The sequence below is a fragment of the Hesperophylax consimilis genome, chromosome 23 (genome assembly GCF_061612785.1).
Source record: "Hesperophylax consimilis isolate HC1 chromosome 23, BYU_Hcon_1.0, whole genome shotgun sequence".
Taxonomy (NCBI): domain Eukaryota; kingdom Metazoa; phylum Arthropoda; class Insecta; order Trichoptera; family Limnephilidae; genus Hesperophylax; species Hesperophylax consimilis.
This window is the reverse complement of record NC_142858.1, coordinates 28,281,955-28,570,312: the sequence shown is the minus strand read 5'-3', so window position 1 is coordinate 28,570,312 and position 288,358 is coordinate 28,281,955. Positions and strand designations below refer to the sequence as shown.

The following is a 288,358-nucleotide window of genomic DNA, read 5'->3' as shown; positions in this document are numbered from 1 at the left end:
TGAGTATTTAATCGATAGATTGCGCCAGTCATAAAGCTTACTAGAGATTATATTGTCAGAGAGCAAGCTCCTCGGGAACCAGAGAACTACCTACCCTCGGGTAATGAACAGTGTAGCTTAATCCAGACCTTTTATTGTAACGTAAATATACATACGTCATATACATTTCATACGTAAATATACATTTCATAATAATTTCGACATTAAAATATGTAGTTAGGTTAGACCATCCCTACTTCAATGTAAACATGTACCCCTTCAATAAGTAACTTTGTAATTAATAAGCTATTAGTATTAGTTGCTAAGTCCCTACTTTCTTAATTCCTATAATAATTTCTCAAATGTAAACATGTATATTTTCAAAAAGCAAATATAATCCCATCATAAATAATGATTTGACAATAAAATTAGGTCATTAATAATGCATATTACCTGTGAGGTTTTTTCCCTAATAAATATTGAAATGAGCTACAAACCCAAGGTAATTAGCTTACTGGATTTACCAAATATTTAGAAATTCGACAATCTTAAACGACTTAGTAACAAATAAAATTGATTAAAACCCTATAAACTACCCCCCTCCCCCATATGTTGTGTATATAAACCGTAGACTAAGAATTTTGTGTACCAGTCTGAAGATGGCTTTGACGAGCTGAAACCGGTTACGGTCAAAATAAAATTAAGTGGAATAAAGTTTTTTATTTGTTTTATTATAATATAGTAAATATACACAATTATAAGAACCTTTTACTAATTTCAAAGAGTTCCCAACACCGAAGTCTGCATTGTAAAGGCAGATATAACAGTAATATATATATATTTATATCGGACAACACTTATTGGAACATCTTTGAGTAAACCACCTTTCTCGATCATCCTTTCACATGTGATATATAACGCTGTAAATTACGTGGCAACATGTTTTTTTGTGAAATAAATTTAAAATGTGGTCAGCTATTATATATACAGCTATTTTATGCATATGCTCACAAAATTTTCATCATTAAATCATGAACGCTTGTTGATCCTTTTTATGAAAGCACTTACTTGATATGCAATGTTGCCAAATCTTTTGTCCTACTGTCGAGCTTCTGTTTGGACGGACTTGAACAGATTTATTTTGATTGAATATTCGAAAATACGTAATGCATTGGAACGTTTGGCGCGAATATTTAAAATTGCGGGTTTATTTAAAAGTAAAGTTATACAATCAAAACTTATTTATATTACGTTTACAGTTGAATTCATTATTTTGAAATTCGTTTTGTAGAACAGGCTTTTATAAGATATTCTATCTTTTAAATAGCATTAATATATTATTTGAAAATGTAGATTGATTTACAATTAAAATACCAAAGTTCAATAATATTAGTATTGTGTTTACAGTATTATTGAAAGTTTATTTTATAAAATCTGATTTATTTGAGTTGTTTTCTTTCCTTTTATTATAGAATACCTATTATATGATTTTCAGAAAACGATTTTTGTACACAATATTTGTGCTGTTGTATGTTTATACATATTTTGTATTAATAGTTCTTCATTTTTGTTAATTTTATAACCTTAAATATAAAAGTTACAAATCAACGTACACCATAATATGTATGTATGGTTGTAATGTGTAAACTTTCCTAAATAAAGATATTATTATTATTTTTTAGTGGAATAAATCGTTGATTTTTTTTTTACATTTACTCCACACAAGAGGCCCTGAGGATAATAATTTCCCTCAGGGCCTATGTCATCTTTGAAGATGCTGTGTGGAGGGTCTTTTTGAGGAGAGGAAGGAGTGAACATGTGTCTTGAAGAGACCCATGTTTTATGAGGGAGGAAACACAGAGGCCGGAAAATTGATCCAGAGCCGAGCCGTTGAACACCGAAACGAGTCGTAGAAACGACCCGTTCTCATGCGACTAATGTTAACCGTGTACATATGTTGGGCATGCATTTGGCGTGTTTCCCGACTATGCTCCGGTGCTGAAGGGATTAATGATGCTAGTTCCTCGGAGCATCTTCCATAGAAATACCGGTAGAACAAGCATATGCTCTAAAGATTGCAATCCGTTTGTTAAGATGGGAGAATCTATCAAACAGACCGCCCGTTTCTGCACAGAGTCGAGGGTTTTTTCAGGTATTTTCGGGCTTCACACCAGAGGTGGCTGCCAAATCCAACCGTGGGGCGCACTTGTGATTTGTACAGGGTTAGCAGTTGTGTACTATTAAAGTATTTACGGGCCCTGTACAGTACGCCCTCATTAACCTCAATTATTTGAAATATTCAGAACTAGTTATGTTACTGAGCCATTTTTTTGTTTGTTTAACAATAGCTCCACACAGGAGGAAAATATTTTCCCTCGGGCCTATGTCATCTTTGAAGATGCTGTGTGGAGGGTATTTTAAAGGAAGGGAAGGAGAGGAAGTTTTGGGAAGGATAAGGTTTGAGGGGTGGGTAGGAATCTGGGGTCTGTGGGTCCAGGAGTGATGGACGTATGAATCCATCCCTCCCACTGCGGTGCAAGACGATGTTCCAAAAGAGTTCTGCCTGAAAGGTCACAAGGTTTCCCTCAACCTGTCTCTCCGGCCTTCCACGTAGCTGGAGGACACATCCACCGCCAAGACCCGAGCAAACCTCACCCCATGAACCCGGGCACCCACGCTAAGTCACCAAACCACTTGGGGTGACCTATGGCAGAGGTGTAGTTATCCAATAAATGGTTCCCGGGGTGGCAGTACCAAATTGTAAATAGATTAGAAAATACTTTCCTGAATGGTCGCCTTTCCCCATGGGGTTACCTTACTCTGGAATGTAACCGGCAGTAGCTGTAGTATAATCTTCCATAGCCACATATTGCACAAGTCTTGTGTGTTAATAAAATTTGGCACAAATTCATTGTTTGGTAAAATAAAAACAAATTTGAAAAAATTCACATTTTCATTTATTTATTTTCAGACATTTTTAAAAACTTTCATTAGGAAATTCAACAGAACTAAAACAAACTTAAAAAATAATTAAGTAATGATTTTTACATAATTGCAGTTTAAAATAATAGACAATACGTTATACAAAACTGACATTATCAGAGTTTAACAAAATATATAATAGCAAAATCGAGAGAAATAAAACATACTTAAAAAATAATTAAGTAATGAGTTTTACAAAAATAATAGCAATTGTTATTTTACAATGTTCCTCATAGACCGCATAAGATTTTTCATTTTCAAATCGTTGTGTTTGTACGGCTTTAATAAAAACATCAAAATGCACAGAGTGAAACGCTAAATCAAAGGTTGAAATTGAAGGTTTCTGTTCTTTAATAACTATATACAGCTTGGCTAAATCCCTCATCTTCGATGTTATATGTGTCTTCAAATGGTGTTCCGTGTGATTACTTAACCTTTTCACCGCGATCAAATATCGCCGTACTCACTTTGAAAATCAAAACCTACCACTTGAAACAGCTATAAATCTCTTATTTCTAGACAGATTTATGATTTGCTTATCTTAAAAGCTTTATTAATGCTCTTGAAGTTTGTTGAAACACATAAATAAACAATAAACCGCAAGATACAGATATAATATTATAAACAGTGACCTATCACTAGAAATCAACAAGAACTGTCGCCATCGCATGCACACTGCTATATTGTTTTTAGTATTTACTTACCCAGTCTGATGGGATTTGGACCACTGCGCCGATATCATCAAAACACAATTATTTTTATTATTATATCTACTAACAAATAAAGTTTTAATAAAAAGTTAACACGAGGAGAAATATTTATAAGTTTTGTTTTTCATGGTAGTTTCTAAAACATGGCCACACACACAATGTCACATCGCACTCTGGGCATTTATACTGGGACATTTTCCTTTTTTTAGAAATGGCGCACACTCGGCAGGCTCGGTGAAGTTTTTGAGAATTATTTCCCTTTATTGGGTGGGGCATATGTTTTGCTAATGCCTTAGCAGTTAGTCTCAGAGGTAAATCGTGTGAAGAGCGAGAATGAGGCTCAGATCGGGAAGTTTCATGATATTTTTGCAACAATTGTCGTATTACGGCTAATTGGAAATCTGCTAAACTAACATTTTTATTTGTAATTGATTTAAAAGCTATATGAGAGTTCAATAAATACAGATCAATAATATGGAAGGCCACTTTTTTATACCACTTAATTGTTTTTCGCAGGCAATTAATACTACTTAACATCAAGTCCACTTTGTCAACAGAACCTATACACTTATTAAAGTCTAGAACGCACTTGGGTTTCATAATTGGTTGACGAGTTTTCCAATCAACTTTTCCCGTCATGTCCATGGAGTCGTCATGTAAGGTTGTTAGCATGTGAACTTCTCTTTTATCGCACCACTTTAAAGCCAACAGAGGTCCACGATGTTGTGCTTTCATTTCACCCTTTTTAAGTTTATTAAATTTTGCCATGCCTTTTCGTGTCTTCCGCACCGTACCACATGCATTGGTTTTGTTAGTATGGAGAAAATCATATAGTTGAGGGCTACTGTACCAATTATCAATAAAAAGATTATGTCCTTTATTTAAATAATCTTGAAGTAGTGTCGTTACTACAGCCCCCGAAACTCCGAGACATTCAGAGTCAGTTATGTCAGTCCCTTCGCCACAATAAATAATGAAGTCTAATATAAAACCCGTCTTCACGTCACACAATACAAACATTTTAATTCCAAACCGGTGACGTTTGGATGGTATATATTGTTTGAAAATTAAACGCCCTTTGAAAACAATTATGCTCTCATCGATGCATAAATTTTAATAAGGTATCAAAGTTTTTTTGAACATTTTTCGGGTATGGTCAATTAGGATGTTAATTTTGTAAAGTCGGTCACCAGGAATTTGTGTGTCGGGGTTTGAGAAGTGTAACATTCGCAATATAATTTCGTAACGATCCCTAGACATGGTTTTTCCGAAAATTGTACTAGCGAGCAATGGGTCAGTGGACCAGTGTTCTTCGATAGTAAGATGTCGGTTTCTCGTCATTAACATTAACAGTGCAAAAAAAATGTACATTTCTTCGACAGATGTGTCAACCCATTTACGAAGTCTGGATTTTTGGGAAGGTTCTTGTTTTGATATGGTGGCTATGTAATATCGATTAGTTTCGATCACCATTTTTGTCTCTATTTCTTTGTTCAAGAAGTATTCAAAAAAGTCAATTTCCGATGAATTACCAGAAAATAAAGTGGATGGATCAAACCTGACACAAAATCATCAAATTCATGAACTATTGGAATAAATGGACCAGAGGTCCAAGAAGAAAAGCAGTCTGCATTTACGGTATAGTCTAAGTTAGGTGTACGAGAGTCATGATCTTGGCTTGTCCCGGGGGCGTTTATTTCACTGTCACTAACTTCTTCAGTAATTGGTATATCTTGATCATCTTCACTTATTTCTAAATCAGAGTCCATGTCTAAAAATGTTTCATAAATTTCGTCTTCCGTAAGACTGGGGTTTGCCATTTTTAAGGGAGTTCAATTTTGATATATAAACGGTAAGCCTATAAATATAGACAGATATATTACTATTTAGGTTGTCCACAAAATTTAGAAATAAAATCACAAAATAAAGTCAATCAAAAAGTCTTGAGTAAAATAACTATTTTTAAAACACGTCACGTCACAAGTTCACAAACAAACGAAAGTCAATCAAAATGTCTTGAGTAAAATAACAATTTTTAAAACAGGTCACGTCACAAGTTCACAAACAAACGAAAGTCAATCAAAAAGTCTTGAGTAAAATAACTATTTTTAAAACACGTCACGTCACTTAAGTTCACAAACAAACTAATGTATCACAGAAAAATAAATTACTTAAAAAGATTCGCAAAATAGAAATCGGTCAATATTTTACATCGACGCATAAGTCCATCAAAGCAGATTAGATCACCTAAGAAATACTATGGATGACACAACGATTCAGCGGCGCGACATTCAAATGACTGAATGAAGATTTAACGAATCATCGCTTTCACAATGTTTTATGTAAACAATTTATTATATTTTAACCAGCAAACGCCAGATGTCAGTAAGAAAAAGGATTGAACTATTTTTTGGTTCAGTTATCTGCTAAATTCGTCGCGTATTTACGTAGTATCAAGCCGCTAAAGTGAAACGCATGATATGATGCGCGTAGCGTGGGGGGCATGAATTATTTTCGCATGAATTGATGCGCGGTTTATTGTAGCGGCGAAAAAGTTAATAATAAAGACCCATATGAACATATTAATGGGTCAGACATTGCTATTTTTGCAATATTATCATTTTTAAATACAGGAAATATTTGAGTTCTCAAAGATTCTGAAATTTCAGAATTGTCTGGGCATAATAATATAGAAGATGATTTTAGTACTCTAACACGATTATGTGGATTTTTCTCAGGTAACGTACTTTTGTACATTTTTTTAAGTGTCTGTAAAGTAAGGTGCGTTTAAATGTGCCACAGCATTCAATGCAAACTGCGTAATCTGTAGCATCCACAGTCTTCCTTGGACGGCGATACGGTATCAATATTCCATCTGGTTTACTAATAACGTTCTGATTATAAAGATAATTACCTCTGTTTCTAATTTGCCTTGAAATCAATTCTCGCTTTCTTTTTCTTTCTCGCAGATCAGTATCCAAAATTTTAATTTTTATTTTTTATATATTCAATAATATTGTTATTGGGTTTATAAAAACAGTTTATTTTTAAACAAGTTCTGCTGTGTAATTATTATTACGCGTGACAGCTGTTTCGCCCTCTGAAGGCATTATCAAACTGTCTTCAGAGGGCGAAACAGCTGTCACGCGTAATAATAATTACACAGCAGAACTTGTTTAAAAATAAACTGTTTTTATAAACCCAATAACAATATTATTGAATATATAAAAAATAAAAATTAAAATGGAGTTCTACAAATTAAACTTAATAACAATAAAAAAAAAAAAAAAAAAAAAAAAAACTCCAAAATTTTATTGTATTCAATAACTTTTGCCTCTAAGGGATGTTGGGTGCTAATATGACGTGAGAAGTTCGTTACCAGTTTAGTACAATATGGACATGAGTTTTTACGGTCATGCACTCGTGCTCCTTTACTAGTAGAAATAGTGCTTCGAGTTGTAGTCGATGACACTTCGATTGCTTCCTGCTTCTCTAAATGATGTTGCTCATCATCGGCGTTGGAAATTTTCATATCTAAAAAGTAACAATACATTAATTAGCTTTCTTTAAACTTAATTAGTAAAACCTCAAATTATAAACAAGCAGTAATTGTTGAATGAAACACTAGTATATATTGAATTATTTCGCGGATAAGCGATAAGCCGCCATAGCTCAGTGGTCAGAGCTGTCGACCGGAAATCGAAGGGACACGGGTTCGAGTCCCGTTGGCGTCATGTATCTTTTATCAGGAGATTTTTCAATCTGGATGAGTGTTTCAGGCGAATAATTATTGCTTGTAAAATAATTATAATTAAATTAAATTATTTGATTAAATGAAGACAATATTAGCATCACTCAATCTAAAATCTGAAACAGAAAAGATACGGTCACATCTGGGACTCGCACCTAGGACCTTCGGCTTTCTGGGCCGCACCTCTGACCATATAATAATCAAATTATATGTTACTGTAGATACCTGATTGTTGAAGAAGTAACGTTGTTCGGTTTGTATAGTGAATCATCATCGTCGGACATCGGCGGACTCCTTTCTAACATTACTTCAGTTTTGGTTTCTAAAATAAAGCATAATATATTATATATATATTTATCCAATAATAATATCTCAATGTAGTAAGTAAGTCAAGTGCACAAATGTGAAACCTAACCTAACCTAATGACTAAATAACAGACTAATTACGCATTTGCAACGGAATATTAATTAGCAGCATTTCTGATATTACCTATAACAATTTACTATAAGCTAAGGTAGCTCTGTAATATTTCAGATTATTATCAGTGAATATTACCTGAATCTGAGGAAGTTTCATGGTTAAGGGCCATCTCAAAACATTTTTCGAAACTTTACGCCGATAGATGGTGTTATTTTCAATATCGTCTAATAAAACACTTTTAACACGTTATGCTTTATAATATTGAGATGAATTATTGGTTTGCGAACGTATATAAGTAATATTAATCTATATAAATTTTTTATGGTACCTATAATTACATAATCGTAGAAAACGGCTGAAAAATACACAATTTCATTGCAAAAAATACGTATAAAAGACATTTCACGCAGCTCCGCGCGCGTTGGTACAGGAAATTTTTATTTACCCAACCAAAACCATTTGCGAAAAAGACTCCATTTCAAAAAATTTACGATGTTTCGCATGAGTATGAAAGAGACACGAGATAGAGGTTTGTTCAATTCACTAAACTAAATCAATGCCTGGGAAGATTAAATAATTTATAAAAGGAGCCGGCTAGGAACAACGGTATGTGTGCCGGGAGCTGGCGTTAACTGGACCTTTTTTTTTAAGGCCGCTTTTGCTAAATGAACATAATCATACCAAGCGATGTAGGTATATACCTACATAGTAACCATGTATTCGCGCTTTTGCTTGCTCACAAATATTTCGCGAATAAGTCAAAAGGTTACACTTTTTCTTACATTTCTATGGGGCGCATTCATCAAACCAACGAAGTGGTTAGAATTGCCAGACGGAGAAACAAATTTGTCATATGCATAAGTCAGAAAGGGCTCTCGTAATATCAAGCATCTAAATAATATAGGCATTGTTTTGAAATCAGCTCGCCACGTGCGTCGTAATATATTATGAGTGTCCACAAAGACGATGCCTACAGTGTGCATATGAAGTCGCCTTTTCACATTAAAAAACTTTTTGTATTTTGTAAATGGGTATATTTTATTTTCACAAATGACAAACATGTCATGTAAATAATAGTAAATCCTTTATAGGGCAGAAAGGTGATTGAAAAAAAAACTTTTTGTACAAATATCTTATACACGGTGTCCATAAACTAGTTGTAAAACTGCCATCACAGTAAGCGGAAAGCGTTGCCTGGGTCGTGATGGAGGAATTAGCCAGCTGTGGAATTGAACTCACGATGCCTGGCGGGAACGACGATAGTAAAAGATTTTTTATTTACTTATTTATTTATTTTTTATTCTTTTCACATATTCTGTCCATATTTCTTTTTTTTGTAAGATCCTTTTTCTTTCAATGTTTGTTTTAATATTTTGTCCGATAGCTTGAATTGGTCTACTTTGTCCAATTAATTCATCATCTTTCTCACAGAGAAGCAGTCCTGGATTTCTCCACAAAAATTAATTTTAGGGGTCTCGTCATTCGAACACTTGTTTTCTTTATTTCCGCGCCAGTGTTTGTGGGAACTAAAAGATATAATATAAAGGCATTAAAGGAGTATAATTTTTGAGCAACATTAAATATGAATCACCCTATACCAAACGAGCGACATGGGTCATAAAATAACAAGCGTGATGGTTAGTTAGTTAGGTAGGTACCGAGAAAATATTTAAAAAATAATAAAATATTTTGAAATAATTTCATAATACTTACCTGTATTCCGATTCGCCGTGCTGACGTTTCATCCCGTTCGCACTTAAGCTGCTGCCACACGCAAAGCTCACATCAACAGATAATATAAAGCACAATAGCGCTCGCCATACAATCCCATACAGACCAGACACACGTAAAAATATAACGCGCTATAAGTGTGGTTCTGAACTTCGCTAACCGAATTTATTTTACGTAACCGCTCCCGACGCGATATTTGAAAAGTTATGCGTCCCCCTCTCCGCCGTAAAAAGGAGAGGGGGTCATTTTAAATTACGGAGCTACCAACTAAGTTCCGTGTTCCCTTTGACAGCCATGACATAAGGAGCCTAATAATGCATTTCTTATTTATTATGTTAGCTCATATCGTCATGTGTGCTAGTAAATTTAGGAACATAAAAAAAACTTTATTTGGCAAACATACTTAACATATATTTAAAATATAAATATAATCAATATTTGAATTTGAAGTAAACAAATTTTCGCCCTTTCAAAATTAATCATATTTTTAATCTCAGTATGTTTATATGGTAATATCATTCGGTTTTTTGATAAAGTTGGACGGCTTGGACGAAAGTTGAGCTTATTTTACAATAATTTATTATATGTCGCTTTCGTCGATCGGCGTGCGAACTGCGAATTTCCTGATTCGACGGAGAGGTTATGTCAGGTTATGTGAAAATGCGCTATTTACGCACAGATTGTTTAAAATCTAAAAAGTTTTTTAAATAGCATTTATAACTATATAGTTGGCGGCATCTTCATCTGAGGATGAGCTGTCCAACAGATCCAGCAATAGGCGACAAGTATCATCCATTTCGAAAACGTGCTCAAGCTGTCAGTAAGTAAAGTTGTCACTTTGACAAATGAAATTATGTTCCTCGGCCGCTCTCGAATTCAACTGACCCCCTCTCCTACCATAGGAAGAAATATTTGATAGCGTCGTGTGTCGGTTGAAAAGATGATGCGCTGTACATTAACTTTTGATGTGAGCTTTGCGTGTGGCAGCAGCTTTAGTCTTGGATTCACTCTTTTCCCGGAATACTGATGATTCTTATAAAGGGCACGCCTCATTTTTATGGAATAACAATGCTGTACAAAATCGAAAAAAGTCACTTCAAACCGCGGCAGACAATGACTGTTGTAGCCCAGCTACACTACTCGCGAAGTTGATCGAAGTTGACCGAATACGATAGTGTGGGCACGAACTTCGCTTCGCTTCGGTCATCTTCGCTTCGCTTCGCCCGACTTCCGATTGTTGTCGGTAAATGCGCCCGAGTCAAAGGACTCGAAGTTCGAACACGAAGTTTCTGCCCACACTACTCGGTTCACTTCAGTTCGCTTCGAGACGTCGTGTTTGGTGGTTGTGCGTGCGCAGAGTCATAGTGACTATACGTAATAAAATATGGCTTCTACACTGTGGTCACAGGACCTAATTTTTTTGTTCCTAGAAACACTCCAATCCGAGGCGGTTATTTGGGACCCAATTGAAAGAGACCATAAAGATAACTAACTAACCTTGAATAAACTTGACGGCCGGCATAGTCCAGTGGTAACGCATTGGACTGCCATTCCGAAGGTCGCGGGTTCGAACCCGGCGTGCGCAAATAAATTTTATTTGATTGATTTGTGTTATTTCACAATTAATTAATTAAAATAATATATAGTATATTTGCGGCACGTTCCAGAGTGGAAGATACTACCAGTATCGCCCTGGTGTAAGACCACCATTCAGAATTGAAACGTTGCTCCAAATGGCTTAAGCCGTGTTTAGTGACTAGATCTGAATAGCCAGGTACTTCCCCACCTTCCTCTTTCCCTTCCCCACTTACCTACAGCCTCACAACATCCCCCAATTGGGGATGCCATAGTCTCACTGGCTCCAGACGGGAGCAGTTGGGACTCTTGTGAGGTATTCACTTTAAAAAAAAAAAAAAAAAAAAATAACCATCACGCCGTTTCTCCGCAGGGGTAGGCAGAGAGGACGGACCGCCAAACAACTCGGTCTTGGCACACACTCCTTGCCTCATTCACATTCATACATCGTCTCATACATACTCTTCTATTATTCTGACTCTTGACATGGCCCGACTTCTGCTACCATTCACATTTGCATCATATATCCTCCTTACACTCCTATCTTCGCTCATTCGCTCTACATGCCCAAACCATCTAAGCGTCCCTTTCTTAATCTTACTCATTACGCTTACATCAGCCTTGCCCTCTTTGCGGATCTCCACATTCCTCACACGATCAAACATGGTTTTACCACACATACGCCCTTGAGGTGATTTTTCACAAAAACGGCGCTTTACAAATTATCCAATTATTATTATTATTATTATTATACGCCTCAGGGATCTCATTTCAACAGCATTTAATCTACTTTCATCCTTTATTTGCCACTTGAACGTCCATGTTGCCTAGTGCACGGACTCCGAGAGCGAGAGACTGAGCTACTCGCGAAGTTGCACGAGTGTGTGGGCACGCACTTCGGACTTCGGCTAACTTCGTCGAGGACTTCGTCGAAGCGCCGAAGCGAGTAGTGTAGCGGCCGCTCAAATGAATGAGAGAATGTGAATTGGCGGGCGTCTAGCTAGTGATAGTTACAGATTTAAGAAAGTTCTAAATAATTACAACCGCTCTCACTATAATTATTATACAGTTAATTTTGCCTTTTTTACTGCGTGCCAAAACCGCAAATGTTCCTTGCGACGAGTAATACTGGAACATTCGTAAAAAAGCAAAACGAACATTCTATCAGAATAACAAATCAAGCCGCGCAAATTCACATTTTTACTACAAATTTACTGACCACTTTAACACCGTAGGAATGGGCTAATAGCGTGCACGTGAAACATATGGCTCGCACATATGTTTGTCTCCTTCTAACACGGATTCGGGCATTTCGGCTGGCGGTGCCCGCATAAAATAATTACTTTTGTTAATTTAATTACTTGGTTATTATAAGTGACAGAACAGTGAAATTTTCGTTCGCGATAAACTCATTACGAGTATTATTTTTCGGTACTAAAATAAATAAAATATCATCTATAGTTTTAAAATGTGGCTGAAAAATAGATTGTATGGGAATTGTCACATCTGTTTCACCTTAATTTCTTCGCCCAGTATGCTCTGCATATTGCTGAAGATCAATCCTTGTCCTTTGGAAATTGGCGAAAAGGGTGAAGACGAGATCGTGTCGTCAGTACTGTTTATTGATGTACGTAAATCACTGGTTCTTGGAACATCTATAAAATATCAAGAACTAACACATTAAGAAACATATGTACCTGCAGTTTTCTGTTTTTGCAAATTTTATTTAACCACAAGGGAATTTGCTTAATTTGAATATGAACAAATTAATGGGTGATTATCCGACGTGTAAAACTTCGTTTTAACTTAATTATTTTAAGAAACAACTGTTTGAAAACAAAACATGCTTTTAAATGCATATTTTAGTATCGGAATATGTCTTTAGTTTGATTTGACATTTTTACCACAAGATTTTAGGTTAGCTTTTTTGAATTTTGTTAAAACATAATATATATCTATTATTCAAAATAATTTTACTGCTTGGGTTCTCAAAAAAGAAAGAAAAAAAATCATGACCTATATAATAAAATACGGTAATTATTCTGTACTCATTTGATAAGCATAGATTAAAATTGTTAATTACTATATTTTACAATTTAGGTTATTATTTAGAAATATGTAATAGCTTACCGTATTTAAAATCCATTTCGCAAAGCTGAAAGATTTTATTAACTCTCCTTCGTGACATTGTAAAGCTGAAAAAACGCAAAAACAAATCAACCAGTCAACTGATTCGTGTGATACACATGAATATTGAATAACGGTAATATTTAATATAATCTGTTAGCCAGTAGCAAGTCATTGATGGTTACAGTAAACTAACCTGAAGCTAGCTTCAGATGGACCAATACAAACAAACCAGCTTTGTGCTAGCAAACAACATCATTCGATAATGGGCTCTAAATAATATTACTTTAGAGGTTAATTTTGCATACAATTCTTGAGCCTTATAGTTCCTTTCGAATATTGTTGAGACTAATACGCAATTTCGTACGATAATAAGCTCTAAATAATATTACTTTAGTGGCTATTTTTGCATACAATTGTTAAAACATTTAATTACGTTAGAAAATTATTTGTACACCTGCGTTTGACACAAATAACGACGGCAACGTCACTTTTTGATATCAATGAAGTTAGTTTAACATACGATAGAAATAATTAACAAAGTGACGTTGAATATCTGGGATAAAATCGCATATAGGAGCATATCTAATGCTCACGAAAATCGTACTTGTCACATCAAATTGAGTTGAAAATGCCACTGATCTCGTCTACTAACTAAGCTCTAAATAATATTACTTTAGAGGCTATTTTTGCATACAATTGTTAAAACATTTAATTACTTTAGAAAATTATTTTTACACCTGCGTTTGAGTATATCTAGTATATCATAGGAGCATATCTAATGCTCACGAAAATCGTACTTGTCACATCAAATTGAGTTGAAAATGCCACTGATCTCGTCTCGCCGAGACGATTAAAATGGTATATAAATCTCAATTTGTCGATGATCGAGTAAGTGCTCAATGATCTAGTAAGTCGAAATGATCCAATAGTTCCGGTTATTTGCAGACGCTAAGAGGTACAAAGTGCCGTATTATAAACCTATATATGTATATATTTATTTATTTTTTATTTTTTTTAAACATAAGTTTATACATATTTTTTTCTTTCCAATATTTGATAAGGTGTGTCACAAAATATTAATTTGATAAGGTGTGTCACAAAATATTAATTAATAAATTAGCCACACTTGGAGTTTATGGTAGTTTATTAAATTGGTTTATTAGTTATTTGTCCAATAGAAGTCTTAGTGTGAAAATAAATGGCACAAATTCATACACATTTATAGCCACAAGTGGAGTGCCACAAGGCTCTCATTTAGGGCCCATTTTGTTTATTATATTCATAAATGACATTGTTGATATATTTACTAACATAAAAGTATTACTTTTTGCTGATGATTTGAAACTTTATAAAGAGATTAATAACATAAATGATTGCATTATATTACAAACTAATTTGAGAAATCTTTTTGAATGGTGCTCTATCAACAAACTTGCATTGAACATAAAGAAATGTCAGTTCATTAATTTTTACAGAATAAATAATCCAATATTTTTTCAATATACATTAAATGATAAAAACTTAAATTGCGTCAGTGAAATTATTGACCTAGGTATATTGTTCGATAGCAAACTAACTTTTGTGTATCATATTAATAACATTATCAATAAGGCTCTTAAGACTCTTGGATTTGTTTTGAGAATTTCAAAAGACTTCAATAATTTAGGCACATTTATCATGTTGTACAAAACCCTTGTTAGATGCCAACTAGAGTATAACTCTACATTATGGTCTCCCTTTTACAATATTCATTCCGATTATATTGAAAAGATTCAACATAAGTTCTTGAAGTATATAAACTATAAATTGCATATTCCTGTAGAAAACATTGATTATAACTACTTACTAGATAAATTGTCCTTATTAAAACTTTCTGAAAGAAGAATAAACACAGATTTAATAGTACTACATAAAATACTTCATTACAAAATTGACTGTCCTGAGTTACTCCAATTAATCAGCATCCACATACCCAAAAGATCTTGCCGAAATTTACTACCCTTTTATTTTTACAACACAAGGACACTGTCTTATCAAAATTCCCCAATTCCAAGACTTCACAGTCTCGGAAATAAATACTCTGATCTGGGAGATATATTTCATCTTAAAAATAATCAATATAAATATTGTTTATTTCAATTCTTTTATAGATCGAGACACAAATAGACATTTATAATTTCCGCAATATATATATTTTTATTTTGAATATCTATTTATGTGAGACTTCTTATCATTTTTACTAATGTATCTTATTTTATTATATGCTTTTGTTGTAACATTTAATATTTTTTCTTTTTTCGTTGTATTATGTTTCCTTTATTGTTTTAATTTTGTAGAATCTATAATAACTGTGATACTCTACTATTAAACTTTGTGGTGTGTAAAAGCCCATTAGGGCGTGTAATAATAATAAATAAATAAATAATAAATATTCAATTACTTATAAAGTACCTCAATTTCCATTGTTATTTACTCATGTTTCTTATATTATAAGTATCATATGTAAAAGCAAAAAGGCATTAATTTTATATATAAATAAATAAATACAGTAATCATAAAATAAAATAGGTTGAACTCAAAAATCCCTTTATTTTCATTAAAAATTGTTACAGTCTCGCACTAGCAGTAATACAGAATTATTATTCATTAATAAAGTCATCATCCTCCACAACATGACCATGAAAATAAACTGGCACTAAGCTTTTTACCATTAGCTAATTTCACCAAATAATAAAACAGCAAAAAATATGATGCGTGAAAATAATATGACGTGGTTACAAAAATATGTGATAAGTACATCCATCAAAAATTTGTCTGAATTAATACTTCATTTCATCACAAGTGCGGCAGAACCAGCATCGTAATATCGATCACTGCTGCTTCTTACTAGACCATGACATGATTTATAGTTTCAAATAAGGGTGCAAAGCATTGAAAAAGTTAATTCTTAATTTAAACATCAAAATAATAATAAGCACGTGTACGGCTTTTCATATTTTTATCATATAAAAATGTGTAAAAAATATTACGTTTTCATCTAATTTGTTTATTTAAGAACCACTTCCATTGTAAATGTTACAGTGCAGGTTAAATGGCACAATATCGAAATATATGTACGAAATAAACAACCAGTTTACGACTTTCATTTTAATCAATTTCAAAGACACTTTAAGTCATTTTTTATTTTAAGTGAGATTTACGATAAAATATCTAAAAATAAGTGGTTAAACTGAAAACTAAAAAATTATATTATGTTCTGGATAATTTGCCAACATCATGCATTAGTGTTTTTTTTTAAATATTTTATAATTTAAAATGTGTAATGTCAGTATGCAAGCAATGGACGTGGTGCTTAAATAAAATGGATAATAGTTTTGAGTAGTAAAAATAATTTAATATATTATGTATTACTAAATTCGCAACAAATAGAATGAACGATAAATTTCTTGTACAGAACCCACAGTGACTGTTGGATGTTAAGCCAAAATGAATATAAGGCCCGAGTCGCCTGTTCACGTCCACGAGTAACACAAAATATCATGAGCGCATTCTTAAACAAATGCAAGGAGGGAGCAATTGGTGGGCAAAAAGAAAACACACCTTCTACTAACGAAAATGTAACTTTCCCCGCCAACTACTCACTATCAATATAAGAGGTCAGAACTCGGTACAATACGTACATGACATGCTGTGTGTATGACAATATGTGCATGACAATACGTGCATACATGACATGACATAGCCGGCCCACAAATACATACATCTATCCAGCTTATCGTGCTGTTCCAGACCAGAATTTGTAGGCGGACAAACAATTTAACTGTTTCAAAGATCTATATATTTAAAAACCCGATTTGAATTGTTAAGGTTAAAATGAACTAAATTCTCTAAATAAATAAAACCTTAATATTTCATGTGCATAAGCTCTTATGTACATCGGACATTTTATACGTTTCGTATCGTTCTGAGCTCCAATATTGATCAATTAGATTCATACACAGCATGATAAATATATTTATATAATATATCAATCACAATAGCGACTCTTTAAAACACTTCAATATTTATAATGTGAAAACCATTATCCTGAAAATGAATTAATTAAACTTAAGCTAGAAATATTTCTATCAGTACCAAGTAACATATTTCCAGTGTTAAACCAAATAAATGTCAACAAAGTTAACAACAATTCATTATTAGAGTGTGCCAAATTAATTGTTAAGAATAAAGAGCAAAAATTAACGAAAAAAAATTATAGGGCGGAGCCTTTGCAGATCAAGGGAATTACAATTAATAAATTGAGGCACATTTTTAATGTGCGAGGTCATTATATGGTAACATAATATCACTGACCTAATGTAGAAAAACAAACTTTCAGATGAAGAAGTTGACCGGCAACTTAGATATGCAACAGGTTTATTGCCTTAGGACCTTACTAATAAATGTGTTTTATTTTTCACAACTGGTAAACAATCACTGTCTTCAGGTTAATTTGTTCGCTTTTGGGAAGAACTCATATGGTGTTCCTTAATGGTGTTAGAAAGAGAAAACACCACGCTTTATATTCAAATCTAGAAGTTTACCACAGAAGAATTAAAATGTACACCTTTATAACCAAAATTTGAAAAAAAAAACTTGAATCTGTGATTTTTTTCCTAAATATTTTTTTATGAAACGACAAAAAGCGAGGTGACGGTAATGTTTGTAATACATTTTTTTTTTTTTTTTTTTTTAATGAGTTTTTATTATTCACAATGTACATTTGTTACGTATAATTTTTTTATAAAATTAGCAACCGGTTTCGACACGTCCGTGTCATTAACTAGCTATTTTAAAACTAAATTTTTAAGTGCAGAAATATGGGGTTTTATTTAGTTTGGTTCTTTGGTGAGAGGGATTTGAGGGAGGGGGAGGGGGTTGAGAGGGAAACGGAGGGAGGAGTCAACATAACGGGGAACATTGTCAATAGAGGTGATTTGCAAGGTGCTATTATTTTATTTACTATATTAATGCTTGAATTAATTTTTTTGTTGATTTCTAATGTTTCTAATGCGCACAAATTAAAATATTTATTAATGTTAGAATGTGGGATATTTTTAAGGATAAGTCGCCTGTATAAAGAAGTTTTTTATATATTAGATTTTTACTAGATTGAGTGTTATTATCTCCACTATAAATGTACTTTTTAGAAAATATTTTGGTTTGTTTCTTATTAACTAAACGATTAATTATGTCAGGTTTATATCCGTTGTTTAGAGCTATTTGTTTTATAATGTTAATTTCATTATTGAAATTCTCCATATTTAAAGGGACATTAATGGCTCGATGTATCATTGAGTTGAAGGAGGCGAGTTTATGGGACAAAGGATGAATTGAAGTAGAAGGTATAACACAGTCAGTGTGTGTAGGTTTTCTATAGATGTTAAAAACACACTTATTATTATCTAAGCTGATGTTTAAGTCTAAAAAATTTAAATTGTTATTATCGTTATGTTCCAGTGTAAATTTTATATTTTGGTGAGTGTTATTAATAAAAGTGAGAAAATTGTCTAATTGTCTGTTGCTACCTGTCCAAATTACAAAAATGTCATCAACATATCTATACCAAACAAATACATTAGCTAAAAGGGAAAGTCCACATTCGAAAAGTTTGTTTTCAAAGGAATCCATAAATATTTCAGCAAACAATGGAGAAGCGGGATTTCCCATTCCCAACTTTCTAACATTAATAAATATTTTAATTTGTGCGCATTAGAAACATTAGAAATCAACAAAAAAATTAATTCAAGCATTAATATAGTAAATAAAATAATAGCACCTTGCAAATCACCTCTATTGACAATGTTCCCCGTTATGTTGACTCCTCCCTCCGTTTCCCTCTCAACCCCCTCCCCCTCCCTCAAATCCCTCCCACCAAAGAACCAAACTAAATAAAACCCCATATTTCTGCACTTAAAAATTTAGTTTTAAAATAGCTAGTTAATGACACGGACGTGTCGAAACCGGTCGCTAATTTTATAAAAAAATTATACGTAACAAATGTACATTGTGAATAATAAAAACTCATTAAAAACAAAAAATGTCTAGAAATTGTTACATAGTGAATGCCAATGAAATACAAAAAATACATTTTTCTAATAAAATAAATGTGTTTTTGTACATTTTTCGTTTTAAGTAATTTTAGTAACAAATAACCTAAAGTGAGCCATTTTATTTTTATGTGAACATTCAAAATTTTAATATTTCAAAAAATATGTTTATATTTAATAATAAAATATGAGAGCATATATCATCACATTTCAAAAACGGTTTTAAGTTTTCGAATATGTTCAGAAATATTACTTTTAATTGGATTTTATAGCTTAGCAGGAATTCTCCGACCGTCTGACAAAATATGGCTGAGGCCTGAAAGGTTAAAACACGTTATTAGTAAGGACGATAATGCAAAATATAAAGTGTTATGGGAAAAACTAAAAATCACATTTTAACAAGGCTCCAGCCTATATACTGAAAAATGATTACAACAACATGTCAATTGTAGAATACAAAAGGATAAAAAGACACTGACTATGGAGACCGCTTGTCAGATGTTTTATATTTGAGCTTATTAGAGTATCAAATATTTAGGTTTGCTTATGAGCAGCATACCTGTTATCGCAGGTGTTAACTGCATCCCGTCTGGGGAGCACCCAACTTGACACGCAGTTATTGTTATTATTAGTACAATAGCATCAAAACCATATTGACAGATGCAAATTCTTAATGATCTGTACAGCTTCAGGGAGCACTGGTAATCAATATACGATAGCTATACTATATTACCAAATATGTCAACAAAACCACTAAAACTTAAATAATTAAGGAAGAAAACATTTTACAAATCAACCACTCATACACATTCATAATATGTCCATAGTTTTACATTCGGAAACAATAATATTAAACAGTTTTTTTTATCTTACCTTAGTAATATGAACTTGTAATTACATTGTAATATAAATAGGACAGTTCCCGAGAAAATCAATAACAAAGCCTCACTGCTAGATGTTAACAATACAGCTAAATATTGGAATACATGTTATTGAGAAACTATGTATAATTATGCCCGGGATCTAACAGAAACATGGTTCATAAACTGAAAAACTGGATGTCACTTAAATATTAGTGTTGTTTAAAAAAAAATGTTGTTCAATCCGAAATCCGATGTTAATAATTTCAAAAAAATTATACCATCCAATGGTTAATTTGAATGTAACAGGACAAAACCTGTCAAACTTTTACCAACTGTTGCTGAGCTGATTTGGAATGCAAAATGTAACATTTTGCTCTCCGGTGACATGTCTAAATTAAAAATTCATTTTTTCTTTGAAATGTCGCCATTAGCTGTGAAATTAGGACAACCCATGCAATGACCACCCATCTACTAGAACAGAAGTGTTTTTGTTATTTTTAATTGATAAAAAAAATGTTACACGAGACCACAATGATATTTACGTTTTTCACTTAACATAAACTCAAATCGCCGGTTAAAGTCTGTCGAGTAGTATCCTTTTACACCTGTATAGTTAAATAATAGTTTGAATCTGAAATTTCACTAATTTCAAAACAATGTGTTTAATACTAATAAAAAATACAAAACTGTACAATGGAGTGGATTCATCCAGTATACAAATTATTCTAGTTATTTTTCACATGTGTTGTTTGATAAATTAATAATTATTATAAAACAAATTTAACTAAATATTTTTAAAAGTAGTATCCGCTAAACCCATTGGGTTAAAATTTTATGTTGTCAGAAACAATTTGCGTAATAATTCTGTGGCATAAAAAAATTATTCCTAATTATCTAAAAAAACTCAACACATATATTATTTATTTCAAAATGACATTATTTTATTTTCTGGCAGTAAAGTGGATTCTGGAAAAGTTTTCAACAGAATTAAAATTAGAACAGAGCTAAAAGACTGAAAGAAAAGTTATAAAAACTGTAGATATTATGTTTCATTTGGCATGAGAATTACACATATACAGAGTGGCCACAAAAAACGGATTTCAATATTCCTGATAATTCTAGGTCTTCCAAAGCTGTTTTCAAATTTTTCACTGATATACTTTATTTATATCAGGATTTCACTGATATTATTATTCAAATTTTATATTAATAACATAGTATTTTTTTTTAAAAAGAGTTTTTTTTTTAATTTTATAAATTACATATTATAAGATAGGCAATGGTTTTTAATTTTGATTAATATTTGCAATAGTGTGCAGCAAATGTAGTTGACTAAAAATTTCTGTTAAAATTTTAATATCAAATGTGAAAAATGAAATCTTTGCCAAAAAATGTTTGTTTCGATAATGTCCAACTAGAAATTTATTGTTGTCCGTGCATGAAAATATGTCTGTGTAAATTGAAAAAATTATAATAAATAAAATAAAATTTCAGAAAATAATAAAATCCTGACAAACCAAAAATATTTATAAATCCCTGACATTTCACTGATAATTCCCAGTTTAGCAGATGTTTAGCAATGCTAAAATTGCTGATAATTCCCAATTTTCCAAGTCAGTGGACACCCTAATATATGTATGAAAGTAGCCATTTTTATAAAAAGCTAATAGAAATTAGATATTATGCAGTTGAATAAATAAAAAATCAAATCAAATAGATAAATTAAATAAATAATTAAAACCTATGAATAATTTGAGCTCACTGAATGTAAATTATGATATTAAAAAGCAAGTTGTTCGTTGGACAATGGATTCTAACTGAAGGTTTAGCTTGTTTATGCATCATTACTGCCAGCAAGGACAATGGATTCTGACTGAAGGTTTAACTAGTTCATGTATCATTACTGCCAGCAAGGACAATGGATTCTGACTGAAGGTTTAACTAGTTCATGTATCATTACTACCAGCAAGGACAATGGAATCTAAATAAATTAATTAATTTAATTAGATAATTAAATTAATTGAATCTAATTAATCTAACTGAAGGTTTAACTAGTTCATGTATCATTACTGCCAGCAAGGACGATGGATTCTAACTGAAGGTTTAACTAGTTCATATATCATTACTGCTAGCATGGACAATGGATTTTAACTGAAAGATTAACTTTTTAAAGTTACCAATATATCAGTTCAGGATAATAGTTTGAATATAGGTACATACACACTGCCTAATATTACATAAATTTTATATTTTGAATAAAGTCCAAGTTATTTGGGTATAGTTTTCATCAGACATATGTATGTACACCATTTACAATAAAACGGGCAGTTTACAAATTTAATTACATCAGCGTCAATGTTTTTCAAAGCAAAGTAAAAAATATAAATTACTACTAGGTAAATATTCCTGAAGCCCATAAATGTGTTTATTTTATTCTTGGCTCAGAAAAAATATTATTAATTAACTAGAAAATATTTTATAGAGAATGCATTAAAAAAATAAATAAAAATATCCGCTTAGCAAAATGATAATTAAGTAATTTTATCAAATCCTTCGACTTTATATGCAAAAGGATAAATTACAAAAAAATCTTGCTCCACTAATTTTTATTAATCGTTTTAAGATATACTTTACGAGTGCGGTGTTCATTGAATATAAGGTTACTTTTCAATATATATGTACAACAATAAAAACACTTTTCTCAAATGCGTTTTAATAAATTATTGTTATACTTAAACATGTAGAAATAAAGTTTAGGATTCATTTGACGACATCCACAGAGCAATGCAATGCCACAAGTGTACTTGGACTATTCCTGATTCAAATGTCTCTTGTTTTGGAAAGGTCCTTTTTGCTATCGGCCACTTTTCGTCTTTTCAACGTTGTAACTTTCAGGGGCATGCCTCCCCTTCAACGCATTCGCAGTTGATTGAAAAAACCCGTGACTCGGTCATGTTTACGCTAACCAAAAAAAAAAGTTAAAAAAAAAAAAATACAATGGATATTTGACAATTAGATAATATTATTTTCGTAAGCTGGGGTAAGATTTTCCCCCCCATAAACAGTCTCCATGTAATTTTGCTATGCAGAAAAAGTTATCTGCAGGACTAGACAGTGACTGTGTTCAGGATTTTAAGTAACACTAAAATAACTTCTCTTTTAATATGTAACAATAAATATGACAATTAATATCACAACATAAAAAATTGCAGCCTTTGGACTCTTGTAGTAGTTTAATTTAGTGAGGGTGAACTATGAAAATAAAACAACTTCTTTACAATTCAACCAATTCATTATAGCCACTCGAGTGATTTTCGGCATTTTATGCAGAGTTTTCAAAACGTCTAGAGTGATTGCACGCCATTATATGCCATTTTTGACTTGAAGAATTTGCGCATTTACGATTTTTCAATAATTTTTTTATACATCCAAAAAAAAAGAATAGGATAAACGGTTATATATAGGTGAATTCATTGGCTGTATAACACTATAATCCGTTTATATGTCTCCGTATTAAAATTCAGATGTAGTAATTTCCAACTCAAACGCCAATCACTCAACTCATGTTCCAGTTATTGACGTGAGTACTCGAGTGGGTTATGTTATAATTAGCCAACTCAAACACAACCATGAATCATCAAAGGTTCAGCAATAAATTTTCACTTGCTAATGAATTTATTTTTGACATCATTAAATGATAAAACTATTTGAGGAAAAAATTTAAAATTGCTCTCTGACATTATGTAATATACTTACTTTAGCGGTAAAATTACCTGTTTTTTTATTATTGCTTACTTGCAAATTAAGCTTATTTTAGAGGTAAAGTTATTTTTATTTAATAGCTCATTGACATTACATTTAATACGCTACTTTTGGAGGTATACTTACTTTTAAATTGTTCACTGATTAAGTTTAGAGGTAATGTTACTTTTCAATCAATCACTGATAAGTTACGGGCAGAAATAAGACATAACAATAGTATAGTGGTGAACAAATACATATTTTTGAGATAATCAATAATAATAATTATATGATTGTCAACTTATGGAATCAACGAAGAACTCATAAACAAAAATAAGTCAATATGTTTAATAAATAGAATGTCAAATAATAAATAAATATTCTAAGTTACACCAAATACAAATTTTAAACCTAGTTAAATGAATGGAAGCAGAAGATTAATGGAAAAATAAATTGTATCAGTGAAACAAATAAATTGTTAATGTCTTTAAACTTTTGACATATACTAAGGTAATCAAAGTAATCTTTCCAGAACTCAAAATCAGAAAACTATTTGAGAAAGTAACAGGTAAGATTAATCAATCAACACTTAAAACTGGGAATATTTAAAAATTCAAACATTTGGGGAAAAAATTGAGCAATTTGTAACTTTTTTTAATTTTGAGCAGCAAGTTAAAATAGGAAAATGGAAAATGTTAAATGCTGATTTTTCGCCTCAACTCTGTAAGAACCATTTAGTTTTTTTGTTAATGTTTTATAAATTAAAATAAAGAAATCACCCACTGTATCTGTATTATAATTATACTAATTTTGGTCAAAATAATTCAGGATGTAAAATCTAAAGAAAAAACCAATATTTAAATTAGTTGAAAAAAAAAATGGTTTATGAAATTCAACTACCCAAAAGTGGTGACTGATCACAAAACACATTGGAAGTTAATGGATCCTTAAAATGCTTTATTATTTCTACTATGATTGAAAACATATGGTGCAAATTAAGAATATTACACATTTTGTATTGCACATATTATTTATCTGTAAAAATATTATGGTTTATAACCATGCTCTTCCAAAAGTTATAAAAATATAGTTACACAAATATATTAGATCCATAATATATTTTTATCATAAGGGGAATCAATTAAGCATGGTAATTAAATTAAAACAAACTGAATTTCTCATTTATACGTACAATGTACCTTACAGTTTTGTAAAATAAAAACTTGTTTGAATCACTTCTGCGCTTCGTCCTCATTCGACCAACGCTTTTCTACTTCTTGAAGTTCGTACTCCCATTTGAGCTCCAACTCTCGTATATCTTTGGCTATGCCTACCTCGTATGTATCCTCCTGTAAAATAGATGAACGCATTGTTGATAATCAAACACATATTGTAATCTTTCTTTAAAACTTACAGGGCCCACAAATACTTTAATAGTATTTCTTCATATGAAGCGGTTACTTTGTGATGTGACATTATAATTTAAAATTAAACAGTAACTTTGTAAACATCACTTATGGGTAAATACTTAATGCCGACCGGGTTTCGCTACAACCGTAGCCTCATCAGGGCAGTATAATACTAAAAATCTAAATATTAAATTAACATGTGTAGATATCACGGTAGGTGGACAGTCTGAGCTACAGTGGAAGAGGTAGGGATAAGTGGGAGATTGGGAGGCGAGTGTTCTTTGTCAATAGGGAACAATCTGAGTATAGGGCTTTTATTTAGGTTTATTTGGTTGTTGATGACTTTGCTATTGACGTTTATGGCTTTCCTTAACTCTAACGCTTCTAAGTTATCCAACCTAAGACCTATTCCGTTTTTATGTAATAGGCTGACGCCAGTATTTTTGTCGAACGTATGGTTGGTTGCTATGAGGTGATTTGCAAATTCGGAGAATCCATTACTGTTTAAGCATCTTAGGTGTTCTTTGACTCGCGTTTTGATATTACGCGCTGTTTTGCCTATGTAAAACGCGGGACAGTCACTACATTGCAGTGAGTAAATACCTGAGTGATTTAACCGATGTTCTTTGTCTTTAACGTTCATCAAAAATTTACCTATACTATTGTTAGTGTAAAACGCTGGTTTGATATCCTCCCTCCCTCCCTCTCCTCCCACCAGATAATAAGATACTACACACTAAGAGTACAAACACAACCATGGAATTTCACCAAGAACATTGTTATGTTTCTCCTTGTGAGTCACAAAAACTTTAATAAAATACGAATCAAAATAAACTTACCTCAACATCATTGGTCTTTGGAGGGGCCCTAGAAAGTGGTGGACTTACTTCCTCGGGCACAGGGGACACAGTAGCTTGCGGCACTTCTCGGGTATAGTTGTCCTCCTAAAATTGGAAACAATATTACGAATCAATATTTATATTTGAGAATTTGTTCACTTTGTATTACATTCTGTGGTCTAGAAGTGGGAACTTGAAATCACATATTTTTCAGTTATCCCTCTCTATAAGAGTAATAATCTAAAACTAGCAGTTAAAAACCCGCTCCGCGGGTTTTTTTCTGCTAGGCCCTGCGGGCGGCACTTAGTTGGGCTTCGCCCATTTTAAGTGATATTAACAACAGTTACATTTAATAGATAGATATTAGGACATTCACATAGAGAGGGTGAGTATATATATTGTTAAAACACGGAACAGGAAGGAGATAATTAATAATAACATGCTAAATTTACGCATAATAAGAATGACAGTTGTTTGAATAAATGAAATTTTACGTATTTGTTATGGATTATTTCAAATGAAACACTATTATTGACTACATGTCTACAACTGATATTAACTGTTATCTTAGGTACCTAATATAATTAGCTCATAGGAGACTTGCAGTGCTTAAATATGTGTTACAACCGTCAATGTCTATAAGTTGAATCAATATCGTTTAGTTTGTCACCATTAAAGATATTTATAACAAAGTTCACTTAAATAATAGATTATTACATATTTATTAATTGTACCAGTGTTTATGAATAAAAGGAGGGGAATTGTGCGATGAGATTAGCAGTCGGTTTAATTAAAAGGTGTTAATTTTACTCCAACTGGTGGTAATTCTTTACCTACAACTGTTACTGTATCTAATAAAGTTTAAAGTTAGATTATATATACAACATCATCAGGAGAGTAAAAATTTATATATAAAGGTAGATTATTACAATATAGCGCCCCTGAGGTGATATCTCACAAAAGCGGCGCTATGCAAATTGTCCAATAAATGAAAAGATATAATGTTTACATTTTATTGTGTATACACCGAAGTCAAAAATTAAATATAGATTGCAATTGGGAAAGAAGAAGTGGAAGGAGGGGGGAGGGGTAACAGTATGCTGGGTTTATAATAATTAGGAATTACAATATCGTTAGACGGGAAAGACCAGTTGAGTGGGAAAATATTTAAAAGAGAGTTTATAAAAAAATTCTTGTTAATTATATCTGCTTTTATATTAACATGTTTCCTCATTTCAAAAATTTCAAAATTATTTATAGTGAAGTATTTTAAGACCTGAAAAAAACAAATAGCATATAACCATAAAACAATATATTCATAAGACAAATAGCATTTAATAACGGTTATTCTAATAAATTGATAGTTGAAATACTAAATAAAAAAATTAAACATATTCTCTTCAAACGGTCTTTGAAATAGTGAATCTGAGTTTGCAAATCATCTTTTGAATAATGATCACACTTTCGATAAAAAAAATCAGGTCTTAAAATACTTCACTCAGGATATAAAGCACCGCAAATAAATATTTATGAAATTTTAGAAATTAGAAAATATGTCAATATAAAATCAGTTATAATTAATAAACAAAAAAATATAAATAATAATGAAAAATGCCATTACAAAGTGATAAGCTTCCAGAAGAAATCTTCTTAGTAAACGCTTGTTAATCGTAAGTAGTCAAATATTGTGAGCTGCATATTTAAATATTCGCGCCATTCATTTGGTTCGTTTTTAAACCGCCAGAGGTGCGCTCTCTGTCGGCCATCTATAGCCGTGCGTATCGGCCATTGAAGGAACGGGTGATTTTTTTTATAAACGTCAAGCATAATCACGTAACTGTGGATAATTTTCATTGTAATGTAATTAATCCAATGGATTATGAACTTTCTAAAACATATTTTCTTCGATATTATCCAAAAATTATAGGAGCAGAAACGTTGCTTTTGAAGAAATCTCGTATTATTATGAGGCGATCCTATTTTAGTATGAAATCGTGTCTTAATTTTCAAGTTAGCGGAATTTAACCGAAACAGACAATTTAAATTTGACCAATCAGAGGGCCTACACCGTCCAGACGCTGGAGTATTAATAATATCAGATTGCCATCCCTCCATTCAACATCTCATCTCTTCAATGTCTGAATTTGACTCCAATCTTCCATATACTTTTGAAATTTGCCAATTTAAACTACATTAATGTATAAATTCACCTTCCCTCTCTCCATAATTTGAAATGATGGCCTAGAACACCCTTTAAGGGTGAAAGTCAGAAATACATGGAAAAAAAACCTTGGGAAGGATGATATAAACTATGTAATGGAATGACAAAAGAGGAGTTGTTATGGTATAAATGTAACACGTGTTATGGTATAAACATTATAGTTTATGTGATATATAAACCATAGTTTTACATAAACTACAGTATTCCCAGACAGAGCTCTTATGCACGTCATCATGGAGCATTCGAAAGGAACGTATATATTGATGAGTGACGGTAATTCTTCTATCATTAATGGGACCTTTACAATAGATATATACTTTGATATTATTAAAAATGTTGTATTGAGTAACTACATTGCTGAAAATACATAACATTTTAAATTATTTAGTACAGGATATACAGTATATGTATATGTATATAACTAGGAGGAATTCCCAATTGTAAATACACATTAATAAATATGTTTTTAGAAACGGAACCGGTGAGGATTGAACGTGCGGGTGCTGCCAATGTAAGGTACCTTCACGCGCATGTGTTTCAGGCAGTAATTCGCCCATAACTAAGAGCTTTACTAGTGTGGCTTGGTTAAAAGGATATGCGTATTAGTATAAAACATATTATTTTTAACATTTATTTTTAAATACACCAATTCTTCTTTCGCTTTTCCTTCGGGCATCGGGCACTTCAAGAAGATAAAAACATGAACAGCAGAAGGATGAGGAAAGGGTCAGAATGTGATATAGAGGTAGAAAGAAGAAGATATAACATTGAAAAATCAATCAAATACTAGAAATGATGGTCCTTGATCATGTCCAGAATCGAAACCATAGATATTATTATATCTGTGGTGATTATTCATCTGTATGAATACGAAGGTTTCGAGAAAGCTTATGTCAGCTGGGAGTTATATGACATTTTATAATAATAATAATAATAATAATTGGATGACTTGTATAGCGCCGTTTTTGTGCAAAATCACCTCAAGGGCGCTTTATTTCCCTCAGTTAACACTAGAAAGACCGTCGACGTCATTTTGACGGCTGCCCGTGTAATGTGACGATATTTTGCTTAAAGTTCATTGTAATCATTTGATTTTTTTTTTTTACTTTTCATGATTCATGATTTAATGACTGGTGAAAAAGACAGATACGTATCTCATTTACTTTTCATGATTCATGATTTAATGACTATGGTGAAAAAGATAAATACGTACCTTATTTACTTTTCATGATTCATGATTTAACAACCATGGTGAAAAAGACAATTACATTCTTATTTACTTTTCATGATTCATGATTTAACGACTATGGTGAAAAAGACAGATACTTATCTTATTTGCTTTTTGAGATATAATTATGTATCTTATTTAGTTTTCATGATTCATGATTTAACAACTATGGTGAAAAAGACAGATACTTATCTTATTTGCTTTTTGAGATATAATTATGTATCTTATTTACTTTTCATGATTCATGATTTAACAACTATGGTGAAAAAGACAGATACTTATCTTATTTGCTTTTTGAGATATAATTATGTATCTTATTTACTTTTATACTTTTCATGATTCATGATTCAACAACTATGGTGAAAAAGACAGATACTTATCTTATTTGCTTTTTGAGATATGTATCTTATTTACTTTTCATGATTCATGATTTAACAACTATGGTGAAAAGACAGATACTTATCTTATTTGCTTTTTGAGATATAATTATGTATCTTATTTACTTTTCATGATTCATGATTTAACGACTATGGTGAAAAAGACAGATACTTATCTTATTTGCTTTTTGCTTTTTGAGATATAATTTATATATACAAAGACCGCCACAGTCAAAGTGAGGGTTAGAGCCATTAAGCCGATTTTGTTTTTTCCTCCAAGTTTATAACATACCCATCCCACCATGCAAAATGATAGTACTGTCTGTCTCTTTCTTACGGTATCGCATTTACTTCGAAGTCGATCTGTACGTTGATTGGTCACTGTCTTTTGGTGTCAGTTATTGGTATTCTATCTCATGTTGATTTCTGCACATGTATTTCTAGTCGCCGAATATTTATTTGGTTGTGTTATGTAGATTATATTCTACCCAAAGATCTACCTAATTAACATACAGTAAGCAATTTCATTAAGTATTAATTTATTTTTTTATAATATACCAAAAATTACAATCACACGTGGTCAGCCGTCAATATGAGCAGTACTCGGTCGTTCGAGTTTAAGAAACAGTACGATGGGTATTTAGTCAAAGTTACAGAACAATGCGATGGCCTATTTCTGTAGTGAGACATTTCAAAAATCACAGATTCTTAAAACAGGAATTTGAATTTTTTTTAAACTAAAATTTTATCATAATGCAACTGGCTCAGGTGAATAAATAAACTAACATTTACCACAGATTTTTAGAAATTTCATAATTAAATAAATCATGCGTGCTGGTGATTTTCTTATATCCCCATCCAATTGTAGATTTCTATCCCATTTGAATTTCGTAATTTCAGATTTTTTTATTGGAAATTTAAGGATCGATTAGGCAAATATTTGGATCACGAAACACGCCCACAAGGCACTTCATGTGTTACTTTTTACTCTATAATTTCAACTCATTCCCATTAATTTTTATTTGTGTATGTTATATGCTTTCCTTGCCAAACTAGACTAGTATTTGAGTTATTGCTCTATTAAAACAAGAGCAGAGCAACGGTTCATAACGAAATTGTATCATTAACTCAAAATCCTCAGTTTTTTACTTGTCTCCGTGTAGTCCAGTCAGTAGGGGTTTTTGCCTTGCAAAAGGTCTAAAAGAAATTTAGATTTTATATTTTAAAATTTGGTACCCTGAAAAAATAAAAGCAGAAAAATTTTTAAGATATTAAATATGAGAAATTTTATCTGCTTTAGTTAACCGTTGAGGAATTATTAAAAAAAACTACTATTTTTGGTACCTAAAATTTCTAATATTTCTAAATAATCTACTTTAAAATTGCAACCTTGGCAGAGGTCACCCAAGATCGAAAGCTTGATTTTTTAAAATTCTTTACCTTTAAAACCAAAATATCTTTTAGACCACCTTTTGCAAGGCTAAATTGTTATCCCTACTGATTGTAAGAGCGTAAAAATAGGCCGTTGAATGGGCATGTGTCACTTACAAGTCTTATCTGCTGCTCACGCTGATGAATGCCAAGCTGGACATTCCTGAGCTCCTGCAGCAGTATCTCGGGGTCGGGAGGAGGGAACATGGCCTTTTCCTGCATATCGTTGACTATTTTGAGTGTTTGAAGTTTCCTCTCCAACTGCTTTAACTGCAGCTTCATGTTGTTGGGGAGAGAGGTCATTGAACTGGTCGGAGAGGACTGGAACGGAGAGTACAGAGGCAACTGCCACCATGTGCGTTGATTAGTTACAATTGAGCCATTATGCGGAAAAACAGTGTTATCTTGATAACGCTGTTTTTGTGCAGATTCATTTGAATTATGTGCCATACGGCTACGTTCACAAAAAACCGTTTTAAAATGTCAACCACAGAAGGCATTACAAGACTCATAGTGCAATCTTTTTCCATACAAGTGTAAAGTCAAGACAAGTCAGCTAATACATTGAAACTGACTTTTGAAATAACAAAAATTAATTTGCCGACGGCCGGCATAGTCCAGTGGTAACGCATTGGACTGCCATTCCGAAGGTCGCGGGTTCGAACCCGGCGTGCGCAAATAAATTTTATTTGATTGATTTGTGTTATTTCACAATTAATTAATTAAAATAATATATAGTATATTTGCGGCACGTTCCAGAGTGGAAGATACTACCAGTATCGCCCTGGTGTAAGACCACCATTCAGAATCGAAACGTTGCTCCAAATGGCTTTAGCCGTGTTTAGTGACTAGATCTGAATAGCCAGGTACTTCCCCACCTTCCTCTTTCCCTTCCCCACTTACCTTCAGCCTCACAACATCACCCAATTGGGGATGCCATAGTCTCACTGGCTCCAGACGGGAGCAGTTGGGACTCTTGTGAGGTATTCACTATAAAAAAAAAAAAAAAAAAAATCAAATAAACTTTACTTGCAAAGCTGGAATTTAACTCGCCGGATTGGGTCGAGAACCTTACCCCTCGACCATGGGGGCGATCAAACTATGAAACATTCAAAAGCATGACGACTTGCAGCTACAAAGCGCATAGGATGCATCATCATCAACACATGCAGGAAGCATCATCAACACATGGATGATTATGTAAAAATAATAAGAGAAGAACTATGTATTAATTAGGGTCGCAAATTGTCTATTTTGAGTTTAATTTGATGTTTTGAAGACTATTTTGATAAAAAAAAAAAAAAAAATTGTTTTAATAATTTGTCGCCCTCTCAATATATATATTATTTTTTATTGCAGTTTGCTGCAGATTTGTGGGAAGATCTTTGGTTGAGAAAAATTTTTGGAACACAGTTCTAGCACACAAAATACACAAGGCTTTCAACATACCAAAATCTCACTCATTTTTATATCAACTTACCTTGTAAATGCCGTAATAGCCGTTTTGTTAACTTTATTAAACTTGTCAACAATATTCAGAAAATAAAATTATGTATTTTTGCACTTAGATGGGCACGATAATATGCTACATATAACAATACATACAGAATATTCATTTTGGAGGCATTGTAATTTACCCATATTCCTTTCCGGACATTCGGTTTTGGATTCAGTTGCGCTCATTCCAAGAATCATACCAACCAAATATAATACGGAAACATATAAACTGTTTACTGTAGTTTGAAGCCAATGAATCCACCGTTTCACCGTTCATCCCACATTTAGGTTTAACCTTTTAAATGCCAGTAGGTAGAAGTGTAGCTGTGCACAGCAGGCCAAGAATGCGAGTTAACTCGCTCTTGGCACAGAAGCGGTTAATAGTTAAATTTATAAATATGTTAATTCTGTATGTTAGTCACCGAAATTGCCTTATTTTAAATATTACTATTTCTGAATGTTATCTATGATCTACTAGATATATCTACAGGATTTTCCAATAAGAGGTGTTATTTTGAATAGCCCGCTATTTCGGTAGATGTTACTTTTGAAGCTGTCATTTTTTTGACATTTAACAAGTAGAAACTAGACCATTAATAAAAATGGAACGATACACGCTTCAACAACGCATTGAAATTATTAAGATTCACTTGAGTGAATCTAATGGAAATCATCTTGAGTGACGAGGCCCATTTCCACCTCGGTGGCTTCGTCAACAAGCAAAATTGTCGCATCTGGGGCTCGGAAAACCCAAGAGTTATTGTTGAAAAGCCTCCTTATCCTCAACGTGTGACTGTTTGGTGCGGTTTAGTGTCCGGCGGAGTCATTGGACCTTACTTTTTCGAAAATGAGGCTGGAGCAACAGTTACGGTGAATGGATTGCGCTATCGAGAGATGATTAATGATTTTTTATGGCCGGAATTGAATGGTATTGATCTGGACAACGTTTACTTTCAACAAGACGGCGCTACGTGCCACACAAGCACAGAAACCATTGATCTTTTACGATTGAATATCAAAATAACACCTCTTATTGGAAAACCCTGTATTATAGTCACAGACAGAAAATAGATATTCAATTTTCAGAAAACAATTTAAAATGACATCTGCATGCAGACTTCACTGTACAAAACATTATATGGAATATTTAATGAGATTAACATTGGTGACATCTTTTGGTATTCAATATAAGCTTAATCTAGCTAGTGACTAAACATATGTTGGGAAGTTAAAAATAAATTCATAAAAAATACTTACCCACGAGATGAATATTAGTGACATCTTTTGGTATTCGATATAAGCTTAATCAAGCTAGTGACTAAACATATGTTGGGAAGTTAAAAATAAATTCATAAAAATTACTTACCTACAGCTACCCAAATTTGGGTAACATTCGCTCGAGGGGTTATTGGGTCACACAGCTTCCATTCAATTTATCTAGTCACCCGCACACATATAGGAAACCTAATTAATAATTAAGTAAAAGTCAGATAAGAATTTACCTGTTGTTGTTGCAGCTGCTGCAAATGATTATTGTTTGTTACCCACACAGGTATGTTCTGTGGATTGTAGAGATTTTGAGGTGGCTCAGCACGAGATATGGGTCCAAAGTTGCTGGCAGCTTGTGGTTCAAATGGTATGTAGTCGTCATCTGTTAGGATGGAGTCTGACCTCACAAACATATCTCTTTGCTGAGGAGCTGAAAATATTACAAGGCGAAAAATTGTGCATTCTTCATTAGATAAAATGCCAAATTACAGTACTCTCTCAGTACAGTAGAACCCCGTTAATTCGAAACCTGATATAATTCGAAGAAATGCGAAATTCGAAATTTTCGCCAAAAAAATTACCTAAGATTTTTTTTTTCATTCAAAATGGTTTTTATTTCGAAATTAGTTAATTCGTAATTAGAAATTTATTTTTGACCGCCCACGAAAATTATGTTCATGTGTTTTGAAAAAATTATATTTTTATTATTAAATCATAAAATTTTGTAAATCTGAATCTAAAAGACAGCTGTGGTGGTAAAATGCCGAAAAGTGTATTTTTAGGTGGTTATACATTATCATCGTTAATATTATTTTTTTGTAAATCTGAATCGATTTACATAGGAATGTCGTATTTTTTCGAATTTATATCTAATTTTCGAACTTGAATAGCCGAGAAAATTCATTTACCGGAAATATGTCGAAGTTTTACGAATTTACACCAAATATGCGAAATTTCGATTTACGAGTAAATATATTGTATTTTTACGAATTTATTTATAATGTCAGAATTTAAATGGTCGGCTGTGAAATTTTAATTCACGTGGAAATATATTGTATTTTTACAAATTTACTTTGAATATCTGAGTTTAACTTGTTTGAGTGACAATCGTCGATTTTCGTCGATTCGTGTTTTAACGAAGATTGCCGATCGTCGATTTCCGTCGATTGCGTCAGTCGTGTTCTGCTTCGCGCGTACGTCGGTACGTAAAATTCTCATTTTTTCGAAACGCCTGGACTTCGGGATCCTCCTCCGCGTGATTCTAAACCAATATTCTTTAATAAAACACCGAAAAAATCATCGAAATCCTTGAAAATTCCAAGAATTTATGGGGTTTTAAAAAAATATATAGTTTCATAAAAAATAATGTTTTTTTGGTGGCATTTTACAAGCAACTGTATGAATTTTTTTGGCACTCAAACGGTTAAAAGATCGGCTGCGAATTTTCAATTTTTGTGGAAATATATTACATTTAATGAATTTGTATCGAATATATATGTGTTTAAAAGACCGACTGCGATGGAAATCGGCCTCAAGATCTCGATTTACATGTATATATATCATATTTTAACGAATTTATTTTGAATATCTGAATTTAAAGGGCCGGCCGCAACGGAAATCAGCCGCAAAAATTCAATTTAAGAGAAAATAAATCGTATTTTTACAAATTTACTTAGAATTTCAGAGTTTAAAGGATTGGCTGCGAATTTTCGATTTACAGGGAAATATATTGAATTTGCATGAATTATCTTTGAATAACTGAACACTAAATTCGAAATTTATTTGTGATGTCCCGTAGATTTTGAATTAACGAGTTTCTGATGTAATGGACTGCTCGATCAGACAAATACTATAATCTGTCGTGATATTTACTACATTTATATTTCGGTTAGTCCTGTGTATTCTAGCAACTACTGCATCAGGGAATTATCATCAAAGTTTGTGCATTGAATTTTGCCATGTACCACGATTCTGATTGGTGTTTTCACAGTTACGTATTACGAAACTTACAACAACAGACTGCTTGTACTCGGTTTAAGTCAATACCGCGAATGAACCATCCCCAGTACATAAGCAAGCAAGAGCATGTAGATCCCTAGATAGTTTTTTGTCCCTCCTGAACATAATGGACATGTGTTTTTAATGTACATTAATAAAATTGATTTGGTAAGTTAAATACAAATGTCAAAACTGTACATATTTTTAATCAATTATTGTATCCAAAGATAGCATATTTTTACCATGTCTCTCAACAGTCTGATTTAGGAATTAATTGTAGGTGCGTAAGATTAAATTTGTGGTGTTAAGACACAAATGGCTTATATTATATTTTTTTGGAAAATAGACAGTTTTTACTTAAACTTGGGCTAGCATTGGAAAAAATGGTTCCTTTATATTTCATCAAGATGACAATTAAACACACCTTTAAAAAGCGATATAGTCATTAAAAGTGATGAAACAAAAACAAGGTTAAATAGTTCATGACTTTATATCACTTTTTGTAGGTGTGTTGAACTGTGATTTTGATAACCGGTCACCGAAAAAAATCAAGTTTAACATTTATATTGGTGGATATTAGCGGAATTAAATGGAATGCAAAAAAATGTACAAGCTTTGATGAAAATAAAATAAAAAAAAGATAAATTTAAAGCATTGACAATTTTTTATGTATGCACTATAATCGCATTTTTAGCAGCTTTCGCTAATTGGACACTTTCTCGGCTTTTGTGGTCGCTGATTATTGAGAGAAACTAGATATGAAATGTTAATTTTATAACTAAATCGATACTTAAATAAAAAAATGAACTCACATATTGATATTTGGCTGTACTGTCGTTGATCATACATAGTTGGATTAATCATTTGCTTCCTGTAGAGCATGTTGTGCCTCTCTATCTGCACAATAATCTCCTGTTTCCGCTTGTATAAGTCAACAAGATGCTTATCCGTACAGAGATCCAGCGAATTGACAGACCCGCCCTCGCTAATGGGGCTGAACCTAAAATGGAGATCAATAATCATAATATGTTTAAACACTTTCAGTTTTTCTGTGAGAATGAATGTTTGATAACATACCCATTATTCCTTATTTCAACAATGGGGTTAAAATCGTTCACGTAATTGGATTTATGAGGTACAATGTTCTGATTTAGGCCCTGGGATGTTGTGGGATTCATTCGGTTACCTGGAAAAGACAAAATATCCAAAAATGTAAATTACTCATAGCAAAAATAATAGAAAACTTGTTATGGGGCACATTTAATATAGGTACCCCTACTACCAACTTCATTTTAATTATGTGACTGCTGCTGTATTCGACGAAGGACAACAGCAGTAGGTATATATTGATAAATCATCTCTTGAATTTCTGAACCGCAGGTTAAAAAAAACCACGAACCGCCACTGTTTTTTTGTAATAAACACACCATTGTATTAAAACTGTTCTGTGTCCTGATTGATTAAAAGTGTTAATATTTGAGACTGTCGCACTGGCTTTGGATAATTGGGAATCTTGTGCAGTCATCACACAAGAATAAATTAAAAAGAGTAATGCACAACACAAGCGTATGTCTAATCTGTAAACTGTACGCTGAATAAAGAAATATTTCAAAAACTTACCAGAAGCCATGTTGCCTGAATGTTGTGGGTAGTTGCGCTGCGGTGGAGTTGCAGACGCATAATCCCTGATGTTGTTGGGATCAAAAGCCCCCGATTGAGTGGGGTATAGTTGGGGAAGTTCACCGTCATTCTGAATCAAAGGGAAGTAATTCTGTTGGAAGCCGGGGTGAGTCTTGGGCGGCGGCTGGTTGGCATTCCCGTTGGCTTTGGGCGAATTGTATTGCAAATCGGACTGATAGACTTGGTACGGTAAAAGGTCACTTGATGCCGAACTGTTGTTGTTCATTGCGACATCTGACCTCTGACTGGGTGGAGAGTAGGGCACGTGCTTCTTTCGCTTTGGCCTAAACCTGAAAAATAAATTTATAAGGAGCTATGCAGTAAAAAGAGTTATCTTCCTTGAAGTGTTTAAAATCAAATCTAAACCCCAAAACTATCTACTACCCATAAAACATTTTTAACTTAATCTCAATAAATACGTAGTATTATTATTTAAGCGGAGATGGTATACTGATAGTTCCCGTGAGAACTCAGCACTATGGTGCTACCTCGTTTTAATCTTTTTACCTCTAACGTTTTCGCTCAATATGTTTTTCTGCTCTGCTTACTTTTAAGAGCCTTTTAAGTCCTTACCGTTGTGGAATTGTACTGATTCTGTGTGGGGTCGCACAGAGTGAATTTCGAGGTTCTTGTCGGAACCCACCTCCCCGAACGCAAGTAACCTCTCCGCAAGTAACATAAGTGCAAGTAACGGACAATACTCCATTACAGAATATACATGCCACTTGACACCACAACCCTTGGGCCACGAGATATATTTAAATTTTTAGCGACGACAAAAGCGTTTCATTGCTAAATGGGAGCATTTTTAAAAACTTCAGTTTTCTCATACGTTGTTCTGTTTATTCATGAAACCTTATAAAATATATAAATAATCAGTTACTTGTCGAGCTCCTCTTCGCTGTGTGCAAATGTACACAGGTCCCCCCTGGGGCAGGTGCCCCTCTGCAGGATGACGTGGCACATGGACACCTTGTATTTGGGGGGCGGGGACGTGAGACCCCCAGAGGCCCCCTCTGCTCCACCCGCTGCTCCTCCCACTGGCGCCTGGTGCGATGGGGAGTGCGCAGTGCCCGCGTGTACCACGGTCGACCCCGGTACTTGGGAACTGATGCTCGGGCTTGACACTGTAAAGTAAAATAGTTATTAAGGTAAGTTGTTATTCTATCGTTTCACATAAATTGTTCAACTTTTTTTATCCGTAACCTCCTCTCACAATCCACGTGCCAATTCGACATTGTAGGTGACGTTCATTGCTCTTCTTTACTAGCAGTCAACAATGAAGTGTTGATTGTAGGGCATTGAAGCAAGGAAATGGCAGAGGAAAGGTGAAAGTAGTCTGAATGCTGTACAAATAAGGTATAGTGTAGTAAAACCATGTATGACAGTGATGTAAGCGTAATGAGTAAGATTAAGAAAGGAACGCGTAGATGGTTTGGGCATGTAGTGTAAAAAGAAATATGTATATATGACGGGAATGAATGTGTAAAAGAAGTCTGGGATGCCCGAGGAAGACATGATAGAAGGAAGAGGAGAGAAGATGTATGAATGTGTTCTTTCATCCTCTCTGCCTACCCCTAAGAGAATGGCTTGATGATTACTTCTTATTTTATCTTGGCATTCATTTTGCATACAAAGAATGCAGTATTTAATAAGCCATGAGGTATTTGGAGATTTGTCCCTACCAAATTATCAACTGATATTCTAGTAATCAGAATTATCAAAAACGGGAATGTTTAGATTTGTTAAAAAAATTTTGTTACATGGTTACTTAATTATTGTCTTCAATCAATATTATCTCTTCATATTGCAGTGAAACCTTTATTTGTCATTTTAGAAGGATCCTATTAAAATAAACAAGGAAAACAATGGATGTAGTAGGTACTGACCTTGAATGTTTGCTCCAGTGGCGATGGCACCAGGAATCAGCACAGGCTTGCTATTGGGGTTCCTGTGTGGAGTGTGGGAATGGTTATGGTTCGTGTCGCGATTGGTGTTTCCGTGCTGCCATACAAAGTGAACCAGTCCAACCACGACAATCCGCACGGCCTCCAGGGAGTGGGAGAGGGCAGGCCAAGATGGAGTTCCAAGTTCTGTCAGACATAAATCAATGTTGCCAACCCGTATGTGCAAAAGTGAAACTTTTAAATCAAACACCGTTTGGTTTAAAAGACACAAAGAAAATTATAAAAGTTCGCAAAAACAGTTGCATTTCCAAAGTTCATAGGCCGCTGTTTTTACCTATTTATTACCATATTACAACAGTAATGAGATTCATATAATAAATTATATTTTATTTTGTTTTAGGCCCGGTCGGGATTGTACGATGTAAAGATAAAAATCTAAAGTGAAGATAGATAAATAAATTAAATTCCTGTTTATTTCTAATATTATAGAGTGTGCAGAAATATTATTGTGATTAATTTTTGGGTTATTTTCCGTTTTTATTTTTTTTACTCCACACAATAAGCTCTGAGAAAAATAATTTCCCTTGCCTGAAAAGGACCTATGTCATCTCTGGGGATGCTGTGTGGAGGGTCTTTTTAAGGAGAGGAAGTAGTGAACAGACCCGAGATTTGAAGAGACCCGTGTTCTAGGATGGAGGAAACACAGAGGCCAGCAAATCGATCCATAGCCTAGTTGTTGACAGTCTCGAGAACGATTAGCAGAAGCAACCCGTTCTAATGTGACAAATGTGAACCGTGTACACATGTTGGACACGCATTTTGCGTGTTTCTCGATTATGCACTGGTGCCGAAGCATCTTGGAGCATCTTCCATTGTAATACCGGTAGAACAAGGACAGCATACCTACTTGACATCTGTGCTCTAAAGATTGCAATCCGCCTGTAAAGATAGGGGAATCAATCAAATCTATGCACAGAGTAAAGGATTTTTTCAGGTATTTTGGGGCTCCGGACGAGAGGTGGCTGCCAAATTCAACAGTGGGGCACACTTGTGATTTGTACAAGGTCAACTGTTGTGTACTATTAAGTTCTGTGAGGCTAACTTGACTCTGGCTTAGATTGAGCCTCCGTGCCTGAGCTGGTCACTTAAGAATTACACTAAGCATATCAATGGAAGGCATGTTAGGAAGATTGCTTGCGTTAAAGGGGACTAGGTTATCATTTCGGTGCTTTTTAAACGTAATCTGACATGATTGGGTTTTTGAAACATAAAATTTGACTAGGTTATCCTTACGTTAGCCAAGAGGAAACCCTCTCGAGGTGAGTCCTCTGAACTATCATGTAGAGAGAAACAAAAGATCTATAATGTACTGTCATCCGCGTAACAGTGAATTGGTGCACACATCCCTGTGGGACGCCAGCATTTTGTTGCGTGTGAGGAAGAGGTGAAATCATCGGCAACCGTCTGAATCGACCTTTTCCTTAAAAAGTACACAAGGATGCAGAAAGTCTGTAAGAAGGCAGTTTGTTGACAAGTCTTCGGTGCCAAACCCGGTCAAAGGCCTTGGAAATGTCCAGTGCAACCACATGGGTCTCACCGTAACGTTCCCAGGAGCGCGAGACTTGATTTACAGAAATTGCGACCTATTGAGCCCGCAATAATAATAATAATAATCCTCTATCTAAAATGTTAATTAAAAGCAAGTTTGGAATAAAAGTTAAGGGTAATACAAGGGAGAGTAGTACAATTTCGCATTTATTATATATGGATGACATAAAATTATTTTCGAATTCTGAACAAAATTTAGAGAAAATGATCGAGGTAGTTAAAAACTTTTCAGATGATATCAAAATGACTTTTGGTTTAGATAAATGTGGAACGATCCATATAGAGAAAGGCAAAATTGTAGATGGGGACGAGAGTATATTTAGAAATTTCCAAATTACTAGTATGAAAAGGGATGAGGTTTATAAGTATTTAGGATACCCACAATCAAATAGATTAGACCATAGTAGTATTAAAAATGATATTAGGATTAAATTTCAAACTAGGATCAGGAAAATTTTAAAATGCAATCTATCTGCTAAAAATTTAGTAAAAGCAATAAATACTTGGGCAATACCTCTATTAACGTACTCATTTGGCATAATTAAATGGTCTAATACAGATTTAGATAACTTAGAAAGATTAATTAGAACTACGCTAACAAAGTTTAATTGCCATCATCCAAATTCAGCTATAGAACGAGTTAATTTACCTAGAAATTTAGGAGGTAGAGGTATAGTCAAAATAACTTCTTTGAAACATAATCAGGTAGAAATGCTAAGAACTTTTTTCCATAGGAAAGCTCATAGCTCAGAAATGCACAAAATAATTTGCAAGGCAGATAGAAATATTACACCTTTAAATTTATACGATGAGAATGCCAACATTTTTATAAATCCCAACCAGGAATTATTAGATTCCTGGTCAAATAAAATTTTACACGCAAAACACTTCAATTATCTCAACCAAACGTATGTTGACAAAATTTCGTCAAACAAATGGTTGAGTATTGGAGAGTTGAGCGCAGAAATAGAAGGATTTATGCTTGCCATTCAGGATAGAGTCATTAATACTAAAAATTATAGAAAGCATATAATCAAAGATACAAATCAAATTGATGATTTGTGTAGAAAATGTTTGGCTTTTCCGGAAACTATAGAACATATTATATCGGGATGTTCTATATTAGCACCGTCCGAGTATACATTTAGGCACAATCAAGTTTTAAAAATAATTCACCAAGATTTGGTAATTAAACATAACTTGATTGACTGCCGTAATGTAGTACCATATTATGAATACGAACCAAATTCATTTTTAGAAAACGAATTTTATAAAATATACAGTAGAACCTCGTTAATTCGAAATCCAGCGGACATCAAAAATCAAATTTCGAATTAACGAATTCCCACGTAATTCGAAATTTTATGAAAAAAAAAAAAATAGTCCGAAAATAGTCCGAAAATCGATTTTCTCGGCCGCCTCTTCAAATCCGGGTGGTATTTTAGTTGTAAATTCGTATTAATACCAATTATTTCTTTATTTTCGCGGTCGATTACCGTAGCGGCCGGCCCTTTAAATTCAGATATTCGCAATAAATTCGTAAAAATGCTATATATTTACGCGTAAATCGAGATTTTGCTGCCGATTTCGGTCACGGCCTACCCTTTAAATTGAGATATTCGCAAAAATACGATATGTTTCCGCGGAAATCGAGATTTCGCGGTAATTTTCCGTCGCGGCCGGCCCTTTATTTCAAATATCTGAATTTGAATTCGTAAAAATACCATATATTCCCGCGTAAAACGAGGATTCGCGGCCGGCTCTTCAAATTCAGATATTCAAAATAAATTCATAAAAATGCTATATATTTACGCGTAAATCGAGATTTCGCTAGCGATTTCGGTCGCGGCCTACCCTTTAAATTGAGATATTCGTAAAAATACGATATATTTCCGCGTAAATCAAGATTTCGCGGTAATTTTCTGTCGCGGCCGGCCCTTTATTTCAAATATCTGAATTTGAATTCGTAAAAATACGATATATTTCCGCGTAAAACGAGAATTCGCGGCCGTATTCCGTCGCGGCCGGCTCTTCAAATTCAGATATTCGAAATAAATTCGTAAAAATATAATATATTTCCGCGTAAATCGAATTTTGTCGGCAGTTTTTCGTCGCGGCCGGCCTTTTAAGTTCAGATATTTGAAGTAAATTCGTAAAAAATATGTCATATTTCGGCATGGATCGAAATTTTTCTGCCGATTTCCGTCGCGCCGTATTTTTTCAACTCGGATATTCGAAGTAAAGTTAGTAAAAATACGATATATTTCCGCGTAAATTGAAATTTCGCGTCCGATTTCCGTCGCGGTGATGAAATACGATATATTTACGCGTAAATCGAAATTACGCGGCCGACCCTTTAAATTCAGATATTTGGCGTAAACTCATAAAACTAAATATATCCGCGTAAAATGTATTTTCTCGGCCTTTTAAACTCGGATATTAGAATAAAATTTGAAAAAATACGACATTGCAGTGTAAATCGATTCAGATTTACAAAATAATAATACTAATTAGGACGATGTATAACCACGTAAAAATACATTTTTCGGCGTTTTACCGCCACGGCTGACTTTTAGATTGAGATTACGAAATATTATGATTTATTTTCGCAAAAATCAAATTTTTTCGAATTACACGAACAAATTTTCGCGCTCGGACAAAAATAAATTTCGAATTACGAATTAACGAATTTCGAATTAAAAAAAAATTTGTATGAAAAAATTTTTCAGCGGAAATTTTTTTTGCGAAAATTTCGAATTACGCGTTTATTCGAATTATCGGGGTTCGAATTAACGGGGTTCTACTGTATTATGATAAAACTATACTAACAGACCGAGCGATTAGTCATAATAGACCCGATATAGTTTTACATGACAAAATTAAAAAAATAACTTATATCATTGATGTCGCTATTCCAAATTCCTGTAATATTCAAAAATCTGTTAGTGAAAAAATAAGAAAATACACAGATTTAGGAAATGAAATAAAAAGAATTTGGCATTCTCAGACTATAAAAATATTACCATTCGTTATTTCGGCTACTGGCATTATACCTAGCTCTCTAATTAAAAATTTAGGCGTATTAGATCTATCAAAAAAATTATATATAAAGATGCAAAAGTCGGTCATTTTGAATACATGTAGGATAACAAAAGATTTTTAAAATATTTATGTTGAGGGATCAGTAGGATTTATAGGCCCTGTTAGAAGTTCTACCGAGCCGAACCCTCTGATATGAAAATATCTGGAGACGGTGAATTATTTTCCGATTTGATCTCTGGTGATTTGACGTGTTGTTCTTGTATTGTTTTGTATTTATTTTGCTTATATAATGCACTTACATAATGTTGATTGACTAGATGATCATTTGTGGAAAAGTGAGTGGAAGGGTTAAGTTTTTCCTTTGGGGAAGACTTAACCCGGACAGCTAAATCGGAAGTTTAAAAAAACATAACATTTATATAGCGCAGTTTTGTGTTGTTTCACTTCAAGTGCGCTTAACTATAATAAACTTAAAATAAAATTTCCTATTGTGTTCCTTTAAAAAAAATTAATTACATAATATGAAATAAAGAATAAACGGTTTACACAAAAGCAGAGAATAAAATTTAACAATAACAGTGCTATTTTAGTAGAGGAAAGCAAGCGACTAGAACACTGTCATGCGGGCAGGCAGCCAGCTTTTTACTGATCTGCAGGTCTTTCTTGAATTTCGACCTATTTACGATCATCTTGCTTTCGTTTGTCATTTTGTTATATACTGATCTGTTTTCACATTCGAGATGTGTTGTAGGCTCAGTTAGCGGTGTTTTTTCGTCGAACTGCTTTGGAGCATTGTCGACTGAACCACGGCTTTGAGCCCACACCAGTTTCTTTAATAGAGGATTGTATGAGGCGATCCATTGCTAATGTGATGACTTCATCTATTTCCTGGGCATATCTGGAAGGATCTGAAGTCTGAAAACAGACAGCTGACCACGGGAAAGCATTAAAATGTGCCCGCTGACCAAACCAATCTGCTGACCTATATTTAGTGCCACACTTTTCGCTTTAGTCTCTCTTTTGACAGTTAGGGATTGATGTCGTCACCAGGCAGTGGGTCGGATGATCCTAAAGGTGCTGTGACTTCAATCCTGTATTCATGTGACACAGTGGTTAGAGATAGGTCTAACAGATTGGAGCGGTGAGTCTGGTCATCAGGAATCCTTGTAGGTTCCTGAATTATTTGCTCCAATCCGTGGCAAAGGGCAAAGGATTCCGCCTGTAGTCCAGCCGAGTCTGTTGATCCAGAGAACTTCAACCATGGTTCTTTATGAACATTGAAGTCTCCAAAAACCACAAACTCGGCGAAGGGTAGCGGGGCAAGAGATCATAAATAGTATTGCTCAGATGTGTCTGATTAGCTGAGGTTTGGAGAGCGGTATCGACACGCGTAGAGTGTTACCGTACTGGTACGACTGACGCCCACCCACATTACGTCAAATCTAGAGTTTTCCAGATTCAACAGTCGCACACAGTTGACCTCAGCTCTGCTATAGAAACATACACCTCTTCTGGGTCTGAACTTGCCTAAGAGGGTGAAGCCCGGGCAGTCCAGAAAGGAGGCGTCTAGAGTGTCCATCATCAGGGCAGATGTTGGACAGATGATGGACACTGTAACTTTTTCCGAAACGTTGGCTAAAGAAGGAGGAAGTGCAACATGGCAAATAAACCAAAAAATTAATCACAATAATACTTTTGGAGTGATAAACTTAAATCGTACCTGTGCAATGTTCGCAAATCAAAATTATAACATTGTAAAAGTATAATGTTGGCTCCAAAAGGAACATGTAGTACAGCACGACTAACATAAAAGTTTAACAATTCAACTCCGAATGCCATAGAGAATAAGGAACTTTCACATAGATCAACAATCGCCGATTATAAAGTTTTATTATATTCAGATTTATAAATCGTTAATTAAAAATGAATAAAACACCTTCACATTAAAACGCTGTTTGGTTGGCACAACTGAATCTGCTGATTCTGGTTACATTGGTCATTACATCCCATTTCATTCTGGTTTTGTATGAAAATTTATATTTGTGAGTTTTGTTTTCATATTATATATAGATCTACTTCTGAGAAAATTGAAACTTCTAAAAGATTGGACTTAAAGCTATATATTTGTTAAATATAAAAAAGTATAATTAATAACGCATATCTAGGAAAATCATAACCAACCACCGAAATTTTAATAACGTATTTTTTAAATAAAACAAACACTTTGTATTTAACCACGAATATTTATTATTTTACACATCGACCGATTCCGCTTCAACCAAGCTTCATCAGGATATAATAATAACTAAATACGATAAATAAGACAGAGTTGTTAATTATATATAGGTTGACAGACAGAGGGAGAAATAATATAATCCTAAAGAATAACAGACAGAGGGAGAAAGAATATAATCCTATATAAGAATATAATATATCCCTTGATGAAGCTTGGTTGAAGTGAAACCGGTCGATGTGTAAAATAATAAATATTCGTGGTTAAATACAAAGTGTTTGTTTTATTTAAAAAATATAATGTCTAACCACAAAGTAATTGCTTCTTATGAAAAAATTAAGATGTTTTTTTCTTGAAAACTCTAGAAATAGCACTTCATAAGATATTTTATTAGACAAATGAATTATAAAGATCCTCTTAACATCGCTTTTTTTCATTTCATATAAAAATAATGAATAAAAAAATCACAAACTTTGACAAATCTTTCGCAAACACGCAAAACTTTAGGGTCAATGACTTTTTGGAATATATTATAATTATTTCTAGTGTATAGTAAACTTTTGTATGCAAATACAAAGCGTGGTATTGCCTCTTTCCAACACTGCTTAAATCATTTATCTCACCGTAGTACAAAAGGAGATAGAATTACATTTATGAGCCGGTCTCAGTTTGAGCACTTTTTTAAATTTCACATAAAAGGTATTAATAAAAAATTCACAAACTTTGACAAATCTTTCGCAAATACGCAGAATTTTAGGGTTGTTGACTATTTGGAATTTAATACAATTATTTGTAAGTGTATAGTAAACTTTTGAATGCAAATACAAAGCGTGGTATTGCCTCTTTTGAACACTGCTTAAATCATTTTTCTCACCGTAATACAAAAGGAGATAGAACGACATTTATGAGTCGGTCTCAGTTTAGCTGTAAGAACACAAAAATAGCAGAGGACAAATAGAAAATTTTATCGACTGCGGAAATGGCAGAATTTTAAGATATTGGTCCAATTCAATAACAATAGTGATGTGAACTATAACATAAAAAAACAATACACTGCTATTTAAGTTAGAAGGTCAGTATTAAAAATTTCAAAAAAAAATGGACAATAGTTCCTTATTTACAATTAGATAATATTCAGGTTGGGTAAACGAAAAATTCAATGGTCGCAGCATATTGTAATACAAAAAATACAGTAAAACCCGCATGGACGGTTCCCACACAGAAGATTTGTTTTTTCAATAGAATTAAAAGTAAAAATATGACTTTATTTTGAACTCACATGTAATTTTTTCCCACATAAGAATTTCTATGGTTCAATGAAAAAACCTTATAAGAGAGTTTTACTGTATATCAATATTAACACACTTCAGGCGGGTATCTTTTGCGCCGACGGGCGAAAATAAAAGTCCCGCAAGAATCATTTTAATTTGTTTAAATCGCTATATCTTCAAAGATAATGAAAATATTTTGATAAAAATTTCTACATACTAACTCAGCATACCCAAGCTACACAGGGTGTCCGGAAACTCGTAGTACAAGCGGGAAACTGGTGAATCTACATCACATTTGGAGTCGATTTTGTAGTATATTTTTTTTTTTATTTGAGATTTCGTTATCGAGTAAATCGAGTTTGAAGTTGATTTTTTTTTTTTTTTTTCTTAATCAAATTCTTATAAATTATTACTGAAGATCAAAGTACCCAACTAATTAAAACTATTTGAAAGTAAAACAAATGAAGAAACTCGGATTTGAAGCATTATTTTGAAATCACCCTTCATTTCACCCGGTGTAATCATAAAATATTTCTGCTCTGCAGGGTTAAAACATCTGTTATTCAACCCTAAACACCAGAAAAAACTTTAACCCTAAAATAGCCGAAAAAAATATTTTTTTGGTTTTTTTTTTTTTTTGAAAATGCTCAAATCAAAAAACTTTATGTTTTTTTGGGTTCCCCATGTGGTGTAGATTCTCCAGTTTCCCACTTGTACTACGAGTTTCCGGACACCGTGTATAATGACTTACCGAAAAATTACTTCTTTCGTTAATATTCAAACGCATTGCTTATCAAGTGTCAGGTATTCAATAATAAAAAGTCACTTTGTTGAAATACCGATGTACACGAAAGACTAGAATATATATATATAAAAAGAAGAATTGTATTGCGATTTGATAATTATATACATATAGTTGGGACCTTTAGAAAGAGATTGGCATATAATATTCATACAAAAACATTGGATAGTTTATTCTTTTCTGCAATTGAAATGAAGCCGGCGCAAAAGGTAAAAATATCCTTCCCGTCCTTAAGCAACAATCGCCCGAACGGGTAGAAATACCTTTCCCGTCTGAAGTGTGTTAAGGATGCAATAACAAATTAACCGCGCACAAGCTGTTTTTGCTCCCATCGCATTATCTGCTCTGAAAATATTACTTCTGTAGGTTTTACACTAATTGCAACTAACAAGCGAATATACAACATTTCAAAATGCTTTGACTGCATTTTGCTCAAAACGACAATCAGAATGCACTTATTGCATCCAACTCCTCATTATAAGAATCATTGTATTGAATATTTAGAATTACGCAGTCAAGAGTCGCATCTAGGATAGGAACATTTTTATATAAATTTACACACATTCAAATCTGCCCTACGCTAATGTTTAACTAGCAATCACTTTTGGTTGTTTTACTCTTGCATTCAATTACATCTGTCTGAGCTTAACATGTTCACTTTACTTCAATCAGATTCAATCCTCCAACAAATTAACTAGCGCTGCAGGTACTGGTATATATAAGTCAAATTCGTTAAACTCAATTTACATTTATAGCGTTTAGCGACTAAAGTTACCGTTAATGTCATGAACGAACTAGACCGTATTTAAGCAGTATTTAAAATTATGAGTGTATGTAATAGCCATATTAACATCAAAGCAAATACAACAATGCCATATGAACATTGGATTGAATAGAAAAGTGGATTACGTGGTTGGAAAATAACAAAACTCACCCGCGCATGGGTCAATAGCGGCCAGCAGTTCGAGATGAGGGCTGAGGACACTGAGCCGGGCCGGATCGCCAGTTCTCTGCAGAGCGATGACCAGCTCCTGCACAGATTGGGCAAAGGACTGTGGTGTCTGCAGCTTGTCTATGATACTCTGCATGTGGGACTTGTGGGCCGTGTCACCGTAGAGCAAGGCGCTCCACTGGTCCGGGGCTATGCGCAGACCCGCCTCAGTGGCTATCTGAACTATCTGCGCGTCGTGCTCTCTACGCAACGCTTCGTACGTGCGGAACTCCTCCTTCAGCTGCATGAGCGAAGAGTCGCTCTCTCTCTTCGAAACCTGAAAATGATTTACTTGCTGTGAGCACAACGGAAAATGTTACTGACGGCAAACAACAGTTCAACACGCCCTACGTAATATATCTATATGTAGTTTATTTGCAAATCTATTACTTTTTACAAGCAATTTTTTGTGGCTTTTTCATAAAATATTTATAGTATTTAATATTAATATGTGTAACTAATATTTTTTTACGAATAGCTAAAATAAATTTATGAGAAAACCGTGAAAAAACACTAAAGATACAGATTCACAGATAAACCAATAGTAGGGCCTGAGGAGTTCTATTGCATTGTGTGACGGATAATGGCGGTTCTTGATCTAAATCATTGGGGGGGGGGAAAAGAATTTCAGTCTTCTGTGAACACCTTTTTTTCGAATATACGTGGGTCCGGGGGTAAACTGTTAAAACGGGTTACTGGAAAAATAAGAATTCTTCTATGGAAAAATATTTTTGTATTGGAAAATGAACATTTGAATTTGGAAAAAAGTTATTTTTCTTTTTTACTTCTACCTTCATATAGAATCACCTCCTGAAGTTAGCGCACCTTACCCCCAGACACCCTTATTATGTTACGTCATGTCATTTCAAAAGTTGGTGTGGAGAGGTAGGCATGTCGAAAAGCTGAATGTGTGGGAAATATTTTCACATCATTTTCACATCGATTCCAGATAAATTCGCTGTTTTTGCGTATATTGCATATTTCAAAATAAAATACTGCTTTGAAAGCAGATTAAATACTTTTCAGATTTTAGTATTATAAATCATCGTAGGCAATTAAAAACATAAAAATTTTGAATGCAAAATTGATAAAGTTTTTCAAATCACTCACCAATGGTTTTTATTGAGTCAACTGTTATTACCACTTTACACAAAACTAAAAAACATATTTAACTAGTTAGAGGTATTGTAAAAGTTATTATGTAGTTAAAGTAAATTGTTTTGTTTGGCGTAGCACATAATTGAGTTTTATATAATTAAATGTTCATTAAAAAAATAGACGAAATGATATAAGACTTTGCAAAGAACTCTTGGATAAAAAAATGTCAATTTGAAAAAAATGTTAGTCAGCCACTAGCCGCTCTTAACTGACGATCTATGTAATGAACATCTGAATTTTTTTATTGGTAGAAAATTATGCATTTTAGCATTTTTAAATGGAAAACGATTATCAGCATCGTTTATCAGGATCAGGATGCACACTCCCTCAGCACATAAAAAAACTTGATAAAACTAAAAATATAATTAAAAAAGGAAAATAAATGAATTACCTTGAAGCAAGAAGCGCGATACAGCAACTGGACTACATGACCGATGCTTGTCTTCGATGCCTGAGGGAAATGGGGCTCCAGTCTTTGCACGACAAACATCACTAGAACCTACAAAGTATACAGACATTAGGCTAAGTTCATTTGAACGCCATGTTCTATCGTGATAGACACAAATCGTTACATACTGTGAGTTTATTTCAGACACAAACAAACCATGTGCAAAAACAGTCAATGGCATACCCCGTGATACCCAAATGACAACCTTCAAGCACATACCCTAGGTCTGTCTGCAGATACCTTCATGATTAATTCAACTAATTTAATCGGCATGGGTCATGCGACTATGAACAGATGGATTTTGGCTGACAGGCACATGAACGCCTAAAACTCATGACCGCCGTGTAAAAGCTCTAAAAAAATTAAAGCTCCAGTTAACCAAGTCACGGTCCAAACGGTTTTCGACCGTGGCAGCCTTAACAATGTGAATGAACATAGCCTTAACAATAATGCAGTAATGTGATTTTAATTAATTATTTTACGAGATGTTTAAGAATATCTATCAAATCCCCTCTGATGGATTATTCATTTGATCTCATTTATCTATTTGATTATCACGACAGGTCTATCAAAAACATAAGTAATTGACTAGATTATTTTGTCCAATGTGTTGATAATGCTTAATACTTTTAAGACGGTTTATCAAAATTATTGTTTCAATTTTTGCAATGTTTATGTTTTCACTGATATGATAGTTTATGCCATTCTGACTTCCTAAATTACATTGAAAAAGATAATAGTGTGTCAACCATCTAGAGACACTCATCAGGTTGTTCGTAATATTTTTGCTAATCTCTGTAACTCTAACCATTCAAATAAAACCCAAAATTTTTAGTACAATTTTGCGAATCGCTGTCCTAGTTCTTGTATGTTCAATAAGCCTTTTTTAGCAAAACTGAGTTATGAATGCCATTGTGTTCATTAGCCTATTACGCATTAATGTAGCTAAAAAAAAACAAATTTTTCGGTTTTTAACTGCTATTTTCAGCATTTCTCGAGTGCCAATATCCACTCACGGAACAATTTGTTAGTTCTTGTATGTTCAATATTCTGTATATTGAACGTTCAAACACTCAAAGTTATGCATAGAATAAAAAAAAAGTTCATACATATTTGTTCAACGTTCTGCCTAGTCGTGCCGCAATTTGAGTTCTTGCATGTTCAATATTCACTTTCAACCAATCAGTAGTCGGCTTGTTACGGCTTTAGTAATCTTAGTTAATCTTAGTTAATCTTTAGTAATCTTTTTACATCTTGGTTTTTTATTGTTTTCGAACTGCCATCAGAGCTTCGCATTGTTCTATTAAAAATACGTTTAATTGTGAATAAACTGCTGTTATTGAAGTGAAAAATGACTTCACCGACTACAGAATCAACAAACCTTAGACCAGTGGCTCAAATGGAGAGGTAAGTCTTAAAATTATGTTATTTATACGCATTTCCAATATATTTTACATGTACTTTTTGAACTTGCTAGGCATATACACAGGATGCTCCATTTATTATTTATTAATTAAACTATTTATTACACCTTTCGTTCTTTACGTAAAACAAGTCATAATAAATTAGTTATTTTTATTCGTAATTTGTTTATTTTAATACGTTTTAAATATTCTAAAGATAAAATTAACCGATTTGTGGACTTTATCATTAAAAACGTATTATGTTAAATATGTGGTCAATAAATAAATTGTGTTGAACAAACAATGTTCAGTTATGTGTTTTCCGTGAAATGTTTCAAACGACTGACGACCTCAGGCCCCTCCACCGAAACTAGTAATTTTTGTAGCTTATGATTTCGGCACATTTTTTTAATTTTTTTATTTCAGTGTCTGTTCCGCCTTTCCATAAACTTGTTTGTCGTATTATAATCCACGGGTTATTTATTATTTATAAAAAAATAAAAATGTCTTCACGTTATAATATAATGGAAATATAAAAGGAAAAAAATACCATTCGAAAATAAGTAAACTTGAAAAATAACAAACATAATTAAAAAAAAAAAACAAAGCGAAAGCCCTCCAAATATATGTATGTATATAATTTATAAAATAATTTTGGTACCCACATTTTCGTTTGTCTGATATGATTTAATACTTATCAGTTCCAATTTTAAAATTAAATTTGAACTTGAATAATTTTTTGTTTTGAAGAGTTTTATTTTAAATGTAAATTTACATTTAAAATAAAACTCTTCAAAACAAAATGTCTAGAAATTGTTACATAGTTAATGCCCAAGAAATACAAAGAATTGAATAATTTTACCTATGTTGTTACACATATGAATATTTCACATCACGCATGCACCGACAACCGAAATTAGTATGTTTAATAATGCACAGCTTACTCATACGAAACATCATTAAGACGTATCTTTGTACATAGTTACGCTTTCAAACTTATATAACCTTAATCATAATATTTGAATGATTTAAAAAGTGTCGCCTTTGTTGACAATTACCTGAAGAACGCTGTTTGTGTACATATTTCAAAGTAATAATTTAGGACAACTACTACTTACAAGATAAAATTAAATTGTTTGAAATCTGAAAATCACCCTGTACGTACAATTTACCACTATTTGGCTTATTGAACATAAAATATCTCAAAGTTTTGCACGCCGAATTGTTCAATATTCTAACAATGTGTTCAATATCCAAAAGAATTAAACATTATTTTCAACCAATGTTCAATATCCACCTTTAAAGTCATAATATGGGCATATTATAGCTTCAAACTTCGAAATTAGACGTTTCAACATTTCCTGTAATACATATGTATAAAATGAAATGACCAAAGCCGAGAATTATTTAGAATTTGCCAGTAAAAACAAAAAAAACGTCTCCTGTAAAATTTGCAAAATGGTTTATTGAACATACAAGAACTAAGGCAGCGAAATAAAAAACACAAATGGGCGAATTCTTAATCGGTTTACCTGAATATATAGCTAACTTGATTATAGCAATTGAAATATTCACTCTAACCTGTCAAAAGCAATGCTAAAACAGTTTGTTGAAAAGAATTTGCATGCAACATTTATGCAAGTGCAGAATACATTCATATTGAGATCCTTCCATGCAATTGCAGAGCTGATGTCAATTTGCACATTAATTAACACCTACTGATATCTTTAATATGTTTGTATATCGTAAAGTTTTGTCAACAAACAACAGGAAATCAAAATTTTCCATATAAATGATAAAAGGTGTTCATTGTATTGAGGAAATAAATAATGATATGCCATAGTAAAATAGAATTTATCTATTTAGATAATATTATCTTGCATAACTAGGTAATCATTGAGTTTATTTACACAACTGAGTAAAAATAATCTTTAAATTTCTATTAATGGCTACAAAGTTATTATTTAAATACAATTAAACACTAAACATTCAAACGTGTGTCCACAAAGGCATGAATGAGTCTACTGAGTTATATATAAAAATTAAAGGTGAAAGAAAGGCAATAATCATCAATGAAAACTTAAAATTCATATGTAGTTCTGAAAATTCATTACATCTATTTTATAAGGTAGGAAAAGGGAAGTTATCGATTAAGTAATTGAATTTGTAAAAGTTAATTTTCCTACAAATCCTTTTTGTAACAATTAAATAGATAATTTTACCTTCCGGGATAGTGCTGATCCGTCCTCTAAAGCTAACAGAACCAGCTTCAGAACTTCTTCTTGCATGGCCGGGCCCAAGAATTGGCAGCCCCTTGCTCGCACTGCCGCCCAAAGGTTTGCACTCAACTGCTGAGGATTCTGGAATATATTTTGGAAATTAATTACATTATAATGAAACACAGTGAAACTCTCTTACAATTTTTTGTAATAAATGAAACAAGCAAAACATAAAGCATGTTCAAATCACACCTCCACCCCCACTTCCAACACCTAATGCAATAACAATAATTTTGTAATAATGTAAATTATAGACTGAATGCTGTAGAAATTAGATCCCTGAGTTGTGGATTGTGACTAAAAAGAAGTTACAATAGTATAAAGGACTTCCCATTGAATTGCAATCATTGCACTAAATCATATAACTTACTTAATTATGAATGTATAATGTAATAAGTGTTAAGGGAACATCCACACTGAAGCGGTCGTAAATAATCATGTTGACTGTAATAATGGAAAAGTTAGTTCGACCTCACATTATTTATTGGCACACGCAATATGCCAATATTAATAATTATTTACTTAAGGATTGACCCCTCAATGGAGTACACCCGCCATTTTGTTAATTGGTTTAATCTTCTTTTACTTTCCAACAGTTGTTGATGCAAGCGTGTACTCAATGACAAAGTTTTGACATGGTTATTTACTCAAAATGGTCAAAACATTCTTTCATTCCGGCACAATAAAAAATTGATGTTGCTATATAAAATCGTAAGCAACATCCGGATGTATTAAACATAATTGATTTGAAAGTACCTGCAAGTCACACACGGTCGTACAATCGTTTTAATGAAAAACTAACATATAACAACATTAGTTCAACATATAAAAAAATTCTTTCTGATACTACATCACCTATGTAGATTTTACACTCACTAAAATTCTTCCAGAATATATATTTTGTTGGACACATGTTGGTAATGGTGTAGTATTTACCTGATGTTGCAGAATGAGTTCGGAGACGGTGCGCTCTCCGAGGGAACGAGCAGCGCGGTATGCGCGACCGCGGCCTTCCTCCTCAGTCAGGGCGCATTGCACCAGCGTCACCAGCTTCCTCTGCATGGGCTTGGACAGTTTGTTCGCACTCAGCCCGCCTTGCACAAACATATACAGGCTGTTAGTCTCACATCACAAAAATCACGATTATCCAAGACAATAATTGCCTTCTGTTCAATGAACACAACTTTCAAGATAACATATTTTGATATAGGTTTCCAATGTTTGATATATTCAATAAATACACTCTTTCAATGCCAGTATACAAAATTATGTACAATGAACCTCAAAATGGATTGAAACGAGTTGATCAATGTGCCGATGAAGTGTCTTAATCAATTAAATGAATGCAACTGGCATCAATATGGAGTCTTACTCTGTGGACGTCTTGTGAACCCATCTTAATAAGCATCAATCATTTGGCACTTATAAAAGGTTGCCAATTTAAAATCTCAGTAAACCCAGACGGGCAGCCAACCATTGCAGAGTCAAGTACCAGTTTACCCCTCAATTAATAGGTGTAACATAATAAAACTGTGTACAAATGCTCACCGTTCCCATTGTACTTAAGATAACGTGCTAGTTCTTCGATGCCTTGTATGCTGAGGTCATAACAGAGTCTTTCGTCTGCTGGAAGGCATCGTATAATTGGAGGGTGGTAAGGTTGGGCAGGAGCTGCCACACCAACCAACTGAAGTAGAGCGGTGTTCACCACTAGATTTTCCAAGTCTGTATTTAGCAATGTCTGAAAAGAAAGGAATCCATTACAAATGTAAACTTGATCAAACTATAATTATTACAGGGATCCGATACTAGACAATTCAAGAATCTTGGCGACTGCAGCCATACATCTGCGCGGAGATTTGTATCCAGTCAAACGTCGCTGACACTTGTAAACCGTCGGGGACGCCAGTCTACCGCAACCAGCCAGGTGAGGTTGTTCCCACTCAGATCGTTCATGGCTTCACTTGTGTCAGGCATTATATAACGATGCATGTACTTTAGATCAATGCTATGAACAAAAAGGGACAGCTACAATTGTTTGGTTTTGAGAGGTTATGAAAGTATTCTAGTTTTGATATTTCGAGAATTCAAGGTTTCATGATTTTAGTAGCAACATGTACGGACTGTGCGCAAGAGTTTTTAATTGAGTTGAGAAATATCTTTACATTGTTTTGAGTGAAATTGTAATGAGAAGTGATGGTGCAAAAGCAGATAATTAAATTTAATAATGTGTAATGCCTTTGTGACTTGCCAATCTCAACATATACAATATTGTAAGATAAAGGATCTGATGAAAACCAACAGACAAACAGATAAATAAAAGCAGTCTAGGAACTGTCTGCCTGATGTGTACAGAAGTTACATTAAAGGCATATAACAGTATAAATTGTATGATATGTAAAATGAAAGAGCTATTTTCAAACACGAAAAAAACAGATGTTGCTGAAATGGTTTAGCAACTGTTTAGTAATCAGATTAGAATAACCAGGTACTTCTCAACTCCCATAAAAAGGAAAATAAGACACACTTGCTTTATAACACACCTCTCAGAATAATAATACTGCCCAAAAGCGAGTCCAAAATAAATGTAATAAATTAATTGACTTTCTTAGTGAACCCGTTATTATAAATCGCCACAAACGCCACAGTTTCTCAACCTTAATAATGCCTCACCAAAGTTCCCATTTGAAGGTGACACTTAAGGTCAGATAAGAATGAGAAAAAATATAGAGAAACGATTAAAGAAATTTATTTTCCATTTCTTAGATTTAAATTATTCTTTCCATTTATTTGATTTAAAGAAACGGAAAGAACACGATTGTACCACACTGTCCAGGAGCATCCTGTTCCAGTGAGACCGGTACACCAGGGTGTAATGATTCGTCAGGACTGGAACATGTGCTCTAAGGATGGGTGGGAGGTTGGGGTTTAGAGTACACATGGCAACCTGATGAGCCAATATAGGAATGTAGGATGGGATGGGTTGAGAATTGCTTATTTTCTTCTTTCATAGTTACTCCCTATCTATGCCATTTCTAGTTTCTTCCTCCTATATTTCTTCTGTCGAGTCACTATTCTCCGAGTCCGCTTTGTTCATGGTATACATTATCTGAGTCGAATCCAGGTAGTCCCAACTACCCTGAACTTGCTTTTTATTTTTGGCTATTTCCTTCCATTCTTCCAGCGTTTTATCAAAGTACCTCATGTTCGTGTTGTAAAGAGTCATTCCACGTACAGATAGGTCTTCCAATTTTGCATTTACCTGCTATTAATTGATGTAATGTTTTTAGTCTTAATGTGTGTCCAAGTTATCCTATCCTGTGGGATTCTTATCTTCTTAGTTATTGTTTTAACTTGTAGTATTTGTTATATTTTCTCCTTAGGCGCATTCCTAGAATCTTCCAGTATTTGTTTCAGGATGTATCATTCGTATCTTCTTGATGTTTTGGATTTGATAACAGTGATGGCTTTTAATCCTTAGATCATTGCCGGTGCAATGGTCGTGATGTAAAGTAGTTTAGTTATGTATTATGACTTTATTATTTTTGGACCGCTCGTTTGCAGCGTTTCTTGATTGTGCCTGCTCATTGTTGAGGTTATATAAGTTACTAGATATTTTATTTCTTTTTCGGGTTTCTTCCGGATTCCTTCAACTTTATGGCATTGCAGTTTTGAAACAATTATCATTTGATTTCTGATTAAGAGTTTAGGTTCATCCAAGGTCAGGGAAAATATGGTAAATATAAACAACAGATAAATATAAAAAGATACTAAATTATGAATACTTGAAGACTCGGACTCATAACATGTCGCAGCAGGAGTCATGCGTGTTATACTATTTTCGGTTATAACCTAACCTTGTTCAGAACAGTATTATTATAAATAAACCTAAGTACAGATATTTACATTTTAATATAATATGATAGAAGATAAAGAGATAGAAAGGGTATTAGAGGACAGAGCATCAGACGAGTGGGGAGTTATTCGATGAAAGTAGATACACTTGCCTAATGGTCTGTGACGTGGATTTATTCCACAGATTAAACATTCTACACCACAGAATACATTAATACAAAATACATAAATTAAAACTAATAAAGAGTGCATAGAACTACGTGACGTAAGGTTATTCAAAGAGTTATGCTATCATAGAATTATTAGTGAGGTTGTGATAACTTGTGCGCTAATTAGATGTATGTGTTTAATGTGAAGGATACCATTTAGTTCATCAATAAATCAACAAAATGACACATTCATTTCACATGAATTTCATTAAAAAAAAACAATAAAATAATTTATTCGTTTTGTAGCATTGTGTATAATTTTAAAGATAAACAATAAAGGTGACCTCCAATCACAGGCTGGTATTTAAAGAAAACATTTGTTCAAGGGCTAGATGTAATAAAGAATGTGTTAAATAGTGGTAGTCTGCATTTTACAACATAATACGCAATGGGTAGGTTTGCATGAATGACATGCGACTCAAGCAAAGATTTAGCTGTCAAAACAAGTGCCAAATGGTCAAACGTCAAGTCTCATTGTTCATAGGGTAAGAAGTACAACCGAATGACGTGCATTTAGAGGTTAAGCGGGAATGAGAGTGATTTAATGCAGGTTTATTGCAGTGCAAACGAGTTCAAAGGTCAGAGGTGGAATACAATGGGATTTACCTGGTCGAAGGGGCATTGCTTCCGGTGCAGGTGAGCCAGGCACAACTTGCAGACGGTGTGCCCGCAGCCCAAGCTGACTGGGCTTCTCGGCGCTGCGTTGAACTCCCGACAACAAATTGGACATGTGAGAAAGTCTGTCCATTGTGGAGCCTGGATTGGCATTATCCTGTGCGAAAAACAATTCCTTTTAGTTTCAATATACACACGCGAGATACCGAAGCTATATTAATAGGATGAATTTAGAAAATATTATTCATCTTGGCAAATGACGTTCTTTCTGCCACCTAGACAACTGTGCGCAGAATAATATAGAGCAACGAAACATAACGCTGGACGTTTCACGGGACTAGAAGAAACTGAATGTAAAAGGATTCGCGTGGATAATAGCACCACACTCACAAATTACCTTGTATACAAACTGTATAAATAATCATCACAACAACAACACGAACTACAGAGACAACCCCTTCGGAATACGACGCCACAGACGGACCAAAAACGTAGATAATCCACTATTACATTAACGATTACGTACAAATAGATGGGAGAGTCTCATCGTTTCCGGTTTTATAAAGTAGGAACTTAACAAAAACAGAAATTTAAAAAAAAATAGCCGTCTGACGTGTAACTTATTTGGAAGGTTATACCCATCAATGATCAATGTAATATATCTTTGAAGAAGGTTATACTAATAAATCTATACGAAACATGAAACAGCACTAAACAAAGAAAAAGATAACGCACACAACTAGGAATTGAACCCAAGATTTCTTGTCTTACCGGGACAAAAAGGTTTATGCCAAAAATATAGAAAAAACATTTGCAAAATTATATTGTAAATTCTGAATTTGAAATATGATATCGACAAAATATGATGCTTAATAAATAGGTACCAATAGTCGAGTGGTTTAAGACGCCTGTCTCGATAAAATAAGATATCGTAGAGTCAATTCTTATTTGTGATCGTTATCTTTTTTATTTTTCTGTGGCTTGTTCTGTTTCATGTTTCGTTCATATTTATTAGTATTATATTCTTCTTGAGTGGTACTTTATATTGTTGATGATTAAACAATTATTTGTATAATTATTATTAAAATACACACAATGAGATATATTACAAATTAAAAATTCATCATCATTTAGAATTGACCCATTGCCAATTTTAGTGAGATTAGAAGCACAACAAAATGACATTAAGTTTAAGAAATAAAAACATGTCTCCAAAATCAATATAAAATACATAAATTATCTTTCAAAATAAAAACATGGCTACCGCCTGAACGAAAAGTTTTACTATCCAATAATTTGGATAAGGAAAACTAACCATACAAATTTGGTACGAGAGGATTATTTCAAGTCCAGCAAGTGTTTAGAACGTTTCGGGAGCACAATAATTTTATTTTTGTTTTTTATTATTATTATACATTATACACTTAACAAATATAAGGTAAAAAGTCTCAATAAACTGCTTTTTAGCAGTTTGTATAGCGGGTTCTTTCATTATAAATCTTATTATAGTGAGTTTACAGTTACATTTTTACAATTGTATGTATAAAACAAAAAATTTTACAGAAATATAGCAAAAGAAAAATTATGAAAAAGATGAATAACAATTTTAAAAGTCTTTAGAATAATATATCATTGAAAGCTAATATAAATTAATTCTTTCAGTAAGCCAAGTCTATACAAATCATCCAATAATAATTGGACGATTTGTATAGCGCCGTTTATGTGCAAAATCACCTCAAGGGCGCTGCCAAGTAGTAATGACATTAGTCTATTGTCACAAGTTTGTGAAGACCCTCTATTCTAGGTATTTAAAAAAAAAATTCTCGAAAAAATAGCATGTGAAACGAAGGGAGCATTTTGACTAACTTTATCTAAATTATTTTTTTTTACTAATGAGCGAGACATAGCTAATGGTACGTATACATTTGCGAACCGAAACGCGAACTAAGCCACGAATTACGGGAACTAAGCGAAGCAACTGCAAGCGGAGTTTCGCGCCATTTGGGGTTTCTTCGTACCTTTCCCACAAGTTGTGGTTGAGTTCGGCAGTTCGGCTCGCGTGTGTATACGTAGCATAAGATAGCGACATCTCTAGAAATATGTCAATAAATGTATTTGTTTATCTTGGATAAGATTTCTAACGCCCGAGTCTGGTTTTCCCCTCTGCTCGGCGCGCATGCGCAATAGACGAATACTGCAATGTCAGCGGAATAGTGCGCCGCTTTTCATTTTAGGCTGATTTTGCGAAGTTATTTAGCTATTGTGAATTGAAGAATTTCATTAGTAAAGTTTTTTTTTAAATTTAAAAACGCATTAGATATGCAACCAGTGTATTTAACGCTGATCTTGTTTCGTGTTTAAGACAATTCATAAATTGGTATTTACAAATAATATTATATTTATATATTTTTTATTATAAGTATAATATTTTAACTAACATAGTTCCCAGAAATGGGAATTTTAAATTCATTAAAAAAAATTAAAATATGATTGTTCTTTCGTTATAAGGGTAAAAAAAATATCATTATTCTCAAAGTTTACAAAGAAAAATGTTTTTAAGAATGCATACCGTGTAAATAAGTATTTAATTAACAAAATTTTGTTTTTAGAAAACAAATCCTTATTTATTAAAAATGCTCGCGAAATCAAATAATGTGATATAAAAATTCGGTGACCGGATAAATCATCACAATGATAATTCATCACATCTTTAAAAAGTTATATAAAGTCATGGAAAGTGATGAAACAAAAACTTTATTAACTAGGTTATGTAGGTTAGGTTAGGTTAAAAAAAAATTTCATCGTTTCTAGTGACTTTATATCACTTTTTTAAAATGTGTTGAGTTATCATGGAACCAAAAATTCAAACGTAAACAGACGTAAGTGCCGCTCGGATATTCAGTAATGTTTTAACTGCTCCGTAAGGTTTCATTTTGTTTATATAAACATCGCCCCAAAACAATTTATTTTATTTGGTACAATACATTATTTGATAATGTGGGCCTCACTTTACCTTTGCTGAGGCCCCCATTTTTAGAGGGCCCATAGTTTAAAAAATAATTAATAAAGGGATGATATGAAATTAAATAATAAATCTCCATAGTATAAAACAGCTCTACGGGTCTGTCTGTTTGTGCGCTTAGTTCTTCTAAACTACGCAACGGATTACGATAGAGTTTTCACTATCATTTAGAGAATTTCCTCTGGAAAGTTTATGTACACAATTCATTCATATAATATTTATTTAAAATAGAGAAAATTCGATGTTTTGTAATCAAGTCGTAAAAAATATATTTTCTGGCACTTACATTGATAACGTTGGCTAAACCTTATGAGATACGTCCAGAGATGTGCTTTATTTCAAATAAATCCATTTCAAATGGAAATGCAAAATGCAAAATGGGTATTTTCCATTTTGCATTTTAAATGCTTTTCTAAAAACCATTTTGAATTTTGCATTTTAAATGCTTTTCTCAATGCATTTTCCATTTGAAATGCTTTTTTGCAACATTCTTCCTACTATCTCCACTCATCTTTTTTTCATAAGCCACAAATATCAGTCGGTCCTCAACCTCGCTATGAGAGATAATTTACATTTGTCAAGTTGCTCCCTGGTAGGAGCCCTGGCAATTGAGTGATACTATTACAAAAAATACTGATTCAAATACTGAACATGGGGCCATGACGCTGTAATATTAAATGTTAGATAGCAGTTTCTATGTTTTTACGTTGGCAACATTAGTCCCGCGCAAATTTTTTGTGGTTTCATAATCTGTAGTCGTGGTGTTTTTGGATTTACCATCATGTAATATGTTTGTTCTACATTGATGTCCATTATTAAATGACAAAATTGTTTAAAAATTCTATAATTATTTTGATTGTTTGACCTGAGAAACCATTTTGCACTTTCAATGCATTTTGAAAATAGGTATTTTGCATTTGAAATGCTTTTCTAAAAACCATTTTGCATTTTCAAATGGAAAAGTTTTGACCCATTTCCATTTTGCATTTCAAATGGTTTTGGGTACCTATTTTGCACATCTCTGGATACGTCATAATAATGTACTACGGAATTGAATATTTTTAAAAGGCCTACAGAAAAGTCCACAATGATATATGAATATCTCCTAAGGAAAACCCCCAACAACGCCGGGTACACGTCAGCTAGTTGAAAAAAAACTTTAACTCTGGTACCTTCTATGAGATACTGTTGTATATAATGATGTGTGCATTGTGATGGTGTTGTGTATTATGTATATATGTTATATTATTTTACGTTGTAATATTTTTGTAATGTCGTTATTTCAAATTATTTATGATTAGTTAAAATATCGATTAGTAATTTGAGCAAGAATGATAATGGGAAATATAAATATTTTAAATAATTACATTAAAAAATATATATAAAATCGCCCATACATTTGAACGCAGCCTATTATTTTTTTTCACTTATTTTGTGTTTTGACCGTTACCGGTTTCAGCCTATTATAGCCATCTTCAGACTGGTAAAATTATTCCTTACTTCCATCAAATGGGGTAGCATGTTTCAGTCATCAAATGCTTAAATTATTTAAATGTAATTTTTTTACGTATTCCACTTAGTTTGGGAGATATTTAACATAATCATTGACTTAGATAATTTTTTCTATTTTTTTTTTTAATTCGCGTTTTTCTTCAAGTTGTATCCCGGGAATTGTCAAACTGTACAGCTAATATACAAATGTGGAAAATTCATTCTACTTTTCAAGAAGGTGTCGACGATTTTTCAGAACACTTTTTTAAACGCACGGCAGAAACAAAAAGTGCCGGAAATTTTGCTATTTAAACAACATATCAAAAATTAAAAACTACCCGACCTTTTCCAAGGAATTTTGCTAAATTGACTGAACTATACGGACGAAACTATTTATTCAAATTCATATTGCGTGTACTCGTAAACGGGCGTAAACAGATGATTCATCTTAATACTGTATTATACATTCATTTAGTGACAGGCTGCATATTTTTCTGCTCCCAATTTAAGTGCTCCGCAAAGTGTTTATTTTTGGCAAAAACAAACAGTGAAGCTGATGATTAAATTAAACAAAGTGCGCACTATCGATTGGAATAAAAAATAATAATCAATTAGTAACATATCTTCTACAAACCACATTTGAAAATAAATAAATATTTTAAACATTCTGAAACTGTCAAACTGGTGACAACAATATTTGTACAGTACTACTGGTTGTAAAAGTGTAAAGTGGAGTAAGTTTGTGAAAAAATAAATATGGCCAATCTACACAAATTCATGGAAGAAGCAAAGGAGGTAGTTAGTGAACTACTTCTCGCAGTGCAAGATTCCAGTAAAAAGTTCAGTAAAGACCAACAAATTATTGTGACAAATAAAGCCACAAACATTTTATCATTATTAGGGCACCTGGCAATTGAAATGTCGGAAGATAAAAATAAAATAGAAATCGCGAACAGAGAAAAAAAAGTGGGTGTGTCAAGCCTACGCAAGACAGAAGTGAAACTTCTTTTGTTAAACCGTATGAACCACAATCAATTACGTATTTCACTCGTATTACACTCACGACGCAGTATACTAACCAAGCAGCTGATGCTTGGCGTGGCGCAGTTCGCTGGTGTCTGAGAGAGAGGAAAGAAGAGAAGAGAGAGAACGTTCGTGAGCGGCTCCCCCACCTCAACAAGCGCATATGGTGAGAGAGGGACAGTGAACGGTGAGCGGTGGTGGGGGTACCCGCATTTTCGTGTCGATCCTGACTCGGTTTTACTCCGTCCCCGAATTACGCGCCTAAAGAAGTTTCACTTCAATATAATATATTTTTAAAAATAATGTACAATGTACAGAAATAGAATCCCACACAAGATCGCGTAGTGCGCTCTAGCGAACGGATATTTTATCAGAGGGAGATAGTTTTAATTTTTTTTTCTGTAAATTATTACATATTATCAAAATAAATAAATTAATTAAATAAATGTAATACAATTATCATAATATACGGATTAGATAATAATTTTAATCCAACACAATAACGCAAAGCGCGCTCTAGCGGAGTAATGTTTTATCACAGTGAGATAAGTGTTTTTATTATTTTGCAATATTATTTTCTTTTAAAAAATGTTCTGACCTACTAAAAAATAAGATATTGAATGAAAAAGGCGTTAAAAACAAAAAAATAATGTGCGATGGCCGAGAATCGAACTCGGATCAACTGCTTGGAAGGCAACTATGCTGACCATTACACCACCAACGCCAGTTGTCGGGATGAGCTAAGAAGCATTTATATGTTACTTCAAAACTTTGAAAATTATTACATATTATCAAAATAAATAAATTAATTAAATAAATGTAATACAATTATCATAATATACGGATTAGATAATAATTTTAATCCAACACAATAACGCAAAGCGCGCTCTAGCGGAGTAATGTTTTATCACAGTGAGATAAGTGTTTTTATTATTTTGCAATATTATTTTCTTTTAAAAAATGTTCTGACCTACTAAAAAATAAGATATTGAATGAAAAAGGCGTTAAAAACAAAAAAATAATGTGCGATGGCCGAGAATCGAACTCGGATCAACTGCTTGGAAGGCAACTATGCTGACCATTACACCACCAACGCCAGTTGTCGGGATGAGCTAAGAAGCATTTATATGTTACTTCAAAACTTTGACTAGATCAAATGAACTTTAATCGGTGGTGGGGGTACCCGCATTTTCGTTTCGATCGTGACTCGGTTTTACTCCGTCCCCGAAAATTCATTACGCGCCTAAAGAAGTTTCACTTCAAAAACATATGATTACCCTCAAAATAAACAAAAAAATACAAAAAATAAATATTGTCTAATGATTAGTCCTAAAACAAACAGTGACTCTTCTGACTCGATTCTAAAAAAAATACAAAAACATATTAAAACTAGTAAACTGGGAATATGTATTGAAGGCATCAAAAAAATATCCCGAAACAGAATCATCATCGAGTGTTTAAAAAAAGAAGATGCGAAGAAATTACAAATGGAGATCTCAAAAGTAATAAATGATGTCGATACTAAGGAATTAACAAAAAAAAAACCTACTTTAATTTTCAAGGGAATATTTAATGATTATGATAAAGAAGATTTCACTTGTGACATCATCGAACAAAATGAAGAAATTAAAATTATGTCGGAAAATAAGGAACATAAACCTGTGTTCAACGTCAAGAAAATAATTAAAAATAAATTTAATGATACATCTAACTATGTGGTTGAAGTAGAGAGTGAAACCCGGAAAATACTCTTAAACAAAGATAAAATTAAAATCGGATACCAAAGAATCTTTGTTGAAGACGCAAATCCAGTAATGCAATGTTACCACTGTTTACGCTTCGGACACGGTGCTGCAAGATGTCTGCAGAGAGAGAAGGAAGAAAAGCCTGTTTGCAGCTACTGCGGTCTCGACCACACATACAGCGAATGCGGGAACAAGGACAAACAACCAAACTGCAGAAACTGTTGCACTCAAAATGAAAAATATAAAATGACATTTCCAGTTTATCATAGGGCAAATGACAAAAACAACTGTAAGGTATATAAAAAAATGCTCGCAATTGCTGAACAAAATATTGAATATTAATTTTTACTTATCAAAAAAAATGCAACAATATATTTTAAATAAGAATCTTTTGTTATATTGTAGTATTTTGATAATTAATGAAGATAATCAATTTTATTTACATGCGTATGTGATATGTAAGTTTTCTTCTTTTAAGATGCTTGTTAATATTAAATTAACACATCAAAAGTTACACACTTTTCTTTACCAGATACAGAATATTAAAATACATTTTATAATCATTGTTTATAGGCCTACACTATTTAAATACGTTCTATACACCTACTCTACATATACTATTATGTCCATTGCCTTGCATCTAAATTATCTATTAATAAATACTGTATTTCAACTTTTTACTTTTATACGGAATGTTATAAGTGTAATATTTTATTATATTTTAAATAAAGAGTATAATAGTTTATATACACCGCAATACCAATATTCCCATTTAAATCTGCACTACTGTTTCAATACTTGTTTTAGCGGCGTAAAATCACGCACACTATCTTACTTACAAATCGTTACCAAATGGAGAATGAAACAAATAAATTATTGTTATCCATTAATTATCATGTTATCAATTAATTATCAATTATCAATTAGTTATCAATTAAAATACAATCAACGAAAAAAATATATTTCATGTAGAAAATGTACAGTATGTATTTACTGGTGCAAATTATTAAACCTACCTTATACTGAACAATACTATAATCTAACCATGAATGTTTTTGGAAATATTTTATTTAAATCATTATGTCTTTTAGTTTCATAGATGATGACAATGATATTAATTTTTGTAAAGTAAATAACCTGCGTGAATGGTTTCAAAAGCAAGATTCAAGGAAATGTGATACAAGTAAACTTAATTTTGTTCAACTAAACATTAGGTCAATATGCAAATATTTCGACCTATTTCATGTTTATTTTAAAGACTGTTTAAATCACGTTGACGTACTCGTGCTTTGCGAAACGGCAATTCGTTCGGAACTTGTTAATCTTTATGATATTCCCGGATACAATTCGTATCACTATTGTAGAAAACAAAAATCCGGTGGAGGCATCTTGTTATATATAAAGAATAACCTTTCCTTTTCGCAAATATTTCTGGACACCAAATTTTTTGAGAACGTTTTTGGAATATTGACACTTCCAAATAAGAGCACTTTAAATGTCTTAGCAATATACCGACCCCCGAATCTAAATAAGCTATCATTTTTGTCAGAAATATCCTCTGTGTTTGAAAACAATATTAAATCAAATGAAAGTGTAATATTTTTCGGCGACATAAATTTAAATTTATTAAACAAAAATGATCCTATCATAATAAATTATGAAAATATTCTTACAAATAACTATTTGAAAAAATGTATAGATGGCGTCACTAGGGAAGTAATTGTTAAACAGAAAATAAATAGTTCATGTATCGATCATTTCTACGTGCGAATAAGCGGTAAACTGCCCGCTGGATTAACCAGTACAATCTTCGCATGTGTATGTGACTATAACATTGCCGATCACAACACAACAGCTATAACTATACGCTATAACTCGGTAGATAATTTAAACTCAAATGATTATAATAAAGTTAAAATTCTTTCGCAAAAACTGGTTGATAAACATATTTGTAATTATGATTGGAAATCGCTTCTAAAGGAAACCGAATGTTCTGTTATTTATTTGAAAATTAAAAATTATTTTGATGACTTGTATAAAAAAAGCACAATTGAAATAAGCAAAAAATCAAAAAACCGACCGCATGCCATAAATGAATGGATATCTACTGATGCACTTTATAAAATTAAAAAAAGAGATTTTTTATACAAACGTTGGAGAAATGCTCCAACGAACAAATACTATGAAAAAGAATATAAGTGTTTTCGAAATATTTTAAATAAATTGTTAATAAAATTAAAAACCTCATACTATAATGATAAATTCAAAAATATATTTCAAGACTCAAAAAAAACATGGGACGAATGTAATCAAATTTTAGGAAAGAAATGTAAAAATGATTGTGACCAAGTTGCATCCAAATATTTGATGAAAGATCGGACCGAAGAAAGCGTAACAAATGACTTTGTTGATTATTTCTCTGACAATGTTTGCAATATGTTACATAAATGTAATCACAGGACAACTGGGTTTGAACCAGAGGAGATGCCTCAAAGCATGTACCTACCTAGGGCTAAAATTGCTGATATAGAAAACATTGTGAAGCAACTTAAAAGCTCTTCTCCTGGAATCGATAATATCAGAATGAGCGATATTAAAAAACATATATTAACATTAGGTCCAATTATAACCCATTTTGTAAACAGAATCTTATTTGAAGCAAAAATTCCAGATGATTTAAAATGTAGTATTATCAGACCCATTTATAAAGGAGGTGATCACACCATTTTGGGTAATTATAGACCAATCAGTATTTTGCCATCACTCGAAAAAATTCTTGAAAAATACATTCAAATTAAATTAATAAAATATTTGGAAGATTTTTCTATTATTGATACTAACCAATATGGATTCCAAAAAAAAAGGGCACTGAAGTGCTACTTCAAAAGTTTGCCAGCTTGATAAATAATAATTTAAATAATAAACATCATGTATTAGTCTTATTTATAGATTATTCCAAGGCATTTGACACTATTAACCATAAAAAATTGTTGAAAATACTAGAAATCATAGGAATAAGAGGGAAACTTCTAAAGCTATTTGAAAATTATTTGAACAACAGGTGCATGCAAATAAAGCTTTTGAACACTTTAAGTAAAAAAAGAAAAATCTTAGCAGGTGTTCCTCAAGGTTCCATATTAGGTCCTATTTTATATATAATTTATGTATCTTTTATTAAATTTATTTTTAAACATGTAAAACACTTTGTGTACGCGGATGATACTGCATTGGTGTTTTCTTGTAGTGATTTGCAATTATGTATTGAACTTTTACAAAAAGATTACATTGAACTTTTAAAATGGTCTCACGACTCTGGCCTAATCATAAATGCAAAAAAAACTAAATTGATACACATTAGATCACCCAATGCCAAGGTAAATACTATTATACCCGAAATTAAAACACACAATTCAGATTGCCTACATGTTGGTATCCCTGCGTTGTGTACATGTGAAAATATTGAACTGGTTAAAAAATATGTTTATTTAGGTGTTATTATTGATTGTTTTTTCAAATGGGATTTACAGATAAATAAAGTCTGTGAACGACTGAGATCTATTATTAGTAGATTATATAAATTAAAATTTTATGTTCCAATATGCACACTTCGAATAATTTATTTATCACTAGCTGAATCTATCATAAGGTATGGAATTACAGCTTGGGGATTTTCCTCTAAAACAAATATAAATCATGTTCAAGCAGTTCAAAATTCTCTTGTTAAATTATTAGCTCATAAAAGTTTATATGAACAAAGGCATAATGTTCCACACCTTTATCAAAATCTGAAAATCCTCTCGGTAAGAGCAATTATGTGGTATAAAATAATTTTTCAGCACATAAATAGCCCTATGTACATAAATAGACTGGAACACACTTACAATACTCGATTTACATTAAATGAAGGACTAATCGTACCAAAGCATGTAAACAAATATGGAAAAAGAACGCTAGACTACATGATACCAAATTGTTTAAATATGTTACCTGCAGAAATCAAAAAATGTACAAATATAAAAAGAAAATTTTTGTTGAAAAATTGGCTAGCTGAAAGAAATAGTTTGTACTAGACTCTAATACAAACTATTTCTAACTGCATACGCTTTAATTGTTTTTTGTTTTTATTTTTATTGTATTACACCTCTCATGATATGAATGTATACATTTGATATAATCTGTTTAAGTTAAAAGCACCCAATGACAAACTACTTTAAAGTAGTTTATTGGGACTTTTTGATTTTTGTATATTATTTTTGATATTTAATAAAAAAAAAAAAAAAAAAGCATAACTTGCAAAAAGTGATTATTCCTAAAATATTTAAATTAGCACCATCTATGAAAGTATACGACAAGATCAGAGACAATCCACCCATCAAACATATGATAGTATAGTAGACATAGTAATCATATTTAGCTGATTCATTAGAATAAGGAACATAAGTGAAAAATATTACGATTTAAAAAATAATCATCATATAGATCAACAAATGCTGATTTCGAATACATAACTTTTATTATATACTAGCTGTATCCCGCCACGCGTTGCTGCTGCTCATTTTTTCTATGCAGATAGAGAAACAAAAACGCGTCTTGTTTTTACGTCCAACAGATGGCGCTGTTTTTTTTTAAACATGTTTATACCTGTCACAGGAAGGCCAAAAATTTGCTTAAGCAGATAACATCGCCGTCACAGCTCAAGCCAAAACCCAGCAGCAGAATATATCCTCAATTCTGACCTAAAGGCTATGGAAGAATATTTCCTCAATTGGCGACTAATGCCAAATGAGTCGAAAACAGTTGCGACAGATTTCCATCTTAGCAATTCACAAGCGAATGCCAAACTCTTTGTTCAGTTTGATGGAAAAGATATTTACCATGACCCCCACCCTTGCTATCTTGGACCGGAGCTTGAACTACCGGCAACACATGGAAACAGTGGGTAAAAAAAACTAGGACAAGTTAATAAGCTAGCTAGAACATTTGGAACTATCTGGGGATGCGACGCTAACACGCTCAGAACAGCATCCATTGCCCTGGTTTTCTCAACGGCTGAATACTGTGCTCCAGTATGGGCTAGAAGCGTCCACACTTCCATGGCGTTCAGCTTAATGCCACAATGCGAACCATCAGCGGGACTTTAAAATCTACTCCTCTCCCTTGGCTCCCCGTACTTGCAAACATAACCTCGCCAAACATCAGGCGAGAAATTGCAACACTGAGGGAATATGAGGGAATGCAAAAAAGCGCAAAAGAGACAAAAAGAGAGACAGCCTGGGTTTTCATTGCCTCGCAAAACCTGGTCCGCCATCAATAGGTTAAGGTGCTCCCTTGTTGCTCCCACAGCCGCATGTGAGTGTGGTGCGGTTCAGACCACCGAACATGTGGTCAACGAATGCCCGCTCCATTCATTCCCCGGCGGGATTGATGAGGTTCACATTGCGACGCCTGAGGTCCTAGAATGGCTCATAGACTTAAATGTCCCCCTCTGACCCCCCCACCATACGAAAGAAGAAGAAGAACCTGTCCTAAGAAGATTTTTAAATGTAGAAATTATAAGTCGTATTTTAAAAACGAATAAAACACATCGTTTGGTTAGTATAACTGAGCTGCTGATTCATCACAACCAGTCTACGTGCGAAATTTATCTATCGTCAACATTCAAACTAACATATGAAACTGCTTACTGCGGTTTAATGCTGATGAATCCACCTAGATTTCTCCGTTAATCCCATATTTTTAGGTTCTGTAAATATGGGACATTATGGCAAGCTATCGCTCAAAAGTTTTTGCAAACTTGGCATAATATCACTCGAGTGGTTGTACCTATCGCGCATGTAACGAAATAAAATGAAAAAGCCCAAAAAGGGCATGAATGAAAAAAAAAAACCAATACGAGTATTTTCTAACAGTCGGCGAATAGTAGAACTTGTACTTATATCTTTATATACTAACAATAGTAACAATGAAATAATCAATAAAACTATAAAAATGCTTGGTTTCATGTGCAGAACTGCAAGTGACTATACTCATTTCTCTGAGATTTGATGGGATTACAGCAGCTAATTAATATACGAAATAAATGGCGTCCTTACCCAATTGGGTTTTGGTGCAGTTGTTAGGGCGGTTGACTCAAGTCCCTAGAGAGGAAGGTTAATTAATCAACAAAACAAAACAAAAAATCTTTGAAATTGGCTACTAGCCCGCCCTAGAGATTGCGCAACTAGGTCGAAAATTGATATAAAAATAGTAAATTTTTAACTTTGGTTTAATGAAAATGGAATTTTATTGTATATTTTACAATCTCTCTCGACATAGTTATTAAACTCAAATGGTTATTCATAATCCAACTGACCAATCTACTTGGTTTGTAAATGTAAAAAAGAACAATACGCTTAACTTTGGAAAAATTTAAAACATTGAAATGAAAATGTTAAAAATTACATACACGAAACTATCGGTAACACCTATCCACTTGATATGAAACTTTATACATCTCGCACAACGGCAACAATTCGATTTGCAATGGCCGGATGGCTTCATGCTGGGCACTAGAATCCACCCCATTACTTAAAATTTAAGTTTTAGCACTTCCGACGCCTTTGGTCTGATCGCTCGCTAAAATTCCATTCAACTGCTTCAACCACAAAACTGCACAAAACTTTATGGCAAGTTCATAGATTTTGCCAGTTTTCAATCAATGTTACCAATATAATTGTTCTAAATTTCAAATAATTATTATTTTTACATTGACAGTAGGAGATATATTTTTCTATACAACTGCTGAGAGCTTTGCTGTTTCTTCTCTTTCTTACTCATAAGCGACGCATGTAACAGAAAGAGAGGTCTCCCAGGTCGGAATCTAGTAGAGGATTTCGTTGGTAAAGTGTGTACATATTTACTTATAATTTGTAAAAAAAAAATTATATTAATGAATGCGTTATTTTATTGCAGTTATATTAATTTACAAGAACCCTTCGGCTTATTATCTAATTGGCTATTTTTATTATCAAAATTCATCATTATCATATTGCCCATTCTATGAAATAGTATTGTACCTGGACAGACCATGCTATATTCTCGATGCTTGGCCTATTTCAAAATATCGGTCGCTAGACATGCTGAAATAGGCCAAGCCATGAGTGTGTCGCAAATAATATGTCAATAGCATTACTTTTCCTTTTTTTGACAAATTGAGTCATGTTTATCTATCTTCATAATAAATCACCATTATTTGATGACGTTTGTTTAGAATCAATATTCTTATTATTATATTAATCCTCAAAATATAAAATAAATTACCATTATTTGATTACGATTGCTTAGAATATTGATTCAGATTATTCCGGAAAAATATAAAATTAGTGGCATCTATTTTCAACACAATACCTACACATTTCTAATTGAAATCTTACAGTAATCCACCGTGTCTCCAGAAAGAAAATTAATATATCTCCCTCAGTGAAGAAATGAGTGTAATTATTTGATACTAATCTTTCACAATAAATGGCTATTGACAATAGGCCCGCAGCCATCAACAAATTTAATTGGTGCTGCCAAAAAATGGGCTATTTATTCCTTGGTTGAATTAATAATGTAATCAATTTGCCCTATGCAAAGCAACTACAGCTTGACTTTGTTTTTATGAAGCATGGTAGACTAACTTCGTTTTCTTTTCTTCATATTTAAGCGAAAAACCATTTTTGCATGAAAATTTTAACTTTGAAAGTTATTTATCTACTAACAAAAATATATATATTTATGTGCCAGTATTTAAGTTAGAATGTCAATAATTATTATATATAAGTAACCCATGTCACATATAATTCTTATATAAATACGTACTTAATAGTTTTCCATTTGAACATCGTTTTTATACTTACCAAGGAAGATCTTTTTTTAATCGACGAAGAAATCAGAAGCATTAATGATGAAATTGAACTTTATTTTGAAATAATCTTAGATATCACATTGTATTTATTTTTCTTCTAAATATTAACCTACATGATGGACACCGTAAAGCTGTCCGAAACTAAAGAAGGAGGAAATGCCACATAGCATTATACCCCAAAAATAAATCACGATAATGTTTTTGGCCGTGAAAATCTCAAATCATATCTTTGAACTGGTATTATTTATGCCTTGAGAGAAAGATAAAATAAAATCCAACTGAATAAATTGTGAGGTTATGCAAGCTATATTCCATGCAAATTTTAATTTCCTAATGTATGTAGTTTGTCAATGAATCAATGCCACAAATTGAATGTGTTTCTGATGGAGGCCAACCCGAACTGGAGGGAGTCAGTAGGCCAGGAGGTCTGCAGGCCAGGAGGTCAGGAGGTATTTCTAGAGGCAGTCTAATTCTTCGGCCCTTCTTCTGTTACTCCATTGTATCTTCCGTTAGTATCAAATACTGGATGACTCAAGTATCTTGGTGACTACCGCCATTCTTCTGCGGGGAGGTTCCTACACAGGCACACATTGCCGACATTTGAAAACTCGTTGACGCCGACAGTCTCCAGCTACCAGACGGGGATTCCCACACATGTTGTTGAGACTTTAGACATTTTGTAACAATGCTTGTAACAAAACAATCAGCAAGGAATGACAGTATATAAAAATGACTCATCTCACTCACAAACTGTTTGGTTGTGAGTGAGGTCATAAAAGCATTCTAGTTTCGACGTTTTGAGTACTTGCGTATCCCTGCGGAAGAAGAGCCTTCAAGGGTAGATGTATTTGTATTTAAATATAGTATTTGTACAATTCTTTTTAATTAATAATCTGGTGTTAATTAATTAATAAAGTGGTACCTCAGAAGAGCACCCAAGTCTTTACAGTGAACAAACATGGGTAATATATCATGGGTTGAGTTAGGAGCTGTAGGAAGGGATTTGATAATGTAATGAAGGAGGACACCTAATATGCCAGTTATCTACAAATAATTTTTTTTTTTTTTTTTAAAAAGAAAGATAAACATTTCCGGGTTACGAATAACCTGACAATATTTGAAAATCTCCTACTACCACCACAGTAAGCGGAAAATGTTGCTTGTGTTGTGATGGAGGACTTAGCCAGTCGAGGAATTGAACACACTACGCCTGGGTCAATTGTTCATTAAATGAACATTACAAAAACAAAATTATAAATAACCATGCAGAATCTTCTTTATTTGGGCACAATCAAAATCAATATTGTAACTCCTGTTGTCTCATAACTCCAATAAAAACTCCAGGACCAACAAAAACACTTTGGAATTTTATAATAAGTATTTTTTAATCTTTTTTGAGTTTTCAGTGTCCTTAATTAGCAGGCAGTAGTAATAATTCTGGGCCCCCGACCTTGGTAGCAATAGTATTTGTCACTCCCTGAATTTCTGTATTATTAACAGCACCTTACTGTTACATGTACTATCTGTGTGTAATATACTGTAACACCTCATACTGATATCTAGGATACCACAAATTAATATCAATCACCATCTACTAAGAAACCATCCAACTCCTCATTACAGTGAGTAGAAAAAGGCGAAAGCTGATGAATGTCGTTTATAATTAGCAATAATGGACAAGAAACATTAAAAATTTGTATACTTAAAAGAAAAGACCTATCAGAAAGATTCAAGAGAGAAAGAAAATGATGAGCACCTTCAATAGTTTGCTTCCTCATGTCAGAGAGGTTCCCAGGTCATGGATACTTAAGAGTGGATTATAGGGCAGAATGGTGACTTGCTGGAAAACGGCTCTCTAAAACGGCTTAATACTACCTTTCGTATGTCATTCTCAGACTTCATATTTTTTGTTACCAATTAATGGACTATTATTTTTCAGTCTGCCTATTTTTTTTTGTAGTTGTTGTAGGCATTCGACTATAAAAAATAAAAACATTGATACACCATACAACCCACTTTTAAAACTTCGATCCATGATTATCGCATTAATAACAGTTTTACACAATATTTTTAATTTAAAATATGTATATAATACACACATCTTTAGAAGTACGGCCTCTTATTATCGTTATGATATCTGAGGATATTAACAATTAAATAAATACTTCATCTTGCACCAAATTTTCAACACATTTCACGGTCTTTTACTCATTACGGGAGAGAAGCCCCCGATAACGGTGGTGAAACTATCGCTCCCTGTTTCACGGCGTATATATTTCTAAAATGCCATCAAAATGTTTCATTTCTGGGTCTAAAAGTAGAATACCGACTCACTTAAAGCATTGCAATAATCTAAGAAAGCTACAAAAACGGAAAGTACTCACAAATACTCTTTTTTCACGTAAATTTGTCGCATTGTATTTTTTGAACTGTCATATTCTTTGAAACGCATAAAATACAATATTCAATGTGCGTTCCTTTTCCTAACCGTTAAACACGAACGTCACGATGTTGATTTGCGTGCCCTTTATGCAAGTGTGTGTGAAAATTCACTGTCGCTCTGATTCATTTGTGAGAGTGAACATTTTTTCATATGGCGCGTCTGGTAATCAAACCAAAAATTACCATCTCACGCCAAATCATTTTTAGTTTGGTAAATTCGGCAATTTTAAGTGATAACAAGTCAAGTTTTTCACTGTTCCGACCTTACATGGTAAGGCGTATTAATATAAGGAGTAAACAAGTTTATTACTGTTTTTTTTATCTTTAGATTAAGCAGACAAAAAAAACTTTTTAAGTAAATTTACGATTATATCACCTTTCTGCGTATACACACGTAACCATTCACACTTTGTCAAATCAAAGGTATTCTATCTATGTATTGTGTTGTAAAGTTCCAAATAATAAGGGTTTTTTAGGAAACAATTTTTTCCCTACCGAGAAAACACAAGGCCTCTAAGTCTATAATAGCCAGGTAACATTTTAAACACCCAAATGAGGCAAAAATTGTGAGGCGCATATGACGCCGTTCTATTTGTATAAAGAACAGTAACTTTAAATTCAGTAAATTTAAATGATTCACAATTTCATATATTTACTACGCGTCAATACATCTTAACCGCTTCTGTGCCAAGCGCTAGTTTACTCGCATTCTTGGCCGTGCCCAGCAGGCCAGCCATAGAAAAATAGCGAGTTTACTCGCTCTTCTTTGAGCCTCTGTATCATACATAATGTCCCGTTTTTTTTTTTTTTTTTTTTTTTTTTTCTTGAATATTGAATAAATTTGGTAAGTCATTTAAATATCCTTTCAAGGTGTAATGTTGTTAATTTATAAAAATAAGATTTAAAAATGATTTATTTCGATTAAAAATTCACGGCCTGCTGTGCACATCTACACTTCTACCTACTGGCATTCAAAAGGTTAAACAGTAGGTCGAATCGTGGATTCGTTGAGTAATATTTGTATTTAGGTATTATATTTCAACCCATTGACGTAATTTTTTTCAATAGCGTTGGTCGTTAAATGAATATAACTATTATTTCCAACGGCTAGTTATATTTTGATACAGTACTAGTATGCCTTGCACGATAGCTACTGCCATGGTTAAAACAGATTATTATTTAGTTAACACTGTATAATTTAACAAATATATAAATTTTAAAAAAACTTTCTTTTATTTTTCGAGGTCAATATTATTAATATGTATAGATATTCTATCAAATATAAAATTTTTAAATCTACCAAATAAATCCGCCTTCGATTTTCTCGAAAACGAAAGCTCAAATTAAAAAAAATCATAACCCAAAATTGACTTTAAATGAAAGGTAGATTCATTCACAAGTTATACCGTTTATACCACGAGTTTCCGAACACCGTGCAAAACAAGCTTTCTTTGTATAGGAAATGTTTTTAAATGCGATTCGTAAAGCCAAAAGCCGTTCAAATCTGATAAATCTGATCGAGCAAGTGAATGATAAACATTTATAAAAAATGTCAAAGTAAATGCTTTACCAAAATAGTAGGTTCTGCAAATAAGTCATACCTTTTTACTAAGCTGTTTGTTTTACTTAATATTTCCGATTTCCGATTGCGTACGTGATGTTGGCGACATGATGAACGCACATTTGACGTTGTATTTTGACAAGTTCATTAATGTACAACTACCGCCCTCTAGCGACAAAAAAATGAAGAGATTTTGACAGTTTGAGAAAATCCGCTGGCATATAACAAGCGCTTAAGCAGAAGAGCAATTTGCATTTCCGTTGCACTTTGCATCACCTTCGTTTTCCTTCTCCGTATTAATTAAACTGTACAATCCAGTGACTGCAGAAGTTTCGCAGTCTGTCGTAGACTTTTAACGTTAAATTTCTTATATATTACTGCCAATACCTCATAACTCGCATTATTTATATGAATTAGCATTTTTCATGCCATCTGGTAGCCATTATTGAACTACAACAAATCACAATACAAAATCGTTAATTTTTGGAAAAAAAATAATACATTGGTGTCTATTTTTTAAAATAAACTCCTATATATCATTAAGAGAAAAATGTGCTTTTCATGAAGTTAAAATTAGAGGATCTGCGTCACAAAATTTATATTTTTAAAATGATAGATTATACAGAGTGGGGTAAAGTGCACTAACTTCGGGGGGTGATTCTCCATGGTGAAGTAGAAAAAATAAATAACTTTTTTCGAAATTCCAATGTTTTAAAATAGTTTTTAGGTAAAAAGGGTTAAATTATTTGTAATGGAAAATAAATATTCTTTTATGGAAAAAAAATTGGAATTTCGAAAAAAGTTATTTATCTTTTTTACTTCTACCATCATGTAGAATCACCTACCGAAGTTAGTACACTTTACCCCAGGACACCCTGTATGGTATATTTTGGAAATGGAACTAGGTTTGTAGTTGGATCAGACAGCAAACATAATATGTATGAATATAATAGTTGTAGCAGCCACTGCTCCATATTCAATTCACAATTCTTAAAAAATATTTTATTTTCTCACAAAAAAATATTACAATTTAAACCTTAGAAATCGCTTTTTTTTCCTTTCAAAGTATCTTATCGCAAATAGTTAAATAATGGGATGTGACATTTCAATAATTTTATTAAATATAAAATTTAAACATATAATACACAGTTGATTAATATAATAGATTAAAATTACAAATTTGAAGGTAAGGGGGACGCATGATGGTACAATAATGTAAAAAAAAATGCGCAAATAATATATCTATCATGCTTGGTATAAACAGTATGAGTTAAAATTTTTTTTTGATTTTTCAATTTCTGTGACAATATCTTCACGTGGTATCAAAATAAAAAATATATTTCACTCACAGTTCATAAATTTGAAATCGCTCTATTGAAAAGTCGTTGTTTTGACCTGTACTTTTTAAGCTTAGCATGATAGATATTATGTACATTGAAAAAAAACAGCAAAATAAAATTAGTTACATTTTATAGACATTCAAATTGATGGACCAGCCCATCAGGGAAAGGAGAACAAAGCGAGTACGCGGAGTGGGGAGGTGGTGTGACTGTGTCCCTTTTTGTGATTTGTCAATAAACGAAGCTGACAATATAAAGATAATTTGCACTGTGTTTAATATCAATATTTGGTTGTTAAAAATAAAACCTGTTTATGAATTACAAGTCTTTTTACAGTAGCGCGCAAATTTCCAGCTGTGTAAAAAAATTACTACAAATCGCAAATCGGGTAAACAAAAGTTCGGGCTTGTTTCAAAAATCGAATATTTTGTTGCACTATTTAGTTAGACACTTTACATATGTGTTATAATTTACTCACTTCACTCATTTTTGCGTTGCTACGCAATCGAACATTCCTACTCTAAGCAATCAAACATTCCGATTCTGCGCAGAAAAGTCCAACAGTGGACTGCACTGCAAACTGCTGCCACACTTTAGCGAACTTTACTTTTCTGCACATGGTCTGGTTATTTCAATGTCCAGAATGGCCAGAGTTGTCAACTCAAAGATTAAAGGGCCTTGAATTTTTTGCACTCTTCGGCATTCAACAGAAGAATAAAATTTGTTGTAGATTAATCAAAGTATTCTCTAACTCTTCTGATGCCAAAAATATGGTCACATGGTATGGTCCAGTTTGTGGAAAAGATACCCGGATTTCATATTAAGGCAAATCTATCAATTTATATGTCTAAGTTAGATCAACATACAAATCTATGCATTCTGTGGTAATATTACTGTACATACATATTGGGGCTACCATTGCAAATTTTATTTGTTTGTTCATTAGTTCTTCTGCTACATATATACATACACATTGCAAATAAAAAGCAACGCTGTTCATTATACAAAACATATTACGAATGAAAATAGTTTTGAAAGTGTGACACAAGTTACATTTGAATAAGGGAACTACATAACAATACAAATAATACATATAAGTTTTCTTTCAGTGTTTATATATAAACTTAAAATATCACAAAAATAATAATAAATATGTTTGATGCTTCATTCGTAAAACAGGAAGCGGATAACAATGAGTTCTGATTAGATGTGGATGAGGATGTTAGTTGAGCATTGTGTGGCGATCGTAGATGTTGCGGCGCTGCTCCCGCACCTGGCGCTTCCACTTGTCCTGTTGGTGGCCGACGCGGTTGAGGACGTTACCGCGGGTGCCCATGGGGTGCGCTGGCCCACCGGGACTGATGGATCCTTCATCCTTAAAAAGAGGCACAAAATTATCTTAAATAATGTCACCGTGGTTATTCAATCTATACATGGATAATTGTATGCAAGAATTGAAAGAGGTGGGATTGGGCGCGAATTTGAATAATTTGAAAGTATGTTGCCTGTTGTATGCTGATGATGCGGTGCTGATTGCTAATAGTATAGATGATCTACAGTCTCTCGTGTCTAGGATGAACGAAGTATGCATGAAGAATGAGTTAATGATGAATGTAAGTAAGTCTAAAGTAATGGTGTTTGAAAGAGAGAGTACGAAAACAGTGTGCAATATAATTGTGAATGGGGAATACTTGGAGCAGGTGGATGAGTTTGTGTATTTAGGAAGTATGTTTACGAGAGATGGGAAGGCTGACAGAGATATCGAAAGAAGGGTAAATGCAGGTAATTCCGTTAATGGAGGACTAAACGCCGTAGGCGCTAACAAAAAATTGTCCAAAGAAGCGAAGTTAGCAGTCCACAACGGAGTGCTGGTACCTACCTTGATGTATGGAAGTGAGGCATGGAACTGGCAAAGAAAGGATGAAAGTAGATTAAATGCTGTTGAAATGAGATCCCTGAGGCGTATGTGTGGTAAAACCATGTTTGATCGTGTGAGGAATGTGGAGATCCGCAAAGAGTGCAAGGCTGATGTAAGCGTAATGAGTAAGATTAAGAAAGGGACGCTTAGATGGTTTGGGCATGTAGAGCGAATGAGCGAAGATAGGAGTGTAAGGAGGATATATGATGCAAATGTGAATGGTAGCAGAAGTCGGGGACGCCCGAGGAAGACATGGCACGATCAAGTGAATCAGATACTCGAGTCGGGCCATGTCAAGAGTCAGAATAATAGAAGAGTATGTATGAGACGATGTATGAATGTGAATGAGGCAAGGAGTGTGTGCCAAGACCGAGTTGTTTGGCGGTCCGTCCTCTCTGCCTACCCCTGCGGGGAAACGGCGTGATGGTTAGTTAGTTAGTTAGTTAGTTACTAAGGAGACGGATTGTGCATAATTAAAATGAACTCTATTTTATTTATTAACACACTATGTCCAATTACAATATAATATGTACATACTACAGGAAGTTAATACAAGGAGAAACAAATATTACAGATTATATATTAACATGACAAAAATAGGGCACAAAAGACAATAAAGATAATCTCAAGTCAAGATATGTACAAGTTTTTGGTGGAGTTCACGACTTCTCCACATCAATACAAAATACCTGGATTGGTTGCGTAATGAGTGACAAAAAATATTAAGACTTGCACCAAAAATTAATCCACTTGGGTTAATTTCCACTTCATATCATCAAATCTATGTTCTGTCATTTAGTGTGTAAACTGTCGACTAGATGTCATTCAAGTTTCAAACTTCGGTGTTTTCATACATCTATAGTCTGGCTCATAGATGTGTGAAAATATGGTACGCGTATATGTACGAGGCATATCCAGAAAGAATGAATTTTATTTTCGATATGTTGGCTACACTTACGTGTAGTCTGACTCTTCCCCTCCGCAACGAGACCTGTTCAAGGTCAGTACGTTGAGAAGTGTCAACGCGACAACACGTTTCGTGAAAAATGTCAATCCAATCTCCCGCCAAATGCGAAATACGCGGCGTCATCCGTTATCTCGTTTGGAAGGAAAAACCTCCGTTTGAGGTTTATAATGAGGTTAAAACTGCATATGGTGATAAAGCTATGAATTGTACGAGTGTGTACAAGTGGTATCGCGAGTTTAAAAACGGTTCTCACCTCTTCACCCTCCACCAAAAAGTTCAAAACCACAATTTCAGCCAAGAAAATCGTGGCATCCGTGTTTTGGGACTGTCAAGGCATAATTTTGATTGAATATCTGCCTCAAGTGGAGACCATCAACTCTGCAAGATACTGTGAGACCCTAAAAAAATTGCGGAAGGCGATTCATAACAAGAGGAGAGGCATGCTGACAAAGGGAGTCAGCCTGCTGCACGACAATGCCAGACCACACACGGCCAACGCCACGAAGGAACTGCTTGCTTCGTTTAAATGGGATATCCTGAACCACCCCGCGCATTCCCTTAACCTAGCACCTTCAGATTATTATCTCTTTACCTCCCTGAAGCTGAACATGGGTGGAAAAAGGTTTTCAACCGACGAGGAGGTAAAGGAGGAGGTGGAGAAGTGGACGAAGGGGTTGGCGGGAAACTTCTTCGAGGAAGGCATCAAAAATTGATACCCCGCTTCACCACCTGCATTGAGAGGAATGGCGACTATGTCTAAAAATAGCTTACATATGTACTACGGTAATCATGTAATTTTTTTGTTTCAATAAAAAGATTTGTAACGTACAAAAATTCAGTACACTTACTTTCTGGATACGCCTCGTATATATCATTGTTACGCTTGCAAAAATGGCTATGTGCCAGATTACAGCCAAAATGTTTTTTTTACCTAAAAAATCAAGGAATCAGGCCCAATCTAGGCTGTGAATAAGTTTAACCGTAATCACACAAAACTCATTCAAATGTTGTTTGTTGATGCATCTGAATAGAAAAACTGGGAAGTTTTTGCTTCCCCTGTAAAATTAGGTAAAACTCACATAGCCGGTCTTGCAAGCGCAACGACCATATGTTGTGCACTTACTTCTTCATTAGTGTGTTCCTGGTAAGAGGATTTGGCCCTTTTGTTTAGCAGTGGATCCAAGCAGATGAGGAATCCCATGTACACTACCAGGAGCATTATCACCCAGATAACAATGATTACAACAACCTGGAAAATAAAGCTGTGCTGTAAATAACCTCATATTTGAATACTCACATGATAAATCAACACAGTGACAATTCAAAAAGTGATATAAAGTCATTAAAAGTGATGAAATAAAATTTAACTTATAAACTTAACCTACGAAACCTAGTTTTTGTTTCAACACTTTTCATAACTTTATATCACTTTTTAATAGTATGTTGAATTGTCATTTTAATGAGTTATCTGGTCACCACACATTAATTAGTGGAATTTGTTACAAAACATATTTTTTATTACACCTCTTAACCTATTCATCGCGTTTATGAGGATTGAAAAATTAAAAGAAATAATAATTAATAATTTAAGCGCAAAGCCCGTTCACAATTGATGTTGACTTGTTTTTGTCTAAGTCGGCTCACATGTAGAAAGGGCTAGAGGCATCTGTTTTCTCTTTATCATATTTAGTAATGTATTCACTGCAATGTACTTACTACGGCACATAACACATGTGGCTATAATATTATTAATTACTGATAAATAACTACAATAATGTACTGTACACTCCTCTTCCAACCACACACCAACACTTCCATGGAAGTGCAGCATTCAAATCTCCTATTATGTAAAAACCTAATGTAAATCCTATTATATACGTACTTACCTTATTTCTGTAATCAAAAAATTAAAATATAAATAATCCGAGACTTTTCAAGACCCGCATTAATAAATCCCTTCCAACAGCCCCTGCTTTAACCCGCCTCACAATGCTGCCCAACCAGGTGGTGACGTAGATCCCTTGTCTTCACACCAGGGACAGGAGTGCTCTTGTGAGGTGTATCATTACAAATTAAAAAATATTTTACTATTATATAGTCAATAATTTCTTACTTTGATGATGGTTGTATTACGATTTTCATAAATGCATTCACATCTGGGACAGAACTCCTGTTCCCGTCCTTTAATCTCATCCCCAACGCTTGGCAGAATCACACCAACGCAGTTGCTGCAATTAAACGAGACCACAATAAACTTACGAACTAACTAAAGCTTAAACACTGAACGCTTGGTTAAAATTAATATAATCCGAAGAAAAATAAACAACTTAATTCATATAGATTTGTTTAAAATATATACTGATGTTTGTGGCATTACTAGCCACAAACATCATATTCCTATAGAGGCTTGGAAGGACAGGACTGACCGAACGTCCATATATTATAAAAGTTTTTTTTCTATAATGCGTAGATATGTGATTTGTTTGTCGTTGGAAAGATAAATAATTATTCTTCTCAGTTTGTCTCAAATATTTATTACATGGATAAAATCCAAAAAAGTGTATGATTACAAATTGGCGGGATTTTTTCATTGACAGTTGAAAGATAAAATTATTTAGATTTTTTATTGTATACATAAAAAGTGAAGTTACAGTTTTCTCACTAAATCACTGAATAAAAGGAATGTGTTTTGTAAACATTGAATTCTTTCAATATTATGGAATTTTCGAGTCAAAATTTCCTGGTAATTTTTTTTGTCGACATTTTCGTATTTTGTATAAAAATTATAAAATTTTTGAAATATTAATGTTTATTTCAAAGATAATATTATCTAGTTTCGAAAAAGTTATATATTTTTTTACAACAATTTCAAAAGAAAGAAATATGTAACACATTTTAGATACCTCGAGATCATTCCAAAGTTTTAGTGTCAGTTTTAGGTAAAAATATTTTAAAACCAGAATGGTTAAATATCTATTCTTAAATAAAATAGGACAAAATGGGCCACGGTTAACATGCACATTTTTATTTATTGTTATTAAGTTTAATTTGTAGAACTCCATTTTATTTTTTTATTTTTTATATATACAATAATATTATTATTGGGTTTATAAAAACAGTTTATTTTTAAACAAGTTCTGCTGTGTAATTATTATTACGCGTGACAGCTGTTTCGCCCTCTGAAGGCATTATCAAACTGTGGGTAGCCCACTTACAGACGATAAATTTATATTATTTCTAGGTAGGTATTTTAATTTCATTTACTGATTTCTTAATTGATTTCTAAGTAAAATATCAAAAATTATTAATGGTTATTACCCCAGCAAAGTTTCCCCAATTAGTGTAATGTTTAAATTTGACTGAATGTCTTTATGTTAGTTATTCCCAAACGATGACTCATAGGGTTATTTTAATAGCATAATTAAGTACTTCATAGTGCACTCATATTTGCATTAGGTTTGAAGATATCTAGTAGGGGTGAACGAATTATATTTGTTTGTTCATTAATTAGAATAGCTTTTGGATTATTAGAGTTTTTGTTAATTTCTAACTGCTCTAAAAGATTCAGTTTACGGCCTTTATTTTGTATGTGTAACGGAGTTGGTTTATTATTATCATTAAGTGAGTGATTTTCATCTAGGAGATGTTTGGCAAATTGAGATTGTATTTTATTATTATTTTTAAAAGATCTTATATGTTCTTTAAACCTAGTGTTAAAGGACCGGCCCGTTTGTCCAACATAAACAGCGTTGCATTCGTCACACTGGAGTTTATAAATGCCACTATTTTGTAATTTGAGTACCTTACTTTTTGAGTTTTTAAGAGATGATCCTAAGTTGTTATTTGTGCGGAAGGCAATATCTAAACCACACTTTTTGAGGACTTTGGCAATTTTATTAGATGTCTGTCCGATGAATTCTAAACACCCGAATTTATTATTCGTCTTATTATTAGTCGTTGGGTAAATTAATTTAAGGTTATTTTTGTGTTTGTTATTATTAATTATTTTTTCAATGTCTCTACCCTTGAAGCCATTATTTTTAGCAATAGTTAGGATTGTATTTTTTTCCTTCTCGTATGCTTTCTTGTCAAGTGGGATATTAGTAAGCCTATGTACCATTGAGTGGTAGGCAGATAATTTATGTGACCATGGGTGTAAAGATTTATAATTAATGGTCGTATCTGTAAACGTAGGCTTACGGAAAATTTCAAACGTATGTTTATTATTTTCTCTACCGATAGTTAGGTCTAAAAAATTAATTTTATTATTACACTCTCTTTCAACCGTAAAGCAGATTTTACGGTTGATGGAGTTAGCAAATGTGACAAAAAGATCTAATTGTCTGTTGGTACCTTTCCAACAGACCAAAATGTCGTCAACATAACGAACATAGTATATTATGTGTTTGCTAAAGATTGAATTTAAAATTTGTTTTTCAATGTAATCCATGAATATTTCTGCAAGAAGTGGACTGAGGGGCGATCCCATTGGTAATCCGTCGTTTTGTTGATAGAATTTATCATTAAACTCAAAGTAGTTAGTTTCAACACAAATTTTAAATAGATCGAATAAGTCTTTTTTAGTAACTGGGTTTATATTAGATTCGTCTAAAATATCTTCAATGATTTTAAGGCATTCTTGAATAGGGATATTGCTAAAGAGACTGACCACGTCTAAAGATATGAACTGGCAATTGTGCGGTAGATTAATGTTTTTTATTTTATTTACAAGTTCGAGAGAATTTTTAACGCTATGTTTTGGGTAGAATTTAGTATGTTGTTTGAAAAGAAAGTTAAGTTTTTTGGCGAGTATTGTCGTTGGGGCGTTTATAAAAGAAACCACGGGACGTATGGGGATATTATACTTGTGAATTTTAGGTTGTCCGTATAATGCAGGAGCCCTTGGATTCATCACCATTGCACTTCTTCTAGCGAATTTATTTGGGAATATTGATTGGCAATTATTTATTAGGTTGCGCACGTTTACTGAAATTTTGTCCGTTGGGTCCTTTTTTAAGATTTCAAAGTCTTCTGGTTTTAGGAATGCTTCTACTTTATTTAAGTAATCAATTTTGTTTAATATAACGACGGAATTTCCCTTATCCGCTTTAGTAATTGTGAGGTCGCTATTTTTAATTTTGGCTTTAATATCATTTAAAATTTCCGTTTCTTTTATATTGAATTTATTTTTATTTTTACTGGTTGATTTCAAAGTTTTTCTCAATATATCCGCTGTTATTTGTTTAGGTAAGCCGTTATTTTTTATTTTAGACAGAGAAATTTCTGTGTCGATTGCCAAACATTCAATTTGTTTTTTAGTGATATCTGAATTTATTTTATATTTGAAGCCTTTATCTAGTAAATTTATTTCATCTTCTTCAAAAGTTTCACCTGATAGGTTAATAGTTTTTATATAAAACTCCGTGTTTGTATTACTTTGATATTCATTGACTTTTACATTTTTATTTTTAGATTCGACAAGTTTTTTAAGTTTATTTTCCTGAGTTTTGAATTTATCAGATATAATTCCGCCGATGTGTTCACGAGTATCGTAATCCAGGGTATCAAATTCCCATGGATGCAGTTTAAAAGTTAATTCCGAATGCAATACCTTGATGTAGTGAAGTATTGTGAAGTATGTTAAACATTACACTAATTGGGGAAACTTTGCTGGGGTAATAACCATTAATAATTTTTGATATTTTACTTAGAAATCAATTAAGAAATCAGTAAATGAAATTAAAATACCTACCTAGAAATAATATAAATTTATCGTCTGTAAGTGGGCTACCCACAGTTTGATAATGCCTTCAGAGGGCGAAACAGCTGTCACGCGTAATAATAATTACACAGCAGAACTTGTTTAAAAATAAACTGTTTTTATAAACCCAATAATAATATTATTGTATATATAAAAAAAAAAAAAAAAAAAAAAAAAAAAAAAAAAAAAAAAAAAAAAAAAAAAATGCACATTTTATTTTTAAAATACTTTGCATCAGGTATGCTACATAAAGATGACAAAATTACAGCGAGCTGAGCCACGAATTATAGGAAAGGAATGAATCAACTGCAAATGGCACGAAACTCTGCTTGCGGTTGCTTTGTTCCTTTCTCGTAATTTGTGGCTCGACTCGCGGAAATTTTGTCATGTTTATACGGACCCTTAGATAACAATGAGAAACAACTATTTCAATAACCGAAATAAGTATTTTTTTTTAAATGCATCTTTGACGTCTTTTCTTCACAACATGTTTTGACATAATAATGGCCGCCAAGTAAACAATCGATATTTTAACAAAAAATATATCCAGAATAATTGAAAAGCATTATTTTCAATTTCCCGAAACTGAAATACTTACTTTTCATTATTATCAAACTGATGCAAAGTGTTTTTTAATTTATTATTTTAAAGTGCATATTAATCCTGTCCACTTTTCTGTATATTTCCCGCTATTTGTTCCTGGAAGAATCCCGAAAAAGCATTTGAAATATTATGTAATAGTATATTACCATTTATTTGGCGGTACGTTGGCGATGTAAAGCTTTCGGTCAGATCCTGGGTGCGATCCCTGGGTGCTATTGATGACTGCTGAGGGACTTGGGCAAACACATTTGCAGCGTCTGTCTTCATAAGACTGGGCCTATAACAACAAACAGCAAAATATAGAAATAAAGAGGCATTTTGCCAGCCCTGCCACCCTATAGTTTCGCCACTGACTCAGACATAGGTTACATAATTAGCAAACATCTAAATAGAAATTCAAAAGCAAAACAAATAAAAATACAAAATTATATAAAAGGTCACTCAAATGACAAATAGTACAAAGAAAGGTAAGAGACAAAAGATAAACATATAGAGACACAAGTAATACATAATATAATTAGCGCAACATATTTTTTAGTAACAGCAGAGCATTTTTTCTGAATCTGTATAAATTATTGACGAAAATGTATACTTCAGCACACTCTCTCATCTTATTATGTAGTCGACACATTTGGGTCAGAGGGCTAAAATAGGCGATATTATTTTTAAATGTATTCGGGTGAAACATGCTATGGTATTTTAAACAATGTGAATTAGGAACATATATTTAAATATTTCTCAGACATAATGCAGTATCAAGATGGCCGTGAATTATTTTGTGTAAACATATTAAGCTGGGTCCAGACATGTTCTTTTGTCCGTACCGTACCTCCGTTTCGTACCAGCGTCGCGATCCAAAAACTCTGGACGCATCATCTTTTGTCCGTACCGTACCTCCATTTCGTATCCGCGTCGCGATCAAGAGCATCCATCTTCTTCTTCATATCGTCGACACCGCACTCCATTTCGAAAGACAGTTCCTCCCATGCATCTTGCTTTATATTTTTATTGTAATAATTCCTGTTTCCGGGATCCCACAGAACTTCCCTGGCCCTATATCCATCGATAAGCTTCACAATATTATTATTATGTTATCCCACTGCATTTTTCACGCTGATTCGGGTAGTGACAGAGAACACGACCAATGCACGCCGCGAACACGTCCAGACTGGCGCAGACCCGTACCGTATCGCCTTTGAACGGGTCGAAAAACCGACTTGCGATGGATCGGAGCGTACCTCTATCCGTATCAAGACGCCGTACCACCGTACCGTACCGAACGGGCGTCCAAACTAGCGTTCTTGATCGCGACGCTGATACGAAACGGAGGTACGGTACGGAGAAAAGAACATGTCTGGACCCAGCTTTAGATCAGTCAATTGCCTTCTAATGTATTAATCTTGAAGTACGTCGTATGATCTAAGATGGTTTTGTAGACAACATTTGAAAGATAAAAGTCTTAGCATTTTTTTTATAACCGATTATACAATGACTTCATGTTTGCAGTAATGTGGATTCCAAATAGCGCTTTCATTTTCAAGTTTACTTCTAATTGAGTAAATATTTCACTAATCGCCGCCCTTTTAATAGGCACACAATTATGGAAATTACGCTTCCTTTCAACTTAATTAATTTTAATTTTATATATATATTTTATTTCATGTGCCATACAAAAATGTTCCTAATTATTTAAAAAAGTAACTAAATAAAAAAAAAATAAAAAAAATTACTACAAGAAACAAGGATTGACACCAGGGTAGATGGTAAAAGATAATAATAATAATATTTGGCTAATTTATATAGCGCCGTTTTCGTGAGAAATCACCTCAAGGGCGCTGAAGATGTATTATAATAACATTTTTATTCAATCAAAGTTCAAAATCCATCTAATAAAATGACCCCTTTGCCACATTTTGGACTTTCTTTTGTATGGAGTGACACTTGCGATAGTTTCATTTCAATCTAAATATGCGTTATTTACTTAATTAACCCAAATTAAGAAACTAATAATCTATTTTTTGCATGTAAATAGTTGTTGAAACAAAGCGTCATTTAATAATAATCTGTGCCTAAAAGTGCAGCGGTTAGGGAAATAATTACCAAAATGATTTTAGCCTTGCTTTGTGACCAGATCGGAATAGCCGGGTACTTGCCCACCTTCCTCTTCCCATCTCCTTCCCCTCCCAATATCTTCATCACAACATACCCCTTAGGATGCCATAGTTTCACTGGCTCCAGACGGGAACCGTAGGAGCTCTTGGGCAGTACTCAATTAATAAAAATGCACCAACAAATTAATTAATCAAATTTCCAATTAATTGTAGACGTGAGAAAATCATCATAGTTAAAAAAACGGTTAATATTTGGGATCGCTGGCCACGCTTAGTTAAATTATTTTAAATGGCTGTCATTCTATACAAAATAAAAGGTTTTATTTTTTTAAATATCGCATTTTAAGCGTGGCCAGCAATCCCGAATAATTACCAAAAAACTTGATGCAAAAATACGACATGTTGGTCATTTATTTAATGTTACATTATTATTATTATGTTATCAGTAACTAGTTGAATCGTGAATTATTTTAACGTACTATAACTATAGCACTACACTTTGTTATACATTTTACTATAAAAAAATGGGCCCGAGACGCGTGGCGGACGCATAAAAAGCTCCTGGCTTTTTTTTCTGGCCAATGACGACTGCTGTGGCCACAATGGCGGTTATTTGGGTACTAATGACAAAAAATATTTACAAGCATAGTTTAGATTTAATCACTTTACGTGTGTTTTAAATCAGATTAGATTCTTGTCTTGACAAAGTGATTGTAACGCAAATAAAACGTACGCGACGTTTTTATTAAGATGTCAACAATGTTATGGCGAACTTTGAATAACGTACGCCATCCGGGTCCTGCGAGCCAATACATCGCCAACTGGTTGCAATTGCAGTCATTCAGGCATTTGAAAGGGTCAGTAGGTGTGTAACTTATATAATAATAACAATAAAGGATTCCACGTACATCGGTCTGCCAAACACATACAAGAAGTGTCACCAGCGTGACTAGGGATATTACTTTGCCCATTTTGACAAATGCAAGATAAAACCATTTATCGAGGTTATACGTAATATTTTACTCTGAAGTTCACCAAAATGACAATCTTTAACTCGGCGATGTGATAATTTAATTAAAAAAGAGGTAAAGACGACACCAAACAGACAGCTGTCGCAAGCCATAGACAAAATAAATACACTATTGACCATAAATAAACCACTCACTATTGACGTTCTCCATTTGTCTATGAGAGACTCCTACGCATTATTTGATTTAAAAAAAACCTTACGGTGCTCACAGTAAAGACTCTCTCTCTCTGGTTTCAATCCTGGGATTGGTTTGCAGCAATTTCATCTAATCTCCTCTTCCATTCTTCCCTGTCTTGTGCGGCTCTTTTGACTTCTGCATATGATGAGCAGCGCACGTCCACCAGCAGGTCCTCCAGGTACTCTCGGCGTGGGCGTCCCCTAGAGTTGGTCCCCTCGGTCATACCCTCTATTATGACATGCAAGAGGCCTTCTTGTCGTATAACATGGCCGATCCATCTTGCACGCCTTTCGGACAAGGTCCTGAGCAGGTGCCTTCTTCTTGTAAAGACTGTTCTCGTATAAAGAATTACGTTATTTTTAAAAGTTGTCTTTTTAGGTATTTTGGGTGAAGTGAAAACCAAAAATAAATAAAATGAAAGAGATTGTCTCGATTATTTATGTATATTTTTTCTTCTTGCGTAATATTATTCCCATAAGCCCGCTGGAGGACTGCAACCGGAACCCCATTGGCCTTAAAAGCGCTGGACGGAGCAATTCAACAACAATTTGAAACCGCGAGCTAAAGGGGAAGATGTATGGAAATGCCATAATCTTCTTAGTTTTTATAATGACATATCTCATTCCTCGTGTCATCAAATACCTAATTCGATCTAAATAAGAACCGCATTAACAGATAAATAATAATAGTTCATTACACACAAATGAACAAAAAATGAAAACCACGAATGGGTTAATTGGAATTAAAACCACATATCTATTAATTTGCTGGTTTTTCAGTGAATGGAAAAGATGCTCCTTGTATTAAATGAAATAATATGCTGTGTTAGGTGTTCTAAGTTATTGTTTTATTTTAAATTATAAAGACACAGTACAAAGTATCTGCTTCATGTGAATTTATTTAGTACTTGGTAGCGGTGATGTATGCTTTCTAAATTTATTATGCTAAATATTGAAAAAAATATATGAACAGAAGATTTTAAAAAATTAGATTATATGTGTGCAGTTTACGGATGTAATAGTTAAAACAACTAAAATACTCCGTAAAAGTCGTTTTTCAGGGCCAAAAAACGTTGTCAGGTTAGTTGGTGAAATATAATACGAGTTAATTAAATTAAAATGTCATTGATAACATGAAAAATATTATTATACATTTTTAAGGTAAATTCGGCAAAGCTGTGTTATTCGAGTTCATTGGATGATATTACTAAAAATAGAACAAACAGTTAACAAAGTTGGTAATAATTAATAATAAGTTTTAGAAGAGTATAATAACAAAATAAAGCACCAAAATCAACTCAAATAAGTATATTTGTAGTACCTACATATCTACCATACGAACTTGAAAGCAAATTTTGAAACATTTAGCCCCGACTTTATGGTTACATTTTCTTAAAAATATATCTTTCTTCTGTTGGCAAATTTTTTTTCCATTTCCGCGGGAATGAATACGGTCTTCGAAGTACTGATGTGGTTGTAATATTGTGCTGCTAAATATTATTGCATTATACAAGATTATACAAGTTAATTATAAGTGCTTAGCGAAGTAATACATTTCAGGTAAGCAGTTCTATAATATAACGTTTAAAATGGCCTCTGAAAACCTGGATATGGAAGGCTTTTTCACCAAAAAGGAATGGAGTATTATGTCGAAAGAAATACGCTACGAGGAAAAGTGTATGTACGTCGTGTACAAACAAGTTAAATTTCTTTTACCCTCTCCTATTTCACTAACCTGTATTAATAAATAGGATTAGTGATTTTCACGGCCAAAAGTATTACTGGGATAATTTTTTTGGGTTTTATGCCATGTTGTGTCTTTAGCCTGCCATCATCCTGCCATCAATACACTGTCCATCATTGGGACAGATGTGCACACATATTGTGGTGAAGTGTATTATATATGCAGAAGTGATACCATGTTGTAAGCGTTAATCCTCTTAATGTTGTTTTCTATGTTTAGTTTTGGTGTACCGGACACCAAGAGCTATTAAACTTAGCCCCATTGTCCCTATTAAGTTTTTGTCTTGCATCTATTGTCTTTGTGCTTGTTGGTAGGTGATGTTGTCGACTTTCTTCCAGTCTTCTTCGCTGAGGATTGCACTCATGTGTAGGTGTAGATGGAAAAGGTCGCGAGATATTCGAAGTTTGCTCCGAACGTTGTGAATTAATTCCTTCAGTAGTGCTGCTTCTGCTCCATAACTGTGACCCTGTCAGAAACGTTGGCTGAACAGGGAGGAATCGCAACACGGCATAAAACTTCCAAAAATAGTCAAGTAATAAATGTTTATCTCTCTGTCCACAGGAAAGATTGAAAAACCAGATTTTGTTACTCAGTATGAGAAATTCGGTGCAGACGGGGTTGCAATGGAACAAAACTTCAAGGGTTTCAGCCAATTGGAAATAGATGAGTAAGTATGAGGAGGAGGTATCTATCTGTTTATCGTGTTGTGTTTAATGTTTGTACCTATTAATGTATGTTATGATGCCTGCAGATCCGTTCGGAAGAAGAAGTAAAGCGATAATGTGATAAGATCTTTGGAGGATAAGTTAAACATGGATCCAGACAGCGAGCCTATAGAGAATAGTGAATATGTAATGGTGTGTGTTACGTTGGTAGGCTTCATGAAGTCGTTTTATGGAAGAGAACTGCTACTGCAGCTACTGATTCAGATGTATGACCGTGGAAGTCTGGAAACAATAATACTTGATGTGCGTCTTTCTGATTTTTTTTTAAAAATTTTTCTTTATTCATTGTTTTTTGGTTTTTACAATTTTTGGGTGTGATGAGATCACCAAACTAGGCACGTGCCCGTGTTATGGTGGTTAATCCAATTATTTCTCATACACTTGAATATGTCGACAGCATCTAAAATATAAAATAAAGGAAAGCATTGGATGGATGGCAGTAGACAGTTTTCAGTTGCGGGGGAGAGCTGAAAGACATCATAGCATTTCTAGTAATGGAATTGTCATCACTAACTACACACAAAACATTAAATCCTATCTGTTGAAGACCATTATAATTTTTTTAATAATAGTAAACAATTGTGCTGCCGATAGTTTTAACAGGGAATATACTACTATAACGAGAGAGTAAACTTTGAATCATGAAGACATGGGCAGTAGTAGCTGCATTTTCACTATTGTAAGCTAATCCCATAATGCTGCCTCCGCTGTAATCTAAATATGGCTTTATATGAATTTCATCTAACATCAATGTTACATTCAAGCACTTTCCTTTAACAAATTCTTCACTGTTTGTAGACAAGAGTTCGGCATTCAAGATGCAACAGAAGACCCGAATGAGGAATAAACTAAAAAAAAAAGAGGTGCGTATTGTCTTAATTTTCCTTTAGAATTAGTGGTGTATGTATAAGGGAATAATGTGGAACGTGTGTTGGATTGTTGCAGGTTGATGCAGACAGGGTTGCAATGGAACAATGCTTCAAGGGCTTCAGCCAATTGGAAATATATGAGTAAGTTTGGGGAGGAGGTATTTATCTGTATGTCGTGTTGTGCTTAATGTTTGTACCTATTAATGTATGTTATGTTGCCTGCAGATCAGCTCGGAAGAAGAAGTAAAGCAATAATGTGATAAGATCTTTGGAGGATAAGTTAAAAATGGATCCAGACAGCGAGCCTGGTGAGTAGAGCCTATAGAGAATAGTAAATATGTAATGGTGTGTGTTACGTTGGTTGACTTCATGAACACATCCTTGATTTCATTGCATATCAAGAAGAGGCCGCTGGGAAGACTAAATAGGGTGAACTACATGGAATTGCAGGAGCAGGAGGACGACGAATTCATCTGTAAGTGTGTTCTGGTGGGTGTTCTTTTATGTGGTGTAGTGGTGGAGTATGTGTGTTACTGTGCGTGTGTTGTGTTTTCAGGGTGTGATGAATGCGAGGCACGCTTCCAGATGTGTTGCCCGCTGCACGGATCGCTGTTGGTCATTCCCGACAACAAGAGGGGAGACACAGAGCTCGGCTGCCCCCTGCAAATAGTGCTGCGCCCCTCAGGGATCCCGGGGGGGGGGCGCGGTGCCTGGGCGGCAGAGTCTCTGCCCAGCGGTCTGCGCTTCGGGCCCTACCGCGGCCAACTCACCAGCAGGCCCAATCCCATTAGCCGATATGCATGGGAGGTACTACTCACTCACTCACTTCTTCTGCTATAACTGCTTATTACGAATATACCGATTATCTTTACTCAATTATTACTATTCAGATACGTCGTCCTAACGGATGGAGACAGTATGTCGATGGCCAGAAAATCAGCAACGCCAACTGGATGCGCTACGTGAACTGCTCGCGCAACTCCAGCAAACAGAACCTGCAAGCCTTCCAATACATGGGGCAAATCTTTTACAGGTCAGTGCAGCATACTATACTACGCTACACTTATTGGTCAGCCGTAAACCATACATTCTATTGGTGTTTGTGTGTATGCTTTCAGAACGGTGAAGAATATTGAGTCAAACACGGAGCTGCTGGTATGGTACGGGCCGAAGTATGGGAAGGCGTTGAATATAGATCCCAAGACATATGACGCATCTCCACGCACCCTTACACATAGTCCGCTCCAAGGTATGTATTATTCTATTTCATATACCACTGCACTGTCTGTGCCTGGTCATTTAAATATATTTACTAAACATCTAAATTCTGCATTTCACATATAAACGCATATTCTTGCCCTACGGTGGGTAAACAACTACTCTCATTGAAACACGGAGACCGACTAAATAAATTTATCCACAAGCATAAATAGTAATAAAATCACTCTATTTTGATTTACTCATCTTTCAGGTCCAATGCTCCATCAGTCCACCATACGATGAGTAAATCAATTAACTAGTATTGCTAGTAGACTCCATTGAAGGATCTAGGTGTATATCCAACTACACCTAGATCCAAAAGGCCACGACAATTAATCAAGATGGCCGCCACTAAAGGCTGATGAGTATGGATTAAATAATGTAATTTCTTGCCAATTATGGAAAAATGTGAGATAACATTATACTATCCTCAACTTCGACTTGACTTCAAATATTTGTCTGATTGATATTAAATAATGTGAACCTGCCATAGTTCTGTACTTTCCAAATCTAGCTTCTAATGCATCAGTTTGAATTTTGCCCGGAAGAAAATATTTGAAATTTAAACTATTTATACAATATTCAATCATTTCTAAAAGACCACGAGTTGTATGTGTAATAGCTAAGTGAGTTTCTCTTGTCAGTGAATTGAAATTATTATTTGAAGCTTTCCATGAATTGAACTATTTAATATTTTTTTCCAAGAAGAGTACATTTTCTTCACCAAGTAAAAGAAAGTGGTTGCTGGAGCGGATTTCGAAATGTTATCTCCATGAATGGAGTTTTTACATTGACAATGCTCCACCATGTGCGAATTAAATATATGAAATCAGCAGTTGTTGCAAAATTTGGAATATTGTACTGCTCACCTAGAATCAACGTCTGTTGATTTTGAACAAGCTTCACGTTTTGTCTTTCAAAAGAACTTGGGCAAAGAGATTTCAGTGTTAAGCTTACTTTAACTTTAAATTTTTACATTCTAATTCATGAAGTCGTTTCGTGGAAGAGAATTGCTACTGCAGCTACTGGTTCAGATAGTCAAGTCTAGAAACAATAATACTGGATGTGCGTCTTTCTGATTAATCCAATTATTTCTTATACACTAAAATATATACATATACAGAATCTAAAATATTAGATAAAGAAAAACATTGGATGGGTGGCAGTAGACAGTTTTCAGTTGCGGGGGAGAGATGAAAGACATCATAGCTTATTTAATAATGGAATTGTTATCACTATCTACACACAAAACATTAAATCCTATCTGTTAAAGACCCATTATAATTTGTTTAATAATAGTAAACAATTGTGCTGCATTCATAGTTTTAACAGGGAGTATATGGACTACTTCTTTATAACCAGAGAGTAAACTTTGAATCCTGAAGACATGGGCAGTAGCAGATGCATTTTCACTATTGTAAGCTATTCCCAAAATGCTGCCTCCGCTGTAATCTTAATATGGCTTTATATGAATTTCATCTAACATCAATGTTACATTCAAATCATTTTCCGTTAACAAATTAAATTTATGTTTAATATACGTCAAAAAATTACTATCGCTCCGTTAGTTTAGTGGGTTTGTTTAATGACTGGAGAAAACTCTTCTTTAAGTTCTAGGATGAGGAAACGTTAGATGATCTGAACCTCGTAGGAATTTACATGAATGGGGTGAAATAGAATACAGAATGCTATTGAAGATTGCAACATTTCCGTTAATCTCTCCTCCGGCAACTAGCTCAGAATAATATTTAAACATATTGTTGCTTTACACTTACTTCTTCAGTGGTATGTTCTGCCTTCTCACCAAATTCAGGTCGCTTGGGTGGGAATAAGGGAGGTGAATTTAATTATAAACATCTTATTAATTATGAGTCTGGGTTTTAATTAGGTTTGTCAATTTTTAATACTAAATAGAAATTATGCTTATGTCTACTTACATCTAAATCTTAACTAGTTGTCATATGGTTCGGATACAACTAACTTTGTGAAATCTTGTCTGCGCTCCACGGGGGCCTTTCCAGGTGTGGCGTTGTCAGAATGCGACAATGGGGCTGTGGCTGTGGGCAGTGGGTGGTGCGCGGTGTTTATTATATTGGTTTAACACTATTTAAATGTTCACAAGGTACATCAGCACTTTGCAGCACTACAGTCTAATTGTTATTTTAGCAATGTTTGTGACGTGTTTAACCGCATCAACACTTTACAACATGCTCGTTTATTACGTCCACTTCACGCTTTAACTGGCGATATTGACTGTCCACTTTGTACAACTCACTTTCTTCGTTTCTTAGGAACCTCTTCCTAACTCGCTCCTCTCTCCTTTCTTGTATTGACTCTTCCTTCCTTCCTCGTGGGACCTGTTGCTCTTCCTCGCACTTCTCACTTCTTTCCTCACAATCCACGTCTGTCAACACTTTCTTTGTCTTTGGGCTCACACTGCGGGACACACTCAGTTTATAATTCAAATTTATTTGTGACGAAATTTGATTCGTCACAAGATTGTAATTGTTATATTATCTTATTATATTAGATTGTAATCGTTTATGAACATATTTGTATTTACCTTTTACCCATTCTTATTTGTTATTTACCTCTGCATATTTAGCTTATTCATTTTGTTACTATTTTTGTTGTTATTATGTATTTAAACATCCATGTATGTAAATTCTTGGGCACCATGCCTGTTTTATGTACTTAAAAAAAATATATATATTAAAAACTGCTTTGTAAAAAGGTTTTGTACATAATTGAATCGTCGTCTACAAGGTTGTATTGCAGTAAATAAACACATGGACTTACCGTTGAATATTTATTTGGTGTAATATCTCGTCGAATAGCTTTAATCCATTTTTTTACATATTTGATAATTCGGAAATTTGAAAGTATGAAGTTTGGGTCCGTTATCATAATTACCTTTATTACATACATTTTTGTAAATTGGTTTTACGTAAATCAAAACCTATGCGACCTGCCATCGATCTGCCGTCAGGGTGATTTCCATAGAAGTGATCGGAGAACATAAATATACCACTCTCTAGATCGATATCTTCCGGCTTTTTGTATCCAACAGAATTATACAGTACTTAACCACAGATATACAAGCAGTACCTACCGTGCGGAGCAGAGCAGTAGGCAAGGTAGAGGAAACTCAAGGCCATTTAAAAAAAGATGCGAACATAGACAACATAATTGCTCTCAGCCTACTCTGTTCATTCACTAGCCCAAAAAAACTATTATAAAAATAAAAATGTCCTTGAAGCAGAAAAATGTCGAAATGTTTTCCAAGGGCAAGGTTCATCTGACTAAGAAAATAAACTTTTACAGTGCATTTCCTTAAGATGAAACTTGTTAATCTGAGAAGAAGAAACCCAAAATGACAAGAAATTTGCAAAAACACTGAAGAAAATTTCCAAAACATGATTGTCCGACAGTACGACGAAAAATTCCGACATTTTTCAGCCTCATGAACTCATGGTTACATATGTTTAAAAATCTTTAATTTCACCAAAACAATAAGATAATACAGGATAACACTAATCAATAACATGAATAAGTTGGTCGATATAATAAATAACATTTATACGTTGTGGAGGAAGACATATGTCAAGTATGAAGCATTGTTCAAAAGACCGAACGAATAACCTAAAACTGTTAATTCACTTTAAACTTGAACTTACGTAGGTAGGTTGAATATAATATGTTTGTAACTCGCTGACACTATACTGGCTTATATTGTATTTTTATCACGAACAACTTTAACACGCAATATTTTCGACGGAAATGATAGTATTTCGGCAGCAAATGACAACCCGCGTGTATAAATAAACCACTCTCATTTTGTTTGAATGATTTGAAACTGTCAAACGGCAAAATTCCGTCATCTCTTTCTGTTACACGAGTCATTATGGTAGAGAGCGAGAGATCAAACCAATCCTTCTGTTCTCACCAATGAGATCTGAGCTTTTAGCCATATTATTCGTTTTCTATAAGAATTTTGAGGTGGGCGTGACGGTTTCAAATGAGTTTCAAGGCCAAAGCTTAGTTAAATGCCCCTGTCGGAGAAACTTGCGAATTTGATGTTTCCAGCCGCCATAGATCAGCCTTCTACAAGCTAAACTGCCGCTAGAGGCGTAAACTGGGGTTTGGCCAAGTGTCTCGGGGATAACCGCGGGGTAACGGTATATAAGACTGGCTGAGAATGGCAACACTGCTCTCGACTGCTCTGCACAAGGCTGCGTGGAAGGGGTACAGTCGTTGCGCGCGCGTCCTCTCCGCTCACTCCCGGCCCCACTCCAGTGAGGGCCCGTTCCCACTTCCATTTTAAAATCGGAGGCGGTTCCCGTTTTAAAATCGGATGCCCTACCGGCTGTAGTAGATGTATGGAGCTGTTCACACTTGTCTAACACGATTTGAAAACGGATCCGGCATTTTTTGTCGGATGGATCGCCAGCCCAGCGCGTCCGTTTTCAAATTGTGTCGGAAGTCGCTCGCTCATAGTTTTGCATGGAGCTGTTCACACTTGTCGTAGTTCACACTTGTCACTTTTTCTTTATTTTAAAGCTTAAATGAGCTGCACGATTCACGGTTTAATAAACGCGTAATAAATAAATAACACTCTCTCAATTTAGTATTTTGATACGCAAAGCTCTCTGAAACTCGTTCCAGTAGATGGTTAAAGGAAGTGATAGACATTCTAAAATAATTAAACAGTTAGTTAAATATTTAGTTCATCACTTCTCAAGTCACCAATTAACACTTGGAAATTTCCTACAGAAAATCTTTCAACTATGATTAGGTGTACCCAAAATTTTCTTTTCACTTTTTCCTTCTTTTTAATATGTACCACATGACAACAAGACCTTCATCGTCGTCCATTGCGCTCGATCGTCTACTGAAGAATGAGAAAATAAAATGTTTTGGTTGAATCGACAATTATTTGTTTTCGTAGAGTAGGATCCGATTTTTAAACGGAGGTGTGAACAGGGACGTATGACATCCGATTTTAAAACGGGACCCGCCTCCGATTTGAAAACGGAAGTGGGAACGGGCCCTGACAGGAACTGCGGGGGATTCGCGCCATTACACCTAGCCTGCCAAAATGGCCACAACCAGACTAGCCGGGAAATACTGCTCGCCGGCTGCGACTAAGATATCAAGAACAATGTAATTATTCTTGCATCATTGGATGCATGGAATGTACCTACTTCAAAGCTTCGTGCAGCAAAATTGTCAGATTCGAGCGGAATGTGGATGTTGGCTTTATGAGAACAGGTCGTTTCTTCGACTCGTTTTGTGTAAGTCCGTATGTGGAACGAGCTACCGTCATCTGTTTTTCGTCCTTCATATGATTCCGGAATTTTCAAGACCCGAATCAATAAATCCTTTCGTACAGCCCCTACAATGCAAAAATCTTCAGTCTGTCCTGTTTAGTGTACAGAATGAACCAAGTACGTATAGAGAATGATTTGATGGTTCCGTCCACACGACGCACTGCATGCCGTGGTGTTTGAAAGAGAGATTACAAAAGCACTGGGCAATATAGTTGTGAACAATAAATACTTAGAGCAAGCGGATGAGTTTGGGTATTTTGGAAGGATGATTAACTCTGATAAGGACATTGAAATGAGGTTAAGCGTAGGAAACTCTATTAATGATAAATTTTGTGCCAATTCTTTCACAGAATTTGAACAATGCATCAAAGTTAGGCTAGGTAATTCTTTACTTTCACTTTATTATTAATTAAATAAATTTCCATTACTGAAAATATATCTTTGTTTTTGAACGATTTTGTTAAAATAGTTGAATATATACATACAACGTTTGTGATTATAAACATGGAAAGGTTGGGTTAGGTAATTCCTTACTCTCACTTTATTATTGATTAAATAAAGTTCTATGACTGAAAATATATCTTTGTATTTGAACGATTTTATTAAATTATTGAATATATTATTAAAATGTTTGTGACAATGAATATAAAAGGTAAGGTTAGGTAATTCCGTACTTTCATTTAATTATTAATTAAATTAAGTTCTATGACTGAATATATTTCTTTGTAAATTATATCATATTCGAAAATATTATTTTTATAAACGCCCGGATTGCCAGAAATTAAAAAAGAAAAAAAGTATTTACTAATTTTTGTTAAAATTGTTGAATATGTTAATAAAACGTTTGTGATAATAAATATGAAAATGTAAGGTTAAGTAATTCCTTACTCTCACTTTATTCTTATTTAAATTAAGTTCTATGACTGAAAATGTATCTTTGTATTTGAACGATTTTGTTAATATTGTTGAATATATTAATAAAATATTTGTGATAATGGTTATAAAAAGGTTAGGTTTGGTAATTCCGGACTTTCAGTTAATTATGAAGTAAATTAAGTTTTATGACGGAAATGTTTCTTAGTATTTGAAAGATTTTGTTAAAATTGTTGAATAAATTAATAAAACGTTTGTAATAGTAAAAATGAAAGGGTTAGATTAAGTAATTCCACAATTTCCCTTTATTATTAGTTAAATTAATTTCTATGACTGAAAATTATTTCTTCGTATTTGAACAATTTTGTTAAAATTGTTGAATATATTAAAAAAACGTTTGTGATAATGAATATGAAAAGTTTAGTGTTCTATTTATAAAACCATGGTAATGGTATAGTTTTGTTAGTGATTATCAAATAATATATTAAATTGAAATACTTAAAAATTCATTTTGTTTCATTTACATATTTTTAATTTTATGTTTACGTCCTGGAGTCTCTGGAGGGGTCTTGATGTTAACCACCATTTTCCTAACAATTAACTCTAATTTATTAACGAAGCTACTTTTTTAACCAATGACTCTAGACCCCTAGTGTCCCTGCTCAGTGAAGCGCAGATGGTTTTAGTAACAATTATAGTTGCATTTCAGCATGGTTAGTACAAGTGCCTACCATAACCAAAGTATCGGATAAAGGTCACTAGCTGTCACCTTCTGGTAGATATGAATGTCCAGCGGAAATTTTGGAGGAAAGCCTGTGGAAACAAAAAATATTGACTGGGACTGTCCATCTAGTCAATGGGCAACCCTCTGAGACTCTTCCTAGGACAGAAGCGCGCCAGCGGTCCAACTACGCTTCTGGGAAGGGGAGAGAGGGATCTCCCGAGGTCAATAAAGCCCTGTCAAGAAGTCTTAGGAGCAAGAAACCAATACAAACCTCGGAGGATGCTGTATGGATGGTAAGCTTAAGAAAGAGAAGATTGAATAATTTGTAGTAGGGAGGAACCTCAATTGCTGGCAAAGCATTCCACAGCCGAGATGTTGAAAACAACAACGCGCAAATAAATTTGATTTGATTAAATTGTTTATTTCACAATTTATTCATTTAAAATAATACATAGGATCCAGAGTGGAAGATACTCTCATTATCGCCCCCTGTAAGATAAACATTCAGAATTGAAACGGTGACCAGATCTGAATAGCCAGGTACTCCCCCACCTTCCTCTCCCTCATCTCCTTTCCCTACCTACAATCTTCAGCCTCACAACATATCCTGATTGGGAATATCATAGTTTCACTGGCTGGAAAGGTAGAAAGCAGTCAAGACTCTTGTGCGGTATTCACATAAAAAAGTCAATTACAATTCATGAGCCTGTACTGATTGAAAAAACTTCTCTTCATAACTGAGCACACTTTTTCCTATTTAATATTTTTTGTTACTGTTGATACTAAAATACTTTTAGAGTGGGACTTTTATAATATAACAGGCATATCAATAATACAGGATAATTGATTAGTATTATTAATAATACAGGGTGTTGGATTAGTATTATAAATAAAACAGGTTATTTAATTAGTATTATGAATAATACAGGGTATTTGATTTCATAAAGATTAAGATGGCAGTGTTATTTGCTTAAATGGAACTGATTGTGTGAAAATTTCATACAAGTTATACCAACAGTACTACAATATTTAAACAGAAACTTGTTACTGTTAATTTTTAAAATTGGAATTATAATATTCAGTGTTTTTTCACGGATTTTTTCTATTTCATAATGTTTATGGCTAAAGGGACCAATTCACAGAAAGACCAACTTAATTTCATAACATAATTTATGACAGTTTCTAGTCATTAATTCACATAACAATTTCATTGCTTAATGGCAGGATAAATTAAGTCAATAAAGATGAAATTACTGTGGGCTAGAGATTTAAAACAAATAAACATAAAGTATTCTTATAACAGTCTCTCACTAAGTGTTTCCTTAAATTTTTATTTTTTATTTTGGTTGTACATGAATAATTACATTCAAAACACGAGAATGTATTCTCCCTTTAAAGTCTCTTTTCGGATACATCAATAATAGCATGACAATTATTTTTTTCTAGAGTGCGTCAATAGATGGCACTTTAAATTCCATTTTCGAGCACTTGAGTAATTGCAGTTAGGACACGAGAATGGCTTATCTCTAGAGTGCGTTAATAGATGGCACTTTAAAGTTCCTTTTAGGGTACTTGAATAATTGCAGTGATTGCATGTGAATGGCTTCACTCCAGAGTGCGTTAACAGATGATACTTTAAATGAATTTTTCGTGCACTTGAATAGTTGCAGGTGGGACACGAGAATGGCTTTTCTCCAGAGTGCGTTAATAGATGGCGCTTTAACGTCTGTTTTAGGGTACTTGCAAAACTGCAGTCAGGACAGCAGAATGGTCTTTCTTCAGAGTGCGTTAGTAGATGGAGCTTTAAATTCTCCTTTCGGGCACTTGAATAATTACAATTAGGACATGAAAATGCCTTCTCTCCAGAGTGTGTTAACAGGTGGCGCTTCAAATTCCCCTTTTGGACACTTGAATAACTGCAGTCGGAACATGTGAATTGTTTCGAAATCCTCTCCCTTATTGCATTATTTATTTTATGAACATCTGGAAATGTTTTCCTTCCAGCAGTTTTCTTTTCTTGATTAAGTTCAACTGAAAAAAAAACTTTGGAGTAGTCTAAAGTGTTAAAACTCGATTAAATAGTACGAAAATAGGTCAATTATTTACGAAAAGTGCATTCGTATAAAGAGAACACAATGAAAAATGTATTAAAATCACACTGCAATCGGTTAACTCTTTAGTAAGTCTAGGAAAAGCTCTAGGCTCATTTTCTCCCAGATACCCTTCGTAAACAGGGTGTTAAGGTTAAACCCGACGTTCGTTATATTCTACGTATTCATAGATGGCGTTAATTAATTTATTTGATTTAAATACGCTTTTGGCAAGGTATTGATTTACAATATTAAGACAAAGTATTTGTTTGCACCCGTATATACGCGATATGCATAAGAACAGTATTGTCCGCAATAAAAAACTCAATTCTTTCGAGTAAGGCATACAAATACACTATTGGATTAAATCACCTGTAAAATATTGTATTTGTTGGGATCGGTACAATATTGTATTGGGGATGCTATGAAAATGGTACATATTGAGGACATAGGGCTCTAAAATAATAAATCAAATTTTTCACAGAGCCAAACGTCAGAGGGCGCCCTGTTAGGTGCCAAAATGATACACATTGAGGACACAGGAGAAAAAAATATTTCACATTTTTGATTGAGCGAAAAATGTTGCTCGTGAAATGATGGAGGACTTAGCTAGCAGTGCTTTGAATTCGTGGCTCCCGGGTAGGAATTTGATACATTTGTCCACTAGGCTACTAGCCTATTAAACTAATATGTTTTAAAGGTTACAATTAAAACATACATACGACCGGTTGGTGGCTGAGTTGACATAGCGTTTGGGTTCAATCCAGGCGTAGTGTGTTCAATTCCTCGGCTAGCTAAGTCCTCCATCAAAATACAAGCAACATTTTCCGCTCACTGTGGGGCCGCTAGGATATTTTAAAATATATTCAGGTTATTAGTAACCTGGGAATGTTTGTCTTACTTAAAAAAAATTCCGTTTATGAAAATTCTTAGCGATAAATAAAAATCTAAAGCATTAATTGGTTTGTTTATTTATTCATAATTAATATTCCTCTGCGGTGCATCTAACTTGTGTTTGTAAGCAAAGACGTTCATATTTCACTCCCTACACCCACACCACATAGACATCTAAAAATTCAAACCATAAAAAAAATTTCTCTTAGAAAAAAGGCCTGTAGAAGGACTGCTTTAATTTGCATTACAAACATTTTTCTTTGACAATATTTTATACCACTAGTATCACTGCTAGAGCAGTAGCTGCTAACCGTGACAGGCATAATGCATTATGTATCTAGCGTCCTAACCCCGCGATTGACTACTCCCCACCGTCGTTACACCGCGAGTTCCGTACGAATTCTTTGTAATAATTATTCTTACAATAAATTCATCGTCAGTATATTCGAGAGTTTTAATCAATATCTCCACAGCAACAACTGAACACCGATTTACTGATTAGGAAGTTCTGTAAATCGCGAGGTTATATTCCAACTTCTCTGATGACAATAAACCGTTCTACAGGTCCTTTTTCTATACGCATGTGAATGTAATAATTCATATTTCACTCCCTCAACAATAAAACCAAATAAAATATCAACGTTTAAGAAAATACTTTAGGATTTTCATCTACGTATTGTTGGAATACTGACTCTCCGAAAAATAAAAATCGAAAGCACTTATTGGTCTGCGTTTCGGCCTATAACCTTTTCAGCTTTTTTCGCTTTTTCCAGCTTTCTGTGAATAAAACGAATAGTAATCCAGTCGAAAGCTTTTCACTTTGGTCACAGGGGCCCTCATACAATATAAACATGATACAGACGGATAAATAGATTTTTCGGTAATTATTTATCTACAACTACCGCTTTTAATACGCATTAAAAAAACAATCATTTGATCAACTTAATGACAATAAACAATAAATTCAGTTCTCTTCTAACGCTCGTAACGGGAGCCCGTGTCGCAGTACTGTCTTTGCACACGCGCGACACCGTAACACTCTCATGATGTAACAGTCAAAGACTCGAAAGCAAAAACCAACATCGAAAAAATTATTATTGATCTTTTTTTTTTTTTTTGGTTTTAGGCATTTCACCCTGAAAAGAGTGCTTTGTGATTATTGATCTTGAAAATGAAGTAAAATCTAAAATGTTAACATTTTCGATTTTACTTCATCTTGTATTAGGTCTGTTTATTTTTGAGCCCGTACTTTTTAATGTATTTTCCTGATTTTGTTTTTATGCATTTCTATAGTCCATCATTGAGGATACTTTTTCAACTTTTTGACACCAACAGTACTTAAATCAAATGAGTGATTATAATAATTCATAAAGTCTTATAATACAATTTTTTTTGTGACATATCTGTAAAGTGATTCTTCATATGTTGTGTCTGTATGTTGCTTCTGTGAAATGTTTTCTTCATACATTGTGTCTGCACATTGGGTTGGGTTGGTTATTTTTAATTTTTAATCTAATTTTTCTGTACAAAACTCTTTTTTTTAAATTTTTTTATTCTTCTATTTCAAAACTACCAATTGGTGATCCCTTAATGAGTTTAATAACTCATGGGAATACAACATCGTTTGTTGTATGTTTAAAAAAAAAATTACAACAACAAATAATTCAACTTCAAAACAAAATAATTGAAAAAAAACGATCAACTGGTGGGAAATATTGAAAAAATGATGAAAAACTCAACAACACCACCCTATGCCTAGGCATTATCGACAACCAAAGTTATTCCTCAAGAGGAAGAGAGATCATCGTATCATCAACCAAAAAGAATGCGAAAGCAGTAGAAATCGAAAAAATAATAAAAAAATAAATAAAATTAAGCCACATAAAGATAGGAATAAATGGTATGAGGAAAACAAAAGAAGAAAAAATAATAATATCGTGCAAAAAAGGAATATGCAAATACCCTAACTGATGAAATAAAAAAAAAACTAAATAACGAATTGGTGGTAAATGAAATTCAAAAGAAAATACCAAAAGTAATAATAAAAGGATTAAAATCCAATCTTACTGAAGACGAAATAGTTTGCGGAATAATTACACAAACGAAGGAATTGAAGATATTTACAAGGAAAGTGAAGACAACAAAATCATACTAATAGCATAGATAAAGAACACAAACATAAATGAAAAGCAGCGCCATTTCGCCAACTACATCATGGAAACTAGTGGCAAAATGTGAAAAAATCTTTTAGCACTCGGTAAACTAAATATACAGTTTCAACAAGTAAAAATTGAGGACTGCAACCCATTAACTCAATGTTTCCATTGCTGCATGTTCATGCATACGGCTAAAAGATGCCTACATCGAACCAGCCCTCCAATTTGCCCACACTGCATGGGCGATCACATCCTCTCAAAATGTCCGGAAAGAGAAAAAAACAATACCAGCATGTGTAAACTGCACCAAAAAACACTAAATACGGAGAAAAAACACGAAAACCAAAATAATACACATAATAGAAAAAAAAATATATATCCAAAAGCCCGCCCGCAAAGTGTTAATTTCATTACGCAGTGATAATTACACCAAGTATATTCATGTGCTACTAATATTTGCAAATGTGAAGTGTGTTCCGAGCGGAAGATTTATTGTTGTATTTATTAATACCTCAAAATGAATGACTTTATAATCAGTGCAATCGATGACTCATATACAATAGACGAAAGAATTTTTGATACCGTAAATAAAACAAACGATTTTATAGATATAAAACCTACAGCCAGCCTAATAATAATCCACATAAATATCAGAAGTTTGGAGATGAATTTCGAAGGATTTTTTATAACCATTTAACAATTAAATAGACTTGACTGTAACATTTTATCAGAAACGCATTCACCAAGTGAAATTAATTATAATATACCGGGTTATTCGTACTACGCAACTAAGTACAAAATAAACAAAAATGGCGGCGTTGCAATATTTGTATCAAATATTTACGCTATGACAAGTGTAAATGAAATATTGGTGAATAATGTTAATTTATTGAACTTGGAGATACATTTTATGAATAAATCATTTAACATCATTGGTATTTATCGCACACACTCTTCTGTTTTAACCGCATTCATAGAAGAATTTAAAAAATATTACATCATCACAAAAACAAAAAAAAACAATAATCATCGGAGATATTAACATAAATATCGCCAATGACTACTCCTCCAACGATAAAGATAATTATTTAAATATGTTAGCGGAATTTAATTATATTTCATGTATTAATTCATAAACCAGAAACATTCTCGGACAACGACCATCTTGTATCGATCATAAATACTAGAGACATACAAAATATATCATCTGCTGAAATAAAAACAGCTATAACGGACCATTTTGCATGTATATTTAAATACGACTATAATAATCAAAACCTTCCATCACCAACTACAAAAGCCGTTAATAAGACTGAAAAATACAAATACAATATTGATTTAAATTCTCTCATAAAAAAACTAAGTAACGAAAAAGAATGGCAAGAAATATATCAATGTAACGATGTAGAAGAATGCTGCAAAATATTTGATAAAAAACAGTTTACACATAAATTCCTGTAAAAATATTACATCTAAAAAAACATCATCAAAACTTAAACCAACCAAACAGTGGATAACCCACGGATTAATAATTTTAATTAAAAACAATATACAAAACAACCTGAAAATATAACATTACAAAAACATTTCAAAGCTTATAAAAAACTCTTGCATATTTAATAAAAAAACACAATGGATGACTAGTATAAACAAAAACTAGAATTATCTGAAAATTATAGTAAAAGGACCTGGCCATCATAAATGAAATTATACAAAAAAAACCTTTCAAAAATAAAACAATCAACAACATAAACCACAATGATTTAAAAATTTTGCTGTAAAATAAACCATTAGACGCCGCAAATATATTTAACCATTTTTTTGCTAATGTAGGGAAAAACCTCGCTAACAAAATACAACAAGGTCTTAGCCACAATGACCCAAGAGCAAAAATTTTAACTTTTTCAACCAAAACCACCAGAAGAAATTGAACAAATCATTACAGGTATGAGAGGAGGTTCTGCCCCTGCTTTTGACGGGATCACAGTACAAACATTGAAATGTGTAAAATCACAAGTATCAAAACCATTAACTCATATAATCAATACATATGTTTTCATAGTGGAATATTTCCATCCATGTACAAACAATCTGTAATTATACCAATATTTAAAACCGGCAATCCGGAAGAACCTACCAATTACCGTCCTATTTCTTTACTATCAAATATTGCAAAAATAGTTGAAAAAAATGCTAAAAAGAGAATAACTCAGTTTATTAAGATCAATAACACGATTCACGAAAACCAGTTTGGATTTATGGAAAACAAAAGACGCCATTGCTAAATTATCTCACACTATACAAAACGCTCTAGATAAGTCATTAAAATGTGTTGGTATATTTGTTGATCTTCAAAAAACTTTCGACAGCATATCTCATGTCAAATTAATACAAAAATTAAAAGTTGTGGGATTTAATGATAGAGCACTAAATTGGCTAAAAAGTTACCTTCACAAAAGAATCTAAGTTGTAAAAATAAATCACACATCAAGTCTTCCACTCACTAGTGATTTTGGGATACCGCAAGGTACTGTATTGGGTCCTTTAATTTTTATCATGTATGTAAACGATATTTTTAAACAAAACCTCAGTGGAAACGTTATTTCTTATGCGGACGACACGATAATCATAGTTAAAGGTAATGACTGGAAAATTGTAAAGGAAAATGCAAAAAATAACATCCAAATCCTAAAAAAACTGGTTCGATACAAACCTACTTACAATCAATGCAAAAAAAACTGTTTATATTCCATTCTCAATAAATAAATTCAGAACTCATCCTAACATTGACATAATTATACATAACATTAAATGTAACAAAGTTGTCTGTAATATCACATGTACAATATTAAACCATCCTGTCCTGTAAAGGTGGTACAAAAACTAATTATTAAAGTAATTTTGAAAAAACAACCAACATTCCTTCAGCAACATTGTTCAATATTTTAAAATATCAACAATTGAAGACCTTTATAAAAAAGATTCAATATTAAAAATTTTCAAAGAAATAGTAATAAAAAAATTTAAAAATTAACTCATCATTAAGGCATAAGCATAACATCCAAATTCCTCTATTTTCAACACAACAAATGCACAATAATTATTTTTACAAAGGCATAAAATATTTCAATAGTCTTTCCGAAGAAAAAAAAAATAACAGATTTGGTATCATTTAAAAAAAAGATTAAATTATATTAAAAAAAAATTAACAACCATAACATCACCAATCACCACATTTCATGCCATATTATAAATTTTTAACGTTACAACATCCTAGTATTTAAGATTATATTTACTGTATACATTGTATCATTGTACACTAAAATGTAGTAAAATTATGAAAAAACTCCTACACCAAGCACAAGAGCTAGCTCTCTTAATTGGCGTAGAATCCTTGTAAATGTTTTCAATATTTTGTTTTTGCCATATATTATGTTGGTAATTTTTGGATAGGGCCTGACACGCTTATTACGAATATTTTTTAGGAAAAAACTTTATATTCGCCTTAATTACTATAAAAGAAAACTTTTTGCATTTCGGGCGGCGGAAAATTATGAATTTTAATTTTCAATTGCGTTAACCAAAATTCACTTCGCGAATCGATGCGGCGGCAATCAGCTGCCATTAGGTACGTCACTGTTATGTTGGTATCCCTGATACATTGCGTAGATACGACTATGGCTAACTTCGTGGAAGACAAATGGATTTGTATCACAAACCATGTTACACAAACCTAGCGTAGCCGGTAAACTAGTTGAAAACTGGGATGTTTTTCTTGCCTTGACGCGAGCAGGCGTTATTAAGGGGCACTTTCCTTTGTATCACAAACCATGTTACACAAACCTAGGTATCCCACGAAGATAGCAACGGTCGTATTTAGCTCTTGTTAATGCATCAGTGATACCAACATAACAGTGCGTTCCTAATGTCGCCACATCGATTCGCGAAGTGAATTTTGGTTTTACGCAATTGAAAATCAAAATGCATAATTTTCCGCCGCCCGAAATGCAAAAAGTTTTCTTTTATAGTAATTAAGGCGAATATAAAGTTTTTTTCTAAAAATTATTCGTAATAAGCGTGTCAGGCCCTATCCAAAATTTACCATTATGTTTATTACTCTAACAATGTTATAATTTAAACATTTATAAAAAACAAAAAAAAAAAACAACTTTTTGCATTTACGATTTTGAAAAATATTGATATTTACGTAAATAATAATTTACGAGATTCTTCTTACCAGCCATCCTATCAACACTTTCGCTGTTTTTCAAACATTCCTTCTTCACATCCTGGAGGTTTATATCGATCTCCGTATAAGGCATTTCAACTCCATCTCCTTGTTGAGTACCTGGTTCAGTCTTGATGGAAACACTATCAGTGTAAGGAAAGTCCATGGTACAGCTCTACTAAAAACTGAAGATTGTGTTATGATGCTTAGTACCTTAAAACCTTCAGCTCCCCGGACACAGTCAATATCAATATATTTACGTGTATTGAAGTATATTATAATGTTTTGCTGGACACATTGACAAGCGCCATTGACGCAGCGGAATGATCGTTGATTTGAAATGCAATTGTTTTAATTTTTTAAACATGATATAGGTAGGTACCTATTTAAGAAAGAACATTATATTAACATAATACAGGTTTTCCAATAAGAGGTGTTATTTTGATATTCAATCGTAAAAGATCAATGATTTCGTTGCTTGTGTGGCACGTAGCGCCGTCTTGTTGAAATTAAACGTTGTCCAAATCAATACCATCCAATTACGGTCATAAAAAATCATTAATCATCTCTTAATACATTCACCATAACTGTTGCTCCAGCCTCATTTTCAAAAAAGTAAGGTCCAATGACTCCGCCGGACCATAAACCGCACCAAACAGTCACACGTTGAGGATAGAGATGCTTTCCAACAATAACTCTTGGGTTTTCCGAGCCCGAGGTGTGACAATTTTGCTTGTTGACGAAGCCACCGAGGTGGAAATGGGCCTCATCACTCAAGATGATTTGCATTTGATTCACTCAAGTGAATTTTAATAATTTCAATGCATTGTTGAAGCGTGTATCGTTCCATTTTTATTAATAACGTAGTTTCTACTTATCAAATGTCAAAAAATGACAGCTTCAAAAGTAATTTCTACCGAAATAGCGGGCTATTCAAAATAACACCTCTTATTGGAAAACCCTGTATTATATTGCTTAGTATATTTTCAGAATTTCGAATATTTTTGCGAATAAAAGTTTTCTTATTTTGATAGCAAATATACCTTTTGTCTTTTTTTTCTGTAATAATGAACCTTTCCTTGTCGGTGCCTCATCAACCGACTTGTTTTTTCATTAATAATAAACCTTTAACTTAAATGTTTGTATTTTTTTTATTGTTATATTTAGTTTTGAGAGTTAAAATAAATTTCAAAGTTTTTATTTTTTGGGTCTCCAAAAACGCATCGAATCTATGGACGTGACCCTTAACGGCACCAGTCACCAGTCTCAAAAAGCCAACGTTTATTTTGTATGGGAACCAAGACATTTTTTATTTTAAGATTACCCGATCACTAACGTATAATAACATAACATATGATAACCCCACTATAAGAACACTAGGTAAAATGTCAGCATCTCCTAACTAATGTTATCGTATTGAATCAAAGTGCTAAAATCCATCTTACAATTTACCTTGTTTTGTTGAGATTTTGATATTCCCACAAGTTTCTTTACCTCCAAAATGAAATAAGATTCTATTGAAATTAGCATTGTTATATTTATTAAGTAGTCATTTTAGGATTTTCTCTTAACCCTAGATTCATAACCTTATCTAAGAGGAACATTATTCATAAACATTCGTCTCACAGACGACTAAATTTAAGTGATGAGTTTTGGGGTACTTGTAAATAAAATAAATAAATTAAGTATGGCACTCTTTAATATGTTTAATTAGGTAACAAAAATAATAATAAACGAGTTAAAATTAAATTTAATCGGTACATTCCACACACATGAGGCCGCGATGGTCCATGCACATATACTTTTTGCATTGCTTGCATTGGAACCTTGTCATAAGCCGTTTTTTATAATCACAATAGCCACAAACCTTTTTTTGAGTACCACTTGGACCAGGTGTGGCAATGGTAGGCATTTCATCTAAAACTTCGGCGATTTTCCTTTTTAGGCATCTCTTCAAAGTTGGCATTTCGTGTCTTTTACGTAACCATGTCGTTATCACTGTCGGAATCTGTCGGGACCATTTCATCTAATTCCACGTGATCTTCGACATCACTGATTTCTACGTCCCTTTGATGACTGGTAAAATCATCATCACCAGAATCAGATAAACGATTCAAATAGTCATCAATTTGCCGATCATCCATTCAAAAATAAAATAAAAAGATTTGATGTAAAATACCCACAATAATACATTTTGAACGATAAAATAAGATGTAACTATAAATAATAACTCATATAGAATAATATCATATACTTACTTTTACTCTGTATAACCAGAACTCATAGAAAACAATGTTTTCAAAATAACTTGCAGTCTCGTCAAAAGTTACACTATTCATAAACATTCGTCTCTCAGACGTTCAAAGGTCTATAACTTGTCCACAAGACTTCACTGCGAGGCAAACGCACCCGCGTTACTAATGAACAAGCAATCTAGGAAGGTACTTGAGAGGTCATCATTCTATTGTTGCATTACTCCTGATGGCGTATAAGCTACTAAACGGTTTAGTATCAATACCAGACATTCTGGCTAAAATAGGATTTTATGTCCCGGATAATTTCGCGCGAGGCCGCCAACACAGGCTTTTGATTCTTCCTAGGTGCAGAACTAACTTACCAATGGTGATGCCCTTGGGAAGAATCACTAGGTTAATTAACTGCCTCGCAGGAAATGTGGATATTTTCCACATGTCCTACAACGTATTTAAACGTGAAATATTATTATTCAATACTTAAAATTGTAAATCTAAATTTGAAACTTTTTTCTTTGTCCCACTTGTAAATGTACCTATTTGTTATTCACTTTTTTGTAAATGTTAATTATCGATATTGCAATGTTCTGGTTCATACTGTTTTTGCAAATAAACAATAAATAAATAAATAAATAAATAAATCTCTTTCACTCGAGACACTAGAAACAAATTTACGTTTTGCGCGGTCTGTGGGACGAATGGTTATGAATCTAGGGTTAAGACGAGATAACACCCTAAAATAAAGAGCAGAATCTTAATTACGTAAGTGAAGAAGTTGGGTAGTTGGGTTAGTTAGTTGGGTTATGTAGGGTAGCTGGAAGAAATAGGATGTAACCTATAAGCTATACCATTTGTACTCTTTTTTTGCAGTAAATATTTTTTTGAATTTGAAGCAGTTGTGCACATAAATATGCGACGCGGGGACCTTGTGTATTGGACAGACCTGCGGTTGAATTTGCCCTTTCAAATCTCTAAAATAAAGTGGCAATCTTAACGACATAATATACTGTCGTGCACAAACAATATGCGTAATTGACGGACCTACGGTCAACTTTGCCCCAGCAGGCATAGAAAATTGATAATGCTTGGGGTTTATATTAATTATTACTGATGAAAGTACTATTCAATTTTTTCTAGAAGGATCCCCGCGGGAAGTTACTAACTAGAAAAATAAAGTCAGATTGAAAAACGTTTTATAAAATTTTCTAACCATTTTACATTCAGATTTTAATTATAAGGTCCTGTTTTTATTAATCTTAAATATAAATAACTTATACCGCTAGGGATCCCTCTAAGACATTAGACATTTTAGTAATACGTTCATCAGAAATAATTAAAATGTGAGCGTCGAGCAAACCCCCGTTATTTGAGTCTTATGTCGTATTAAAATCTTAGAAAATTTAAAAATTCACCGCAATTTGAGAAATTCTTTACGAATTGGCAACCACGATGTGGATGATGTACACCACAGATATATTACTCATGTAGACTGGTTATGATGAAACTGCAGGTTCAGTCGTACAACTCAACGGTGTGCATCATGTTCAAACTTTGCAATTTCAACTAATAAAATAAACCCTTATATGAACAGTTTTTAACTTAGTTTAGAATATTATACGTGTTTTTATTATACGTGTCCAAAACTGGATATTTGAAAGGGGACGAGCCTTTTTTAAAGAATACATGAGTTCCTAACTTTTAAACCATTATAATAAAATTAACCATGTATCTATATATTTATGTATATATGTGAATACACATTACTTATGTGTGTGTTCATATATAGATGCGTATGAATGTATTTATATATGCATGCATGTATGTCTGTGTATGTATGTATATGTATGTATATATATAAATATATATATATATATTTTTTTTATATATATATATATATTTTTTTGTATATGAATGTATTTATGTATGCATGTATGTCTATGTATGTATGTATATGTATATATATCTGAGCATCTATATATGTGTATGTATGTATGTTTGCATGTATAAAAATCATATATTTTGTTTTATATTTTCCTAAAATATGTTTATTTTTTTTTCTTCTATATTATGTTTTATTTTTTACTACTACAACATATGGTATTATTGTAATTTATAGCATTATGACTACCACAACACGGGCACAAGCCTAGTGTGGGAGTTATTAAGTACACTAAAATTGTAATTCATAAAATTCACTGAATAAATAAAAAAAACCTTATGTTTTGTCTTATTTGAGATCCAAAGCCCGCTTCATCTGTAATTGGATCCAAACCATCTGAAATAATTAAAAAAACATTATGCATATAAGATGCCATCGTAGTTGTGGTTAAAGAGTCTCATTTTTCAATAAAGCAATAATTGAAAAACAAATTACTGACTACAGCTCCCCGGAGACAGTTAATATCAATAAATTGTCAACATTTACGTATTTTTAAGTATGCAATATTTTGATCAGCATTATCAAACACCATCAAACCATTGTTCTGAATATTTAAAAAACATTATTTTCATTGAAGAAGAAGATAATACTAATAAATCTTAACGAAACATGAAACAGAAAAAGAGAAAAAATAATAACGGTCTCAACTACGAATCGAACTCAGGATATCTGTCTTACCGGGCAACTTTAACCACTCGACCATTGTGACCTAATTATTATACATCGTTTTTGTCGGTCTCATAGTTCAAATTCAGAATTAATAAAATTATCTTGTAACAATTTTTTCCCAATTTTAGATAAAAATAATTGTATAGTAAATTAAGTCCTAATGGTTGAGTAGTTAAAGAGGTTGTCCAGGTAAGGAGAGACCCTGGGTCCGATTCCCAGTTAAGACCGTTATATTTTTATTTTTCTGTGTATTCTGTTTCATGTTTCGTTTGGATTTGTGAATTCATCAGCTTTAAATTTGTTTTGTATAATTTTCGATAGCTTACTAGTTATATTCTGTTGTATTCGGCTGGGCGTAAAACTAAATACTGGCAATTTCTGCAACCTCCAAGGTTCTGCCATGCTTCTGAAGGGGTGCACTCATTCTCCGCCTTACTTCGCCACCGATTAGCCAGCTTCTGGGGCATGACATGGAACTCAACCAACTTTATTATTGTGGCTCAACTCTCCACTCAATGAGCGATTCATAGAGATGATACGGCGACCACCCTGAAGGACGATGCTTATTGATATTTATGTGAACGATGTTTTTATTTTGCGTTATATAAACCTTTGTGTTTTCTGCCATTGAAAAAGAAGATAATACAACTTACAAATCTAATCGAAAAACGGAACAGAACAAGAAACAGAAATTAAAAGATAACGGTTACAACTAGGAATCGAACCCAGGATTGCCATTGGGACCTAGTTATTAAACGTCATATTTGTCGATCTCATGTATAAAATTCAGAATTAACAATCTATATTTAATATCTTACAACTATTTTTTTCATATATTTTCACAGATTTCTATTGAATTGGTTTTTAACCTAGATAGTGTCTCGGATAAAGATACACTTTATGTTTTCATTTTATTTTATTTTCTTTTTATTATGTTCCCGAAATGTAATAAGTGTATGTGTATATTATATCTCATGTAATATGGCAGTCTGAAAAAGCACCATCCGCCCAGTCCTGCTGGACTAAACAAAATGAAATATTTGATTCTACTGTGAATAATTCGAAAATTCTGATTATCCGAATTACAATCTTTAATAATTTTTGAGTCTTGTTTAGCTTCTTCCTCCTTCGTAAGTGATCTTCTTTACTTCGTGATCATGAGTCTTTGTTTTCTGTCTGAGTTTTGCTTTCAAATCCTAGTAATAATCGTAACCAGCTGATAAAAACCTTTGAAAACTTCAGGGGTTCTTTATGCAAATTACAGAGGGCGCCACTTCCGTTTACAACGATCCTAAACCATTCAGTCATTAGATAATAACAGTATCACATTCATTTATTATTATAGTCGGGGTAATAAAACTCTTCAGAACTGTTTTAAGCACATTTATTTGTATTAGCCTGAGATGTAATGATAATATTCATGGATGTATAAGGCACTGAAATACAAAATCAACAATTATAATCAATTAGATAATGCGAAAATTTCAAAATACTCAGAAGATATTTACTCTACAGAATTGTAATTATTTGTGTATTGGTGTATCATTATTCAATACATAAATCTTATAAGTTGATAATCTAGAAATTAGTATAGTTTTCTAAACTGTTATAGGTTAAAGGGTTTTATATTTATGTATATGATTAGAAATTAATATAAAAAAATGATATAACCAGGTGCAGTCTTTTAAACCCAAATGCGAACGTATTGGTCCCAAGAGCAAGTGGCCATGGCCATTCCGTTCCCAGCCACGGAAAGGGATGTTATTCGATTTTCATGACCGTGCAGGGATCCTAGGAAAAAATACAAAAGGTTTTATGAATACATTTTTAATAAATAAATATTAAAAGATTGACCAATGGCGTGAATCCGATTTTCTAGGACAAAAATGTTTCGAATTATAATGGTAAATATCTGTGCACTTTTTTTAAATTTTTTTTGGTAATTTTTGGATAGGGCCTGACACACTAATTACGAATATTTTTTAGAAAAAAACTTCATATTCGCCTTAATTACTATAAAAGAAAACTTTTTGCATTTCGGGCGGCGGAAAATTATGAATTTTAATTTTCAATTGCGTTAACCAAAATTCACTTCGCGAATTGATGCGGCGGCAATCAGCTGCCATTAGGTACGTCACTATTATGTTGGTATCCCTGATACATTGCGTAGATACGACTACGGCTAACTTCGTGGAATACAAATGGATTTGTATCACAAACCATGTTACACAAACCTAGCGTAGCCGGTAAACTACTTGAAAACTGGGATGTTTTTCTTGCCTTGACGCGAGCAGGCGTTATTAAGGGGCACTTTCTTTTGTATCATAAACCATGTTAGACAAACTTCGGTATCCCACGAAGATAGCAACGGTCGTACCAACAAACAGTGCGTTCCTAATGGCGGCGCGTTGTCGCCACATCGATTCGCGAAGTGAATTTTGGTTTTACGCAATTGAAAATCAAAATGTATAATTTTCCGCCGCCCGAAATGCAAAAAGTTTTCTTTCATAGTAATTAAGGCGAATATAAAGTTTTTTTCTAAAAATTATTCGTAATAAGCGTGTCAGGCCCTATCCAAAATTTACCTTTTTTTATATTAACTCTACACAGGAGGCCCTGAAGAAAATAATTTCCCTCAGGGCCTATGTCATCTTTGGGGATGCTGTGTGGAGGGTCTTTTTGTGGAGAGGAAGGAGTGAACATGGGTGTTGAAGAGTCCCATGTTGTAGGAGGGAGGAAACACAGAGGCCGGCAGTTCGTTCCACAGCCGAGCTGTTGAACTTAAGAACGAATCGTAGAAGCGACCCGTTCTCATGTGACAAATGTCAACCGGGTACAAATGTTGGGCGCGCGTTTGGCGTGTATCCCGACTACGCACCGGTGCCGAAGGGATCAATGACGCTAGTTCCTCAGAGCATCTTCCATTGTAATACCGATAGAACAAGGACAGCATACCTACCTGACGCCTGTGCTCTAAAGATTGCAGTCCGTTTGTTAAGATTGGGGAATCTATCAAACGGACCGCCCGTTTTTGCACAGAGTCAAGGGTTTTTTTGATATATATAAGGTATTTAAGGGCTCCGGACCAGAGATGGCTGCCAAATTCGACAGTAGGGCGCACTTGCGATTTGTACAGGGTCAGCAGTTGTGTACTATTAAAGTATCTGTGGGCCCTGTACAGTACGCCTAGCTTCTGAGAGGCCAACTTTACTCTGGCTTCGATGGAGCATATCAATGGAAGGCCTGTTCGGAAGATTGCTTCCGTTGAAGGAGACTAGATTATCATTTGGATCCCTTTTAGACGTAATCAGACAGGATTGGGTCTTTGAAACATTAAATTCGACGAGATTATTTTTTTTTTGCACTTTCCTGTATGGGGAAATTATTTCCGGAAGAAGATATTTTTAGTTAAGTTTTCAGTTAAGACGACACAAGACTCTAATAACGGGGACCCTCAAGGATCACATTTTTTTTAGTTATAAAATTACATTTTTTGTATCTAGTATAAATATAACTTACTTCTATTACATTGAGGACACTTTACAATACTTCGAAAACTTATTCTTTATCCTATTTAGGCATAGCCCACGAAAAGCAATAAGGCTTTTAGCTTTTTTAACATCTGTCGGTAATTCAATAACAATCTTAAATCCTTTAAAATAGAGATTATTTTGGGTTCCCGATAAATTTGTTTTTGGAAGTCTAAAATCTCCACAGTTTCTCGTGGGGCAGCCATGTATTCTGAAATTAAAATTTACTTCAACATGTATTTTGGGAGCATCTGATGTTATAGTTAAATATAAATATTAGGGTATTGTAAATTATTCGATGTCTCACGCTTAACATTCCTAGATTTTTCTGCATAATAATTATCTTAGAATACTTACTACAATTCAATACTGCTCGCATACCTCTATTTTGAATTATTTGCAATTTCTTTATGTGTGTGTCTTTATATAAAGTATATTTTTCAATTAATTAAATTTTATAAAACGTTTTCCAACTATAAATTAGCGGTAAGCATCAGATTTTATTTTTATAGACGATGAATTAACAACTTCCCGAGTTATTCCGTTAGAAAAATCTGAGAATTTAGTAATACGTTTATCAGAATTAATTCAAATAAACCCCGCGGAAAACTCAACGTCATAGGCCTGCCAGAGAAAATTCGACCGTCGGTCCGTCCAACACCCCGGCCGGGCGCCGTATATTTTTGTGCACGCCTTCTTCACTTACGTGGTTAAGATTCCCCATAGACATATGAATATTCCTATGTCTGTGAGATTCCCAGTATATTTTAGGGTATTGATTTATTATTACTACGTTCAAGCAAAATTCGTCGGCCGGCATAGTCCAGTGGTAAAGCATTGGACTGCCATTCCGAAGGTCGCGGGTTCGAACCCGGCGTGCGCAAATAAATTTTATTTGATTAATTTGTGTTATTTCACAATTAATTAATTAAAATAATATATAGTATATTTGCGGCACGTTCCAGAGTGGAAGATACTACCAGTATCGCCCTGGTGTAAGACCACCATTCAGAATTGAAACGTTGCTCCAAATGGCTTTAGCCGTGTTTAGTGACTAGATCTGAATAGCCAGGTACTTCCCCACCTTCCTCTTTCTCTTCCCCACTTACCTTCAGCCTCACAACATCCCCCAATTGGGGATGCCATAGTCTCACTGGCTCCAGACGGGAGCAGTTGGGACTCTTGTGAGATATTCACTATAAAAAATAATAAAAAATACGATCGCCATAATCTAAATCAAGCAATCACCACATTTGGCGCAGGCGGTAGGTCGCGCAATTACTATAGTTCATATCATACGATAAGAAACATTACGTCGGTATTATTACCGACACTTTATGGTGGCACGGGATAACAAAATTGGAATAGTAACATGAAAAAATGATTTCAAATGATGATAGAAATTATAACGAAGCATTATCACAGAACCAATGAATAAAACACAAATAGGTAACATTATCACTTAAATCTTCTAATATATACAGGGTGTCCGGAAACTCGTAGTACAAGCGGGAAACTGGTGAATCTACATCACATTTGGAGTCGATTTTGTAGTATATTTTTATTTTATTTGTGCTTTCGTTATCGAGTAAATCGAGTTTGAAGTTGATTTTTTATTTTTTTAATTTTTTTTTTTTTAATCAAATTCTTATAAATTATTACTGAAGATCAAAGTACCCAACTAAATAAAACTATTTGATGGTAAAACAAATGAAGAAACTCGGATTTGAAGCATTATTTTGAAATCACCCTTCATTTAACCCGGTGTAATCATAAAATATTTCTGCTCTGCAGGGTTAAAACATCTGTTATTCAACCCTAAACACCAGAAAAAACTTTAACCCTAAAATAGCCGAAAAATATTTTTTTTTGGTTTTTTTTTTTTTTTTTGAAAATGCTCAAATCAAAAAACTTTATGTTTTTTTGGGTTCCCCATGTGGTGTAGATTCTCCAGTTTCCCGCTTGTACTACGAGTTTCCGGACACCGTGTATAGGAGAGTGAATAGTACAGTTTTGTGAGATTGATAAAATTTTGCCACCTTGACCTTCAAAACAGGTCACTGTCTATATGAAAATCTAAAAACTCTGCGCGAAGCCAGTGAAGAGAATTCAGCGAGTATTTACATAAAAAAATCTACAGTTTTATTCCGAGGGTGAAGAAATTTACACAGTCGACCTTTAAAACAAGAGGAAGGTCACTGTTTTAAGTCTGATTTTGAAAAGCTGTAAAGCGTGGGCAATGCCGGGGAATTCAGTTAGTTAATTAATAATTTATTATTCAGAGGATACGAGCGATCTATCTGCATGTTAAGTAAAGTGAAATCTCTAAAAAATAAAAAAAATTTCACCATCATAATCCAGCACAGAAAAGAAGACTTATCAATACGTTGATGACCGTAGCGAGCAGAATATGCGAAGAACTGATCGTAGCATACATAACTAACCGATGCATTACGTGAAAAGGTTACCCCGCAAAATAAATAAAGCAGATCACACGAGCTAAGTCTATCTCAGATAAAAAGACAAAAGGCTGTGCTTTCTTACCTGTCACAATGTTCTTCATTCTTTCACAATGTTGCTGGCAGAATTTCCAAGAGGAAAGAAAGAATCAGGACTAAGTTCGGAACAACGGCCAAAATCCTAGACCTTCATGTGGCTTGCTAAAACCAATTTTCCTTTTGAGATAAGGTTTATGAGCTCAACTACTCAGGATGTGTCGAGGTGTGTTGAGGCCACACAGAACGGACCATGTCCAAAAGGATTTAAGATTACTTCTGGACAATTATTATTGTCGAGCACTTAATTTAACATCACATTTACATACCTGCCCTGATTATGGATGCCGTAACGATGTCCGAAGGAGGAATCACAATACAGTATAATAACCAAAAATTAATGACGATTTTGAATTATACCCACCATTATATTGATTTTTTAAAGTGTCCCAAATGTGCACGTAATTGTCGTCAGCTCCACACAATATAAATCTCCCGCTCAGTGATACACCTGAAATACGAAAGTCATTCACATTGTACTTCATAATGGTTTGTTGGGTGCTACAATGCAACAATTCAGATAACCTTAAAATATTTCACTATCCATTCCTTGTAGTACGTTCAATATAATAGAGTAAAATTATAATTTTCTGGAGTCTGTTTGGAGATTATAGTCCGGGAGAAAAGTCCCTTCGGGAGGTACTTCTACATGATTGTAGAAGTAAAAAAGATGAACATATTTTGTCGAAATTCCTGTTTATTTTCCAATACAAAAATATTGTTCCGTAGAAGAATATTTATTTTTCCATACAAACAATTCAAATTGTTTATTTTCCCATACACAAATTGTGTTCCATAGAAGAATAATTATTTTTCTTATATTCATTATTATAGAATTTCGAAAGAAGTTTTATCTTTTTTACTTCTAAAATCATGTTAAATCACCCCCGAAGTTAGCGCACTTTACCCCCGCACACTATGCATTCATAGATAACAGAAACAAGGATAATGGGCAATAAACCATTATTAGTAAGTAACCGATCGATTATCTATAATTTTACTGCACTTTTATAGAAAAATTTACGAGGTGTTCGAAAGTAATGTGCAGTAACTTCGGGAGGTGATTCTACATGATAGTATAACTGTGAACTGTGAACAGAAAAAAGTTGAAAAAAGTGTGTTTCTAATTTTCTATGAAATGTAAAAAAAATAACACAAAACCCGACTATTACTTTTAACTTCAAACCACATTACGGACGGTTTTTTTCAAAGAATTTGAAGAATTCATTAAATTAAGTGCTGTGAAGGTTCTAATCAAGTTCTGTTATTATATCGCTATTGGCCAGTTGTTACAAAAAATTGAAATAATAGAAACTTTCAGAACCTGGTAATTAACTTTGAAATTTGATGAAAGATTTAAACTTTACTACAATCTACACATCTGACCTGATGATGGATACTGCATCCAGTGCCGGCTCGTGACATTTGAGTGTGATAAAAGTGCTAAGTTTGAAAACTACGAAATTTTCGATGTTTAGTCCAACATAGCTATATAGTATACCCAAAAGTATACTAGAGAAAAGTATGCCACTGACTGCAACGCTGTCCGAAATGTTGGCTAAATGAAGCGGAAGCGCTGCATGGCATAATAACCCAAAAAAATGACGATAATACTTTTGGCCATGAAAATCTTAAATTATATCACTTGGTATGTTCGTACCACAGCTAGTGAACCCGCTAGTGTTGGTGGGAGTCTTGTAGATGGCCAGTTGTTGGTCGCTGCGGAGGTCAAAGAGCCGGGCAGACTTGTCCTCTGACCCTGTAGCGAATGCTTGCCCGCTTGGGTGGAACTGAAATCACAATATTTGTTAATTCGATATTCGATCAGCTTTGACCACATTTGAAGACACAAAAAAGTTTTAAGTTCTGTAATTTATTTATTTTTAAAAAATACCTCTGTCAGACTTACTACACCATTAAATATATTTTTTTTATTTTTATTTTTACAGAATGAATAATTTTTGGTGAAGTTATGATGTAGACAAGAGGTGCCATGGTTTTCATAATTTGAAACTTCCCTCGATAGACGGCAGTATTTTAGTCAATAGATCTTTAAAAGAACTATAGTTTATCTAGCGACAACTAGTGGTTTCGAATAACTTGACAATATTTGAAAATCTCCTGAATGGATGCGTTTTAAATTAATCGATTATATTTTACTAAATATTAATTTATACAACACACCAAATTTACTAAGCGATTGATCAAAAGGTTTAGGAAAACGCGAGAGGTTATTATGTAAGAATTACATGTTGCACATGCTTATGTGCTCGACAGAATAAAGTTCCTACGAGAACTTTCAAAATTCACTGGCTGGTTCGCTGGAACGCGCATGCGTCCCAGTGTGGCAATTGACAAGATCTTGCCAGTATCTAAAAATTAATAGTTCCTACAGTTTATTTTGTTTTCAATTTTTAACAAATAAACCGTTTGTTATAATAATAATAAAATTATTTACATATGGTGGTATAAAAACTACTTTGAATAGTATGATGTTTGAATCCAAGTGAGTCGTTATATGAGGACGAGCATTCATTTTTTTCCCTCTTTTAGAATATTATTATAGAATACCTAGATATTTAGTAATGTAGGTATATATATTACATCCTTTATGATTCGTCATTGAGAGGGTTAGGTAAAAAGCCGTGTTGCGTTTCTTCCGTCTTTAGCCAACGCATCATTACAAGACCTAACAGCAGGGTAGATGTGGGGGTAGCACAATACAGATATTTAACCCAAAAACCTATTATAGTCTCTAGAATATGTTTGGAAGCAGCTTATTTATAATAGTGTTCAACTTACACAAACACTGTTAACGTCGGACTCGTGTCCGAAGAAAGTCTGTCGAGGGGCTTCTTCCCGGACGTCCCACAGCTTGCAGGTCCGGTCCACAGATCCCGTCACGTATGTGTTAGCATCTGAAATAATTGTCACCGTATTTTTATAATTCAATTCAATTCTATTCTGTTTATTCATTTCAAAAACATTACAAAGTTTTTAATTTCATTGCGTTTTTAAAATATTTTTGTAATAAGAATTCTTAGGTTAATAATATTAACAGTGTGTATATCAACTATACAAGTAATAATAGAGCTTTCCTTTTAAAGGAAGCTTCATTGATGCTAAAAATGTCGATATCCGAATAGATTCTGTTCAACAGCAAGATTGCTCTCCCCACAGGTAAGTTAGTTCTGCAGGCTGGGAGATAAAATAGTCTTTGCTGTCGGTGACGTAGATAACCATCGGAAACATAGAAATGAATGCTCTCCATGATGACCGAGTTTTCAAACCATCCACGAATCAGTCTAAAAAAAATGTGTAGCAATGCGCACATCCCTCCTGACCCGTAGATGGTTCATTCCGAGCATACCCAAAAGAAAGTCAGTGGGATAGAGCAACGGGTAGTAGCCATACTCTCTTATGTAGAGAAATCTCAAGAATTTCTTCTGAACTCTCTCCAACATGAGAGAATACTTGACCTGGTGTGGACTCCAAATCACCGACCCACTTTCAAGTCTACTCCTTACTAAGGAATTAAATAAAACTATAAGCACCCGGTTATCTCTGAAATTCCTTGCAGTGCGTAGAACAAAGCCCAGAATTCTCAGTGAAGTGCTACATGCCGTGTCAATATGAGCATGAAATATCAGCCTACTATCAAACATGATTCCAAGATCCTTCATTGATTAATTAATTGGACCCAAATAGGTCACTGGAAACATTCACAGCTGTAATCTAATATACGTTTTACGGAATGAATAGTTTTTGTGTAGGTAGGTATCCGCGTATCAGTGTTGCATAGAATGTAAGAGTAAGGGAGTTTGGTTTGGTTTTTTTCCGGGACGAATTTATGAATTATTGACCGTTAGGCGCCAAATACAGAAAGCAGATAGAGAACAGTGATACCAAACGCTTAGCGGGCTTATTTAGTTTAGTAACAGTATAGTATTGATTCAATGACACATGGTTCTCTGATGAATCCAATTTTCATATCAACGGCCACACGAATAAACTAAATTGTCGATATTGGGCTACCGCTAATCTGCTGGAACTGCATCAGAAAATCATTACACTCGCCTGAGGTAATCGTTGGGGTTGCCATATCGAGTCAAGGAATTATCGGCCCAAACTATTTTAGGATAACCGTGATAGCGCTCAGACAGTTAATTCCGGTCTATATTTTTGTCTCCAGGAATGCAAAATTAGTATGGCAATAACCGTAACACATTTTTCCAGCTAGACTTTCCACGTAACAAATGACTAGTGCGCTACTCTTCACGATTTATTCCCTTATAGATTAATTAGTCGCCGAGGAGACGTGACTGCTGACTTTTTCCTATGTCAAACATTAAAATGTTCCGATGTCGAACATTAAAAAATGATAATATTTATCCAAGACACTACCTAGATTGCATTTATTTCCAGATGACTCTTGCGATCGTACATAAAGATAAAAAAGGAGCTAGTAAAAATGTGAGGTGAGAAAATGAAGATAATGTTTGCAGTTTTTAATCGAAGTATGATACAGTTCAGTATGACCGAAGGGAATAGGGTCCCATTAGCTCAGTTGGTAGAGCACCACCTCGGCAAGGCGTAGGTCATGGGATCAATTCCTAGATGCAACCTTTCTTTTTCTGTTTCAAATTTTCGTTTAAAAATCGCTAACATTGTCTTCAATAATTAAAAAAAAGTTGAAAATTATTCATAGTGCATCCATTTTACGGCAATTTGGTACAAACCTGGTCCAAGAGAAATGCTAACAACATCACCATTATGAGCTTCGAAGTCTGCGCAACGTTTTCCGACCTCTAAGTCCCAAATACAGCTGCATGCGAAACAACAACGACAATAATTGTAACTGTTATTAAAATTAACTATGCACTGTTTTCTTATTCTGTGTGCACTGTGGTTTGGTAAAGCCCTAAGCCATGAAATGAAAAATTTACAGGAAACGACAAAAACACACTTATAACATCGTAAAACGAATTAAAAATAATGACAATTATTTTTATAAGCAATAATTGTTCGCCTGAAACACTCATCCACATTGAAAAAATCTCCTGATAAAAAATACATGACGCCAACGGGACTCGAACCCGTGTCATGTATTTTTTATCAGGAGATTTTTTCAATGTAGATGAGTGTTTCAGGCGAACAATTATTGCTTATAAAAATAATTGTTATCCTTTGTGCTATGCATAAATAAAATCTTGTCTTTAAAACATTAATTTATCAAAAAAATAATAATTAAAAATAGTGACGTTTATAATATGAAAGTGGTTATTTGTTTTTTTGATTTTTTTATGTAAATTATTGAAATTCTATTTATATTTATGAGAAATTTGGCTATTTTTGAAATAGCCTAAAAAAAGGATTGAATAGAGAAAGACTTATTATTGGCATTAGGGAGAGGAGTTAAAATAGTAATTAAAATTTAACTGATTTAGTGCTTTTCACACTGATTTGTAGACAAATTAAATATTATTAAGTATATCTGTATAAAAAATAAATTTCATCTGCGCTATAAAGAATGGTCACAAAAACAGTAGATAGTTAATTAATACATTTTTCATCGTCGTTTCTGTCATAATTATAAGGTAAGGTAGTGTAATTGTCCTCTTCCTTCTTACACGTCTTGCAAGAAAAAAGGACAATGATACTGGAATGATGACATCTAATTAGTATTTTTTTTTTGTAATAATATTTTAAAGGAGAGGTGTTGCCACCTACGTGCGAAATCTAAAATCAAACCATTTCTTGAAGTACCTATATGTTTGTACTCACGTTTTTAGGGTTGCATTATTTACACTGTCCCTTCTATATGGTAAATGGATGTAAATACAAATAATATATGCATGTGCACCAGTGGCGGCTCGTGACTTTGGGGTGTACTAGAGTGCTAATATTAAAAAAAAAATGGCATTTCTGATGTTGTTATAGCTGAAAACGATTTTTTGTATGAAGATTTTCAGGAAATTTCAGTATAGCCGTGCGCCGCACGGAATTCCTGAAAATCTTCATACAAAAAATAATTTTTCGAAAAAAAATAAAAAATCGTTTTCAGCTACAACAACATCAAGAATGCCATTTTTTGTAATATTAGCACTCTAGTAACACAAACGTCACGAGCTGCCACTGATGTGCACTATGTAGAAGCGTGTATTCTATACAGGCACATACGCATTGCTTTGCTTATTATTATTTACCTTATGCACACACAAATAATATTAAAATTAATGCGAAAAAATCCATCTGAACATTAAAAAATATGCGCGACATACGACTGTACCAATACAAATCGCAGCTCAAAGGCAGAAACTAAGTGAGCAAAATGACGTACAAGTCATAATCGAGTGCTGACTGTATTCTACACAAAATGTGAATGTGTGTGTATGCGCATTCAAGAGACGATTCATTTACCTTAGTGCCCAAAAGGGCCATTGCCTTTGGGTACAAATATGCAGCATTCAGTGCTGTCCGTTAGTTCCTCTTTTAATTAGTACAACTAATGAAATAATGATAATATTATATTGCCTTTTTAAATACATGAGGAAATTAACCCACTTCCCGACATCCGATGAATTTGAAACTCGAATTGACTCGTCGGTGGTAATCACGCATACACACGCGGACATGTACGCTGAGATAAATGTCCGTCATACTCAATCGGGATTTGGCGCAGTTGTTAGCGCTGTTGACTACAGTCCCTTGGGAGGAAAGTTCAATCCTTTGTCAAACCAATTTTCTTTTAATGTTTTAAAAGGAATTTTAAAAGTTCACAACAGTTTAAGTGCTAGTCCTTGGGGAGGAAGGTTCAATACTAAGTTAAACAAAAAAACTTTGAAATTAACTACTATCTGGCCTAAGAGAATGCGCAATAGGTCGAAAATATAGTAACAAAACTTTGATTTTTACGAGTTTTTTTTTTCAGAATATTGTACGTTTATTTAGGGGAAAAATACGGAAACTTTATGTATCCAGTAAATTTTAAACTTGTAATTATGTATAAATCAATGGTTTATTTTGATTTAACCGGCAGCTTAGCTTAGTACTCTTGGTGATAACTTGAATGAAGAGGTTCTCGGTGGTAATTTTATATAAAATATCAATTGATTCGCTGCAGATACTGAAGCGTAAGGAACTGGAGAGATACATAAGGATATCGACAGTACACCCATGGGCTGTAGCGTCAATGACGCATATATGGTACTTGCATTTTCATGTCTCCCGACCCCGTGAGGATCTTCTTGTCGTCCAGGAAGCGGCAGGAGCTAAGGAAGCCTTCGTAGCCCGCCAGCTCGCGGACTATCTTGGCTGCGCCGGTTGAGTCCCGGTTGTTGACATCGTACACGGTGCACATGTTGTCCATTCCACCACAGGCTAAACAAATCCGACGTATCATTATCTATTTATTTATTAATTATCAAGTAAGAATAAAACAATAATTTCGTAAAACAACAAACAAAAAAACAAAACAATAAAGTTTGGCTCAAGTGAAGTTAGGTGCAAACGTGATATTCAGGAAATTTGAAGTTCTGGGGGCTATCGCTAAATATGTCACCACTTACGGTGGTTTTATAATATGGTCGATACATTTTTGCAAGTGGTTGGGAGAATTTTGTTCTTTGTACAGGAACATGGAAAGTTTCAGGGTTTCGTAATAAACGGGAATTGTAATTGATTGCAGCCAAGAGGGAAAGATTCTACACGGCGAAAAATGAGAATTGCAAATTTATTAAGAATCTCTTCAAATTATTAGTAATCCGGTTAAAAGCGGGATTTAAGGCCGTTTCCTGATGAACTTTTAATAAATATCGTAATTATATCGTAACACGTGTTCATACACCTGAGTTTTTTTTGTTGATAAAATATTATGTCATTTAAGATTTACACGGCCAAAAGTATTTTTGCTATTTGTTTTTGGGGTGTTATGCCGTGTTGCGCTAACTCCTTCTTTAGCCAACGTTTCGGACAGCATTGCAGTGTCCATCATCAGGGCAGATGTGTTATTTTGATAAATAACACATCTGCACTGATGATGGACACTGTAATGCTCAAAATAACACATCTGCCCTGATGATGGACACTGCAATGCTGTCCGAAACGTTGGCTAAATGAGTTAGCGCAACACGGCATAACACCCCAAAAAAAAATAACAAAAAAAAAAATTATGTCATATATTTAATATCATATTTTGTATGTACAATGTTTAAATTGTCGCTATAATAAAAAAATTACGAAATTCGAAAATAGTGCGATTTTTATGAACACGTATTCTGAGATCGTGAAAATACATTGATATTTTACAAAAAGTTTATTAGGAAACCTATAAATTCATTCATTAAGGGCCTACAATCCCGTTTTTGATAGGATTTCGAATAGTTTGAAGATATTCTTAGTAAATTAACAATAATATACATGTACATGTTTTTTTTTACTATTGAAAATATATTAGGTGTTATTTTTGTCACGACGTTCATTTAATTATATAAATTTTAAATATTCTATGCGTTTCCTATAGCCGGTAAGCAATGAGGACAATTATGATAGCAAAAAAAGGATGGTGAAGATATTGAAGTACAGGCCTAACTTTTATGGTTGGATGTACTAACTTGTTTATTTTAAAAAATAGTCTCTAAATCAAATGAGATTTAGTAGATCGATGACAGGGTGCTAGAATGTCTCACCTACAAAGTTTCCCGACGATGCGAAGCAACAACTCATGACCCACGAAGATCTAAGGGGAATCACCTGTACCTTGTTCCCGGTCCATGTGTCCCAGATGATAAGCTTGCCATCGAGAGACCCGGTCACACAGTGTCTACAATCAACAGTCAGTAATGTAGTACATTATCAAACAAATCTGTAATATCAAGTCAATGTTTAAATGATAAGCGCGAAAGGGGTTTTGTGGCAGGTAACAATGTATTTTTTTTTCATATTATATGTTAAATTATAAAACACACATTGTAATACACCACTTACATTGAATAAATAAATGACATCCAACCTGGTTTTGCTTATCTCAAGCTTCGTCAAAGCTTTTATAATAACTAATCGTTACTTAGGACGGGTTGTTTCGGAGAACTTGAACAATTCTTCAAATTTCTAAGATAATTTTCAAGTTCTGTGAAAGATATTTTTAAGTCCCGTTTTTATTTCAGTTCTGTCAAGCAACTAGCCTATAATTTATTTATTTATTTATTTAACGCCCAGAGGGCTTTTACATGGTTGGTAGTATAATTTTAATTTGACAGATACTTTGAAACATAAAAAATAAGAATAAAATTACATTTGATAAAAGCTATGCAACAAGTCATACAAACACAAGAAACAAAAACAGAAAATTACAGCTATTTGTAGGTTTACATGATGTGTTTAGGAGTATTGTTGAAATAGATGTTTTAAATGATCCACAAAACTTGCCAAGTTGGTATTGAATATGTCAACATCACCCAAGTAATGATTTCCCATGGTGTGAAGTCGTTGTATCGGAGAGTGGGCAATGTAGTTACGCTTATGTGTGCTGCTGTATAATATTGTATTTTGTCGTGTTGTTACTGTGGGTGTATGTATGTTTATAAGTTGCAGGAGTTCACAACAGTCGAATAATGATATAATAACAGAATTTGAATAGGACTTTCACAGAACCCGTAAATGAACGTTGAAATTTGATGAATTGTTCATATTCTCCGAAACAACCCGTCCTTAATATTAAAGCTAGGTTTCACTTAAGTCAAGGTTCGTGAAGGCCGGCTGCATTGCGAGATCATTAATTAATATGAATGCCAAGTTTCGCTTATATCAAGCTTTGTGAAGGCTTTTATATTAACTAATCATTAGTTAACATAAAGGCCCTGACGAAGCCTGGTTTGCTGTCATTTCTTAATTCAATAAAAGTGGTGTATTACAATGTGTGTTTAAAAAAAATTTAATATGTAATATCGTTATTTTTTCTCTCCCGTTCGTTTGATAAGCGGTCAACCTCGCCACACAATAGTAACATAATAGAATGAAAAAAGAACGGTATTAGAGAACTGAATATAATTAGAAAGATTTAGCAACAAATTCTTAAAATACCAAAATACTGAGAAAAGTTTCGCGGAGAAATTCTGGTTTTAGAATTTAATTACGACGAGTAGATATAACATTCGCAGGTTGTACGCAAAAATTAAAATAATCAGCGAAAATAACGCATTAATCATACAATAATAAACATCTATTTAACATTTTAATTTCTCACAAATGAATCCTTAAAAATACAATTCAGGTTAATTTATTAAATTATATTAACGGATTTTAGGAATACGAATAAGATGAAACATTGATATAAGTACCTACCCAACATTTTTTGAGGTTTTAAGAAATCATGGCGCTGTTACCAAATTTCATGAAATGATGACGTAATACTTTATTTTGTGTTTATATTATTACGAAGTTCCGGGGTTCGAAACCCAACTGCGAAAATAAGTAAATATTTTGTATTTCATATGTGATGCATCCTTACACGGAGAAAACTTACTGATATAAATTATGTTTAATCTATTAAAAATCTCTTCAAATTATTCGTACTCATGTTAAAAAAGGGACTGCAGGTCTTTAATAATGAATTGACAGATTTCCTATTAAACTATCAGTAAAACACGAATGTGTTATGGCGATGTCTGAACGCGTGTTCTTAAAAATTGTAATATTTTCGCATTTCGTCATTTTATAATAACAGGATAAACGCAGTTGCATGAACACGTGTTCCGATAACTATTAAAGTGCTAATAGTTTATTAGGAAGTGGCCTGCTGTCACCGTTCTTAAAGGATTTTAATAAATCAGTAGTACCTACTCATTTTTCTCCATGTATTATAGTTTTATTTAAATGATATTTTATACTTAATCGTAAAAAGCATTTAATTTGTGGCATACCATAAACTCAAAGTTTGTTCTAACCCACTTTGTTTTAACATACTATCTGTTCCGGAAGAACTCTTCCATCATGAGTACAATATCAAAATATGTATGTATGTCTTATGTTAGTTTTAATATTGTCCTTATGTCGGAGGGCTACTTCCAAAACCAACCAATATCAAAATGTTAAAATAAATTGTTTAATGAACATATTTCAGAGTTTCTATATAATGACGTAATTTTTAAATTTTCGCCAAAGTTTGTAAATTGAGTTTTTGTTGTGTTATTTTTTTTTTCTTCATATTTATATATTATAGAATATTGGAACGTTGTGTGTTTTTAACAGGCAGATTTATTAGTTTAAATTATTTTAATCAGTTATACAAACGTCGAACCCTGTATATATTTTTTCAAAAGGTGGTTCGTTTTCGCAATGTGTACGTTCAATTAAAGTCTGATTTTCTAATTAATTTAGGGGTTTAAGATTAAGTTTTTTATTTTTTTACCTCTCGAACATCTGCGTGTCCTTAAGGAAATGTTTTTAAAGTATCATTTCTTGAATACAAATTGTTATTCTGAAGAAACTAGGAAATTGTTGATTATATAAATCTTTTATAAATACATAAACATGGTAAGACGGTATAATTTACAAAAACATAATATTGCTAAAACCAAGTTAGTTGTTACAAAAATACAATCAGCTAGCGAAAATTTAAATAGCATACAATACATTATATTTTCTGGAAAATACGAGTATACAGTTTTCACCTAAATCTTCTATACATGCTGTCCGGGGTAAAGTGCACTCACTTCGGGAGGTCATTCTATATTCCGGTAGAACATTTTCTTCAGCTAAAAAAGATGAATTGTTTATATGGAAAAATATTTTTGTATGGAAAAAAAACTATGGAATTTCGACAAAAGTAATTTATCTTTTTTACTTATCCCATGATGCACATTACTTCCGGATACCCTGTATATTTCTGATATAGAATCTGTTACTTCCATTCCAAAACTAAATTAGCGGAAACTTGTAAGTGAAACGCAAAAGTAACGAAATTGAATACATAAAAGTAACGGAATGGAATACATAAAAGTAACTCAATGGAATCCATAAAAGTAAAGAAATGTAATAAATGGAATTCATGGAAGTAATGGAATGGAATCTAAAAGATTTTTTATTTATTTTTACCCGTCTAAATGCAACCTCAAAGTGCAAGCACCAGTGGTGGGAATAACAATACCTATAGGTACTTTATAGCTTGTCTCAATTCTTCACACAATCAGTTCCAATTATGAAAAGGACACATAGATTGAACCGGAGCTACACAGACAGTCATACCCAAAACCGAAAATCAGTTGCCTTAAGCTCGGCTTGAATGAATTTTATCAAGTGGCTCTATGATAGGAACTAGGAACCTAGCTAACGACCAAAACTAGCTAAGACGACTAATAAACTGAAATACTAGCTAAGAATACTGAAATACTTATATTCTGTTTTTGACTTGGCCGCCAAGGATTCATTTAATAGACCTTTCCAGAATTTATTGTTATCGACACCATACTGTATGATTCGTTGCCTCTAAGCTACCACCTTTTTGCATCTTCCCGCTTCAGAGTAGCCTAGCCCTATCACCTCCCTTGCGCTCCATGAAAAAATAGGTTGAAGTGTGAAGGTCAGATATTCTAACCATCTTCATCATCAGCCACTAACAATTCAGAACTGGATCAAGAAAATGCATACTGCAAAAACATGATTCCACTGATACTTGGAACAATCCCTTAATTCGATGTCGTGAGTGGCGACAATGCGACCGAAAACCGACAACCGACAACCTGAAAATACATTTGCATTTTTTTGTATTTCTCCGTGTAACATTCTGAATTAGGCGAAATCACTCTCTTTTTTTCGCAAAAAACTCTTTACGAGATGTCGGAAAGTCTGTTTTTACTAATGCCAAAAAAACATTCTCATAATGAATGTTTTATTTCATTGGGAGAATTTCGGGCACAAATATTAAATTGTTTTCCTATCATAATATAAACACCTTGATTTTGCGCTTTATAAAATAAAAACATAGAATAGTGGCTTTTTTAATTTTAGGCATGATACTTTATTTTTCTCCAGGCTTATAAAAAACTACTCTCTTGCACACAGAGCGGCTCAACATAGATCGAAAGGAGTGTGCTAAAGACAATTCTAAAAGTTCCGGTTACAAAAATTATTTAAAAACTTCTACAGTGTACGAAAACATATTTTATCAAAACTTTAAACAAACATATCTGAATATTCACTGCCCAACATAAAAAAACTCAACCAGGGTAATAAGATAAAATATACTTGTTACTTCCAGTTTGAATACATCTTTTGGACAGAGAAATATTAAATATATTATGAAATTATACAATGCTCCACCAAAGTAAAAACATGGCTGATAGAACAAGGTAAAAATCAACATACAAACATTACAAAGAGGATATAAATACAACTTGAAATTAGATACAAAAGTTTTTAAAAAAACTACAGGGCGCCTCAGAACAGGAAACCCTGGTAAGGAGGACTGTGAAAAAAAAGAATTTATACCCATATTATTCTTTACATCATGTAAAAACTTAGCAATTGAAAGTAATAAAAAAGGGCCAAGATATATTTTATTTATTCATTTTCGAAAACCGACCGATTTTTTTACATCTATAAATAATAAACTTGTAAACAATTCAATTTAATTTAATTAAAGCATCTACAATATTTCTTTGAGATCAATTTTGTTTGAAAACATGTTTTCAGTGACCTCTAATTCACTGTTTAGATTTGTTATTTCTTATGGACCTACATGCCACGGTGAAGATGTGAGTCTGTTTCGTGGAGACGACGAAATTCGTGCATATACAATTTAATATATTGCTATATTCCGGCATCCCGGGTCCCGTGTGTTACCTGGAGACACTGCGCAAATGCCCCTGATGCACTACCAATCAATACTCCGGGGTAAGGAGTACTCTATTAGATTTACAGCCTCCTACACAACACCAGTGTAATGATAATTTTCTCCTTGCACCCGGCCGTGGCGAGCTTGCCGGCAGGTTCGTGCATACAGCATACCTACTTGTTGCTTGTTTTGAAAATGAATTATTGTTTTGATGTGTCAATTCCTCGCGGTTCATCAAATTTTCAGTGTAAGTATGTGAAAATCCGAAAATCGCAACATTCTAAAAATGCGTGTTCTTTAACGTTTAGTTTTAGATCTATCATGATACACAATTGTCTTGTAGTTTTAGTAAAGTTATCGAATTCCACTTATTGCAAAGGCTCTTTAAAAAACAACATAACTATTTAAGCCGCAGTTTCAAGTAAACAAGTACAAAATTGGTTTTAAGGCGTTTGGGATATTTCAATAATTTATGCGTATTTCCTAACCATAAAGCTTATCTTTGATTGAGAATAAATTGAATTTTAATGCATCTTTTACCATCATCCACGACATTAATAATTATTTCTTGTAGTAATTAAGATGAAACCAAGTACCATTTATACATTTTTGCGTATTCATGCTGCGAAAATCGACAAGTTTATCATAGTTTCATCTACATTCATGCATCTCTCATCACACGGACCAACAAATTTCCTGAATATATGCATTTTTCATTTCTTTTGACTACATTTGTGTAGTATATTAGAAGTTCTTTATATTTACAGTTATAACAACTGTAGGTTGGTGTCATACTTATATACTGTCTCTGTAATTTTTATAATTTCCTATTCTTCATTTTTACTTGGCGATATCTGTTTTTATACGTTTTTTCTTTTAATTGTATATCATTGTGGTATTTTTAATTTCATATGGAATGCTTAAAATAAATGAGTACCATGGAATTTGCTGTTTTTCTGATGAAAAGATTATTTCATTTTCGAATGTTAATAATTTTTCCTAAGTTGAGTAGAATTTAAAAAAATAGAAATACCTATTGTTTCATAATAGTGAAACTTGAAGTTTTGTATGTCACAGCGATTAAACATTACATTGATTTGACCTTTATTTTTGGAATTCTCTTGCGTTTTCTTAAAACCGTATACCGCGAATTGCAATAATTACACAACGTTGGGGGTGATTCAAAAGCGTTTATTTCAGAAAATAATTTAAAAATAACAAATAAACGATTAATCCTGGTGATGGAACTGTGGTCACATTTGACAACTTTACAAATCGCATTCAGGGCATTTTTTTTAAAAATGGGACGCATTTATTATAGTATTAAGATATGAATTATGGACACGGGAAGGAGGAGTATAGATAAAATATTACAACATAACAAAGATTAACGTTATATTATGTTTTTCTTCTGTATGTTTTACCACTATACATTTTTCTTGTATAAAGTTATGTTTTTCTTCTATTAATTCGCTTTATAATTTAACTCTTGTATATTTTGAACGTTTAAAAATATTACTTTAAAAAAAATTAACGTACTAAAAATACTTGACCAAATTTACAATTTATAATTTACGCAAATTACCGTGTACAATGTGACCTTATAACGGGCTGCCCCGTAAGGTCACATTCTTTTCAACAAATGTAAAAAAATATATACCTTTATATATTTATACAACAATATAATAGAATTCTATTATAATTTTTAGTGGTCTTCCATTAAAAGCCTTAGTTTGTGGATGGAAGAAGAGTTAACATTTCACATATTATGTACAAATAAAGTCACGTGTACAGTTAATACAATGCAGTTAATACAGTTAATACATTTCATATAATTATAATTACTATTTACTATAATCATGTATTTCAATATATATGTATGTGTAGGTAATATAGACACATGGCAATCAGACCCGTTAACTAAAATATGTAAACATTTATGTATTCAGTAAGAAGAAAAACAAGTAAGATTTTTAGTGTGACGTTCTCTAAAATACTTTTTGATGGAGTTCAACAATTGAATTTTGTTCCTAATGCTTCTGATTTCTATTGGTAGGTTATTGAAAAAGAATTTTCCTTGGTGAGTATAATGGTGTTGTGCAAAAGAAGTGTTTAATTTGGGGCACACAAATACATGTTTAAGTCTAGTACGATTTTCAGTTATGAATGCGTATTTATCTTTTTCTTTTATAATTTGTATAATTGAATTTTTTATAAATAAGTTTTTAAATGTTGGAACTTTGAATTCTTCGAATATGCTGTCAGTTGGGAAGTCTGGAGGTTTTTTTAGTATAATTTTTATTATTAGTTTTTGAACAATTTCTATGGGGGTCAGATTAGTTTTGTAAGCTGCTCCCCAACTGATAATGGCATACTGAAGAATAGACTGTACTAATGCGTAGTATATTGAGTATAGGTTTTTCGTTGATAAAAAGTTTCGTATCCGTAAGAATATATGAATTAACTTCATATATTCTTACAACATCAAACACAAACAACTTAAACATAGATATATAAGTTATAAGTCTCCAAACAACACCGGGTACACATCAGCTAGTAACTAAATAAAATCAAAAGGGAATTTGTTTTACTTGATCGAGCCTGGGTTTTCTTGGGCGTCCTTGACCTCTTCCACCATTCACTTCCAAGTCGTACATTCTCAATTACACCTCTTTCTTCGTACATCCACTTTACCATAAATAATTTTTCGATTCATATCTTCCTCGGGCATCTCCGACATTTTCTATCATCCATTACATGTAGTTTCATGTAACTCACATTATTACTGTTAAAAAAACCTAGTTAATGTCAGTTAATGCAGAGATAATGCGTTAAGTGTTTTCCGACTTTTTCTACCATTCAAACTAAACTCTCTAAATACTCCTTGCACTAATAAGAACAACTTTGAAATTTTCAGCTAAATCGGATGAAAGGTGTAGAAACGCGTACGGAACAAACAAATAAATATTATTTTTTATTTATTAGATAGTTTGGGTTGAACAAAGATCCAAATAAATATTTGTCAAAAAGGCTGACACGCAAGTTAACGGACACAGTTCAGATATAAAAATGTACTGAATACTGATCTGTTACGTCAAATGTGACAGAGAATCAACTCGCGTCATTAGCAACAACAATCAATTACATTTATAACAAAGTAGTCGCCAAATTCGTTCATTATATTTCTACGTATTTTTGCAAATTAAGTACAAGTTTTAATATTTACCTGGAGTCGCCGCTAAAATGAACGGAATTAACTTTGTTGATATGACCTTTTAGCAACTTCTTAGTTTGTAGACGCACTTTGGGGGGGTCAGCGAGGTCGGCACATTTCTCCTCCAACTTAGTATCGGCGTGCTTTTTTTGGTCCTCCTGCATTATAAAGGGGAAATGATTAATTATTGGTGCATGCTTTATGACTATCGAGGAAAACTAGCATTATAATCATCAAGTTACTCCCCGTTCATATAATAAAAATAAAAGACAAATTAATGTTTTAGTAATTACTATTTTGAAAGTTATGATTCTTTTCAATTTTTATAAATTTATATTTTACGTAATGTAGAGAAGTATATTAACAAATGTTTTAAGGTGAATATTTAACTTGTTGCACCCCACGATGAAACGATGCTTTCAATATAATCTCGAATATTGACCTATAGTGTCAATAAATCTTTTTGAGGATTTTGTTATTTTTTGTGTGTTTTTCTAAAAACACAAGCGTGTTTTTTCAAATAAAAGTTAATCATTTCTTGATTAATAGTACCCAAGGGTTTAATATTATTGAGTACTCTCTAAAAATTTCGGGTTATTATAAATTATTAAAATAATTTTCCGTCAAAAATATTATATTATAGCTAGGTACTTTTCAGCTTTGTCTGAATTCTATGAAAAAACAGTTCAAATTTTGAAAAAGAAACTAAAAAAGTTTTTATGAACCAGAGTTCCGTAAGACAGACACACAAGCAGAATTAGTACTTTTGATAATGTAGAATGCGTACCTACTTAAACTAGGAACCTATACAAATTCACTTGTGAAGACCCAAAAGTGCGAAATCTTTGTCTATTGGAAAAAAAAACAAATGAAAATAAAATAAATGAAAAAAAATTGTACAATTGAAACAGTGCTTAACGTTTCGCTGTAATTTTAAATTAAATTAAATTTCAACAATACGCAATACAATGCATTACCTAGTAACCTAAAACTTCCAGTAATGAAGAAAAAATTACGAAAAAGCTCAAAGATATTTAACCTTGTTTATTCTTTTTAAAATCTGTATAAACTCTCTTTTAAATTAGTATTCTTGTGTAAAAATAATTTTCTTTTAATTGCATAATGTTGTTTTCCCGAAATGAGTTTTATTATCTAGTATAAATATTGTTGTTATTATTTTGTAATATATTGTCACTTAAGGTTGAACGCGACGTTCGTTAAAATCTACGTCTTCATAGATGGAGTTATTTTTGTATATTTTATAAAAAATACGCTTTTTGCAAGTTATGCTTGACAATATTAAGAATAAGTATTTGTTTGCGCATGTAAAAACACCATATGAATAAGAAAAAATAGTTTTGTCCGAATAACAACTAAATTCTTTCAAGAAAGGCATACAATATTTTATTGAATCACCGATACACTATTGTATTTGTAGGCCTTTCTTGAAGGAATTGAGTATACGGACAAAACAATTTATTAATATTAGGGCGCAAAAAAAACAAAATCGTGTGGAAAGCATAACTTGAAAAAAAGCGTAGTTTAACAAAATGAACAAGCAGATTATATCGAAAATCGCGTTAAAATTTAAATAAATAAAAAAAATACTTCGAATCTATTGAAAAAACCTGGTTTTTGTTTAGATTTGATTTAATGTTGGGTATAAATCACCTGAATTTTGGTGATGATGTCGGATAGTTCCTTTCTCAGCGCTGCAGTTTCCGGGTCATCCTTAGGCGGCATTTTTCTTAACTTTCTTTCACAGTTTGCAGTCGTTGAATAATACGGAGTACGGGGACGCACGAGGAATTACGGCGAGACAATCTGACAACTGGCCGTGCCACGAAGCGGACAGCGGGAGAGTGTGTAATCCTATTTGCCTAACAAGATTGCTAGTCATTACTAGGGCTTTATTCAATTAAACACGACCTACCAACGTGTTCCGGGTTAACAACTACCTATTCCTATATTCTTCTACAGTGCAAGATATTATTAAATCATTTGTCAAGTAATGGGAGCAAGGATTAAAGAAATATATTATTAAATCATTTGTCAAGTAATAGGAACAAGGATTTTTGAAGAAAAAAACATTATTAAATCATTTGTCAAGTAATGGGAGCAAGGATTTTAAATGCGAATATTGGACAAGTTCCAAATTCCCTTAGCCAGTGGGACTACGATATTCTCAATTCTTAGGGGATATTGTGCGACTGAAGGGGGTAGGGAGAGGAAGGAATTGAACAGAAAGGTTAAAAAAATATTTGTGAAAACCGCACAAGAGTCCCAACTGCTCCCAACAGTCTGGAACTAGTGAGACTATGGCATCCCCAATTGAGGTATGTTGTGATGCTGAAAGTAGCGAGGAGGGGAAGGAGATGAGAAAGAGGCAGGTGGGGAAGTACCTGGCTATTCAGATCTGGTCAAAGGTATTTCAAGCAACGTTTCAAATCTGAATGGTGGTCTTACACCAGAGCGATACTGAGAGCTTCTTACCAGGTATATATTATTATTTAACACAAAATAATACAAATTAATCAAACAACTGCAATTCCCACATTTACCCCTCCCCTTTGTTAACCTCCCGCTCAAACAGCTATTTTATATTTTTTGAAGTGAAACTTCTTTACGCGCGAGGACCGGAGTATAACCGACTCATGACCGTCACGAAAAACCGTGATCATTTCGCTATAGGAGCCTAGCTAATATTATATACCTAGTTTAGGTCACTCTCCAAACTCAGCTTCGCGGTCGAGAGGCAGAGCGCCCGACTGTCATCGTCAAGAACCGAGGTTCGATCCCCGCTTTAACTAATTTTTTTTCTTCTTTTTGTGATTTTTTTAATACGAGGAAAAGTGATAAAATGCTCTCGTGCTGCGACTTTGTCAGGCATACATATAAGAAGATAGATACATGATTTGTAATAATGTAGTAAAAAATTACATAAATTTGTTAATTTTAACCGAGAGTCTCCCGAAATGTATAAATCCAGACTCTAGACCGGCAGGTGTTCACTCGATTAATTGGCTAGAAGTAACGGTCGGTACCTTTATGATATTTTGGTCGAAATATAGCTTACAAATCGAGCCGGTAGAGTCGCTCGGTATTTTGATCAATTATTTTTATTTTTAATCATTAAAATTACTAATCAAGGCCGATAACGCGACTAATTACCCTCGCAGACGTGCGTGACAAGTTTTTTTTATTAAAAAACACAGCCGTAAGTGAGATTTAAAATTTAGAAATGTTTTTTAAATTCAGACTCCATACGGGTATGAGACTGTTAAAACACGATAGATATTTTCCAAAACGGACAAATATACGGAAATATTTTGAAAAACGACAGATATGACTTCATACTGCCGATATAATATATCTTCGATTCGACCCTATATAAAGCGTTAACGAGACGTTATGTGATTTTTTAGCTTTAGCTTTTTTAGTTTTAGCTACATCAACTAGTGAAATATTACAACCTATAAACCATAATGACTCACAACACTCCCCAACTCAAACACGAGAAATAATTTCTCAATTGAGTTGGGCAATTTTTTGTTAAAAATTTCTATTTTTTTCGCAATCAGCCTCAAAATATCTGCATTTGTAAAATATTGTAATGTGTTTGTATATTCAATCAATAAAAAAAAATAAAAACAAAAAAAAAATATTAATTTGCCGTGTTTGAAAACGAAAATTTTCACGGGACAAATCAATTGAGGAGTACACGTTGTATAAGCGGTTCTCGTCGCGCGAGATACCTCTCCTCGCGGTCTAGAGGCAGAGCGTTCGACACTCGTTATGCAGGACCCGGGTTCGAATCCCATATTTTTATAACTTTTATTTTTTTTATCACATGCTACTTATAAATATGTCGATATTAGGAATCTAGTTAAACGTTCATTTGTTCATAACACGCCTATAAATAAATTTATGCCTTTTAAAACTATAATGTACAGCATTCTGAATAATAATAATATGAAATGAAAAGAGAGAGAGAAGAATACTAAAAGTTTCACTTCCGTCGTGCGTAGGCTTGCCACACACTGTATTTTTTGTATATATCTGTCAATATTTTGTATCATAGGTTAGATAATATTCTCCTTGGTCTAAAACAAATTCATATATTTTTATTGTAAATTATGACGATCCACAAAGTAAATGCTTATTACAAATAGGTATGCAAAATAAATACTTTTAAACAGTTTATCGAGCTGAAATAAATATTGGTAAGTAGCGCTGATTTTAAGTTTTACTGCATTGAAATCATAAAAAAAGTGGAAGAAATTAAATATCTAGGTGTTATTATAGACTCAAAATTGAACTTCTCAAAAAATGCAGACTATACAATTAAAAAAATTGCAAAAAAATATCATTTCTTGGTAGAATCAGAAACAAAGTAAATAAAGAAACATGCCAGATAATATACAATACAATTATATCACCACACTTTAATTACTGTTCAAGTATTCTTTTTCTCTGCAATAAAGAGAAAATGAAAAAAATGCAAATACTGCAAAATAAAGCAATGCGAATAATACTTAAGCGCAACATATACACACGGATAAGAGACATGTTAAAGGAGCTGAATATTTTGACGGTGAAGCAAACTGTGTATTTGAATGTACTTATTTTTATACATAAAATTAACTTAGGGATGATGTCTAAGGAACTGAAAAGAAAAATAAATTACAATAACGAGATACACGGACACGGGACGAGAAATTCTAAGCAAATTAGATTGCCAACAAGAAAAAAAACAAGCACCCAAAAATCTCTGATGTACCAGGCCGTTCAACTCTATAACAAAATCCCGAAGGAAATTGCTGTGATAGAAAATATTAATAAGTTCAAAAATGAATTAAGAAAATATGTCTATCTCAATTATTAATGTTTCTTTTTTTGTGACTTTATTGAAATATTTAAAGAAAGATTATGTTTGCCAAACAATGTACATGTATATATGCTTATAAAACTATTAGCACACACGAAGATGTGAGCTAACTTAAGATTAATAAATAAATAAATAAATAAATTCACCCGCCCATAGGCTGATTTATGCAGGGCAATAATTAATCTATTTTAAATCATATTTATATTACATACTATGTAATATATATAACATATCTATAACATCGTTCTACCACGCTATAGTTCAATTAAATCTCCAATACTCTGTAGTTAGATGGAGAGCTTCTTACAAAACAAATCTACTCCCTGTTGAAATTTTACATGTTTCTGATTATAAAAATAATATTGAAAAAACCAAGAGATTTTCCAACACACCTAATTTTTGAAGAATTCAAAGTATTAAAATTTAATGACCTTGACCGAAAAAACATAATAATTCAAACAATAAAAGAAAAACAAAAATCACAGCTTTTTAACTGAAAGTCGTAATCGTCAAAAACATATATTTCCAACACAATGTAACACCACTTTTGCTCAACATCATTACATATATCTAGGGAAAAATACTTGAACAGCCTACTTGAAAACATCAGATCAATCGAAAACGATAAACACCTACTAAAAGCGATTAAAAATAAATTCAATGTAAAAATACCACAATGATGAAACTATCTTCTTAATTAGATAATTATAAGTTTTCATTTTTTAAAAGAGGATGGAGAAGTTAGAGAATTATAAGAAGATGAAAAATTTGAGAAATTATTAGTAAATAGATCACACTAATTAATTATATACATCATCATCATCATCACTTTTGGCTCTACAACCCCTGGTGGGTCTTGGCCTCCTCAAGAGTCTTCCTCCACTCATCTCGGTCCCGCGCCAGCTCTCTCTAGTTTCTAAGCTCCAAGGCAGACAAATCTTTGAGGACGTTGTCACTCCATATTAACCTTAATTATATACATACTATACCGTTAAGTTAGGGAATAAGGATATATTATGTTTTGTCTGAAAGGTGATTAAATTGATATAGTATAGAATGAATGGGTATTGTAGTTGTAATGTATTCCGTGTGTAAGGATCCCTTTCGTAATTTGCTTTTTAAAGGAATGAGGTTGACTCACGGTTTTTAGGTTTTCAGGGATAAGGTTAAAGATTTTAGGAGCTAGGAAGAAAAATTGTCTTTGAGCTGACGTGGAATGTAGTGAAGGTACTTTGTAGTGACCATTGGTTATTGTTCTGGTGGTGTAATTGTGTTGTAAGAGATTTTTGTTTTTATATTTGAACAGGAAATGTATGTAGGAAAATTTTAGGTGGAGTTGTCGTATGTTTAAGACCTTATACTCTATGAGGAGTCGAGTGGAGGGGTATCTTGTCGGTCGCTTGTTAATGACACGTATTACCATTTGTTGGGCTTTTTATCATTACCCCCGGACACCCTGTATATCATAAGATCCTTTGCTCTCGACTCAGAAATGTCATGTTCAAAATTTAAAAAGGTGCAAAAAAAAAGATTTGTCTTTCACACTTATCGACAATAAAAAAATGTTTGCTTTGTTTAGTGACTAGATCTGAATAGCCATGTAATTATAATATCTCGCTCTGTTATTGTAACATTATTCTTTCAACAATGTCATTGTTACTAACTTACATATAGTTATATAACTTACTAATGATATATTATATAGGTATTCTGTAATTTTTTGATGAAATAAATTAACTTAGAAAAAAAATCTGTCTTCAACGGATGAAAAAAAGCCGTCATATTTTAACTAACTGTCCTATTAATTAAGTAACCTATTTCACTATTACTTTTAATGACTTTATATCTCTTTTCAAAAGTGTGTTTAATTGCCACTACCTTTTGAAACATATTATTATTTAAACATACTACTTTCGGTTGTTGGCGTGTGCGTGATTTGAAATAATTTAATTTCTGCTTAATGCGTAAAATAATTCAAGTTTTTATCAAATTTTAATTTAAAACAATGGAACTGATAAATATAAATCAAATCAGACAAGCGATCAAGTAGGTACTACAAAAAAATAATTTTACTAATAATCAATTATTTAAATAAATTAAATTCAAATACTTTGTTTCAGGTCACTTAATTGATACATTTTATTGTCTACCGGTTTCAGTACCTCCGTACCATAATCAGGACAGTTGTGATAACAACTGACAATTATGATAAAAAAATTTAATAAAATTAATACTATTCCTTAAAATATTAATATGAAAACATATCTATTCTTCGATAAGTTTCACGAAAACGTGGATCTTCTCGGAGAAAGGAATATTATTGTTTTGGGAGATTTCAACATCCATTCAGCGCGTAGCGGCAAGGATGTTGAAAATGACCTCAATTTTTTATGCGAAGTGTTTGGGCTCTCCCAGAATAATGGTATTCCCAATTCTGAGTTGAGGATGTTGGATCTCGTTTTGTGTAACATTGAATTAAATGTCATACATAGCGATTCTCCCTTCGTATATGAGGACATATATGACCACGCATTAGAGTTCCGGTATTCTTGTAAAAAGCCTCCGAAGACTACCAAATTACCCAAAATTACAGATGGCACTTTGCGTGGATGGATTTTTGGTAGGGGTGATTTTGTCAAACTTTATCAGATGATGAGCCAATTGGATTGGCATGAACTTTGTAAATTCGATACCGTTAATGAGGCGCTACACCATTTTTATTCATGTATTTGACGCTTGCTTCCCTAGGAAACCTCCCAACAGAGGTGGACGTAGATATCCGAAGTGGTTCACTGGAGATACCATCAGGAGCATTGAGATAAAACATGCTCACCATAAAAAATGGAAAGCTACTGGTGACCAAAGTGAGTATGAAATGTTCAGTAACCTCAGAGCAGTTGTTAGAAGAAATGTTCATATAGCATTCCGAACGTATGTCGACTCAATAGAGAGTGATATCAAGCATGATCCCAAGGCATTTTGGGACTACGTAAAATCACTGCGCAAGGATGGTGGTATAACAGACATCATGATGCATGGTGATCGGGAAGTTAAAGGAGAGGATGTAGCCAATGCATTTGCAACTCATTTCCAATCAGTGTACAGTAATGAGCCTCCATTACTAAATCCCATTTCTGCTTCCAAGATGAATGTGAAGGGAGCCCAAAACATTGATATAAGTCATATAGACGAATCAGATGTTAAATCTTCAAATAATAACATGAAACGTACACATTTACTTGGGCCAGACTTTCTTCCAGTATTTTTTTTAAAGGATGTGTTGAATTTTTAAAAATGCCACTAAGCTTTATATTCAACCTATCTTTAGAAACTGGTATATTTCCTGATTCCTGGAAAGTCTCAAAAATTTGTCCTATTTTCAAAAGTGGATCAAAGACATCTGTCGAAAATTTCAGGCCAGTGGCAATACTTTCCGCCCCGGCTAAGTTATTCGAATCGATACTTCATAAACATGTGCTGTTTCAGTAGAGCCTTTCTTAATATCGGAACAGCATGGGTTTAGGAAAGGCCGATCAACAGATACTAACCTACTGGTACTCACATATTATGTTTCCAAATCTTTAGATAAGGGCTACCAAGTAGATTGCGCATATAATGATTTCTCAAAGGCATTTGATACCGTAAACCACGGCATATTATTAAATAAATTGTCAACTATAGGTTTTTCTTTACGGTTTCTCATATTCTTTGCCAGCTGTTTTACTGGAAGAAAGCAATTTGTATCTCATGGAATATTCTTGTCAAAATTATTCCTTGTGCTCTCGGACGTTCCGCAGGGCTCTAATTTACGACCACTCCTCTTTCTGATTTTTATTAACGATATTACAGAAAATATTCTGCATTCCAGGTCACTTCTTTTTGCTGATGACCTAAAACTATTCTTGGAAATTCAAACTTAAGAAGACTGCATTCGACTCCAATCGGAAATTAATAGAATTGTTGACTGGAGTAAACGGAATCGGATTGAATTCAATGTTTCTAAATGTTTCATTCTTTCTTTCACACGGGCACGAAGTTTAAAACGTGTCTCCACTATGAAAGATCTTGGCATCATGTTTGATAGTAGGCTTCATTTCATACTCATATCGAAATGACGTGTAGTGCTTCACTGAAAATGCTGGACTTCGTCCTACGCATTGCGAGGAATTTTAGAGACACCCGGGTTCTCCAAGTGCTATACATTGCGTTGGTTAGGAGTAGGCTTGAGAGTGGGTCGGTGGTTTGGAGCCCACATCAGGTGAAGTATTCACTCCTGTTGCAGAGAGAGTGCAGAAGAAATTTCTGAGATTCCTCTACCTGAGTGAGAATGGCTACTACCCGTGGCTCTATCCTACTGACTTTCTCTTGGGCATGCTCGGTATGAACCATCTACGGGTCAGAAGAGATATGCATATTGTTTCTCACTTCTTCAAACTGATTCGTGGATGGTTAGTAAATCCGACTATCATGGAGAGTATTAGTCTCTATGTTCCTGATGGTTATCTCCGTCACCGACAGCATAGACTGTGCCATCTCCCGGCCTGCAGGACTACTTTGCCATAAAGGTGGGTCCCATGAGTACTTTTCGTTACTGGGTACAATGAGTACAGGTACAAAAAAATACCTGGTAAAAATACCGGTGACAAAATACTCAAAAGTATTGATTCAGAATAAGTAATTCTAATGAACTCGCATAAAATTCTGCCCACATATTCCCCACAAATATTCTACGGGAGCTTGATTCCCCGTTTTATTATTCGAAATCCGTGGGGGGGGGGGGTTGTTACAGAATTTCTGAAAAACATTATTCCCCACAAAAATATTTCAAAATGCTTACTCCCCACGAAATATTTGAAATCCATGGGGAGGGGGGGTTGTTAGAGAATTTCTGTAAACCATAATTCCCCACAAAAATTTTGAAGCAAAATCATCATATGGAATTCCGTTTAGACAAAATTACCCAAAAGAAAATACCTATCAAAAATACCTACTGAAAATACCCATCAAAAATACCTATTAAAAATACTTGTCAAAAATACCTGGTAAAAGTACCTATTAAAAATATTTAGTCCCGGTATAAAATACTCATGAGTATTTTGGAACCAGGTATTTTAGAGATCTGTCACAAGTACAAAGTATCGCATAGAAATACCCGGTACTTTTACTGGGTACGATAAATACGCCTCACCTCTAATTTGCCAATGGTCATGCCGATGGGGAGAGCAGTCTTGCTGTTGAACAGAATCAATTCGGATATCGACATATTTAGCTGAAGGTGAAGCTGCCTTTAAAAGGCAAGCTCTACTGATGCTGGTATAGTTGATACACCGCTTACTTATTATGTAATTCCATTTTATAAATGTACTTAAAAACGAAATAAAATGTAATGTTTTTAAAGGAATAAACTAATTGAATTGAATTGAAATTGAATAAAGACAATGAATCCACCTAGATTTTTCCGTGTATCCCATATTTTTAGGTTTTAACGGTTCCACTATAACTGACAACAATGACAACTCAAGATACCTTTAAAAAGTGTAATAAAGTCATTAAAATCGATGAAAAAACTAATTTATAAACCTTACTTACATAACCTAATTAACCTAGTTTTTGTTACATTACTTTTCATGACTTTATGTCAATTTTTAAAGGAGTATTGTCATTTTGTTGAGTTAACCAGTTACCGAATAAAAATAGTCCTCATAATATTTTTATGACTGAACAGTTTAGGATTATTGCAAACGGAAGTGATATCTTCTGTTATTTTCAAAAAGATCCGTTGAGGTTTTCAAACAGCTTCCCTGATGAAAATATGAAAAAAATGCTAGTAATATATTATATTGGTAAATAAATCACCAGGTAGGTACTATATTGATTTTGCGGTAGGTACAGACGATCTGTATTATTTATTACTGGCAACTATTTATTGCAGGGGCAACACTGAACTGCAAAATTTTGACAAACAGATCAAACCATGATCGAACTCTTCATTTTAGTTCCTTTGAGTTTTCTGAAAACTGAAACATATTTTTGATCACGTTCTTCGTGTAATATCAGTTTCAAGTGTTTTTTTTTGTAATATGTAACTGTTTTATTTTAGCTGGGTCACTAACTTGGTTGGTGTGCCGTGGAACTACTGCGTCACAGTGACACATTCGGTGGTACAATAATAATATTATTGTATCACTTAGCCAAAATGATGTTTGACGAGGATGATCGCATCTTCGTAGAAATGCAGAAAAAACATCGTAATCAAAATACACCTAAATCACTCTACGACATATGCTTGACACAAATCGTTCATGACCCATCAATAATATGTCATGTACGGACTGACATAATCAATTCTCCACTAAGATTAAAGGAAGATATCATTCTTCCCCGCGAAATATGTGAAAGGCTTCTCGAGATGTATCAAAAAAGTTATGCAGTGTCAGACAAATTTATCAATATCTTCAAAGACAGATTGAAAACCAGGATAAAGACTGTCCATCTAGACGGGAGTGTAGTAACGGACGCGGGATTCAAGTTACTTATAAGACACAACCTTCAATCTGTTACCCTTACCAAGTGTGAGAACCTGAGTCTCGCATCCCTCGAGGAAATCTCTCATCGCTCCTCCAAACTGGTGTCCCTGCACGTGGGCGGCAACGTGAACTTCTTCAACGAATGGGCAGCGGAGTGGGACAAGCGCGGGTTTGCGTTTCGAGCGCCTCGGTTACGTCGACTGATTCTGCACCAGCAGCCTTGTCCAAATCTGCGCCTGGAGCTACTGCCCACCCTGACACACCTCGACCTATCGGAATGTCTCTACCTGTTTAATTTGCACACCATGAGTCCTCTGAAAAACCTGTCTACTCTGATACTGTATAACGTGCCCAAACTCCATGAACTATTTGATTGGATATGTTCTCTTAAGAAACTACACACACTGGACTTGTCACAATGCCGATATGAAGGCGGACGGTACGATTGCCCTAATCAAGTGTTGACTCGTATTGTGGAGAGCTTGCCAGAGTTGGAATCTTTGGATATATCAGGCACTAACTTGGCTGGAACGGGGGTGGCCGAGGGAGGTTGCGACGTGCCCGGGCTGGCGAGTCGCATCGCGCGCCCCTTGGAATTCCTCGGGCTCTACGGCACCCAACACGCCGCATGTTGCCGGCACGACATCCCTGCTATTAAAGTAACAATTTTTCTCTTTCTTTATTTATTCATTTTAGACCTGCTTATTTATTTATCAAAATTATTACGATGTTTGGGGTAGTATGTCATTTTGCACATCCTTCTCCTTTAGCCAAGGATTTATAATAATTGTGGCACTGGAAGGAATGTGAAACGATATCTGGAATGGACTAGACCCAAGGCGAACCAGACAACTACTCAATATGGACAGTGCACTCACTGAGGGAACTGGTAGGACTACTAACGGGACACTGCTATCTCAGGAGACACATGCAGTTGTTCGGAGTGGAAAACACCAACAAATGCAGGAAATGTGAATAGGATGAAGATCCTCCACTTCACCTTTGGCGCCAATGTTCCGCCCTGTTGGGAACTAGGCTCAGATTCCTGGGAAGATACATTGTAGAGCCAGAATACATAGCTACATATCCAATGACAAGTGCTCACCTTTCTTCAACCGTCTCCTCTTTAAAAAAATGTGGTTAATGTTAATTTTTTTTTAAACAACGGCAATGCGGTACAACTTCTACATAAATATATTCACTTTTTACAACATTAGGGTTAGTTCCACAATACCTAGCACTCGCTAAATACCGTTGCGCCTATTCAATTTATTATGTATGAACATAATATGGCAGATCCAGCACTGCTACCCCTTACACTTCAGCCCTGATGATGAACTCAGCAAGGCTGTCCGAAAGAGAAAGTACGAGGAAGTGCAACACGGCTTATTACCCCAAAAATCAATCATCATAATATTTTTGGCCGAAAGAATCTTAAATCATGATATGAATGTAAGTTGCAACCTTTGACATGATTATAACTATTAACATTTCCTTACAGATTACTGGACATGCCAATGAAAGTCAAATAATGACCGCTTCAATTGCGTACATGAAGCGACCAGAATTCCTCACACGTGTGCTTAATGATTTGTATCATTTGTTCCGTAATGAGAATGATAAACATCCCAGCGTGCCCAAATCTCTATGTGTTGTTCTCGAATCCATGGAAACGCACCTTGCAGAAAAACATATTCAGATTTCTGGAAGGTTTGACTTTATTGCATACTTACTCATCATTGTTCTATTATTGTGGTTTAATGCATAGGTTTGCAGGCATTCAGAAAAGGAACTAAGGATGCCTTGTGTTTTTATTATTCAATGGTTATAATGATTCAAATGGGGATCTCTATAAAAAGTGATCTGCCATCGTTCTAAAGTTTTGGCATTCATGGTCTGAAAATCAATAAAAAGACCCGATTCAAAAGATCCGAAAGATTCCAGTATCAGCTACCTCCAATTTAATTTGTTTTATTCTACAAATTTGTGTTATTAAGGTATCCACAATATTATTATTATAACAGCTATGGTGGCACTCCACCATAAGTGGCCACTGATCCAAAGTTATCCGAGTCAAGCTGTAAGCAACTTTCTGATATTGTATTGGACTATCTCAGTAATTCGCTGCTTGATTGTCCGACAACTAATATAATACGCTGTTATTTTTATTAGTTGAAAGCACTCAATCAAGCTCTATAATTCGCTGGTATTCATGTATTATGTCAAATTAAGTAGTCCACCGCGTGCCTAGATTTAAGCCTTTGTACTCCGACTGGTTGGGTTATCTTACTCTTATATATGTACTCAGTTATTATACTGTCTTTTTGCTAGCATTTGCTGACCGTTTTTCCAGTCACTAGGGTTAATTATTGTTGTTTTATGACATCTTGTTAGTCCTCTGTGTATTCTAGCAACTGTCGCATGTGTTTCTGTTTGTTTCATTCTGCCACGTTTTTTGTTTGAATAAGCTTACAAAATGGAGTCTCTCAAGTGTAAACATTTACAGTAAACCTTAAGTTTTTGCACCACAGTGGAACATTCGGAATCGTGCAAAATCACGCAGTCCTTATGTAGATGGCGATAAGGTTGAAATTCTGCTTAAGAGGAAGCTCTAAGCCAAAAATATGTATATTCTTGGTATACCTTATATCTTAGGTAATAGGCATTAAAATCGCTTGACAAAAGGGGTCTATAAACGTTCGATTTCAAGCAAAAAAACTGGATTTTATTTATTTTGTAAATAATTTTATAAGAAAGCAAAAAAGTTAATCAAGTGAAACTTTCACAGATAATCTTGGCTATAATACTGTATTTTTTAAAGTTGTTTCCTTTACTTGTTCATACATATCTATTGAAAAAAATTTTTTTTTAGTAGTTTGCATTTATATTTTTTATTGAGTAATTTATTTTTTTATTTGTATTCTACTCAAGTGAAGCGATAGAAAAACCTTCAATTTATCTAATGCATATTTTTTGGTATTCATAATGTACATCAATTCGTTATAAAGATTAATCAAAATAGTGATTTGGCATCAAACTTCGCCTTAATTCCAGCCACCTGTTTTGATTTATGTTCCAATAAGCATTTATATTTTATTTTATGAAATTCGGGCACAAATTTTAAAATCTTTTCTGATAATTTTCGAAAGAACTTAGTTTGCCACATTTACAATAAAAGTAAGTAGGACATTTTGCCCTTTAAAATAGTTTTTATAGGCAATTATAATAATTTATTTTTTATTTTTCTAGGCTTATAAAATAAGACTTTTGTGGTCCAAGATGTGTTCTACTTGCAGTATTAAATTAAAGCATTTCAATTTTTTAAACAAAAAGAACACATGATTTTGCATTGCTTCACAGTGCATTCAAATTTTAGGAAAGATTGATAACGATATTAATTTGTTTTTACATCATACCTGTTATAATTTCAACATATTTTGTTTTGTATGCCCTATTCTGCCGCGGTAACTAAAAACACATAGTTACCACGGCAATATAATTTTCCGCTTTTACTAATTGGACATTTGCCCAGTTTTTAAGGTGACGGATTAATGAGAGAGTTATGTGAGTACATAGGTAATATATATATTATGTCTTAAACGTTCTTGCCATTTTTCCACATTTGATTTTCAGCGCAACCCTGTTCTATATTGTGAAAGGGAAAGAGAAGTCTAGCCTGCCTATTGAAATGAAGCAAAGGATAGTTTCTGCCCTTCTAAACGGCATGGAAACGCACATGGATGATGACACGATGATGAGGAATGGTTGCCTGACTCTGTGTCAATTCAAGATCCCCACCGACGTGGTTAGTACCGCATTATAACATGACTACTAGTCAAATATATATATAAATTCATGTCATAATAGCTTCGTCCAGGCAACGAGCGGCTTGCGTCAAAAGAGCTACACAAAAGCAAACAAGCATCAAGCAATAGTTGAACATTTATGGAAGGGTCGGATTATATTAAATAGATTAGTAAATAGATTTCATACACTTTATTTTGTCCATGTTTTAGTAGATAGGACTGCCTCGTACACTGTCTGGACCAAACTAATCGCATTAGTTTCGTTGTATTTTTGTAATAAGGAACATTCAGTTGGTTTTTTTTTAAATTTAAATTTATTCGTGTTGCAATAAGGAACTCCAGAACTTATTTTTTTAAAAACTTAAATGCCAGTATTATTTTTAAGTAAATTTACATGAAAACGTGCTGATTTGAAGTATGAAGGAGCTACATACGATTTTAAAGCAGACTACATCACAATAATAATTTGTCATTCTCTCCACAATGACATTGCAAACAAGTGGACTATCTCCATGATCATTTTTTAAAATCGATTAATTAATGATTGCACAAATAACCGCATATATATATTGTTCAAAATCGACGTTTGTTGTTATATCTGAATTTTACAAGTCACAATAATATTTTGTATTGAAGTTTCTTATTGTTATCTGCTACTATTAATAATAATTATTCTTAATGATGTAATGTTATATTTTGTACTAATGCAAGGTATGTTTTTCCTTTAGATGTTTGAATATAAACGTATTGTCACCGTGTTACTTCACGGCGTGGCAGACTCAAGTCAGGAGGGCTTTGTACAACGCATTGCCATCTACCTGCTCAACTCGCTAGCGTGCCAAGTCGATGGACGGCAGAAACAGTTCCTGGGCGATAGTGGGGCTATTTCGGTATAGCAACATTCTATTTTTTACATAAACTAACCTAGTTCTTACTGCCTATACACATACACAGCGATAATTTTGTATTGTTTTGTTTAATTTGCTGGCGATTGCGTAGATTGAAGAAGTATTACAATGAAGAGTATTGCATAAAACATTCATATTGCAGCATAATAACAAGATTTAATGATTACAATAAAAATACAATAAAACCTTACTCAAAGCGATCAAAGAACACTTCAATGTAAAAAAATCAAAATAACGAAATTAGTCAATTAAATAATGTAACATTATAAATCGTTAAATTGTACATTGTTGATATACATTTATATTTTTAATGTTCTTAACTCCAATTATTGATAAGAATACTTACATAAATAATGTTCATCTCGATACTCAGCAACTCTTTTACACAAGCGTCTGCTTCCATAAAAGAGTAACATCAAAAAATTCAAAAAAAAAAAATTGTGAAAACTAATTTTTATATATCATTATTGTTAGCAAATATTATTGTACATTGTAAACTGTTTAATTATTAAAAAAAAAAAAAAAAACAAATAAACACCACTGGGTGGAAGGAACAATGCTTTACTGGAGAACAGTTATGAAAGTGGAAAGATCGCATTCATCATTGTTCTATCAACGTCTTTAATTTAAAGTGGTGTAAATAAATTGCGCGATAAAACTACGGTTGGGGTATTTCTAACTTAAATTTGTTGATCATTAAATGGATGATCATTGTAATCAGCCACCAAGTATAGTAATATTATTGTTTTAATTGACAGGTTATCACAATCTGATCAAAAGCTAAAATGGGCCGAAAGAACAAAAAAATTCAAAATGGTGCCGATCGTCGATTTAATGGACATCAAATGTGGGAAAATTTAAATCACCCTAACCTAAATCAACATCTCAAGATCCATGTGTGTCGTGGAGTTGCAAAACTGCAGTGGAATTTTTAGTTGATTTTGAGATACTCGCTAAAAACTGTTTTGAACACCTTGAACATAAAAGAATGCACATTAATTTTTTGCTGCATATCCACTTGAGCGATTTTCGGCATATTACGGTAAATTTGCAAAAACGCTTTTGAGCGATCGCTTGTCATAATCTGCCAAATTTATAGAATCTAAAAATATGTGATAAACGGCAAAATCTCGGTAGAATCATTGGATTTGAACAGCAGTAAGCGTAAAATATTGTTATTTTGAAGAAATGTTAAATGTGTTCCAAACGTTTCAAAACAGTAGACAAATCCATAGCAGGTTTTGCAAGTCCACATCTCTTATCATGTCTTGGAATGCCCCGCGACATGCTTTCTGGTGATTAATTTGTTGACTGATATGATTTGAGATTTTTTTTCTATATTGGCATGATAACCCAAAAATTAATTACTATTATTTGATGATATGAAAAGAAAATATTGTTGGATTTTAATTGCGAAAGTGAATATTGCGTTATATGTATATAATGTTAAATTATTTTTTATAATATTATCTATGGGAAGTTTTGGCTAGGATGTATGTAGGTGTGTACATATATCAAGTCGTGAAAAATAGGTTTTCCATATTTTAACGTTATGTGTTTCCAGAAAATGCTGGTTCTAATTGCTGATCGCTTGGAGAGACGTATATGTGATGATGTTCTGGAAGTAGCTTGGAGCACGATGTGGAATGTTACTGACGAGACTCCGGACAACTGCAAACGATTCCTGGACGATAATGGATTGTATTTCTTCCTGACTTGTCTCGAAGTAAGTACTCATTTGCAATTTGTAAATTCTCATATAATGCACATCTTCGAAGATAAGATTCAAGCGTAAGTTTCCCCGTGGCAATACATCTAACCCAAATAATAGTGAAATCAATTAAAAGCATATTTAACAACCTCTTATCAGACAACAGTTTCATTTCATAAACGATTCAAATTTTCCGAGTATGTGACGTTAAAAAAATGTTGCGTCAACTTCCTGGGCTATAAAAGGAGCAGTTTAAGTCAAATGCAGGTCATTTACTATCCGAACCTTGAGGAGGACACAAGTGAATATAGTGCTCTAGAAAACAACCCCTTCAAATAGTCACAACTGCTGACGTAGCCGCTCAAGTTGTGGCACTACTTCAATCACGGATTTGACCGTGTGATGTTGCTCGGCAACTAAACTTAAGCCGTATTGCTATTCAACATGTTTTCCAACGGTTTCAAGAGACTGGTGGCTTCATCCGGAGGTGAGGATCAGGGCGACGACGCTGCACATCCGAAAAAGACAATCGCTTTATTGTCTCATAAGATATTGACAGTAGGTGCGGTTTTTGTGACACCGAGTGTAGTTTCTGTGTGATAATAATTTGTTTCTTGTTATAGCGCTTCCCCGGCAAAGAAGAGCTCCTTCGGAACATGATGGGCCTTTTGGGGAATGTAGCAGAAGTAGCCCATCTTCGCCCCGTCTTCATGGATACTCAACTGCTGCAGGTTTTCTCCGAGCTTTTGGAGAGCACTTCCGATGGCATTGAGGTAATTATTATACTTTGTTGTGTTTAAAAGGTTTTTTAATTTAAAAACAATTCATGGTCTATTTCTTCACAGCGACACGTCAAAGAATGCTGAATTTGATTTAGTGATATTTTCATTTCGTTATGAAGTGTGCTACGCTCCTGTCTCAATAGAGAAATAACTCAAATATTTTCTAATATAGCAGGAAAAGCATATAACATACACAAACAAAAATTTATGGAAATAATTTGAAAAAGTGTTATACAGGCACGCCTTGGTTACATGATTCATTTAATTATGAAATTATGAAAAATCAGTTTGTTTATTCACTTTAGCCATTGTATTCTTATAAATATTAGTTAACCCATCGGCATACCTGGCGCCAAGATTGGGGCGCTGCACTTTTTTCTCATCGGCATATTGCCCGCCCTGTTGGGGCGACTAAAACTTTTCCCACTTACTTAGATAGTTCACAATAAAATTATAAACTATATAAAAGCATAAAATGTTTGTAACTAATTCCTTGAGCAAGTAATATCGAATGCTTACCTCAATATTATATTAATGAAAAATTGAACATGCAGCGACCAGCGAATTATGGACGTCTACTCCAGTGGTACCTCATGCTATATGGAGGGTTCATAGACAAGGTCAGGCCGGATAAAAAAGAGGTAAACAAGACACATTTTAATGTTTTGTACGTCCGAATCTCGCCAGCGGCATGTTTAAGTTTTTGTTAATAAAAATTATTTATAATTTATAAATCTTCATTATTTATTCAAACTGCCCTGCATGGATGATTTTAACTGATACAATGAACAGAAAAATAGATTATATAAAAATAAAAGATTTATTGTCGAACATAACGTATGAGTCGCTCGGGTACAGGCCATAGACATCCAAATTCATATACCAGCCCATCAAGGAAAGTGGAACTAACCAAGTGCGTGGAGCAGGGAGGTGATTTTTCAATAAATGAATCTGACATTATACAGACAACTCGTCATTGAATTATCACAATTTATTTGTCGAAAATAAATTTTCTTCGAATTCTTCCGAATTACTAGTCTTTTTCACAATGGCTGGCTGCGTAAAAAAATTGACTACAAATTCCAAATCGGGTGAACAAAAGTTCAGGCTTGTATCCAAAATCGAATATTTTGAAACACTATTTAGTTTACAAGTGTGTTATAATTTACACACCTCACTCACTTTGCGTTGCTACCCAATCCCATTTTGTAGACAGTCAGTTAAAAACTAACATTTCGACCCTGCGCAGAAAAGTCCCACAATGGACTGCGCTGCAAACCTTTGCCTTATTTTAGTGAACTTTACTTTTCTGTGCAGGATCTGATTATTTCAATGTGTACTCTTCGGCAGTCAACTGATATCATAGTTTATTATATATAAAAAATATTATGTTTATTATATGCAATAAATATTAGATAAGATGCTCTAGTTTATTCAACCCTCCTGAACCTATTGAACCCTCCTGTTACCAAAAATATTGTCACATGGTTTGCCTCCAGCTCGTGGAAATAAATGATGCTCAGATTTTATGTTGAGGCAAGTCTATTATCTTGGATGTCTATGGCATAGGCATACCACTAAACTAATGGCTCTGTTGTAACCTCTCCCTCTTTCTCATAAACAAAGCATGAATCCGAAAGTGAGGTGACAACGGAGTTCTAAGAGGACTGTAGATCATGGATAATGCTGTATAGTTACATATCCGATACCATTAATACCCAATGCGCCTTTTATTTATGTATTATTTTACTCTAATCTTTTTATACTCGTTACCACTTTACTCTACATTTTATTGCCAAGAATAATGACAGAAAAACTGTGTAAAGTAATCTATATTCAAAGCAATCTATATTCAAAGCTTGGTTTCTTATAGAGTGGCGGTTCGTGGTCTATAAATATAGTTCAAAAGGGAGAAAAAAATTCTATGTTAGTCTTTACCACATAATATGTATATTTTTGTCTAGATTTATCCAATTGACCGATTTTTGGCATATTATGGCAAGTTTGCAAAACGTCTTAAGTGATCGCTCTCCATAATGTTCCAAATTTATCTCGAGTGAAAACATGTTCTCAAAAGCGCGCTTTTTAAAATGATTTATGTGGTTGTTTTATTCGATTTTTATTACATCGAATAAAACAACCACATGTACCCCGATAGTTCTTTTAGATAGTTAGTATCTTTTTTTAATTTTTTTTTTTTTATTGAGTGGAGACGGTTTACGTATAGTTCCCGTGAGCACTTAGGCCATAGAACCATTGTGCTATCTCCCATTTTACCTCAATTCTTTAACCCGGCGAGGCTGTGGTGGCAAAATGTAACAATGAGTATGTGGTGGGGTTTGACATGCCCACTTATTAAATTGGCCATAAATATCATAATATCGATAAATTAAGTTCTAATCTTATGTTTTGTGATATTAATATAAACAATAAACAGCTTTTAATGAAAAAACTTTAATATTTTAATAATTTTTGGTAAATATTTACCTACGACTACCGTTTTTACTACTACAAAAAATTGCCCCTTTAATAACGCCTGCTCGCGTCCCCTTTAGAGTTATATCCCAGTTTTCAAGTAGTTTGTGGGCTACGCTAGGTTTGTATAGACTGGTTTGTGATTTAATTCTACCTAATCCAACCTAACCTAACATGTACGGAATATTTTCTCAAACGGTAGTCGTAGGTAAATAATTACCTAATTTTTTTATTATTATTTAGGAAAATATAAGAAACTGAGTTTTTTTTAATCAAAAATAGGCCTTATCTTAATAAACCTCTAAAATAAACAAAAACAAAATTTTACTTTAAACAACAACTACTAAATTAAGGAAAAAACATCAGTCTTTGAATTAGAAATAAAAAACTATCATAATACTTTGGAACAGCTTAGGAACTAGGGTCATCATCACAACAATTTTTGCAGGAAAATTTTGCATGCTCTATACATATGGCCTTCCCACATGTTGAGCAAGAGTGCTTTGTCTTTCGATCTTTTTTCCTTGGACAATCAGCACATCTCGTATATCGCCCAGTACTATTCTGAAGTGAACGACTTGGTTCTTCATTAATTTGCGAACAGATCCTTTTTCGAATATAGACTGGAATGTTTTTTTGGTCTTTCCGTAATCGTAAATGTTCATACACCAGAGCTAACCCTAGATTACGGATAAACTCTGTTCGCTTTATGTTTTCATTTTTGTTTTCCTGAAAAATAATAGTTGCGTTTGAAGCAGCTATGTTTAGTATCCCATAAAAGATGGTCATAGGCCACCGCTTGCTGTTACGCGAAACATCGTAAGTAGCGCAGAGTTCATCGACAACATCTACTCCTGCTTTTGTACCATTATAAAATGTTATAATTTCAGGCTTCTTTTTATCTCCCGTGATCTCATCAATTCTATCATCATGGTGTAAAGTGGACATAGCTATAACCACTTTATTCTTTTTCGGGGTGTAGGACACTAATGTAATGTCCTTCTGGAAACAGAACAATGAGCTTCGTGGTTCTTTTCCAGTTTTCAATAAAGCGGACGGAATGCATTTTTTGTTCTTTCGAACTGTTCCTGTAGATGTAAGCCTATGGTTAGCCAGTAGATGTAGCATTAATTCGTGACTAGTAAACCAGTTGTCTAATGTCAGGTTGCGGTTGGACTGTGATATGGGCTGAACAAGTCTTTCCACAAGATCAAACGGTTTGTTGCTAACTGCATAAGGTCCACTGGGTTGTTTCCCTGCATAAACTTCTAAATTGAATGTGTAGAAAGATTTTGCATCTACAAGAGCTTGGATTTTTAGTCCATACTTAGCAGGTTTGCTCGGAATGTATACGCGAAATCCGCACTTCCCTCTAAAGGCTAACAACATTTCGTCAATGGTCATATATTCATGAGGAATATAAGCTTGCTGGCAGCTATCAACAAATTGGTCAACAAGCATTCTGATTGAGTTAAGTTATCAGTTTTCTTTCGCTCGTCCCTTGTCGATTTATCATCAAAACGTACACAGTTTTACACGAAGTAAAATCTTTGTAGGGACATAGTTGTGCCAAAAATATCAACACCTGTACCATCCGTTCTCCACAAATCTCTGAGGCTCTGGCGACTAGATCTATTGAGTCCAGCAATATATAGCAAACCGACAAAAGCGTCGAATTCCGAAGCTGTTGTCTCTTTCATATAGTACATTTTTTTAGGATCATTACACTTTGTTTGCCGGTTAATAATTTCTTTATTTGTGTATGTCAACACAGAAGTTTTCATTTGTTCAGTAAAAAGAATATTCCAACATTCAACTTCCGTTTTAGCTAACTTTGCAATTCCTTTTACGACAGGCCGTTCGAAAATTATGTTGTCGCTGCAAGTACGTACATTAGTCCGCGGTGGTTTTTCGAGCCATTTCTGACCATCTTTGGACTCATAATAAGGAACTTGAACAGAAGAACAACGTCGATTTCTCAAAACTGACAGCGGGATATCATCGTCAGAATCATTAAAATCTAGTGCAAGTTCACTGACCTCTTGTTCTCGATCGCTAATCTCCTGTTCTGTCTCAGATCCTAGGTTATGTTCGCTGCAATGATCAGATTCGGGTTCGGAGCTTGACTCGTCCGAACATTCTTGGAAAACCTGCTCTATCATGGACTCAAGATGCCTTTGATCTCTTTCGAAACTCATTTTCGTCCAAAAACTAAAACAAAAAACAAATAATAAGCTAATAAACCAAAAAAACAATTTTCAATTTTACCGAAATAACCACACAACCACCAACTATGTGGCGGGGTATCACGTACCCGACAGGAGTTTGCACACGTATATCTCAAGCGCCGGTTAGCGCAACACTGCGATCACGCCACTATCCCCTCCCGCAGCTCCTTAGCTCCAGCTATGCGGCGAGACAAACCGTTACAGCAAAAATTTAAAACAAAACGATCGTTGAAGTAAAGCGTGGGGTATGTCACACCCACCACAGCCTCGCCGGGTTAAAAGTCACTCGGTCCCTTTAATAAAGTTCACTAGGGTTGTCATTGCTTCCTGAGCTCGTAGGACCTGTCGTTCTACCCCACAGTCTGTCTGTCTGTCAACACTTTCTTTGTCTTTGGGCTCACACTGCGGGACACACTCAGTTTATAATTCAAATTTATTTGTGACGAAATATGATTCGTCACAGTACCTACTCTTGAAATATTATCAGCCCTGCTTTATTCCAACTGAATATAATAACTCCATGTACTCACCACCTACCACCTACTTATTAAACGAAATATAATAATATTATTTTTATTTTACGACATCCATATTCTTAAATTTATTTACATTTACTGTGTATCTAATTTAGTAACTGCTATATAAGACTATTTCATTATCTATACTTTTATGACTTTATTTATTATACTGTTATACTTGGTGGAATTATATATTATTAAAATAGAAAATAAAACATTTTTTAACTTATTTCCACTTTTTTATTTTACCACTACCGGTTTCATCCTATTATGGACATCTTCAGGCTGGTAATTGAAATTCTTTTGTTACAGAAATTAAATTAAATTAAATTAAATTCTGTAACAAAAGAATTTCAATTGCCAGCCTGAAGATGTCCATAATAGGATGAAACCGGTAGTGGTAAAATAAAAAAGTGGAAATAAGTTAAAAAATGTTTTATTTTCTATTTTAATCTATACTTTTGTTATCATGCTATATAAATTTGTTTATTTCTTACGTTATAAATAAAAACTTTCTTTCTTTTCTTTACCTTATGTATACTGTATGGCACTACTCCCCAATTCAAACACGAGAAACTTTTTTCTCTATCGAATTGGGTATTTATGTTAAATAGAAAATATTTTATTGTGATCAGTTTTTAGAACCATATGTTTTTCTTCTATAAATCTGTATGTATGTATGTATTTAAAAAAATATATATATATATGTTCGCCCCTTCACTTTCAGAACTGAGGTGAGGTAGGGGACATTGGCCCCAGGCCATCCTACACACATTCCCAATCATAAGAGCTTCTACTCTAAATAAAGACAAAGTATTTTGTTGTGAAGACGGTGTTGTTTTTATCAAGAAACATTCACAACAGAAAGGTTCTTTTAGAATTCGGAATATAAACTAATTTTGGGATTAAAATCACATAAAAGTATATATCGAAAAACTGACAGAAGCAAACCACAGAATTATGATTGAATAATATTGTTGAATAAAAGCTGCTGTAATCATTTTGCGACAGGTGAGCTACAATGCGGCGGGAGTACTGGCGCACCTAGCGTCAGACGGGCCGTCCGCTTGGCGCGTACGTGTGCCGGAACGTAGTGAGGTGCTAAAGCGAATGGACGACGCCATCAAGCGCTGGAGCCTGTCGACCAAAAGGAACATTAACTACCGCAGCTTCCAGCCCATCCTGAGCCTGCTGGGCGCCTACCACACGCCCGCCTGCCAGTACTGGGCCCTGTGGGCGCTGGCCAATCTCACCACCGTCTATCGTAAATTAAACACTTTTTATTTAATTATTATTATATACTATTTGAAATCCCCGGCATTGCCTGGGATTTATACAGGGTTTGTCGAAATTAAATGAAAACAGTATTTTCCTCTTATTTTAAATGTCAAGTATGCAAAATTTCATCTAGTATCAAAATTCTACTAGTGGTTCGGGTCATTTTTCAAAATCTCTTGTAAACAGTTCTTCCTTCGTCAACTTCCTCATGTTTTGAATTTTTGTTTAAAAAAATAAACCTACAACAGGACAACCTTCTTTACATTGATGATTATCGGGCTTGTAAAGAGTCAGAATAACAGAAGAGAAGTTTATGAGACAATGTAATAATGTGAATGCAGCAAGGAATGTGTGCCAAGATAGAATTGAGTGGCGGTCGATCCTCTCTGCCGATCCCTACAGCTAACAGCCTGTTGGTTAGTAAGTTATTGGACTTTTCAACGCAATCAACCTCATAACGCGGCACGTTTGACAGAATGTATTATAAAAGGTTTATGGAAAATAGTAATATTATAACCTCGTATGTAACACTAGGTTAACCAATGAACTGAATTGAGTTAGACTACTCAGAGCAAGCAGGAGGGAAAGAATGAGCGTTATTTAGTGTAACTGGTGAATATGTAGTGCAAGCAGATGGCACCACTGTCATCGGCATTCTAGTGTTTCAAGGCTGACGCTGATATCTTGGTGGCTAGGCGAGTAGCTCCAAAAGCTGTAAATGACGAGAAAATTTGCACATTATTGTCCACGAGCGAATAAGTTACTTGGGGATCAGGTAGCGAGACAATAATAGTTGATAAGTTGTTGTGACACAGCGTTTATTCCGAGTCAGTAGAATTGCGCAGTTGGGAGATGACTGGGACCAATGAGGATAACACCAGGTGTAGACAGCGATGGTGGCGATGGTGTGGTCGAAGCGCGGGTCAGTGAGTTGACATCGTGGTGACCGGACTCGTGGATGCGTTCAGCACTGGTGAAGATGTAGAGTCTTCCGGGTACTCCAGTGTGAACAGGGTAGCCGAAGGTGAGATGGAACTGGTCGGCAGATGTGCGGGAGATGCAGGCCGGCGACGATGGCACGGGGCCCAGGCGCAGACCGGCAAAGTGGTTGCAGGGTCTAGGCGCGAGAGGTCAGCGCTGGCCAGGAATGATGTCTGGGGCCAGGGCGCTGATATGATCCTGAAGAGTCCATGATAATCCGTGCAGAGCCGGGCGTAGGTTTGGTAGGTCCGTGTGGCAGTAGATTGGTGATTGATGACTCGGGGACTGTTAATTTGTGACTGACTGTCGAGTTCCTTCACGATGTCACTTTTATAAGGTGACGAAACTCCTCGAACATTTTGGTTGCTATGGCAGATATTGCCAAACAAACGAGGATGAAGAGACAACAGATGAACTTTCTAGAATGTTTCTATAATGGCGTGGTACTTTGGAGATTGACGTAGTGGTGTACCACCACACTTATATTTTTAAAAGCTAATGTATATATTTGTTTTCTAGCTGAAAAATACTGCTCACTGGTAGAGGCGGAAAAAGGTGGGGACCTGCTGAAAGAGGTCATCGACCATCCCAACCCTTGCGACGACATTAAGACCTTGGCCAAGTTGGTGTGGCACAATTGCTACTACTAACGCCGAATTCAATTTGGGTTGAACTATGATCCATATCGGAAAGGAAGATACTGATGCATAAATCTTCATTCCCCTGTCAATTTCACGTCATTTTCAACTCAAATTCAAAACCCCATACAAACATTTCAAATTTAGACAGAAAGTGTTGAACACTGTTTAGTGCAAAGCCCGAAGGACTTATTATTTACAGAAGAGATACCTAAGAGTTGTTATTACCCTTTCCCTTATTCACAATTCGGTTTTGTGCATAGTTTATAATTTGCCACACTCACCTAGAAATGAACAGGATATAAAATTGTTGTGATTTAATTGTTCATATTCTTTATGTATACATATTATGTATATTGTATTAGCTCTTTATTGGAAATAAGTTTCTTGGCTACACTCTTGCTGGAGTGTGTTAGTCTTTGAATATTCAACTGGGATAATTATTAAATGTCATAGTTTTACTAAAGTTGGTATGTTATATAAGAATCCATTTAATGGGCAAGATAGAAAGAGAAATAATCAGAAATTGAACGGTTTAAAGCCAACACGTTTGTTCCAATATTATTATAGCATAGTAAATAATGTATTATTCTGCCAACTCACTAGCGGGGTTCCAATCGTTATAATATCAAGCAATTGCGCGAATGATGTTTTGGTTGGATCATTTTGAATCAAGAAGTTATAAATTTTCCTTCCTTTTAATGAGTTATAATATTAGAGTCATCCGGTAAAATATCTAGAAATTTGAATTCAAGAAGTCTGGAGACAATTAAGTTATGTGTAAATTAACATTCAAATAAACAAGGAAAGTAAGTCTCTAGTTAATTGCTTTATGAAATTAAATAATCGTTGGTGTAAATTCATTACTTTTGCTTCTGTCTAAGATCGATATATGTAAATGTAGGTAGTTATTATGTTGTGTTTAAAAAATTTATCCTGTGTCGTAGAACATCGGTCTGTTACTTTTTATCATATAGAAAATTGACGTTGTCTGCATATTATTTATATATTAATTTAATTTATTGCAGTGAACCTACAAACATACTGTAAGACAAAACAATCAATTGGCTCAAGGGATTCAGTTTATACCATATATATGTACCAATTTATCCCTAGAAACAGAAAAGATACACGTTAGTATTTACTTAGCAGAAAACTAACTTGTTCACACTTCTGAAATACCTAGTTACCAAACAAACATCTTTAACAATATGTTATGTACTTACATAGCGATTGTATGAATGGTATCGGAAGATGTTTAATTTACAAGTACTTTTTTTTTCTGATTTGTTTGAAAAAATCATGATCATCATGACAATCAATCATGATCACCAATCATCAATTATATTGATATGATAATATAATATTCATTCCTAATGTAAGCGATTGTGCTTAGGAAAGAAGTGTTTGTCAACATTTAAAAAAAATTGTACGTATCTCGGTAATAAATGTATTCAAATTGCATTTTTCTAATCATTGAATAGGTCATTCGGAGATTTTAATATATCAGATTTTGATATCAGCCTTCCTGAATATTTTTTTAACCAATAACCTCCTGTAGGAGGAAGGAGGGATTGTTATTTGTTTAAATCTAGCTCACATAACATATCCACATGATGGTTTTGGGTTACTGTTGTTATGAACAAAATTAAGTAATACAAACCTCACTGACTACACAGTACTTTATGTTTGAAATTTGTTACAAGTGCCAATTAATTAGTAACATTGATGGCTTCCAGTGTAGTCCTGGGTCGATTGTATACAACCCCCTCATTGTAACTCGCTCACGATCCACCAATGAGCGATCGGTTTACTTTAAAAAAAAGCTTTGATCATCACATGGATGTACATATGAATTTTGCAGATAGGGCATCTCGAATCTCATTCTCGCATCAGACAAATCGAGATGGTAGATACCTGAAATCTAAAATAGGCTTTCATTTATTGTCACCTACCTACGGCATACAACAGTCCCCAATCAAAGATTAATTCTAGGGTGTGTTGAATACATTTGACCTACGGTGGCCAGCGGCAGGCAGGTCACGCATCTCTCTTTTCTCGACTCAGACATTTTTTCCATGTGTAATAAGAGTACCCAATCAAAAAGCGGGTAATCTCAACACCATCAGTTCGCCGGTAGGTCGTGAGCGAACCGGGTCATGTAAAATGATGATAATTTTTATTATTTATTTTTTCATTAATTTTTATTTATTTTGTAACCTGAGGATAAGTTTCACCATGTTTTATCCACATCTTGATACCTTTTCATCCTACTTTTCTATATCGGTTCTACGTTGCTATGTTTGTATGTGTATATCGGCTGTTTATGTCTTCGCCAAAATTTGTACTTGTGTTTTAGAATTTTTTATACTTTCCATTCTGTTGCTTTTATGTTTTATTTTTAACCCTTGAGACGTTGTTGATTTGCACGGATCGAACCTTCTACAAGCTTCCATTTTTTCAAAGACAATAACAAGCACTATTTCGTTCTCTTTCTGACATAAAAGAAATAATTAATTTTTAGATGAGAGGAAGAGAGATATATGCATTTTAATAATGTGCGGTCGTTCTGGGACAAATATGGTCTTAGGAGAGTATAATGCGCGCACGGCATTTGGGACTGTTTGGGTCTTAGAAGGTCCCAAGGGTTAAGTTTCCACCAATACCAGTTTAACAGAAGTTACCAGGATTATTTTACAGAGAAATTTTGTGAGAAATTCTGGGACTAACTACCGTAATAATAATCATATCTATATATAATATGTATAATCATAATAATCATACTTTTTACTGCCCAGAATACTAATGAACGGTTATAGTGTGTTTTTTTTGTTATTTGTTTTTGGGGTGTTATGCCGTGTTTCGCTAACTCCTTCTTTAGCCAGATGCGTGACCTGCTAAAGAAGGAGTTAGCGAAACACGGCATAACACCCCAAAAACAAATAACAAAAATACTTTTGGCCGTGAAAATCTTAAATCATATTTGGTTATAGTGTGGATTCTTCAGTGAACATTTTAAATTTATCGCTTAATAAATACAATAGATTGTTGCTGGGGTTCAGTTATGTACAAAAAAATCTACAATAGTAATGTAATTGTTAATAATTTTAAATATTCTTAAATAAAAGGCCCCAAAAAGTGTGTTAAAGTAAATAAATATGGTCAAGGAAAGGAGCTAACAAATTCAATACCAGAAATATTAAATGTGTTTTTTTTTCAATGTTGGTTGAAATTTACATAAAAACTGTATATTTTTCAAAAATTTGTTAGGTTTGCTAAGAAACTACCAAATTAATCTTACACACCTAAAATTCATTTCAAAATCAAACTTTGTTTCATTAAAAATTTCACAAAAATGGGACATGGTAAAAACACACTATGTACCTTTTATTTAAATAATTCATTAACAATATACATATACAGGTTCGACCATAGTATCTGACTAAATCAAGAAAATTAATGATTTTCCAACATTCCACAACATGTAACTATGAAAAAGCCAATAAAAATCGTGGGACAAGACAAAAAAGCAATGTACAAACTTTGGTGAAAATCCCCATTTCCTACTTCCCTTCCTCAATCCAAAACCTAATAATATTCATTGTAGCTAATTATTGCAGCACAGTAAGTTAAATATGTTGCTTTCGATGTTCCAATCCTACATCCAAGTACATGACCTTTGTGATACATTATTTCATGTTTTGTCATTTGCGCATCCGTGTGCACCTGCCTCCCAATATTAGTCTAGTGTTTAAACAATTACAATATCTAGGATTCCTAATCCTCATTTTAAATCTGTCCTTCAGATAAGTGACTTGCAAGTGCACATTGTTCCAGAAGGCAAATCTTGAATGTTTATTTAAATGTATATAGAATTTATATTTACATTGATGTGTTTAACACTTATTGGACATATTATTATTTTTTGCATTTTTTTACATTTTAGGATCATTTAAAACATTTGTTTCATCACTAACTAATAATTTAAAACGTTTGTTTCATCACTAACTATAAAAAAATTGTCTCGATGAATTATTTTATTTTTATATGGTAGTCTTAATTTAAATAACCTTAAAGACGCAAAATATAATCTCAATTATCATGTTATGATTTTGTTCATCTCATAGTTCCTAAGTTGATTCTGTTTTATGTTTAAGCCATATTTTGGTTTCAATCTGCCAGTGAGCTTCATGACTAGTTTTTCTGATTTTAGGTAAAACTTAGAACTATCAGATTTATCGTGAAAATTATTAAATATAATCTCACTTATCACATTATGATTTTGTTCATCGCATAGTTCCTAAGTTGATTCTGTTTTAAGTTTAAGCCATATTTTGGTCAAATCTGCCAGTAAGCTTAATGACTTTTTTTTCTGATTTAAGGTAAAACTTGAAGATTTTCAGATCAGATTTATTGTGAAATTATTTGATTAATGTGTTTTGACTTGAATCTATCCCGTACTAGAACTTCATCTGCAATAAATGTGAGACAAATTTATTTATCCTGAATATGTATGGATGTTGTTTTAAAAACATTGACTTGTACATCTCTAGAATTATGATCAATCTAACGAGATTGCACATTGTATCGGTGTTAAGACACTCAATTTTTAAAACATTGTAATTGGTGTCCAAACCATATTCGGCTATTATGTAAAACTGTGTTGAAAATAAAAATATATTCTGAAATCCTTGTCATCATTATTGGGTTCCCGAACTAAACAGAACAGTGATAAAACGATTATTGACGTCCCTTCCCGGCTTCCAATATCAAACCTAATGTTTTTTGTTATTCCTTGCTTTCCAAATCTAATGTTTTCTGTTATTCCTTGCGTTCTAAACCTAATGTTTTCTGTTATTCCTTGCTTTCTAAACCTAATGTTTTCTGTTATTTCTTGCTTTGTAAAAGCCCCGAAAAAGGGCGTTAATTAATAAATAAAAAAGTATGACATTATTGCAGAGAGTAAACCACTATGACTAGCGAAATTGTTGTGATATTAAGCAATATGATACACATTATATTCTTACAAAATGTGTGTATGTATTTTCTTTTTAAAATTTTATTTACTTAAATGTAATAATAACATATTATTACTTTGTGTTTTAGGTGTTGGTATATTCTAAAAACATCTTAAAGATACTGCTACAAATTGACATATAAACAAATAAAATTCGGTGTAATTTAATTACTCTGCAAGCACTATTTCATTAATGGACCTGTTATGAAAATATTTGTTACGAAAAAAATTATTTACGGATGTATACATTTTTTAAATTTTTTTATGTTATTAGTATTTTTCATAATTTTAAGGGTTACACCCACAGACATAGGAATTAATAGACGAGAAGATAATGGCGAGGGGTAAAATCAACTGTTGAAGAACGAAGGGAGTAAGGCTGACTCTGATTCGTCAATAAATCAATCTGACAGTAAATAGGCATCTCGCATTATAATATCACCATTTAGTTCTTAAAAGTAAAATCTGCTTTTGAATGAATAGACATTTCTACATGGGAGCGCAAATTACTCGCCACGTTATGAATTAATTTCCGAAGTCCAAATTCGGCAAAGTAAGGCAGCTTCTATTTTCAGAGTCGTAGGTAGTTTCAGAGTATTTAGTTAAGACACTTTTACAAATGTCTCATAATTTACCTACCCCAGTAAACAACGATGAGCACACTTGAGAATCGCTACATTGTGATGTGATAGTATATGTTTCTAAAACTGATCCATATAATACGGTGTGAATAAGCTTAAAATAAAGTAAAATAATGCTTACTTATGGAATGTAATACGACAATTGGGTTTATTCTCTTTTTCACATCTATTTTTACAAGTTTTCATATCACAAGTCAACATTTTGCCGTGTTATTTCGTAAAATGAACCGATGATGCCTCGACCATAGTTCGCACAAGAATGATGACGTCACGTTTTCAAATTTCACTTGAGGCCATATGCGAGCCCAGCCGGCTCAATGGAACCGGTATGGGGAGTGGGGATAATACGCTTTTAATCTCTTAGGGCAGGTCTACTAATATTCATATGTCTATGGTTACACCTTGTTGAAAATTTTGAAATAAGGAAGTTGAGTGAAAAATATTTTGACTTATAAAAAATATGTTCATGTAGATCAAAAAATATCGATTCTAAATATATAAATATATTTCTATATTATTATTCTTAGAATTAGTTAAACGTTCTTGAAAAAGCATTAAATAGCAATAAACTGAATACGCTCCACGATTGGTTGAAAGAATTCTGACGTCACATGTGTCGTGGCTTGTACGCACAACGGATCACCGCAATCTCTTTCTATTATATGAGAGATGGTCGGTTTAGATGAGAGAGGTGTATAGGCCAAACGTTTATTTGGGCCAAATCACAGCCGGTCGTGGAGTTAAAGCTTCCAAGTAAGTATATCAAATTATTAATTGTGTTCATTTGTACGTTACGATAAATATAATACATTTTTACAGTATAATAATCATTGCATATCTACCCATCTGACATTTCGCCATAACCACTAGTTTTGTGCAGGTATATTTATTGATTTCGCATGACATGATAATTATTCTCTACTCATTATAATGTATATTATAATGTGGTGATGGCTTTTAAATATTTCATCTTTTGTTTACCATATAATAAGGCACTGCTGAAAACCAGCTGCATTCCCGGAGAAACCCCTTTGTCAATAGGATCTATGTGAAAAAAATAGCTCCCATCTATTGTCAAATATTTATGTAGGTATTTGTTGTTATTATTTTATAAAATGGATTTCTAAAGATACATATTCGTATAGTGCTTTATAATAATATGTTGTTTATTGCATCGCTTAGAAGTTTTTATAATTATACATGTCACATTACATGTGATTACACTTCAGGCCTCCGCGCAGAAAAGTCTCACAGTGAACTGGGCTGTAAACCGTTATTTTACTTTTGGTCTTACTTTTCTGCGCGGCGGTCAACAAATAGCGTCTTCAATACCGTGCCGGGCGGGAAAAGCAAATATTCTAACTCAAAATATTAATTTAACTATGAAATCTTAATCAATTTTCTTTTTTTTTTTTAATAACATTAATTCTAATAGACGGTTAACATTGGTAAAAAAATTACTGGAATTCCTTATTGAAGAATTAAATTTTTATCCATACAAAATGTTTAAGCGACGTGGTTCTCACAGTTTGAATGACGTCACACCCACACCCCGCCTCTTAACGCTCGGATTCCGCTCGTTTTGGCGGGCTCAGTAAAATTTAAACTTTCAATTAATTTAATTATGAAAACAGACTTTAGAAAAAAAAAATATATATAGTATTTAAGTTTGAATGCGAACATTGATAAAAAAAAATAAAAAAAATGGACTCAACTTCCTTATTATATATTGGTTTTCAGTGTTCGATGGATTCTCAAAAAATAAATCACAAAAACATTCTCTGAAAATTTCAATTTGATAGGTATACTGTGGGCCCACAGCAGTTTTACTGGAGCGGTTCCCTCTATACCCATATACATGACAATAGCAAACTGGACATCTGGTGGCTTATTGCTTTCCCCTGACATCGATGATTGTATGTAAGTTTTAAAATAATATTTTATGACCATCCAAAAGTTTGAAAAGTAGGGAATGAAGTAGTATAGAATGTTGGACTTTTGAGTATTTCAATTTTTATTGCTACCTAATGAAATAAAATATATCTCTAAATAGACACAAGGACAGTGGACACATTCTTAAATAATATAAACAAGCTCAACATAAAATATTAATATTTACAGCACAGAAGGTTCTAGGACAGTGAAGTTTTAGTAAAAAGTGTTAATTGGTATCTTACTTATATGATGACAATATATAAATATGTTAGAGAGGCTGCCTTATTGTGATATTTCTTAATTGATTCACGAAGAACATAATGTGAACTTTCTTGAATATTGGAAAGAAAACAAAGAACCATAATTACTGAAAGAGACTCAACATTAATTAAAATAAAGCATTCAACATTCAAGCACATAATTAATCATTCTAAATGTTTTTTTTTACTAAATCGTTACACATTTGGCTGCCCGCTCTTCAGGAAATATTCTAATTAATATTTATTTTATATAAATTAGTTATTACATTTTAAATTACTTAAAATATCCAGAGTTTATCAGTGAAAATTATTATTTTATTCGGGTGGAAGTGAAATACAATTCTAGCATAGAAAATCAAATTTGATTGAATATATTGGAAAAGTTAGTTATTTTTTGGTTTGAGATATGCAACATCTATATAATATAAGGTGGTCTTAAATTCTAAAATCCTAATGGGTACTTATGAATAACAATAATAAATCATATTATTCCATTTCATTACAGTGCAATTGCCAGAGCTATTTATAGGTACTAATACTTGAATTGAAATTATTTAGAAAATTTTAAAACCAATTTTTGATTTGTAACTTTATTCTGATTACAACAGTCATGAAGATAGTGAAAAAATATTTTTGATTGATTATACTAATCTTAAACGTATTATGTACGTTAGTATATAAATCAATTTAAACACTTTTCATCTCACAAATTATTACACTATAAAGTAATCAAGCAAAGTTTTGTACCTGTAAAAAATAAATTATTTATTCTTCGGTGTTGTACAATCTCGGAAATTTGGGTTGCAAGACTTCAACATGCACAGTCATCTGGAATATTTCTGGACTTTGAAGATCATTGCAATGGTGACATACATGTTCTTACGTTTTATATGTAATTCACATACAGCATTCATGAATCAACCAGTTGTTTGCTCTGTTGTTGGACTCACCGAGATTGTTCATATTATGTATATTATACATAGGGGCCAAATAAAAACTGCACCAATCTTAAGACCTTAATCATATGAATACAATGCAAATTGTCAAACAGAGTTTTGACCATTGAGGTATATAAATAGAGCCAGCATTGGTGTTCAAGCGCTTGTCGGGCACAGCACTCTGAGATATTGTACAAGTTGTAGTGGAAAAGATAGGGAACGCAATGGTATAACCTTTCATCAGTAAATAGGGGTTTACCATAATCAGTAGTTATATAAATTGGCTTTTTAATGTTAAAAAACTCAAGGAGAGCTTTGTTGATTTCGTGGGCAGTCGGAAGGATTCGGACGACATCGACAGTCACCACACCCCCTTCCTACTTCCCTCACGGGAAAAATATTTTACACTGATTTTGCAAGGAATATAAACTCTATCTATAGACCTCAATGATTCTGACACTGACCATTTACTGTAGTGAGGCATGGCATTGTCAAATGAAAGACAAGAGAAAACTGTCTGCGGTAGAACTGAGATCGCAAAGGGTTGAGTAACAAATGAATTCTAAAGTAATACAAATACAATGAGAGATATGGCATGATGGTTACTTAATAATTCAGTTTGTGATGAATTGATAGAAATTACATTTCACCTGTCAAATTAACTATACATTCAATTCTTCTCAGTTGATGCAGTTTTATTTGGTCTTCTTCTTCCTTGTTATTTTCTTAACTTACGTCTCTTAATCTATTATACCACTAACTTTATCCTAAGAACCTGACAAACCCTTGCTTGTTAACATTTAAAAGATATGTCAAATACATACGTCTATATGATTTTATATTTGTGTACCATTTCATAAATTATTTATGGCTGCAGAGGATTCTAGGACAATAAAAATTATATATTCTTGAAAAACGAGTTGAAAACAATATTAAAATTCAGTTTGTCAAAATGATGGGTTGTAGTGGATTTCAGTTTAGATTCTATGTGAAATGATATACATAATACATTATCTATTGAGAAATATCAGTTTTTGTACATATTCTATCTTTACTAAAGAAATACATAATAATATTAATCAGAAGACGGGAAAATATATATATATATATATATATAACGTATCGTTGTCATGTTATACTGTACGATATGACGTCGATATTATGTATTGTCAAGGATTTGTTTTTATTCATTACACTGATAAGAAAATACTAGATAATTTATTTATTTCCAAATAAGCAATCTAATAATTGATTGATTGCATGATATTACATAATAAAAAATGTTGTTCTTTCTAGTACTATAGTGTTAAATATATATTATGATTTTCTTTGACGAACCCAAAAGGCCCCGGACAGAGCATTAGTGCAATTTTGTATGAATGACGTTGAAGCCAAATCTAGGGTTAGGGGAAATTTTCTGGCAGCCATCTTGTATGACAAACTTTTGAAATTATTTATATGCAAAGTGATATAAAATAAACTGTTTTAATTCGTAATGGTTTATGATTGTTTTTGAATATTTGAAGTGACAGGGAATGGGACATGTCATTAAAAAAATTAAGTAGATTCTCACATTTTTCATACATCTTCCCCTTGACTCTGCGGCTTCAAATTATTTTTGAATAGGTCTGTCCAGAGCCTTTTAGGTTCACGTTTTCTTTATTATCATTTGGCGAGTGAAAATGATCTTCCAGACCAAGACAATGTCAAAACAAGTAAATCTCACGTAGGTGTCCATATCAATGGATTCATTCTTAGTTCTAGATTTTACCATCTTATTGTTTAATTTCAGAGACGGTTTCTTTTAAAATAATCTCATTTAGCCCCATTCAAGCCCAGCAACTAACTTTAAAAACAAGTTTCACTTTTATTACTGCAAGACAACACAATAAAAAAGCGTAACATTTTAAACTTGCTCACACTTGTTTATAAAAAAAATGTATTTAGGTTTAAAAGCTACAACAGTCCTAATTAATGAAAAACAATGCTATAAATAACCTTAAACATAATATTATTAAACCGGTTTACAGATACTCAAAACATATTATATACTTACCTAAAATATTAAAGCAATATTTGAAAGATTTGGTATTGCGCAAGACAGTTCGTTTGATGACGATAATGTGAGCATTTTATGTGATAAAGAGCAGATGAGAAATGATTCCACTTCTTGCCGTTTCTTCAAACACTTGTTGTGAGGACATCAATCGCTTATAAAATTCTCTATATTCTTATATGATTTTCTGATGGCTGCAGAGTTTACTCTGGAAATGAAAAACATGAATACTTTATAGCAATTTATTTTTGGGGTAATATGCCATGTTGCGCTTCCTCCTTTAGCCAACTCATCCAATTACCGTGTCCATCATCAGGGCAGATGTGTAAAGATTGAGGTGAAGTGTGTGCTTATATAAGTAGATGTGATACCGTGTTGCCAACTTCCATCCTCTAAGAGCTGGTATTACAGTATAATTTAAAATGGTTTTCTGCATTTAGTTTTGGTGTAGCCATCAGTTACCGGATACCAAGAACTATTGAGCCTAGCCCCGTCGTCTTTATTAATATTAATAGGATTTTTGTGAATTTCACTCGCCTCCACAATTACGTTTGCTCTATGTGTTTGGGTCTTCCCAGGACTTCAGGAACAAATCTAAAATAGTGGCCGGTTCAATTAAATGCTCCGCAGTTGCCGATTTGTCAGGGTGACCGAGTTTACATGCTCGAAAGTGTTCATATACATTACACATAAATATTTTTCGGTTTTGTCATGCATATATTATATAATAATAATATTGAATGTATTTGATTTTATTGTTTAACGGAGAATAGCAATTTTCTAATTCATCCTAATGGACGTCTCAGTGGCAGAACCATAATATTTTAGATAATATTATTATCAACTGACAATTATGATAGGTAAATATAAGTTTACTTATGGAAAGGGTGAACCCTTTAAGTGAAATGGTTTTAAAAACATCTCTTTGTTGTCATGCCGTTTCTCCAGAGGGGTACAAAGATAGGATATAGAGAATAAACAACTCTGTATTGGCTCACTCTTCTTGCTTTTTTTACATTAATAAATTGTTTCACATACACATACACACGCACACGCACACTTCTGTTATTCTGACTCTTAACATGACCCAAATCGAGTAAATGTTTCATTAAAATACTTTCCAAGACTGTTAAATACCCTGACAGTGTGTTGGTGTGGAGTGCATTCAGTGGAAGCAAGGGGATTTGTTCTTCCTTCCCAAGAATGCATATATGAAAGCAAGCAATTATGTTTAGGAGTAACATTATTTGCTTAATTTTTAAGCCATACATCAGCGTTTTTATTTTATGCGGGTAATTCCCCTTACCTCAACCCCATAGAAAATACTTGTTATTATGTGAAAAATAAAGTTCTAATTAAAGTTCACGGCTTAAGAAACTAAAGGAGGCGCTGTGTAGTTAGCCCTGGACTCTACCTACTTCATCAGCCTAGCTTTATCCATGCCCAAACGACAGCAGATGGTGAAATGACCAAATACTATGTAATTGTAACGAAATATCCAAAGTAAAACACTTGAATGTTAAGATTTCGTTGTTTCATTGACCTTACAAACATTTTTTTTTGCCGGCACTGTACATGTCCAAAACCAGTAAGTACGATTATATCAGTGTTGCATTCTTTCCACCTTTATAATACGGTCATACATGGTTGTACCACGCACAAGCCTCTTGGTTAGTTACCTTGAATGTAAGCGTGGAGAACTGTATCAGGAGCCGGCTCTAACACACTGGGCTCCTTGTAGTGAACGAGGGCTGGAGCAGGCGTGGTGCTGGGAGGGGGGGTTGGCGGGGGAGAGGAGCTGGTGGCAGGCGGCAGGGTGATGGGCGGCTCCACGATGATGGGCAGCTCCCCGTTGCGGCCTGGGATCAGCTGGAACAGCCGGCCTGGGCGCAGGGGGATCGGTAATGGAATGTCAATGTCGTTCAGTAGCGGGGGCGATATCGCCAGCGGTACTTTCTCTGGACACTCTCCCAAGAAGCGCGATTGTAGCTTCTCCACAATGGTAGACAGGTCTGGGAAGCTTTCATCACACAGAACAGGATTATCTACAAAAGATACACTCTTACATTGAGTATAATACTCTAAAATAAAGTCAGTAAACGATGTAAATGAAGAAGGCGTGTACAAAATATGCGACTAACAGCCTCGGGGTATTAGGCGGACTTACAGTCGAATTTGCTCTGGCAAAAACGAATCGGAATCTTACAGAACTAAGTGAAGAAGGTGGCAACAAAAGTATTTGGCTTATTGGACAAACCTACAATCGAATTTGCGGATCTTTTCGCGAGGAATATTTTAATTAATTCTGATAAGCATGTTAATAAAATTTCATATATTTCTATTTAAATCCCTCGGGAAGTTACTAATTGAAATCTAGAAAAATAAAATCTGGTACCTGCCGTTAATTTTATAGATGAAAAAGATTTTACAAACTGTTTTATGTAAAATAGGATTGGTAATATACTGTATTTATTAATCTTTAGTATAAATAACTTACATCCCGTAGGTATTTGTCTGAAATAAAGATATTGTAGTTACGAATTCGTTGGAATTAATTAAAATATGAACCTCGAGCAAATCCCCGTTATTTGAAATAAAGATATTGTAGTTACGAATTCGTTGGAATTAATTAAAATGTGAACCTCGAGCAAATCCCCGTTATTTGAAATAAAGATATTGTAGTTACGAATTCGTTGGAATTAATTAAAATGTGATCCTCGAGCAAATCCCCGTTATTTGAAATAAAGATACTTATTGTAGTTACGAATTCGTTGGAATTAATTAAAATATGAACCTCAAGCAAATCCCCGTTATTTGAAATAAAGATATTGTAGTTACGAATTCGTTGGAATTAATTAAAATGTGAACTTCGAGCAAATCCCCGTTATTTGAAATAAAGATACTGTAGTTACGAATTCGTTGGAATTAATTAAAATATGAACCTCGAGCAAATCCCCGTTATTTGAAATAAAGATATTGTAGTTACGAATTCGTTGGAATTAATTAAAATATGAACCTCGAGCAAATCCCCGTTATTTGAAATAAAGATATTGTAGTTACGAATTCGTTGGAATTAATTAAAATATGAACCTCAAGCAAATCCCCGTTATTTGAAATAAAGATATTGTAGTTACGAATTCGTTGGAATTAATTAAAATGTGAACCTAGAGCAAATCCCCGTTATTTGAGATATTGTAGTAACGAATTCGTTGGAATTAATTAAAATGTGAACCTCGAGCAAATCCCCGTTATTTGAGTCTTGTGGCGTCCTAAGTTTAACGAACCTTATAAAATAGACTTATGGGTGCTCTAGGGGTCATTCATCGTGATTTTGACCCCCTTTGATCAGGTGGTCTATCTGTACTTCATGAAACATAATATATGTACATAGGAAAATTTATTTATTGCATGGCGTCAATGGCTACCAATCAACCTTTTTCTAATTAATTAGTAGAACTATATTGTTTTCATGGTACATAACACAAAGTATAATGGTAGCGCAATACACTATGATAAAATGTATTTTTATCAAATTAAATAATGAATGATAATTTTAACATTGCGTATCTGTAATATTATTAGAGATACGCAATGTTAAAACTCATAGAATCATCGCAAAAATAATTACACATTTTGATAGAAATTTGTGCAAAAGCCATTATTTCATACTTACATATATATATTGTGTGCAATCATAATGTAAAACTAGAAATAAGAGCCAATTTACCAAAGCTAAAATTATTATACTATAAACGCGTGTAAATAATAATCATGTGTAAAAGTTCATTAAAGCTTGTTTTATTGAACTCCTCGCTAATCGCTTATAGAGACATTGAAATGTTTTGATATCGAAGAAAACATTCAGTTACTATACCTATTAAGCATAAGTTGATCAATAATAATTGCAAGGACTTGTATTCCATGGCCCTGAGACAAACGGCGCCTGGGGATTGAAAAATCTCAAGGGCGCTGTGTTAGGTGTTAAGTATTACCGGCGCTATGGTTCCTCGGTACCTTTGGCAAGTTGGCGCCCGGAATGAACTGCTCTAGTTGCGCCCGCACGTGACCGGCACTGTCCATCAGTAATACTTGTAAATGTTTCAGAGAAGTTGAACAATTCAACAAATTTGAAATTTAATTTTCAAGTTCTGTGAAGGTTCTTTTCAAGTTGGCCAGTTGTTTGAATTGAATTTTCACAGAGCTTGGAAATTAACTTTGAAATTTGACTAATTGTTCAAATTCTGTGTAAAGTTGTTATCTACAGATAATCTTAATGATTTTTTCTAATGCTAATGGTATGCTTAAATGGATAAAATCATTATGACTGCAGGTCTTATATCTTTGCAGACTTCGGTTATTATGCAAATTATTATTTTCATAACTGTTTTTGTTCAACATGTTTTCTCATGCAATATACACTAACTCACAAGTTAGTAGAGTAACTAGATAAGAGGTCTAAAAATGAACTCCAAAAACATCATCAAACATACTAATTTCGGTTGTCTGTGCTGTGCGTTAGTTCTGCATGATATTTGGTACAGTGAACTCAAATTTTTTTTGAATCTAAGTGCCATTTTCAAAATTGAAACGATTGTGTTAACCTTCCTACAGTATAATATTTTTACAGAAAATTATTTTAATTGTCATTTTCAAAATTGTAATGATTTTTCCGACTATCCTGATGATTTTCACCGGTCTGCGCTAGTACATAATAGTTTTTATAAAAATCGCATAATATCACAATAAAATTAGCAAAATTATTATAATGCATGAGAGTAAATAGTATAAAATGAAGATCAGTTCGCTTTACAATTTGGATAATTATATATCCGCTTACCATGCAGATAGATCTTGAGCGTCCCCATAACCCCATGTATGGAGCACTTTGTCTTGGTTACCAGGTCGTAATTAATGGCCTCGATTTGGTTGAAAGCTAGATCGGCAGAACAAAGCACGGGGAGGCCATGGAAGTCCTTGTCCAAGATGGTCAGGTTGTTGTAGGAGGCCAGCAACTCATCAAGAGACGGCAGGTAAGTCTGAAATCCAACTTAAATACTGACCAAGATTTTGGGCACTGATGTGCTATATAGGCATGTATATTCCAAGCTCATACTGGAGATTGGGGGTGTTTATTCATAAGCTTAAAAGCTTCATTAGTGCGCAAATAAAAAATTTCTGAAAATTTTTTTGTGTTTTTGCAAAGCGTTTGTATAAACACAAATATGTAATTATTATTTCTTCCCACTCGGCTGTTATATTAAAAATTTGGAATATGTGGGTGGCCATTTCGTTATCTGAACACGTGCATTACTCGCAAAGTAAAGCTGCGATTATACTGAAAAAATTAATATTTTTTTTCGTAATTAGCATTGTTTAAAAAACTTTTTCTAGTATTTTTTTTCTTAGATCAACATAATATAATGTGTCTTACGAACTAAATGTGTTTTTAGTTTTGTATAAAATGGTAAGCAAAGTTTACAAGAAAAACATCACTGGTAAGCGATTTTAAAAACTTTGATTGTTAAGCGGGAAATTCGATGATTTTATTTTCTTTTGCTCGAGGGGTTAAAAATGACAGTGGAATTGGTTTGGTTTGGCAGAGTTGGTAGATTTGTTACTTTTGGATAGAGTACATAAAGGTCTCAGGTTTGAGTCTCGTCGACAACTTAATCTTTTTAGTTATTTTCTGCCTTTTTGTGGTCTTTTTCATATTATCATTTGAATATTGTTAATATTGTTTCAATAATCAATATTACAACGAGGAGTAAAGAAAATAAGTTAAATTATTATTTAGAAATATTAAATATATTCAATCTCAGTTTGCTGGGCAAGTTGATCATCAGGTGGTTTACCACCTCCTCCATGGTGTACGTAACAACATCATTTAAAAGAATTACTGCACTAAAATTATATAGCTTTCTTAATGATTCCTTTACCAAGTTCTTTGCATTTCAAGATGATACCCTAGTGTTACCATAAGTTTGCCATCTGAAAACGCAATTTCAAAAATACCTTGGACAGTTCCTCCAGCGTGGTGATTTGATTGTGCGACACGTCCAGCACCTTGAGCTCGTCCAGCCCGATGAGGTCATCAGGGGAGATGATGTCTAGCTGGTTGTGGCTGACGTTGAGCTTGAGCAATCCATGGAGCCCCATCAGCGCGCCGCCCAGCCGAGTCAGGCGGTTGTGGTCTAGTCGTAGTTCCAGGACGCGCGTCTCCAGCTCAATAAGATTCTAGAAAATCGTAAAAAAATTTGTATTAGAAACTAATTATAGCAGTGATCCTTAACATGCCATTATATCATAACATCAGACTTATTTGTGTTTTCAGTGCAACAAAAAGGAGTGCAATTATTTGTGTTTTCTTAAGTCACTAAAAACAATTGTAGAGAAGAACCATTCTCATGTTCCGAGTGCAATTATTCATGGTTTCTTAAGTAACTTTTAAAAACAACTCCAAAACAGAACCATTCTAGTGTTCGGAATGCTAGTGAATGAATTGATGGGACTCTTGAAAACTTTCATGTTTGATTAACATGCTCTGGTTTAAAACCATTCTTGAATGATTTTGAATAAGAAAATTAACCAAATTAAAACACTGTATTTTTTTATTACCTCGGTATTTCCACTTAAATGGGTAATCAAATTGTAAGAAAGATCGATGACCCACAGTCTCTTGAGCCCCTTGATTTCCTGAAGAGAGAACTCCGTTAGCTCGTTGTGGGTCAGGTTGAGATACTTGAGGGACCTCAACGGAGTCAGTGACCCATTCAGGATCTGGATCTTGTTGAAGCCCAGGTCCATGTACTGGATGTTGTCCGCTTCCGCAAAGTCATCATTTGCAAGCTGAAATCAGCAAATTTATAATAATAACATTAATATATAATAAAAAAACATTAAATTTTTTATTGCTGGTTTTCGCATTCAAATTACATCGAAATTTTATTTAGTAACGTGGATCCCAATATATATATACTCAACACATTTGCATAAGAGGTTGGGAGAAAGTCAAGTTGGTTCTTTGGAAAAGAATGTGTAAAGTTTTGGGGTTACTTAGTAGACTTTAATTGATATTGATTTTGATTGTGGCCAATAAGGCCAACAAAGTTATTTATAATTAACGTTTACTATTAATCTATTCTTGGCATTTCTTGCCAGTAAGCAGTGTGGACTCACGTGTGTTATGCTGTTGAATGACAGGTTGAGGCTCTGCAAGCGACGGGACTTCTGCAGCGCCCCGTTCAGCGCTTGGATGTTGTTGTTGTAGAAATAGACTGATTCTAGCCGTGGAAGGTTGCGTAGCTCGGAGGGTAGCTTCTCCAGCTGGTTATAGGCGGCGTGGATCAGAGTCAACTTGTTCGCGCTCTAAGGAAGAATAGTGGTGAAAGTTATGTGGTGTTTATTGAATGAATTTTACAAAGTTTACACTAAGTACATGTATGATCCTCGGTTACGAATTGAGATGCATCAGACTAATAACCAGGTGCCAGCGTAAATACATAATTTTTATTAAAGTCAAATAACTTTGTTCACATCACTTTCTGATAAACAAGTTTTTAAAATAATGTTCTCTTCATCAGTTTGAGTTGTAACAATAGGAGAGGGATTGGAGGGCGCGGGAGAGGGAGGGACAAACCCAAATCGGCAGAAGAATAATAATTGATTATAGAGTGAAAGGGGTAGGATTGCGGGGAGTTAAAAGATTGAGTGGGAAAATATTCAAAAGAGGATTGTTACAATTTTTAAAGGTCAGAACAGTGAATAACTTGACTAATTACCATGAAATTTGTTTGGTTAAAACGGTCTTAAACCAGGCTCAATGCTGGCTTTGTCACACCAACGTTAAACGGGCCTGTACGAATCTAATTAAGTAAGACTGATAGGCCCGGTATATCAGTCAGTCCGTATCCTTTCAATATCGGCCGCTTAAGCCTCGGTAAGCCGCAGAATAGTTCTCTCTTTAGACACCAAGGCGCTAGCAGTAACAAATGTCAAATATGAGGTTTACGTAAGTAATTACGCACTCCAATCTCACCGAAATATACGTAAATTGCATAATTTTATCATTGTGGACTGTTACACTCATTGAGCGATGGGGGATGTTGATGTTGTTAATTGATAATCAATTTAAAATAGACAAATAATCTAGTAAGGTATTATACGAGTAATTTTTCAACGTCAGGACAGTTTTCAGCGGTGTATTTGTTATAATTTCGTGAATACTGCATTGAATACAGCAAAATAAATATAATTTAAAATTAGTATCCTCGCGTATAGCACCATGCTGATTGAAGTGGGGAACTTTATCAAAAAATCAACTCGTAAATTAGCCCGCCTAAAACATTTTACATTTTGAAATTCGCGATCTCCCTATGACGTATGAGCATAGATATACCACTCACGCAACATAAAAAATCAAGTACTTTCCTCTAATAAAATTATAAGCAATAATTAATACGTGTAAAAAAAAATTATAGAAAACGAATTTTATAAAATATATTATGATAAAACTATACTAACAGATCGAACGATTAGTCATAATAGACCCGATATAGTTTTAGCTGACAAAATTAAAAAAAATGGGTGTGTCAAGCCTACGCAAGACAGAAGTGAAACTTCTAGTATTCTTCTCTCTCTCTCTTTTCATTTCATTCTCTCTTTTTTTCTGTCTATTGACATATTTATAAGTAGCATGTGATAAAAAAAATTAAAAGTTATAAAAAAAGAAAAAAAAAATTAGTTAAAGCGGGGATCGAACCTCGGTTCTTCACGACCACAGTCGTGCGCTCTGCCTGTAGACAGCGAAGATGAGTTAGGAGAGTGAGTTAAACTAGGTATATAATATTTACACCTTGCTAATGTTTTCAGTATTATTAGGGCTTTTTTATACTAATTTTCATATATTTATTGGCAGGTAGAGTAGAAATTAATATTGTTTAGCGTTTGCCAACGACCATACCATGTTGAACACACCGGTTCTCGTCCGATCACCGAAGTTAAGCAACATTGGGCGCGGTCAGTACTTGGATGGGTGACCGCTTGGGAACACCGCGTGCCGTTGGCCTATTTTTTATTTTAATTTCATGTTTTTTTTATTTTTTTATCATTACTATAATTAATAATATCATAAAATTCTTTAACTTTTCAAGTATGCTACAGGCCTAAAATATTACTTAGTGGATTGATATTATGGTCAACCATTGAAAAAAAAAATTCCTACAAACTTATTAATGTAATTACGATCTTTTTCAAGCGCGTATGTAATGATTATTTTTATCAACCTCGCACACACCTTGCTAATTTTTTCAATATTATTAGGGCTTTTTTATACTAATTTTCATATATTTATTGGCAGGTAGAATAGAAATTAATATTGTTTAACTTTTGCCAACGACCATACCATTTTGAACACACCGGTTCTCGTCCGATCACCGAAGTTAAGCAACATTGGGCGCGGTCAGTACTTGGATGGGTGACCGCTTGGGAACACCGCGTGCCGTTGGCCCATTTTTTATTTTAATTTTATGTTTTTTTTCATTTTTTTATCGTTAACATCATAAAAAATTTTATATCATTCTTTAACTTTTCAATTATGCTACAGGCCTAAAATATTACTTAGTGGATTGATATTATGGTCAACCATTAAAAAAAAAAAATTCCTTAAAAACAAAAAAATAATATTCCATGGCCGAGAATCGAACTCGGATCAACTGCTTCGAAAGCAACTATGCTGACCATTACACCACCAACGCCAGTTGTCGAGATGAGCTAAGAAGCATTTATATTTTACTTCAAAACTTTTACTACATCAAATGAACTTTAATCGGTCCCGCATTTTCGTTTCGGTCATGAGTTGGTTTTACTCCTCGAAATTGCATGACGCGCGTAAAGAAGTTTCACTTCAAAAAATAACTTATATCATTGATGTCGCTATTCCAAATTCCTGTAATATTCAAAAATCTTGAAAAAATAAGAAAATACACAGATAGGAAATGAGATAAAAAGAATTTGGCATTCTCAAACGATAAAAATATTACCATTTGTTATTTCGGCTACAGGTACCTAGCTCTATACCTAGCTCTCTCATTAAAAATTTAGGCGTATTAGATCTATCAAAAAATTTATATATAAAAATGCAAAAATCGGTCATTTTAAATACATGTAGGATTACGAAAGATTTTTAAAATATTTATGTTGAGGGATCAGTAGGATTTATAGGCCCTGTTAGAAGTTCTACCGAGCCGAACCCTCTGATATGAAAATATCTGGAGTCGGTGAATTATTTTCCCATTTGATCTCTGGTGAGTTGACGTGTTGTTCTTGTATTGTTTTGTATTTATTTTGCTTATAATGCACTTGCATAATGTGGATTGACTAAAATCTAGATGATCATTTGTGGAAAAGTGTGTGGAAGGGTTTAGTTTTTCCTATGGGGAAGATTTAACTCGGACATATAGTCGGAAAAATTGCTGATATCTAGACTTCCGACCTATATATGGATTATGTTCCAAGCCGCGCTAAGCTCCACATTCCAACCAAGCCGAGCTTTAAATCAACCGATATACCGGGCCATAATAGTGTCTATTACAGTTATGTAAACAAACTTATGTTAGGACGAGTTGTTTCGGAGAATTTGAACAATTCATCAAATTTCAACGTTCATTTTCCAGTTCTGTGAAAGATTTTTTCAAGTTCTGTTTTAATTTCAGTTTTGTCAAGCAACTAGCCTATAATGATATAATAACAGAATTTGAATAGGACTTTCACAGAACCCGGAAATGAACGTTGAAATTTGATGAATTGTTCAAATTCTCCGAAACAACCCGTCCTTAGTAATGCATTGATAATTTTCTGTTTATAAAAAAAAACATTACTCTACCATAATACTACACTACCATATTATACTACTCTTCCATGGAAACGTTGAATTGTGCTAGGAAGAGGAGTGTACAAGTGTATAGAACCTTATCGTTGCTGTCCTTTAATATCTATGAAGTACTTTTTATTGAGTAATTAGTATTTTGTTTTAGTAGATCTCTTTGCGAATTTTAACGTATTTTACAATATTAATAACCTTTAAAAGCAACTGAAGCATTAATATTTCAATATAATTATTTTATAATATATAAAATGTAGGTACAAGTCCCAACCAGGCTCTGAGAGATTATTTGTTAATTTTCGAAAAAGGGGAAAAATAAAAAAATAAAACAAATGTACAGGCTCTATTAGGCCTTCCAGAGGGAATAGAAAAAAATATCATTAATCGGATCGATTTCATCAGGAGTAAGATAAAAAAATACCTTAGTTTAGGCACACATCAGGTATACCTGTAGCCAAGGGCGTCGCCCGCTTTTAAGCAGGGGAACAGTTTAACATTTTTATAGAGCTTACAGAGAAGGAATAAGTATGTCATATTTACATAAAAGTTGACGTAAAGCCTGCGTTGCTCGGCATTATGATCTGGGTCGTTGTAAGCTGTGGATGGGCCCATGGACAAACTTTGTTTGGGGCCCCTTTTGAAAGTATATGAATATATTCTTTTGCATTTGGAAAGGTCAAATAAAAATGAAATTCATAAATTTACTAAAAAAATGTGAATATTACCTAGAAAGAGTTGAAAATTAGTTACAACAATCACAAATACATGGATAATCGATTTTTCCCCATGGTATCCCCAATTGGGGTAGGTATGTGGTGGTGTGGATGAAGAGAGTGGAAAATTAATTATTGAATTCACAAGCACAGGGAAAAAGCGTTGCAGGTACAATCCACTCCTGGCTAAGTCCTCCATCATTGCACAAGCCACATTTTCCGCTTAAATAAAAATGTGAAATATTTTTTTGCAAGTATTCAATGTGTATCATTTTTGCACCTAGCCGGACCCCCTCCACAATGGGCGTCTATCGAAAATTTGATTTATTATTTTCCAAATCCTGTGCCCTCAATGGGTTCCATTTTCATAGCATCGCCAAAAATGAATTTACATTAAAGGGAACTTATTTCTTATCTTGGCCTCCCGAATGGAGATATTGTTTAAAAATAAAATAAAAATCAGACCCTGGCCGGGTCCCCCGACCCGAGGTTGGAACCCTAGGCGGGGGCCTCTCGGGCTTAGGCGGAAGTCCGGCAATGACAGAGATGATGCGTTACATCTGTATCTGCCCCCCTGCCCTAGCGTACATTTATCGGTTATCTCTTCAAAGACTTAGAAAGATTACTTAGCGAACTAACCAACCATAGGTATTTCGTTGTCGATCGTGATCAGCTTGTTGGAGTTGATGAAGAGCCACTCGAGGCGGTCGAGGTGGCGCAGAGTGCCGTTGAGCGTGGTGAGGCTGTTCAGTCCGAGGTGCAGGTGACGCAGCGTCTGCGGCAGGGAGTTCTTCTCGATGATGGTCAGCCCGTTGCCGGCAAGGACCAGGTAGTGCATGAAAGGGACGTCCTGGAAACAATCATTAGTGTTCGTTGTTATGATTTTCAATGATGTTCAATGTTTTATTAACGCTTTTTATTTATTTACTATGCAATTAAGAACCAGTACATTGCAAAAGCGATAAAGAAAATATATAAGGTTACATGTGAGAAAAAAAGGTTTCACGTAGGATACACAGTAAAAGGTTAAGTAATACAATATTTGGACAAAGAAACTTTAAATAGGTACATTGCGACTAAAATCTAAATATATTTAAATTTTTTACTTAACAATAGATCATCAATAAAGGTCGTGCAATAATAATAAGTCAACTCATCCAAATCAAAATAAAAAAAATCGGTAGGTAGGTATGGTTTTATTAGTAGTCCTTAAATGTTTTTTATACTTTCCCACACGGAGAAAACTTATTTACGAGTATATGTATATAAAATATTACTAATTTATTGAGATTTTTTTCAAATTATTCGTAAACACGGGATGGCAGGACTCGAAGGAATTAATTAACTGGTTTCCTAATAAATCAGTAAAACGCGAATGTGTTATGACGATGTCGATTTTGATTTTGATTTCGATGAACACGTGTTACGCTATATTATGAACGTACTAAAGTTTTCATTTACCTGTTTGCTTTCGATGGCAACGAACAGATATGATGGTAGAACTGATACTTATTATTGTTATTACTAACTTGTCTACATATTTGGTGTAGGTTTATAATATATTTATATAAGGTTTTACAAAGTTACAGTACCTAATTGAGTCTAATATAGGTTTGAACTCACCTTAAAATCACTAGCACTGAGCACTTTGATCCTGCTCCTGCCCAGGTCCAGGGTCTGGATGTTGGGCATATGGCGCAATATCCTGCGGGGAACCGCGGGTAGATTGTTGTCCGCTAAGCTAAAGTACACCACCCCCGTTAGGCCCTCGAAGGCGGTGTCATCAATATGACTGTAACAAAATTCGTACATTAAATCTAGTAGTACAGAGGTAAACAAATAGAAAATTCCACGACAGAAAAGAAAAAGACAAGACAGGTGATTAAAAAGTACACCACCCCGTCAGCCTCTCCAAGGCGATGTCGTCAACGTGATTGCAACATCATTCAGACATGTAAAGTAATATATACCTGCATATATTGCATTATAGGTTCATAATAGAAGGGTCCATGACAGAACAGAACAGCGACAAGACAGGATATTGTCAGGATACAGTCAGGTCCTCGAAGGCGGCGCACCGTTTCGGATTTATTAGGATGATCTTACATACGTTGAGTTGTATTCCAACGATATTGTAAACAGTCCCAAAAATATTATTACGTGACTAAATGGATGAGATATTTTTTTCCAAGCACAAAACTTTAAAATTTTGTTAAAATTCGTAAAAAAAATTATTACTCTCCACTAAAGTATATAATTGAAAAAAACAGATTAATTTACAAAAAATACAACACATGAAAATTAAAAAAAGAATACTATTTAAATAGCTTTAAAAATATTTTCAAAAAGTCATTAATCTATCGAAGTTTCTGCGAAAAAACTGTGTAAGTCCTAACAAAACAGTGCTCCCTGGTGTACCGGTCGGTACAGGAGTGCTCCTGGCTGGTGTGGTACAATCGTGTCGAAAAAAAATATTATCCTTGAACCCATTACACGTTTTAATTTCAATGTTTTTTTAGAACACATTACGTATTTGTTATGGTACGTATACATTTGCGAACTGAAACGCGAACGAAGCCACGAATTACGGGAAAGAAACGAAACAACTGCAAGCGGCGTTTGACGCAATTTGCGGTTGCTTCGTTCTTTTCTCATAAGTCGAGGTTCAGTTCGGCTATGTATACGCATCACGTGTTTGTTTGGAAAAAAAGACTTTGACTCCTTTGCCACACTACTAATAGGTGACTTTACTTCATTCATGTTGACATATTATTGTGCGATTCCGTCTACTGGTAACTGGGCGAGTTGTTTTGATTCATACGAAGGAAACATTATAAACAAAATTCACTATCGGAGTACATATTCCAGATAAGAATAACTGGAGGCCACTGGTTCGATCCCGATAGGTGAATTTAATGTTGGCGCCTGCCGCTAAACCCTCGTAGATGTCTGGTGTCCCGGCATTCCGACCTTAAATTAATTATTTAAATACACGGTGTCTAAAAACTAGTGGTAGAAGCGGAAAACTAAGAAATCTAAATTACATAAATTTTTTAAATTTTATATTTGATTTTTTTTAAATTCTTTTGGGGAACTTTAATGTTTCGACGGATTTAAAAATATATTAATTTTAGGGTGAATTGCCTAATACAAAAAAAAAAATACATTAAAGATTGATTTTTGAACAGATTTTTTTTTTAAATTTGACCTAAAATACTAAATTTGGACTCGATTTACTCGAAAAAGAGGGCTCAAATAAAAAAAAGTTATAATGCAAAATCGACTCCAAATGTGATGTAGATTGGTCAGTTTCCCGCTTGTACCACTAGTTTCCGGACACCTTGTATACACGTTTTATCTACAACGTCACGCTTGCCAAAGCAAATAGTTTAATTAAATGCCTAGTTTATGTTCTTACACAGACAGGGTCGGCCCTGAGCGAAACGGATCCTGGCGCGAGTTAAACTTTTGACGCCCCTTGTCTATGATGTCTAGGTAGGTGATCACTGTAATCAATGATATTCGGATGATTTGTATATTTGTGTAGCGCCGTTTTCGTGAAAAATACAATCAGCGTCTTGGCGCCTTGACGATTCGGCACTCGGCGCGGGCAGCGAGTCCGGGGGTAAAGTGCATAAACTTCGGGAGGTGATTCTCCATGATAGTACATGTAAAAAATATGCATAATTATTTTCAAAGTTTTATGTAAAATCACCTCACGAAATTTGTGCACTTAACGAAAGTATTTTTTTTTTTACATATTGACGTTTAGCGCTGTTTTTAATTATTATGTAAATTGAAAGGTCCACGTTAAATGCCGATTCTTTTAGATTTAGAACAAGCTGTCAAGCATTACGACCAAGTTACCGAGAATCGGCGATTAGGGAAAATGGTTATTTTATTTATTGGATGATTTGTAAAGCGCCGCTTTTGTGAGATATCACCCCAGGGGCGCTTTACAGTTAATGCAGGTATTACAAAAAAATATAAATATTACAAAAATAAATTGAAATTCAGTTAAATAAAATGAAGTACAGAAACAGGTGACACGAAGATGGAGAATCTGCAGCAAGAATCCTAGGTGGTGAGGAAACTGGACCAGCTGCTGCAGCGAGAGAGTCCACCAACAGTGCCAGCACGAGGTTCGTCATCCGTCCAAGTATTTGTCTGCTGCTAATAGAGCGCTGACACAATGTCCTCTCATAGATAACAAATCTTGGCAGCACCGCTGTGACGTTCGGCAAGTCCATCTCCATGTAATCTTGTTCCTGGTGGTTAGTGGAGCATTGTGCCCGCAATAAAACGCGACGGTCGGGATAATAAATTACCCTGGGCACTTGTTAGGGCTTTCAGAGTTTCCAAAAATTCCGTTGTAAATATCTGGCGTACCTACAGTTACTGATTCTCGTCCCAAGTTCAACTTCAGCGATTTTCGAATATTTTTTAGGACAATTTTCGATTATTCATTTTTAACACACTGCACTCTAATCACATTATTATAAAGTACTGATTACTAGTTGGTAAGTTAATTTAAAATGAGGATTCACTGATTTTAAAAATAATTTCAAAGGGATGTTGCCTCATTTCCCTTGAAAATACTAAAAAAAACACAAAGCGGTTGGAAGACGGCATGACGCGTCCGGTTGCCACAAAGGCGCTAACTAACTACTATGAACCCTTATCATTAATATCGTTCGAGTTACGTATCGAGTTAGCAAGTTAGCTATTTAAAAGGATTTTTTTCAAAGTAAAAGTATAAAGCGGAAAATCTTCGCTTTTCAGAAAAGGAACTCTCAAACATTGAGCTATGGTGTCATGCAATTCGCACACATTTAAAAAGCTAAGCCAATCATTTATGTTCAGCAAAAAAATTTTTTTTTTTCCCCTGAAGATTTGTTGAAATATATCTAACAATAATATTTTCTAAAATAATGATACAAAGGGAAAATTTTGACAATTGAAGTTACAAGAAATGCTACTTACTGTGACAGGAATTGTGAAAATGTTTTTCGTGGCAATTCTCAACTATAAGTTTCAAAGACCTACGTGTGTCGGCTAATGAGGCATAAAAAGCAAGGTATTAAAAATGTATAGAAAACAGGTATATATTTACAAGAAAAAGCACAAAAGATTTAACGCCACACATTTCACATTCGTGAAAAATATTTTGCGCAAATAATGGAAATTCTATTTTCATAAATATCAAGTAGGTGGTAAGATATTCCAATGAAAGATGTCAAAGGGATGTCGTTTGATGAAAAATACAATTTTTCAAAGAAACGACTTATTATTCTCAATTCTATACATTTGGTTCATTGTAGAAGTAGGTATAAAAATGCTTTTGATGTGAAAATAAGATATGTGGGACTCTACATGATTGTAACTTGTTTTTTTGGTAAACTTCATTATTAGGTACCTACCTAAAATATAATATTATAACAGAAAATTATTTTATTTGGAATTTTAAAAATTGGAACTTATTTTCTATTGGAACTTATTTTCTGAAGAATTCAGATAAGCGATTAAGTACCTATCTATAATATATTTTTACAGAAAATTATTTTCATTATATGAGACGTGTTTTTGTTCAAATTTTTCCGGTCCAGGCTATGATCAACGATTTGGCAAATCACAGGTAAATAGATAATGCCCCCCCACATCTCCATTCTAAGATACGTGTATTTTATAAATTATTAATTCTTTAAAATTAATTCCTTTGGGGTCTTTAAGAGGATAGGAAAGAGTAAGCATGGGTCTCCCAAGAAAACACAGAGAGAGCCGACGAAATATAGATGTTTCCATAGCCGAAATGAATTCAAGAAAGTGCTATAGAAACGAAAGGTTCTCATATATCAAATGTCAATTTTGGTGCGTTTTGGCATTGAAGTGACTATGCTTCGGTGCCAAAGGGATTAAAGAGGCTAGTTCTTCCATGGAAAGTAGTACAAGGAAAGCATTCCCACCTGACTCCTGTGCTCAACTCCGAATGTTAAGATAGGGCTTGTTTCTGCACGGAGTCAAAGGTTTTTTTTTGGCTGCTAAACTTAACAGTGAGGCGAACTTGCGGCTTGTACATGCGTATATGCGTGCCTTTTACCCTTGCACAGTTTACTACCTAATTCAGTACCGTCCTTCAACGGATATTTAACTCCTAGGCCAGACCAAATTCAATCAATGGATCGTACCTAGTTTAGTCTAAATTGTACCAAAATGTAATGTAATATTTTATGTGTGTTGTAAATTTATGGCTCTATTTATTTATTTATTCATTTGTATCATTAACGCCTTTCGGTTTTTGCATAATATAACTTATATTGTATAAGACACAAATTGTAACATGAAATTAGAATTGCGTTGCGAATAGCAACGGGTGTGTAAATAACAAAGGGAAATTATATCATGTTTAAGTGATACAATATTCAAATACCAAAAATGCGATGGCAAAAGTTATCTTTGCATACATAACATTCTTTAGTATTGATTAATATCCTGCACAGTTAATATATTAATTTACTTTTTAATTTCATACACACATAATATACAAGTAGTAATCATTAAAAGTGATGAAACAAATCTAGGTTAAATAGGTTTTTTATCGCTTTTCATGACTTTATATCACTTTTTAAAGGTGTGAACCACTTCATATTGGCCTGAAGAAAATACTCTGTATCCGATACTTGGAATTAAATTGAAACATTTCTTCGGCTTGCTTCTAAAAGAGCCAATGCCAGATTTTAGATATTTTTTGTGAATTCGTTGACCCTCACGCCGTTTTCCCGCAGGGGTAGGCAAAGAGGACGGACCGCCAAACAACTCGGTCTTGGCACACACTCCTCGCCTCATTTACATTCATACATCGTCTCATACATACTCTTCTATTGTTCTGACTCTTGACATGGCCCGACTCAAGTATCTGATTCACGTGATCGTGTGATATCTTCCTCGGGCGTGCCCGACTTCTTGTACCATTCCCATTCGCGTTATATATACTTCTAACACTCCTTGCCAAAACATCAAAGCGTGCTTTTCTTAATCTTACTCATTACGCTTACATCAGCCTTGCACTCTTTGAAGATCTCCACATTTCTCACACGACATAAATGGTGTTTAGTACCGACGATTGGTACATGAAATGGACTGTATGACATAACAAAATGGCAATGGCATCGATCTTCTTTCTTCCCAGATAAGACCTTTTGGAAATTAACTAAAAACAAGAGAAAGGGAAATTTGAATAGGCACTGGGATTTGGAATAATCATAAAATTGTTTCAATTATAAACACATGGTTTTCCAAAGAAACATACGACCCCGGGATCTCACTTATACAGCATTCAGTATTCGAAATCTAAAAGAACCACGATTTTCGGGGGCTAATTTTATACTAGTAAAAAAAAACATGCTAAATAGAGCTGTACATACTAGACCTCGATAAATTTGATGACATGACATTGGCCCTTTAGGAACAAAACACAGCCAGTAAAATAACAATAACAATGTCGCCTAAGTGTTAATAAGCAAGAGCGCATAGTGCGTTCCAATCAGAATTTGGGCCAAACGTCCGAGAAAATTTGACGCTGAAATAAAATAATTATGGTTACAATGAGAGCTTCCTCCTTTAGCAGCGGCGCGATGGGAAGTGAACGGGCCATTTTAAGTACAAGTGCGGGTAAGTGAATAATTGTTACTGAATCCGAGTCGCACTAGACTGACTTAACTTCACAGCATTCATTTATAGGGACGGCAGAAACATATAAACGATTCAGTCATCTTTACAAAATAAAAAAAATACTTGATGTTTTTTTTTGCACTAACGCCAATTAACATTAATCTGAGAAACATAATTTCCTTCCTGCTGTATGAAGAGCCTTTTTGCGTAAATGAATGAGTGAACCTGAGTCTTGAAGAAAAAGGACAGCATTTCCACCTAAGTGTAGTGTGCACTTGACATTATTTTGAACAGGGTTACCAGTTGTGTATTATTAAATTATCTGCGGGCACTGAACAGCACTGAAAGGCTAAGAGGCTGTGTTCGGTGGAGCCCCCGCACTAGAGCCGATTTTATATTTACACAATTCCTCTACAAGGTAAAGCACTTCCATCAGGATCAATAAATATTCTATCAAACTCAATCGGTAGCTAATGAGAGAGCTGCTGACTTAAGAGGATCGGTCACGCTGCCCTTTTCATAGAAAACTCAAATGCGTATTGGAGGCCAAAATACTTAATTGTTTGTCCCCTGTAGGCTCAAAAACTACTGGACCGATATTGCTGAATATTTCAAAATTTCAAGAACATTTACAAATTTGAAATGTTCACTCAGAGCGTGGTCGGAGTGATAGAAGAAGACTTCAGGAAATATCACTGTTAGGAAGTATCACAAATAGCACTGGAATGAGATGAGATGAGTGAATAAGAGTAGACATAATGTTGTGTTTTTAAATGATGGTATTCAGTAGTGAATGGTGGAAAAATTTGAGGACGCTTAAGAAAGACTTAACACATTATCTCTGCACTTGAATGAGATACGGAGTCGACTTTTGTTTTTCACATAAAGTCTGATTTTAAATTTGAATTTCTGGTAAAATCCTAGATAAAATTAATCGTGGCGACTAGCGATAGTACTCAGGATATTAAAATCTAGTTACTAATGTCGATATGATGTAGATTTTTTAACAATAACAATGTGGATTTCATGATACTACACGAAACGAATGGAAGAAAAAGTCGGGGATGCTCGAGGAATACATGAATCAAATAAATATTTGTGGTAAAATGAGGCTTACCATAAATAATTAATAGTGGTAAAATGAGGCTTACCACAAATAATTATTAGTGGTAAAACGAGGCTTACCACAAATAATTATTTGTGGTAAAATGAGGCTTACTTGATGATTGAAGAAATATGTGTAAGGAGAATGTTTGACGTGTATGTGAATGGTAGTAGAAGTCTAGGACGCCGAAGAAGACATGGCACTATTTAATGAAATGAATACCTACTTTAAAACGGAAACGTTTTCAAATGTGTACAGTACCTAATACTATTTCCACCTCAAAAATGCACCCAGGTTTTAGGTACATTAAAATTCACAACCTCAAAATCTTCTTTCAAACCATTTTTAACCCCGTGCAACGCCGGGTGTGCGTCAGCTAGTTTGAAATAAATCTGACATCTCCAATTTATTTAAAATCTTTTTGACTCCTCTGTAGATTCCAGAAGAACTCACTAAAAATATCTAAACATCTGATAATAAAAGTATATAAGGCGGCTGGGGAGGAACATATGATGATATTTTTCATCCAATATGCAATTCAATATACCTACAGTGGACAACATGTAAACACATTCAATATACCTATAATAGACAACATTTAAAACTATTCAATAGGCCTATAATAGACAGCATGTAAACATATTCAATATGCCTATAATAGACAACATGTAAACACATTCAATATACCTATAATAGACAACATTTAAAACTATTCAATAGGCCTATAATAGACAGCATGTAAACATATTCAATATGCCTATAATAGACAACATGTAAACACATTCAATATACCTATAATAGACAACATATAAAAATATTCAATTGGCCTATAATAGACAGCATGTAAACATATTCAATATGCCTATAATAGACAACATGTAAACACATTCAATATACCTATAATAGACAACATATAAAAATATTCAATTGGCCTATAATAGACAGCATGTAAACATATTCAATATACCTATAATAGACAACATATAAAAATATTCAATTGGCCTATAATAGACAGCATGTAAACATATTTAATATGCCTATAATAGACAACATGTAAACACATTCAATATACCTATAATAGACAACATATAAAAATATTCAATTGGCCTATAATAGACAGCATGTAAACATATTCAATATGCCTATAATAGACAACATGTAAACATATTCAATATGCCTATAATAGACAGCATGTAAACATATTCAATATGCCTATAATAGACAACAAGTAAACATTCAATACACCTAACAATGTAAACAATGAAAACATGTAAATTGTAAAACTTACAATTTAATATATCAGTATCATAAAATGAAGAAGAACACAAGAAATGCCGTGTGGGCGTGTTTGATGTTCCAAATATTTTTCTAATCGAACCTTAAATTTACAATACAAAACTGAGTTTACGAAATTCAAATCGAATGGAGATCTACGGTGTTAGGCGAGTGTAAGTGATTTAAGGGTTATTGGGCAAAAATGGAACATAAGTTTCCATTGAAATTTGTATAGAATGCACTTCTAGATCAGCATGTTTGACGGCCTCCGTGATCGAGAGGTAAGGCTCTCGATTAGCTAGCAAGGTTCAAATCCCGGCGTGTTATTTCACTATCTCATTAAAAATAATAAAGTATGTTTGCGGCAAGTTCCAGAATGGAAGATACTCTGTCTATCGCCCTGACAGTAATAACATTATTCAAAATTGAAACGTTGCTTGAAATTGCGTTGGCCGTGCTTGGTAACCAGATCTGAATAGCCAGGTACTTCACCATTTTCTTCTTCTTCCTCATCTCCCCCCTGGCTACCTTCAGCCTCACAACATACCCTCTGCCAGTTCCATGCCTCACTGCCAAGCATCAGGGTAGGTACCAGCACTCCATTGTGGTCTAATAACTTCGCTTCTTTTGACATTTTTTTTAGCGCCAACCGCGTTCTGTCCCCTATTGATGAAGTTACCCTAATTTACCATTCATTCAATATTCCTTCTCTCTTAACTTACATTTGAGCATCTCCTTGAGTGTAAACTTTACTATACTATAGTAAAAATATAGGTATACAAATAATAAATTACGTAAAGTGACCTTTCCTCGCTTAGGCAAGGGCAGGGAATACTTTGACCCCGTCTTTTTATGTTACTTACGAATAACTTGGCACTTTTCAAAATGCTCTTTTGTGTTATAGTAGCTGAAGGGAACCACTCATTTCAATGACCTTAGAGGAGCCGCGGTGATCTTTTGTGAGAATAAAGAAAGATATTTTTATGAGAGTTTACAGACTAGCTATGTTTCTGTCCATTGTTTGTTACCTGCCAAGGGCGTTCTTTATGTAGGAACCTAGTTATATTTACAAGCGGTGCAATTGGAGCAGTCCGCTCCGGGCGCTGACTTGCACAAAGCGCCAAGGAGCCGAGGCGCATATAATAATCTTATACGGTTCCATGATAACTCAACACATTGACAATTCAACACACTTTTAAAGTGTGATATAAAGTCATTAACGATGAATTTTTTTTTTAACATAACCTAACCTAACCTACTTAACCCAGTTTATAAAGTTTTTCTTTCATCACTTTCCATGATAATAACTTTATATAACTTTTTAAAGATGTGATAAATTATCATTGTGATGATTTATCCGGTCACTATATATATATATATATATATATACACAATTCTTCTACAAGGTAAAGCACTGCCATCAGGGTCAATCAATATTCTATCAAACTCAATCGGTAGCTATTGAGAGAGCTGCTGACTTAAGAGGAACGGTCACGCTGCCCTTTTCATAGAAAATTTAAATTTGTATTTGAGGCCAAAATACTTAACCATAGTGAAATTTTTTTATCAACAGGTAGCAGTTGTCTAATACGGAAATGAAATAATTTATTTATTTATGTTTTAAATTATAAAATATAGGCCACTAGAGAATACAAGTTTTCATGATTTTAGAGGCAACATTGGCAATAATATGTGAGTCAAAAGTAATTATTAAATAAAATGATTTATTTACTGTACGAAAAAAAAATATTAAAAAAAAACATTTTTATGGGCGAAAACTCAAATTCCAATACACCGATTTATGTAAATTAGAATTTTAAGCCAATAAAATGCCTTTTAGCGCTTAGTATTTTATTTTTCATTATATTTGAATCGTCAAGATTTTTTTAAAATAATTATATTTATCTCACACAAAAATGTCAAAATTGCTTTGAAAATGAAATAGAATTATTTGATGCCCTTTACATCATAATTTAAAACACAAATAAATAAATGTGTACAATAGTTTTTCGTGTAAAAATAATTTTTCAGTTTAGTTTAGGTATTTTGGCCTCAAATCCAAATTTAAGTTTTGTATGAAAAAAGACGCAAAGCCGTTCCTCTTAAGGTGAAATGTCATTAATTAAGCAATGTTGTTGTTATTATTATTATCAACCGTTTTCAGGATAAAAAGTATCCGATCCATGGGCTATGAATCGCGAGTTCAAATCCCAGTTTGCGCTAGTAAGCTTTATTTTTTTAATTTGTGTTATTTCATAATTTATTAGTTAAAAAAAATATACAGTAAGTTATGCATTTATTGTTAGTTTATTATAGGTTAAGAACTATGTGACGATATACCGATACGATGGAATACAACAAACAATGACATTTTAGAAAATTAAACTAGCATAAGTCATATTCATTGAAAGTATAATCAGACACCACTTGTCTTTAATTTGGAATTTGTGGAACCGAAATGAGTATCGAAAATAAAAATAAAATACCCAAATCTGATGCTATCGAAATATTTAGGTGAACCCGTTTAAAATTTAATTCTTCTTTTACAGATATCTGGTTACAATTTTGAGGAAGTCTCTACGCATTAGAATCGTTCGTGGAATCGAATGAATTACCACATGGTATTTTGTATATGCCATTTTCTTTAAATGCTTATCTCCTAACAGAATCACGAGTCAGTCCAATTAACGACGAATTCAAAAGATGGAAAACATTTAGTTTTATGTAGGAGTGTCCGATTCTTCCATTGATTTCTGGGAAATAAAATAGTTCGAGAAGAACAGAGTTAGAAACTGGGAAGAACAAAGACGCTTAGTAAATTTGTAAGAATAATAACTAATTCACACAACTTTCCGTTCAACAACAATTGAATGAAACAGAATTCCTGGAAATGTGGAATCGATAAGACGGTCGACCTTCTACAGGTCAAACATACAATAGTATTCAGTCAACTTGACGACTTCCTAACAGTTCCATGCAAAATTGACAGAGACCATAGATTTTAATATTTATTTTGCTTTTTGGTGCTAAAACATACATTTATTAAGTGTTTAAAAGTTTTCCAATCCTTAATATTATCAATTTTCTTGTTCGAGTTCCTCCATGGCCACTAAGGCATATAATAAAAAAGAACACTAGAAATGTCTTTTGGATGTATTTCGTGATCCAAATATTTGGCCAATCGGATATAAATTTTAAATACAGAACTGTGTTTCACCATGATTACGAAATTTAAATAGGATGGAGATCTACCATGTCAGGTGAGTGTAAGTGAGACAAAGCGCGTGCTAAATGGAAAATTTACTTCCATAAAAATATTTGTCTAAGGCACTTCTAGATTACTTTTTTATTCTCTGCCCTAAAGGTATAAAAGAATCTTCTATCTATCTACAAATATAAAGAAGAGTGTTTTGTAATGAACGTATGTCTAAAAGTATGAAAGAGACGTTCGTTTATGAAAAAGATGGCATGATTAGATTTATTAGGCCGACTGGTTTAAATGGGTATGTCTTCTGTTGTTTCTTGTCTTTTTACAGAAGCTTCCTTCTAAGTAACGTGTACCAGTAGTCCAGTAGCGCGATCATAAACGTGTAAATAGTGTACCTACATTGCAGTAGTATTATTCCAAGGATACACATAATTATAATTCACGAAATAATCCACTCAATGTCTACAAGAAGAATCACACAAAGGATATAAAAAGAGGAACCAGTCCATTACAAAGTGACCCAGTCAGTAGTCACCACACATATCTACAGTTTTAAAACAAGAGGAGTGTTACTGTTTACATGAGATTTGAAAAGCAACCCCACGCCCTTTTCTGAAAACAGAAAGTTGATAATTCTTGATGAAATTGTGGTATACTTGACTTTGAAAATAAGAGGATAATTACTGTCTACGACTGATTTAGTAAATTAAAGTATTTATCATAAAAGGTATAAAATAAATTGGTTTCACTATAAAATTCATAGTTTTAGAAAGTTTTCAGATAGGTATGTTTATAGGTGTCCCGGATTCTAAATTATTACAAACCATTTGAGCATTTCAGGTAAAAATATGCCATAACCCATCACACAGTAGAAAGTCTTATCTTTGCGATAAAGGGGTTATCGTAAAAGTCATTATTTATGCTGGAAATTTAAACTGTTAAATAATTATTATTTTAAACTAACTACAATAATCCCTTTTAGAAATTCGCCGTTTTGTAGATTTGTAAAAAATGCCATAAAATGTGCAAACCTTTGTATATATGTTTTTTTGGTTTTAGGATAGTTTAAATTATCTTTCATTTGCACATCAACAGCCATAAATCATTCACTATTTATAAACACGAATTATAGACGCCGCTGGCTTGTGATTTGTGCGTGATTGCGATGAAATTTTTTGGATTATAAATTATACAAAACAATTATAGCAAAAAAAATACTTGTAGATTAAATAGTAATACGTAAATGTGTGGAGTTGTTGGAGCAATATGTAAACATATTCGTGAACCAAATGTATACAATAAATATATTTATTACATAAGCACATCCACCCTAACAACGACATTTTTTCGGATTCACTGCCCAAATTTAGAAGTGGCAGCATGTCAATAATATTATAAAGTGATCCATGCGCGCGCACACACATACACACACCTATACACCACACGCGTCTCTCGGTAATTACTGAATATACATATCACATATCGTGGAGATACTGCCAAAAGTTGATAACTAAATTTTTGTTTTTTTGAGTAAGAGATGATTTTAATATTAATGTATTATAATCTATCTTTGGAATAATTGTGGGTACCCTCGTATGTCGGTAGAAAGTTTTTAGCTATTGCTTTTTTTATAAAACATTGTAAATTCATTTTTTTATAATTAATAAACAAGAAAAATATTACAAGAACACTTACATGTTTGTTTAATAAACAACACTAAATGTTTTTAAATCAATTATATTTCCGATTTTATGTCCGGGTTAAATCTTCCCCATAGGAAAAACTAAACCCTTCGACATACTTTTCCACAAATGATCATCTAGTCAATCCACATTATGCAAGTGCATTATATAAGCAAATAAATACTAAACAATACAAGAACAACACGTCAACTCACCAGAGATCAAATGGGAAAATAATTCACCGACTCCAGATATTTTCATATCAGAGGGTTCGGCTCGGTAGAACTTCTAACAGGGCCTATAAATCCAACTGATCCCTCAGCATAAATATTTAAAAAATCTTTCGTTATCCTACATGTATTCAAAATGACCGACTTGCATCTTTTTATATACATTTTTTGATAGATCTAATACGCCTAAATTTTTAATGAGAGAACTAGGTATAATGCCAGTAGCCTAAATAACAAATGGTAATATTTTTATATTCTGAGAATTCCAAATTCTTTTTATCTCATTTCCTAAATCTGTGTATTTTCTTATTTTTTCATTAACAGTATTGTATTATAACTAACATTAACATTATTTACCAAAACCTAGATTTTATAATCAAGATAAAACCATTAAATTGAGTTTATTCCAAAACATGTTTTTGTAAGTTACCCCACGAAATGAGATATTACAAAGAAACACATAATAGATACACCTTGAAATATTTAACATCTTTAAATTGATTCATTATTGTAACCAATGTGCTATATTATGTAAAATAAAAATATGATTTGTTAGAAAATTGATCTGTTGAAATTTAGAACTCAGTTTCTGCAATGAAGAAGAGTCGATAGGACATTAAACATTTTGTCTCAATTCATTTCAGATCAATAATTGAATAAATATATCAATCCATGAATTAATATTATGATCTTTAACCCTTGCATTTGTGTCTGACAAGCTGAATAACTTAATCATATAATTATTAATATAGTTTGCATCGTCAAATGTTTACATACATGAACCAACTGTGTAGTCGTTGTTTGAAATATAATATATGTAAATTGGTTATTATCAATATTTACACATGTTGTGATTGTATTGGAAGTAATTTGTAGGATGCACCATTGAATAATTTGGCTGTCACAAACACAAAAATAGGTGTCATTTTTTGGAAGCTCCATTGAATATATTGGCTGTCTCAAACGCAAAAACAGCTAAAATGTATAGGAGGCGCTATTGAATATATTGACTGTCACAAACGTAAAAATAGCTGACATTTATTACCCAGGTACTGTTAAGGTTGTATTTTTCATTCATCCCATTGGCAATTTTTGGAATTATTCTTCATCGACTACAAAAATCCATGAGTCTTTTTGGAGATATATATCCCAGCCTGACACGATTTGGTGAAAGTTGTTTTGAAAAATAAAATAAAAAGTCGATAAAAGTTTTAAATTGTTTAAATAACCATTGAAGAATTCAACCACCATTTGTCAATATTAAAATAAATTCTCATCTAGTCTATCTTCTGTTATCCTTGTCTGTTTACTTTTTTATTTGTTCTGCTTAACCTCTCTTTTTCTATTTGTTTATTGTTTTGTAAACTTATAATTTTGAAACTTATAATTATGATATTTATCTATTTTTGTACTGTCGAATGTGAAACTTATAATATTGGTATCAAAATGCCAATGTAAAATTGTACCTATTAAAAACTCCCATCTATGTATTGTAAGTTCCTCTCGTCCTAAAATGAGTTGTGTAACTCATCGGAATTGCTCTAGCATGAAATAAACTTTAAAATAAACATAAAAACGTGATAAAAACTTATTAAATGTGTAAAAAAAAACCGTCACGCGTTCCGTGGCGCTTATTGTTTGTGTTGTGAACAAGTCTTTGTATTTTTCTCAATGAAACAATTCCTTTGTTATTATTAAAATATGCACAAAGAAATACATAACAAACCAAATATGCAGTTATATTGAAGTTTTATTATAAGATTTAAGTTGTTTCATCAGTTGTACTGTAAACGAATCATTTTCCAATGAAGAAATATCAATAAAATACTGATGAGTTTAGTGAAAATATTGATATGGAAGAAAGTCTTGCTGCAAAAAATTTGGGAATAAAGAAAAAAATTGAGATTTGCTCCAAACAACAAAACATACCGCGAATGTTCGATGAGGCTTCCCCGCACAGAGTTTTGGCGGCCGGGCGGAAAAAGCCGACGAGTCATGAGGCTGGCCGAATGAGGATTCGTTCCTTGCAAGCCCATCTTGCCACGCTTTTAAGTTTTATCCCCCTAGTTTCAGTTTCACATCAAAAAAATATTATCGATAAAAAACATTCGATTCTCCATGCGATGTAGATACTCCAGTTTCCCACTTGTACTACGAGTTTCCGGACACCGTGTATATTAGCATTAATGAATGCTGAGACTTAGGAATGAGAAATAAAGCTGTCACCAATTTACATAGCCCTAGGACTCCTAGGCCCCGGACAGGTCAATTAAATTGGTTGACTATCTGCTCCCTAAAGATATAAGGTATTTTAAGATGCTGAGGTAATCAATTTAACCAGAAGTAGGGAATGATTGAGCTTACTTCGAGCCCAAAAGAAACATTCACAACACATTTCTGCATGTAGAAAATTAAGTATTTCTGATTTATTAAAATCAGGTTAAAAATGGGATTGCAAGCGGTTTTTTTGTTAAAATGTTAGCATATTCGTAATATATCGGAACGCGTGTTCATTATTATAATAATTTTTTTATGTGAAACGACTCGAGAGTCTCAACTGCTCCAAATAGTCTGGAGTACCTGACTATTCAGAACAGGTCTCCAAACATGGCCAAAGTCATTTCAAACAACGTTTTAATTCTGAATGATTGTCTTACAGCAGGGTGATACTGAGAGTATCTTCCACTTCTACTTCCATATATTATTTTAAAATAAGATTTACTTGCAGACGCCGGGATTTGAACCCGCGACCTTTAGTTTGCAAACCGAGAGCCTCACCCCTCGATATCGGAGCCTTACCCCTGATAATATGCAATGACGAAATGCAAACATTTTAGAATTTTAATGAACATTGAACAATTGAACAATGAATTTCCGACATCGCGATAACAGATTCCTGTTTTACTGAAAGTTTATTAGGAAACCTATCAATTCATTCGTTAATGGCTTGCAATCCCGTTTTAACCGGATTATGAATAATTGTAATAAAATCTTAATAAATTAGCAATTTCGGTTTGTTTTCTACTTGTATAAATGTATCTCTTCAGTCTATGAGTGTTTCTAGTTTTATTGTACGTAGGTTCCATGTTCAGTGTTTCCTTCAAGATGCATATCCATTGCAAAAGCCCGGTGGGCGTGCACACATTATTAATATAATGAATGTAAGTGTTCACGTTCACGAATCCAGTTGGTAGTGGGCAGTGGCCAGTGGCCACGCTTGAGATGGATGTATGGCGCCACGGCTCCCGTGCGTTGCATCGTCCAGACGCATAGGACCACTTGACCATTTGACACTGACACATTTATCTTCAATTCTTATTGAGTCTTAGATTATTTCACTTGTTTACAAAACAATCGCTTTTTTTTACATTAGCTCCACATAGGAGGCCCACAAAAAATATATATTTCCCTCAGGGCCTATGTCATATTTGAGGATGCAGCGTGGAGAGGTCTTTTAAGATAAGATAGTGTAGGAAGTTCTGGGGAGCAAAAAGTTATGAGGTTTGGGTAGGAATCTGCGGAACAGTGTGTTCAGAAGTGACGGGTATATGAATCCATCCCTCCCACTGCAAGTCATGCTGCAGAGGTTATAAGGTATCTCCCGATCCGGCCTGCTATGCAGTTGATGGAAAAACCTCACCCTACGTACCCGGCCACCCCTACAAAACGTAGTGGTGACCAATGGCAGAGGTGTTGATTATCCAATAAATTGTTTCCGGGGAGGCAGTCAGTAAAGATTCCTTGAATTTCAGTTAACTTTTTGCACCCCTAGTATCCGTTTAATAAATGTTTAGGATAAACGTATTTTTGGAAATAGTGACTTCAAGTATACCTCCACTGTAATGTAATAGTGTAATAATTTAACTTTGTTTTGTGTTGGAAATATGGAGATATATACGGTGTCCTAAAATTGAGAGCATACATAATATATTACATTACATTTTGGTACAATTTAGACTAAACTAGGTAAGAACCTTTGATTGAATTTGGTCTAGCCTAGGAGTTAAATATACGTTTAAGGACGTCCCTAGATTGGGTAGTAAACTGTGCAAGGGTACAGGGCCCGCAGATACTTTAATAGTTACCCTGTACAAGCCGCAAGTGCGCCTCACTGTTAAATTTAGCTGCCTCCTCTGAAAAATACTTGACAAAACCCTTGTCTCCGTGCAGAAACGGGCGGTCCGTTTGCTAGATCCCACTATCTTAAAAAGCGTTTAATTTTAGAACTCTTTTCTGATTTTTTTTTCTTTTTGTTTCTCTCTTTTCTTATATCATTACCACCTACACCTTGCTTGGAAATTATTTATTGAACACTTTCAATGAAAAATATAAAAGCTTAAATGTATCCACACAGTAAAATTATTGAAAAAGCTTGGATTACACTTGGCCTACTTATGTGTATAAGAAAAAGGGACAAACTCCATCAACAAATAAAAAACATGTGTTTATGATTTTCCCTGAAACTATTATTCAAAAAACTATAGAAAAATCTGCTCTAATCTTACTAAATCGGCTAAACAAAATTACTACAGAGTACAGAGAAAATAGATTAATACAATAATAACCCAAAAGTTTTCTGACAAATATTTAAACAAATCCCCCATACTAACCAAAACAAAACAAACAAATTGAAAGAAATAACCGATAACGATATACAACTAGTAAAATAATGCATCAACTAGTAAACTACACAAACATTTTTTTTGCAAGCATAGTCACGAATTTAGCAAACAAAATAAACGTACCTCAAAACTTTAACCCGAACATAAACAAACACTCAAATTCTCAAAGGAAGAAATGTTCACTAAAACAAACCACCATACACGAACTTTATCTAAATTCAAACCAACATCTTCATCTGGTAGTGATGGAATCACAATGAAAACAGTAAAATCTTTACAAAACGGACTTATCGAACCGATACTCTTCATAATAAACAAATCCATTACGGAAAGTAGATTTCCATCGCAATTCAAAATACACCAATTTTTAAATCAGGTAATCATAATTATAGCCCAATTACAATTCTAAACACTTTATCTAAAATCTTAGAAACAACAATCAAAAATCAACTCATCAATTACCTGGAAACAAACTAACTACATATATATAATCACAGAAAAGATTAAGGTTCATACAAATTCTAAGAACATCTAAAGCCATAGCCTAAAATTGAATAAATTAATAATTATCTAGACTCACATAAAAATGCATCGGCATATTCCTCGACCTTTCAAAAGGCTTCTACACAATACATCACACACATCTTTAAAACAAATTAGAAAATATAGATTATATAAATATAGATATAGGGATTACTGAAAATGAATTGACATTTTAAAATATTTTGTTAATTGACATGGAAAATAGAAAACAAACGGTAAAACTTGACAACTTAACCAGCGAGTTTATTAATGTCAAATTCGGCGTGCCTCAAGGAAGTATTTTGGGTCCAATCCTATTCTTAATTTACATTTTAAACCTTTTCCGCATAGAGTGTGAAGGCTAAATTATAATAATTATTATATATTAAGTTTCGCGGGTGATACAGTTCTTCTAATAAAAGGAAAAATAAATAAATAAAAAAAATCAAAAGACACACTAAACAGAATAAAAAAATGGCTACTCACTTACGCTACTAAAACGCTTAAACTTGCGCTTTCAAAATAAAAAAAATCGGAGGGGAATAATTGTACTCATTAGAAAACGTTGACCATGTAACTTATGTATGTGTACAATATGAAAATTTAATATTGACCGAGAAAATTAACTATTTAAATAATAAAATTTTAAAAAGTAAGTTATTTCTACAAAACCATCAGGAATGTCCTTAGTAAAAAAGACTTGAAGATCTACATGGCCAATTGCTCTTAGAATACGGTATTATCGGATAAGAAAGTGCCAATGACAACACGGCATTTATATAGCTCAATTTACTGTCATTTCACTTCAATTGCGCTTAAAATCTCTATTAAGTATCCTAAAATCACCCATTAAAACCAAAAAAAGCAATTATTGAAATTATCCTTTAAGTCGCTGTAAGAACTAGCGCTGACGAAATCTTCAACAAACTTAACAACATGCCACTTAAACAACTCTAAAACGATAATCCTTTACATTCATAAATACAAAACACAAGAAATAACAACTAATACACATATTAGAAACACTAGATCTAGATCTCAGGGTCAAAAACATATGCAACAAGCTATGGTACTAAACTCTACAACAAAAATCTAATGCTCTTTCAAAACTCGCAGCGATATTTTAACATTTAAATCTTAAATAAAAAACTGAATACAAAACATATGGATATCAGAAATAGATAATATACTGACACCAAATACAGACTGATACTCAAACCACTCAACTGAACAAAAAAACACCATGTAATTATATTTATAATTATTTCAGAAAAAAACGCTATTCAATAAATTTATAATTACTTTATGTTATCCATACCAATAAATTTTAATCAAATGTCAATGAACTCCTCAGCACGGGAGATCCCAGTGAGTATATCATTAGTTGTATATTTGTTAAAAAACAGAAAATAATAAAACACTTGTGTTTTATTTATTATTTAGAAATAAATTTATAGATAGTCAGGAACTTCCCGCACATCTTCCCCTATCTCCTCCGCCTTCCACTGCCTTCACTTTAACAAAATACCTAACTTAGGGATGCTATATTGCTCTGGTTCCAGACAGTTGGGATTCTTGCGAAGTATAAAGAAAACTTTTTGCTTGCTAGTGTCGTTTCGTTTGTTGAATATTTAGTCGCTTACTTAAATAGTTTTACATTAATATTACCTACATTTACCGTCAGCGCCCTTGAGGTGATTTTAAATAAGCCAAATATTATTATTATTACTTAAACGATAGCAGCACCCTTTCGTTTTTTATATTTATTTATTAGACTGTAACTAAATGACGGCCTTGGTCGAGGGGTAAGGCTGTTGACTAGAAAGCCGAAATCCCGGAGTGCGCAAGTAAATTTTATTGGATTTATTTGTGTTTTTTCACAATATATTCATCAAAATAATATATAGTATACTTGCGGAACGTTCCAGAGTGGAAGATACTCTCAGAATCGCATTGATGTAAGATCACCATTCAGAATTGAAACGTTGCTTGAAATGGCTTCAGCCGTGTTTAATGACCAGATCTGAATAGCCAGGTACTCTCCATCTCCTTTCTCTTCCCCATCTCCTTCCCCTTCTCTCTACCCTTCAGCCCCACAATATCCCCCATCACGGTTGGGGATGCCATAGTCTCACTGGCTCCATATTTATAGAACCTAAACATATGGGAACCACGAAATATAGGTAGATTCATTGGCCTTAATTAAACCTCATCCCATCAGTTTAATATGTTTTCATATTAATATTTTCAGGAATGGTATTAATGAAATAACATAGTAAATATACATATGTATATGCCACCAATCGCTCCAGTGGCTACTAAGAATAATAATATGTTTTCATATTAATATTTTCAGGAATGGTATTAATGAAATAAAATACTAAATGTACATATTTATTCATTTATTTTTTTATAATATAATATTGATTACATTTTATGATTTTGACTGTCCAACTAGGAAGGATTCCCGTTTCAGGACAGTCAAATTTACAGGTTTCAAGTTATCCTAGACGAATTCAGGATTTAAGACTAGCTAAAATAAGTATGTTAAAACGAAGATACATAAAAAGATACATAAAAAAGATACATAAAGATACATAGAGGCGTTCGTGATTTCAAATTACATTTTTAGTATCATTTCGGAATCAGTCCTGCCTAGATCCAACAACCATTTTGTCACTCTTGGACCGAAGGATGACAATTCACACAGTTTCAGCTGAGAGGGGATTTTATTATATATTTTAGGACCGAGATATGAGAATACTTTTTGATAAGCCGCTCTGTTGCTTGTTGGAACGGAAAAGTCATTCCTTCCCTTACTTCTGGCTTGATGTTTGTGTTCGGCTGTTTTCATTTTGTTTTTATTTTTATGAGCATGGATTACAATTTTTTTTATATAGCACTGTCGGACATCTAGTACATTAAATTCCTTGAAGAGAGCGTCACTCGAATATTTGAAAGGTTTCTTCATAATAACACGTAAAATAGATTTCTGTGCCTTCAATAACGGGTTTAATGTTGTTCTTCCTGCACCTCCCACGTGTGTCACCAATCGCTCCAGAGGCTACTAATAATAATAATATGTTTTCATATTAATATTTTCAGGAATGGTGTTAATGAAATAACATAGTAAATGTACATACATGCCACCAATCGCTCCAGTGGCTGCTAATAATAATAATATGTTTTCATATTAATATTTTCAGGAATGGTATTAATGCAGTAACATAGTAAATATACATATATGCCACCAATCGCTCCAGTGGCTACTAAAAATAAAAAATACAGTGTGTGGCAAGCCTACGCACGACGGAAGTGAAACTTTTAGTATTCTTCTCTCTCTCTTTTCATTTCATATTATTATTATTCAGAATGCTGTACATTATAGTTTAAAAAAAAATAAATTTATTTATAGGCGTGTTGTTAACAAATGAACGTTTAACTAGATTCCTAATATTGACATATTTATAAGTAGCATGTGATAAAAAAAAATTAAAAGTTATAAAAATATGGGATTCGAACCCGGGTCCTGCATAACGAGTGTTGAACGCTCTGCCTTTAGACCACGAGGAGAGGTATCTCACGCGACGAGAACCGCGTATAACGTGTACTCCTCAATCGACTTTTAAGGTGTAAATTTTCGTTTTCAAACACGGCAAATGAATAATATCACATAGCGTCTCGTTAACGCTTTATATAGGGTCGAATAGAAGATATATCGGCAGTGTGAAGTCATATCTGTCGTTTTTAAAAATATTTCCATATATTAATTAATAATGGGTGTGTTTTTTACTAAAAAAACTTGTCACGCACGTCTGCGAGAATAATTAGTCGCGTTATCGGCCTTGATTAGTAATTTTAATGATTCAAAATAAAAATAATTAATCAAAATACCGAGCGACTCTACCGGCTCGATTTGTAAGCTATATTTTGACAAAAATACCATATAGGTACCGACCGTTAATTCTAGCCAATTACTCGAGTGAACACCTGCCGGTCTAGAGTCTCACTAAATGGATTTAGACATTTCGGGAGACTATCGGTTAAAATTAACAAATTTATGTAATTTTTTAAAAAATTATTTAAAAAAATGTAGAAATTTTCTTATATGTATGCCTGACAAAGTCGCAGCACGAGAGCATTTTATCACTTTTCCTCGTATTAAAAAAATCACTAAAATGAAAAAAAAAATTAATTAAAGCGGGGATCGAACCTCGGTTCTTCACGACGACAATCGGGCGCTCTGCCTCTAGACCGCCAAGCTGAGCTTGGAGAGTGACCTAAACTAGGTATATAATATTAGCTAGGCTCCTATAGCGAAATGATCCCCGTTTTTCGTGACGGTCATGAGTCGGTTTTACTCCGGTCCTCGAAAATGCATAACGCGCGTAAAGAAGTTTCACTTCAATAATATGCTTTCATATTAATATTTTCAGGAATGGTGTTAATGAAATAACATAGTAAATATACATACATGCCACCAATCGCTCCAGTGGCTGCTAATAATAATAATATGTTTTCATATTAATATTTTCAGGAATGGTATTAATGAAATAACATAGTAAATGTACACATATGCCACCAATCGTTCCAGTGGCCACTAATAATAATAAATTGTTTTTCTTATATAAGTCTGTTATACTAACCTTGTTCGTGATAATAATTAGTATTTTTAGAAAGCAGCCAAACGTAGCCAGTGATAAGTTCTTATTTAAGGTGCTTCCAGATGACCTAAAGAGATCAACGACTTATGAAATGTGAATCAGTTTTGATATTTCTGTTAAAAAAACTAATTATATAATGTATTAAGAAACAAATATTTCTTATTAATTATTATGTAGTACTGGCGATATTAGAAAATATTAATTATGTTTCACATCCTTATCGAGACAATCTCGTGTCAAAACAATAATATTAGGTTTACCTTGAAAAATTGGCGGAGACGCCATTTTGTTTATTAGTCTATTAGGACGGATTGTATCAAAGAATATTAACAATTCAACAAATTTCAAAGTTTTAATTCAAGTTCTGCGAAAGTTCTATCTAAGTTCTGTTATTATTTGATCATGGGCCATTTGTTTCACAGTACTTGGATAGTATATAATAAGAACATGAATGGGACTTTCAACGAACTTGAAATTCTATGAAAAAACCCGTCCTTACACGGAGAGAAAAATGAGTTTAGGTGATTTATTAAAAATGTCTTCAATTTATTGATAATAACGATTAAAAACGGGATTGCAGGTCGTTTCCAGTTAAGATTTAAGATTTAAGTACATTCATAATATATCGGAACAAGTGTTCATAAACCTACACCATGCCTTGATAATACATAATGGCGAAATGCAAAAATATTATGATTTTTATGGACATGTGTTAAAAAGTTTAACAGGAAAACTATCAATTAATTCGTTAAAGGCCTGCAGTCCCGTTTTTAATCAGATTTCAGATTAATAATTTGAAGAGAATCTTAATACATTAGCAATATTTTATATCAGTAAGTTTTCTCCGTGCAGTGTTTGTATTTTACTGTTTTCTTTAGTCGTAGATATGATGAGAATATTGTACAAACATGTTACATAATATTTCTGATTGATAATTTTTTTTGCTGTGTTATTACATTTAATATTAACTGTCCCCGACGTTTCCCGGGATTTTCGTAGAATTTTACGTATACGTTGACCTTGCTCTTGTTTTGAAGGTCAAGTGTACAAAATTTAATATAAAACTGTAAATTTTTATAAAAACAAATCCACGCATCCCGCTGGGTGTCCGCTACGCAATTACCCGCCGGCAACAGACACTCTCCTTTAAGTAAATAGATTTTTAACATACATAAAGTAATGCAGTTAAGTCAACATTAGCCTTTTTTAGAACTATGTATTAATATCAATCCCACTAGCATCTAATAATTATAAACGCCGAACGCTCCTATATATTGTATCTGGCGAATACCGTAGAAGAATCTCAATTGCTTCCAACCGTCTGTCTTCAATGGGACTATGGCATCCCCGATTGTTGTATGTTGTGAAGCTGAAGGTAGTAGGGTAGGAATTTAGATGGGGAAGAGGAAGGTGGGGAAGGCGATTGTCGCGAATAACGTTATATGATAGTTGTAAATAGGAATAGTAAAGTATGAATTACGAAAAATTTCAGTGTCTTAAATGTGACCTTTTGGAACCACTTCTAGATCGGTCTGATTTCGTGGCTACTGGCGAGGAATTTGGTATTGTCGCGAATAACATTATATTATAGTAGTAAATAGGAATAGTAAAGTGTGAATTATGAAAACTTTCAGTGTCTTAAATGTGACCTTTTGGAACCACTTCTAGATCGGTCTGATTTTGTGGCTACTGGCGAGGAATTTGGGATTGTCGCGAATAACATTATACTATAGTAGTAAATAGGAATAGTAAAGTATGAATTATGAAAACTTTCAGTGTCTTAAATGTGACCTTTTGGAACCACTTCTAGATTGGTGTGATTTTGTGGCTACTGGCGAGGAATTTGGGATTGTCTCGAATAACATTATATTATAGTAGTAAATAGAAATAGTAAAGTGTGAATTATGAAAACTTTCAGTGTCTTAAATGTGAACTTTTGGAACCACTTCTAGATTGGTGTGATTTTGTGGCTACTGGCGAGGAATTTGGGATTGTCGCGAATAATATTATATTATAGTAGTAAATAGAAATGGTAAAGTGTGAATTATGAAAACTTTCAGTGTCTTAAATGTGACCTTTTGGAACCACTTCTAGATCGGTATGATTTCGTGGCTACTGGCGAGGAATTCGGGATGGTCGCGAATAACATTATATTATAAAGGTGATTCTGCTAATAAACAGGCACGCGGGCCAGGCCCACGCATCTCGAATTCCAGCGAAGGATTCCACTATTTATTAGACTACGCACTTTCCGAGCTTTTTTATTAGGTGGGTTATTTTGAAAATCCCGACGACCTTGAACCCGTAAATATACCAAATATTCTTCTGTATGATTTTAAATACACATTCACTGTACATATGTGTTATATATGAGGAACCTATTAAAAATAAATACGTACATTCGTTATACCTGCCTAAAATCATCTACTTTCCATAAATATTTCCATCATAAAACATAAAAACAAGTTTAAAAAAAAAACTAGTGAAAGTCAAGAAATTAAATTCACTTTCGCTAAAAAGCACGAATTCTACCCCCATCAATCATTTTCATCATCTTCCTAAAAAAACACAAGCCAAAGAGGAGGTCCTGGCGAAGAGATCAAAAGGTGCTGGAATTTGTTGCGTTAGATCAGTGATATCGCACAGTTTGCCTTCCCACGCTGGAGTTCCTGAGCAAGGGCCCAGTGTGGCAGTATTTGTCGCTGAACTGAGAATCCTTCATCAACGGCCGGAGAATGATGGATAAAGCTCTCCGTTGGAACCTGGGACCTATGGAAGTCTTTCGTAGTTGATGGGAGTTGAAGAACTCCGGCGTAGTTAATTCCTTGGAAGCGGAGCGGACGTTGAAAAATAATGACGTTATTCGCTCTCTTACTTCCTCTCTAACTAAGTAACTAACCAATTAGTGTTTCCCCGCAGGGGTAGGCAGAGATTCATGAGGGTCATGCTCTCTTTACAATTCACAAAAAAGGTGAGCGACAGTTAACTAGCGTGATAGTATCCTTAACAATATATGCAATAATTCTTGTTGTTTAAAATTCTGAAGATTATTGCTACGTCATACAAACAATTCAACTTTTTAACCTAAAAACTACTTTGGCCTTGAATTTATAAAAATATGTATTAATCTTTTTAATTAAAAAATCACACAGAATCGCCTCCCTAAGTTATCGCACAATACCCTCAGGATATCATGTATTATATTATATATAATGATTATTTAATGATCTTATTTCCAAGTATAGATTACACAAATTACTCGTATTATCAATTTATGACTAACAGATTGCATCCACAGGTTCGTCGATCACGAATACAAAACTATATGTACAATGCATTTAACCAATGAACGTGATCCTGCGTTAGAAGATGCATATATTATAATCCATTGATATTCTGTATAGGCAGATAATATAATGGACCATACTTACCTGGGAGGTCACTTGAGATTAACACTGTTTATTGTTTATTAGAGAAATTTAGATACGGTTCGCACTCAGAGGACATAATTGGAACACAAGTAATTGGAAATGCCATAATCAATTCCGGTATTTATTTTATTAATATGTATTTATATTCTAATGAGCGTGTTTAGGAAAGGAAAATCAAATTTTATGTTGGGCGGTACAACAGCACAAGGGTTTGATCAGAATTTATCTTCAAATTCAAATACATGTATTGCACAAAAATACAGAGTATATAGGGTATAGGTTATATATGTTATGTTTATAGGTTACATCCTATTTCTTCCAGCTAACCCAACAAATACACATTATATTACAAAACCCAACCTTTACATGTTAACAAATATATGTAAAAAAAAATTAAAAACTTTTATGTAAGGTATTAATTTAAAGTGTAGTGACATCTGTTTAAAAGAAATGTATTTAGTGATGATTGAAATTTGAATATGTCGGTTATTTGTTTGATGCTACATGGAAGGTTGTTATATACTTTAATGGCCATGTAGTGTGGTCCTTTTTGAATATAATTTTGTTTGCTTTTGGGATTAATAAGTTTTCTGTGAACCTTGTAGCGTGTTTATGTGTTGAGTTTTTTTGTGGGAACTTTTCTGGAGATGATCAAACTAACAGACATACTTTCTAAATGTGATTCGGCCTCGGTGAGAGACAGATTTCGATTAACGTTAATCCAAAAAGAAAAGTGTGATTAGGATATATTATAGGCAAAACAAGAATGTTACAATCTCTAAAGGTATGTTTTGCTGGGCTTGTTATGCATCTTAGTTTATTCCAAGCCTTCAGCCTAGATACTCCGAAAGCGCGATCTCCAACCTTAGTATTTGGCTTGCGCTTAGGTTCCATCAGTCTTCCTTTAGCTGATGATATTGCTGATTTTTTTTTAGTTTAGACCTGAATTCAGTAGGGCTTTAAAGTTAGACTACTCGTATTACTAACTAAACTGTAAAAATTCAAATTAAAATTAACACGTTATTCCTTTGACACATGTAATCATTAGTTGACACTCAAATATTTCAATATACAACAAGGGTTGTCTAAAGTTAAACTTATTTTTGTATCAAAAGTGGCTTACTTAGAAAAAGTTTAATTACTCTTCTACTAATAAATTAACCATCACGCCGTTTCCCCGCAGGGGTAGGAAGAGAGGACGGACCGCCAAACAACTCGGTCTTGGCACACAATCCTTGCCTCATTCACATTCATACATCGTCTCATACATACTCTTCTATTGTTCTGACTCTTGACATGGCCCGACTCGAGTATCTGATTCACTTGATCGTGCCATGTCTTCCTCGGGCGTCCCCGACTTCTGCTACCATTCACATTTGCATCGTATATTCTCCTTACACTCCTTTCTTCGCTTATTCGCTCTAAATGCCCAAACCATACTCTTCTAGGTAAATTAATAGTACACTTTAAATAAAATAATCAACTTATACGTTTACCCTGACGAATAAACCATTAGTTTTGAAACAAGTCGATCATTTTTGATTAAGTAATAATAATTTGAATTAAAATGACGGCACAAAATGATTTTGCATATATTGAAGAAATAATGGCATTATTTCTATTTAATTTTATTTTATTTTGTTTTCACTTTTTTTTCTTAGGGTAGTACAGCTTTTCAGCTTTTGTGGACACCACGCAACTGTTCAATGAATTTTTCTTTGAATTGTTCCATTTCAATCGGTAACACTAGCTGCTAATAATAAAAGATCCATTCACCCAATAAAACAATAATTCGGTCAAATCAGGGGTCACCCGTGTCAAATGTCATCAATTATGACTAATATCGGCAGCACTTGATCAACATTTGATGGCGATATGTATTGTGTATTATAATATGCAGTGTTTTTTTTTAAATCTCAAATGTTGAAAATGTTTTTAAATTAACACATTTCAACTTTCTCATAATTGCTCAATTACTTTGTGGCATAATTTAAAGTTGGTTATTTTAATTTATTTGAATAATACGAAGTATTTAGTATCACTTGCTCCAGTTAATATTGAAAGGCAAGATAGAGGGTCGCAGAGGGCCTGGTAGGAGACAAATGTCTTGGCCGCGAAATATACGAGAGTGGACCGGCGTTAGAAGTGTGGAGGAGCTATTCCGGGCAGCGCAAGACAAAGAGACATTTTCTAGAGTGATCGCCAACGTCGGGGGGACCTGATACGGCACATAAAGAAGAAGAAGAATAATACGATAAGAGATAATCATTGGATTTAAATTAATGCATAATTATTATGGTTAGGAGAGGAAATATAAACCCTCATAATTAATTGCACGCTATTGATGATGAAAGTTGAATAAATATTTATATATTTTTAAATTTCTTTAACAAGTTTAACTTGTTTATGGTAAATATTGTGGGATAAATTAACTGCTTATATCATGTTAAGCGTAGTCATCGAGTATTTTTCGTATTGGATTAACCTACACGGTTTTTCAAGAAATTTCTTAAAATTATTAGAAAATGCACATTTTAAAATTATTATATTACACAATATTTTTATGAAGCTAATATATTTTTTTTATTTATTCGCGATTCCAACAAAAGTTTTCTTAATATTGTAATAAGTATATGTTGTACTAGCCAAAAATATGTTATATTTCTACAGTACGACAAAGCTTAGACAAACTTGGTTTTAACTAAAAATACAGTCTGAATAGCCTCACATCGCCGTGTCTACAGTTTTCGATTCGCGCTTACCCATTTGTTGGTTTAGAAATACGTTTCTTTATCAAAATGATATAGATATTACCAATTAAAATGATAATATAGACATTACTAAATATATTATAATATTTCTTTGTATATTATAATATTATTAAATATATTATAATATTACTTAATATATTATAATATTATTTCGTATATTATAATATTACTTTGTATATTATATACATATAATATTACATAATATCAAAAATGCCTACTAATTTCAAATTTCGGTTGTCATGTTAAATATTCTGCCGTGAAATGATTTCCGTTCAATAAACTTTTATTTAAAAAATTGGAACTGATTATAATTTTGGCAAACGATAAATTAGGTACCAAATTCAATTAATTTAAAAATTATAATTAATATTTAATTCAAGTGGGTTCTATTTTTTTCAAAAAAAAATAATGGATGATTTTTCCAGTTTACTTTTCATTTGAAAAGAAAATACCTTACTTATCTCTAATTCGTCAACAAACAAAAACATTAATTTCCAAAGAAAATTGACAATATTTTATTTTTAAAGGCAATGATTTGGCAAATATTTTATGAATACTTTTAAGCGCACTTGAAGTGAAATGACACTAAACTGCGATATATAAATGCCATGTTATTATTATTATTATTTTATCCACAAATCCTACAATGAAAACTAATGTATGGTTAATTACCTAAATTATTTTAAGCCATAAGTCAAAACCTCCATTTTTCATCACCTGTTTACCATCACCTTGCTTTAGAATTATGTCTTAATTGGCCACAATTATGTTTCTCTTGTGCAAGATTAAATAATTAATCATTGAAGATAATATTAACGACACAGATTTGAAACAGAAAAAAGATACGGTCGCATCTAGGAATAGAACCCAGAACCTCAGCCTTGCCGGAGCTTTGCTCTAACCCCTTTGGCCATATTTAACTGTATCATACTCCATCTAAGAACTACAAACAATATCTTCATTTTCTTAACGCATATTTTTATTGGCTGCTATTTTTATGAATGAGCAAAGCCCCGGCAAGGCTGAGATTCTGCTTTCAATACCGATTTATAACCAATTTTTTTTCTGATTTATCTGTTTAAAATTTCGTTTGAGAGTCGCTAATATTGTATTCAGTGATTAAATGTATCATGCTAAGCATACAGAGTACAAATCAAAAAAGTATTAAGGGGTGTGGTGGTTGTCGATGTCGCCCGAATCTTTCCGACCGCGAACGAACTGAACGAACGGAGTCGCCGGTGACCGCCCGGAACATTTGGATTACCGGCGCGCCAACTTCAAGCTCTCTTTGAGTTTTTTTTTTACATTGAAAGGCCAATTTACACGAATACTGATTATGGTAAAACTCTATTAACCGATGAAAGGTTAAACCATTGCGAGCATTAAGAGTTATTGGGAAACAAATGCCTATTTTAATTGAAATATATTTTTGAGATATATTTTACGTCCAAGAGATAGAAAAAATGAAAAATATTTATTTTTGACTTATACTCTTTATATCCTAGCGTGATAGAAACTTTACAATGTGATGTATTACTCATTAGGTTATTAAAAAAAAGATTACTAATGTTTCCCTGCCGCCTAAAAATATATATTTTGTTCGTTTTACTATTACAAAAATCGAATAATTCAGCTATTTTTCTATTTTTTTCTATTATATACATATATTTAGACAATAGATAGGTATTCCGGCGAAGCTGCCACACGGCTGCTTGACTGCAGGTTCTACCTCAATATAAATCCATTTATTATATAGATAACACCTAGGAAAGGCTTTGTGTAGTGTTATCTGTTGGACATAAAAACAACATGCGCTATTGCTTTACTTTCCAGAGAATATTAATAATAATTGTATAGGACTCATTTAAAAAACCGTTTTACCCGAACGCCCTGTACATGAAAGTCAAATACGAGTGCTCTATAACAGTTGAGCGGTAGGGAGGTGACCTGTAATGACTCGCCGCCCACCTCAACCCATTTCCAAAAAATCACGACGCCACTGTATGCAGCGAACAACAACAATATGTAGATTGATTCTAGGAAGATATGATTATAGATTTTCACGGCCAAAAGAATTATTAATGTTTGGGTTACTATGCCAATTCTAGCTTTCTCCTTCTTTAGCCAACGTTTTGGAGAGCGTTATAGTAGACAACGTCACAGCAGATGTGTAGATTGTAGCGACGTTTGTGTTTATGTAATATGTACTCGACGGTTACGCAAAACTAAACACCGAAAACCACTTTAATTTAACTAATTATTGTACTGAAATACCGGCCCTAAGAGGATTGATGCTTGAAATACGGTATCACTTTTAGATACATAAACACACTTCACAACAATCTACACATCTGCCCTGATGATGGACACTGTAACGCTGTCCGAAACGTTGGCCAAAGAAGGGAGAAGAACTAGACAGTCCTCAACCCATTAACCCGGGCACCCCTGCCAAGTAATATAACGAGCCACTTGTGAGGGTGTTGGCTATCCAACTAACCATTAATTGAATAACCAACACCTTTGCCATAGGTCACCCCAAGTGGTTCGCTAAGTTTGCTGACTTAGCAGGGGTGCCCGGGTTAATAGATTGAGGTTTGTTCCGGTCTAGGTGGCGGATGCGTCTGCCCACCACTTGCATAGCGGGCCGGATTGAGAGAGATGTTAGTTGGGGGAGACCCACTGACCTCCCCAGCAGACTTTCTCGTAACATTTATACGTCTGTCACTTTTGGACACACTGGCCCCAGGTTCCTACCAACCCCTCATACCTTTTTCCTTCCTAAAAACTACTTTATTTGCTTAAAATAATCTCCACATAGCATCGCAAAAGATTACACAGGACCTGGGGGCAATTATTTTCCTCGGGGCATACTGTATTGATGGTCATTTTTTTTAAATTCAGAGATATATGTCAGATATCTCAAAGGTTGCATATCCAAATATCTACTGGCAAAGTACCTAGTGTTTTTATTTTATTATTATTGAGGAATGATTTTATCGTTATACTAGAATTTTAATTACTAAGAATTATTTTTGTTTGTTGGAGAACCTAAAATTAATTAATATTTAATTAACAATTACACATCTGAACATCAATCACATACGAGGTTAACCTCAAAAGCAAAGTTTCATTATTGTATACCCATGTAGTACCAGTTCATATTATATTAACTGACTAACTAATCATCGGAGATGTGCAAAATGGGTACCCAAAACCATTTGAAATGCAAAATGGAAATGGGTCAAAACTTTTCCATTTGAAAATGCAAAATGCAAAATGGGTTTTGGAAAAGCATTTCAAATGCAAAATGCAAAATACCTATTTTCAAAATGCATTGAAAATGCAAAATGGTTTCTCAGGTCAAACAATTAAAATAATTATAGAATTTTTTCATTTAATAATGGACATCAATGTAGAACAAACATATTACATGATGGGAAATCCAAAAACACCACGACTACAGATTATGAAACCACAAAAAAATTGCGCGGGATTAATGTTGCTAACGTAAAAACATAGAAACTGCTATCTAACATTTAATATTACAGCGTCATGGCCCCATGTTCAGTACTTATTTGAATCAGTATTTTTTGTAATGGTATCACTCAATTGCCAGGGCTCCTACCAGGAAGCAACTTGACAAATGTAAATTATCTATCATAGCGAGGTTGAGTACCGACTGATATTTGGGGCTTATGAAAAAAAGATGAGTGGAGATAGTAGGAAGAATGTTGCAAAAAAGCATTTAAAATGGAAAATGCATTGAGAAAAGCATTTAAAATGCAAAATGCAAATTGGTTTTTAGAAAAGCATTTAAAATGCAAAATAAAAAATACCCATTTTGCATTTCCATTTGAAATAAAGCACATCTCTGATAATCATCACGCCCCGTTTCCGTAGGATAGGAAGAGAGGACAGACTAAAAAAGCTAGGTCTTGGACACATTCACACTCCTTGCTTCATTCACATTAAAATATCATACAAACTCTTCTGTTATTCCAACTGTTGACACGGCCCGAATAGGCATATAGGAAAGGAAAGGGATTATGTTTTGGGAAAGAAAAATGTATAAGGGGTGGATAGTAATCCGGGGGGTCAGTGTGTCAGGAGTGACAGACATATGAATTCATCACTCTTACTATGGTGCAAGGCGAAAGACCTGTTGGAGAAGTCAAAAGATCTCCCTCAGCCAGTCTCTATCGACCAGGCCCGCCACGCAACACCCGAAAAAACCTCACCTCATGAACCCGGGCACGCTGCCAAGTAATAATTAGAGCCACTTGTGATGACCTATGGCAAGGGTGTTGGCTATCCAATAAATGGGTCCCAGGGCGGCGGTATCCAAACCCACCTTCCAAATTAAAAGTTGATACTTTTTGGAATTGTTGAATTTAATAAAATTTCAAATATCAAACTATCGATCTATTTTAGTCGATAAATGCCATATTTTTTTGTGAATATTTTTCAGCTTGTTAAAATATCTCTAATTAAAATATAACAGCCCGGTAGTAACTACTGGAAAATAGTAACTGATAGATAATAAGTTATTATCTAGAATAACAATAATGGATCATTAATTTTAAAGAACACGTTACTAAAATAGTTAAATTTTGTAACAACAACTTTTGTTTCTTACAAATCAATAAACAAACTTCGTGATCTTAAGCAATTAAACGTTTTCCATTTAAAAAATAAAAACAGGATGTGTTTTTCTAAGACACTATTTAGATTGCATTTAGTTCGATCTTGCGATCATACAAAAAGATATCGACCAGTAAAAATGTGCGGTGAGTAAATGAAAATACTATTGGTAGTTCTTATTCGAAGAATAATAAAATTAAAAATGACTGAAGGAGATAAGTTCGCATTAGCTCAGTTGGCAGAGCAGTGCACCGGCAAGGCAAGGGTCATGGGTTCAAGTTCTAGATGCGAACGTATGTTTTTGTAATTTTTCTGTTTCAAATTTTCGTTTAAGAATGGCTAATATTTTCTTCAATAATTCAACTTTTTCCGTTGACATGGTTCTTCATGAAAAAAATTCTCATGTACGTACAATTTGACAATATACATTATACGCATGAGATTTTTTTTTCATGGGGAACCAGTTGTTCCTCGTAATGATGAAAAATGTCAATATTACAAAATAAAGCTGTGATAATTATAATGAAGAAAAATAGACATGTGTACGAAGGTTCCATTATAACTCAACACAGTGATAATTCAACACACTTTTAAAAGTCATTAAAAAAGATGATTTTTTTTTCTTTTAACCTAACCTAACCTACATGACCCAGTTAATAAAGTTTTTGTTTCATCATTTTCCATGACTTTATATAACTTTTTAAAGATGTGATGAATTATCATTGTGATGATTTATCCGGTTACCGTGTACGTAAGCCAAGGAAATGTTCAAGGACTTAAATATTTTTGTAATTTTACAAAGTTATTTTCTCAGCACTATAGTTTCAGTAATCTACCAAATAATTCATGACCATAATACTAAAGAGAAAAATTGAAAACCTGCAACACAAGCACACACATGTTACGAGAAAAACAAATAAAATTAAACATCGTCAAATATTTGGCGAATTACTAAAGAAAATTCAATTAGAAGAAAATAAAGTTCCGAAAATATGTATTTTACCTACATAATTTGAACTAAAAAAAACAAAATTTGTATTTAAAAATGAATATATATTTTTTGGTTTGACTGTGGATTGAACCTTACTCTCCAGAGACTGGAGGCAGCCGTGCTAACAACTGGGACAAATCCCGAATGGATAGGCATTTATTTCATATATTAACTAGTGGAAAGTCATCCAATTTCAGAGAAATACGTTTATGTCTACGTGTGTATACGTGTTTTCCACAAAGTTGATAGAATGCATCGTCATCGACAACGAGTTTATCTGCCGAGCTGAAGCTGGTCAGATGTAAGGAAGTGGATTAATTTTCACTTTCAAGATGTGCATTCATTTGTTCCGATTCAAAAATTTCAAACAAAATCGAAATAATATGGCATCCCCAATTGGGGTACATATATGTTGGGAATGAGGTGAAGAAGAGGAAGGTGAGGAAGTACCTGGCTATTAAAATCCGTTCATCAAACACGGCTAAAGCCATTTCAAGCAACGTTTCATTTCTGAATTGTGGTCTTACACCAGGGGGATACTGAGAGCATCTTTCACTCAGGAATGTGCGACAAATATACATTTAATTATTTTAAATTATTAAATTGTGTGATGTCACAACTAAATCAAATAGAATTTACATGCGCACGCCGGTGCTTGAACCCGCAACCTTCAGATTGCTAGTCGAGAGTCGAGAACCTTACCCCTCGACCACGGAGGCTATATACATCTTTAAACAAATTAAAAACAATATATCTTTTTATACTCTGAATCCTACTTGATATACGCTCCCTCCTACGCCAAGTTCAGGTAAAATATTTTGTTTCAATGGAAAGTAGTTGAAACATAACGAAAGATAGGGGGATGGGAGGAACTTTGTTTATGAAAGGCCGCGCTAGATTTTTTCCGAGCAGTGAGTTTAGTCTCAAATCGTTAATCATACGGTGCATTAAATGCAGCTATAAATAGTGCACCTTTTTAACAGGTTTCCTACCCTGGTCGGGTCTCTGAAAGAGGTCAATAGGTTAGCAGCTAACAGCCCCGGACCCGCCACGTTCAACAGCTCGCTCTAGAAAACACTATGTTTATATTTAGATCATACAAACGACGTACGGACATCAGATCTTCACCGCTTTTAGAATTTACCTGCATGACATTATGCTTTCCTGATGAAAACTGTGATGGTTAAAATGCAAGATTTGAATAGTTTACAAATAGAATAGCTTTGAATAGAATTAACCACTCAGGCTAATCTATTCGGTTTTCGAACAAATGGCTATTACCCGTAGAGTCAATTTTGTTCGCTTTTCGGAACAGCTCACATAGAAATATCTCATGGGTACTTTACTGTCATGGTTAGAAATATGATCTAATCGGTATTAGAAAGATAAAACACCACACTTTATATTAATATCTAGAAAAAAAACAAAAAATAATGAAAAAGTATACTTCTATGAAACCAAAAAGTCTGACCGCAATTTTAGAAAAAAATGTTAACTTTTTGAATTATTTTTATATTAAACCACAAAAGCGGGGTGGCAATAATGTTCATAATATATTTGTATAATAAAATATGCATTTTTTTGTTATCAGTGATTAGACGAAAAAAACAGAGATGAATAATTTAAAATAAATTATGTTTGATAATATAATTATAATTTGCATATTTAAAATATTATGTATTTATTTCTAATAATAAAATTTTAGAGCTTATTTTATCAACTTTCAAAAACACTTTTTTATTTTATTTTCGGATACGTTCATAAATTTATTATTTATCCCATTCACTGTTTAATTATATTGAGAAGCGGAATTTCTTCGACTTTCTGACAGAATCTTTAAGAAATGTAACGGTCAACATGCCAAAGGCCTGGGTTATTAATTAATATATTTTTTTTATTAATTAATAGATTTGACAAATTCGTTGGGTTTCCACCTAGTCGTCGTGCTGTGTGTTCAATTGCTCTTTTTTCCAATATGTTCAGGTTATTCAATGAGTAGACATTTGGCCCATATTTTATTTATTTATTAATTAAAGAAAAAAGTACATATAAGTAATAAGGTTTACAATTTACAATGACAATATTTAATACTACTCTTCCAGAGAAGCGTTAGCTTGTGGTTGGAAGAGGAGAGTACATTATATTATTGTAGATATACATTTAGAATGAAGAGAAGTAGGAAAAAATATTGTAAGTAAAATGTACCACTAGTAGCTATAATATATAAATAAAAACATGATGTTATTAGTGTCCGAGATAAAGACCATTATTATTATTATTTTATTAATATGTATATTATATTTGGAGAAGAAGTTGCTTCTTAAGTAGAATATTTACTGTTCATTTTTTTGATAATTTATGTTTAAAATATTTTTTCAAAATGTTCAAAGCTTGGCTTTTGTCGTTTATAATCCATGTTAGCCGATATTGGTTTTTGACTCTCTATTTCCAGTAAAATAATATCCAAATATGTTTAAAATAAAAATTAATAAACGTGGACATCTTCTCACATTATAAAAAAATCTTCTTAAACCATACTACATACATATTCATCAGAACGTCTGTTTAAAGAATTAGATGTCATAAAAACTAAAAACACTATATTTCTATCCTGCAACTCCTCACTCTCACTCCTGGAAATCTAAACAAACATATTTTTTTACATTAGCTACACACAGAAAGTCCTGAAAAAATTATTCCCTTCAGGGCCTCTATCATCATTGGGTATGCAGTATGGTCGTTTTTGAGGAAGTATGTGAAGTTCTGAGAGTGAAAATAGGTACGAGGAGTGCGTATGAATCTGGGGATCAATGTGTTCAGGTGTGATGGACTTATGAATCCATCCCTCCCATTGCAGTGCAAGGCGATGCTCCGAGAGAGTCTTGTTGGAAAGGTCATAAATCCTCCCTCAACCGGTGTATCCCGATCCAGCGACCCAGTTGGTGGACAGATGCATGCACCGCCAAGGCCCGGATAAACATCACCGGGCATCCCTGCTAACTCACCAAACGTAGCGAACCCCTTGGGGTATCCTATTGCAGAGGTGTTCTTTGTTTAATAAATGGTACTAAATTTCTAAATTGTAAAAAGATATATTTAAATATAAATAAATCAACTCTGCTTTTACCACTAATCTTCTAATAAATATAATATCAACAGTAAAGGAGGTTAAAATGGCAAATGTAAAATCAATGTCGAGTGTTTTTACTATAGTGTCTTCTGCGTGAAAAGACGTAAACTTTTTTTTTATTAAAGTGTGTTTATCTGAAGTGACCTGCGAGGTGAGTATGTTTTTCTTTATCTGTTTATAAATAATACAATTCGATAAAGCCTAGGATATCGTTATAAATTTTACAGAGCCCTTGAGTTGATTTTTCACGTAAAAGGGCTCTATAAAAATTATTCAGCTTTAATCATACCGAACCGGGCGGCGCTTGAAGTTTAAAGAAACTATTCATTTCCTAGAAATGTTTTCAAACGGTGAATGAGAAATTCTGCTTATCGATCTACTATTTAACTTTGTGTAATCATGTGTGACCTTATGTTGGTATCTATAATTAGAAAACGTATTGCCTAGAAACATAGTCGCTGGCAAATGAATCACACAACCAATAAATGATCATGTAACAGCTGAATTTATTATGATCTTGAGATTATTGTGACTTATTTGGAAAATGAAAATCAAACTTTAACCCTTATATAGTCGGGCAAAAACATCAAGAAGCGTCGAAAAATTGTGCAATGACGTCAGAGACTTTTTGATCCTTCCGTTTTTTATCATTTTTAAGAAAACTTACTGATAAAAAAAAAGTGGGTGTGTCAAGCCTACGCAAGACAGAAGTGAAACTTCTAGTTTCAGCTGATGCTTGGCGTGGCGCAGTTCGCTGGTGTCTGAGAGAGAGGAAAGAAGAGAAGAGAGAGAACGTTCGTGAGCGGCTCCCCCACCTCAACAAGGTTTCACTTCAAAAATGCCACAGCCGAGAATCGAACCTCGCTTAACTGATTGAAAGCCAACCACGCTGAGCACCAACTGTAAGCAAAGCCGCATAAATTGATTATATTATGTAGGTTCTGAAAATATGAGAGCTTGTTATGTTTTATAATGTTACCTACATCACACCCAAAATATAATATATTTTTAAAAATAATGTACAATGTACAGAAATAGAATCCCACACAAGATCGCGTAGTGCGCTCTAGCGAACGGATATTTTATCAGAGGGAGATAGTTTTAATTTTTTTTTCTGTAAATTATTACATATTATCAAAATAAATAAATTAATTAAATAAATGTAATACAATTATCATAATATACGGATTAGATAATAATTTTAATCCAACACAATAACGCAAAGCGCGCTCTAGCGGAGTAATGTTTTATCACAGTGAGATAAGTGTTTTTATTATTTTGCAATATTATTTTCTTTTAAAAAATGTTCTGACCTACTAAAAAATAAGATATTGAATGAAAAAGGCGTTAAAAACAAAAAAATAATGTGCGATGGCCGAGAATCGAACTCGGATCAACTGCTTGGAAGGCAACTATGCTGACCATTACACCACCAACGCCAGTTGTCGGGATGAGCTAAGAAGCATTTATATGTTACTTCAAAACTTTGACTAGATCAAATGAACTTTAATCGGTGGTGGGGGTACCCGCATTTTCGTTTCGGTCATGAGTCGGTTTTACTCCGGTCCTCGAAATTGCATGACGCGCGTAAAGAAGTTTCACTTCAAAAATATTGTTAATTTATTAAGAACTTTAATAAAATATAAATAAATGTTCATAAAAATCCTTTTCACATTTTCGACTTCGTCATTATTTACTATGAAGACAAACGCAGGTGCACGAACACGAGTTCCGGTCTTATTACGAATTAACTGAAAGTTTATCAGGAAGAGTCATGCAGTCCCGTTTTTAACCAGACTACCAATAATTTGAAGAGTATTTTAATAAATCACATACACGCCGACGTATTTTTCAGAAATTAGTTGACATTACAGCAGTTAATACAGGGTGTTCGGGCGTAAAGTGAACAAACTTCAGGAGGTGATTCTACATGATGGTAGAAGTAAATTGTTTGTTTAATTCCCCATAGAAGAATATTTTTCCATAAAATAATATTATTATCTACGTACAAATAAATCAACTTTTGTAATTAAAAACTACCTTAAAACATAGAAATTTCGAAATAAGTCAATGTATTTTTACTTGTACTATCGTGTAAAATCGCCTGTTAAAGTTTGTATACTTTACCCGCGGACAACCTGTGAGAAATAAATGTCGGTCCTAGGTAATCGAGATTTGGCTCAGTTGTTAGCGTACCTGACTTCAGTCCCTGAGGAAAAAGGGTTTTTTTATTTTTTTTATTTTTTTTTTTTATTTTTATTTTTTTATTTTTTTTTTTATTTCATATATATCCCGTTAAACTACAGTTAAGTAGTTTGTCAAACAGGATTTTTATTACAACTTTTTACAGATTACAACTTAGACCTTAATTTATACAATAACAATAAATTTACACATTAAATCGCCTAATACAAATTATTTCTACCTAGTAGCCACGTTTTCAGCAAATATCTGACTCTATTTGGAAATTCGCATTTCTTAATATTACCAGGTAGCATATTATATATTTTAGGCACATTATACTCAAGGGTTCGCTGTCCGTATTTATTATTATGTTTAGGTACAAGCATGCCTTCATTCTTTGTGAACCTAGTATTGTGCCCATGTTCAACTTTCCTCTTATACTCAGAGTCAGATATGTGCTGAATTAATATTTTATACCACAATAAGGCCTGCACCGGCAAAACTGTTAAATTTTGATACAAAAGTGAAATGTTTCGTCTTTGCGAAAAAATATTTTTTTTAACTAGTAATTTAACGATAGAATTTTGTATTGATTGGTTCAATCAACAGTCAATTTTTTTTCTATTAATGTACATGTATTTCAAAAAACTATGTTTTACATGAATCAATTTTCATAAAGTAATCACATTTTCACTGTAATTCCTTGTTACTGTTTACATTTTACACTTTCTTCACCAATTATAACATCATTTTGTTTTTATGTTCATGTAATACAAATAAAAAAAATAACTTGTCGAAATAAACACAGACAAAATAAGATAATTTATTGTATCATAATATTTATTCCTAATATTGACTTTAGATTGTCACTGAAATATTGGGTACAAACACGGAAGAGATAATAAAACAGAAGTGTGAGATGGGCGTGTCCGTTGTTCCCTGAGTAATGTAATTTTTCCCTTACTTCTGTTCAAAGTTTTTCACAAATTTAAATTATCTGATGAACTAATATCTTTATGTATTTTTTTACAGAAAGTATACTAGTTATTTTAAATATTTTACATTGCTTATTATAAAGAAAACTAATAATCGCATTTTTTTATAAAGAGGCAAGGCTTTTGTGTTCGATGAGGGAATTCAAGCTCATATAATAAAATCACACACGTAAGTAATAAAATATCGTACATGTTAAAAACAAGGAAATAAATAATAATAATTTAAGATTTATCGATAACAGAAGAGAGGTTATTCTACACGATGGTAGAAGTAAAAACGATAAATAATAAAAGATAAGAAATTTCAATTTTTTTTTCCCATTCTAATTTATTTTTCCATATAAGAATATTTATTTTCCCGTACAAACAGATGAACTTTTTCACCTAATTAAAGCCTAACTACCTTAAAACATTGGAATTTCGTAAAATATTTTATACTTCTAAAATCAACTAGAATCACTCCCCGAAGTTAGCGCACTTTACCCCTTTTATTACTTTTAATAGTGAGATTTTTAGGTAGGTAGGGACATGATATTTTCTCTAAGCCGAGCACATATATACATAAATATATCATATTTTGTTATTCAGCTGTATATGGTTGCTGTATACTCCTTTGAGGACATAAATTATTGCTAGCAAAAATATTTGCAAATAAATCAATCAATTTATATTACACGAGCGTACACTTCTTTGCAAACGTTAAAGAGAAGGAAGTACTACAGGAATAATCTTTTGGGGGATCAAATATCCAAAGGATCAACTATCAGGAGATCAACTATCGGAAGATCAAGCGTCATGGCTTCAACGTTTTACAGAAACGTAATCATTTGAATGCTTACTGAGGGAGCCTCTGACTTAGTACCTTTTTGGTTATTTACCGTTTAGCACGCGATTTATCACTCTTACACTGCCTGACATTATATATCGCCAATAAATTTGATGGAAATTATAATTCCATTATGTTATCACATGAAACGAATTTCTTTACATTGAAAAAATGTATTTTTTGTACCACATTTTGTGGTATTTATATTACATTATGGGTGTTGCGAATACTTCCTCCTATACGAATTGAATAGTATTATGACTTTTATTTTAATTATTGTTCATGTATTTTCATACTTGAATGAGAATAAATGATTTTTTTTCGATTTTAAAAGCTGTATTACATTTCCCGAGTGCTTGGCCGAGTCACTCGCTGTTACTCGGTCGAGAAAATTATTTGAGAGATTGTAGGATCACATGTAGAAGAGACTGTTCTTTGAGATTAGTTTAAAGTGCTGTTGATATGGTTATACGTCACAACATGTGCCAACAACATTAATATGAAGTTACAAAGTATAATATAAGGTATAAAGTGTATAGGTTAAATATAAAGTTAAGTTAAATATAAAGAATTAACTATTTGTTATTTCGGTTAGTGGCATTATAACTAGCTCTCTCATTCAAAATTTAGGCGTATTAGATCTATCAAAGAATTTATACATAAAAATGCAAAAATCAGTCATTTTAAATACATGTACGATTACGAAAGATTTTTTAAATATCTATATTGAGGGATCAGTAGGATTTATAGGCCCTGTTAGGAGTTCTACCGAGCCGAACCCTCTGATATGAAAATATCTGGAGTCGGTGAATTATTTTCCCATTTAATCTCTGGTGATTTGACGTGTTGTTTTTGTATTATTTTGTATTTATTATGCTTATATAATGCACTTGCATAATGTGGATTGACTAGATGATCATTTCTGGAAAAGTGTGTGGAAGGGTTTAGATTGGATTTAGATTTAAATCCCGTGGGGAAGATTTAAAAAAGGAAAGTTTTTATTTTTAATTAATAATGACTTATTAAAAAAGAATTATTTGCCAACGATGCCAATCTGTACACAAAATAGAAAAATTATAATACTTTTATAACAACAAACGTCAAACACCTAAAAATTTAATTTCTTTTCTTTCACTGACTTACTCGGCTGATCGTAAAAAATATTTGCAGATAAATCAATCAATTTATATTACACGAGCGTACACTTCTTTGCAAACGTTAAAGAGAAGGCAGTACTACAGAAATAATATTTTGGGGGATCAAATATCCAAGGGATCAACTGTCAGGAGATCAACTATCGGAAGATCAAGCGTAATGGCCTCAACGTTTTACAGAAACGTAATCATTTGATTTTGAGGGAGCCACTGACTTAGTACATTTTGGTTATTTATCGGTGTATTATAGTGACCGAGTGGAGAGCGAGTGAAGCGCCGAGTTGAGTATGCAGGTGTAAGGGGTGATTAGGTCTTGCTTTTATTCACTGTCTACATTTTAGCATCTTGGACTTTTATATTTATAATCAATGACTAACATTATTTTCTCCAAAATACGAATTTCGAGTTAACTGCTTGATTTTCTTCTCTTTTCAAATTACATAAAAAATACATATTTATGTATATTTTTTTATCTCTGTGGTTTAGGTGTTATTTTCCTTTTAATGAATGTACTCTCTCACCAAAAATATTTAGTTCAAATCGTTTACAACTTATAATGTTTGCTTTATAAAATAGACATGAAATTGCTACATAACACTTTAATCAGTCAATTTATCTCATTTATACAAGATAAATACTTAGAGGCGAATAAGTCACACATTTTGTTACAAGGGCGCACCGGTTAATATTGTTGACGCTGTAAATGCTTTTTTTTAAAGAGGTTGTTGACTCAACGTTGAAATAAGCAACCCAACAACAATTAGTTCCAAATAGTGTTGAACTAATCTAGGACGCGCTTAATATCATGTCAAATTTCCTAATTTTTTTCTATACGGGGATCTTCGTTATTACTTCAGAAAATTGAAAAAAATCACGAGCCGCCACTGCTGTGTACCACTGAACATTATAAAAAAACACCTCTGTGTTATGAATATTTAATGATATTACAGCATTTATCAATATGTTAATTGTATCACTAACATATTATTGTAAATTAAATTAATACTGTTATTGTAACAAAATAATTACAAATTTACGTTTAACCAACAAAAATGATTTGCAGAGGGCGGTCATAAGAATATTTTTTTTTATTAAACTTTCAGGATTTCACACTGTCACAACTGATATTTATAACAATACTAGTGGGCCCGGGCAGACGTTCTCCTGCCACATACCATCTTCTATATAGACCTATTTTATATAGACTTCATTTTATGTAGACCGCCTTTTTATCTGTTGTCGTATATTTTATGCATTCGACATACAAATAATACACGCGCAAGTCACATCCATCGTAGATATTATTTTCACGTTTCATTAGATATAAATCATTTCAGAAGATTGTGATTATTGTTCAGTACGACAGAAAATAAGTAAAACTAGTACGAAAACGATCGATAGAAAACACTTACGATATACATTTATTATTCAGAGCATATTCAAGTGTAGTAAATAAAATACTACACTTGATCTTGAATGATCTTGAATCTTTATTATTCAGACCATATTCAAGTGTAGTAAATAAAATACTACACTTGATCTTGAATGATCTTGAATCTTTATTATTCAGACCATATTCAAGTGTAGTAAATAAAATGAAAGTTATTAATTGATTAAATGTTATAAATGAGGTAAATAAAGATTGATTATTACGTCTTAACGTTATCATTATTTGAAATAATTAAAAAATTAATTACGACAATGTTTTCCATTCAAAAATATTGAGGGGGGGTGTAGAGTAGTTTAAATTTGTGGTTATGTATTTTTGAATGAAAAAGCTGAGAGAAAAACTGAAAATTTAAAAAAATATATTATTATAGGTCCAAAACCATCCTTTGTTTCAAGCTGGAACCAACTATACACAAAATTTCTTTGAAATCTTTTGAGCAGTTTCAGAGATTAGCGTGTAAGAACACAGTGAAACATATACAGGGTTTTCCAATAAGAGGTGTTATTTTGAATAGCCCGCTATTTCGGTAGATGTTACTTTTGAAGCTGTCATTTTTTGACATTTCACAAGTAGAAACTACGGCATTAATAAAAATGGAACGATACACGCTTCAACAACGCATTGAAATTATTAAAATTCATTTGAGTGAATCAAATAAAAATCATCTTGAGTGATGAGGCCCATTTCCACCTCGGTGGATTCGTCAACAAGCAAAATTGTCGCATCTGGGGCTCGGAAAACCCAAGAGTTATTGTTGAAAAGCCTCTCTTTCCTCAACGTGTGACTGTTTGGTGCGGTTTATTGTCCGCCGGAGTCATTGGACCTTACTTTTTCGAAAATGAGGCTGGAGCAACAGTTACGGTGAATGGATTGCGCTATCGAAAGATGATTAATGATTTTTTGTGGCCGGAATTGGATGGTATTGATCTGGACAACGTTTACTTTCAACAAAACGGCGCTACGTGCCACATTATTGAATATCAAAATAACACCTCTTATTAGAAAACCCTGTATTACATCGACTTCAATTCGACTACGTATTTCATTCCGGTGCAGAGATATTGCGTTAAGTACTCCTCAGGCGTCCCCGACTTCTTCTGCATTCAAACTTCTTTCTAAACACTCTCGGCACTTATAAGAAAAATACTTAAAAAACTTCAGCGATATCGGTTGACTACTTTTCGAGTTTTTCGAGCACAAACATACGCAGGCAATTTTATGTATTAAGATAATTATTCAATAATAATTCGACAATTATTTTTATTATTATACGATAAATAATTATTATGATTTCAATAAACACAACATTAACCACTGTTTTAAATTTATTGTTTTCAATTTTAATTTTGTAGAACTCCATTTTAATTTTTAGTTTTTCTATATTTTTGGTGAAACTAAATCACTTTATATACATCACTATTTAATGATGTATATAAAGTGATTTACATCATTATAAATTACTTTATATAGTGATGTATGTAAAGTGATTTGGTGAAAGTAAATCACTTTATATAAATCATTATTTTATCAAAACAATAAACATGTTTAGATACCAATGGTTTCTTCGTCACGATAAACGTATTTTACCTAATAATAAACATATCGATTATTTTGATAAAAAAGTGAATTATTTTTATTAATTCAATTTGGGAGCATGGGTACGTGTACCGCCGCCTTTTACAGCTCTTCCACAATGCACAAGTTGTTTGCTACGTTTGGTGTCTGAGTAGGAGTAAAAGGGTTCAGGGGGTGAGTTTTATCCATGCTTGGTGGCGGATGCGTCTACCCACCAACTGCGTGGTCGTATTGGGGAGTCTCTTTGACCCCTTCAGCTGGACTCTCGACGAGGGATGGATTCGTACATCACTCCGTGGCTCGGCTCGGCCAATGGCTTGCCCCCAGATTCCTACCCACCCCTCATATCTTTTCCTTCCCAGAACTTCCTTTCCTGCTTTACCTTGAAAAAACCAACTGCACAGCATCCCTAAAAATGACATAGGCCCCGGGAAAATATATGTTTGGGTGTAATTAATTAAAATCAATATTAAAAATTAAAATGATGACACAAAGTAAATTAGAAATTATTAAATAAGTTTTTTTTATTATTTATTTATATTATTATGAAACCAAAATAACCAAGATTCTTTATATCACTGTTTTAAATAAAAAAAATATCAGTTTGTTTTATAACTTAACTTTTGTTCATTAGGATACAAAGAATAGTAATGAAAATTAGGATGTGTGAGAATATATCTTAATTTTAAGAATATTTTGAATTCGGATGAAAAAACCTTTTTTTTCGAAAAACGTTCATAATCTGTGGAAGTCACCGACTTCTTCAATCATTCTCTTTCACAACGTACTTTCTCCTTACACATCTTTTTTCGTTCATGACATACGCCTCATTTTATCACAAATAATTATTTGATTTGTGTGTTTTTTGGGAAATGTAAGGAGAACGTATGACGTTGAAGAGAATGGAAAAAGTCGAGGACATGTGTGGTATAGTGAGCTTTTTGTGATGAACGAAGTAAAAATAATGTCAGGACCTGCCCTGAGCCAAACACTCCTTGCCAAAACGCCTAGGTAGGTAATCACTGTAATAAATAATATTTGGATTTTTTGTATTTTTGTTTAGCGTCGTTTTTGTGAAAAATAAGTCCGGAGTGGACTTCCGAAAAAGCGCCCGCAAAAGGCCAACCCTGGATAATGTATGACTTGGTACAATCAAGGAAATAAACAAAAAAATAATCTCAAGGGCGATGTGTTCGGACTATAGATGCTAGTTATAATGGTGCCATGATAATTTAGCGCCCGATGTGGACTGCCCCAAATGCGCCCGCATAGGGCCGAACCTGGATAATGTATGACTTGGTAAGATCAACTGAGAAATAATCCATAAAATCATTTTCAGCTTAAAACTACACCCAGTTTTCAGGTAAACTAGAATTCGTGTTAATTCATTCTTTAAGGCCTGCAATCCGTTTTTAACCGGATTACTAATAATTAAAAAGAGATTCTAGATAAATTACGATATAGACCCGAGGGGTCTACATTATATATACGTTCTATACGTTCATGAAAATTTCGTAAGAGTATGAAATATTTTTTAAAGAATATAAAAATTTTCGAAATGTGTTTATATTGGTTTTGTGTGTTACGTGTAGGTTTTATTTTTATTTTATGCTATGACATTTTGGTAATATTGTTTTTTTTTGTTCTTTAATCCATTTTGTAATTTTGTTTTTCTCAATTTTAATTTCAAGTATATATAATATACGTTCTATACGTTCATGAAAATTTGGTAAGAGTATGAAATATTTTTTAAAGAATATAAAATTTTTCGAAAACTCAAAACTAAACAATTTTCACAAGTTCTGTCCTTGTAGGCAATTATTCACACATAGTAAATTTGTGCGATAGAGTTTAGAAGTTTTCGCCTTACGAGTATTGTTGATTGAATGGAGGACCCAATCAGCGAGTTAATATGTGTTTACAATTCCAAGGATTACTGGGAGCACAATGGACGTCTGACGCAGTGACTTTAATATGCAAAATTAACCAAAACCATCCACATTCGCAGGAGCAGTCCTACGCAGTCTGCAGGAGTTGAAACATTCTGCCGCTAGTCGTCTCACTTAATCTTTACCTTATGTTTTTTCTTCAAGTCATAAACAGATGCGGAGAAACAATTTACAAACAAGTGTAGGTACAAATAAAATAAAGTTTTAAAAGTTCACGCGACTGCTATATTTACAAATATGGTTTCGCCCTTTACTGCAGAACTAGTCTAACTGTATTTTATTAATTTTTACTTTTAAATTAACTTTGATTGAAGTTAAGTTTGGATTGATTTTAATAACGAGATTTTCAGTTAGGCGTGTTCCGTTTCCAAAAGAGACTAGAAAAGGATTTTTCCAATTTAAAATATATTTATACAAAAAAATCGATTGGGCTGGAACTGAAACAAGGGGACGGTTCGATTTGATCGATTGAATTATTTATTAAAATACCCATAAAAATTACATACAGTTTGAAGATTCCATGTAACATGTATGACTTCTACGTCACCGAAATTCTGCTATCCGTTTGATGTAATGCACTTATTGAGATATTTTACCAATATAAAACAAAATGGCATCTACCTTGGTACGATTTGAGATTTTCACGGCCAAAAGTATTAGAGTGATTTGTTTTTGGGGGATTATGTCGTGTTGCGCTACCTCCTTCTTTAGACAACGTTTCGGACAGCATTGCAGTGTCCATCATCAGGGCAGATGTGTAATTTGTTAAATTGTAACGTAAGTTGTAAATTGTAAGATGTGTAATTTGTCTCTGTGTTTGCATCTACCTTATATAAAATGGTACATACAATCATGTACACTATGCGTTAAGGAAATTATTTAATTTTAAACGAAAAGCAATACATTGAAATTTTGGTGTAAATCTTTGGTGTAAGTCCCGGTTGTTTCGCAAAAAATCAAGTGACAAAGTATAATCGAAATTCAGCGCCATTTTACTTTTTTTGGCAGTTGAAAAGTCCGTTTTAGCTTTAGAACAAGTGACCAGCGGAAGAGGACAATTATGATTTTGTTAGCTTGTCAGCTTATTACATTTTGATGGAATGGGCGTTTAAAAGGGACCTTTCAAATAACCAAAAATAAAAAGGGCTCTGAATGGCCATTTGATAACAATGTCAAATTAGAATTTCTGCGAAACAACTGAACCTAACTTATGGTATATTCGATCAACGTACACAAAGAAAAATGAGTATTGATAATTTATTGAGAAATTATTCGTAATCTAGTTGCAAACGTAATTGCAGGCCCTTAACGAATGAATTGAAGGTGTACTAATAAACTTTGAGTAAAATAAGAATGTTTTATCACGATTTCGGAACGCGTGTTCATAAAAATCCTTATATTTTCGCATTTCTTCATTTTATATTAACCAATGTGCATGAAAATGTGTTTCGATATAGTAGGAATTGACTAAAAAATATCAGGAAATGGCCTGAAATACCGTTAATTTTAAGAGATTTTGTAAATTAGCAATACTCAATTTTCTCCGTGTTATATATAAGATATGAACTCTGTGGAGTGATTAGAATATTAAGATTAGTTCAGGACATTTGAAAGTATTCGGGAAATACGTAGATAGATGCCATCGGAATAAATAATATCGTTGGGGTTTTCTCCAAAGTAGGATAAGCGAAATATACTGTGACTGTTGCTGGTACGGCCCGAAGTCTCGGCTACAGATAACACACATTTATACACATTTTCTACAATTATTACTACCCAGGGGTCAAGGTTACATGTATACACTCGTAATCATCACTTTATATCGTTAAGACCAATCGCACTGTCGCTTCATAACGATCTATAGTGGCCAAAGATCTCCTTGTTGAAATCCTTCTGATGTGCTACCACCCCTATCTGCCACACATGTTACTCTTTGTGGTATCATCACCTAAAAGACCATGGGATGAGGGAGAAGATGTATGAAAAATATCAAAACCCACTTAAATTTTTTAATGACTTTTGCCATTCCTTGTCACATCAAATAACCTAAAAAATCACAAGCCATTATAACTGCGTGGACAGAAAAATAAAATAATAATAGTTCATTATGCACCACTTAGCATATATCAGTTAAAAAGTTTGACCTACAAGATGGCTGCCAGGCAATTTCACCCTTTTAGGTATATACAACATACAATACCGACTTAAATACCGTGACCGAATAACTCATCAAAGTTCAACATACCTTTGAAAAGTGATACAAAGTCATGAAAAGTGAACAAAAACTTGGTAAAATAGGTTACATGTGTAAGGTTTATACGTTAGTTTTGTTTCAAAGGAAATCGATATCAGCGAGGAACAAGTAAATACATTTATATTATTAAGGATTTGATCGTAATAATTGATTTAACATATAATAGCACTAGTGAAAAATCTTTGAAATTATAATTTTAGGATTTATAAAGCTGAAAGTATTTATAAAATATGTGTCACAGGAAAATTGCCTTTTTGGGGGTTTTATGCCGTGTTCTTACCAACTTCTTTAGCCAACGTTTCGGACAGCATTACAGTCCAATATTATGTATTTATTTATTCACGCCTTGAAGGTTTATACATTGTCATAGGTAAGTTGTTAAAGTGTACTATAATAAATGTGTACTACATAACATAATGAAGTGAGTATGGACGATATAAGCAGGTACAATGCCATAGAGAGTTCTGTTGTACAAAATTAAATAATGGTATATAATAACAAGAGTTCTAAATAAGTACTTAAGGTACTATGAAAGTGCTTACAGAGCAATGTGTAGTAACTTTGTTGATAATTATAAAAATAAACATAAACAGTTTGTTATAAAGCATGTTTATATTTAGCAAACCTTTATTACGCCAGATTGGGTGCTTTACAAAACATAGCTAAATTAATACAGCGATAGAGTGAAAAAATTAAATCACTGTCAATATTCTTTAAAATATTATTTTTACTCTTTGTTGTCAAAACATTACAGAGACAATAAAAAATTTACATTTTGAATGAACCCCGTTTGTAAATTTGAAAAATCACGAAATCTGTAAAAAAAATAAAAAACAGAAATACACATTGAAAATATAGAATTATTAATTATAATTCTTTTTATTGTAGGTAGGTACCTTTTTATTGCATGCCTAAAATATTCTTCATAAAGTTAGTTCTAATCTTGAAAATTACACAGTTCACTGAACTTTCATTTGAATTCAAATTAATTTTCAATTTCGCACATTTGAGTAATAATTATTATTACATCACGAAATTTTTTGGGTTCAATGAACTCAAATTTGCTTTGAATGTATGTGCCAAAATTTAAAAGTTTGAAAGACACAGGAAAATGGTTTATACAACTGTTCTAATGAAATTTCATACACATTTTTTGAAAATGTTCTGTCCTTAATTAAGTCAGTATCGAATGGGTTTTGTTTCATATCGTCAAAGGCTTCAGAACGATTGGGAATTTTTCATGTAAGAAGATTATGGAGACAATTATTCACGATAAATAAATTCTAGTTCGAAATCAAAATTTCAAAAGGGTGTTTTAAAGTTTTTATATTAGAAAGTTTACTGAAACTGGACTCCATCTACGAAATTATTATTCCTTTCACCAGATTAATTATGATTTGGGAATTTACACAATAAACTGTTTAAATTGGAGTTTTTATGGTGCATAAAAGTACATACCTAACTAGTTTGTTTCGTAAATTATTATAAGCAATAATTAGTCGCCTGTAATATCATTACAAATTGAAAATATCTTCCAAGTAAAAATAAATGCCGCCGACGGGAATTGAACCCACGCCTTCTGATGTCCGGTCAGACGCTCTGTCAGTCGGCTACGTCGAGCCACGTCGGCTTATCAGTATTAGTACTTCAATCAACAATTACTGCTCATTATATTTTTTTCACCTGTAAACAACTTTTGTAGGAAAGGATTTGTAAGTGCTAAATTTCCCACTAGATGGCGTCGAGCATATTATATCTACATTTGTTGGTGAAATATTTTGACTTGTCAAATGTTATTATTTTTTTTTAAATAAACTAATGTTTATAAGACAAGGTTTTTATGCGTAGCACAAAGGATAATAAATTATTATAAACAATTACAATTACAGGCGACTAATTATTGCTTATAACACTGGTCGACATTTATTTTTTTAAGTGCAGTCCCTTAAGCATAGCTAATTTTTTTATATGTATTTAGTATCCATAAACACGAAATGAAACAAAAAAAAATTTAATAGGCCAGGTTTTTTTATTATTTAACAAAGTTTTTTCACATAATTCTTCCATAGTATGACGGTTACTTACTTAACAAAATTACAAAACTAATTCAATTTAATTTTTTTTGCTCCTGATTTGCGCTTGTGAGTATCTTGAGAGTCTCTCTGCAGGGTCCAGCAATAGTCTGCTAGCATAGATGAACTCCACTTTCCTTGGTATCGCTTTTCCATAGCCGCAATGTCCTTGTGAAATCGTTCGCCGTGCTCGTCACTGACATCTTCCATATTTTCTGGGAAAAAATTCAAATGAGAGTGAAGGAAGTGTATTTTTAGTGACGTTACATCCCATATTTTTATAGGCCATGAGCATTTCAGACACAATGCTGATATAGTCTTCACTTTAATGCAGTGGCGGTTCGTGGTCTTTTTAACAGGGGGTTCAGAAATTCAAGAGAAGATAAACATATCTAATTAAAATTTACTTACTGTTGTCCTTCGTCAAATAGTCGAATACGGCAGCAGTCACACAACTTAAATAAAGTTAGTGGGAGGGGTACCTACATATTATTGTTTTTAAATCACTTTACACTAAACACAATTATTAGATAATGAGAAAAGTTTTATAAGAATTAAATTATATTTATAATTATTAATAAAGGAAAGATCGTTTACTCCAATTTTACACCACGATGGGTCGTCTCCAAAAACTAAACAGGGGAAGCAAAATAACCGATTGGTTTCCTCGCAACCACATAACCAAGTACACCTCGCGTACCACTCACGTTTAAAAACTTGAGTGAATTTCTCGGTTTTCGCGGCACAAACCTGCTTTAATGAGAGGTCAGGACGCGGAGGCCCTTTATTTTTAATTTCCAACCTTTTTTCATAAGTATTGGCATTATTTTTTATATAGACAACACTGTATTCCGCCATTGTATAAAAAAATTATGACAAAATATTCACGACAATCAATAAACGCAAACGCATAAATAAACATATACGCAAACGCTTTCAATTTGAAATCCGAAAGAATACCGGAGAAGACAAAACACAAAATTGCATAACTAGCGACGACAATGGGGCGTTTGCCGAAACTTTCGCAAATATAATTAAGGAATATAACGACTTAGCTAAAAAAAAATACGAAAATAGAAATCAAAATCGGTCTACTTCAATAGGTAGTAGATTTACAAATGCCATAAGCAAACGGTTGGAGAAATGCAGAAACAAAAAAACAAAAATATGTACAAAAATGACTACAAAGTTAAATACCATAAATATAACATAATAATATAACATAAAAAATAACACTTGCTTCCCTATGGTTCAAAGGTCAAACGTCGGCCAGTCATTCCGCGAAGTTCTCGGGTTTCTTCGGTTACATTCGTCAATGTTCGGAGGTCACGTGATATCATACCGCGTGATCGACGCACACAATTTGTCTTATTTTTGCAAAGAAAGACCAAATTTTGTATAAGTCACCGTCATAGGGTCTGTACCGGCTAAAATTCTTTTGTATGAAGAGTTTGGCGCGGATTTCAACTCGCACAAACTTGGAATATGTATCGTATTTTTCGGTGGCGCGGGTTTTGAAGGCGAAATTTTAATTGCGTGCTATCTATAATGTGCTTATATTATTATAAAACAAGTTTGTTTTATTTTCTCATCTTTTTAATGGGGGTTCGCCGCACAAACGCACTTTAGAGAAAACCGCCACTGCTTTAATGACTTCCAAGAAATATCTCAACAACATTCGAAGGCTGACGAAGCGGCTAGCTCGACTGGTCTCAACACTGTTATAAAATTCGGATCAGTCAAGACCTCCTTTATTTGTGGTCCCACGAATATTTCTTCTTTAATTTTTCCGTCGCTGATCTTAGGAACGTTTTGCTTTAAGTAAATCATGCCATTTCCATCCTTTTACAAAATTTTTGATCAAACCCAATTTAACGTGTAAGGGTGTAAGTAAGATATCTTTAGATTTTACTAAGGGAGCATGTTGAACATTCTTCGTGCCAGGTTTAAGATGCTTTCTAGTAGGCCAGTCCTTGGTCTTTCCTGTCTCTGCTGTCCCACTCGCACAGAAAACCACAATACTTTGTATATTCCGCTTGCAATCCTAGTAGGAGCCCTATTATTTTGAGATCACGACATATTTTCCATTCGTATTTTACAAATTTATTTTTTGTTAACAGCAGCTTCATGTTTTCATAGTTCTCTTTCATGTTTGCAGCATGACCAAGTGGAATGGATGGTCAAAAAATCAAAAAATCAATTATAACTCACGAATAAATATAAATTAATACACATTTTAGTAAAACTTAAAACCCATAAAAACCTGACGTGATAGAAAAAAACTAATCACATATCTGAAATCATCGTGAAATTTCCTGTCAGATTTGGCTACTTTCGTTAAAGGGACAAAAAATGTGTTGACCAGTGTAATCATTGATTATCCTCTGTGTATGCATAAAAACCGTGTCTTATAAACATTAGTTAATCATTAAAAAATAATATTTTGTTTCAAATCACAAAGAATTGAAATAATGACGAATCTAAACAGGTAACTACGAAATATTAATTAGTAATAATCTGTTTGCGAATGAGACGTTCTACATAAAGCTCTGCAAAAATAGAATTGTTTAGTTTAATGAAATAGGTTATGTAGTATGTATTTATCAAAGAAGTCTCACGGTCTCTACCTGCTATTTAAAAACGCACCCGCAATGAAGCCTATACAGATCTGATTGAGAGTAAAAATGCTCGACGTCTTTGCTACACAATAAAAACCAAAAATAATAACATTTATGTTTCTTTAGTAATGCATGTAGGTGGGACAAAAGTAATGTTGTAATGTTAATTGGATGCTATTTTGTTAGAAATGATAAAAATTGGGCTCTGTTTTCACGGAAAGTTTATTTAAAAGTGTAACATTGATGATATTAAGTAAAAAAAAATTGTATCGGTCAAATGACCACCTCTTAAGTCGATGCACATTTGTGATCGTTTTATGGAATTTTGAAGTATTGTTCGCAAAAATCTGGCTCCAAATTGGTGATTTCTTTTTAAGGACGGGTTTTTTCGGAGAATTTGAAGAATGTATCAAATTTCAACGTTCATTTTCCGGTTCTGTGAAAGTCCTATTCAAGTTCTGTTATTATATCATTATAGACTAGTTGCTTGAAATAACTGACATAATCACAGAACTTGAAAAAATCTTTCATAGAACTTGAAAATTAACTTTGAAATTTGAAGAATTGTTCAAATTCTCCCAAAGAACCCGTCCTAAATGTCGGCTTTCAAGACTTGCAATGTTTGTTGTTTATTTTGGTAAATGAAAACATGCAGAAAAAGTATAGTTCGTGTACATGGTGCAGGACGACGACAACGTTGAACATATTCACGTTGCTTTTAAACAACAGACCGGAAATTGGTCAAATAAGCAGTAACAATAATTTCGCGTTTTTCACATGTATATCCTCCATTGCTTATTATCAACTAATCATCTATCTGTCTACAACGTAAATCTAATAGCTCTATGACATTTGACGTCATTTACAAAAATTAAGGCACACTCACATTATGTCATTACTTTTGCCTCTACTTGTACAACTTAACTATAATCGCAAAAAATAAATAGGTATATTTAGGTTCCATTTTTTGGTATAAACCACTTCACTTTTAAATATGATTTAAGATTTTCACGGCCAAAAGTATTTTTGTTATTAGTTTTTGGGGTGTTATGCCGTGTTGCGCTAACTCCTTCATTGCAGTGTCCATCATCAGGGCAGATGTGTTATTAACACTGTCCATGATGAACACTGCAATGCTGTCCGAAACGTTGGCTAAAGAACGAGTTAGCGCAACACGGCATAACACCCCACTTCACTTTTAATTTGAGTGTTTTTTCACCTATTTCCGCAAAATAACAAACCTTTTTTGCAAATGAAAAGATTTTTTTTTGTATTATTACTGTATTTATGAAAATAAAAAAATCCCGTGGACTGAGTCATACCTGGCTTGAATAGGAGATTCCCTTTGTCTGAGTCCCTGAAACTTAAAACAAACTTATCAAAATCCTGATTCAAATTCAAAAGATTTTGAATTTGAATCAGGTCTTTTGAATTTGGGATTATTAGTAAAAAATAATTCAATTCTATGTGTGAAAATCTCATTATTTGTATGGGTTTTTAAATCACGACGATCTTACTCTGCCACTGTCGTAGAATTAAATAATGACTGATTTAGTTAATGTCCATTTTATAGAATTCCATTCAATATAATGTCTTGAAAGAATCCAGTTCAAGCTTTGCTGGATGGTATTCAAGTAAATTAACAGAATGTCTCTGGCTTACTCCAGATACTAAGTTCGGTGAGCGTGCTTTCGCCGTGTCAGGACCTAAAGCCTGGAATGGACTGCCACATGATTTGAGAATGATCGCAGACTCGACAGAATTTAGGTCTAAACTTAAACGCACCTTTTCAGACAGTCGTATCCATAATTTCAGAAACCTCCACTTTCACAGTCGACGGCAATTTAAATTAACAAAATGTAAAAAAATACTAAAAATAAAATAAAATAACAATTAAAAATAAATAAATAAAAATGATAACAACCAACAATTTGTAGGCTTTATAAGACAGTTAAAATACAGTTAAATTAAAATAAAAACTATAGCAGACTTAAGGTCATGCGATGACCAGTGTTTTTTGATATAGTGTCCTCTGCGTGCAGTTTTATCTTTTATAAGCATAAACTTTTTAATATAAGTGTTTTTGTCGGAAGTGACTTGCCAGGTAAGTATGTTTTGGTATCTTTTCTAAATAACAAATGTAGATCCTAGGAAATAAATTGTACAGCGCCCTTGAGGTAATTTTTCACAAAAACGGCGCTCTACAAATTATCCAATTATTATTATTACTTATAAGAACGGTGCGATCCCGAAATTTCCATTTCTCGATAACTCTCAGATCAGCAACGTCGCGTCGTTAGCTATCGGAAGGTTAACGGAAGAGAAGCTCACACCATATACCTACAATGTTCAGTGAGCGTGCTTTCGCATTGTCATGACATAAATCCTGGAATAAACTGAAACATAATTTTAAAATGACTTAAGACTCGACAGAATTCTGACCGAAGCTTAACTCCTCAGGCCGATTTGTTCGGTTTTGGGAACAAACGGCTATTACCCGTGGAACAAATTTGTTCTCTTTCCGGAGCAGCTCATATGGATATAATAGCATAACATATGGTTAATAGCATAACATAACAGGTCATGGTATCATGAAAATCACTGTCTATCCCTTACCGTCATAGCTAGAAATACGAACTAAACGGTGTTAGAAAGAAAAAAACGTCTAGCTTTATAAATAGAAATCATCCACAGAATTATTAAAATGTACACCTCTTTTACACTCAAAGGTTCAGATGGCAATTGAAAAAAAAAGAAAATTTATGAGTTTTTTTTGAAACGACAAACAATTGAGGTGTCCGTAATGTTTATAATAATAATAAGAATTTATTTTACAATGTATGCAGGAGTACTGCAATGCAATACATTCCATATTTGAAATAATATACATAATTCGAGTGAGAAAAATAATAATAATACATACGTGATTCAGTTTGGCACAAAAAAGCAGAATTTAAAAAGATAAAATATAAATACAAAAATGTGTGTAAGCAGCCGTTTATGGAGGATATTTGCACATCTCCCGTCTCCAGAGAGACATCAGAGGGGACTCCATCCAGGCAATCATGGCAGTGATGATTTTGTTACTTGATTGGCGTAGTCTGCGCCATAAGCTTCCCATGTGATGGCGGAGAAGCGCTCTCAAAGAGTGTACTCGTCCCTCCAGGAACATTTCCGTGGCGCTGCAGTATCTCGGTAGGGGGAATAGTTGGTGATAAGCATTATTGTAAGCGACTTTTGGTTTATGCCATTGGGATGCAGTGTAATCCACCCACAGCTCTGACTTTTTTTGTAATAATAACCAATACTTTTGTCTAATTAAATGTGTGTTGGTTTTTCGTTATCAGTTATTTTAGTTCAGTTTTTGACAAAAAACTTGAGGTCAGGTATTTTTAAAACTTTTTATTTTTTGATTTGTTAATTTTAATATTTCAAAAATGATCTGTTTATTTCTAATAGTAAAATTAGAAAGCATTTTCATCATCTTTCAAAAACAGGTTTTAGTTTTCGGATACGTTCAGAAATATTTCATTCCATGAAGCGGAATTACACACAAGTTCTCCAGATGTTCTTAAAGGTTAAAACTAACGTCTTCAGAAAATCATATACTCAATTTGCTTTTAATTTACGTAGTTTAATGCAAATTATTATTATTGCTAATTAAAGGTAAGTATGGTTCTCTATCTGTTCGTACATTTTAAGATCGCCCTCGTGATTTTTAACAATAACGTTGCTTTACATTTTCCAATTATCATTATCGTTATTTGATAGCATCATCTATATTTTGTAAGTATATAAGACTATACCATTACATATCAGGTCACCTATTGAGTAAAATCAGAGGACCAAAATATCTTCTTTAGCCGTCTTATTCATTTATTTATTTATTTATTTGAGGAACATAAACAGTCTTAGTAATACAATATACATAAGAGGATAACAAAAAAACAGACCAATTATTAATGTTCACAGATATATATTCAGAAACATAAAACTGACCTGTAAACGATAAACCTATAATATGCCTACCATAAACAGCAATAAATAAAAGTGATTATAACTATACAGTGGTACCTCGACATACGAGTTTAATTCGTTCCGCAACCTTGCTCGTATCTTGAATTACTCGTATATCGATGCAGATTTCCCCATACAAACAATTAGACTGCCATTAATCCGTTCCAACCCCCAAAATGTCACCCCAGTTATTTTTGTAACGTGGTTTTGAATAATAAAAACGTATTTATAAATGACAAATATTTATTGTACAAAAACAAAAAAGAGAACGTACTGGTCTTTGCATTTGTCGCTACATTTTTCTCGCTTTCACCTGTAGGCCGTTTAGAAAAAAACATGTCCAAGGAGGTTTGTTTCTTCCTCCCTCTCAGAATGTTCCAGAAATGAGTTAGGCAAGTGTCATTAAAAAGATCAGATGCACGACCTGTTGCAACTTTTTCTGGGTGTTTCTTTTCCATGAACTGTGAAACTCTCTCCCAGATTCCTAAGATCTCCTTTACCTCACTTGTAAAAATAACCTTCTCCTCCTCTGACTCCTCGAAACCAATTTCTTGCATAACATCCGTATGCTGCTGTGACTGTAACTCTTGTATCTCCTCAGTCGTAAGTTCCTGGGTGTGCTCCTCGACAAGTTCGTTCACGTCTCTCTCTTCCACCTCTAGACCCATGGATTTCCCCAGAGACCTAAAGCTAGACCGAACTCGTATCTCGAATTTCGCTCATAACTCGAAGCAAAAAATCACTCGCTCGCTGGCTCGTATCTCGAAAAACTCGTATGTTGGGGCACTCGTATCTCGAGGTACCACTGTACTTAAATAGACTTGGGTTGGAACGGGAAAGGGGAGGAGAGGGATAAAGAAAATATGCCACGCAAGTAATATTAAAATATTAGGTACAATCAATTTAACAGCCGTTAATATGAGTTAGAATGTGATACAATGAAATTCTGTAGTGATAGTAACTAGCAGTGAATATGTCAGCACGAGTGTCTATATTTGCAAATTTATTATTATAGTAGTTACATGTACTTTGCATAAATTCATTTTGGTTGGAATAGATAATACGGAGGAATAATAGCGGGTTAGTAGAAAACGTTACTCATAATCACGCACATGCGTACTGATACGATTGTATTGTGACCGATATGGCGGACTTTAATAACAATCTGGTTGATTTGACAAATATCGATCGGTCGCACTATCACAAGAATCTTTAAAATCGAAACATCGATTTACCAAAGCAAATATGGAACACATAATCGTATTTAGAAGAAAATTATTCAAAACAGTTAGGGTCAGTTAGTCAGTTAGTAAGTTAGCAACTAATTGCGAAATGCGAAAAAGACCGTGTTTTTAAGGATTGGAACAAAGTGCCAGTCTCAAAATTTAATGCTTCAATATGAGTAAAGATTTTAACCAAAGCAGTATACGGTCCAAATCATAGTATAGATATACCAACACTGAAGCGGCGTATTAGGGATTTTTTTTAAAGTAAGACTTTAGGGGTTTAAGGACTCCATTAAAACTAAAGGTCGTTTATAAATAGCAAAGTGGAGAAGGCCTCTCCAGTTTAAAGACGCGCACCCCTCCCCGTATCTTTACGGGATCTAGGTAGAATATTATGTTAAATCGTCTGACGTGAATCGGCATTGACGTCACGAAATCAGGCTCTATCCAGAGAAGAGGTTGAGTAAGAAGAAACGATTCAAAGCACAGATAAAAAATATAATGTAAGAAAATGATATTTAAAAATATATAATATTTTTTTCTTGTTTCAAATTCTACACGTTTTCGTGAAAGTACTAATTTCTTGGTAAATTATTATTTTACACACGATGATGTTACCGCGAGATTATGTGGCAAAAATTAATAATTTAAATGAAAAAAATAAAAACTAACGCTCTGTAAAGGATGAGGTTTTTATGTTATGGAAATAAATAGTTATATATTTAAGAATTATATTCATCACATTAAAAATTTCATCCCATATTAACTTGTCTGGCTTATCTGCTTGTCAGTTCTAGAATCGCCTTGTCAAAGTTGTCCCCAAAACAAAAACCCGTGATAGTGCAGGATCAGAAGATACTTTACGATTTCACCTCGTCCAAGAATGAAGGCTCCAGTTTTGAATTTATGATGACGAATCCATCGGTAACCAGCCAAAATAATGCCAACTGCTCTGGATTGTTAAACAAGGAATGAAAGCTCCTTCGATTTGAACTCCTCAGGTTTTTTTTTATTTATTTTTTTATTCTTAAATATATTTTGTATTACCAAGGTATAGTATATTGTCCTCCACGCTAAGAGTTCACCTGTGTTGTGGAGGACTTTTTCAATTGTAAAGTTATATAATACTAAAACAATACAGAGGAATTAGTTACACAGAGAAACAATAAAAATAAAAATATAAAATCGATAGTAAAAATATAAATATAAGTTATAGCAAAAAAAAGTGAAATATAAAAAATTAAATATTAAAAGGATTGTAGCCAGTTCCATATGTGTTTTTTGTATTCTGTAAGATTAAATGTTTTATATTGTATTGCGAGTGAATTGTATAGTTTTATAGCCTGGAATCTGTAGTGTTTTTGTCCAAAGGATGTGTTGGTTTTTGGTATTAGTAGTTGGTGTGCATGTCTTGTTCTAGTATTGCGAGAAGTTTGTGAAGTTTTAAATGTGTTTAGGTACTAGTAAAGGAAAGTAAGTATTTGTTTTGAATATAATTTTTGAATCTTCAACACTGGGAATTTTTTTAATATGGTTGAAGTGGGTGTTAGTATTGGTACTTTAAGTATTACATTTATTAAGGTTTTCTGAGCTTTATCCGATTGCAGGTGTGGCAACCGATGTGTCCCACAAAAATTCAGGGTTGGCAATCTGACCAATGCATAGTGGTTTTATATATAGATATAAATTAACTAGAAGGATCCACACACCTTGGTACAAATTTTTTATGTAATGATGAAGCCAGAACTATATACCAAAGGAGTGAGGCACCAACACCTTTGAACAGTTTTCACAAGGGGGCAATGGGGATGATCGTCAACAGATATTTCCAAAAACTAATAAAAGTAGAAAAAAATGGTGCTCTATCTTAACCCTTCAGACCTTGGAAGGACATTACTAGCCACAAACATCATATTCCATTATAGCCTTTGAAGGACAGATCTGACCGGGGCGTCAATACATTGCAAAAGTATTTTTTATCTTTTTTCTATAATGCGTAGTTATATTTTTTTAATTTTTTTTTTTATATTAACTCTACACAGGAGGCCCTGAAGAAAATAATTTCCCTCAGGGCCTATGTCATCTTTGGAGATGCTGTGTGGAGGGTCTTTTTGTGGAGAGGAAGGAGTGAACATGGGTCTTGAAGAGTCCCATGTTGTAGGAGGGAGGAAACACAGAGGCCGGCAGCTCGTTCCACAGCCGAGCTGTTGAACTTAAGAACGAATCGTAGAAGCGACCCGTTCTCATGTGACAAATGTCAACCGTGTACAAATGTTGGGCGCGCGTTTGGCATGTATCCCGACTACGCACCGGTGCCGAAGGGATCAATGACGCTAGTTCCTCAGAGCATCTTCCATTGTAATACCGATAGAACAAGGACAGCATACCTACCTGACGCCTGTGCTCTGAAGATTGCAGTCCGTTTGTTAAGATTGGGGAATCTATCAAACGGACCGCCCGTTTTTGCACAGAGTCAAGGGTTTTTTCAGGTATTTAGGGGCACTTGCGATTTGTACAGGGTCAGCAGTTGTGTATTATTAGTATCTGCGGGCCCTGTACAGTACGCCCAGCTTCTGAGAGGCCAACTTTACTCTGGCTTCGATGGAGCCCCCGTACCTGAGCTGGTCACTTATAGTTACACCAAGCATATTAATGGAAGGCCTGTTCGGAAGATTGCTTCCGTTGAAGGAGACTAGATTATCATTTGGATCCCTTTTAGACGTAATCAGACAGGATTGGGTCTTTGAAACATTAAATCGACGAGATTATTTTTACCCCAGGAGGAAATACTCTCGAGATAACCGTCCATTCTCTGCTTCAAAGCCCTCCGAGCCGTTGGAGTTTGTGATATGTGATATGATCATCATTTGAAAGATAAATAATTATTCTTCAAAGTTTGTATCAAATATTTATACACTATTACAGGGATAAAATTTTTAAAAATTGTGCATGATTACGAATTGGCGGTATTCTTAAATTGACAGTTGAAATATAAAAAAAATATTCATTTTTTTTTAATTGTATAAACGGCATGAAAAGTGAAGTGAAAAAATTTTTTTGTTAACATTTTCATGTTTGATATTAATAATTAATTTTTTAGAAAGATAAATGTTTTTTTCAGATGCAAATATTTCAAAAATATTTTTTCTTGTTTCTAAAATAGTATTCTTTTAACGACAACTTCAAAAAAAGTAATATGTTGAACATTTTATATACCTCCGAAGCATTCCGGAATTGGGACTTGTTAGTAAAAATATTTAAAAACCTGAAGAGTTAAAGAAAAAAAATGTATTCTTTAAACATAAAAGCAATTAAAATTTATCAGAAATAACTTTTACTGTACACGTTTATTTCGGAAAGGAGATTTATAAAGCGTTGAAGTGGTGCATGGCACATATAAGGTTAAAAAATTACTAATAAATACTGCCAACGAACATTTACTTATCTTGAGCATTCTTTATTTGATAAGATACCAATGGATGTAATCAACTTTGAAATTGAATCAACTTGCTTAACAAAACTAAAAAAGCTAAAAATGGTTAATGAATCAAGATTTCTATATTGATATTGTTTATAAATACACAAGTATTCATTGATTGTACGCGTGTAATTGTATAAATATGTCTATGAGATTGTTGAAGGTTGTGTGCCCTTGAGTGCGTATATGCCTATGAGTATGTTGACTGTGTTATATCTATCTATCGATGTATTTTATGTCTTTGTACTGTAGTAACAGCGCCCTTGAGGTGATTTTGCCCAAAAATGGCGCTATAAAAGTCATCCAATTATTAGCTTGTAGAACATGACCTGCTGACAAACTGCTTTGGCAGCTTAGCAAGTGATTATATTAAGAATAAATAAAAAAAAATAAAACGGAAATTAAGTAGGCATTTAGAAAAATATTGTTTCGATAGTAAGTGAAACGATTTTTATAATGACGTGTACAGCCTGCATCACGTAAAGCTGTCCTTAACACGGTGTCGAATATCACGTAGGTGCTCTAAAGCCAGTAAATGTTTAACGTAACATACATTCTCAACATCACGCAAGTTACTTGTGTCACGATAACTTTTGTTATATAGTTTATGAATAATTTAGAACCAACCATAAGTAAAATAATAAATAATAGTTCACGCTTTTATTAATATTTCATAAAACTATGCACATTCTGGTATCCATTTATTGAGAACAAGAATAATTTTATAAGCACATTAATAATAATTTAGGCAAGTCCCCGCCTTCCGAACTTCTACCGATGTATAACTTATTAATCTTTAACACTTTAAGTTACTAAAAAAATAAATGTTATTTTTTCAGATAATATCTATACATTTGTAATGCCGAAACGGTAATTTTATGAAATTCCATACTACAAAGTATCCTCGAAATTCATTATAAACACGTTTTGTTCTGTTATTTGTTAAAAAAATCGCATTTTATCTTTGAATGCAACTTAAGCATTTGTCGAGAATATTTACTCTATTTCAAACGAGTCGAGTTTTATTAAATATTTTCACCATTTTCGCTTAATTATTATCGTTTTTTTAATATTATCGCGCTCCCTCTAACATTCGTATTTATATATCTCACTTTCAAACCATCTTGGAACGCCTACTACGGAGCCTTAATATTTAGTCTCGTGCAGTTTTTCAATTTTTTATTTAAATTTATCAATAGAGAAAAGTCTAAATAAACAACTTTTTAGTACTTTGTCAATGGGTGCTTTTAACGTTGAAAAAACTTATTTTACTTAGTTAGTTTAAGAGAGATATACACGTACATGTATATCTTACACGTAAATGTACATGCACATGTTATGCAATTCATACAAACACACAAATGCACGTTACAAAAATTAAAATAATATTAACAGAATAAGTAAGTCAAGTGATTTCAGCACTATAACTTACACCCATGTAAAGCGATTTTAGATATTACCTTACTTTATCATTCAACAGTAGATGTAAATAATTTAGAATAATTTAAACTCTCTCATATCGAGGTAAATAGAAGGTGTCCCAAAGAACTTAAAGAAAGTGATTCTTTGTTTTGCAAAATTAGTATGTGATTAATACTAGGCCGATTACTTTAATTATTTATTTCACAGTTAGACAAATTTATAACATAAATATTGTGATGTATCAGGTAAGAATGATGCGTACCAGGGTACCTACGGTAAAAGATTTATATAATACTAGTGTTCCCGGGCAGACGTTCTCCTGCCACAGACCGCCTTCTACGTAGACCGCATTTTATGTAGACCTTATTTTATGAGACCGCCTTATTTCTGTTGTCGCTGTTGTCGGAAATTTAAGCATTTGACATACATATAATACATGCGCTAATCACATCCATCGTTGAAATTGTTTTGAGTTTTCATTTGATATCGATCATTTCAGCAGATTGTGATTATTGTTCAGTACGATAGAAAATAAGTAAAAATTCGACCGTTACTGTTATATACTCTTAAAAGTGCCTTGAAGTATGTCTTTCACAAAAAGACATACATTTGGTAGTGATACACAAAATAATTGTATGTTATTTTTAAGTTTAAAACTATTATTATGTAATTATATTATTTTTCTTACTTTTGTACTCTGTTATATGTTTATTTATAAAAGGCAGTATAGCCGTTTATGTATTTAAAAAAAAAAAAAAAAATGACAGATTGCCGTACGAATACGATCCATAGAAAAAACTTACGACACAAATTTTAAAATATTTTTTTATTTAAGTGTAGATAGTAAATAAAATGAAAATTCTTGATTGATTAAATGTTATAAACGAGATAAATAAAGATTGATTTATACGTCTTAATAATATAATTGTTTTAAATTATAATTATAATAATGAATTATGTGAACAATATTTTTAGAAAAATCAAATTTAAAATTAATTATGACCCTTTTTTAATCGAAAATATGAGGGGGGGGGGGTATATAGAAGTTGTGCTTGTGTATTTTTTTATATTTATATTTATATTTTTGTTTATTGCAGAAACAAACAGTACATAATTACATAGATGACAATAGTTACAAAATTATAAAAGTTAGTACAATAATTGGTACCAATGACATGTCGCTGACATATATGCATATGAGGTATATTATACATTTTACGGTTAAGTTACATTTTTAAGTTAAGTTAAATTAGTGTGCTGGGGAAGGAGAGAGGTGTGTGTGAGTGTTTGTGTGTGTGTGTACGTGTGCATGTGTGTCTGTGTGTGGTAAAGTTTTGAGAAAAAATCGTTAATCAAACTTTTTTTTATTCCGATAATAACGCCACCTGTCGGGTCCAAAACTATATTTTATTTCAAGCCAGAACCAACCATACACATTCACAAAATTTCATTGCAATTGGTTGGGCGGTTTCGGAGATTAGCGCGTAGGAATACAGCGACATGTTTTCAATCATTTTTATAAATAAATATATTATTAAAGTGTTGTTTAACATCAGACCTCATTAGGTAAACCTGTGCTGAGGTGTTCATTTGATTTTTATATATGTAATATTCTTGTGAATTACAAAATATATTTTAAGAAAATAAAAAAATTAAAATGAAAAATTAAAAATTAATTTTAAATTTAAAAATTAAAAATTAAATGTTTTTGTAAATTATTATTATTATATTAAAAAATAAGCAAGTTTTGTATCACGAAGCCGTTGGGTTCATAAAATTATCAGGGCATTAGATATGACGCCACAAGTTCACGGATTTCTTTACAAAGCAGGCTTCTAATCAAAACATGTGTGTATAGTTTGAATGAACTCATTGTATTTTTTTAAAACAGACTCACATTTCATACTAATTTCGCGGAATGTCGCTTCTTTCAGTCATGTACAATTAAGGCGATATAATACTCTAATAACGGGGGTTTGCTCGATGCTCTGATATTAAATATTTCTGATGAACGTATTACTAAAATCTCATATGTTTATAGAGAGATCTCTACCAATGTAAGTTATTTATATTTGAGATTATTAAAAAAAAACCTACATTAAAATATTTTATTTAAAGAAAATTTTATAAAACGTTTTTAAACTATATAATTAGCGGTAAGCGCCAGATTTTATTTTTCTACACAATGAGTCAGTAAATTTCCTAGAGATCCCTCTAGAAATAATGGAGATATTAGTAATACGTTTATCAGAAATAATTAAAATAAATCGATCTTTCCCAATGAAAAGATCGATTTTTTAGGCCCGCTAGGGCAAAGTCGACCGTAGGTATATTCACCACGCCGGACCGCCCGCTCAATATTATTTTTACTTACTTATTTAAGATTCCCACTTTATTTAAGAAATTTACCAGAGCAAATTCAACCTTGGTTCTGTTCAATACACCAGGGCCGCGCGTCGCATATTTTTGTGCACGTCTGCTTTACTTACGTCGTTAAGATTCTGGCGTTGTTTCAGGGTATTGTCTCATCTTAAGAATTATGAATTTCTCTGGCGGTACAGCTTCGCAGCAATAATTTCTCTCCGTTTATCTCCAAAGGTTATATCTCTATTGAGTAGAGCACGTAATCTCCCAAGTGACGAAGTGACCGAAATTATCAACAAGTTTGTCAGTGTGTATTTAAACATGTGAATATTCCATTAGTAGCGTATCGTACACTTTGACTTATAAACAATTCGAAATTGTTAATATCGTGTATATTAAAATACTGGATTTACTACACGACTTCATTTTTTTATGTCAATGGAAATTCCTTTTTTTTTGCTGAAACACTAAAGATAACTAAAAATGTACATCCATGGAAAAAAAATAATATTGATGATTTTTTTAAAATCCAGTTAAAAACGGATTTCATTTTTTTTTGCTGAAACACTAAAGATAACTAAAAATGTACATCCATGGAAAAAAAATAATATTGATGATTTTTTTTAAATCCAGTTAAAAACGGATTTCAGGCCGTTTCCTACTAAACTTTTTAGTACATTCTTAATACACCGGAACACGTGTTCATGCACCAACATTAATCCTGATAATATACAGTGACGATTTGCAAAATTATTAGAATTTTCATAAACACGTTTTCCGACATCGCGAAAACACATTCATGTTTTGTTGAGAGTATACTAGGAATCCTATTTAATTCATTCAAAAAGCCTGCAATCACGTTGTTAACCGGATTACGAATAATTTGAAGAGATTCTTAATAAATTATCAATATTTTATATCAGTAAGTTTTCTCCGTATACTAACCAGTATTTTTGTTTAAGAGAAGCTTTGCTAAATCACTATTTTGATTAAAATATGCCGTAGAAAGATTGAAAGTTGTCCTATCGTTTCGATTGAGTAGAATACAAATAAAAAAATAAATTAATCAATAAAAAAATATAAATGTAAACGACTAAAAATAATATTTTTTCAATAGAAATGTATGAACGCGTAAAGGACACAACTTTTAAAAATACAGTATTATAGCTAAGATTATCTGTGACAGTTTCACTTGATTATCTTTTTTGCTTTCTTATAAAATTATTTACAAAATAAATAAAAACCAGTTTTATGCTTGAAATCAAACGATTCTAGACTCCGTTTGTCAAGCGATTTTAATTACCTACAATATAAGGTATACCAAGAATATACACATTTTTGGCTTGTGGCTTCCTCTTAACTGATAAAATGATATAACCCCTATAGCTCAGCATATAGGTTAGGTTTGGTTATGCCTATATCATATTGTTTTATGCCTTCAGAGATCATAGTTTCTAGACAGTAGCTAGTTTTTCATGCCTCAACACCCAGCTTTTTGACTTTGTTCTTGTAAAAGATTGAATACTTGATAATAACGTGATGTTTATAGTGGAAGAACTACGATATAACACGCGAAGACTTGGGTACCGTAAAATTAATACCAATAGTTATAATTAGCTTTTGAGAAGTGGGTGAACAAAAACTTAGCAAATTATTTTTATTTTGTTTGCTTTTGATGCATTTAATTTTTGTATTATATTCATCAAAACCATATACATATAATAATAGGTCCTACAATCCTAGGGAGGTGCCTACTTAGAATCGCATTGTTGTTGTTGCCAGTAGTTGCCAGGCAAGGAAACGTTCTGAGATAAAAGCTAATCAAGTTTTTGAGAGGTCACAGCATAGACACCTAAGGTCTGTAGCGGTCCGAGGCCGGTGTTACGCGTTGAAATAATATTTCGTTTAATTAGAAAAGTAATAGACATTGATACATCCCGGTTCCTGGTAAACAATTTTTAAAATTATATTCAAGCCTGTCTCTGATAAGAAACTGTCAACTGAGTCAATACGATCGCTTTATATCTATTGTTACTGTTTCAAAGAGTTTTGTGATTATTCCACATTTCAGTTCATATTAAAATTGTATTTTCCTTATGTTGCTTTCCTTGGTACAGGTTATTTTACAGAATTTGAACAATTCATCAACTTTCACAGTTGATTTTCAAGTTCTATGAAGGTTTAATTCAAGTTCTATTACGATTTCAAGTTTGCGAAACAACTGCCCAATAATGATATAATAATAGAAATTGTTCAAATCCTGTGAAAAAACCCGTCCTAAAAGTCTTATTTTGAAAGAAACAATATTTGAAAAAGAAGACTTGAATCTAACATTAAGGCGATGTACTACGTCGTGTAATATTTTAAATTGAGCCGCCATCAATAACAACCCTTACGTAGATGGCGATAAGGTTTAAATTCCCGCTTAACACCATCCGCCTGTTTTGATTTATGCAAGAAAAAAACATGGCCAAAAAGTGCCTTTTATTTTATTTTGTGGATGTTCAGGCATAAATATTAATTTTTTTATAAATAACTTGATTTGTCACATTATACAATAAAATCATAACCGAAAATGGGTTCGTAAGTAGGAGATTTTAAACTTTAAAGCAGTTTTCATAGGTCTATACATTTTTTTTTTCTGGGCTTACAAAAAGACTTATATAAAAATACTTAATTATTTCAAAGGTCAAGATGTATTCTACTCACAGTATTTAATTAAAGCATCTGAAACATTTCTAGGCGACTAAATTTTCAAACCAAAAACACATGATTTTGCATTACTACGTGTGGCATCGCCTTAATGGTGATTGCATAACTATAACGTTAGTGACCCACGGAATCTTCAATTTCTCGAAGATGCAGCGGGACTCAAAAGAAACCAACATCATCACCAGGTAAAGGCTTCCTTTTCTCTCTCCTCGTATTTCATTATGACAATAACACGATTGATTGATTTTTTCTTTCATCTTAAATATCAATCGTATATCAAAACAGTTACTGTCTAAATAACTCCAAACTTTCTACCTATACCGTTCGAATGCTAACTATTGTTATCTAAAGTTATTAAGACAACGTGTCACCCTTGCAGTTTTCAACATGTGTACCTACCAACTGAAACTTCAACTCTCATATATTATTATTTATATACACCGCAAAGATGCTTCTTCTTGAAAAAGTATTTTACAAAACTAATTATATTAACCCATTACATAAAAGCCATCTCCAATATGTAAATTTTGTAAATAATGATCCATTGTCATTACTGGAAATATGTTTGTTGTCACTTCACAATAATTGTTTGTAAATATTATTTATTTATGCACACAGAGAACCTCATCTACACGAATATGGATGAATCCTTTTTTAATCTACCAACTTTCCAGATGTAACGGAATATGTGCACTCAATGTTTACATTAAAAAAACACAATGTTTTCAATATCCTTAAATCATGGGTAGGGTAGTACTCAGGTACTACCTGAGATCATTCTTGTACATCTAATAGGTACATTACTTACGGTCCTCAGTTCATTATTCTTCTCTTTTATACCAGGTATTTGGAAACCTAACCTCTAATTCTAAAACAGATAAGTGTTAACCGCATTCATACAACATAACATTTTATTTACATAAATAATTTCCCTCAGGGCCAATGACATCTTTCGGGATTCTGTGAATATGTTTTTTTTTAAGGAAATGAAGAAGAGGCAGATTTGAGAAGGAAAAAGATATTAGGGGTGGGTAGGAATCTGGGGGTCAGTGTGTCCGGGAGTGACGGATGTTTGAATTCATCGCTCTTACTGCAGTCGAGAGAGTCCTGCTGGAGAGGTAAAAAAAATCCATCAAAAAGTCTCTCCAAATCCAGCCCGCTATACAGTAGGTAAGACCTAAACAATCCTCACCCCATAAATCATGGCACCACTGCTAAGTCACCAAACGTAGCGAACCACTTGGGGTGACCTGTGGAAGAGGTGTTCGCGGGGCGACAGTACCCACACCCGCCTCCCAAATTAAGTTGACAGACTTGACTTGAACAACGTGTACCGTTTACCTGCGGCTTCTAATTATATTATTTGAAAACTGAACTCAAAAAACAAAGTGAAGAAATGCAGGGAACTTCCGCCAAATTATTAAACAAAGGCAGAAAACTTTCACCCGACCACTTTTGGAAGGAATCATCGTGATTCCAGTTCGTGTCCGACATTCTTACTTCTTCTGACGAGGACAAGCTACGGATGACAGCAAGCTGCCGAAGATCTCAATTTCAAAGAATTCATATAATTTTTCGATGAAGATACTAATAGAATCCATTCCTTTATTAAAATCTAGCTGAAACACCAGCGTTTCCCGTTCCCGCTGCCCGGGATTTAATCTGCTCTAAGGGATGCAAAGGGGATGGGGGTGATATTTTTAAATCTCACCACACTTTTGACAGTGACTTTTCTCTTGTTCTTTATCTTCTCTTGTTATGAAAGTAAAGTGTGCAAACTTTCATAAAATAAAACTTTGGATGTTTATTTAAAAAAAAAACCCACATATCCTTTTCTTCTCGTATAGATGAAGTGTGGTTACACATTTAATATTGCAAATAATCATAAAAAACTTGCCTTATTTGCGTATATATTCAGACACAAGTAAGAGAAAAACTGATCATATAAACTCTCAAAAATCATAATTTTTCAATTGTCTAAAGTGGGATGAACCCTAAAGTGCCGGAATTCCGATTTTCTACTGACTTATAACATATTTTCCTTGAACATTTTAAGTTTCAAAATTCTTAAAAAATATATGTTATTTTTCAAGATAATATCTAAAGATTTGTAGGGCCGAAACATCAATTACATAAAATTCCCTCGATAGAAAAAAATTGCAAAGTTTGCTCCAAAAATTATTATTTACACGTTTGTTTCTGTTATACTATAAGTTATAAGTATAAAAAAATTCACATAGCTTCTTTAAATGCTACTTAACGTATTTGTAAAGAAATTTTTGCTCTATTGTAAATAAGTCGTGTTAAATATTTTCACAACTGTCGCTTACGCCTATTGATTACGTAATCGAAAATAACTCATTTAATCATTTCCTAACAAATAATCAATGATAAAAACCTTTTCATCATTAAATGTACTTATTTCCTGATCCTAATAATTTCTTGTTAGACTGATTGAAAAGTATGCGCTTAGAATAATGATGAAACTAATTCCTTAAGATTCTATGTCATTAAAGAATTCTAAAATGACAAATGTATTAAAAACATTAACTGCCACCTCATTTTTTTGTCGTTCCATATAAAAAAAAAGTGGGTGTGTCAAGCCTACGCAAGACAGAAGTGAAACTTCTAGTATTCCTCTCTCTCTATTTTCATTTCATCATCTCTATTTTCTCTCTTAGGTTAGTTTGAAAATTAGAGGTTAAATAATTCAACGACGAAGCATGGATTTGATAGGATATTTCCTCTTGTGCCACTGATGTGTTCATCACCTCTATCTCGTCACTACTCATTTTTAACACTGAAATTCTGTACCAAACCGTATGAACCACAATCAATTACGTATTTCACTCGTATTACACTCACGACGCAGTATACTAACCAAGCAGCTGATGCTTGGCGTGGCGCAGTTCGCTGGTGTCTGAGAGAGAGGAAAGAAGAGAAGAGAGAGAACGTTCGTGAGCGGCTCCCCCACCTCAACAAGCGCATATGGTGAGAGAGGGACAGTGAACGGTGAGCGGTGGTGGGGGTACCCGCATTTTCGTGTCGATCCTGACTCGGTTTTACTCCGTCCCCGAAAATCCATTACGCGCCTAAAGAAGTTTCACTTCAATAATAAATAAAAGCAAACAAATTAACTCTACGGGTAAAAGTTGTTTGTTCCCAAAACCGAACAAATTATCGTGAGGACTTAATTAATCCTGATTTAACCTCTGGAGCCTTGACCAAATAATATCCTAATAACATCATTAAATATGTAGGCTTGACAGGATTAATTTCAAATAGATTCGCTGTTTTTGAATGAATAACACAGTGAAATAATGTTTTGGAAAGACATTAAGTAAACATTGACGTATGCAATTAACAATATTAAAGTTTTGAACTCAAACGTTTTTATAATCAATTACCGATGTTTTTTTGTGAACTGTATTTTACATTACTTTATAGTAAAATAAATTTAAAAAAAAAACTCATGTAATTGGACAAACACAACGTTAAGATTATTTTTAGTTATTTTTTAGGTTTTGTATAAAAATTATTATTTAAAATATTGGAAAATCTTAACCGGTTGAACTGAATCTGTTTTATATAATGTTTTCTTGTGTGAAGCTTGAAAGAAAGGGAGATGAGAATGAGGTTTATGAGGACGTGTTATTTGGTGACAGATATAGCACTGGACCCGAGTGATTAACGCGTGTAAATAGAAATGTGCATATTCATTAAAAATACTGTAAACAAAAACTGAAATTAGCTGAAAATGATTGTAAAAGGATTCCATAATCGACAAAATACCTTAACTACCCTGGTTAATTTGTTCGGTTTTGGGAACAAACTGCTTTATCTGTAATGTCGATTTGTTCGCTTTTCGGAACAGCTCATATGGTCTCATAGAAATCGTTTTGTCTCCCTTACCGCCATGGTTAAAAATATAAACTTAATGGTGTTAGAAAGAGAAAACAAACACAAAACCATATATTAAAATAACAGACGTTAACCACAATATTACTAAAATGTACACATCTATGAAACGAAAAAAATTTAGAAGGTATTAGTGATTATAATAAAACAAGTGTTTAATTTGTAAAAAAGGTAAGGTGAGCCATTTCAAAACTTTTTATTTTAGTTTTAAAATTTTTTATTTTTTATTTACATGTTTAAAATAAAAATAAATTTAAAGAGAATTCTATTACATTTCAAAAACAATTATTAATTTTCAGATATCTTTCAACATATCCCATTTATTTTGACATTAAATAGACACAAATTCTTCGACTTTCTGGCAACATCTTTAAGAAATATAACCTTCAATACGCCAGAGTCCTAAGGGGTTAAACAACGTATATATAAAAATATATATTGTTTTGAATATGGCATTGTGAAAAAGTCGTTTTCTAAGAACACGTAACATTATCATCCATACCGGGATTTTAAATAAATTACGGCAGGTTTGATTATGAAGGTGACTTAATGTATATGTTTTTCAATCAGCGCCATGGCTTGGTCAATTGACTTCAATAAAGCTAACAGTAGCAGAAGTTCGACATTAACATAATTGCTAACTGATCACCGACACTATCTCGAATCACCACTAATACAATATATCACCAATGTTAACCATTCATTCATTAGGAACAAATAATATAAAATTCCCGCGAGATGTTCCATCAATCTTTGAAATCCAGAACTCTCTTTTTGAACTCGATTTCTTGGTAAATGTCAAATGACTGCATCGTGTTTACGAATCAATGAAGATATACCTGCATTGACCCTTGGAATTTTAGGGGTAAAATGCGACTGTCACTATTTTCGTAAAAACTTACTTGTAGATTTGCAAAATTATGTTTTTGTAAATTATACCATCTCACCAGATAATAACTGCTCTCATAAAATGATTATTTTTTAAATTTTATACCTATATTCATTGTTATTGAGTCATTCTCGAGTCGGATATGGAATAATAAGTTGGGGATCTGCTTCATCTAAGTACATACCTGAATACAATTCAAAAAGGAATCAAAAAGAAGATATTGAAAGTACCTAATTAAGTACACCTTCGATTGAAACCTTCAATAGTTTTGACTTGCCAAATGTGCAACAATATATGCTAAAAATTTACTTTTGGAACTGTTAAAAAATACGGAATGCTCTAATACAGTGCTCCGCAACCGGTGTGCCGTGAGCCGGACACAGATGTGCCGTGAGCCGGACACAGGTGTGCCGTGAGCCGGACACAGGTGTATCGTGAGCCGGACACAGGTGTGCCGTGAGCCGGACACAGGTGTGCCGCGGTCAAATTCTATGTATTTGACATTTTACAATATTTCATTATGTATTTAATACACAATGACAAAATATTTTTCATAATATTGTCTATTTTTCATTGTCTGCAGATACTGTAAAAAGACGTATTCATAATATATTAGAAACACTGATTAGAAAACTGTTGTTGGCTGAAAATTCTGCACTTCAGATCAACGAAACAACGGATATTAAAAATAAAGCACAGTTGATAGCTATTGTACTTTTCGTTGGCGAGGACTTTATTAAACAACATTATTTATTTTGTAAGGAGGTTCCAGAGCGAACTACCGGTGAAGAATTTTTTCAAGTAACCGATGATTTATTCAAAATATATAATATTAAATGGAGCAATTGCATTGCTGTTTGCACGGATGGCGCTGCGGCAATGACGGGTAGTAAAAAGAGTTTTGTCTCTTGTGTAAAACAAAAAAAATCCAACGTTACAATTTACACACTGCTGCATACATCGAGAAGCATTTATGGTCAAAAATTTGCCGGAAGAACTTTTGAACACGATGAATGAATGCATTAAAATCGTAAACATAAAAGAGCCCTAAACTCGCGAATCTTTGGAATACTCTGTGCAGAAATGGTAGCCGAATATGAATCCTTATTGTTTTATACTGAAATTCGTTGGCTATCCCGAGGCAAAGTATTGACTAGATTGTTTGAGCTTCGTCACGAGGTGTGTGAGTTTCTTTTATATCAAAATATGCCCAAACTATATCAGCACCTCGATGATAATTACTGGATAGCCAAACTTGCATCAATGGCTGATATATTCGAGCATTTGAATGAACTTAATAACAAACTTTGGCAGAAAGCGTTGCAAAAAGGATGTTTGGAAATGTACCAAAGGATCAACCATAGTACAATTGAAAACAAACAATTAACTGTGGATCTGACCCAACAACATTTAAGTATGCTTCAGCAGAAATTTGGTCAATATTTTTATTCCATTAATACGGAACAATATGATTGGATTCGAAATACTTTTGCAACCAATGCAATAAATTCTACGGAAGCACTCCCTCTGCAAATTCGAGTGGAATTTACAGATTTAAATAATGACATGACATTAAAACTTCACTTCTCCGAAGATCAATTAGATGTTTTCTGGATTTACGTTAAAAAGGAATATCCTCACATTTCCATCAAAGCATTCTTAACACTACTTCCATTTTTAACGACATATTTATGTGAGCAAAGTTTTTAAACGCTTGTATTAATTAAAAATGATAAGCGGTCATGCTTAAAAGGTCTTGACCAAGAACTTCGGGTTGCGCTGTCAAAAATCGAGCCGAATATAAAACTTTTGTGTTCATTGAAACAAGCGCAGGTTAATGTAACAATTAATCGCTAATTAATGTATTATTATTTTATAATAATTATTAAGATTGCGTAAAAATAAATATGTTATATTTATATGTATGTATGTATACTTTTCAAATAAAAAACAAGAAATTATTGTAAAATTTGTGTATCTTTTTAGTATCTATATATTTTAGCCTTTGGTGTGCCGCGGAATTCTAGGAAGTAATTTGGTGTGTCGTAGGTGAGAAAAGGTTGCGGAGCACTTCTCTAATAGACCGCGTATCCATCAAAATGTTATATAAACATTCCAAGTGGTAAATTCAAATTCTACTAAAGTTTTTTGTAACGAAACTCAACAACATCCTTCTCCCATATATAAAACGAACAGAAAAGTTTAACGTGTACAAATCAAGAATGAAAATCTGGCTGAAAGAGGTTAATGAAAAAACTCCAATAAAACACTAAAAACGACATAGAAGACAAATAAAATAACTTTACTCTTCCTCAGCACAAGACTCCCTAGGGAGAAGGACTAAGAAATACCATTACTATACAAATTCACTATAATATTTTGTATGTACAATGTTTTAGGTAGTTGCTAAAATGAAAAAAAATCTAAATAAATAAAAATATAAATCTCCGTTTATTCAAAATCTTAAATCTTAGAAAGTTCTACACCGATTGCTTTGTTATTTTGATACAATTTTACATTCAAATACGTGTGTCTTTTTATATATCTATATTCTGTAGATGTCACTTGTGCAAGTTTTTTTTAAACAGCGCCATCTGTTGCACGTAAGAGCAACACGCTCTATCGTTTCTCTATCTGCACAGACAGACTGGGTCACAGCTAGTCAATACTAATTACATTAAATAAATACTCACTGAATAAAGAACAACACAAGAAATGCCCTGTGGACGTTTTTTGTTATCCAAATATTTGTCAAATCAGGGCTTAAATTTCCAATACAAAACTGTTTTCAATTCAAATGGGTTGGAGATCTACGACGACAGGCGAGTGTAAATTAGACTTAGAGCTGTAATATTGGGCTAAATGGAATAATTGTTTATTTTTAAATATACCCGGACGCCAATAATCTTTATGTTACAAAGGAAGCACCTACCTCTGAACCTACCTGATATTTTGAATTAATACGAGCCCTCACAATACATAATATGTAATTTTTTCATAAATCATATAATTATTTCTTATTTGTAGCCGGGCAATAAATTATTATTGTTGAAGTTATTGTTTAACGAAGTTGTATTTGACTTTCAATATCGATAAGAGTCCTTATCTTTAGGCCGGCTGTTGGTCATTGGCTTTGTTGACTTCTGTGGGATTCATTGTAAAAGTTAAACTGTTCTATGTTTGCAGGGGTACGGGGAGAGGGGAATATAATAATCTACCAAGAAAATCAGGAAGAACAGAGTAGAGACAGAGAGCGAAGCTAGCAGTCCACAATAGAGTACTGGTACTAACCCTGATGTATGGCTGTAAGGCATGGAAGGATGGATGATAGTTTTCGTGCAATAAATAAATCAGTGGCACATTTGATAGACTACAGGTTTGTGTGAAGTGGTTTAAATCTGGACACAATAGCTGTACATGAGATTAAAACTTGTGTGGGGACTCTAAAAGCAATTGGAAACCGTTCATATTGTTTGAGGATAACTTCTGTGAATTGTTTATTCAAATCCCAAGCAAAATTAAAAATCAATTTAATTCAGGAACAACTTATTTTGAAGGTTATACCATCGATGTAATATATTATTGAATATAACGGTCATAACTAGGAATCGAACCCAGAATCTAATGGTTTAAGACGCCTGTCGGGGGTAAGACAAGGTTCCTGGGTTTATCCGAGATCTATCTAGGTTACAAACCAATTTTATTAGTAATCTTCAAAAAGGAAGCTTCCGAATATATGGAAAAAATAGTTACAAGATGATATTGTAAATTCTGAATTTGCAATACGATATCTACAAATATGACGCTTAATAAATAGGTCCTAATGGTCGAGTGGTTTAAAACGCCTGTCCCGGTAAAACAAGATATACTGTGTTCGATTCCTAATTGTGACTGTTATTTTTTTTGTATGTCTTGTTTCGTTTAGATTTAGTTATTTATTTAGAGTTATTTTCTTCTTCATCTTGACTATGGTTGGAATGAGTAAGATTACGAAAGGAACGGTGGATGTTTTGGACATGTAGAGCGAATGAATGAAGTAATGAGTGTAAGAAGAATACATGTAAGAAAGAAGTCGGGGGCGCCCGAAAAAGACCATTGCGTGATCAAGTGAATCAGATACTTGAGTTGGGCCACGTCAAGGGTCGGAATAACAAAAGGGTATGTGTGAGACGATGTACAGATATGAATGATGCAAGGAATGTGTGTCAAGACCGAGTTGTTCGGCGGTCCATCCTCTAGCCTACCCCTGTGTAGGCTAGAGTGATGATGGTTAGTTACTTAGTCAGTTAGTTAATTTAGTTTTCAAATGTTTGTTATTTTTTCTAGATTTATGGTTATATTATATTTATGGTTTACTTTATTTATTGTTTTTCTAGATTTATGGAGTTAGGTGTTTACCTAACCGAGTCTGTAGATACCTGTTCAAAGGTAAACAATCGGTGATAATGTAAGTGGAAACATTCCTGATGGCTATTTTACCTTTTATGCACTGAAATGTACAATGGCGGTTTTAAAAGCTTTCACGTCAAAACTATTTCGGCACTAAAACTATATATATTCTATGAACAATACTTCTCGAAATTTCAGAAATTTTGGACACTCACATTTTTTGACAGACAGTCAGTTTGTTATCAGTTTTTTATTGTAGAATTGAAAAATGTCGCATTTCGTACAGAAACTTATGCCTATATAATATTCCATCGGATATCTAACTCAAAAAAACGTCAGACTTGACTAATTTATTTATGAGTGTATTCCCAACAGTTTGAAAATAACAATGCCTTTAAAAATAGATATATCTACAACACGTAATAATATATTTATATATAATTAGCTTAAAAGTGAAAGTTTCTTATTTCAATAATAAGATCTACAAAATGTTCAAAATATACCACAAACCCAAACAAATCACAACAGAATACAACAAAATTTAAAACTATTCTTTACATAAAATCATAATCTCTCATAAATTCCAAAATTCCAATGGGGCACCAATAGAAACGAGTGGCAATGGAAACTGTGTTATCGCTGACTGCTCATTGTATAATTGACCGCACTGGCTTGTTATTGTTATTGTAAATAACGTTTTTTTTTCATAGTATGTTCCTTCATGCACTAAAGAAATCCGTGGCACATTAGTTAGATTACAGGTTTGTGAAGACGCGTTTTTATACTTTCTGCTTTAAATCAGGGTACAAAAACTGAGTATTTGAGATTAAAGCTGGTGTCAGAAAAAAACAATCGGCGGTCGTTCACGTCGTTAGAGGATCTGTTCGTGAACTCTGTTATTGAAATATCTTAAACATTATTCTAAATAATGAAAATAACGCTTGAAAAGTTGAACGAAAATTGTACTGCACACAGTATTATGATAATTTCAACTGTTTGTGTAATTTTTCGTTTCTTTTGAAAGCGATAGATAGTGAAATCAAATGAAAATCATTTATAACGTAACGATTAATGCTTGGGATGAGAATGACAATTGATGTTGTTCTAAGGGTCCTTTCAAGTAATGAGATAATGACAGAATGACATCAGTTGACGTAGTCCTGACGACAGTTAATGATACTTTTTAGCGCTATGCGTATTTCACAATAAAACCAATTGTTGCGTTTTGATAAAGAGGTGTTCCTAGGGAAAAAATACATTATTGAAAGTAAACAGTAGTACATGTATCCTATCCTATGCATCGATCCATCCTTTAATTCATTAGAATACCTAAAGACACATAATTATATAAGCCTTATTTTCACTGCGTAATGACGAAAGACTATTTATTAACGTACAAATTATTGTTAGTTGAGCTGCACATTGTAGGTTTTGACTCACATATGTTTTAGTGATCTCATTTCTATTGTTTGATGGAATAGAACATTTACTCTGTTGTGTATATACATGTCATACGTATTAAATTGCTAGGGTGTAGAGTAAGTGCGATTATTGGCTTGACAGGAGTTTTAACAATGCGTTGAACGTAAGAATGCATGAATATATTGGATGACTACTGTTATGAGTTTCACTATACCTGATGTTGTCATTGTTGAGCTGCAGGTTGGTTACGTGCAGACCCAGCTCGGAGATGCGGTGCTGGGAGACGTCGTGCACCTCCGAGTACTTGAGTGCAAGCGTGACGGACGTGCCGGGCGCGAAGACCCCGGCCAGCGCTGCCGCCACGCGCGCGTAGCTCGGCATGCGCTCGCACGCCAGCACGAGCTGCCTTGGCGCGCCCTCCTGCAGGCGGCAGCTGCACGGGCTGATTTCGCGCCGCTGCGCGCAGTGCACCACCGCGCGCACCGCCACCAGTGACCAGAACAGCCACGCAGCTACCACTAGCGCGCGCATCACTGCTTAAATAAATTTATTTTTAAAATCAAGCGAGATACGCGCAAAACATCAAGTAAAAATAATTAAAAAAAAAAAAATTTTTACACAATTTTTTTTTCACTTTTTTATAAAAATGTTTCAGTGTTACTTTTGCTTGTTTGTTGGTAGTAGAACTCGCGGCGAGAGTCGGGAGTCGAGAGTCGGTTAGCGAGAAGTATCGGGTGTCGGGCAGGGAGAGACGGGCCGTGTCCGGCAGAGAGAGCGCGGATACTGGCGAGCCGCGCGCGAGTCGAGCGACCGCCGGGGGGCTGCAACTCCCTCCCCTCTCTAGCTACACTAATATCTGCTCCACTACCTCACCCGTCAATCACCTTTCGCGTGTACGCTATTGTTTTTTATATTTTTTTCAAGGCCAAGAAATCATACTAAAACACTTTAAAAAAACTAGACTAGAAAAGCTTAAAAAGCCCCTAATCTTAGTTAAGCTTTTATACCTAACTATAAATTAATAGAGAAAATTGTTTTATTTCTCTATCATTCAAAAATTAACAACGTAGGGGTGGTGTCCTATGTTTATGACTATGAATATGGATATCAATATTAAAAATAAATTGGAAAAAGGCGTACTTCAGCGTTTTTCTTGACAATGACAGCCAATTAGTGATTGTGGTGCCTTTTTTCGCGATATTGTGCTATAATTAATTTCGGTAAACATTATTCTCGAAGAGGAAGATAGTACTAATAAATCTAATCGAAACATGATACAGAACAAGAAAATAAAAATATAACGGTCTCAACTGGTAAATAACCCAGGATGCCTGTTTTACCGTTTTAACGTATTTTTGGCTTTGTGGGAAAAATTGGTTGAGGACAATATTGTTTATTCTGAATTTGAAAAACGAGATCGACAATAATGACAAAATAATAATAATAATTATGATAAAATAATTAGGTACCAATGGCAAGTGGTTAGAGGCGTTGTCCCGGTAGGACAGAGATTCGGGGTTGAATTCCCTGTTGAGAGCGTTACCTTTTTATTTTTCTATGTCTTGTTCAGTTTCATGTTTTGTTTAGATTTGTATTGGTATTTCTTCTTTTTTATTTATTATTTATTGTTTAGGAACATTTACAGACTATTAACATAAAAAAAATTATTAGATAAGTCAACTGTCCACTTAAAAATGTTCACATCATGCACAGTTTAAGTGTCATTATAGACTATGTATTAACAAAAAAATATATAAACAGCAAAACGTGAGCAAAGGCACAAAAAAGAGATATCAAAAACAAAACATACAGATAAATATATGATCCAAAAAACATAAGAAACAAAAATAAAACAGAAAACAAATGCAGTAAATAAAAAATAAAAAACAAACAAATATTCACAATCTATTGCTAATTTGCTTTTTAAAATAAGCGAGACTATTTGCATATATATCTATGTAGTTACACTCAATAGAATTGTACAGACGAAACATTCTAGACAATGGATTGAAGTATGCAATATTGTTCTTAAATAATTCTAGATGGAATATATTCTGATTCCTTAGAATATGTCTATTAGGAACTAATAAGAATATTGCTCACACAATGAGTTGCTTCAAGCTTGTCATGAATAATTTTGTGTAGACATATTAAGTCAGCAAATTGCCTTCTTTTATCCAGGGTCGTAAAGTTAAAGTATTGGAGTCGTTCCTCATAAGACTTCAGTACGGAACTTAGTCCAAGTATAAATGATAACAATCTTTGAAAATTTTTTCGTACAGATTAAATAATTTTTTAATATTTCAAGTAGTGTGGGTTCCAGATAACACTACCATATTCCAATTTGCTTCTGACCAACGAATGGTACAAGGTTATAATGGATTGGGTATTTAAATTTCTTTTTTATTTGATTTCTTCTTCATTAATATATTACATTGATGGGTATAACCCCAAAAAGTTTTAAATTAGTTATTCTAATAGAAGTCCTACTTTAACTCGACCATTCGGCATTTCAACATTCTGAAAATTTGATTGTTACGTTCCGGTTGCGATTCGAGATGGTGGCCGTTGTGTCGTTACGTCGTGTTTATAAACTAAGTGGGTAGGTATTTAAGTAACTACTTGCAAATCTTATGATATCAGGAAATTTTGGTTTTGATTTAAAATAAGAGAAATTCGAAACGTACTCTTTTGGGTGGGTGGTCTAATACCGTTCACTGAGCTACCAGTAACTAGAATGTAGTTATATTACATACTGCAGCGTTCTGCTATATAATCAATTTCAGCCTTAAGCGCTCGGAAATTTAAAGCGTGAATTCTGTCTATTATTTGAAATTGCCGTTTGTAGTAGGTACCTACTTATTATTAGCCCTGTCTAGTTAAATTCATTTTAAAAATAACGCCACGTAGCGTACGTCACAAATATGGAGATGAACTTAACAACCCAACTCTGTTTAAACTCCTTGTACAAGCGTTCAAACTCGTAAGCGAAACCACGGAGAATTTGCTGTCAGAGGTGTTGTAATATAGACATAATTCAAATTTAAATTTTTGGAACTGGGTAATTTTTGTGATTGGAAAAATGATCTTGCCCAGCATAGCTGAGAAGCAAAGTAAAAGGTAAAACGCAATGCACAGTGCCCATTTCGCATTGCGACACAATACGTGGGCCTTTTCATAAATGTGCACGTGAATCAAACCAAAATTGTGCTGGGGTTATTTTTAAATGAATATGACGTGTCTAGTCTAATTTATTCTATGTAAGTAATCCTATAAATTTTAATTCTTTCATGCATTTTTTTAAATATGCAAACGCATGATCAATGATTTGTAAGAAAAATATTTCAATAATTTTGGTTCATGGAATGTCAATAACAAATACGTCTGAAGAGACGCGAGACATCTAATGTTAGAATGTGAAACTGCCCACACATTGCCCACATTTTGGCCAGCGTGAGCTCGCGGGCGTTTGCAAATTGGACAAAATATGGCCAAATAAGGTTCAGTGGATAAAAACATCTATTAAGTTTTACAGAAAACTTGGATAACGCTGAAAATATCTCCTAAATACATATTGGTTAATTTTTTCGAATTCAAATGAAAATCGGCCAACGTAAAAAAATAGCAGTTTTCCAAGGCCGTAACATAAATGACCATACCTATGAAGAATGCCAGTTTTTGTGTCGTGCTAATAACGTGTATGAATTTTTTATTGTTTTTTTAAAATTTATTTGAAAAAATCGGTAGAGCACAACTTTAACCTGTTTTTATGTTAAGTACCTACGTGAAGAATTAAAAAAATCAATGAAAGTTACAAATAAATCGAAAGTGCCACTATGCTACACTAAAAATGAGTTGTTTCACAGAATTTGAAAAATATACCAAATTTCAAAGTTGATTTTTAAGTTCTGTCATTATATCAATACTGGCCAGTTGATTCACAAAACTGAAATGATAACAGAACTTAAAAAATTACTTTCAAATTTTTTATGTTCCAATTTATTTAGTAAATTCCTTTCTTGTTTCAATATTTAACTTCCGACATAACTGCTATAATATTATAACAACTAGATAATAAATGGGGCTGACAAATTACGCTATACGCATGAAGGCTTGGTCTATTTCAGCTAATCGCTCGCCATACAATCCCAAATGGGAATATATGCTGAAATAGGTCAACTTACGAGCTTAATGGTTAAATATTTATGCAGTTTCTAAATATAGAAAGTGTCAGACCTAATTATAATACTAGCGCAATTCAGACTATTATAATTATTTTTTTTAAATTACAACAAAAGTGATTTACTATTAATTCAATATAACATTAAACATTACTAATAGGTAGGTACTTTATCGCTTATCGGAATTTTAAAAAAAAATTGTTTAAATTTTGATAATATCACTTAAATTTGAATAAACAATAACGTAGCTATTGAATTCTGGAAACATAAGTTCGAATTTTCTAAAAGAAAAATAATTAAAAATAGTAAATAATTTTAAAATTAAAATATTATATTATAGATAAGTACTTTATCGCTTTGTCTGAATTCTTGAATGAATCATGTTTTAAAAATGCAACTATTCAAAGAAGTTCATCGAGAATGTTTATTGAGATTTCAGACAGATCCACAACCGAAATTAATGTTTTTGATAATTTTAGATAAGGGTAGGTACCTACCAAAAGATATTAAAAAATGATAAATTATAAAATACTTGCATTTTCTTGACTCCAAAAACACGAAATATTTTTCAGCATTTTGTCAGCCGAACGCTTTCGGGCATTTTGTTGCGGAATAATAGCAGTGCTCTGCAATGGTATACATACATTCAGATTAATGTTAATTATGCTGAGAGCTACTTATACTGACTAGGTAATAATATTATAGTTTCAAAACCGATTTCAAATTACTCAAAAAAATAAGAGTAATGCGTAATTTGAAAGTATGTTGCCTCTTGTAAGCTGATGATGCGGTGCTGATTGCTAATAGTATGGATGATCTTCAGTCTCTCGTGTCTAGGATGAACGAAGTATGCGTGAAGAATGAGTTAATGATGAATGTAAGTAAGTCTAAAGTAATGGTGTTTGAAAGAGACAGTACGAAAACAGTGTGCAATATTGTTGTGAATGAGGAATACTTGGAGCAGGTGGATGAGTTTGTGTATTTAGGAAGTATGTTCTAGAGAGATGGGAAGACTGACAGAGATATTGAAAGAAGAGTAAATGCAGGTAACTCCATTAATGGAGGACTGAACGCAGTTGGCGCTAACAAATAATTGTCCAAAGAAGCGAAGTTAGCAGTAGACAATGGAGTGCTGGTACCTACCCTGATGTATGGAAGTGAGGCTTGAAACTGGCAAAGAAAGGATGAAAGTAGGTAAGTTTTTAGATTCTCACGGCCAAAAGCATTTTTGTTGTTTGTTTTTGGGGTGTTATGCCGTGTTGCGCTAACTCCTTCTTTAGCCGACGTTTCGGACAGCGTTGCAGTGTCCATCATCAGGGCAGATCCGGTAGATCCGAAGATGTGATCTTCGGATCTACCGGATCTGCCCTGATGATGGACACTGCAACGCTGTCCGAAACGTCGGCTAAAGAAGGAGTTAGCGCAACACGGCATAACACCCCAAAAACAAACAACAAAAAAGGATGAAAGTAGATTGAATGTCGTTGAAATGAGATCCCTGAGACGTATGTGTGGTAAAACCATGTACGATTGTGTGAGGAATGTGGAGATCCGCAAATAGTACAAGCACAATAGTACAATGAGTAAGATCAAGAAAGGGACGCTTAGATGGTTTGGGCATGTAGAGCGAATGAGCGAAGAAAGGAGTGTAAGGAGAATATACGATGCAAATGTGAATGGTAGCAGAAGTCGGGGACGCCCGAGGAAGACATGGCACGATCAAGTGAATCAGATACTTGAGTCGGACCATGTCAAGAGTCAGAACAATAGAATAGTATGTATGAGACGATGTATGAATGTAAATGAGGCAAGGAGTGTGTGCCAAGACCGAGTTGTTTGGCGGTCCGTCCTCTCTGCCTACCCCTGCGGGGAAACGGCGTGATGATTAGTTAGTTTTTTTTTTAGTTTCAAAACCGATTTCTTTTTTCCTATTCTCCCCGCTGCAATATCGCTCAATGTGCAGTGGCATTATTTTCCTCCTTCTGTGTTTCTCCTTCCCGCGCCATAAGTTTCTTGTTTTAAGCGTAAACGTAACTTACGTTACGCTTTAAGAATAAACTTGTTATAATCTACACGTTCATGGAAGGCGTTTATTCAATTATTTTATGAAAATGCACTTTTTGCAAGTTATTCTATTACTATGACGAATTATTTGTTTGCGCCCGTACGGTTCCATGATAACTCAACACAGTGACAATTCAACACACTTTTAAAAGGTGATATAAAGTCATTAGAAACGATGAAATTTTTTTAACCTAACCTTACCTAACCTAACCTACTTAACCCAGTTAATAAAGTTTTTGTTTCATCACTTTTTACGACTTTATATAACCTTTTAAGATGTGATGAATTATCATTGTGATGATTTTATCCGGTCACCATTTAAAAAACCTAAAAATATGGGATAAACTGAAAAATCTATGTGTATTCATTGGCTTTATATCGAAGTAAAAGGTTTTCTATGTTTTAAAATTAATACTTTGAGGAATGGTAAATGTTTATATATGACACCAATCACTCTACTACCTTCAGCCTCACACCATACCCCGATTGTGTATGCCGGTGACCGGATAAATCATCACAATGTTAATTCATCACATCTTTAAAAAGTTATATAAAGTCATGGAAAGTGATGAAACAAAAACTTTATTAACTAGGTTAAGTAGGTTAGGTTAGGTTTAAATTTTTTTTTCAACGTTTCTAATGATTTTATATCACTTTTTAAAAGTGTGTTGAATTGTCACTGTGTTGAGTTATCATGGAACCGTGTTTGCCAGGGGTTCCCAACCTTTTTGTACTCTAGAGCACATTCTAAAATATTGGTAGGTAAAAGGTTCCAGGAGGGGAATGCTATTTGCTTTTGTGGCTTTTTGGTGTGTACAAGGAGTGATGTGCAAATAGAACTCTCCGTTCCAGGCTAGCGTGAAGAGTGCAGTCTGGCTCGCCGCTAGACAGGTTGCGACAAGTACTGTCAGCAAAGGAACCACTCATACATACAATATCGCAACATACAAACGTATTTAATATACCTGGGCCCGCAAAAAATTAAAACTCTAACAAATAAATAAAAATAATTCTCATTTTTAATTAATGTTATTGAAAAAATTATTTCAATGTCCAATAGTGGCGGGCACATATGAATCGTTGCGCGGGCGCCATGGTGCCCGCGGGCACGGGGTTGTCAACCCCTGGTGTATGCCATAGACTCAATGGCTTTAGACGGGTTGGTTGGGACCAGTCAAAACTCTTGTGCGGTATTCACATTAAAAAGTAAGAAAGTCGTACCAAGCCATTTGATAAGTAGATGATATTTCCAAAGCAAGTTATTTTGACAAATAATTCATCGGATTAGGTAACCACGATCACCTTTTTTTTACCTAAATTCCATTTATTTTTTAAACAACGTCTTCGTAGTAATTTTTAAGATTGTTTTGAAATCGGTTCGATTTGAAGTTTTAAAATCCCAATACGATTTTACACAAAATTACGTCACAATAGCTGTCAGACTGCGTAGTTGGGGTCGAACGACGCTGGGGGCATCAATTTATTTTACCAAATCATTTATTGATTTACTATAGGTACAATACATATCTATAATTCTATACAAATTTATAAATATAATACATTCAATACAGTGTCCGGAAACTAGTAGTACAAACGGAAAACTGGTGAATCTACATTCTATTTAATTATGTATAGAAACCAAAAAAACTTTTTTTTCGATCTTAGCATTTCAATTTTTATCATTTTTTTGGTAACTTAAGGAATCAAAAACTTTTGGAAACGGGTCTATACACAACTGATTGTAACCCCGTAGCGACCCTTGTAGATTTTTTTTCAAATTTGACTTAAAAATACTAACTTCGGGCCTGATTGAATTGCTAAACGAAATCTAATTTTTTTTTTTTCTTTTCTTTATTCATAAAAATATATTTGGATACAGGTTTTTTACATGCTTTTCGACTACCACACTAGACACATGTCCGTAATTATAAATATGCATACCACAAAATCGACTACAAAGATTCACGAGTTCCCGCTACCACCAGTTACTGGACACCATGTAAATTATATAATAAAAATCATTTTAAATATTTTTCACTTTTTCATAACTTTTTTGGGTGCCATTACAAATCCGACCTCACAGTTTTTTTCTTAAAATATGTAAACATCAACGAATCTTACTGAACACCACTGTTGCCTATTTATTCATCACTTATTTTTCTGAAAATCACTGTTATCTATTTATTCATCACTTAGTTAAATGAACATCGCTGTTGCCTATTTATTCATCACTTATTTTGCTGAACGCCACTGTTGCCTATTTATTCATCACTTATTTTGCTGAACGCCACTGTTGCCTATTTATTCATTACTTATTTTGCTGAACGCGACTGTTGCCTATTTATTCATCATTTATTTTGCTGAACGTCACTGTTACCTATTTATTCCTAACTTATTTTGCTGAACGCCACTGTTGCCTATTTATTCCTAACTTATTTTGCTGAACGCCACTGTTGCCTATTTATTAATTACTTATTTTGCTGAACGCGACTGTTGCCTATTTATTCATCACTTATTTTGCTGAACGTCACTGTTGCCTATTTATTCATCACTTATTTTATTTCACATTATCTACGTGGGAGGAGCCAAAAATCATCTGGAATGTTATGCTAACTGCCTACCCCTGAGGGGCACAACGGTCTATTTCGGCCGCACATCGCGGCATGTGTCACATAAAAAAATAAACGGATGAAAATAGTATTAAGTCGACATTCCTTGTAAATACATAAATTTCTTTATTATGAACTCCAAGCCAGCTTCTTTACCTTTATATCTCATCTCGCTGTTTCGATTGCGTGGGTGGTACTATTTCCATTTTATATTCTAAAATCTTCGTTTGTGGTGCGCACTAATAGAATAATATACCCTTGAACAAAATAATCCACCGAAGAAAGAGACAATAATAACGCGATGGGTATGTAACCTTTTAATTAATATTTCAAAGATTTAAAGCAAATAAAAATTCCATTCTAAAACGGTACTAAACTCTACAACAAAAGCCCACTTGAATTCAAAACTCACAACAATATTATAACATAGGGATAAAAAAATTTAAAACATAGGGATATCGTAAATAGAAATATAATAACAACAATAACGACTGATTCCGAAACTACCCGACTGCACTAAAAAAACACATATACAGGGTAGGGCAAAAGTAATCACCCTATTGGAAAACGCTATAACTTTTATAAAATATAAATGTCAATTCGATTTTGACATTTGTGAAGTAAACAAATGCAGAAAACAAATCGATAAGACATAAATCAGTTTACTCCGCAAAAAAGCGTAATAACAAGCAGTACCACAGTTAATCATAAAAAACTACAGCAAAATAACATCGGGTGATTACTTTTGCCCCAACCGGTATATATAATTATTTCAGAAAAAAACACTACATATTATATTCATAATTACTTCATATTATCTATACTACTAACATTGTAAAATATATTGTTTTTTGTTTATTGCGGTATATTAAGTAGGTACATAGTTATCTATGTCCTAATACAATCCTTATATATGTACATATACATATAATTATAGTAACAAATTTAAAATTAATCAATCAAATATTTTCGTAATTTAATTTTAAATGTTTTTATGTTTTCTTCTGATTTTATTTTATGTTATAAATGAAATCCTCAGCATGGGGGATCCCAGTAAGGATATCATAATCTCAATTTGTTACAAAAAAAAGGAATAAGAAAAAAATTATTATTATGAATAATTATATCCTGTTTGATGAAAATACTTATAAATATAAAAATGTATTATTTTGTATACATTTAAATCGTGTGTACATAATAAATAGTAATACATTTAACTACGCGTAGTTGTGACCGAACGAAACTAGATTTCATCATTTCATACGGGCTTTTACAAACATTTGCCATATATAATAGTTTAGTGCGACAGTAATCAAGAAATAAAAATTTGCTATTAGTTATGTAGAAATTCAATGCATAAGAATAGTGATATGCTTAGCTTAGTATAATTGAGGTATGTTACTAAAGCCTTCTTGTAACTAAATTCTTTGCAGTTGAACACATCAACAATTATTGCCATAACATTATTTTCAGCCCGAATTGCTGGGAATTTTTTTCCAGTTTTAATATATTATTTGCACTTGGAAAGAAAAAAAGTTGTATTAGATTATTAGGGTGACCGGATAACTCAACAAAATGACAATTCAACACACTTATAAAAGTTATATAACGCAGAGGCAGAAATTGATTATATAGCTCCAGTGGATAAAGTCATAAAAAATACTAGGTTAAATCCCTTACATAGGTTAGGTTAGGTTAGATTAGTTTTTTTTCGTCGCTTGAAATGAGTTTGTATCGCTTTTTAAAGGTGTGTTGAATTTTTATTGTTTTGAGTTATCGTGGAACTGATTAAAATTATGACCGTATTCAAACTTCAACAGACACACAGATTAAAATTATAACTGAATTCAAACTTCAAGAAACACAAAGATAAAAATTACTACCGTATTCAAACTTTAAGAAACACACAGATTACAATTATGACCGTATTCAAACTTCAAGAAACACAAAGATAAAAATTATGACCGTATTCAAACTTCAAGAAACACACAGATTAAAAATGAATATTAGTACTTTAAAACCGCACAAAAAATCCTTCGCAATCTATTAGTTTAGAACTTGTCATGTATATACATATATTTTTAAGTTAAAATATTTTTCGCTGGAGTTTTTTTTTTCAGTAGATACTACCTATTTCAGATCGTGAAAATTCTGTGCCAAAAGTTTCCTATGCATTTTACAGTCCTAGTTGGAATTCGACCTTGCGTTTTGTATTTGCTCACGGTAGTACTAAATAGTTGAGGATTTTCTTAGTTTATGTTGTTGTTGTAATATTATTTGGTGACAGGTCTTTTCGTTGGACCAAAAATAAAACGAAGCTTTGTAATATTGTGAATAAATTCATAGTTAAGACTAACAATACCTAAGCAGGAAAAGCGACCAGTTTTTGAGGTAGCGATAACCTTGTGAATAGGTTCGGCTGGCTGTCGAATCAATCGAGTTCGAAGTGTGCAGCGGGTATTGACAAACTTTTAGGGTCAGTTTAGGGTTTAGTCCTAATTATTTAATCTTTAGAATTATTGAAAATAATAATCTTCTTATAACATATATGAAAGTTATAATCTTCTTATAACATGTAAATGTTCGTTTGTTAAAAATCTTAAATCTCCGAAAATTCTTCACCGATTGCTTTGAAATTTTGACACAACGTTTCATTCGAATACGCGTGTGTTTTTATATATGTACCTACATTATATAGATGTCACCTTCGACAGGTAAAAACATGCTTTTTTTAAAAAAACAGCATAATCTGTTGAAACCGACAAGCGCTATTGTTTTCCTATCTGCACAGACGGACTGAGCCTAAAAATACTGTTTTTTTGACATTTGAAAAGTCCCCGTTAACAGCTAATTCTAGTTGTGTTGCAGCTTTCCATCAATTTGTAATAAGCTGATAAGCTTAATAACACGTCCTCTTCTGCTGATCACAATTTATTCAAAACTGAAACAGACTAAAGACGGGTTGTTTCACGGAATTTGAACAATTCATCAAATTTCAAAGTTGATTTGCAAGTTCTGTGAGGGTCTATTCAAGTTCTTTTATTATTATATAATTATTGGCCAGTTGCTTCACAACACTGAAATCACGACAGAACATGAATAGAACCTTCACAGAACTTGAAAATAAACTTTTAAATTTTACGAATTGTTCAAATTCCGTGAAACAACCCGTCATTAGACTCGAAGACCTTTCAATTGTTGAAAAAAACGAAATTGCCATTTTTTTTTAAATTTTATTTTATTTCGTCAAAAAAAATTACAGAATATATAATATATCATTGATAAGTAAAATACCTATATGTAAGTTAGTAACAATGACATTGTTGAAAAACTAATGTTACATAAAATGGAACAGTTTCTAATAGAAGAAAAAGTAAATATGTATGAGTGTTATAAAGATATGGCGTAATATACCTACTATATTTTAAGTTGTGCATAACCTGCCTCACTAAGCGAACCTGTGTTGAGGCATATTTTTTCGTTAATTATTTCTATTACTCTAAGATTATTTCCTTAAAGTAATAATATACTATTACTCTAAGATTATTTCTCGCATTTTGTCTATGGTTTACTTATTAATGTTAATATAGGTTCCTATACAGCAATACATTATTTTAGGTAACATTTTTATTAGCATATACACAATACAAATACAGCAAGTTTTAGCACAATACATACTAAAATAACTATCAATGACAAGGCTAACATTTACATTCATTTGATGACTATGTTCAGTACATTTGAATTTCTATGAAACAACCCGTCCAAAGTACTTATTATAGTATCGGACTAAAGAAATGAGTAATGACTTAATGAGGAATGTAAAAAGGAGGATTGAAAATCCCCGGCCGTGGCACGAGTCAGCACTGTCAGCAGTGGTGTGTTGTAAGTGAGTGGCGCCATCTACGAGAAGTGTTGAAAATGACCAGATTTCCCTCTGGCGCCAGCGCGCGGCGCCTAACAGACTAACTTATTACATTTCACACGAATATTTTGGAATTATTTACGAGGTGATCGTTGACAGCCTATTTTTGGGGTCGCATTCCGCTGCGGTTCGCTGGTCATATTTATAAACGCAGCATAACAAAGCTGACATTTCCCTTCTTGGGCCAGTGCGGCAAATGGAAATCTCCAGTTAGCGACTGTTAAAATTTTGATTGTTGAACCAAAGAGCTTAACTTGAGAAGCCTAGTACATACATACAGTATGTTGTGACTGGCGTGTTTGAAGTAAGCTTAATTTTATCTCACTTATCTCACAAGTTGACCTAACAGTTTTAAATATAAAAAATCTCTTGGACAATTAATCAAAAAAAAAATTCTGATCTCAACTTAGCATAAATTATTATTTACATCATATTGAGAAAAAAAGAGATATTATTGATGTATTTTCCAGGAATGTCATCTACGAGTACTATTCTCTTTTTTGTCTACAAAAAATGTTTATTAAAATTTTGTCTATTAAAAATCCACGAAACTTTCCATAATCCTTTTCAAAGAACCAACTTAACCTTTTCAGTCCTATTGAACAAATGTGTCGACTATTACAATATCCACTGTAGTGGCAAGCTTCCGGACATATTTAGCGATAATCCGCAGAACTTTGTGTAGGTGCACAAATAGGTACAAAAAAGATTAATGAATACCTTTTAATAGTTGAATAATAATAATCAGCATGGCTACTGTGCAAGTTGATGGCTTCCTGATTGAATAAAAAGCCGACTTGCAGGGTAGACAAGAATCTTCAGAAAGCGCACCAGTACTACCGCACAAGAGTCCCAGCTACCCGGAGTCAGTGTAACTAAAGCATCCATAATTATTAATTGGGTAGTGAGGGAAAGGAAATGGGTCAGATAATAAAAATCGGATATGTTTATCCGAGACACTGTCTAGGTCACAAAACCAGTCCTTCAGAACTTTGTGATCATTCGAAAAGATAACTACCAAAAAATATGGGAAAAATAATTCAGAATTTGAAATACGAGATCGACAAATATGACGTAAATCAGGTCCCAATGGTCGAGTGGATAAATACACTGTCCCGGTAAGAAAGACATCCTGGGTTCGATTCCCAGTTGAAACCGTTGTATTGTTATTTCCTTTGCCTTGTTCTCTTTCATGTTTCGTTTAGATTTGTAAAAACGGGTTGTTTCACAGAATTTGAACAATTCATCAAATTTCAAACTTGATTTTCAAGTTCTATAAAGGTTCCATCCATGTTCTATCATTATCTCATACATTACATTGAAATTTGATGAATTGTTCAAATTCTGTGAAACAACCCGTCCATTTTGTCTTCAATTATATACATATTACATTGATGGGTATAGCTTTCAAAAGTTAAAGAAAAGTTTTAACAATAAAAATTGTTAAAAATAATTCTTCCCAATTATTCCCAGTTAACAAATAGTAATCCATTTCAAACCCTGGGATCTCTCTGACATAAATTTTAGATAATCTAAAAATATGCCTCAATAAATAATGTACAACGCGTAGGTTTGTTATAAATACTGACGCGTCACATTGTCACATTCCTATTAAATTATCCAAAATTTCGAGGGAAGAACAACATTTCACACAGTAATATATTGAGAACAGTCTGTTCTTGGATATTATTCTAGATTTTGATCACTATCATTAATATTAAATAATGTTCGAAATCGTCGCAGTAATATTTTTATTTATTTATTATTTATTAACGCCGATTATAGCGGCTTTTACAAAAAAATAACATTTGTTATACATATTAATACAGAATATACATAGAT

The 288,358-nt window shown here is 33.4% G+C and overlaps 5 protein-coding genes, 1 long non-coding RNA gene and 2 other non-coding genes across 8 annotated transcripts; 3 read left to right on the top strand and 5 right to left on the bottom strand.

The window, feature by feature from the left end:
* Positions 1-19,315: 19,315 nt before the first annotated feature.
* roq (RING finger and CCCH-type zinc finger domain-containing protein roquin) lies at positions 19,316-60,227 on the bottom strand. Its single transcript, XM_089646205.1, has 16 exons — positions 60,140-60,227; positions 59,734-59,899; positions 56,612-56,804; positions 56,000-56,157; positions 55,007-55,144; positions 51,325-51,432; positions 49,719-50,052; positions 39,811-40,014; positions 38,805-39,048; positions 37,862-38,211; positions 37,319-37,427; positions 37,054-37,241; positions 34,477-34,673; positions 31,595-31,822; positions 26,221-26,325; positions 19,316-25,321 (listed from the first exon to the last, which is right to left on the bottom strand). Exons 2-16 carry the CDS (start codon positions 59,893-59,895, stop codon positions 25,205-25,207), a joined length of 2,835 nt encoding a protein of 944 aa, XP_089502331.1. The 5' UTR covers positions 59,896-59,899; positions 60,140-60,227; the 3' UTR covers positions 19,316-25,204.
* A 21,125-nt stretch (positions 60,228-81,352) lies between these two features.
* Positions 81,353-92,743, bottom strand: LOC149412530 (uncharacterized protein CG1161). The gene is made up of 5 exons (XM_089645838.1): positions 92,523-92,743; positions 89,650-89,780; positions 85,253-85,367; positions 84,263-84,388; positions 81,353-81,629 (listed from the first exon to the last, which is right to left on the bottom strand). The coding sequence occupies exons 1-5, from the start codon at positions 92,583-92,585 to the stop codon at positions 81,477-81,479; spliced, it is 588 nt and encodes a 195-aa protein (XP_089501964.1). The 5' UTR covers positions 92,586-92,743; the 3' UTR covers positions 81,353-81,476.
* A 6,609-nt stretch (positions 92,744-99,352) lies between these two features.
* Positions 99,353-100,397, bottom strand: LOC149412529 (uncharacterized). The gene is made up of 3 exons (XR_016304586.1): positions 100,219-100,397; positions 99,983-100,112; positions 99,353-99,855 (listed from the first exon to the last, which is right to left on the bottom strand). It is a non-coding gene; the product is annotated as an uncharacterized LOC149412529 (long non-coding RNA).
* A 19,861-nt stretch (positions 100,398-120,258) lies between these two features.
* Positions 120,259-143,447, bottom strand: Gbeta76C (guanine nucleotide-binding protein subunit beta-2). The gene is made up of 9 exons (XM_089645819.1): positions 143,376-143,447; positions 141,717-141,862; positions 133,347-133,480; positions 131,874-132,039; positions 129,399-129,484; positions 127,462-127,577; positions 126,320-126,449; positions 125,024-125,110; positions 120,259-120,365 (listed from the first exon to the last, which is right to left on the bottom strand). The coding sequence occupies exons 1-9, from the start codon at positions 143,445-143,447 to the stop codon at positions 120,259-120,261; spliced, it is 1,044 nt and encodes a 347-aa protein (XP_089501945.1).
* Positions 143,448-152,545: 9,098 nt separating this feature from the next.
* Positions 152,546-173,452, top strand: LOC149412527 (protein zer-1 homolog). The gene is made up of 8 exons (XM_089645785.1): positions 152,546-153,778; positions 154,621-154,829; positions 156,753-156,924; positions 157,654-157,815; positions 159,398-159,559; positions 160,168-160,317; positions 166,559-166,811; positions 168,326-173,452. Exons 1-8 carry the CDS (start codon positions 152,789-152,791, stop codon positions 168,454-168,456), a joined length of 2,229 nt encoding a protein of 742 aa, XP_089501911.1. The 5' UTR covers positions 152,546-152,788; the 3' UTR covers positions 168,457-173,452.
* Positions 173,453-177,787: 4,335 nt separating this feature from the next.
* ltl (leucine-rich repeat-containing larval translucida) lies at positions 177,788-274,532 on the bottom strand. Its single transcript, XM_089646094.1, has 9 exons — positions 273,952-274,532; positions 192,507-192,675; positions 191,527-191,733; positions 186,468-186,656; positions 185,907-186,137; positions 185,304-185,525; positions 184,129-184,327; positions 180,971-181,336; positions 177,788-179,499 (listed from the first exon to the last, which is right to left on the bottom strand). Exons 1-9 carry the CDS (start codon positions 274,266-274,268, stop codon positions 179,495-179,497), a joined length of 1,905 nt encoding a protein of 634 aa, XP_089502220.1. The 5' UTR covers positions 274,269-274,532; the 3' UTR covers positions 177,788-179,494.
* Positions 188,237-188,355, top strand: LOC149412526 (5S ribosomal RNA). The gene has a single exon (XR_016304623.1). It is a non-coding gene; the product is annotated as a 5S ribosomal RNA (ribosomal RNA).
* Positions 188,678-188,796, top strand: LOC149412525 (5S ribosomal RNA). Its single transcript, XR_016304636.1, has one exon. It is a non-coding gene; the product is annotated as a 5S ribosomal RNA (ribosomal RNA).
* Positions 274,533-288,358: the final 13,826 nt, after the last annotated feature.

What these genes read in the sequence shown, in the direction of transcription:
- roq (XM_089646205.1), bottom strand. Translation starts at nt 59,895, where the DNA reads ATGCCAATCCAGGCTCCACAATGGACAGACTTTCTCACATGTCCAATT. An exon ending in TCTTAAGTACAATGGGAACG is followed by an intron (nt 56,158 to 56,611) that starts GTGAGCATTTGT and finishes TGTTTGTGCAAG; the next exon opens with GCGGGCTGAGTGCGAACAAA. An exon ending in CGCTATTGACCCATGCGCGG is followed by an intron (nt 40,015 to 49,718) that starts GTGAGTTTTGTT and finishes TATGTCTGACAG; the next exon opens with AACTTGGAACTCCATCTTGG.
- LOC149412530 (XM_089645838.1), bottom strand. Translation starts at nt 92,585, where the DNA reads ATGGGCAAAGTAATATCCCTAGTCACGCTGGTGACACTTCTTGTATGT. An exon ending in TATGTGTTTGGCAGACCGAT is followed by an intron (nt 89,781 to 92,522) that starts GTACGTGGAATC and finishes TTGTTGTTATAG; the next exon opens with GCCCAGTCTTATGAAGACAG. An exon ending in AACGTACCGCCAAATAAATG is followed by an intron (nt 85,368 to 89,649) that starts GTAATATACTAT and finishes GTTTAATTGCAG; the next exon opens with CAACTGCGTTGGTGTGATTC.
- Gbeta76C (XM_089645819.1), bottom strand. Translation starts at nt 143,447, where the DNA reads ATGCCGCCTAAGGATGACCCGGAAACTGCAGCGCTGAGAAAGGAACTA. An exon ending in GGGTCGGGAGACATGAAAAT is followed by an intron (nt 129,485 to 131,873) that starts GCAAGTACCATA and finishes TTTCGCATGCAG; the next exon opens with CTGTATTTGGGACTTAGAGG. An exon ending in TTTAAAAAATCAATATAATG is followed by an intron (nt 120,366 to 125,023) that starts GTGGGTATAATT and finishes ATTTTTTCCTAG; the next exon opens with GATCCCTGCACGGTCATGAA.
- LOC149412527 (XM_089645785.1), top strand. Translation starts at nt 152,789, where the DNA reads ATGATGTTTGACGAGGATGATCGCATCTTCGTAGAAATGCAGAAAAAA. An exon ending in CATATTCAGATTTCTGGAAG is followed by an intron (nt 154,830 to 156,752) that starts GTTTGACTTTAT and finishes TTTGATTTTCAG; the next exon opens with CGCAACCCTGTTCTATATTG. An exon ending in GCACTTCCGATGGCATTGAG is followed by an intron (nt 160,318 to 166,558) that starts GTAATTATTATA and finishes ATTTTGCGACAG; the next exon opens with GTGAGCTACAATGCGGCGGG.
- ltl (XM_089646094.1), bottom strand. Translation starts at nt 274,268, where the DNA reads ATGCGCGCGCTAGTGGTAGCTGCGTGGCTGTTCTGGTCACTGGTGGCG. An exon ending in CTCAACAATGACAACATCAG is followed by an intron (nt 192,676 to 273,951) that starts GTATAGTGAAAC and finishes ATTTTGTTACAG; the next exon opens with TCATATTGATGACACCGCCT. An exon ending in TCAGTGCTAGTGATTTTAAG is followed by an intron (nt 191,734 to 192,506) that starts GTGAGTTCAAAC and finishes GATTGTTTCCAG; the next exon opens with GACGTCCCTTTCATGCACTA.